This window comes from Trematomus bernacchii, unplaced genomic scaffold (assembly GCF_902827165.1).
Source record: "Trematomus bernacchii unplaced genomic scaffold, fTreBer1.1, whole genome shotgun sequence".
Taxonomy (NCBI): domain Eukaryota; kingdom Metazoa; phylum Chordata; class Actinopteri; order Perciformes; family Nototheniidae; genus Trematomus; species Trematomus bernacchii.
In genome coordinates, this window is record NW_022987429.1 from 2,469,744 (window position 1) to 2,758,101 (window position 288,358).

Below are 288,358 nucleotides of genomic sequence, written 5' to 3' on the forward strand. Positions count from 1 at the left end.
CACTACACTGGCTTCCAGTTCGGTTCAGAATTGATTTTAAAATCCTTTTATTTGTTTTTAAAGCACTAAATGGGCTGGCTCCGGCCTATATAGCTGAACTGCTCCAGCGCTACACCCCAGCCAGAGCTTTAAGGTCTGCTGACCAGCTGCTGCTGGTAGTGCCCAAGACCAGGCTAAAAACCCGAGGGCACCGAGCCTTCGCAGCAGCTGGCCCTAGGCTCTGGAACACTCTGCCCCTCCATGTGAGGTCGGCCCAGACCCTAGGGGCTTTTAAATCTAAACTAAAAACACACTTCTTCTCTCTGGCTTTCTAGTTAGAGCGGAGCACGACTCCTGACTTTTCCGTGTGTTTTATTTTTATTTTGTTTTTAAGATATATCTGTTGTAATTTATTGTCGTTTATTGTGATTTGTAGTAATGTGTTTTTATTACATGTACAGCACTTTGGCTCGACCAAAAATCACTTTTAAATGTGCTATATAAATAAAACCTGATTTGATTTGATTTGATTTGACTGGTGTCCTTGTATGTAATTTATTTTTATTTTTATTTTCTTGACATGTGGATAGTAAATATACATGCTTCTGCTTGTTGACTTATTTATTTGAATTGCATTGGTTATTCATTACATTACATGTTACTTGTTAGACACTTTTATCCAAAGCGACTTACATACTCATTACTGTGGGCAATCCCCACAGGAGCAATTTGGAGTGAAGTGTCTTGCCCAGGGACACAACGACATGCTGACTGCAGTGGGGTTTGAACCTGTGCTCCCCTGATCCGAACACCAACGCCCTACTCACTGCGCCACACGCCTCCATTCATCCTATTAGTTTGGTCAGTTACACAGGTAATTAACTTAGGTTAAAGTGACACTACCAGGGCTGTATAATATGAGAAAAATATGTATAATGCAGTAACATTGCATACAGATATTACTAAAGATACATAAACATACGATTAAAAAAAAAAGATATTAATGTATATTTAGTTCTACCTTTCTGCTGCTTTCAGTATACTGCTAAAACAGAACAAATGCTTGTTCAATTAAAAGGAAATTAAAAGAAAAACATTACTTCTTCTTTGTAGTAATGCAATGTTGCATTCATTTGGAGTCACTAGATCCTATAATATGAGCGGTATTAAAAACCTAAAGACTAATATAAAACTGCTGGATTTTAATAAACATATTAATATAAAAAAGGAAGAAGCACTAACATTAAATGAAAAGAGGTGTGCCCTTTTTGAACACCTGTGGTAATGTGGAGTAAAGTTTTTCGCAAAAAAGTGAATGCAGGACTTATACTTGTAACAAAGTATTTCTACAATGTTCGTTGTATAACTAATTTCCTTTTAACTAAAATATATTGTATCTTCGGATATCATATCATATTTTTTAACCACAGATTGTTAAAGGTAGGGTAGGTAAGTTTGAGAAACCGGCTCGAGATACACTTTTTGTTATATTCCATGGAATGCTCTTAACATCCCGATAGCAATGAATATCTTAAGTGCTTAAAAAATGTCATCTGTGGAAGCCGTAGTACTGTAAAAAGTACGACCAATCATTTGAGCCGGGCCGGCTAAAATAACTGGATGGCCTACCTGCCTTGTCAGCAGTGACGTGCGGTGAGGTTCATGGCTGGTGAGGCACTGACTCTTTCAGTCAGATTTACAAATATTATAGCCTATTTTGACCTTAATCGAAATATTCTGTTATTTTCAAAAGCTTTTTTAGTCTGATGCTATGATTAATTTTAAACAGACCGATCAACAAAAGGATACCCAAAATCTAAATATTGGATTGTTCTTTCTAAGTAAGATCCCATTTTAATTACAGTTGTGGTCTTACCTTGACTTGAAGATGAATATAAGTCCATGCTATCCTTCTGGACAACAATCTCTATTACTGTTTTGTAAAAGTCCTCCGTATCTAACTGTAGTTTCAAAAGTTTTGTTTGTTGTTTGCGGTAGAATAACAGTAGCAACAAGAACCTGTGGGCTCACGTGCGCCCCCTTCAGTGCGGCAGAGGTTATGGCTGCCTCCCCATGTAATTGTTTCATTGCCGTTGTATGATAAGACCAGCGAGCCTAAATATGATATATACGTGAAATAAGTTATTTAGAGACTATGGATGGCGAGGATAAATGTAATAAAGGGATCTACAAACATCACATTGGTGACCTACAGTGAGATGGTAACAGGCATGCGCTTAGGGCCCGCTTTCCAGCCAGTTTCTGTGGGGTGACACATTCTGAATTGAGGCAGAGCTCATCTGTGCCTCCCCTCAGAATGCGTCACCCCACAGTAAATGGCTTGAGCGCGCTCACAAAATAAGTGGCCCCGCTAAATTAGTGCCCGCGCTCCAGCAAGTTACTGTGGGCTTACGTGAGGCAGTGCTCGTGCTTGCCTCACTTCTCATCGCTCCCGTAGCGGAGCTCGGCAAATTTGCTGATTTTGACTATAAAATGCGATTGGAATCATACAGAAATCACATTTACACAAGATCAGTGGAGACATTTTATTATTATTATTATTTAGTTTTTCTTTAATTGTTTTTCCGTTACATTGGAGTATGACAGGTGAGGCTCTGCCTCCCCTGCCTCCACTGACTGCACGTCGCTGCTTGTCAGCCTTCCATCTGTGCACAAATTTATCTCGGTCCTGTGCGCGTTCGTGTGTGTTGGAGGAGGGGCTCTATAAGGAAGTGGCAGATTTTCTCCGGTTGTGTATTTTCAAATTCTAGCGATCTCGAGCCGGTTTCTCAAACTTACCTGCCCTACCTTTAACCATGGTTTCTACGTTTACGCTCTTTTCTAAACCCTGTGTGAAGTGGCCTGGGACGATTGAAAACAAGAGCTGATTTCTAAACGTGTTCATCACAGATCTACCATAACCTGGACAGAGAGTGTGTTGTACAGATCTACTATTGCGCAGTTACCATTCCGCGCAGCTTTTGACGCTCTCAAACGTCTGTGTTATGAGCTATGGTTATGAGACGTGTTTTGTAAGGCTCACATTTGGTTGCCAAACGGGCGTGTTACACAAACTGTACACTGACAGAGAGGACACTTCACCTCTACTGATTTAAAGAAAGAAAGGAAAGACTGCTGGTGTCTGGTCAGCGTACGCTAGCTGTCACATCATGTTTCCAGCTAGCAGATATTCAGCTAAAGGTACGTAATCTAATGGATAGTTAGCTAACACAGTGCGAGCCTGCTGTACTGTACTTGAGCAAAGTTAGAAACTTTTCACCGACACTCTTTCAATATGCTACAAATGATTGATATACATACTACTGCCTGTTTTATGAGGTGCTTTGTTCATTTATGCACACGTTTGTTTAGTTTTCCTCACATGCTAGCATTAACATTGAACAGCAACAGTCCAGCATTCTAATGTTAGCATCAAGCTAAAATATAGGTGAAAGTTGAATCAATATTTAGGTCACTTGAACAGTGTCCTTGTCCTTGGTTATGGACACCATTTACCCTTTTTCAGAAACTAAATGGTATTGTTAGTCATTTCTTACTGTTTTGAAAGTTATTGAAAGTGTTTTTCTGCATAAGGCAGATGTTTATGTGCAGCATTACACTTTGAAATTAGCTTAGCTTAAGTTACTCACTTAACTGCTAGCTAGCATTGTGCTCCTGTTGCAACCTTTATATATACAGTCTATGGTTGCAACCTTAGTGTGACAGCTGCTTGTCATTTTATCTACATTAGCTACCAGTATGATTATCCATATGTCTGTACGGGTTTTATGGCACCCTTACTACATTGTGCAACCTACCTAAAGCTTGCATTTATTTGTCATTTATCCAATATATTGCATTTGTGTTTTATCACTTAGGAACCAGATCAGGTTGAACTCAAACAGTTAGTCCACTAGATAGAATACAAACAACATGCACTACTAGTTTCAGCTGGTCTTGACTTCAAGCTCTTTTCTCTCTCTCTTGCAGCTCACAGGTGTATCAGGGCATTGAAGACTGTCCAACTAGAGCATGCTGCCCCTCAGCAGTACACAACCATAAACAGACGGACTTGCTCTTCAGTAACAACACCCCGCATCACCACACACTACACTATCCATTCTCGGGACAAGGATCCAAGATGGGAAGGTAAGCCACTGCACTATCCAATGAAAGAGGATTGATCTTCTTGTCGCTTAAGCTGTGTTGTGTCTGTCTTAAGCAACACAGTCTACCAATGACCATCTCTATGCAAACTGTAGGTACTTGTCAAGAGATATATTTGTGATTTGGTTTTAACTCAAGATATATGTAACGGGTGTTCATATAACTACAGGAGTATAAATGATGTGTGTTCACCTTTACTCTACATAAAATAAGATTACGGTGATATTCCTGCAATATACTGAATTAAGCCAGTTAGACATGGATGACATCAAGAAGTTCAACCTGCATTACACTTTGACAGTTTCCTATAACACTTGTAATTGTTGCCTATAGTAATATTTAGTGAAACATATTTGTGTGGATTTGCAGTGATTTGACTGATCCAACTATTTTCAATTTGCATGAGAAACACATTGCAAAAGACTCTGGAATCTTCTTATCATGTCAGTTGAAAGCAAGCATTATTACTAGATAAGAAACTGCACTGTTGGTAATCATTTCCTAAACTTTTAAGCAGTATTGTTTTAGCACTGAAGGCAGCAGAATGGCAGAACTACTCAACAGTACTCTTCAGTATCTGCTTATTTATTTAGGAGGCGTGTGGCGCAGTGAGTTGTGCGTTGGTGTTCGGATCAGGGGGTCACAGCAGGTTCAAACCCCACTGCAGTCAGCATGTCGTTGTGTCCCTGGGCAAGACACTTCACCCCAAATTGCTCCTGTGGGGATTGCCCACAGTATTGAGTATGTAAGTCGCTTTGGATAAAAGCGTCTAACAAGTGACATGTAATGTAATGTAATAACAAGTCATATTGTAATCACAATATTCGAAACGTTATCACGTATCCTGAGCAGTGGTTCTTATTCTTCTTGTGAAATGTCACGTATCACATTGTGACGCATCAATGTGAATTAGCTCAATAACCTCTTATCTTTGTTTTGAAAACCATTAAAGGTGACTCACCTGCAATTATACTTTTACTCTTTGTTTTGGTGAAAGGCTTTGCCAGTTGTTCAACACTGTGCTGCAGTTACCCGTTTAAAATATCTGAATCAAAATACACTGCCTCTCTTGATTCTTAATCAAGTCAGAGAGAAACCATTATTAATTTTATTTTATTTGTATTATCCTACATTTTACCTCCTTGTGTCTATTAACCTGATAACATGTTATATTTAGCTGCATGTACCTTTAAATGTTCTTAACAAATAATCTGAGGGGAGTTTCTTGTTGTTTGTTGTTAACTTGTCATGTGTCATTTTGTAAAGCACTTTGAGCTGCATGTGTTATATAAATAAAGCTTTATTATCATTATTCTTAATATTTCTTTCTTATGGTCCCAGGTATCGAAATGGAGAGGTTTGCAGACGAGGCCGATGTGGTGATAGTAGGCGGGGGCCCAGCCGGTCTTTCTGCAGCCATTCGTCTGAAGCAGCTAGCCAACGAGCAAGAGAAGGAGCTGCGAGTGTGCCTCGTGGAGAAAGCCTCTCAGCTCGGGGCACACACCCTCTCAGGAGCCTGTCTGGAGCCCTCCGCCCTCACCGAACTCATTCCTGATTGGAAGGAGCGAGGGGTGAGTGTCGAATAAAAAAAAAAACGTTCTATGTTTACATCATGTGCTTCAATTTGTTGTTCTTATTGTCGTATAATAATAATAATAATAATAATATTGGGAGGGATGAAACCCTCTTTAATGGTCACACATGCAGAGCACACAGCACACACAGTGACATTTGTTCTCTGCTTTTAACCCATCCTAGTACCAGGAAACTGGTCCTAGTACTAGGAGCAGTGGGCAGCTATTGTACAGCGTCCGGGGAGCAATAGGAGTGAGGGGGGAAGGGGGTTGTCCAGTGCCTTGCTCAAGGGCACCACGGCAGGGCAGGAGGTGAACTGGGACCTCTCCAAGTAGCAGTCCACACTCCATTTTTAGGTCTGGTCGGGGACTTGAACCGGCGACCCTACGGCTCCAGTCCAATCCCCTACTGACTGAGCCACTGCCGGACTGTCGTATATATAATGTCACTCTTTGTCTGCAATGCTATATGTAACATAGCTACACATACTGTACATGTAGCAATACAGGTTGTAAGACTATTATTTAAATGTCAATTGAATAAAATTCAGTAATGCATAATCCCAATTATACTATAATAAGTTAAATAAACAACTTAAATGTTATTTCAATACACCACGTTTTATATTCAATATCCCTATTTTCAATTCAATCGCTACTTGACGTTAATCACATTCACAAGTACATACGACGATTGGTGCTGAGGGGTATTTCAACATTATTGAACGTTTTAAGGAAGAAACGTTCTTCACTTCAATTATTATTTTAGTATATACCCCAAAATGTTCAATTTTGTTTTAAAAATGATTCATCAAATATATTCATTTACAAATAAAAAATAAAAACAGGAGATTGCTGATGATCATGATAATAAATAATTTTGTCAGGCATGGGAATGACAGATGAGTCATTTGCAATAATTACTGAGTTTTCCAGATGCTCTCCACTTTGTTTTACATTCATACCGCTTAGGCAGGGCTCAAACACTCGGAGGCTCTCAGCTGAGTCCGTAAAATGGATGAGACAAACCCTGTAGTCTTCTAAGGCCCCGGCCCCACGGGAACGCATACGGCAAAACGCATAGGATTAACGCAAACGCAATCGCCAAAAAGCTTCCGCCCACACGCAATATACACCGGATAGTGTCTTCCCACACGAGACAGCTCCGTTTAGATCCAACCGCTGGAAAAGCTGCAGTACATATGCCGAGCCTGTACGTGGCGCTGTAACTTCCTCCACAAAAGCAGCAACTTCCTCCACAAAAGCAGCGAAGAAGAATGGTTGTCATGGCTGCACTTCTGTTTATTATCCGCGGTGGGGGCCGAGGGAACCGGGCAGAGTTTTTCGCCGGTCAACGTGTGTTAAAGTTTAAATCTTCCGGACAAAATTATAAAAGTGCCGGTCAAAGGTCTTCATTGTTATTTATTGAGCTTTAAAACAAATGAATAACGACTCTATAAAATGATATATAATAATAAAATACACGGAGGCTGTCTCTTTTTCCTCTCTTCTGACAGCGTCAGTGTCTGTCTCATGCAGCAGCTGATCCTGTAATGAGAGACTCGACAGTAAAAATAAACATATTTATAACTAGTTTAGGTAGTTTGAGAGGTAATTAAAATAGCTAAGGGTGATGATCTGACTTGAAGTGTGTGTTTTGCTCCCGCTGCATCACAGCGGGAGGAGCTGCGTGTCTCCGTCCTGTCAGATTAGACTTCACTCGCGTTTATGTCCATATCGAGATAAAGATAAATAATCTGAATTCAGTGTGCAGTGTACTTTTGCGGGGGTGAGCAGCAGAGGTGGGGAGAGGCGGGGCTATTGCGTCGTCATTATCACAAAATGATGACCGTATAGGCTACCACACGGCCCCGTTGGACCCCCCAGAGCGCTCCGTTCCCAGATCTATCCACCTTTGGACCCGTTGTCGTTTGCAGGGTCCGTTTCTATCGTTCCGTTACGGCGTCGTGTAGCTTAAAGGGCTATACGCAAGAGAAATATGCGGATACAACCCGTTTTCGTTCCCGTGGGGCCTGGGCCTAACTCAACTACACATATGTAGATTTGTGTGAGTGCAACACTATAACAATGACAACATCTGACCATATGCACATAACCATAAACTCCTGCTATAACGTCCCACACACAAACTTACAAGGTGAAAACAATTCCAGGTTCTCTGTCAAGGCTGCTAATAAATCCAATGAAGTCAAAATCTCAACAACACATTGTGCTCTTACCTCAGGCACCGCTGAACACTCCAGTGACGGAAGATGTGTTCAGCCTTTTAACGGAGAAACACACAATCCCTATCCCCATTTTGCCAGGTAAAAAGCCTATTTTATTTTATTTGAATAAAACATCTTTCACTTTGTAAGTCTTGTCACTGAACTGACAAGGCGGTAACAGGTTCTGCCCCTCAGAGGTTGTGTGTGTTATTGATACAAGAAATCAGAACAACATTTGTAAATGTATCTATTATTTACCACCGGGAGAAAAGAGGCTCCCATCAGGTAGAAGATTTATTCATTAATTTCAGTGCAAGCAAAGTGGTTTGTGTAGTGAGCAGTGATTCAGTATTCCTGAATAAATACAAGACGATAATGCAACATTGGGCTGAATATAATCAAAGGGGGTTGCCGCATTTCAAACTTGTATGTTGACAGAAAGGTGGAAATATTTCTACTTTGAATTCTTCGGGGTTGTTGACTGAGATGTATGTAACACCCATGTAGGTCTTCCCATGGTGAATCACGGGAACTACATTGTGAGGCTGGGGAACTTTGTGCGCTGGCTGGGGGAGCAGGCGGAGGAGCTGGGAGTGGAGATCTACCCTGGATACGCTGCATCTGAGGTGAGACATTAGGAGTTTCTGTGATGTACTGTCAAGCAATTTGCATGTGATACAAATATCCATTTCTATTTTATTCAAGTTTATTTATATAGCACTTTTCAACACAAAGCAATTCAAAGTGCTTTACAAAAATGAAAGACATTAAGAGCATAAAACACATTTGAAACATTAAAAATCAAAGATAATAAAACATGAATAACACAGGTACATGAATAAAAGTTACGGTGCAGTGTAAGATGTGAATAGTTCAATTAAAAGCAGCGGCAAAAAGAAAGTCTTCAGCCTGGATTTAGAAGTAGTAAGAGTCGCAGCGGACCTGCAGGTTTCTGGTAGTTTGTTCCAGATATTTGACAACACCCCTAACTAAATTCTCTCATTCCTCCACCCCTAGTCTTCCCGTGAAATTATAGTTCTTTTGACAGTTTTCTAACCTTTTGATATTCCTTTCATCCTTCTCTTTCAATCATTTTGCATCCCCAGACAACTCATTTCCCCCTGTTTTACTGTTACCCGAACCCATCTTTGACCTTTAAAACCACTTTTCTACCTATTTTAAGACTTCCTTCATTCATACTGCCTTTCTCAAAATATACTGTTTGTTGACTATGGTAGTGTCAATTATTTGTCAATGAAACACTATCTCGCCACTGGACTTATTTTAACCGGAGTATTGTTGTCATCCACCTGGATCCATCTTCTAAATATGCATAAATAACTTATTGGCTGTGATCATATTCTAAAGATCTTTTGGATTATTGAAAAGTATACAGCTCCCTTTCATATGAGTGTTGAGAGCTGTATCCATAAACTCATTTTGTGCTCAAAGTGCACCAGATTGATGCTTTTAACTTCCCAAAAATCTTCCCGGGGACCCCCCTAGGGGAGGTGAGGTCCACCCCCAAATAAAGCAGGTTAAAATAATTAAATTGCATACATTTTCTTTTAGTAAACACTGAAAACGGGTCCCACAGACCAAACAGCACTCAAAGGTTAAAGGTAAGCATATAATAATGTTATGCTAATTGTTTTCTTATGCGCAATTACTTCATACTGTCTTTGTCTTTTTCGTCCTGCATTTATTGTGCCCCCCTCAGAAAATAACTGGCCCCAGCCTGGCCCCTCCAGTCAAATTGGTCTAGAACCACCACTGTTTATTTAAACCTTTATTTCTTTCTTTTAGTGAAATATTGACATAAAACTTTCTGACTCAGTTTTATATAAATATCTTACTGCCTTATATTCCATATTTGTTCTGTGGTAGACAAAAACAATTTTTTATTTTTATTTGCTGATTCTAGGTTTCCTTTATTACAGTGGACATGTATATTGTTGTTTCTCAAATGTATATAACCCAGTCATCAGTACCCCTTTTTGTGCTCGTTCACTCATGTTATTATTATATATATATATATAACATGATTACAAGTGTGTTAATCTTCCATCTGTATTCACTTTTTGTCAAGGTTTTGTTTCACGAGGATGGAAGTGTAAAAGGAATCGCCACCAATGATGTGGGCATCGCCAAGGACGGCTCGCCGAAGGTTAGTGCCGGTAAACTTTTTAAGATTCTAATCCCGTTTGTTGCCACTTAATTGTCAAATGAAAACTTCATTTAGAGAGGCCATTCTTTACAATTGGAAGACATCACGCTTGGATACATCCAGCACAAAAATAACAACAACACACGCACTTGTTTTGATCCATCAAGCATAAAGAATTTGCCTTTTATCCAGTATAGATTTAGCCGTGTGTATGTTGCTTCAAAGGAAATAAATTGTTCCTTTGAAAAAGTCAATTGTTCACTGTAGGGCATTACACAGCATCTAATTATAATCAGGTTGTAATTATTATGCTTACATCAATTTTAGTCCATAATTTCGTTCTTATTGATCTTTAGAAAAGTAGTTCCTTCTCCTTCGGTTCTAATAAGGTTTGCTTTTGTTCAGCTGATGTTTGTTTTATTCTGTCCTATTATACAAACTGTTATTTTGCTCTACATAAAAAGCGGTGAATAGGTTTTTACCGCACTAACCAATATATTTCTGCTACTGCTTTTCTCCAGGATGTATTTGAGAGAGGAATGGAGCTCCATGCTAAAGTCACGTTGTTTGGAGAGGGCTGTCACGGCCACTTGGCCAAACAGCTTTACAAGCAATTCAACCTGCGTGAGAACTGTGAACCCCAGACCTACGCTATCGGACTGAAAGAGGTAAAGAACATACATACCACATAAAGCTACTCTGTTTGTGGCCTGAATTTAGTTTCCCCTAGTCCAGTCTTACTAATCATTCCTAATTAGTAAAGTAGATCCTGACCAGATAAAAGTGGTCATTTTTGAGTAACTTCCTATATATTCATATATAAACAACATATTATTCAAACATAAGACTTTGTACATATTTTGATATAAGAATGTCTTATTCATATTATGAATCATTTAAGTAGGTATAGGTCACACCAGGCAGATAATTACAGAGTTGACATCCATCCTAATGTTCAGGTGGCTCCTCTGTTTTTACTGTGGACATGTTTTGAATCCTTTAAGTATGCAGACCTGAGGCCTGTACTACGAAGCCGGATTTTGGCTTAGCTGGCTGACTTCAGGGAAAACTCGGGCTTTCCGGTCCTATGACGCTGGTTCTCTTTTTAGCGGGCTAGATCTCCATGGTAACTTATGCTGAGCGGCAAACCTCCTCGGGAGGAGGTTAGGTTGCAGGCTAAGAGATCAACTCAGTGAAAGCACCGCCTGCTGACCAATCAGAGCTCCGTGTGCGGAGTTTAAAGCGATCAATTCATATTACAGGATACAGAAAAACTGCCGTTGCAGGAAAGACAGCCGGCAAAAATCAACTGACTGTGTGAACGTGAAAATTAATAGAATATCCCCTCCCATCTTCAGAGCAATCTGACTAATATAACATTAGCGTTAAGAAATCTTACTTAAATATCTGCCACAACATAAGTAACCGGATCAGAGTAACATTAAGTACAGTCCGCGGCACTGTGAGTGCAGACGTCGATGTGTCCCATTATCATTCATATCATTATCACATCATAATGTATCATATATTTCCTTATCTGAGTCAGCTGAGCCGTATCTGGCCGTGCAACACTCACAGTGTCACATACTGTATGCAGAAGTATTATTTTAAGCAACACATTAAATTGACGAAACACTCGAGTCAAATGTAATTAAAGTCAGATCCACTCGTGTCTTGGACGGGGCAGTGATTTCATAAACCTGTTAATGTACGCATTCAAACACTTTTTCTGTTACCAGCTGTATTCACCTTGCAGGTGCAGCTATGTGGCTTTTATCCTGGATAAAGTGTTTAAGTCATGGATGTTTAAAGTTTAACTTCTTCATATTTGACTAATATTAAAGTTCACTTTTCATTCAGGAAGTATGACGCTGCGCTGTCAGTATGCTTGTCCATGTTTGAGATTGGTCGAATGCTCCAAATACCACCCCTTTCATGTGAACGCGCACCTAACTAGATAGGACACGGCTGGCTTGAGCGATCCACTTGATAACCAGCGTCGTAGTACAGTTTAGCGAGAGCGCGTATGTTTTGGATTGAGACAACCGGCTAACTCAAACATATCCAGGTTAGGTTGAACCAGCTTCGTAGTACAGGCCTCTGGAGAGAGTTCAGCAGAACCGATAGTGGCAGAAAGCATGAACACTTCTCTGTGTACTGTTCGCATTGTCATTGTCAATTCTCCGGCTGAATACGTCAAATAAACCTTCAGTCTGTAAAATATCAGCAGCTTCCCCCTTCCCAGTCAATGCTTTCCATCCCTTGTTTTCCATCACAATAATAATATCTCTACACGGGAGATTCAATGATCTGTACATCTGGTGTAAAGTCATACTTTCTTGCACAAGAAAACATAAATGCAAGTACAGGGTGTCCGCGGGGCCTTAAAAAGTATTAAAAGTTGATAAATCAATTTAGCGAAAAAATTAAGGCTATTAAAAATGATTAAAGGGCATTTTCCAAGGTATTACATTTTGTAGCTTGTTTTCAATAAGTATATAAATTGTCCAAAGAGGTTGTATTCTACAGTTTGCCTGAATGTAATCATTGCGTAGGTGTGTAGTGTGATTCTGTGTAGTTTATTTATGGCATCCCGTTGGGTTTGACGTCATCTGAACAGGACATCGCACGCTCACTGCTTGATAGCGCGCGAAGGTCCGTTTACGCCGGTTATCGTTATGGGGAAATGCAAGTCTGCGTCCAAATGGTTGGAAGATAAGGAGGAAGGACAATCAATACTGTATATAGTAAATGTGAGGTAAAGTGTGTCGCCAATGTAACCGGTTAAAACTCGAAGTGGCGATGAGGTCTTAAAATGTAAGGAAAGGGTCTTAAAAAAGGTCTTAAAAGGTATTACATTTGACTTCAGGATTCCTGCATATACCCTGGAGTAGTAAAAAGGCACTTTCACTCTTTTACGGTAAAGACGAAGATAGTCTGTGTCAGTTGGAACGTTTAGACTTGATAGTGTTAGAAGAATCCTCTGCTTGTTGATGACGTTTGACCTCTCTGCTCCTGTAGGTGTGGACGATTGACGAGAAGAAGTGGAGGCCAGGCAGAGTGGAGCACTCTGTGGGTTGGCCCCTAAACAGAAACACATACGGAGGGTCCTTCCTGTATCACCTGGACGAAGGAGAGCCGCTGGTGGCGCTGGGCTTTGTGGTGAGAGGCTTTGGACATCCTGACAGTGATGTAAACATGTGTGACAGCTGGATGTCATGCAGGCAACAAAAAAAAAGCAACCCACGGTTCTGAATAAATAGTCGAGTCTATTATCACTGAATATTATGTATCCTACATAGGGGCAATACATAAATCCATGATTGCTTATTTGCAATTCACTGTGATGTCCAGATGCAAATATACCGTAGATTATCATATTTTCATATAGCTCTGTAGAAAAATAGCATGTTTGCTTAGTTTTAGTCTGCTCACAATACCCCTAAATAACAAAGTAGACATTTAGTTAATAAACAATTCTCAATTATGTAAATTCAGAAGCACCACCACTGACAGTTATTACAGCTTTAAATCTTCTTGCTTATGCGTCTGCACACATGGACATGGTGGCTGCCAACGCTTTTTGCAGATTCTCCTAACCTTTGAACTTGGCAACGATTTCATATTCATACCATTCTCCCAGTTCCTGCCACAATCTTCTTTTGTTATGCATCACAACGCATCACAACGTGACAGAGGTTGTTGACCTTGTTTTGCAATGTGATGTTCGTAGCTACAGTATATGAAGACAGTTTAAGTCCTCTCTGGATTTTTATATTAACTGATTTTTAATTTAAGCTGTAGAGACATTAAGGTGGATTAAAGCTTGATTTGTAGCGTCAATACCAAGAGTGTAAATCTTGTCTAGATTGATGGCAACACTAGAGTAAATAGAAAAACTAAATTATTAATATTTTAAAAGCCACAATAGGTAACCTGTTTTCAATTAATTCATTTAGACTAATTTCACACATTTTACGTTGTAGGCTGAAAACCCACTTTGTTTAGTTTCGAGTGCACCCTGGCCATAAAACGTATACAAAAAGGTCCATTGAGATGAATGCACTGACAATGGTCTTGATCATTTGAAGCGTATATACCTGCAAGTTCTGAGCTTGTATCTTCATAGTTGATTGCACTTATGTCAGTTGCTTTGGATAAAAGCCTCAGCTAAATGTAATGTATATTTGTTTCATACTCCAGGTTGGTCTGGACTACTCCAACCCTTACCTGAGCCCCTTCAGGGAGTTCCAGCGCTGGAAGCATCATCCCTCCGTGGCTCCCACGCTGGAGGGTGGCACCAGGATCGGATATGGAGCCAGGGCTCTGAACGAAGGAGGGATACAGGTAGGGCCCCGCTATACAAAATTATTAAAGGTCACCTATTATGCAAAATCCACTTGTTCATGTCTTTTATACATAAACATGTGTCCCCTCTGTGTAAAGAGATTCTGAAAGTTTCAGGAAAAAAATATTCGCTCACTTTTTGTCCTGATCCATTTATATAAAAGCCTGTCTGAAAATGAGCTGATCAGATTTTGGCCACTTTATGATGTCATAACGATTGTTTGGCTTGTGTAACCATTAGCCAATCACCAACCAAGGTATCTGAGACCTATAATATATTGATGAAAAACAGTATAATAGGGGACCTTTTAAGTAACAATGAGATATTATTGCTCGACTAAACTGTTTGTCATATGCTGAGTATTGGGAAAACATATACTGCAACTTATTCACTTTTTTCAACTTCAAAATGTGTAGCATTTCAACCTCTTTTTTATCCAATGAGATGATGTTCTTTTTGTTTTGACCAACTTCCTGCCAATGCTGATGACTTAAAATCTCGGCACCATCTAGTGGACTATAAAAGCTATTCTTACCGAAAAAGTACATTTAATTAATTAACTATTATTTATTAATATAATAGTCAGAACTTAGCCTCTCTGTGTATTGATACAATATTGCTTCAAGTAGCAAACTGCTCTCCTGCTGATGGCCCTCCTCCTCGCCCTAATGCTGACCGAGTATGAGAGCAAGTATCCTCATGCCGGAAAAAAGGATGTCAGACAAATGGATAGGAGCCGGAAATAGATCATAAAAAGCAAAGGGGCAATGTTAGTCTATTATACATCAGGGAACAACGAAGCCTTGATATGTTGTCAATATGTTGTTTTCATGAAAAAAACACTGAGATGAAGTGCTCCCCTGCGCCTGGCCAGTTTGCCAGAAACATTATATATGGACTTAGAATGCGACTAACACTGAATGGGATTTCAGACTAAACATAAAATAGCTGCCAAAATAAACACCGTCAGTTAAAAAAACTGTAACGGATGGAAGACTGTTCTGCATGACTCAATTAAACACTTCTATTTACGGATTGATTAAATGCATTACTACTTTCATATTTAATTAAAAACCATTAGCTGATTCTTCATTTACAATCGAATTTACTCTGCAAACAAATCGTCGTTGTTACAGCATGGTTACAACAGAAATTGGTTCATAAATGTAAACATCAAGGTCTTGTAAGTCATTATTCAATCTGTGTTGGAATCTGGTGTTTCATCAATCTGCCTCATTTTGTTTGACTCTATTTTAATAATGAAACATTTTTAGAAAAGGACAGATAACACACTCTGATCACTAAGATATGCATTATTACTGCGCTAGATTTAAGATTAGATTACACGTATGGTTATACAAAGAAATCAGAGCCAAGTAATATAGACAAAGAATACATTTAGAAGTGTCCTTATTAGAATGTTGGATATAGGAAAAACGTGGTGTTATTTTAGGACACATCTGTTTTTGAGTAGTTTCATTGTTCTTCTAATCATTTAAATGTGTAAAAAATGGTAATAGGAATATGATTTTTGTGAATAATATTAGAAGTAAGCACAGCAGCTGCTCAGTCACATTGAAGGTCAGCTGAGGTGCTGCTGCTGCTGGATTCCTTCCAGTGGAGTCCAACGGGGAGGAGACCCCGCAGCTGACCCCAAACAGGCTTTAGGGATTTACTGTCCCCCCTGTCCTGGGACTCCTCAGGGTCCTCCAGCAGGAGATACATGACGTGGAGAAGGAAGTCTGGATTACCTAAAACAACCTTACTTCCTCTGTGACCTTGAATCATATAAGACACAGAAAATAATATAAACTTTACGTACAACGAAATCCAAAAACAGCAACCATGAAGATTATTAGAGCTAACTTCATACAATTAACTTCACTGTGACCTTAGGCGCTTTCACACCGGAGTACTTTTCCCCGTACTTTTCCCGTTTATTTCCGATAGTTCCTGGGATTTTGCGTTCACACCAAAAAGAGAACTTAGTTCATGAGAACTTTTACCCCCTTTTTAGTGCCTGCTCGAGAGGTGGTATTTTCCTGGGGAGAAAAAAGTTCCAATTTCTGATTGGCTGGGCGAATTGTAAACCACGCCCCGTAAAACTCTGAAAAGTTTTGTGAAGCCGCCATTGTATTTGCTGGCATTAGCATTATTAGCATTAGCCCCGCGCACCAACGGAGAGAGAATAACTTATGGCAACACAAAAAAAAACATGGGAGCGGTGGAGATGAGGAGGTGTCGGCGTTCTGGCGATTTACTCTGAAGGCTTCAGTAGAAGCTGCTGGGAATCCCAGCAGCGACTACTGAAGCCAGTCCCCAACTCCGGGGACTTCCGCCCGGGGACTTCGGGCGGCAGTATACGCCGTGAAGTTGTTTGCGGCCTGCCAGTAAACCCAAAGCGGAAGAAGAAGTGACGTCAGTGGCTTCATTTGCGTAATCTTCCCTCAGGGACTTATTCCGGTGTGAACGCGATCTGCTATTTAGTTCCATGGGGGAACTAAGTGCTGGGAACTAAGTACGGCAAAGTACTTGGTGTGAAAGCGGCTCTTGAATCACATTAGACACTGAAATTAATATAAACTTTACATACAGCGAAATTCAAAAACAGCAACCATGAAGAAGCTCTGGTTTGGTCAGTGTTTGTTTGTTTGTTTGTTTGATGAGTGGGGATGAAGTATTCATTGGTACTCTCTCATGCAATGGAATTATACCCTCACTCATAAAAAAAAAATGAATTATACAACCAATTGGTTATAGAAAGGATTTAAAGATGAATCTTGAACAAACTGACTGAGAAAATAAGGTTTGTGAAATCTACTGCAGGTGATTTTCAATACATTTCTGAGTTGATGGAAACCGGCGTGCAAAACGTTCACAATTCAGATCACGTTCTGAAATCACTCTTCTGGAAAATGGAAGACTGGATTGAAAAACAATTCATCAATCTTTTGTCAGAAATTAATATAAGAAATGACCATCTGTTTTCTTAAGATATTGTTTTTAATTGAATATGTTTACATATATCAAGTGCCTTTTTTAGTTCACATGTGATACTTGCTTTGTGGCTGATGCATTCTAGTAAATGTACGGACATATTGTTGCTATGAAATACTTTCACATAGAGCATTCTTAGGATTTTGGAAAGTTAAATTGGATAATTAAAATGTCACAAAAGGTTATCGTAAAAAAAAGAATGTGCCTTGACATTTGGTGTTACAATCAATATATTAAAAACAAATGTGTTTACTTTAACTTTTCCAAGATTATTTCATAATTAACAGCATAAAAAGTGTCAAAAAGAAACAACAGACGTGAAACAAACAACTACTTGCATCAAATGATGGATAAGCATTGATAAGTAACAAGAACCATGGCGCATTTCCACAACACGGTCGGCCTCGGCCACGCTCGGTACTGCTTGGCCGCGTTGGGCCTAAACAGGGCCGGCTCACTTCATGCTGCGCTTCCATTACAGTTTAGGAACTGGGGTAGTTACTATAGTAACGCAGTGTAGGCGGAGCCGTGACGTCATCTTCAATGAGAACCCCAGAAAAACAACACAGCCGTTAGCTGTTAGCACTCAGAGCTCACAGCTCCTCATATCTGTTCAGAAACTAGACAAAAGTTAAACAAGTACAAACCACAGACTGTCTGTGTCATGGAGAATACAGTCACTGCTTTATTTATGTCTGTATAGGCCGTTGTTGTGAGTGTGGACGGTCGGAGCATATACTGCGTTAGCTTAGCCAATCTCCATTTAGAAAACACGCATTTTAAAAGGTTTTTCGCCTGCCGTCTGTCTGCAGACTTGACAAAGCATTAATTCATGGTTTTTACTAACCGGTATCAGTATGTTGTTACTTCGGCATCATTTTGAAACGTGTATTACAATTAAATCACGGTCAAATATGTCCATCTTGTTGTAGTTGTAGCCCCCTTGCCAGCGATGCTCTCTCTAGTTTAGCATACTCAGCCCGACTCAGCCCTGTTTGTTGGCCCCGATAGAACCACAATTTTGTCGGGCCAGAAAAGAGGTGAAAAAGTGGCCCCGGGCCGGGTCGGGCCGTAACTAGGCCTAGTGGAAGCGCAACCAAAAACGGGCACGGCACGACACAGCACGCTTAAACCGCGCTCCGCGCCATGGTGGAAATGCGCCATTTCATTCAGTGGTCAAAACGTCCTTCATCTTGTTTGTAAAATATTGCTTCTTTCAAAATAATCCACCTCAAGGTGACTGTGGCTCACACCAGGAGGAGCGTGCAAAAGGTTTCAAAAGGACATTCACCGAAGATGTAACGTTCGTGAGACTGAAGGTTACTACCGGTGGTTTTAGTACTTCAGAATTAAGGAGGCAGACCGTGGAATATGGCCTCTGTAAAGAAAAAAAATGTACCTGTGCAATAAAAATGAAAGTACTCCATTAAAACTAAGGATCAGGTCCCATCTCTCACAGGCTGGCACAACATTATGAGTTGGTTCCCCTGGAATATCTCTCAAATGTTTTACATGCCAAATCTGACCAGTTCTATCCAATCTGGCAGCCTTACTTACATTTCCTTGGACCTGAATAGTCGGCTGTTATTGTTAAAGGAACCTCATAAATCTCCTGTAATCATAAATGCATCATCAATCATACATGTGATACTCCTGTAACCACCTATGTATGTAAGGGAGGCGTGTGGCGCAGTGGGTTAGTGCGTTGGTGTTCGGATCAGGGGAGCACAGGTTCAAACCCCACTGCAGTCAGCATGTCGTTGTGTCCCTGGGCAAGACACTTCACCCAAAATTGCTCCTATGGGGATTGCCCACAGTATTGAGTACGTTGTTATTGTGTTGTAAAAATTGTAAAAACCAATAAATATATTGTTTAAAAAGTGAAAATTGACATGAACTCTCTCCTCTTCCTCTCTCCTCTTCCTCTCTCCAGTCCATCCCAAAGCTGACCTTCCCAGGAGGTTTGCTGATGGGCTGCAGCCCCGGCTTCATGAACGTCCCGAAGATCAAAGGCACCCACACGGCCATGAAGAGCGGCATGCTGGCTGCTGAGGCCATTTTCCCTAAAATCACAGCAGAGAACCCGGAGTCAGAGACGTTAGGTACAAAATGTAAACCCCATTAATAATCATGATGGTGGCAGCAGTACCTGTGTGCATCTCATTTCAGGTACCAAGGTTAAAGTGAGTTAAAACCCAGAAACGGGTCTATACAGGCTCTCTAAAGTTACATAACCGTACACATTGAAGCACCGCTGGGTCATATCAGGTCGGATCAGAATCAGAATCAGAAACGGGTTTATTGCCAGGTAGGTTCACACATACGAGGAATTTGACTTGATGTCATGGTGCATACCTCAAATATAAAACAACAAATCTTTAAGGACACCTTAATAAAATATAGTTAAATAGCAATAAAATAAAGCAGTAATTTACATGGAAATAGAATGCTATGAATGAATTATAGGATATGAAATATGAAACAAGAAATATGTGCAGTAAGCAGTATGAACATTGTGTGCATTAATGTAATGCATATAGAGACTACGTTGTGGCTGAGGTAAGTGTCAGTGGGGGGGCCGGGCCTTGTTTAAGAGGCCAATAGCGGAGGGGAAGAAACTGTTCAGGTGGCGAGAGGTTTTGGTCCTGATGGAGCGCAGCCTCCTGCCAGAGGGGAGGGGGGTGAACAGTTTGTGTCCAGGGTGGGAGGGGTCGGCCACTATCTTCCCTGCCCGCCTCAGGGTTCTGGAGGCGTGCAGGTCGTGGAGGGATGGCACGATTACAGCCGATCACCTTCTCTGCAGAGCGGATGACCCGCTGCAGCCTGCCCTTATCCTTGGCTGTGGCTGCGGCGTACCAGATGGTGATGGAGGAGTAGTAGGATGTCAGGTAGCACAGCATTTGTAAGCTATAAAAGGTCAGGCAATAACTTCTTTACTATGAGTTTTCCAAGCCACTTGAGAACTTAACAGAGGCTGCACATGGGACACACACTTGCAGCTACATCAATACAAAGAACTGTAATGGCTGTACAAATGTCAGTGGGAACAGCTTCAAGAATCATTATAAAAAGATCTATATGATCCGTCTTGGTGGAGCTGCGGTGACTTATTTGCTCAAAGGGATAGTTCGTATGAGGTTATCTGTAATCAGAGAAGGATTTACTGTAGATTGCAGTCGGCTCTCAAAAGGTGAATAGCAGTACAGGACACAAAGAAACTCACCACTCGAGGCACAAAGCACTCCTGTGTTCTGTAAAAGATCAAGCTGGTTGCTTTGAACAGAGCTTAGTCAGCAGATCGTGTTCCCTTTATTCCAAATATAGAGTTCACTTGAACTAATATTGATTTTTATGGGTGGCCTTTTAAAAACGATTTGTTTTACCCATGCTTATGTCAGCTTTTCCAAACTGGGAGCGCCATCTACTGCAGCTAAATCACTGACTATGGATCTCATTATACCCCACTTCAATTATCCTTTTTAATAGTTAACGTCATGTTTTCATAATGTTTTACATGATTTTGTTCATTCTCTCTAGCACATGACAAATAAGAATGGACTCAAATGCAAATGGTCGATAGTCAGGAAGAGAAAAACTGATGAATAATTATATCTTTAAGGTTCTATTTACCCGAATAACTTGGTGTCCAGATAGTATTGCTTTCATGCGCCGGAGTTTGAAGTTATCCGCCCCTAAAACGTCTGCTACCATTCCAGTTTTATTGAGTTTGATGCAATTTAATGTTTCTCAAAATGTAACGGCAGAGTGTTTTTACCACAAAAAGGTGTCGTATAAAAAGAAAAGTCCACTTATTTAAATGTGAAATATTTTTTATAGGGATTATTCCTTCTAATACAAAAGTGTTAAGCATGAAATCCCTGTTGAAATACAGTCATTCTTTTGTAAACCTTCACTTGTTAAGGCCATATTATTCAAGGCTTTGTGCTACAAATGTGCAGGAAAGGTTAGCATGACAACAGCAAGGACATTCGTTCAATGTGTGTGTAATTTATTTACTTGAATCCTCCCAAGGCCTCCATGTACCGGAGTACGCTGAGAACTTGAAGAAGTCGTGGGTGTGGAAAGAGCTGTACGCAGTCAGAAACATCCGGCCGTCCTTCCACAATTACTTTGGTCTGTACGGGGGCATGGTCTACACCGGGGTCTTCTACTGGATCTGCAGAGGAAAGGAGCCGTGGACGCTCAAACACGCTGGTGAGTAGCACAGTGTTTAATCATATTCCTACGGATGTGGCCTAACAGTTCACAAAGGAGGACTAATTGTAGAAAAAAAGAATAATCCTTACTTACCAAGAAAGCTCATGTATCAGACTAGGTTTATAGTCTCAGAAAGCTGTAGCAGATAATACAAAAGCTTAACTGTTACAAAGGTTTTCACATACAAGGAGTTTCATACATAGCAATACAAATATTAAGAGGACATTTACTTTCCTTTGTTTTCTCAGGACAAAGCCCATTTAGATTCAGGGGGAATCCTGGCCCAAACAGCAGCAACAAGTGCTACATACATAAATAAATGATTTTAAAACCGCAAATTACATTAAAAAAAAGGAACAAATGGTAATTACAAACATTTTCACTCAGTGGTCAAATAGTCCTTGTTTGATGGAGTTACTGTAATTATGAGACAAAGGCAGTAGTAAAGTAGAATAAACATGGAGGGTTTTTTAATCCTGAATTGTGTCTATTTGATACAACTTTATTGCAAAGAACCAGTTTCACCTGTTTCTAGGTGTGTGGATTATTGCTTTGGAACCGTGGACTGGATTAAGAAAACCTGGAACGGAGTTTTGTGGATTATATTATTTTTGTTGGACTATTTTTCATGAACTATATATATATTGCGTACACCCTTTCACTCACATGGGACTCACTGATCATTCAACTATAGAATATATTATTGTGTCTGCATTTAAAGAGATATGTTGTGTGTTTTTGTTCAGATGTATTCATTGACTTGGTAACAAATACAGAAATATTGAACTGGTTAAGAGGGGCATGTGCTGTATGTTTTCCCGTCGGTAACATGTACCCTTTGTAGAGTTTGACTCAACCCCAGCAACTTTGGTCAAACCGCTACAACACTTCATTATCAGGGTTCTTACGGTCATTAAAAACCTGGAAAAGTCATGGAAATTCAAAATGCAAATTCCAGGCCCTGGAAAAGTTATGGAAAACAATATTTTTCCCAAAGTCATGGAAATGTAACTAAAGTTGCATCAAATATAATTTATATTTTATCTAATCGCCGAAATAGTAATACTATAATGATAATAAATACTGTATCGTATAGTAATGAAACATAAAATGGCATTTAACTGACAAGGTATTTTGCTGGTGAGAGATTTTAGTTGCTTTAGCGTGTAGAAGCTAGTAAGCCTACTATTTGTTTTAGATAGGCACAACATGTTTCATATGCAGACCTTATTTTCCTGTTCCATGTTAAAATAAACCATTTTCAGTGGTACCGCTGAGAAAGAGTACTTTTTTTGGTCATGGAAAATTAGCTAAAGGTCATGGAGAAGTCATTGAAAATCATTGGTGAAAAGGTGTATGAACCCTGATTATAAGAACCAACAGCTCAGTGTAGTGACCTTACTTGAATGTAGAAAGAATATAACACATGCAGTGGAGCAGTGTAGATTTCTAATGCTGTTGTTTATCAGAGGAAATCCACATTTGGTAACAGCAGTGCTCCATCTCTCTCAGGCCTCGACGCCGACCAGTTGAAACCGGCTAAAGAGTGCACCCCCATCGAATACCCCAAGCCCGACGGGAAGATAAGCTTCGACCTGCTCTCCTCTGTGGCTCTGAGCGGCACCAACCACGAGGGGGACCAGCCCGCCCACCTCACCCTGAAGAACGACAGCGTCCCGGTGGAGAGGAACCTGGCCATCTACGACGGGCCGGAGCAGCGCTTCTGCCCCGCAGGTAACACAGACACCACAATATACATATATAAAGGGTACAGATAACAGTTCCAAATACTAAGATTGGAAGTAAGAAATAAAATGCTCTGTTTTGCAATGGTGCATAGAGTGATAATTATAATAAGTAATTAAAGAGTTTTCTATCATTTTCTTTACCGGTACAATTACTCCAGTTAATAATGATGATAGATAATACATATGGATGGATGGATGGATGGATGGATGGATGGATGGATGGATGGATAGATGGATGGATGGATGGATGGATGGATGGATGGATGGATGGATAGATAGATAGTGTTCAATTCCATCAAACAGATTAGATTAGTGAGGAACAGAAAACCTTTCAACACCTCACCTTTTCTTCTGAAACTAAGTGGAACATCTGCTGATTGTTAACAAAAAATTAAAAACATTTTAGCTTTACGTGTTTCCCGGGTTTATCCAAGATCTCCAGATGAGGACAAAGACACGTTTACACCTGGTTTTCTTTTCTGAACGCTGTGAAAACCTAATGATGTGCAGCATCAGAGAGATGCTTTGTGACAAAGAGCTGAGGGAGATAGAATAAAACAGGAAGCACTTAGTGCAGAAACTCTCAGGTTAATAAGGTTAATAACTTTTATAATAATGACAAGTGCAGCATTGTTGTTTTCTGGCAGCAGCAATTTGTGACAGCTGATCCCTGTTACATGAAATAAACGTTACATATTATACTCTCCCTTTAGAGTCTAAAGGATTTGATCACTGTGTTGCATCCCTGATTTAATTAACCTCCTTTAGAGTCACATGTCGTGCGTCACCCAGCATCAGGCTAATCAGGAGGTAATTAACCCGCAGCTTTTTACTAGTGTTTATAAAGCGCTTCGGTTTTAATGACTTTTATACAACTCTTTGATATACTCTTTCCATTAAATGTGTACAAATTAATGTCTCTTTAATATAATTAACTTCTCTAGTTTTATGCATAATTAGATAACTAGGCTGTATAAAAGAGAGCAGCGTTTACCAATTATGCAATCAATGTCCAAAGCAGTACATATTCCTGTAAACCTTTTTAATACCAAATGCATCGAGGCAATTGTTTAATCATTAAAGGGGTCTTTTTATGCTCATTTTCCGGTTCATATCTGTATGTTGGCGGGAACTTTGGGATGTTAGCCCTGCAGACCACTTACTGCACATGCACAACAACCTTTATAACACCCTACAGGAAAGGGAAACTCCCAAAAAGCACAATAGGGCTGCTTTAAAAATATGAAAATCACCTGTGTCCACATCGCACTGCTGCTGAGAGTTCTCACACTATATGGTTTATTGTTCCTTGGTAACATTTCTGACAGTCAATTCCAAGTATTTGTATAAGAAATACAATTATTAAATCTTACAGTAAGCATGGTTTAGGATACTCATGTTCAGTGAAATAAGTATGTACTTCTGATTCCTGGCATCATGAAAACAGAAATGTATTAATGAAGATGAAACGCTGCGTTGACCTTTAAAAGGGCAAAGGGCAAGTTGTCATTATTTAACTCCCTTAAAGGTCACCTATTATGCAAAATCCACTTTTTCATGTCTCTTCTACATCAACATGTGTCCCCTCTTCTTCATGTCTGTTCTACATCAACATGTGTCCCCTCTTCTTCCTGTCTCTTCTACATCAACATGTGTCCCCTCTTCTTCCTGTCTCTTCTACATCAACATGTGTCCCCTCTTCTTCCTGTCTGTTCTACATCAACATGTGTCCCCTCTGTGGAAAGAGACTGAAAGTTTCAGGAAAAAAAGATTCTCTCTCTTTTTGTCCTGATCCATTTATATAAAAACCTGTCTGAAAATGAGCTGATCAGATTTTGGCCACTTTATGATGTCATAACAATTTTGTGGCTTGTGTAACCATTAGCCAATCAGCAACCAAGGTAACCCCCCCCCCACCTTATCACCTGAATCTCCTCCTAGAGCACCATTGTGTTCTTTTTAACCAAATATCTCTCAGAGGGGCGTGGGGAGTGGCTCCTTATGTTCATCTAAAGTAACAGACATGGGGTGTTTCTCAATGTCGAGGAAAGCTGCTCCAGAGCCACTATTTCAAGGATACTACGTCATTGAGTGCCGCCGAAGGACTGTTCCAATTTCCAGGATACTTGGAGTTCTACAGAGGCCGGCGTACTTCGTTGCGGGAAATTTCGAGGCTGCACATGTGTACCCTCCGCGGTCTTAAAATCCCCACAATGCTTTGCGCTCGGACCAATTTCCAAAATCTTTATAAAAAAAAACTATAATATATTGATGAAAAACAGTATAATAGGCGACCTTTAAATCCTGACCATAACACATAAAGTGGAACACAAACTAACGTAAATATTTCACTCTTTCTCTGTATGTGTCGATCTAACTACATTACTTCCCCCCAGGTGTATACGAGTATGTTCCCCTGGAAACTGGAGATGGGATGAGGCTTCAGATTAACGCTCAGAACTGTGTCCACTGTAAGACGTGTGACATCAAGGACCCGAGCCAGAACATCAACTGGGTGGTGCCTGAGGGCGGAGGAGGGCCGGCCTACAACGGGATGTGAACATCTTGTGTTTTTTTTTTAAACCTTTTTGTCTAGAAAGATGACTGTAAAGTATCATCCAGGGCTGCAATACTTGCCAGCGATGGTGAATGTGCCTAATTATGGAACGGGAAGTAAATATATAGCTGGGTTTAAAAGGTATGAAAAATTAAATCTGCAAAAAGCAAGGATATTAGAAATATGAATGCCTTTTTTGTCATAGAAATCCTTAATTTATGCAGTTATATTACGTTTAAAATGTGGCATTGGTTGTGAAATCCATCCAAACAGGACCATTAAACTGAGCTTTGATCAAACGTTGCAGTTGCTTCATAACAGCTATAAAACAACAATATGGGCATTTCAAGTTGTTTTACAATAAAGTGGATCTTTAGCCGCTTTCACATCCCAGCACTTAGTTCCCCCATGGAACTAAAGAGCAGATCACGTTCACAACGGAATAAGTTCCCTGAGTGAAGATTACGCAAATGAAGCCGTTGACGTCACTTCTTCTTCTTCTGCTTTGGGTTTACTGGCAGGCCGCAAACAACTTCACGGCGTATACTGCCACCCGAAGTCCCGGCCGGAAGTCCCCGGAGTTGGGGAGCCTTCCGAGTAAATCGCCAGAACGCTGACATCTCCACCGCTCCCATGTTTTTTTTTGTGTTGCCATAAGTTATTCTCTCTCCGTTGGCGCGCGGGGCTAATGCTAATGCTAATGCCAGCAAATACAATGGCGGCTTCACAAAACCTTTCAGAGTTTTACGGGGCGTGGTTTGCAATTCGCCCAGCCAATCAGAAATTGGTACTTTTTTCTCCCCAGGATAGTACCACCTCTCTAGCAGGCACTGAAAATGGGGGGTAAAAGTTCTCGGAACTAAGTTCTCTTTTTGGTGTAAACGCAAAATTCCAGGCACTATCGGAACTAAATGGGAAAAGTACTCCGGTGTGATAGCGCGTATTGTGTTTTAAAACGAGGTACCCAACAAACTGTAACACATAATATATTTCCTCTGTAAATGAACAAGCAGCTCTCAAATTCAGGTTTATTCAGCATTTATTCCAGGAATATTTGGACAGCATTTGATCTGCTCAATATTGTACATAAAATCATTCGATGATATCACACTAACGAATAAAGAACTTGATTGTTGTCCTTTTTGTTTTATTCTCTGTAAAAAACATAAATAAAGACAGGTTGATGTAGGTTGTGTGGCTAAGGGCACTGTATCAAAAATCCTTAGCGTGAAACGAAACAACATATACAGTAAATGCTTTGCTGAACTACTTCAAACCCCTGGAACAAGGGCTGGTGATAAATGTTAACCCACTTTTTCAGAGCAGTGGAGTCAGCCATGCATCAGACTAACGCTCAAACTATTCATTACAGTGAGGACACGTGTCAGTATTAAGACAGGTCGAAGCTTACAACAGTTATTCCCTTAAAACAACACAGACGCTGAGATGTGGCAGCTTGAAAACATGAACAGACCTGCAAACTGAAAACACTTCACCTCCTGACAGACTGAGTGCAGCTCCCCACGCACACATGAATTCAAATATCGATAAACGTTGCTAAAGACAGAATTCATTGCATTAGGCGAGGTATTTACGCAAACATTTTGGCATAGATTTTCTTCTCCTTCTCCTTCTCCAGCTGGATTATCAGCTGAACTCTCTTCAACTCTTTGCTGATAGCTGCCAAAAGAAAACACTTTGGATTAGATCAACAAATCAATCAAAGTGACATCTATGTTTCATCTTTGGTGCTGGGAGGGATTTCAAACATTGCTTTTCACTTTTGCACATCATCAACGTTTAAATCCAGGGGAGAGGGGGGAGAGAGAGGTGAGGAGAGAGAGGGGAGAGAGAGGTGAGGAGGGAGAGAGAGAGAGGAGAGGTGCGAGTATTTATTTTTAAGGCACAAGAGAGTAAATCGTACTTATAGCTCGCTTTTACACATCTCCAAACAGCCAATAAACTGCTGCTTCAAATATCAGAAAGGAGCTGCAGATTTGCAAAGAGCTCAATACACTCAGCTTTGAGATATCAGGGGGTTGAAACACTTCCAAATTGTTCCCCTAACTCATATCTAACAGTATGATACAAGATGACTTTCTGGCGACAATGTCCTCCCATCAATCTCCTTCTTTCCACAACCTATCTCTAAAGAAAGCCATCAATTCGGCTGCTTAACTGTAGATATTGAACATAGCCATTAATGAAAAGGTATATATTCAGTTCCTTTAGAACTTGAAACACGGTTTGAGGAAGCTTGGTATAAATCACAATGACTCAGCCATTGTGATTTATGTGAAGTACTTGAATTTAACAACCGTCTGAATAGCATTTTATCGTGAGTCACTCTCAGATCAAAGTAGATACATAATAGTGATTTTCTTTTGAAAATGGGTACACAGGCTTTTGTTGGCTTGACAAATCCTCTCAGTCTAGGAAGTGAATATAGCCATACATACTCCTAAGTATGTTATTCTTGAGCAATTACCCTGAGATCTGAGATAATGATGTTTCGGTCGCATGCTACTTAATTCCCTCAATCAAATCAGGACAGGATGTTTTCTTGCGGTCCTAGGACTATTTTTCTTCATGAGCTTGCATACTAAATTTGAATAATACATGTGAATATGCATGAAATGTTAAAACGAATATGCAAAATGTGGGAGACGGCGGAACATTTTTTGCATCATTCTTGGAATTGATCAAGACTGAAGAGACAGACAAATGTTGAAGGATTCCCCACCTTTGTCTTCTGGAGCTACTGCGTGCGCTTTCTTCAGATCAATCTGAAAGGAGAAGAAAACAATTGGGTGAGTCAATGTGACCTCAGAATGCCCCTGTATAATTACTGTCTGCAAAACCAATGCATTCTGTTGGATCTTGTATAAACCAGGGCATGTAATAATGAAATAAGCATTGTTATCACCAAGTGCCTAACTACAATACATTACAGAACAGGGGAGACCGTTGCTAGTAATGCTGTATAAACCAGATAATTGATATTTTTAGACATACATCATTGTGTACATTTTCAACTGTCAGTGGGCAGGATATCTTCATTTTTAACAGCTATTTTAAATCAGGTGCGTGTGTGTGTTGTGTGTGTTACCATGGCTTGGCTGTTCTCCTTCAACCCCTGCCAGGCCTGGGCCCTCCGGAAAAGTGCCTTAGTGCTCGCCTGGTCCAGCCCGAGAGCCTGTGAGACACAACAGAAAAACATCAGAAATGATCCTCCTTGAATGTTCCATTACATTTTTGCCATTTAGGTTATTTTATATATTAAATCTTCATTATACTTCCCCCAAAACGTATTAGGCAGATGGGCTCCAGGCAACAATATGTTTAATTGCATTGAATCATATTTCTGCGAAGTTGATTTTATCATTCCATAAAAAAAATTAAGTCAACTTTAAAGATAATACTCGTAGAAGGACAGAAAGTACGCAGCCGAAAAAAATCTGCCACTTCCTTACAGAGCCCCTCCTCCAACACACACGAACGCGCACATGACCAGTGAGGGCACGAGATAAGTTTGTGCACAGATGGAAGGCTGACAGGCAGGTAGGCCATCCAGTTATTTTAGCCGGGCCGGCTCAGATGATTGGTCGTGCTTTTTACAGCGCCACGGCTTCCACAGATGACATTTTTTTATGGATTTTTTGTCAAAGCATTTAATATATTCATTGCTATCGGGATGTTAAGAGCATTCCATGGAATATAACAAGTGTTTCTGAAGTGAATTACCTACCCCACCTTTAAAGCCCTATATGGCAATATTACCGATAGTGAAAACTGAAGAAGTAGACCAGTAGTTTTTTTGTCATCTTACTGACAAACAAACACACCATAATCCCCATGTCCTTTATGGAGGTAGTGAAGAGATACAGACTCAGGGACAGTTTCATCCCACAGGCCTTAAGACTGTTAAACACCTGAACTTTTGAAAGAACACCCATAACATTCATCTGTTTGCAACTTATATATATCAATATTCCAATTACTTGTATATAGACTACTCTGCACTATTTCTATTATATTATATTTTATTTGTAGCCTGTGACCTAAGATTTGTCATAACTACACTGTAGCTATGTTCAAATGACAATAACATCCTTGAAACTTGATATTGCATACTTAAAACAAATGATTCACCATTTAAGGAAATTCTCCTCTTTGCTCTAAGGACACATTGCACCCCCCCCCAACTGTACCTCGTTGCAGCTGTCCTGAGCATCCTGCCACTGCTCCATCTTCAGATAGCAGGCGGCGGTGTTGAGGAAGCAGCTGAGGGCGGTGGGCTGCAGCTTCTTCTGCACCCCTGCCTCCAGCAGATCTCCACTCACCTCCATGTACCTGCACAGGGACAAACACACTCATTGTTAGGAAGACACCAGCAGCAGATGGGTGCGTATTCCCAAAGTCATTTCTGCTCACTATTCCTCCAGTTTGTTCTTCTTGTATCATGTGGAGAGTGTATTTAAATGGATCTTCCTACTAAGAGGCACACTTCCTTTAGCAGATTTAGCTCTGAAAACATAACCATTTCTGTTTAAAGGTAAGGCTGGGCATGTTCTATATTCTTCTTAATGGCAACAAATCCAATAAAAAATACCACACACACACACACACACACACACACACACACACACACACACACACACACACACACACACACACACACACACACACACACACACACACACACACACACACACACACACACACACACACACACACACACACACACACACACACACACACACACACACACACACACACACACACACACACACACACACACACACACACACACACACACACACACACACACACACACACACACACACACACACACACACACACACACACACACACACACACACACACACACACACACACACACACACACACACACACACACACACACACACACAATTACCTGAGAGCTTTGCTATACTTGTTGATTGCACCTTTCCAGTCTTGACTCTTGAAAAGGTTGTTTCCAATATTTTTAACGTCCTCAGCCAGTAACAGAACTTTGTCCACCTGAGAGCAAAGGGAAAGAAAACAGAATCCTAATGAGACAGGACATCAAAACAAAGCGTTGCGTCCACTTCACTTTGAGGTCAAATCAAAGAGAGATGTGGAACTAATCCATTAACCCTCATTTTGGGGACAAGCCGTTGAATGTATTTGTTAAGCCTGACACGTCGTGGATCTCAATATTCATTTTCCCATCTGATTTTGGATAAGGCACATTTCCCCAAAAGCCTGTGATCCTTTAACGGGGACCCTCAGAGCCATCCGATCCTATCTGGCAGTGTACCCGTGTCCTTGAAGATCAAAGACCCCACGATACTCACATCTTTAAAGTCAACGTCGGAGTCCTCTGGGAATTCAGGGTGGGTGTCTCCTGATCCGTCGCTTGACTCCGCGCCCCAGCTGTCCCCCTCCTTATGCTCGCCGCAGTCTCCAATCACGCACGGCTGCAAAGGGACACATCAGCAGAGGTTTTAGACGGAAAAGTGTCACGAATCCATGTCACGTGAGGGAACATCGTTTCAATATCAATGCGGGGATGTTACAATGGACATTTACAAAATGGAGAGGATAACATCATCTGTCAATCACAAACTGGAACTATATGTGTCACGATGGAGAAAGTGGACTGGTTTCGTAAACCCTCATCGGCCAGAAGTCCTGATCACTGCCTAATGTTCGTATTTTTTACTGTTTTTATTTGATCTTTGTGTAAAAAAGAAAAAGGCATTTCGGACAGACAAACTTAAGATGTACAATTACTATGTATTGAAAAAACACTGTAATTGTTTGCAGGGTATATGCAGGAATCCTGAAGTCAAATGTAAGACCTTTTAAGACCTTTTTTAAGACCCTTTCCATACATTTTAAGACCTCATCGCCACTTTGAGTTTTAACCGGTTACATTGGCGACACACTTTACCTCACATTGACTATATACAGTATTGATTGTCCTTCCTCCTTATCTTCCAACCATTTGGACGCAAACTTGCATTTCCCCATAACGATGTTGTTCAACAACCGGTGTAAACGGACCTTCGCGCGCTATCAAGCAGTGAGCGTGCGATGTCCTGTCAAATCCAACGGGATGCCATAAATAAACTCCACAGAATCACACTACACACCTACGCAATGATTACATTCAGGCAGACTGTAGAATACAACCTCTTTGGACAATTTATATACTTATTGGAAACAAGCTACAAAATGTAATACCTTGGAAAATGCCATTTAATACTTTTTAATAGCCTTAATTTGCGCTAAATTGATTTATCAACTTTTAATACTTTTTAAGACCCCGCGGACACCCTGGTTTGATGCCAAATGTCAATAAAAACGTTATGTGGGGGTTTTTCTCTAATGAGGGGCCAACCTTGACATTTATAAAGCGTTCTTTTTAATATCTCATTCTGTATTTGAACCAGGTGCACTGCAGATTTTCAATTTAAAGATTTCTTTCTTCACATGGAAGGAAAGAAATCGAACAAAAGCACACTTGGAAGGAACACCAAGTCCACCATGGTGTTTTCTAAAAGGTATGCATTGGCAGCTTTGTCAAATGTTATTATTTTGGAAATACTTTATATATTTTGAACTAAAACAATGTACCTTTTCAGGGGCGTCCTCCGTGGTGTCGAGGGACTCCAGCAGTTTGACTATTCCCATCCCTTTTAGCACCTGTCCGAAGACGACATGCTTCCCATCTAAGTGAGGAGTGGCCACGGTGGTGATGAAGAACTGAGAGCCGTTGGTGTCCGGCCCGGAGTTGGCCATGCTGAGCAGACCCGGTTTGTCATGCTGCAAAGACAAAGGGAAATGATTACAAAAGCAAAAGATAGGCACAACTAACTTTCAAACACAGACATTTAAAAAAAGATAGGAGTGTTTGATTATTTCTTTTTTTTTTTTTACAATAGATAAGGAATACTAAGAGAGATATGCAAAAAAGATCCCTGCATACTCCAACCTAGAGATATGTGTCCATTGTTCAATATCCAACATACTAAATAAAGTTCAAATGAGAGTGATGGGGAATAGTGTAGACCCCTCCAAGTATTACAGTGGTGAACCCAGATAATGGGGATTCTGGTGATAAGTCACTTACAATGTAGTGGAAGTTTTCATCCTCAAACTTCTCTCCGTAGATGCTCTCTCCCCCGGTGCCATTCTGGTTGGAGAAGTCACCTCCTTGGATCATGAATTTCTTGATGACTGCCAAAAGCAAATTTATAGCCAGATTAATTTTCAGTAGAATTTATAGTTCCCTAAAACTTCAAGTACCATGTTAGTTACTACCCATTTAAAATACTATACTGTCATAATATGCATGAATAAGTGCCTATTTTACAATATGCAGCAGCTTCCTGTCGGTTCAACTTTCCATTATTGTGACTTCCTTATAAAAATTGAGCCATGCATGCAGTTTTACTTGTTCTCGATTATCCAAATAATCAAAATAGCTCTCAATAGGCGCTTTCACACCGGAGTACTTTTCCCAGTATAGTTCCGATAGTTCTTGAAATTTTGCGTTCACACCCCAAAAATCCGGAACTAGAACTTAGTTCATGAGAACCTTTTCACCCCCTTTTCAGTCCCTGCTAGAGAGCAGGTACTTTCATGGGAGAAAAAGGTTCCCATTTCTGATTGGCTGGGCGAATGGCAGACCACGCCCCGTAAAACTCGGAAAAGTTTTGTGAAGCGTTATTGTATTTGCTGGCATTAGCATTATTAGCATTAGCCCAGCGCACCAACGGAGAGAGAATAACTTATGGCAACACAAAAGAAAACATGGGAGCGGTGGAGATGAGGAGGTGTCGGCGTTCTAGCGATTTACTCTGAAGGCTTCAGTAGAAGCTGCTGGGAGTCCCAGCAGCTTCTACTGAAGCCAGTCCCCAACTCCGGGGACTTCCGGCCAGGGACTTCGGGTGGCAGTATATGCCGTGAAGTTGTTTGCGGCCTGCCAGTAAACCCAAAGCAGAAGAAGAAGAAGTGACGTCAGCGGCTTCATTTGCCTAAGCTTCCCTCAGGGACTTATTCCGGTGTGAACACGATCTGCTCTTTAGTTCATCAGAACTAAAGAGTTCTGATGAACTAAGTGCGGCAAAGTACTTGGTGTGAAAGCGCTTAATGCATTGGATGTCCTTTAAAGCTACTTTCACATGTCTTTGTGTACTAAAGTTTCAAAGTGTCCTGTCCTCCAATCTGAAATGTCACATGATGTGCAGCTGGGAAGGCTATTTATTTTACTTCTGTGGAAGGGGCATCCTTTGAAGTGCAGAGGCTTCCCGGTTGATTTGCCGATGCCTTTCTCTCCAGTGCAGAGCGCCCGGAAGTTTTCAGCAGTTTTGGGGACGATATCAGCAAAAAGCTCCAGAACAAGTCGGCCAGCTGTGGACGGAAAGAAATACATCAGTGCGGTGTTACAATAAAATACAGATTTTAATTGACTAAACAACTTACAGTATAGTCTGCACTAAGTTATCAAAAACTTTAAACATATAACAATGTTTTTAGGAAGCATTAAAAAAAAGTTGCTTGAAGTAAAATGTATTTTCTTTGTGGTGTTCGATGTGTAAGCTGCAAAAATAATAATAATACATACACCACTATGCCAGTATTAAACTACCTACATGCAGAGTAGTAAAAAAAGTAGAACTAACATAGTGTAGGAATAAAGTCCTGCATTCAAAATGTTACTTAAGTACTTAACTTACTAAAAGTACAAATGTATTAGCATCAAAATATACTTAAGGAACTAAAAGTATTCATTATGCAGAATGGTCCATTTCAGATTCATATGTATTATATGTTTTCATTATAACCACAGGGGGTTAGAGCCTTTGTGATAGTGTAGCAGAGATCAGTGCTGGTGCGGCTGGTTATGTGTTTTAATTGTTATAAACACAAATTCTGTAACTGAAATACCAATCGTGTTTTTTTTATGGCGATTTATTGTGCTCTATAATTGTTATACTGAACTAAAAGTCTTTTTTTTTGCCACATTAAATGAGCCCCTCACATAGAGCTAGAACCGCTACTGCTCTTGCTAAAGTAAAAGGTATCTTCAATGGTGTTTTTAATGTGTTGGCTGCAACCAGTTTGATAATACACTTGAGCTAGAATGAAGCTACCTACATGCATGATAAAAAAAAAACATACTGATATGACTATAACGCTATCTTACAGTCGTATAACAGGAAAGCTAGTGCTGAGTAAAGCTACATTTACCAGTCATTCTAGACAACACAACCACACGTGGTTCATACACTATCTCGCTTTCTAAATACCAGTCATCTTATTCAAAGTTCATGCTAGCTCTTATTAAATATTACCGAGCTACTTATGTCGATTTTTAGAAAGTGGTTCATCTGTAAACTGTTACGTTGATTGTTCTTGCAGCTACTAGCATACATCCGTTTCTACAAGTCACCACAGCTAGTTGTGCTAAGCTAACAAATGCTAACGACAATTGTGAAACTACTCCTTAGAAAAAAGCTGTTAAATAATATAAAAATGAAAATGGGCTGACCTCTTTCTCCGCCAATGTCTACATCAAAGAAGACACGAGGGTTTTCGGAGTTTGCAGGCTTTTCAGATGGTACTGGGTGAGACATTTTAAAGACAGGGCGATTTCTGACACTTGTTTCGGCTAACTTGGCTAATTCCGGCCGGCGTACTGAAGCAACGGAGTCAATGACTTCCGGTGAGCGCATTTCAAATTAAAAGTATTCTGTTAAAAATGCATTGCAGGATTTTCAAGTATTGGTAGGAAACGACATACATTACTGCGTTTGTTTGGCTTACAAATTCAGATATACAAGAACAAAAATAGTAGAAAAAATGTTCCCAATATGCCATTTTGAGAGAGCCTATCCTCTGTACTCGCACGCATGTGGTTCAATGAAACTTCCGGTAATGCAAAATACAATTCATATTAAGTTTCACTTTAATTTACTTTTTACGTGGACTTGTACTGTTACTAGTAGTGTTAATAGTTGAAATTTAAAATTGATCATTAAACATGTCCTCAATTGCAGTAAGACTATGTCAATCCCAGATCAAATGCACGCTAAAGGGTAATTGAAAATGTATTCTCTCAGTGATTGTGATGTTATGTTAAATGTTTGTTGTTTGTTTTTCATGTATTGTGTCTTGACATTTGTCTATGTTGATGTTACACATGGAGCTGCTGTGATGCAAGTCAAATTTCAGACTTGATATTACCAATAAAGTATTTTCGTATCTTGTCGTAATATTTACTATATCATCAATATAAGGGGGCAGCATAAGAGACGGTGACACCAGCAGGATCAATAAACTGATCAGGAAACCTGGGTCAGTAATCGGCATCAAGCTGGACCCCTTTGAAGCTGTGGTGGAGAGGAGGACACTGAACAGGCTGTTGTCCATCATGGATAACCCCACCCATCCTCTCCACCTGCAGCTGGACAGTCAGCGGAGCTCCTTCTCCAACAGACTGCTGCAGCTCCCCTGTCACAAGGACCGATACAGGAAAACATTCCTGCCCACTGCAATAATACTGTACAATAAATCACCTCTGGCTGGAAGAGAACTCTCTGCTCCATAGTTTATCTACAAATAAAACCACGTTGTACATTTTACTCATATAATCTGTTCAATATGTAATACTCCATATTCCATAATGTCATATATTTTGAATATATATATATATATATTTGTATATATAATATCTGCATGTATATTTTCTATTTCAACATGTATATTTTCTATTTTATTTTATTTTTCTTTCTATTCTTGTATATTTTGTAGTTTTGTTTTATTGTAAAATGCCTTGTCTATTATGCTGCTGTAACAAATACAATTTCCCAATTTGGGATCAATAAAGTACTATCTATCTATCTATCTATCTATCTAATATATTGCAATGAAAAAATGCACAATTAAATAAATGGGCTATTCACACTATAAAGCAGGCACTACAAAGTTAATTGTGGCTAATCCAGTGATTTCAATACATGAAAAAAACAGAAGATGATGTTGCACACAATAATATTTTCTTAATGAACCTGATGATATTTGCTCCTACTTGTAAACACTGGATGAATGACTGGAGTCAAAAACTCTTATTTTAACCGAATGGATAGACTTATTAAACATGCAACAACAGGCAATATGTGAATATTACTTTGTTTATTGTTGTCCACAAGACATCATTTTTCGGACAAACCACATAATTAGACAAATAGTGAAAAACAGATGTAGGCATCCTGAACTAACTGCAGCCCCTATGGATCCACTTCTTGTTTATGATGATTTCGACTCAGCCTTCTGGGATACACCTCTTGTTAATGCATACAATGTTCCGTCTCAACAAAATGCAATCACAACTTGCCTTCAGGCAGTCTTCAGACTGAGCCCAGCCTATTGAAGATGGGATTGTCTGCAAATTGCAGCCTACCTCGAGATATGGATATCTGTCTCTGGCTCTTTATTTGAAAATTGGTGATTTTCTGATGTGGCTCAGAATTTGCTCGGTTATCTACACCAGACATAAGTGGATATGATTACTTTAGCTGTGGGGATGGATTACCTGGTGCTTCTCATACAGACAATAACAAGTATATCTGTGATGCTCTGAGAGGTGCCTCTGATAAACAATACTGTTATTGTTGGAGAGAATCATCTGTTTTAGGAAGCAGTGCCACATCTGATATGTGATACTGCTTCGAGCTCATTGGCAAAATATAGACAAACATTTGACCCTTGTTTTTGCCAGTTTACATAGTTAGATGTACTGGAATTACAATAAGTTTAACTGAACTCAACGTGAACTCACACAAGTATTAGAGTTGTGCAAGAAAAGTTTGAGTCAGTATTGGATTTAATATTGGTCTGCAAAATGAAACTGGTAAAAAGTCCTGATGTTACTGAGATTAAAAGTATTTTTAATCAAACTCGACGCATCTTATTAAGAGCCAGGTCCTCCTAGGTCGTAGAAGCCAGCTGCGGTTAGGTCTGAATCTCTTAATGAAACTGTGTGTTGACTCGCAGTGAGTCATCCATCATGTTCTTCCTGGGAGGAAACAAATAGACACGGTAATATAAATGAATGAGCCGAGATCCATCAATGACCAACATGTCTACTGGTGTCTTTGGCTGAAGGGGTAAATGGATGCCTAACAACCAGACCGTTGCTGGTTCGCCTCATGGCAGAGCGAAGTGTGGTGTGAGGTAAGATGCCATGTGTGTGACATGGTGATCGTGTGACTTGGGAGGGTGGTCAACATGAGTACAGAGTACCCTGCAACTCCTGAATTTTTGAGGCGGCTGTGGCTCAGTGGTTAGTGTGCTGGACTTCGAATCAGAGTCCCACTGCAGTCAGCATGTCGTTGTGTCCCTGGGCAAGACACTTCACCCCAATTTGCTCCTGTGGGGAATGGATTGTCCACAGTACTGAATGTATGTAAGTCGCTTTGGATAAAAGCGTCTAACAAATGACATGTAATGTAATGTGTACCTACAGGGTGTGTTATTTCTTTTATATCTGTTTAATGTTCTATCAGATATTAAAGAAGAAGGAAGTCCCTTTTCATAGAGTCATTTAGTTGTTCAAAATACACCCAAGAGTTATGAACAACCTATTGATTTGCAAGAGAGATACTGTGAGCTAATTTGTTTGTAATCACTTGTTAAGGTGATACATTCCTTTTAGTCTTAAATGTCCCATACATTCAGTTCTCAATCCTCATGCATATGACTAAAGGGCTAACTGTAAAAAGCTTTATCCTGACTGATAAAGGAAACTTTTCCGTCTAAATATTTTCTTTTAGAGAAGACATTTAGAAATTTCAAAAGTAAATGTAATCTCTTAAACCATATGTTGATAGCAGGCTGAGCTAGTTTTGTGTCTATTCTACTTTTTAGTGTCCTTCTGTGTCTCTTTAGTGTTTTGTAGTACTAGTTTAGATCACTTTATGTCTTTTTGGATTGTTTTTTGTGTCTTTGAGGTCATTCTGTGTCTCTTTATGGTCATGTTGTTTGTATCTGCTGACATTTTGTTTTTCGTAAACCATACGTTTGTTATTTATTCTTGACTGTAACGAGCTCAATGTTTTATTCAGAGAACAATAAGAAGTCTGAAATGTTTCGTTTGATAAATTATAATGCACTATGATGCCAATGTATATGAGGCGGCATAACAACAAGAGAGTCTCCCTAGTCGAGGAAAGACATTCATCTTGCCGTCTAAATAGTTTTTCGGTCGAAAGAAGATCGACATCATCCATTCTATAGAGGAACTGGCTGGGTTTGAGCGTATCACTTTCAGTTGCTCCTATCACTAGCAGCAGAAATATTGCTTTAACCTCCCACAATGCCAGCCCCGGGGAAATCATGCATCAGACCATCTCTTTAAGTTTTCGCCTCGAGTAGCTGTGTGTGGCTCTGCATACTTTCGGGGTATATTGCTAGGATGAAGCAGCCTTTTTGACACATGCTGTTGATAAAACATCCTCACACAACCATCTCCAAAACTTTGAAGCAGGCGGCTCCTTTTGCACAAGAGTTGCTATGGGATAAGTAGCTGTATAAGCTGGGGCTGGTTGCCTTCATCACTTTCTTCTCTTATCATCAGTGGGATCTCTTTTCATTTTAACAAGTTGCTGTGCCTGCATATCAGGTGGGACATTAAAAGTATATCTTCATTTTTGTTCTTCTCTTATCCATCAGACCATAGCTGAGCCTTGTTATTATTTCCAAACACATGATACCTTTGCAGTAACTCCATATATTACTTGTCTCAAAATCTAAGAGATAGTATTTGGTATTTCTTTTTTTCATGGTCTTATCTAGAGAGTACAAACATGTTTTACCCATTGAAGTCTAATGCCTGTTAAACGCAGCCTATGTTTACTTTAATTACTTTTTTAAGTTTCTTTAAGGTAATACGATGTGAGTAATGTATATACAAATGGTCATTTTGGAGGTGAAGTATCCCTTTATGCGGACACTAAAATAAGAATCCATAACCTGGCAGTATCTGGAGGTCCCATTACGCTCTTGTGCTCATTACAGATAGACAAACAAAATGACTGAATAATGAAACATTGATACACATACATAGGATGAGAAATTAATTTAACGACTGAGTAAGTTCTTAGTTTGTCAAAGGACTTCCAGACCTGCTTCAATGCACCTTTGCATAGATTATTCAAGTCTCTGGGATTCGATGGCAACAAAGCCTGGAGCTAAAGCAACATTAAGGACGCTAGTCACATCCAAATTAATATATAATTTTGTTAGAGGAGATGCATTCAACATTTGCAGTTTGTTACTTGTGCAATGAAAATAAAGTTGAATTGGATAATAGTGTTGTTTGAAAATGAGCGTAAGGTCCCTTTCAAAACAGAAATAATCATCCTGTTTTAATTGTGCTATGTTTGGGTTATTTAAGAAAATAATAGTTTTGAGTTGTTATGTATGTGTTTTGTTAGGTAGTTTTTGTGTTTGTGGTGTCCATGTCTCTCTGGCTGATTTCTCATGGTTTGCCTGAGGTGGTGTGTGTTCCTGCAAAAGTGGAAGTGTTGCATTATGGATGTGGAAGCAGATAACCCACAATGCAGTCACTCAACGCAGTGCAAACCTGAGATGTTCGCACTTATCCATTCGACACAGCACACACACATGTAATACGATTCTGAGAAATTCAACGTGTGCAATGTTACAAATGCTGTCTTACTGACTGCTCTGGAACCTGTGAGACACTCTGTCCTCCAACGCTGTCCGTAACTCAGTTTTCTGTCAGAAAGGAGGACAGTTTAGTTTGATTTATTCCTGTTTTCGTTATCATAACTCTTTAAGTTCTGTAAGTGGAGAGGCATATTCCCGGTTGAGAAAAGATAGAGTGATGAACAAAAATCATTAAATGTCATCCAGAAATGATGTATTGTTCTACTGTTTATCCAGGCATTAATTACAGTCCTGCATACAGCATCATATTTAACCATTCTCAAAGTCATGCTCACCTTGTGGCACACTAACTGAAGTATAATGCTTCTTCATGCTCATTTGCATAAGACACATATGGTGGATTTAGCCGTACCTTAATTTGCATGTTGCTGAGCAGCGTCCCACTGTTCAGCAGCTGGTTGTACTGCAGGCCCCAGCCCACCTCCCCCACATAGCCCTGCCTGGGCATGGGAGGGGGGGCATGTGTGGCACCTCGGCACAGGTACCTGAGGTCACCTGTGGCCTCTGCTGAGGAGGCGCCCACACCGATGTACCGGGGGAAATAATTTGATCTTGGCCGGTAGTCTCCAATTCCATCTGGGCCTTGTTAGAAACAGTGGACATGTGAGGAAAGAAGGTAAACAAATATCCAAATGAACCTGAGCCTTTAGTAGTTACGGTTCTACAGTCACATATGTGTAAGGAAGAAAGAAAAAAGAGTGCATCAATGTGTTTTCTTTAAAACATGCACTCTCTGGTTGACTTTTCAATTAGTGTAAGCAGACGTCTACACATGAACACTGACATCTACATAACTGTGAGCAGTATCCCACCAATTTTTCATATCCTGAAGTCTTCTTTTTGTTCCCTTTTTGTGTTTCTTTGTTCATTTCAATTTCTTATTCTCAGATTTTCTTTGCCATGAACATTGAGAGCTGCTAAAAATATAGAAAAGATATGAGAACAAAAGTAAAACATGATTTCTTGGACATTGACCATACGTTTTGGACCTTGAATTGTTTGAAAATAAGGGTCTTCAAACTTACTGTAAACTGGGTATGGCAGTCTAACAATATTCCCTCTAATATACTATTGTGGTCATAACATCAATGACAGCTTTTTTTGTATACACACTATCTACTTCCTCTAATGCACTGTAAAATACTGACCTAATAAAGGTGCATGCTCTCCATGTTTCTCCTACCTGTAAAGATCATCCTCTGTCCGGGCTGTGGCCCTCCTGCAGCTGCCTCACTGTTTTGCATCATTGTTTAGTTTAGTTACAGTCTGTACATACATCTATATAATGGGCCCTCTGTGGATAACTCGAGCCCAGCGGTCTGCTCTGTCCATGGGGTCATGGTCGGTTGTCATGCAACCAGTGGTTGTCATGGTGTCACTGGTTGTGTCCTAGTTACATCATAAAAACTGTATGCTTCTGCTATTGAAGCATGTCTATTTGAAAAAAGAAAAACACTTCCATACGCTTATTTGAAGCTAATGCACTTGCAGGATTCTTCCAGTTATTAATATGTGCAGATGGTTGAATGTACTAATTTCAAGTGGTTTTGGATCAAGCTTAATGAAATATATGTCACTTTTAATGTACATTTACTCCCTATTACTTAATGAAATAGATTGAGATAAAGGTAGACATACCACATACATCTTATCAGAGAGCTGGTGTAAAAATGGTTTCCTTTCTCTCTTTTATTTTTAGTATAGCGAACAATCCCATTATATTAACTGCATTATAAATAGCCTTGGTCTGTGGCTATTCATATTCTCAGACTGTGGGATTTCCCTCAGACAAAGCTTTGGAAAAGGCACTCCCCCATCCCCCCTTTAGTTTTCTTGTTTAGTTTCGCTTAATGCGTGGATGCTTATGGGATCATCATTATGTTAACTTCATCCCAGAGACACTCAACCATTGAGCTGAGAATGCCTTTTGCGGTTTGACATAACTCCAGACTAAAACAAATGCATTACAAAATGTCTGTCCTATAGGGCATTTATTTGTTTCTGGGGAAAGTGGGAAAAGCTGTATTTTGGTAATGGCTAATCCCCAATAAACGTGTCTTTTTGACTGTGTCTTTGTATCTTTTTAACCAAATCACACAGAGTTAGGGCTTTTTTATGAGATCTTCATTTGATAACTTGTTCCACTTCTATTAAGTGAAACTGTATAGACACTCTGTGGAGCTCCTTGGGAAGGCCACTCCCAACAATAAACATTTTGTTATATCATTGTGTGTCTTCATACCTGGACCTAAACACGTGTAAGTCAAAGGTATTATAGTGTATTAATTATGTATGTATCTATCTATTCATCTGTTTTCTTATTTCTTAGCCTCGGGATTAATACAAGTAGTATTCTTCTTGTGTTCTTCCTGAGCTGCTTTACATTTCCATCTTGGATAAAAAAAATACAATCTTACATTTAAAACCCTGTGGAAACACTGTAGCGTATGTGTCATTATCTTATGATGTCGTGGAGTTATTTAAAAAATAATTGTTGTGGATACAAATAGAGATAAAAAGCTGCCAGAATGGTTTATCCGTACAATTCAAGTGTGTTTGTCTGTGGCACACAATAATGAGTTTACATTCACTTAACTCTGCAAGGACATTTATAAGATATTCGGTTATCTTATCTTGATAAAATGCACAAGTAGGCCTATTACTAGTTTTTCTTTTAAAGCCATAATTATCGCATGCATAGTTGTAGTCATATCAATGTGTATTACCTCATTGGGTCACTAGGTGGTTGCAGAGCATCACTTATCCACACTCCACTCCCCCTTCCCATTCCTACTTTTGTTCCATTTTTCTTTTTTTGTGAAATGGACTCGCCCATGAGCCGCCCCTTGTGTCTACACCATACACCGCCGTCAAGTCAAACACAGAAAGCAACAGCTGGACAGGAAATGGAATGATTATGCCTTAAAAATAAGATATGAGTTCATTGAGAACACCGAGCAATATAATAAGCAAATATAATGAAAGTATTGCCTTGGAATCACTGAATCAAGAGCATTGAGCTAATTAAATATTGGAATGTACTAAAACAGATCATAATGTCACTGCTTGGTGCACAGAAGGGACAGCTGGTAGTCTACTGCATTTCATGCCGTATCGACGTCTACTGTAAAATGAGCATCTGTCCTTGATTTTGATTTGAGTTTTTGGAGGTAATCTGATAGGCTATTTAATGTAATAAAAAAAGCAATAGTTATGCATTCATTATGACATTTTGCATTATTCAAGGATTTAAAGATTCAAACATGTAAAGATTGTTAACGTCATACAGAGCTGCAGTGTAGTGGTGCAATGAAAAACCTGGATCACAGGTTACTCAAACAATGAAATATACATATATACAAGACATACGAAAAATACAAATACATTAAAAAAACAATAAAAAAACTGCAAGCTCGGGGAATTTATTGATGCATGCAGAGGAAATTATATTGCAGAGAAAATTCAATTTTGAGGAGCTAAAACAATAACCTGTATATTAATTTACCTCAGACCCCTCCCTAAATACAGCGTCCTTTTCATTGTCTCTTTGTATTGACAGTGACACCGTCAAACACGTTGGAGTTTTATTTTGAACATCTTTACAGGAAGTGTAACCGTAAACTGTGTCCGGCTTTACCCCGCTGTGTCAGTCACCATGGTGGCATACAACAGAGCACAGCGGCGGCGGACCTATCTCCACTTTTAGCTCCATTAAAAATGCTAAAATAATGGGATTTCTCTGTGAGTGCTCTCGGGTCTACCTCTAAAAATGGACTTAGGTGTATTACTGACAGGTTAGCAGTTTCGGTTAGCATACTTTTTTGTGTTTGCTGGTGCGTAATTTCTTTCCGTCGCTAGCAGAATGCTGAAGAGACAAGGAATGGCTTTCATGAACGCTGGCTTGGATAAAGGGACATTTTCTGCACTAAGAAAATAACTCAAAAGAGACAGTTTGAGCTGCGGCTTTGTGAGAAGTTTCCTCTCGGTGGGACGGGTGTTGGCAGCCGGTTTCGGGCACAGACAGACAGACACCCCGAGGAGACTGTCGGCTGTCTGGCTCCAGTCGTGGCCTGGCACTCCCAGCTTATCCGCTAGCATCGGGATCACAAGCGACAAGAATACAGCCAAGACAGCAAGGGGGGGCACTTCTTTTGTTTATATCCGTGGCTCTGGATATTCATAAACATTTATACAGGATAAGGAATTCAATATCCTGCAGACGGTGTCTTCCAAAACAATGGCGTCCTATGTGGATAACAGCTTTCGGCAGGCTGTGATGATGAATCCGGCTGAAAGGACGCAACAGGTCAGAAGAAATTATGTATTATACTAATGGAATGTGATGTAAAAGTGCTCGTATGCGGTGTGCTGTTACTTTACGGCATTGCAACACTGTATGTACATCCTGCAACAGTGTGTTTCTGTGTGCAACTGTTGCCATTCAGCTTGTTCAAGTGTTACGTATGGCTACATCCCGCTAAACCCTCTATCAGCAAAGATAATCAAGACTACTTAACATAACAGGAGCTGGAGCCTTGGTGGGAATCTAAGATAATCTTGCAGCATGTGTGTTTGTGCATCCTGCTTTTAGCATTTTAGACTTGTGCAGGTAGTAAAAAGCAGTCCAAACTTGCTGGTGCAAAAAATTGATTCATAAAAATTGTGAATAAGTAGCTTTTATGAGAGACACAGGCTAATCCAAACCTAGCTAATAGCCTTTACTAGCATACCAAAACAGACCCTACCCTTCATTATTTTTATCAAAATGTTTTGCACACATTTGAAAGTCGTCGGGGTTAAGACTATCTTTGGGGTAGTTTTAGTATAGTTTTGGCATTTACTGAACCACATAATTGGTCTACTTAAGTTCTGTGAAAATAATTAAATAGTGTTTTCTTATTTCTTGTTTTTCAGGAAAACAATCTGAAATCCTTTCTGTCCCACAGTGTTACAGCAAAGGGGACAGTGTAGATACAAAGGGCAACATGAAATTAGTTGACAACAATTTAAAGCTGAGCACTGCCAATGCATAATGTCCCGTCCCCATTATACATCAGGTTTTTGTGTGGAGTTGTTTATCTTCTGAACATTTAAATCCTGTGGTTTCACCGACACGCACCTCGTTTTGCATGACCTCCAATAAACAGCTACAGATACATGCACTAAATCCTGGTTAGTTGTGGAGATGGCATCATTTTATTTGAGCGCTGCTTTCACTGCATCTTCAGCATGGCTTTACACACAATAGACAGTCAATCGGCCACCACTTAAACCAGTGTGGGCTACAGTTAGTGGCACAGCCGCCTGACTGTCTATTTGACATTGAGGAAACGATTATGGTGTCATCGTCGGCTTGTTAACAGTACAAGCCCATGGTCTTTACAGCTTTGTGCAGGCTATAATTTGTACCGGTGGCAGATTCCATAATGGTTATGGAAACAGATACACTGATGAAGAATTTGGTTGGCATCAGTAACAGCAATGCTCATCTAAAAGCATTATAGTCTGTAAGGTCTGAACGTTTGTTATAATTTCTGATGAATCTGAAGTTTAAATTCTCACATGTGTCCATCAAATACAAAATTAAACAAAAATGCCCCTCAAAGCTTCTTTGAGCCAAAAGGAATGTCATACAAGTCAAATCTTCAACACAATCAATCAACCATTATATGATTTAGCAAATGTCGCCCGGGAGAAATTTGACTGAATTCTCATTTGTTATTTGCCAATTTATTTTGATTACTTTACAAGAAATTGCTTGTATTTTATTCAGTAGTGGAGGTTACATATGTGATTAGTTTCCCACCAAATTGGTGATTTTCTCAGTTGGAAATAGTTGCAGGTAGTTTTGATGATATGTTCCTTTAAATAATTAGAAATAGCCTATCAGTGTTCTTTATTGTTGAGATGAGAGTGAGGATGTGATTCAGAACTGACATGTGATAAAACCTGCACATCCTGCTAACTACCTGAGACAATTACATCCACATGGCTTTCACTGTCATCTACGCCTGAATGCTTTTAGTGAGACTTTCCAAACATGACAGAATTTCTAATCTAGAACATAGTCTGATTTATAGATACTGAGGCTTGGAGCACACATGGTATGAACCAAGGATGTGTCAATCAATATGCAAACATTTCTATCAGGAAGTCTTTGAAACTATGATTAATGAATGGAGAGGAGACTAGGACAGTTTGAACACTGACTAAATGAGTTTCAAAATCCTTCACGAAAAGTCTAGTACCCTAAAAAGACATGCACGACTGATTGCATCCAAATATTACAATATTCTTTTACCAAAAAACTCATTTGCCTTGACACTTTATGGTTGACTTTATGTGCTTTCTTAGTGGATATAGAGAAACAATCGCAATTCCAAAAGGACATGCCATCACTATACTGTAATGCAGCCTTTAAAACCTAGAAAAGACAACACTTCTGATATGCAAAATCTAAGACGATATCTTGTCTCATATTACAATATCCATGTAATATCAATATATTGCCCTATAAGTCTTTTTGCCCTGGTTTTGAAAAGCAGTACATTCCTGTATTCTGTGATTGTTCTGCAGTAAAACCAAGGAGACATGTTCATAATAACAACGTCTTTTCGACTTTAATCTTCATGGTGTTGAATATCTTGTGACTGTGTGGTTGTTTTTCAATAGCAGCACCTTCTCCGGTGTTCTTTTCAAGTGTCTAGCGACCGTGGTGCCTGACTCTGTTTATCCTAATGGTGTTGGCAGGGCCTCTCCGTCGGGATTAGCTAACGGTTAGCGGGATCTGTATTTATCTCTCCAGTCTGACCACAGTGGGATTGACCCTCTGCCTCGCCCTATTGTCACATGACAGGTTCAATAACTGCCCACTTGACAGCTAGTGTTCACACTGGTTTTGTCAGTTTCCTCTGCGTAGATTTGGACTGTAACAGGGAGTGCAGTGTGTTTTTCTCTCGGCGTACAAAGCAGGCAATCTGATATTCAGGAGCGCAGAGGGGGCTCTGTAATGCACCGCTGCACAGTTTTGCAGTTCCGATACGAAATATGATAACATGCATGGCAATTTCATCTCTAATTTATTTTTGATCTTGAAATGAAATCATGAATCTGGGGGTTATAACATCCCGTTGAATAAATCAGCATTTTTAAACATGTATTGTGGTTTGGGGTTTCAATTGAGTTAGTTCAGCAACATATTTGACCTTTAGACTTTACCTCCTTTTTCAGATCTGTAAAATGTATTAATCTATTATTCAACAAAAATTGTTTTAGTCATGACTAAAATGATTTTTAGTATTGCTGTAATATTACAGTATAGTTTTAAAGTGCTGTATACATTTCCCGCCTAAGGATAATATTCCCACAATGCAGCAGCACTATGTACAGTAACATTACAGTATTGCTGTAATATTACAGTATGGTTTTAAAGTGCTAATATTCCCACAATGCAGCATAATGTACAGTATCACACTGTATTACAAATTCAAAGTAAATTACTGTGGGTAATTACAGACATTTGTTACAGTGCAACTACAACATTCTTTAGACAAAGACATCTCTACCCAATGGTGCTGTTCAGATGATGGATTTCATCATTGTGGACTCAATCCACTGAGGGTTCTTGGGGGTTTTATCTGAAAGAGCTTCTCCCCACTGTCTCCCCTTAGGGAGGTCTTTTTATTCTCTGTTCAGAAAGACTGCAGGAGATCGGACACATGATCAGATTTGCAGGCGACACAGTGACAGAGAAACTGCCTCGGATATATACGAGTCTATATTTAGGAAGCGCACACTCATGTTTATCAGATCCTTTAACTCAATCAATCAAAGATATGGCAGTGGATTCTGTTAGACACCACAGCATTGCAAACATGCTACCTTGACATTTTATGCGTTTATTTCCTTTTCGTAGCAATTTGGACTGTCAGTCAGACAAAATAAGCTGTCATACGCCCTCTTTTTAAGTCTGAAAATTAATGTTTGGCTATTAAACGAATCCTACTTTAATTATAGTTCCTTCCCTAGAATGCTTGTTCGTTATCAACCATGATGTAAGGACTGTGTGTGTGAAAGTGGTATCTCTGACATGTTTGTTTGTCAGGTCACTAGGTGGGGGTCGGGCTAGTCGTCCAAACTCCGCTTTGAACTCTGTTTTTCACTTGGAATAGTGTGTGGTGCGTGCTTTGAGAAATGCTGGTTCATGTTGTTCATAATAATAATAATAATGTCATTTCTGTCGTCCATTGGGCTAAACTGAACTGATTTGAACCGTATTTGTAGATGCAGCATTTGTTTCTTTAACTGTGGGCCATGATTATGAAACATCTCGAATCACTTTCTGTAGTCTTATAGGAACACAAACCTGCACAGGTAAGTCCTTTGTCTTTTAGCGTGTGTGTTGATGTGCACTAAGAACAGTCCTCTCTCCTCTTGTTTGGCCAGGTGTTAAAGCTAAAGGTCACAAACAACAACAGTCCTCAGCTGAGGTGACCCTGCTTCACAGTCACATATCTGCAGGGGCAAGCTGCCTACTTTGTTTCCACATATTATTCACAGGAGATCAGCACAAGCCTGCGGTGACTGTACTGAACGAGAGTGAAAACAAATGCATCTGGGCCGGATATTCTTGACCTCAGTGACTGAAAAATAAATCTGAATTTCCAGGCCGTTAGCCCGTCATTACTCAAACTCAAATACAAACGGTGAGAAGTTAAATGGTCCAGCTAAAATAGCAAACATTCAAATAAACAAATACTCCTTTTCAACAACCGTGGCCTCATAGAACAACATTCAATAGAAACACATAAGAGCCAAGCATAACAGACCTAGTAAAAATGTATTTGTTTTAAAAATATTCTAAAGGAAAACAGTATTCACTTAACTTAAAGGTGGGGTAGGTAATTTTGGAGAAACCTGCTCGAGTGCGCTAGAATTTGAAAATACACAACCGGAAGAAATCTGCTACTTCCTTCCAGAGCCCCTCCTCCAACACACACGAACGCGCACATGACCAATGAGGGCACGAGATAAGTTTGTGCACAGGTGGAAGGCTGACAGGCAGGTAGGCCATCCAGTTATTTTAGCCGGGCCGGCTAAAATGATTGGTCGTGCTTTTTACAGTATTACGGCTTCCACAGATGACATTTTGTTATGGATTTTTTGTCAAAGCACTTAAGATATTCATTGCTATCGGGATGTTAAGAGCATTCCATGGAATATAACAAAAAGTGTATCTCGAGCCGGTTTCTCAAACTTACCTACCCTACCTTTAATAGGCAATTGGGCGATATTGCATTACATTTCAATATGAGAAAGTAGCTTTTTGCCACTTTTAATCACATTTTGTTTCAAATCTTGGCTGTAGATAAAAACAATATTAACTTGCACTGAAACTATAAATACTGACATAGGGCTGCTCGATTATGGCAAAAATCATAATCTCGATTATTTGGGTTATATATATATATATATATCACGATTATTAAAAAACGATTATCCATTTACTTTGAAAACATCCATTTATTGGAAACAAAAATGTGAGCAGTATGTTTTTAACAGTTGATTACCCTGAACTTGAAGTATAATTCAACTGAAAAACCAATAAAAAAAAAAAATAGTTTTGTTTAGATTACGTTGTTTTCATAATCGTTGCCAAAATCGTAATTGCGATTAAAATACGATGAATTGAGCAGCCCTATACTGACATGTTAATAGTTACTTCAGGTTGTAAAATGACTGATGTGCACAGAGCTGCTCTCTCAGCATCCTGTCCTGTATGAGCAGCAGGAAGAGGAAAAGCGTCAAGATGCTTTCCTAACTTAAGGCGGAAGAATGACCTGACAACAACAACACGTCTTCAACCCCACAACCTGTTTTCCTTTTCTGGATCTGGGTGTTGTTTTGTGACTGTCTTCCTATTTGTGTCTGGGCGTTAGAGGCATGGGAACCTATTTAAAAACAGTCCAGATTGCTGGCTCAAGAGGCAGGACAGATCTTTTTCTACTCGAGTCGTTATGCTGTAATTTTCCCAGGCAACTCTGGGTTTTGTTACTCTCCCAAAAACTCCCGTCCATTATGTAAATGTAGGCGCTGCCTTTGCCATTATGCTTGCGCTCTGCAGTACAAACCTTGGAGAAGTAAAGTGATGTCACATGTTATTCTAGTGTTTAAAGTGGAGGCTGAGTGCAGGCTGATGTGGTTACACTCAGCGCGGTCACAGTGACGTATTCCTCCCTGTTTAAATACAGGGGAAGATTTTCAGGAAGGGGAAAAAGGAAACAAATGCACCGACATTACCCACACACACACAGAAGACCAGCAAAGCTCCTGATTCGCTCGTTTAAATCACGCTTTTATTTCCACTCATGATATTGTAATGGCAATAAAGCACTGCCTACTGGTCAGTGGAGTCATAAAAGGTATTGAATATTGTATTAAAATGATCGATTCTCCACTGTTATGACTGTACAGGGAGCAACTGATGAAAAGGTTGAATCTGAAATAATATGAGAGGCCCCTTTACTGCAGGAAGATGGCATTTATAGTTGTTTTACAATTTAATTGAACGGATAAATGTCACATCGTGGTGAAAAACAAGCCGGGAGTCATTTGCATTCCAGAAACTAGAATACAGCAGGATGTTTGTGTGCCTGTGACTCCCTGAAATCTAATAATGAAAAGACCAATCCTGGTGTAGTTTGTGTTTTAAATGCACCACTGAGATTGGAGTAAGTTAAACAAACTGCGGCTTCACCCCACACAGCTTGATTTACCAGAAGCGGAGCACAAAACCAAGCTGAGGCGCTTCAATGTCGGCAGTATTTCTACCGCTGTGATATGTTGATACTGATGATGAATAAGGTAGGTTGATATTTAATCGTGAAATATAGATGTAGTTTAAAACGTCACTTTTTTTCACCATCAATCTCGGATGATTGAGAAGTAAATATTCTTTGTTTCCTTGTGTTTTCCACAATCAGATGTTGTTTGAGTAAATACAGGGTGTCCGCGGGGTCTTACAAAGTATTAAAAGTTGATAAATCAATTTAGCGAAAATGAAGGCTATTAAAAAGTATTAAACGGCATTTTCCAAGGTATTACATTTTGTAGCTTGTTTTCAATAAGTATATAAATTGTCCAAAGAGGTTGTATTCTACAGTTTGCCTGAATGTAATCATTGCGTAGGTGTGTAGTGTGATTCTGTGTAGTTTATTTATGGCATCCCGTTGGATTTGACGTCATCTGAACAGGACATCGCACGCTCACTGCTTGATAGCGCGCGAAGGTCGTTATGGGGAAATGCAAGTTTGCGTCCAAATGGTTGGAAGATAAGGAGGAAGGACAATCAATACTGTATATAGTAAATGTGAGGTAAAGTGTGTTGCCGGTTAAAACTCAAAGTGGCGATGAGGTCTTAAAATGTACGGAAAGGGTCTTAAAAAAGGTCTTAAAAGGTATTACATTTGACTTCAGGATTCCTACCCTGAAATAGGTTTACGGCCCGTCCACACGGCGGCGTGCGTTGAAGCTTCAACGCTTCTGCCCATTCACTTTGATTGGGGTGACGTCACGATTTGCCGAACTGCATTGTGGTTCCGTCGCTTCGCTTTGCTCGCTTCAAAAGTTGAGCAATGTTCAACTTTTGAAGCTTTGACGGAAGCGTCAGCCAATCAAATCCTATGCCAGTACAAGCTCTAGCCAATCAAACCGCGTGCTTGTGTGTCCGGGGAGATTCATGTGATTGGTCGAGTTTCAGACACGCCCACCGGCAAGCTTCAACGCACGCCGCCATGTGGACGCTGCGTTAGAGTTGTTTTAGTTGGGATATCATGCTCCTTTGATTGATTTGACTCCATATATGAATGGCACTAGAAATCTGCAGGGAAGATCGGTGGCTGCATTGCATGCTGGTCTATTGAGGCTACTGGAATAAGGAGAGCTTTGTCTACTCAATAGAGTTTCTCATTAAGTCCTGTTTTAGAAATGTAGGGCTGCACCTAATGATTACTCTCTTCAATGATTCATCTTTCCACACGGCTACCGTTTTGTCCAAGCAACATTTAGAGACCATTCTCTCTTTTAAAGAAATCACATAATAACCGAGGAACCGTCAGTGAACCTGCAAGTTGAGCTGAGAAGACAAGATAGTTGTGAAATGCGTTTCACTTTAACTGTGCCTGCGGTGGAAGTAACTTTAGATGAAGTATTCTGAGGTGTGTACAAAAATTCACTGCCAAACAATAAAAGCTTTTTTCGAACGTGTTTAAGGCGGATACTTCCTCAGGAGGAAGTATGTGATTTTGCCAAGTTTGCAAGAGTATACATGAAACCCTTCAGCAGAATCATACCAGTGTTCCCTTTCAAACAATAGAGGGTGAGGAGAGGAAGTAACACCATTTTTAAAAAAGTGTATCGAGAACCCCTATGCTTGCGTTTGAGCTGCTTTCTTCTTTCTGCTTTTATATTCTGATCTTCAACATGTAGGGCTCACTCCGGGTTATGTGATTCATGTTGTAGTTTCTTTCATTTATTGGGTTGAAGCTTCCATTCCTGTACGTTTGCAAGATTATAAATTGAGAAAGACTGCCCTTTTAGTTTTGATTGCATGTAAACTTTTAGCGCAGGTTAGATTGAAACCTCTGGTCCCTTTGGCGGTCTGCATGATGCATGACATGCCCCCAGATCTTTATATTTTCGGATGAAACAGGACATTGCCTGCAGGGTCACACTGTACATGTATTGCCACTGAATCCCACACATTATAAAGTCAAAGGCATGTTTGAGTTCCTTATGTTTCGCATTCCTTGAGATATTTTTAAAGCAAAGAAAAACAGCCCCGAATTCAAGGCTCCAGAAATTCCATTGGCCTTCACAGCAGAAGGCAGTAGACCTCATCCCACCGAGCGACCACAGTCTTTACATAACTTAGCCCGAGACCCACTTGGCTGCTTGCAGAGCTTAGAGAATAAACCATTCCTGACGTGCGATATTTACACGACTGCTATTGAGTTACGCTACATGCTGCGGCTGTCATTAAGAGCTTCATTCCTAAAGGAGATGTTGGAAATTCCAGCTTTTTGGAAGACACATTACAAGAAAAGATTGATAAAGGAAAAATGATGTTGCATACATTTTCTGTAATCTGTACTGGTAAATGATCAATGATTTAAACAACTAGCAGCCTCTTTGGGTGAATTTGTATTTCCCCCCAGTCCCACGCACTACATGCTCACTCTGGTGAATAATCTGCTGTATAATCCTCCCTCTTGGGGCACTGCTCAGACATGCAGTGGATCAGATGGAGAGCTGATTAATTTGTGTGATTAGCGATCTCTAAATCCCATGCAGTATACGGCTTCACCACGCAGCTAACACTTGTTTACAGTATTTGTAACAATGGCACAGAATGACTGCTGCTGTTGCTAAGGCTGCTTATACCCACAATTATAATGCTATTGTGTTTGGAGATTTTAACATGAGGATTAATAAGTGAGAGCAGGGCTACATGTGCTTACAGCCTTTTACAAAATGAATGTTTTCAGTCTTTCATACGTGGGAGGAAAGAGGGAGAAATGAATGCTTTCATGCGTAGATTGTAGTTGGTTAAACACGTTGTTGTGCAGACCTTTTCACTATGAGTTTCATCAGGCATTAGCACTGTATATCTGCATCCTAACCAGAGCCAGCTTCATTAGCATCGTGGCTCCATGAATCTGTCCAGTTGCAGCAAAGAGAGCCAGCTTCATTAAAGGAGAGGTGTCATGCTTTTCCGGTTATTACCCGTCCCCTTGTGTGTTATGAAGGTTTTTATGCATGTAAACGGTGTGCAGAGTCAAAACCCTCAAAGTACACCCTATAGCGAGTAAACTCTAACACAGAAAATACCCTCCCCAAAACGCCTCGTTGGAGATACGTCATTGTCCATTTCGTTCCGGGTACGGCATGATGTCATGCCGTACCCGGAACGAAATGGACCAATCCGTGGAGCCGTTACGTTACGTCCGCGGAGCCGTTACGTTAAGCCCCCGCTGATTGGTCCAAATTGACCAATCCACGGACTTCCTCACACACAGACAGCTCTGCTGATTTCTCCTCCCTGGCTGCAGGCTGATAACAGACAGTTGGGATCGCGGCGAAATTCTCTCTGCAGACCCATTCTCACAGCGTTTATCAACCTTTTTCTTACTCAATATCAAGCCACACTTATTGTTTTTACTTCGGCTGTGAGTTTGTGTGTGCTCAGGATGAGTTTGGCTGTGTTTCGCTATGTATCCTAAACAAGGAAACAACACCTCCACGGAGCTCAGCGCGATTCATAACGTCCCGACCAATCAGAGCACACTGTGCTCACAGGGAGGGTGGGGGCTGGAGCTATTGGAGCTACAACGAGCCGTTAAAGGCAGAGAGTGAAATTCAGTGAATACACGTAGTTTACAGAGATGCTGTATGAGAAACCAATGTGAGTTTGGAAAAATGCACAGTATAAATATATTTTAGTATACCTCAACAATGGAATTATGATCAGTGGAAATGGCCATGACACCTCTCCTTTAACACCATGCTCTGGGGGACTGCTCACCTAAAGGCCCTGACACACCAGGCAGTCACCAGAGAACTCGCCGACATCCGACACCGACAGATCCATCGACGAGTTCTCCTGCGTATTGGCCGTGTGTCGCACTGAAATACACCGCTTTACTACAGCCGAGCACGTACGAACTGCGCATGCGTGAGTGGCAATAACTCTCCTTACCAGCAGGCGGCGGTAGTGTGTATTCGTCATTCAAAATAGGCAACAACCGGAAGACAGAGAAGAAGAACAGACTGATATACAAACAAATAGCGGGTGCCGTTCCATTTTCACTCTCGTCCATCGAAAACATGTTTTAGAATATAAAAATACATGCATGATGAAATGAGCACATAAAGTGCAGACATACTATAAAATCACAGTTAATAGACCTGCATCTGATGATCGCAGTGTTCTGGCGGGTGTGTAGTTTATTGAGTCGGCAATGTAATAATGGCCACTTCTTGCTAAATTTACGATGAGATGAAAAACCGGACTTGACCAAACAAATCACGGAGCTCTCAGCAGAGGACAGCCGGGGACGCTCCCGCCGATATCAGAGATGTCCCTGCTATGTGTGGGAGGTAAGAGAGGACATTTAAATCGTTTGTTTACGTCCCTCACTTCCGTTTCGCTTCTCATTTGCTAGCTGAACAGCTGATCAGAGTGGTTTCTTGGCCCGATAGCTTGTGTCCGACACCCGGCCGATTCAACATGTTGAATCGGCCGGGTGTCGATCGTGAAAGGCCAAATAAGGCGTGTCACGGCCGAGGGTTCGGGACACACCAAATTGACTTTGGGCGACAAGGAACCCGTTTTCGCCCAACAACGCAAGACGGCCGATATCGGCCTGGTGTGTAGGGGCCTTAAGACTTTCAAATATTCATCAGCGAGGCACTGGTAGCTTCCACCACTGCACTGACAGTGATTTTGCTGCTCTCGTATCAGTTTCTATGTTCCTGCCAATGCTGCAAATCTATACCTGTCCCTTAGGATATTAATGCACCTGCAAATATTCAAAAAATGTGTAGTGTTCCTTAGGCAGGTGTATTGTTTTTCATTTTCCTTCCCCCACCTTTTTGCTATATTGATGTTTCACTCACACATTGGTTAATTGCCACACTTGTTAAGATTGAAGCCACAAAGGTGATATCCTCCCACCAGCCAATTGTGTGTCTGTATGCATAGTGAACCGCCCCTCTCAGTGTAAACACACTTCAGACTAGGGCTGGTGTGTAAAGGGAAAGTGAGGGATCATGGGAGATTAGACGTTTGGGTGATAACATTATCAGTCACATTATTCACAGGCATCTTTGACCTAATGGATCATTCAACTTTTTTGTTTTTGAGGACTCGGTGTCAAGCTGTGATGTTGAGTCATAACACTGTTTGCCGGATGGACCTTTGATCCTAATATGTCCCGTCATGCCTTGTGCAAACCGTGGTTTATTAACAGCTGTGGTGGTGGTAGGCAGGCGATAACGCGCATTGAGAGCTAACAGAGGTGATTCATTACAATGCAAGTATGAGCAGAAACATCTGTCTTTGTTAATGGATGCTTGTCTCAAAAGTGAAAACTGCTGCAGCAGCACATTGAGTTCTGCAGGTAGGAACATGCAGCATGTTGGACAGCCTAGGGAACAAACAGGGGAAAATAGCCCCTTATAACAATGTTTCCCCCATTTATAAATCGGTGATTAGGACTGCTGTTGTTCTACTTCCTGCACACAGTGGAGCAGATCGGTGTCTTGTTGAAACGTTATCTTTGTAATTGGTCCCTGGGGGTTTGTCTAACCTGCGGCTGGTCACGTTTCCCACTCTGCAGCCCTCTGTCCCTCCGTTGCCCATCAGGGAAAATGTTGGTTCATTACCCAAGGTCTGGACGTAATCTGATTCTCTTTGGAATGTTTGACAGTTTCTCCCCTGCTTCGTGCTTTTTGGAAGAAGGGGATAATTATCTTAGCTTGAACTGAAACAACGGTTACCATTCAGACCGCTTGGTGGGTGCCAGTCTGAGATTATCGGGATGCTCTATCCTTCTCTTAAACCAGATAGCGTGTGTGTGTGTGTGTGTGTGTGTGTGTTTCCAGATCTTTCAACCTCTAGGAAAGGTCTGTGGAAACACGTTTATTTCTGTGATGCAACCTTGCCCTTTAGCCCACTTGACATTTATTTCACTCTGGTGACATTGTGGTATGCGTTCTCTCACCATTCGAGCACCAATTCCTCTCTAAATACTGTGATGTCAGTTACAGCCCAGCATAATTTATTAAACGTCGTTAGTCCACCGGCGCCTCAGACCTTGACCGGGCTAATTGACACATCGCCTCGGTTGACCTCAAAGTGCCATCCTCTGCCAGGCGTTTTCCCATATGGCCCGATATTTCCTTCGCACTCAAACTGCTCCTGCTGAGAGCAAACCCTTTACATTAATCATTCAAGAAAAGGCTTACACAATCCCCCATGAGAGGCTAATGTGTGTGCAGTCTCCTTATAGCAGTATTTGCGATTGAGTCTTGTGTTTAGCTCCACATTTTCATAATAAAGTGGGACATTTCACTGCATTATTGATTCAAATGGACTATCATCATTGCATCATACATATTGCTAATGTGATTCTGTGTTAAAAGTGAGTAGTTGTTAAGCGTCGCTCATCACTGCCGATGCATCAGACACTGCTGTATATGTGGGACGTGAACATTTGAGATGATGAGACATGATACAACCCTAGGACAGAGAATAATGGCTGATGACGGAAAGATTTTCTCCCAAAAAATCTACATTTTCAAGTGTTTCTCATTCAGTGGAAATGAGTCCATATGGCGCGTTCACACCGGGGACTTCCGGCCGGGGACTTCGGGTGGCAGTATACGCCGTGAAGTGGTTTGCGGCCTGCCAGTAAACCCAAAGCAGCAGCAGAAGAAGAAGAAGTGACGTCAGCGGCTTCATTTGCCTAATCCACCCCCAGGAACTCATTGCGGTGTGAACGCGATCTGCTTTAGTTCATCAGAACTAAGAGAGTTCTCATGAACTATTGTGGGAAAAGAACTTGGTGTGAACGTCCCTATTGTAACTGACAAAAGTTCCTAAATTCACACGTTACAATAATTTGACAGTGGCTTTTTATTTTGTCGTAATTAAGTTTGGCTTTTGTTCTTGCTTACCATTCTAATAATAAAGATATGAGTCGTCAAATGTATAGCTCTTTTGTAAATGTCACATTTTTGACGCTTAGAGAATTACTCTTTGCTTAATATCCATATCCATGGAAAAATGTCAGTTTACTGCCATTAAAAGAAAAGAAAACGACCACTTACACATTGTAAAACAAACTTGTCAGAGTGATTTTAAAGGTTACATTGTTCATGGTTGTTTTGTCATTCTGTTGAGCAGGTCTCCCTTGAAAAAGAGATCAATGATCTCAATGGGATACACCTGGATAAATAAAGGTTTGAAATGAAATGAAATTAATTCAATCATTTTGTGGAAAAACACGAGTGAGTTAGCAGTATTGACCTATGACAGATTAACACAATTGTTTAAACACATTTGTCACCATGTGAATATTCATTGTGCCATGTTCTACGGTATATTTAACTTAGCACTGTCGGTAAGTGCTGTCAAAAGTCACAGGAGATATGTGACTCGCATTGGGACAGCGTTCATGTGATGCTTTTGTCGCTCTGCCCACCTGTTAGGCCTGACTGCCTGTGACTTTCTTATTATTGCGCTATATGAAGACTGTATTTGATTATAATTGGAGGGAAAGATGCAGGCCGTTCATGCATGCTTCCCTATAGGCCCGGCTGCAAGTGTGGTGCAGACCCAACACAATGACTGCCTGTTACTTCCAGCTTCTGCTTGTCAAAAACACTTAAAATCACACCAATTATTTTGTCGCTGCACTGGGAATGGCTTTTTTAGTTCAATTGTACCAACTGCAGTTGTACTCATGCCAAGTCTTTAAACAAAGACTTGTATTATAGCCCCAAAACACATTTACAATCGAACATCTAGATATATTTTATGGAGCAGTATAACACAAATATTCCTAATTGCATTAAAATAACCACATTTGAGAAGTTTAACATTTGTAACACTTGCTGTTAAATAGGAATGTAATGTAATAGCTTGCAAGTGCTCGGCAAAACAGCCCTTTTTTATATTTGTGATCATGCACTTTTGAGAGAATTTTTCTAAAAGAAAATGACAAGAAACAGGCAACAACACCATAAACCACAAACGGTAACTAGTAAATACAAATTGCATTACATGTACCATCAAACTTAACAAGATACAACTCAACAAAGTAAGATCATAATAAAAGTTGAAGGAAACGGTAAGGGCGAAACAACTGCGGCATGTATCCTTATGACTAGAAACAGCGATGCCAAGGAAAGGGAAAACCTTAACTTGTGACAAGCCCCTCCAAAGATAACAATCACAATGGTTCGCCATGTTTCTTTTGTAAAACATCCTCAGGATATAGGCTGAAATCCCCGTCTGTCTGGAGCTGAGGTCTATTTTAGTCTGAGTGGAGTGAAAGGCCTTGGGTGGGATCATAAGGCAACTCTGTAAACAGGAAACTTCCATTCAAGACGAGGCGAGCCGGGCGCACCGATGTGGTTCAGATGCACGAGAACACTGTCATGAATTACTAAGTCGTGCTACTCTCCGCAGTCCTTCAAGATCTCTCGACTGCACTTTACTCAGAACTGATATTAATGTGTACTTGAAGTCATTATACATGACTTTCCCGAAGGAGAATCTGTCCTTGTATGCTTAAGTAGCTCTGACTTCCCGCTATCTCTTAGTCGCTGTTCTGACCTTAACTGGCAGCTCAACAGATACATCATCAGCTCACATTATCCAAATGGGTTTTTGTCACTTGCCTTGGAAAACACAACAGTGTCATTGTCCCCTTTTTAGATGCAAGATTTACAGCTTGACATTCACAGCCAAAAAGGTGAGGAGTCACACCTAACACATGCAGGCGGTCGACCCCCCCCCCCCCCCCCATCCCCATCCCCATCTATTGTGATGGCAAATGATGAAAGAGCAAGGATGACAATGTTGTCTCGATACCAACAAAGACTGCTGGCTCGCTCCCAGCTCAGAGGGAACATGCTGTTCATGTGCCGATAGAGACCCTCTGGAACCTCTCCAAACATGAGACCACTGCCAAGGTTGCATTTAAAGTAGTTAAGGAATTTGCTTTGCCACTTTGCCAGATTGAAAACAGTAAGTCATCTCTAGTTAAGAAACATGTTTGAATTCGGTCGCCTGCACCTGTTTTGACGTGGCAAATGAAGTCACTTGCTTATACTAATTGCATGTGTAATGCAGTAGGATTGTAGTTTATAATGGACATATGGGTAATCTTTTTTTTAATTTTTCATTGTATGGTTAGAAGATGTCCACATCCTTTTCTTAAAAAGTAGGATGTGGAGGTGTTTTGGTACAAAAACCATCACATTTATGGGAACAAAAACCTCAAAAGCATCCGATTAGTACATGCTTACGTACAAGTTGAGAGGGACAAACCTGCAAAAAAATGTACAAAGGATACATTTCAGACAAGACAACATCTGTTAACATTATCTCAATGTCTTGCATTTTTCACTCTGGGACTGTTTTGCACTGAAACTTTCTGAAACACATCATAGTATGCTACCATAACAACAGATTGTACACACGATTTCTAACCATAAAACAAACTCCAATGTCCCTGTGGTGACCAGAGAGTGTGTGGCCTTGAGGCCCAAAGAGAAATCTGGCTCCTGTGAAAGCAGTCCTCGTATTGAAAGAGTTTCTCTGGTTGTTCCCTAGCAACCAGAGGCGCGTTGTAATGCTGCAATTACTTGGTGCAGAAACCCATAGGAGAAAGCAGCACAGATTTAAAAAGATTGATTATGGAATTCCATAAATATTTCAATGGGATTAATGGCTGAGGGAACAGACCAAATGGACGCAGTCACAGCTTAATATTGAACCCAGGCAGAGTTGGGAATCGGTGTTGTTTTCGCCCATTGTGGAGCTCTGGGGGGGGATTTCATTAGTAGCTCTCCTCAAGCCTTTAGCTTCTATTTGTGTCAAGTTAATTGGACAGAAGAAAGGGGGGAAGATAGCATTTTTGGATCATTTAGGCCACCAAGCAAGCCCCAGGAAGATTAAAGCACATCCCCACTTTCTCCACCCTTCCCTTTGCTCCTTGTTTTCCCTTTGAGCTCCCATGAATTGATCTTTATATGATGTTGCGCAACTTTGTGATGATTGCGCTGCACCTCTTTGAGGCCTTTGTTTGAGCGAGATGGAGCGGGTTTCATTTGGCCGGACAGTTGGCTTTGTTCCCGGAGGACAGACCTGCTACGATGAGGTTCAATGACGGAGCTGAGAGATCTCTTTGTGTCCAGTATCGGTTGAGTCCACCGTTGAATTTTCAGCAATTGTTGTGGCTGCCTGTTTACTGTATGGCTCAAATAAATACTGTGGTCTTACCAAAATATCATGATGATTAGTCTTCATTTTTTTTGTTTCTACTGTCCCCTTTAATCATTTTGAAGAGTCATTGCACCAGCCTTCAACACATTGTAGTAGAAGAGAAACATTTATTATTCCATAGATTACATACTTTGTTTTGCTCTGTGGATAGTACATCCTCAGTGTAGGGATAGGGTTATCAGATGATTACTGTTACTATGCCATGTGGAACTGCCGTGATGGGACACTTGCTGAATCATTTCAATGGCAACCAAACACTTCTGTGAGTGAATAAAACACAACACAGTACCGATGGTAGCTTGGCGATTTAGATACAGCTTGGTAAAAGTATGATGTCCTGTGTCACGCTAATGACGTTTCTCTCTGACCAATCGGTGATCTGCAATGTTTTTAACTCCACCTTCTGATACTGGATTATCTTACTATCTGCAAACCTTGAATGAGGTGGTACCAAAAAAAAGTACCACATATTATCCAGGACTTTTGTTAATGGGTAACCTCAAAAGAATGCAGTTAGGTTTTGGCTTACCATGCAGTGGAAATACAGCACTCCATCATGTGTGTTTTGTGTAACTGCTTTATTGCTACATTTCTAAACTCACACCCTAACACAGGAATAATTATTATGAATTGTGCAGACCAGTAGTAGATGCAGTATGTTTCTCTCTGTGTTTATAGCTGGGTACAGTGGCTGGCTCTGAATGAGGCTGTGGTCAGAGCTGCGGTTGTCATATCATTTGGTGTAAAATGGTGTCTTTTGTCTGTCCAGACGAATAAAGGATCTCACTGTTAAACTTATTAGATCCAATACCAAACTGTGTTAAAGCTGATAGGTACATGATGAATTGCACTTTGGCAACAAAGATGGAAAGGTGAAGAAAGAAACTAAAGATTTTTAAACCCCCGGGATTTGTTCAAGGCAGACATGAACAGTTGACTAATTTCATATTTAAAGTTGTACTTAAAGGTAGGGTAGGTAAGAATGGAGAAACCAGCTCGAGTGCGCTAGAATTTGAAAGTACGCAGCCGAAAGAAATCTGCCCCTTCCTTCAGACTTCCTTATAGAGCCCCTCCTCCAACACACACGAACGCGCACATGACCAATGAGGGCACGAGATAAGTTTGTGCACGAGATGAAAGGCTGACAGGCAGGTAGGCCATCCAGTTATTTTAGCCGGGCCGGCTCAGATGATTGGTCGTGCTTTTTACAGCGCCACGGCTTCCACAGATGACATTTTGTTATGTATTTATTGTCAGAGCATTTAATGTATTCATTGCTAAGAGCATTCCATGGAATATAACAAAAAGTGTTTCTGAAGTGAATTACCTACCCCACCTTTAAAGCAACTTAAATCAATATTTTTATTAAAGCTATGTATCAAATGACAAAGGGTTACTCATAGCGATGAACCTTCAGATAGTTATTACCCGCATCTAGATCCTCTAGGATTTACTGACCTTTATAGCGAGGTTCAGTATATTGTTTAACTCTCCGAATCCCAACGTGACTGTTTTGGTTCATTGTCTTCCTTGATAAACGTTGTTTTTGGGAACATCATGCGGTCAAAAAGGAGGCAGCTAAAAACCCAGTTTACACTATCTGCAGCAGAGCACCAAACAGTGACCAGGTGCATCAGAGCAACTTAATTATCCTCATCACACACACACACACACAGTTTAATCCCAGATCCTTTAATTTATTCTTGTAAAGCCGTTGATAGCTTTGACTTCTTGCCCTGTGTGACAGCACTCTGGTATTATGGGGTGTGACCCAGTCAGCAAATATTATTCAGTGTTAATTAGATCGCTGTGACATCCTCTATCAGTGTGGCCTGACTAGATAAAATGGCACCATACGGATGCAGGAAAGTAAACTCTTACAACTTGTTTTTACCCTCTAAGGACAGCAGCGAGTGCAGCATTGTGTCCTCACTGTGTTTACTGCATTAGTAATCAGTACATATACTCAAAGCAATAAACCACCCTTATTCCCCTTGTGCCGTTCTATACATCACACTGTTGTTATTAAGTGAATGAATAAAGTGTTCTGCGCACAATGCAGCTTTCCCTTAGTGCTGACCACTTCATTCTCCTCATAAATTATTTCCTCTCTTACCCCGTAACTTAGAGCAACTCTCCTCCTCAGGTACAAAAGTGACTCAGGTATTTGTGTTACTCTGCAGAAATAGAGAGGCCTTCTTCCTCCCATCATCACTGATAGGAAGGGGTCTGCGTCACATCAGAGATAAGGCAGGGGGCCCTAGTGCAGCAAGAGGATTGTGAAACGTTCTCACCTGAAAAAAAAAGCGTGTTTTTTTTTACTAGCTTGTGCTGATTTACTATCATCCTGCCATCAGTGTGCGATAGGAAGCAATATGTTTTTCTCAACACATTCTTATCATGTGAAAGATACAGTATATCTCGTCATGCCACGATGATACTCGCGCCGACTCTTTATTTATCACAGTTTTTATCTTGAGAAGAGGTAGCTGGATGTGTGGTTGCTCAACGTCTGAAGTGGCACTAAAGATACACATATGCATCCAAAGCAGCATCTGTGTTGCAGCTCTGATCAAAGCAGATGGGTTGAAGAGGTCACTTAACCCTTAGCTTACGTTTGGACATGCCTACTGCTAAGACAAATTGGCATGCAGACTTTTTGTTCAACAACATCCTCTTGAATTCCTGCACAATGCCTACAAAACACTTAGTAATATAAATCACTATCTGCTGCTACTTTGCATGCTTCAAGAGTGTGTTTTGGTTCTTGATGGTTTTATATTGGCAGGCAGCTCAAGTAGGTGCTGTTAAGCTCGTTCACATGCCTCCCTGAGTCCTGTTCCAGCCAGTAACTATGTCCTGAGCATGGTGGGAAATAAATGGCCGTTCCCAAGTGCCTTTAAATTCTGTCTGTGACTGCGACGTTGTTCCCCTCCAACAGCCACTTCAACAATCATTCAGAGGTGTAATTCTACTCAATAAATGATATCAAGCAGGTGTAGAAGTGAAAGCGGTGGCGGTCTGGTTGCATTAGGCGTCTTCCTGTAGACACAGACTCCCATCTTCTTCTGAAACCCTTCTGAGCAGGTGGCAGTGGATGTGTGATTGTTTGTGCAGCACTTAAATCAGCATCTGAGGAAGAAGGAGACAGAGCCATGTGCTCTGCTAGCTTAACTTGTTTGGCTAACACCAAGTGCCTAATGCTAATAAGCTAATTAGCTTTGTGTAGTATGTGCCAACTTCATTCATTAAGGTTTTAAAGTAGTCCTACTGGTGGCAAAACATTGCGGAGATTTGTGTTAATTTTCCAAAAGGATTTAGACACATACTTGATGCTTTTCTTCATCATATCAAGATATAAATAAATAGCAGTGAGCAGCATGAAAACCAGATTTGATGACACTTGAGGTCTTTGAAGGATTTCCTTCAGTTCACGTTTCTTTCCCAAGGAATTCATGTAGTGTTTTAGAAAAGAGACTGAGAAGCTCTTTACTATCATCACGTGCTGTGTCTTTGTAAAATCGGTCGCTCAGACCTCGACATGTGGCCGGGACGTTCACAGTTAGCGGCGTAGCGCTCGCTCTCGTCACCGTGTGACCTTGTTGTAGCCCACAAAGCCTCCACCTGCTCTCTCACACAAGCTAATGGATAAAAATACCCAGCAGATCCCACACTCTCTGTCAATAGAGATTCAAGCACAGCTGCTGGCCACCCTGTTAACACGGGGAATGTACAAACAAAGGCAAGGGAATGCACACACAGATATTAACACAAACAGAGACAGACATGCACACAGTGGCACTCGGTGGAACTTCATGCTGCCGCCCCCCTGAGGTGTGTGATGAATGTTGTGCACATTTGGGATAAACTGCTGTTGCTGCTGTTTTGTCTGCTTCAGGGGGGCGGTGGACGAGGATACGGACACACTGCGGCGTTAGTGCTGAACAGACAATATAATGCAATATATTGCCATTAGCAGATATTGCACCGTAGGCAACATGACCTTCTAACCTTCAACACAAGCTGTCTGACTCCCAGTGGTCTGTTTACCTCGCTACGCGGCTGCAGGCTGTTCACCTCCTCACACACTGCACTTCATTACACTCAAACACTCAATTTAGAGTGTTATTCCAGCCTTATGCTCTTTAATAGACAGCCCCACGTTGATAGGACTGACATTCCATTTCATGTAAAGTCCAGTGTGGCCTTTGTGGTTGTTTCTTTTTTAAATGAAAATGACATTTAGAAGTTCACCCAATGAACCTGGGAAGGACCTTGGGGACAGTGTGCTTTGATGTGCTGTCAGGTAAATAATGGCCCCATATGACAATTATATTCCTGATGGTTTCATTTCTCAATTAAGCTTTTGACCTATGAAATGTTAGAAAATAGCCACCATTGCAATTTTCTAAAGGTGACATCTTGATATGACTTGTTTCGTCTAACCGCCTGTCAAAACTAAATTACAATTTGTCATGAAGGAAATACAAAAGGATCAAATGATCCCAACTGAGAAGCTAGTAATAAAGAAGTTTTGGGGTTTTTGCTTGAAAGTTACAGACCCCTTAATAATTTATAAAAAAAGTATTGTATTTGTATTCCTTTTCTGTTGGTCGACAAATCAGTAATCAATAATTGAGTAATCATTTCAAGTGTAGTGTACCTTTTATTGACCACATGTACATATCATTTCTGGACCAAACTATTTTTGGTTTATCTGTTAGATTTCTTTTGTGCTGAATAATAAGTGTGTATATATAACAAATTATAAAAGGTTAACACAAGCAATAATTGTTTCCTATATGAAAGTAATGTCTGCTTTTTCTTATACGATTGTAAACTGAGTAACTTGTGCCTTAAAGGTGTCATTTTGAATTGTGTTTTTTTTAGAAAGAACAATTTGATTGTTAAAATAGTCATTAGTTGCAACCTTGCCTGTGTCCCTGCAGGCCCCCTGGATGCACGGTCCTTTATAGTTGACCCACATGGCTCCTCCACTTGGTATGCCATACCTTCCATAGGTTAGCTCAGCAGGGGGTGGGAGGCACGGCCGTTATGGCCTCTTTGAGCCTCGTGTGTGTGGGGGTGTGTGTGTGTGTGTGGACACTGAGACATTATCTAGGCAGTGTCATCTGAGGAATGCAAGCCTCACCCCGGCCTGACACACAAGACGGCCCCTCCGCTGTCACGGTAACAGGATCCAGGAATACCGACGCACGGCTGAACGAGGGGTCGGTGGCGTAGAAAGGCAAACCTGGAAAAGGTCAAAACTTCAAAAGGAAACGTTCTGGATCACGGCGTGGTGTGGGGCTGCTCTCAATTGTATGAATGACTGATTTAATAACCACATATGTTTTACCAATTACACACGGCTGAATTTGTTTCCATAGAAATATGTTATTAGCTTTAAAATGAAAAGTAGGCATTAGAATGTCCTTATAGAAAGACCACAGTTCAAACAGAAATGATCCTTGGATCTCTTTAATCATACTTATGTCCCCCTAATGAGCTTTTTTTTCCTGCATGCCACGCCTCATTGTTTGATTCCAACCTTGAAGCGGCCACAGTAGAGTTCAGAGGGTGAAGGTACGCAGCGAAAAGCTCCCCCCGCAGTGACAAGTGAGCAATTGTTGTAAAACTAGGTCGTCCTCGCTCCCAAGTCGCGGGGGATTAATTTGTGCGTTTCGTAGCTATTTTCTGAAACAGAACGACAACAAATCCCCCCCCGCGCAAAGTGCCGTGATTACAGCGGCCATTCCTTCTCTCAATGCCAGGGATCAAGGTCGTAAGCATCTTAGACAGTGAGGGTGTAATGAGCCGAAAGATGCAGCTTGTTCCCTGAATGCAGCCTCTTGAAAACTGCAGTAGTCAATGCTGCACTGCACTGCATTGTTTTCAATGACGAGTCAAGATTTTCTGGAGTTTTCTGCACTTTCCTGTTCCACTGAAATTGAGTTACACACCAGGACAAGTTTATTTTTTCTCCAATACAAGATACTGATGATAGAAAGTGTATCATGCTCAGAAGTTTGTTTTATTTGAACCATCAAACGTCACAGCACCGACAGAAGGAAGTATGACTATGTGCCACATTTCACAAATTGCCAGTGAGATGTTACTCGGTGGGAAAACTCATTCAGTTCTTTACAAGTCGCCCGGCTGTGCTGACAGAAGTACATATGCCTCACAGCAGGAGGCCCGATGGTTTCTCACTCTCTGTGTTCATCTCTCTGTCGGCTTTGTAAGACGAGAAATACAGTTGGCATGCAGAGTTTTGTTTTAAGTGGATCAGGAAATTGATAGTGAAAGAATTTTATCATTTTATCATTACATGTCACTTGTTAGACGCTTTTATCCAAAGCGACTTACATACTCAATACTGTGGACAATCCCCACAGGAGCAATTTGGGGTGAAGTGTCTTGCCCAGGGACACAACGACATGCTGACTGCAGTGGGGTTTGAACCTGTGCCCCCCTGATCCGAACACCTACGCACTATTCCACTGCGCCACACACCTTATCACAACTGTGTTTTTGTTTATACCACTGGGTATTCTAACAATTGACAAATAATGTTAAACTAGGACTGGGCGATATGGAGTATATTGAATATTTTTTACCACTTTGATAACGATATTGTAGGGTTGACTATTCTTTATAAATAATCATCAGTAACGTGGACATAAAGACTTAAGACAAATACAACTTGGGGAATTACATCACTTTACTCTTATGCATCCTTTTAAACCAGGAAAAGACAACAGTCGTGCTTTAAGATATTCAAATATCCAAAATCAAAGAGCTGTATTAATATTATCAAACACAATTTATAATGAGAATGAAACAATGTGTATTGTGTTTTTATAAAGCATTGTGCAATGTTAAATGATGCTCATTAAAGAAACTGTCCACACTGTAATCCGCCACCTATAGTAATTGATACATAAAAGACTTGAATGATACTGGATTTTTGAAGGTGAAAGTACAACAAGTTTCGCAGCTCGACCAGAGAGAAACAAACACTATTGTGATCATACAATGGAAGGATTTCCTTGACAGTAGTCGAATAAGCGAGGGCTTGCTTGCACAACTGCAGACGCCTGGAGATGTGAGTGTTGTCGACAAAGACACCATCATTGATTTATTCCACCGGGGGACTGTCTGAGAGCAGCAGCCATCGTGTGTCTGCTTTTATGGGGTTATAACACTTAATCGGTCATTCCTATACGGATATAAAAACATAACCTCAGTCCCTTGACACACATTAACAGATCCGCCTTCCTACTGTTTGAGATACTGCTCTATATAATGATGCTATCCACTGTTTCTGTTTACGACAGCACACGTTGACATGTGGAATTTATTGTTGAATCGAACTAGATATAGGGATGTGTTGAAATAATTGGTATCTGATCATCAATGGGATACAGAGGATGCTTAGGTCACCAGCAATGTCCTTCCTCCCCTCCCCACCTGAGACTCCTTTGTGTATTCTCCCACAGTGTGCCATTGTTTCCGAAAGGTTGCAGCCCCCTTTCTTTGATGTGTGTCTGCAGCGGCTGATAGATGCTAGCAGAGGTCTGCTATCTGCACTCAGCCAGAGACAGATGAATATATGGATTGACCATTTGTGGCTCAGTGAAAGGAAAAGCTTCTGAAATAGAGACACTGGGGTGTTGGGAGATAAGAAAAGCAGAGGCTCTTCTTTACCATAGTTTAGGATGACCCAGGGCTGTTGAATAAATATAAAACAATGCTGAAATAACAGTAGCCGTTACCTTTTTGATAATCTAGCAAACATTTGAAGTAATTGAAATGCATGATGTAAGCATTTGCAACCATTTTACATAGACTTATAAGCTGAATATATATACATTTGTGTTGCTGTTGGTCAGACTAAACAAGACATTTAAAGACGTCACCATTCATATATTTTATAGACAAAATATTTGATGAAAAAGGAAATAATGACAATTGCAGTCCCGTCTTAGTGGTACAAACAAGGCATTTAGGTGTCTGAATCACCGGTTTGCAGATAATGTCAGAAAAGATACATCAGATGTAATTCAGTTATTCTTTATTTGATTTAAATTTAGAGCTGCAGCAATCAGCTGATTAATCCATGCATTGCTTAACCCTTATGTTGCGTTCGGGTCTCCCGTGACCCGTTTCAAGTTAAAATGATATAATACTACGCTCTAGTTTTTTGAATCGGAACAAGGCTTCATGATATCCTCCACAACAGCTATATAAACACTACAAAACAGATTTGGACAATTTTAGCCAAGTCTGAAGGTCTCTTAAAAAAAAAAAGTGTATAATTTGGTGTTCGGGTCTGGGAAGACTCAGGGTCAAATTTGGCCCAATCAAGATTCTTCTTTGACTTTAGACACCCCTCCCCCACCCCCTTCATCCACTGTAACAATACTTTAAAACTTTTTGGGGGGAGATTGTATTCTAATATTAGTCTAATATAGTCAGATAACGTAATGATCCACTGTGTTCACTATAAGAAATATGAGTGAATTGAATCACATGTTTTACTTAAATATGTGATGTGTTTTGGGGCCATAAAATAAAAATAAAAACAGGATTGTACGGTTATGAATGCATAATAAGTTAGTTATGATGTAGTTAAAACAATATTGGATGATAGTCATTATTTGAGTGTTTTGGACTGAAATAAATCATGGGTCAAAATTGACCCGCGAACACCATGAACGGTAACAGCTTTCGAACACAACACAAGGGTTAACTCAAAGATATCTGGCAGCTGATTTTATTATATATGAATCAATGTATACGTTCTCAAACACTTCTATTTGCTGTTTCTCTTTGTCATATATGGGAATATATCAAGTATTTAAAGGTTAAGAACATAGGTCAGATAACAGCTAATTGAAAACATCGCATTGGCTTATTAAGAATTGTGATTGCAATGCTTTCCCATTTCATATATTAACCGCTTAACGGACTTATCAAGAAAATAATCGGCAAATGACTTGATTATGAAAACAATAAGTTAGTTGCAGCCCTATTTACCCCATGCTAATCCTAAGCATTAGCATCTACGGTACCATGCACAGTGTTGAACATATTGTAATTCTTAAAGAGACTCTGACACTTGTCAATGTTCATTCATTTATTTTTGTATTATTTCGGCTCACTTATCTTTTTCTCCATGTGAAACTGAATATGTTTACACCGAAACCAGAAGCTCTTCTGATTTCTCAGAAGTCTCATTAAACAACTTGCAGGAAAACTTTACAACTTCCTTGACCTTTCTTTACCCACTGAATGCTTTGCCACTCAACAGACTGGCAGTGGGCCCAACACGGCTCCCTCCGGGGGCCCTAACATAATGGTTGGAAAAGGGAGTACGTCTGTTGTGTTTTCGTGCCCCAAACAGAAGAAGACAGGGTCTGCTTTTTCATTTGTAAACTGGAGAGGAAATGCCTTCACTTGTTTGGCTGAATTGCACTGCTACCATCTGTGTCCCGAGTACACGTGTAAAGCGATGACATGTTGTGTTGCATCGAGGGAATAACCGGGGAAACTTACAAAGACGGTTGACAGTATGTAAGTGGTATGCAAGGAATGTCTTTCGCAGTTTTGCACAAACAGCTTTGAAGTGTCCACAAGGTTTTATCAAGAGCAGCATCTCGGTATGTTTTTCCATCAGAGGGGGCCACCTGTGTTCCTGGAAGGATTAGTTTGGAGAAAGATGGAGGACGGATTAGATGGTGTTACTGGTTTAGCCTGGGAGTTTGAGCTACCCCCCCCCCCCCCCCCCCCCCCCCCCCCCCCCTAAAGCAAGCAGTGTTTAAAAAAATGAACAAGCTTTGTCTTTATTCAGCACACACACACAATGAGCACAATTTCAGCCTTCATCAGCATGTCCTAGTTTCAGCTCCCCGCTTCACTTCCTGTTTGTGTTCTATGGGAAGCTGTTGGTACCGCTCTCAGCGAAAGATGTGAATGAACATGGAGCAGGCAGTGATGTTGAAAGCATTTACCCTCTGCTTTTGATCTCTCTACTAAGAGGGAAAAACATGACAATCAGCTGTGAGATGATGCGAGTTGATGTCCATATAAGGAATTGTTTTTTTAAGTGGCTTGAAATAAGAGTAGTTGTAAAGAATATTGCTTTTATTTGACTTTTTTATGGTAATTTAGTTTTTTGAAGGGGCAGGTAACATAAGATTTTCTTCTCCCTGCTCCTTTCCACCATACACTATAAAAAAACAAAAAACAAAACAGTATAAGTGTACATTTTTATTTAAAAATAACTGTCCTGTGTGGAATAAACAAAAAATAAAATTCCATTTAAAAGAAAAAAAAAAAAAAAAAGCTGAAAACTTCAGTTAAATTGTGACGATTTTGTTGTTATTTGAAAATCCGTTCCATGTCCTAAAACAGTCCTGTGTTCTCTCTCTGTGTACTTTGTGGTGATTGTGTTTGGCTCCGTCTTTAAAGAGGCCAGAAGGAGAAAAAGAAAGAAAATTAGACGGGAAAATGCTTGGCCCCGGGAGTGGAAAAGATGGGGTCCTTTGCATTCTTTCCATACAGTCAATCTGAAATATTTGAGACTGAAGCCACAATTGATGGTTTCGCATACTTTTCTCCCTGTGAGGCAGCTTTTGAGTGGCGCTGTTTTATTCACAGTGATGTCACCGTGGAAAGGGAAAAAAATAAACCTGCAACACTGCCATCTAGTGGTGACCTTCTGTCTGCATTTGTATTATGCCTGCTGCTAGGTAGGGTAGGTAAGAATGGAGAAACCAGCTCGAGTGCGCTAGAATTTTGAAAGTACGCAGCCGAAAATATCTGCCCCTTCCTTCAGACTTCCTTACAGAGCCCCTCCTCCAACACACACAAACGCGCATATGACCAATGAGGGCACGAGATAGGTTTGTGCACGAGATGGAAGGCTGACAGGCAGGTAGGCCATTCCATGGAATATAAAATACAAAAAGTGTTTCTGAAGTGAATTACCTACCCTGCCTTTAAGGAGGGAATTTCTTCAAAAAGCAATCACTTTGTATCACACTGTATACTTTACTTCATGTATGTGTGCTGTTTTCTTTACAGTTGCATAATAGGCTCTAGGTTAGATTTAGGGAGAGTGAGTTAATTTTATTATAGTGTTCTATGACTTCCTTAAGATACAAATACATTACCAGTTCGACAGAGTTTGTAGCAGCCAAAAAAGCTTGTAAATGAGGGTCTCCACTGTTAAATTAATTGTGAATATACTTGCTAATTGTATTCCTCACTAATTAATCAATATCATTTAAAATATATATGAAAATAGCAAAAGAAAAGCTCATCATAATGGACACAAAATCCCAATTGGATGCCTTTTAAATTGCTTGTTTTCACATTTGCTTTAAAATATGACTAAATATCAACATAGTCGCTAGTTGATTATCTGACTTTAAAGTGAGTGTAATCAAAATGCTTAATCTCTACCCCTGCATAAAGTTAAACATAAACCTGAAACACCAGCTTGATAATTGAGTAATTGCTCACTTTCCTATAGTTTGCATATACTTTTGGACCTTTTCTAAATTGATTTGTCATTTTAATTGCCACTTGCAGTTGGGCAGGAATGTGTCTCATGAGTTTTCATTGTGTTGAGCCATTTATCCAAAATGAACCCAGTAAACCCAGGCTGCAGTTCCTGGTCTCCCAGCAGGTGGCAGTATGAGTCTGAACATTTCCTCTGCTCCTGTTTCTGACCACAGACACTGAACATAAGGATCTGGTTAGTGAGAATATCGCTGTGATGTAATAGTCCAGGCGGCCCTGAGGACACGTTCTCTCTGTGTACGCTCCATACAGGCCAAACCCAAATAACTAGAAGAGTTTGTGCTGACGTCAAGGGACCATGAGTCAGTCGTGTAGCGTCATTAGGATGTTAAATAGTAGTAATGTCTCACATGTTGGTTGATTATTAGATTTACATGGTTATTTGAACCAGATTTGACTACACTTACCCTACATATCTAGTATTTTTCCACTATGTTGAAGAGTATTTTGGGGTTTCTTCTTTTGTTTAGGTTGCTGTTTTCATCTAAGGTCATGAGGCGGATTTTCATGCTTTCTTTGTAGGGTGTGATATGCTAAGATACACTTTAAAACATATTAAACTAACCAGGCTCAGTATGCTATTTGTGTTTTATCAGAAATGGTCTTATTGCATACGATATTGCATCAGAATCACGGATTATTTTGCGACTAAAACAAGATTTCATTGACATTCTTTAATTGTTCATTTCACACTTTTTTAAATCAGCCTAAACTAACAATAGTGAGGCTTTTACCACTAGTGTGATTTTAGCCATCTCTCCTCTAATATGACACCAAACCAGCAGACACGAAGCGTTATTCGGCTTTTGTGGTAAACAGTTGAATACAATTTTCAATTAGTTTGTGTTTGCTTCCATTAGAAACACAACCCAGACACAGGGTGGGCATTTTGTGTGGTTTCATGTGTGTGTCTGTGTGTGTCTGGCGGGGATTTTAACACAGAGTCTCTGTTACCCGTCCGCTGTGCTGTCGCCACATCTACCTCCAAAGGCATCCCAGTAGCCACACACACACACACACACACACACACACACACACACACACACACACACACACACACACACACACACACACACACACACACACACACACACACACACACACACACACACACACACACACACACACACACACACACACACACACAGAGACAGTCAGTGCCCCAGTGTGCACACACACAGTGAAGTAGCTGTACTGGCTGCCAGCTCTCAGAGAGGGCCACTTTGTTTCACCTCTGACTTGGATTCACGCCAAACAATCTGAGAGTCGCTCACTGGGTCATTTGATGGAGTAATTGAATGGGGGGGGGGGTTTAGTTGTGCAGTGTACTTCCTTTATTTTTTCTGTGAGGTGCTTTATCGCTTTTTAATCCAATGCTCCGTCGCACAAATCAATGTCACTGTCTCTGTGAACGGGTTTCTGTCCTATGAGTGGCCAGTGTGTCCACTCCACTGCACAATGAATAATAAGCGTTTTAAGAACAAGTACAACCATATAATCATTTCCTTTTGTGGGTTTTTGTTGGAGCTTTCTGCTCATTTGGATTCAGATAAATAGTTAAAAATATAGATTGATTGAGCAGTTAGACAATTGAAATACATGTAAGGGCAATGCTGATAACTGATGATATTTAAGTACTTTCTCAAGGAGATATGCCCATTTTTGTATTAGTCTCAAGTGTACAAATATTATAATTTGCTGTTTTTCTTTCATTCATGTCATCATAATATCTGTAATGTATAATACATGTTATCTTTAGTGGCAGCAGTGTCAAGGATTAATAAAAGTGAAGTCTTAATCTGATCTTTTGTCTACTTTATTTTCCTTCCAACCAGATGTAAACACAACATTGTAATATATGATCACCTTCTAACACGGAAATGGTGGCAGTACCAGTGGCCTATTTACAATCAGATATCTTGCTTTTCAGCAGGTACATTTTCCAATATGCTCATCAGTTATTTGCTAGCCCTGTCTTTGTTGCTGAGCTGGTATTGTTCAGACGTTTTATCGAAGCAGTTGCACACAAAGTCATTGTCGTTTCATACAATGCGGATATAAGTATTGATTGTAGCGGCTTTAAAGCTTTATCTCTAAGCCTCTGTGTCTAACAACAGCTCTCCTCTGTTCCTCAGGACCTGGAGATCGTCTACTCGTATCTCCACGGGATGGAGGCCTTGTCCAACCTGCGGGAGCACCAGCTGAGGTTAGTGTCTGCACACACATTACCGGAACCTAATAACCATAATTGAGAGCTTGATATTCCAATCACATTCATTTCAAATGCAAATTAAATCACTGACAACTCCTCAGTGTCTGCTCCATAACGGTTGTAGTCAGGGGTGCAGCATTAACAGGGAGCCGCCAGCCAAGAGCTGCTGAACGTCGTCTGCTTTTCTAATCCAGCAGCCACTCGTTGGCTGGAAGAATTATACTCTCTTAAAAGCAATTATGCTGCTAAGAAGACATACAATATTAAAAACCAGCTTTTACTGTGACTAGCGCACATAAAAGTATATTTTCCTGATCGCTAAAAACATATTTTAAGCATTATTAATGTTAAAGTCCACAATGTTTGTGCTTGTAAGGCCCATATATTTTCTGGATAACAAAGTGACAAGGTCTGTGGTTCATGTAGATGTGTATACATTTCCATGATATCATATGTTAAACCACAAACTCTTCTAAAAGAGACCTTTATTTTAGCTTTAGGTGCTGTTTACACGGGAACGAAACGGGTTGTATCCGCTACTTTTCTCTTTCGTATAGCCGCCTCTCCCCACCTCTGCTGCTCACTGCTGTAGCATGGTCAGTAGCTACTGCTACTGCTACTGACCATGCTACAGATGTTAGTGCAAAATATACAGCTCCTCTACCACAACCATCAGCAACAAGTGGACATGGAGAACTACATGAACTACATGTTGCTAAATCCACCACGGAGAATAAACAGAAGGGCAACCATGCAACCATGGCAACCATGCTCGGGGGTCTTCTTCGCTACTTTTGGTGTATTTTGTGGCGGAAGTACAGCGCCACTTACAGGCCCCGCATATGTACTACAGCGTCTCCAGCGGGTCGAGCGGGCTCGTGTGAAGGGACATGTTTATTGAGCCGTATCCTTGTGAACGAAAGACTTTTTTGATATCGAATTCGGTTTGTTTGCGTTTCGTTTGCGTTTCGTTTGCGTTTGCGTTCCCGTGTAAATGGGCTCTTAAACTAAATGAAATGAACACCAATTTAACACCAAAAGGAGCTGTTGAGGTGTGAAAGCACACAGCGATTGTCTTCTCTCTATGGCCACGTCCACACGGAGACGAAAACAAACCTTAGTCTCTTTCAAAAAAGTCTTCCGTCCACACCGAAACAGCTCAAGAAATGTGTCCGTCCACACGAAAACGCTGGAGACGCTGTAGTACATATGCCGGGCCTGTAAGTGGCGCTGTGCTTCCGCCACAAAATACACCAAAAGCAGCCAATAAGACCAATGACGATTATTATTATTATTATATTATATAATAACTATTCTGCAGCTATTGTGCGTATGACAATCAAGCCTTTGAAACTTGGATTTAGTTTCAGCTCTAGTTATTGCTCTCGCTTTTTTTTTTTTTTTCTGTTAGAACTTCATCTCAATCAGGACTTTCTTTCTGACAGTAAAAGGCAAATTGAGGTCCATATTGAGCTTCTATCTCTATCGAAACAGATTTTTTGGATTAAGACTAAAGGGACTTTTGTGTCTTTACATAAAAACCTCACATTTGACTCCAACTACCCTGATGTGAACACACCGTTCTGTCTCCAAACACACCGCTCTGCCCTCCAAACACACCGCTCTGCTCTCTGGTCACCACACCGGCCTTCTGGTCTTTTCTGTCTGGCGCAGACTTTCCAAACACTGCATGTCAGAAGTCTGTTCCCAGCATGCCTTGTGTGCATACATGTGGATTATACTGGCGACGGAACAATGTAGCGGTACATGACCCGCGAGCTGGAACATTCCTCTGTGTGACCCCTTGCAGGCCTCCCACCCTACAGTAACCCCTCACCCCCCCTCTGGGTCCTGAGGAATGTCCCCATGGTCCCACACACCAATCCTCTACTCCCGCCAACTCTGCTTGTCCTAACAAAAAAAACAATACAATTCCCAGCCAGCTATGATCCCACTAACTATGGGATTATGTTAGAGTTCTTTTTTCTTCCACATTTTGTCTGGGAGGAATGTCTTGTTTTTCCTCTGTAGTCCTTTTTTCTCAGCGACTTGTTTTTTAGAGCTGGGATTGTTGTTCTTTTTCTGTCGTCGTCGTGCACTGGTGGGGGCTGCAACATGACGGCCACCCCCCAGCTGTTTTTAAAGCCTTTCATGTTTTTAATCAGCTACTGTTTACTGTATGCCTGTCTGTAAAGTTGACTTGTTTCACTGGGGGCGTTTTGGGAAAGCCTGATGAGGATTACTTTTTTTGTAGGGAGGAAAAATGGCTTTGAACATCAGACATCTGTCATTAGAACAATAATTTACCCTAAAATAATAGTCATAAAACATAGTTAAATCCTTGTTTGCATAATGATATTACTTTTAAATTATGATTACTTTCGATCCATCCTGTTCCTAAGGAAAACAAAGCATTTCACAAATGAGAGCATAAGCACAAAGATAGTTTTTGCCTAATAAAGGAAGAGAAAGCTTATCACAAAGTATGTCTATCTGACCGGGATAAATGACACTTGTTTACTTGTTCTGGGAGCAGATGCATAAACAAGTCTTGTAAGCTAATTGTTCAAATCCAAAAACGCACCTTCAAAATCTGTCATGATTCAGTGGATGAGTAACTGGGTGTTTCTCAATCGCGAGTACGCTTGCTTGGTAGCACATGTCTGCCGAGCATCTTGCTTCAGAAGCGAGGCAAGAATACTTCCTGCCATTTGGAAAACAAAGAGTGGAACAGGCTAAGTGTGCAGGTGTGCGTCATATGAGAGGCCCCGCCTTACATTTTCCGTCACAGATTTGGGGAAATTGGTCCGTGCGCAAAGCATTGTGGGGATTTTAAGACCGCGGAGTCTACTCATGTGCAGCCTCGATATTTCTCCTAACGAAGTACGCCGGGCTCTGTAGATTTCCAAGTATGCTGGAGATTGGAACAGTACTTCGGCGGCACTCAATGACGTAGTATGCTTGAAATAGTGGCTCTGGAGCAGCTTTACTCGACATTGAGAAACACCCACTGTCTCTTCGCCTTTCATCACTGCTGCATCAAAAACAAACAATTAAAATGATTGATGTAATGTAATACAAATACAAATTATAGCCAACAACACCAATACAAACAAACACAATAAATCAAACAGGCAAAAATAAATGTATTGCAAAAAAATAAATGTAATAGATGACTCTCTGACCCAAACTGAAAGCATGTTTAAAAGATAATTCTCACAAATGCAAAGAAACGTTGCCTTTCCATGACAAACATCTAGAAAAATGTAATGCCATATTTGCATAAAATACTCCTTATTTGTTTGCTTCTGTAACATAGTGACATCACTATGTAAAACTCACGCTTCTATTGGGTAAAACTCCAACTTTAGTGTAGTGATAAACTAAGGGGCGGGACATCTCTAAGCGGTGGACCAATCACAACAGAGCCGGCCAGCTAACCAATCAGAGCAGACTGGGGTGCTGCAGCACAGGCAGTATGAGAAAATAGTTTTTTGAACATTAAAGCATGTGAACATGTCATAGTGGAGACATGCATACTAATACAAACCTTAAAATTAGCACAATATGTCCTCTTTAAAGTCAAGTGCAAGTATTTTTTGTCTGACCTGAATCCAACTCATGTGACTGCAATTCTCAACGATGGCATTTATTACTTGTTGAAGTCATGTATGGGTCTATTCATCTCAATTATAACATGTTTGTGACATTGCAAACTAACCAACCATATTTAATTTTCCCTCCTATTGTTTTCTGACCATCTTCTTCTCTGTCCCTGCAGGATAATGTGTGAGACGGTGCGCTATGAGAGACATGAGGCCAATGAAGTGCTATACTAGTAAGTACCACAAACCTGTAACTGTGTGTATCTGTGTTTAAAGAAAAATGGATGATATACGGTCAATCGCTTACATCTCTACCAGCGTATGACACACAGGAAAAACAGCAGGGTGCGGCCTATGAAACAATATTTCAAATCTGTGTGATCAAAGCACACTTTAGCCCGGGCCGTTACTCAGAGTTATTGATGAGCGGAGGCGTCCGGGTCCTCACAGCAGAGCGACCGGGGTGACTCTAATGAAAACAAATGTCCATAAAGCACAGAAGCAGTCATTCGATGCCTCTATCAAGGTGTGTATCATTTTCACAACCAACCACTCTACTTTAACGTAGTAGGCATTTCCAGTCTATTCTCAGCTTGATTCAATAAGTCAGTGTCTACTGATTGAATCTAGAAGAAAAATGGAAGCTATAAAATCTCCTAAAAGCATTTCCTCCGATGCTACCAGCTAGTCAGTAGGGGTTCAACGCTTCCTCCTTTGAGCTCGCTGCTGTGAAGGGTCCATGTTATCGGAAAGCTGTATTGACAGATTCCTGACAGCTTCGGAGTGTGTTAGGACGTTTTTTTTAAACTGTAGTAAGCACAGAGCACACACACGGTTTGACTTCTGTCACATGTTGACGTCTCCCGAACACCCATGGTGAGAATTAAGACGGTTAATTAACGCTATCAGCCTCTCAAGGGACCACAGAGGATGCATTGTCCCTTCTATGTCTCCTGACCGCCTGGTAGGTGTGTATGTAGGGTTCTATATGTATGTGTGTGTGTGTGTGTGTGTGTGTGTTGGTGGGTGATGGGGAAGAGTCAACACCTCATTAGAAGCTCATCGGTGGTGTGGGAGCTGATTAAACAAAAGGAATGCAGATTAAGCTATGGTCGCATAATATACTCCAGTTTCAACAAGATTCCCTCAGGCCCCTTAAGGCCCTGACACACCAGGCCGAAATCGGCCGTTTTCGTTAGTCGGACGACGAAGCGTGCCCTGTCGCCCAAACTCAATTTGGTGTGTCCCGCACCGTCGGCCGTGACATGCATTATTTGGCCTTTCTTGGCCGACGCACGGCCGATTCAACATGTTGAATCGGCCGTGCGTCGGCCACAGGCAGTCGGACAAAGAAATCACTCTGATTGGCTGTTCAGCTAGCGAATCAGTGCATGAGAAGCGAAACGGTTGCTTGAGAATGTCTTCCACAAGCAACACTCCAATGGCTGATAGCTCCAGTACCGCACGAAACATGTTTTCGATGGACGAGAGTGAAAATGGAACGCACACGCTATTTGTTGTTTGTTTAGATCACGCAGTCTGTTCTTCTTCTCTGTCTTCCGGTTGTTGCCTCTTTTGAATGACGAATACACACTACCGCCGCCTGCTGGTAAGGAGAGTTATTGCCACTCACGCATGTGCAGTTCGTACGTGCTCGGCTGAAGTCTTTGCGGTGTGTTCCAGTGTGACACATGGCCAAGACGCAGGAGAACACGGCGACGCAACAGTCGGCGAGTTCTCTGGTGACTGCTTGGTGTGTCAGGGCCTTTACACCAGTGACCACACGCACACACGCACAAATCCAAGCTTATAGCTAAGAAGCTCACTTTGCATTTTTAGTGGTATTGTTACTAAAGCACATTCTAGGATGCTCTTGTCTGATTCCTGTCAAAAATGTAAATATGAAAATGAAAACACTGAAGTGGCAGCACATCATTTTCACACGTAAGCAGTGTTTTTAGATTTAGACGGCTTACTGTGGACGTAGTCTAATACCTCAATCAGACCAACACATGGGCCAAAGCTGCGTCAGCTGACGCTCCTTCACCTTCACTGCTCTGCAGTCTGCTGCACTTTGGCATTAATGTGTTCCTAGACAAAGTGTTGCAACGGGGACATTAATTAGGGCTTTACTGAATGTTTTAAAGCCTCAGAGCGTCATTCATTACGTGCACACTCAAACTCTTAATCAACATTCGAATGCTGCGCTTTCTTTTTGCATCTCATTTCATTCTGTTGAAACCCGGTATCTCTGAACAGATGCAGATAAGGATTAAGCTACACTTATGTTATTATTTGTAGAATACCAAGTTGTTGGTAGGATAGTTTCCCACGTGATCGAAACATTTCCGAGAACTCCAGACGCCTTACTCGGCGTTACATAAAACAAAAAGCTTGCTCTACTGCTTGCCTTGCGCACTGACTTGTTGTAAGTTATATTCATTAAATAAGAAGATTTAACAAAACAACTACATTAAGTCATTCAATCTCATGAATCGCTTTATTCAAATAACGTGGGTTTCTATATTTATTTTAAGGATGATGTATGATGCCACATATTGAGCTCCAATCAAATATCTTTACAGAAGATTCAGGTGTAAAACGTTCATTTGGAACAACCCTAAAATGTATGCAATGATGAAAAAACATCATTTAATCTACTACTATCCAAAATGAGATAATGAGAGAAAGCAATAAAGCATTACAAAGCAAATTAATGAGTGTGTTTATGAGCAGAAGGAGAGCAGTGAATCTGAAACATTGATTTTATTTGGTAAGTAATTAAAATAATTGAATGGGTTTTTGTGTAATTGTCTGGTTTATCAGTGAAGGTTATTGATCTGGGGTCTCTGCTTACAGTGACAACGACACATCCACAAGTGACAACTGTCTCTGAACAAACATGCAATCGACCTGCTCCATATATGAACTTCTTATATACACAGAACAAGGAAATACACGTCCTGTACTTTACTAAATGTCCCTCGAGGCAAAAGCAGAACAGAGCAGGTTATTGTCTTTTTGGTTCATTTAATTCTTACAAGTGTCCTGACATAGTTTCTAGTTGTGTCTTTGTATGCGTACGAGTGATTGCGTGCATGCATGTGTGAACCAATAAAAAGTCTCCCTGATAAGAGCTGGGTGTTAAACAGCAGCACATCAGATTGACTTTCCTCTTGTGCAAGATCTTAATCAACCTTCCCCGGTGAAAACACAAGCTTTTAACAGCCTGTCTTCATTTCCCCCGTCTATTTACCACAACAGCAATAATCTGCAGGGGAACGAGGGCTTTAAAAGTCAATGGGGGAACTTAATTGTGGTAGTATTTCTATGAAGTTGTAAAAATGGTATGGCTCTTACATTGAGTCATATGTCAGATGGCTGTAAAGATAGCTAATGTCCTTTTAAACATAGGATAATATAACCATTTAGAGAGTTTTTCTTAAAGTGTAAATGGACATTTGTGTTCATAGGGAGTTTCCTTACAACTAAAGTGTCTGACATACTGTATGTGTTGCGGTAACATGTGATGATACACCTAATCTGGGAAGTAAAGGGAAGGGAAGACACCAAAAAAGTGAGGGAGGATATTAACATGGGTGGGAGTATGTCTGATTCACCGTTTTGCTAAATATTGCTTGTGATAAGGTACATTTACTGGACATTCAGTTGAAAAATCTTTTAATAGATGAAATAATCAGATAACACTGGGTGTTGTTGATTGCCTAAAATATTCAAAAACAAATGCGTCTTATCATTGCATGAAAAGTAATGACTGCACCTCCTTAGAAAACACAAATGAACCAAACTTAGACAATTATTTTATAAATGCTGCAACTAATTAGTTATTTTCCTGTATTTATTGATCTGCTGAATATTGTTTTGAATGACCGATTTATGTTTTGGTCTTTAAAACATTTGAAAATGAAAAGAAAATGGCCATCAAGATATCTTTTAAACATCAGGTAGTGACTCCAAATCACTTTTTTGTCCAATCAACAGTCTGGATTAATGTAGTTTACTATCAAATCAGTGACTGCAATGCATTAAATCCTTACATTTAAAAAAGGTGTTTGATATTCAAATAATTATTTCCACTGTAGATTTCATCGGAATCTTGAATAAGCTTGGAAAAGGATTTATCTTAACTGTAACGCAGCTTTAAAGACTTTGGCTGAGATTTGATATATCTGCCCGTACTTCATGTAAAATGAAACCACATTTCACAGTTTGGCAGCCATCCTTCTGGATATTCCTCACATGAATTAAGAAAAAAAACTGCACCCAGCAGAAAATCTCCCACATAACTAAATTCTGTCTTTATATAAATGTTTTTTCTGCTCCGACAAACACCCGTAATGTTGGATAAAAGCACTCGGATCGCTCCAAATGACCCAGTTAATGACCTGCGCACTCTCAGTTTCACTAGCTATCCCTGACAGTTGGCAGTCCTGCAGCAATGACAGGAGGATAAGGGTAATGGTTATACAACTACTAATTTCTCCTGCCTGTGGCTCTAGATTGCTAGAGTACTAACACACACACACACACGCACACGCACACACACACTCAGTCACACACACACACACACACACACACACACACACACACTCACACACACAGTCACACAGTCACACACACAGTCACACACACAGTCACACACACAGACACACACACAGACACACACACACAGACACACACACACACACACACACACACACAGTCACACACACAGTCACACACACAGCCACACACACAGTCACACACACAGTCACTCTCACACACAGTCACTCACACACACAGTCACACACACACACAGTCACACACACACAGTCTCACACACACACACACAGTCTCACACACACACACACACACACACACACACAGTCTCACACACACACACACACACACACACACACACAGTCTCACACACACACACACACACACACACACACACACACACACACACACACACACACACACACAGTCTCACACACACACACTCAGTCACAGTCTCACACACACACACTCAGTCACAGTCTCACACACACACACTCAGTCACACTCAATATCTCATGAAAACATCCCATGCTGTGTGAGCATCCACAGATTAAAGAGCTAATGCCCTGAGATGGAGGCTGACCTGGCACATTCACCATCGGCTGGTGAAGAGGGTTAGTACCTTCTGGTCGCCCTTTAATCTCTTCCATGTCAGCTCTTTCATAGCAACTCTTGACCTTCGACCCCCGCTGCTCTGTGTGGTCCAACTGGAAACCCCATGATTATGGATTTGCAATGCGATGGCGTTTTTTTCCCAGTTTTTCTCTGGAGCTTGTACAATTAGCTTCTGTGGGAGCCTTTTTCTTCTTCTAACAACGAGCATCTGAGTCACATTGTGTAAGTATTTAATTCAACTAGAGCTGAAAGAACTGTGAATTTGTCAATTAACCCTAAATGAATCGGCATATTCTTTCTCGTATGATAGTAGACTGAATATGTTGAGATTTGAAACCATTGGTCTGACAAAACGCATACATTTGAAGATTTTTGACTTCAAGAATGCGTATTGCAGGTCAATCCACTATGAAAGTAATTGTTAGTTGCAGTCGTACATTTGACACAGTCGGGTTTCTGTATGTTTTCTTATTATGTCTTGCTAATTATGAATTTAAAGCCAAGCCTGCATGTCTTAAAATTGAAGCTGTGTCATTGTGTAGTAGTATATTTCAGTGTTAAAGTTTTACGTTCAAGTAAATGTGAGCCGACTTATCAAACAATGTTCAATGTCTGTTGTTATAGGAACAAAAACTGAGAGATATTTCCCTTTTCCTTTGTTACTTTACTGTGTTGTCATGAAAACTGCATTAAACCTCCTACACCCGTCACCCTGTGTTAACGTCATGTTACCCTTACAGTCAGAGAAAGTCAGTGATTGTTAAAAGAGGAAGATGTCAAACAAGCTGTTGCCAGGCGAAACAAAAATACACACTTACTGTATCTAATGACCATCAGAGCAACAATGAGGTGTGGCAACCCACCTGGTTTAAATATATCAGTTGTTCTCTGACGTTACATTTCAGTATACCCTTGTTTCCTTTTGTATTTAGTTGGATATAGCAACATTAGCCTAACCCTAGCAACATTAGCAATGGGGGTTGCTGTATCCCATGACAGTGTGAAGTGTCTGGCCTTCAGGAAGTTGGAAATAGAAACGGAAAAGTCATCATATCCTAATGACATGTCAGCTAATATAATAATATGACATGCCGTATGAACAGTCCTGACATGTATACATCAGTTATTTAACCAGCATCTCGAATTACAGCTAATTAAAATAGTTAAACTGACAGAAAAGTCACGTTGTATTGTATCTGAAGATGCCTATTATTCCAGATTCTGTCGTTATTGTCACGTCTAGTAAATTAAAGAAGTGTTTGGGTATGATGCTGATCTAGTTTGATGCTGTGCTTTAGTGTACAAAGTGTCACAATTAAAACATTTTGTTATTTTTTTTATTTAAAAAATGCACAACTGCACTTTCCCACCAAGCAGTATCCACATTGTCCTCTCCCACCCGCCTCTTGAGCTTTTTTTAAGCAGATTCTTCTCTCTCTAACAAAACAAATGTGTTTAAGGACAATTGGACGGTTGCAAAACTGGTATAATTGCTTTATTTCATAATGTCACACAACACCATTGTGGCTTTGAGAGTCTCTCGAGAGTTTCACGGTGGACACATCGCAACAATAACAAATTAAAACGGTTTTATTTTTAGCTTCTTGTTTAAATTGGGCCACTGAATGCGGTTGTCAGAGACTCCTCTTTTGGTTTCCCAATGTTAATGTCTCTCCAAACCCTGTGCAGAAATATGAGAAAGAGTTTATGTAGTGTTACAGGTCAAAAGTCTGTCTGACAAATCTCTTCATGGCAAATTGTGACACAGTTTCACATATTGAGAAAAAGGCATTTCATTCTGAACATAATTCTTGGTTCTAGGGAAAATGTTATTCTCATTTCTTAAATGTTTAGATTCTAAAACCCTTCCTGTGTCGTTTTACCCCCTCCCACTGCCTCCATACTCTCTATAGCCCTACACCCCGCTGCTGAAGGCTTCCCGAGGGGTTTTGGTGGATGATGTTTAGCGTTTGACGATCGCTTTCTGTACTCGTGACCCAGTTCAGTCAAGCTGTCGCGGCGCATAACATTCTCCCATCTCCTTCTTTTCTGGTGTTGTATCTCCTCTTCCTCTTATTTGAGGTGTTCCCCTCGCTCCGTGCATCTGCGTGCCAGTAATTAATAATTGAGCATTTCATTCCTGTCATCTCTGAACGCTAGCAGAACCATGAAATGATGGAGCGGTTCTGCAGGGAGGCGGATGGAGATCAGCCCAGAGAGAAGGAGGGATGGATGCTGTTGGAGGATTTTGTGTCAGTCGGGTGTGCTGTCTGCAGCCTCATTAGTTCTTCAAGAAAAGTGCGGAGAGTAGGAGGAAGAGAAGCAAGGAGGGGGGGAGACTTTGTTCTCAGTGATTAGGAAAAGAAACTCAGTCAGCACGGCGGTGCCGGGTGTGAATATATGTGTCTGTGTTAGCACATGTGTAAAATAAGCTTGCCCAACCTTAACCTTTCTGTAAGCAAAAACCAGTTCGCTGACGTCTGACTCCTGATTGATTTTTTTCCCGCTTGGTTTCAATTAAAAAGTCTCACTCGGACCAAGTGGAAATGTTCTGTGATAATCACACAAGCTGCTGCCTTATTAACACCAAAGCACCTTTTAAGTACAGCGTCTGATTTCAGCTTGATGAGCGGACGTTTTTTTTCTTCCTCTTTGACGAGGGAAATACACCTTTTCTATGCCAACTATACAGAGGAAAGCTTCACAAAGAGAAACATCCAGTTGAATCGATGCTTGGCTTTCATAGTTAATATAATTGCGGGTTTTCACACCATCAGGTGAATCTGAACTGATGCAGCACACTGTCTGTTCCTCTACCATTTTAGAAGTAGTTCAATATTACGGGAATACACTTTCTCGCCTTGAGTTATGAGAAGTTGGATAGCTCTTTACTATATATACTGTAAATGTATTTAGCAGACAGTTAGCCTAGCTTAATTAAGCATAAAGACTCAAACAGTTTGAAGTGACTTGCTTGTTCTGCCTGAAGATACTAGCCCTTTAAACAGTCATCATTTAGCCAAAGTTGTTACGAATCATCAGAGCAAAATGAGAGCAGTTTTCATTACTGACGGAACAGTTTTTGTCCACCACAGCCGAAACTCATGTTAAATTCCCAGCACTGGAGAAGGATGGTGTTACGGGTCATGAGAATACTTCCCTCTCTCAGTTTCTTCTTCCTCTTTACTGTAAGAGGGGGGCATGGTTGATGTTCGACAACCAAGATAGGTTGAATCCACAATTAATCTGATTTGAAGTTAAAACACATACTCCTTCTTTGTTCAACTCCGGCAAATAATAAGAAAAACAAATATTATTTATTATTTTGTCTCTGTTTGAATCAAGCCCCCAGGAAGTGCGCTGGACTGAGGAAAATATTCGTTGTGGCCAAATGGCGGTACTACACTTCCGTATCAGTCGCTGGGCCCGGAAATACTTGTTCCCATTGACTAACATTGGGAAAGAGACGATAATTGTTTTTAAACTAAATAAACTACCCAGTATGAACACTTGTATAGCCCTTATTAAAAACATTCGGTCCTCAAGTTGTAAAATGTGCTAATAACGTTATTCTGAGAGTTATTTTCCTCGGCATTATGAACGCGGATCTAACCCACGGGACCGCGTCGCCCGGCACGTTCATGTGACGTGTTCAGTACTACACGAGTTTTACCTTTGCCCATGGATGCACAATAAGAACGGATTATATGAATATATGAATACTTTCGTGACGTTTCGCTCTCTCAAAAGTTGGGCCATTTTGTCTTCATGCGCCAATGAGCAACTCTCATAGGAATGAACGAGGCCCCGCCTCCCACGCTGTATCCAGTTCTTATTATACATCCATGGTTTGAAATTGAAACATACAATATTCATCTATTGAACAAAACCCAGAAAACGTTCTATCAGTCGGTGTTTAAATAATTTCTCTCAATGTCCTGCCTTGGAGAAATGATCCTTTTACTATTAACTTGGAGCAACCTAGAAAAAGTACGACAGATGTGACCAGATAATATAAAGCTTATTGTAAACCAGCTTTGTAACTGAGCGTTAAATCCTTTCAAGAGATGTTCATGCCCTTTACATAATTTAGATTTTTAGTATTTATGTTGTTTGAATTCTTATTTTTTCAGTAAATATTTAATACCATTAGTAATTTATTTGTATTATTTTGACTTTGTATTTATTAAAATGTTATGGAGGTGGCTGTATATATTTTGTTGGGAAAAAATAACAATATATTTATTTGTCTAAAAAAATAAGAAGAAATCACACATTTTTTACCGATATGCAGAACATGTGGGTAAACTGTAGAGCGCGTTGGTGTAACAACAGCAGTTCACTCTGTGACATTTGACCTGACCTGCTCACAGAGTGCATATGTTGTGTTTGAAAGAAAGCATTAACCTCTTTATCCGTGTACAGAGCAATTTGTTTGCTTTCCCGCAGGTTAACATACATGACCTCTCTGTAATCCTGCATGTTCAGAGCAGAGAAGACTCTCTGAATCTCAGCCATGTCAGATTAACTCTTTTGAATCCCTCTGGTACACATGCAAGTCCTGAGATAAGCTACACGAGCAAGTAATGAAACGGCACATTTAAATAAACAAAAAATTATTAAAATACCAGCGTGCTTTATTAACGCTGACAGTGTTGTTTATCCCCTCAGGAGAGTATTTGATGTTTCCTAATAAGGCTTCTGGCTCACTATAATGCCCATGAAACCTGAAAAAGTGTCTGTGATTTAAAGTGGACCTATCATGCTATATTTGAATAATATAGTGTAGGACCATACCTATATAAGGCATATTTATACTTTTTTTTTTTTCAAAATACCAAACAGATCATGCATTTTAGCCATGCCTCATTTTGCTCAATTTGACATTTTTTAGATCTGTTTTAGCAAGGGTTGATTCTGTGAGCAACAGCACCATCTACAGGCCTGGCATATGTACTACAGCGTCTCCAGCGCTTTCGAACGTCAATGGCCGTGGCTGTCTCCTCCTGATTGGTGGAGTTGGCCCAATAGCCGTAGCGCCACCGTCCTGACGTCAGGACAGTATTCAAATCTGGATCAGTTTTTATCAGATCCGTTGCAGCCCCTTTTTTAGAGATTTGGGTATGGAGGAAAATAGAGAGGGTTGTGTTTTCTGACACTTGGTGAGTTCCCTGGAACACCGGGGACACATATTCATGTATAAAAGACGTACAAACGTGCATTTTGCATGATAGGTCCCCTTTAAGTGTGGTGGAAGTGTGTACGTGTGATTGTTTACTCGTCATGTTGTAAGAAGTTGACAGCCGGCAGTATCATGCGGAGGTCAGTCGGAGTTTACGGAGTCTGCCAGGCCCAATTTCCTCGTCTGTGTTTGAGCGGGGTGTGGGAGGATGACTGATGATTCCTCGGTTCATTTGTAGTTCTCCCTCTCTATCTGTGACTCTCTTTCTCATGTGTTCTGCTTTATACTTTGTTTTTAAGAAGTGATCTGTATTTGGCACAGTGAGCAAATCTCTCATTACTGATGCATTTCATCGCAGCACTTGCGCGTCCGCATGTAGGGCAAGACAATAACAAAGAAAACATCTCAACATTAAAGAGATTTGGGTTGCAATAACTGAGGATTGCATTATTGTTACATCCTCAGATTTTCTGCATTTAAAGATACTGTTTTTGGAACAGATGCTCATCAACATTTCACAAAACACAAGTGGATGCGTGTTGTATTCTGTTTTGCGTGACAAAAACCAAAACATATTCAGTTTACAATCATAAAGAACCAAGAATTCTAGTAGAAATTCACATTTGATAAGCCTTAACCAGTGTCCTCTTGTCATGTTTGCTTAAAATAATATTTAAATTAATAATCTGTTATCAAAATAGGGTTTAGGAATTGACTGAACAAGGGTTAGGGTTATTCAATAAATAAACTAAGTGTTGTTCGGTGTGTATCATGGCCTGCACATACACTGTTTGTGTTTCCAATATACCATAACATAAGTGTAAGAAAACCAGAAATGAAGACGATGTAACGGTATGAAGATTGTGTTACATTACTAAGATTTATTTCGAAATGTAATTTAGGCTTGTATCTTGCCAACTTTAAACATTCCTCACTCAACTCCGATTAAGTGCATTTTCTCCATCTCTGTTGCAATCTGTGATTATTTGTTCTCATTGTGTTTCTCTTTGTGTCTCCAGCCCTGACGACGTCGGGAGCTGCTGGTACATCCTGCTGTCCGGCTCCGTCTTCATCAAGGAGTCCATGTTCCTGCCCAGAAGCAGGTAGGAGCATCGGCCATTTTGTCTCAGGGTTGTTTGTGTTGATCTTGGCACAATCATGAGAGAAACATCTGTTTTTAAAGCCAATTTAGAGCAGTCTCATGAGGAGATAAAGAGCTAATCTTAGACTGCCAAGAGAGAGCTAATTTAAATGTTTACTATCTCAAATAAGTTGTATTTCCCCTCTTATCACCATGCTCTTATCCAGAAGAGTAAACAGGAGTGTTTCCTTTTCAAATTGGCTTTTAAAACATTGTTTGCAGAGTTCAAGTAACAAATGGCACTCCTGCTTGTTGTTGAAATTCTCAGAAGTGTAAAGCCCCGGCCACACGAGGACGATAACGGTCGTATCTGCTACAGTTCACTATCATATAGACGGTTCGGCCACACGAGGCCGACATGGAAATGCAGAAAACGATAACGGGTCCCAAGGTGGGTAGATCTGAGAACAAACCGCTCTGGGGGGGCAAACGGCTCCGTGTCTACGCCTATACGATAATTTCCTGATAACGTTGAAGCAATAGCCCCGCCTCGCCCCGCCCCGCCTCGCCCCGCCCCGCCCCGCCTCGCCCCGCCCCGCCTCGCCCCGTCTCGCCCCGCCTCGCCCCGCCTCGCCCCGCCTCGTCCCGCCTCGTCCCGCCTCGCCTCGCCCCGCCTCTCCTGCTCAGAGATCAGCTGCTGGGCTGTCAGAAGAGGGGGAGGAAAAGAGAGGCTCCGTTTTTTATTCTTATATTATTATATAGAGTCGTTATCAATTTGTTTTAAAGCTCAATAAATAACAAAGAAGACCTCTGACCGGCACTTTTCTAATGTTGTCCGGAAGATTTAAACTTTAACGGACATGTTGACCGGCGAAAACAAATCTAACTGAAACTCTGCCGCACGGTCCCCTCGTTCCTTGGAAGAGGCGGAGAGGTGGGTGTTTTTCATCTGCTGGTGGACTAACCGGAGAGAATTACAGCAGGAGCAAACGCTTGCCTCGGGGAGGGAGAAAAAGAGCCAGAGCGTCCACCGCGGAGAATAAACAGAAGGGCAACCATGGCAACCATGCGCGGGAAGACTTCTTTGCTGCTTTTGTGGTAGGAGTACAGCGCCACTTACAGGCCTGGCATATGTACTACAGCATCTCCAGCGCTTTTGAGCGGTCTCGTGTGAACGGACACGTTTCTGTTGCCTGTTGCGTGTGGACGGAAGACTTTTTTGATAACGATTGCGGTCCGTTTGCGTTATCGTCCTCGTGTGGCCGGGGCTTTAATCTGATAACTCCTTTTTTATCAGAAGAAGAGAAAGTGAACGCTGCTGCCAACTATATTGATGATTGTGCAACTTTTATTTTGGAAAAGTAACATTTATATATATATATATATATATTTCATGCAGCCAATATTTTCACCGGATTTCATTTTGCACAACTGATATCCCACTCCCATAAGTCTAGTTGCTTATCTCAGGTAAGAAAAGACATCGGGCTAATGTCTTACATTTTTTGAAAGGCACCAGAAATGGTTTCAGCTTTCACAAGAGCATAAATACTCTCTTTGCCTGCCAAAGGAAAACTCCTGAACAAGAGGACATAAAGGAAGAAGCATAAAACACACACTTAAGTAACAAAGAGTTACAGCCACTTATAAACCAAATACCTGCAATTGTAGAAAACAAAGCAGTCTCTCTTGCATGTGTGAAAGCATACAGTCACAAATCTCTCAGCAGTCCATGTCTGCATTACAAGCTCCTCTGCTGACCTGCTGCACACATCCACACACATCTCTCCTATTGAGCAGATGTATTCATGAAAATAAATAAGTAAAAATAACATTACATTAACTGCAAACTTGTTAAAAGAGAGCTTAGATACCGTATAAAGTAAACAGCAAAGCAAATGCTCAGCTCCCCAGGAAAGTCATTAGCGAAAAGAGGAAATGAACCGAGGAGAAGCAAAACGTCCTGTTAGCAAACTTCTGTATGAAATATTTCCAATTAAGCTTAGACATGTTACATCAGAACACATTTACTACTATAAAAATACATTTTACCAACACTTTGGAAAGCGTTAAGAAATTATAACACCAGAAGTTTTTACCTGAATCTTTCAATTAAAAGTCTTTGATTGGAAAACAATTTTTATGTCACCCTATAGAGCATTTATAAGCAGTATATAAAGATCTAATAATTAGCTTATAACACCGTTTAACGTAGTTGTAAGTAGATATAAAAGTGTAGGCTGGTTAAATAACTGATTATCCATTATACAGGAAATGTATAGTCAAATATCAAATATATTTTCATGTGACAAGCTATAATAAAAGGGAAAATATATTCTTATTGTGTCTATCGTCACTCTAAACATCATGATTTACTTATATTTACATCCCCTTTAAAAAAGAAAAAAAGGTGGGTTTGCCAAGAAAACACATGATTGATTGAAACACGGTCCTCTCCCATCATGCATAATAATGACCCATGACACCTTTTAGAGGACTTAGGATGCATGTTGTCCTCTCGATCTCTCAGCAGTGATCAGCACCTCCAGAGCCAATACCCAAATGTTAAAAAGCTGTGATTTCACAAGCGGATCTGTTACATGAACCATCACTGTGGGCGTCTTGAATACAATGATCTCTTCATCCATTAGTCTTGCATAACACACACCTACGGGCCACTCGGGCCGGCACTTTAGCTCTCGGAGCAGATCTGTGCGGGGGGTGGGGGTGGGGGTGGGGTCGGCCGCGGTCATTCTCCGGATTCACACGAACGTGGGCGGCATTCAAAATGAAAAGCCTTGATCGGAAATGTGCCACAAAGCGGCTCCTCTCTTAAATATAACCTTTTCAGTTCTGCCAAGGTGAGAATGTGTGTGGGAAGCCGGGGATTTGCAGGTATTGGCAGATTAAAGCTAATGCCTGGCTGCAGTCACAGGGGACGAGAGGGCTCTGAAAATGTTTACTAAGCATATGTTGCAAGGCAGCCTGTCCACCCTGCTGCATGAGACCATACTGTATGCTTTATAATTAGCTCACTTTTTCTAGAGTGATGCAGACTGCACTGCACAAGACTGTCCTGTTTATGTCCACTGCATGGATTTAAACACATGATGCACGAAATGTACATTGAGCATGATATTAACAAAATCCTCAATATAAAGCAGGATAACTTTGCATAGCAAAACAAGATGCAAACTGATTGAAGACATGTATATCAGTTGAAGCCGTGCTGGAGAAAGTATTCAGATATTTTATTTAAGTAAAAGTACTAATAATATACTGTCAATTACAAGTGGAAATCCTGCATTGATTATACAGTAACTAAAGCTGTATAATAAATGTAGTGAAGTTTAAAGTACATTATTTCCCTTAGAACATTTGTGGAGTAAAATTACACAGGTACCATATGTGCTTGGATAAGTAAGTAAATGTACTTAGTTACTTCCCACCAGAAGTTAGAAGTCTATTTAACCTTTATTTGAATGTATTCACTCAGGCTGTACTGTATGTACATTTTGTGACTGCCTCGTGAACTTTTGAATTTGCCATGACCTCTTGTGATGATGTGCATATCGACCTTCCTCTCTCAGAAGCAGAGGTGGAAGTAACATGGTGTTGTTTTAGCAGGATGCAGGATGTTTGGTGGGGCGTACAATGTTGACATCCCGTATCCAACATTTATCAAAAACATTCCTTTAATCATGACTGTGCTCTTTTCGTAACCTTGTAATGAACGGTGATTCCTGACGATGCGATTGACGATTCAACACTCCTGATTCTTACATGATTTTTTGTTCTCCAATCTGTACAAAATACATCCTAACCAAATAGTTGTAATGGCCTAAACCTAACCATCGTGGAGTATGTCAACACCGCACAGCTTGCGCATTTAAAGACTCATTAAAACTCACAGTCTTGCAGGGTACTATAATCAAACAAATGACCCGATAGGTCCACATTGCTATAAATCTACCCTAAATCAAAGATAGAGCCATCAAGAGGGCAAAAGTCTTAGCTCTGCCAGCCCCAGAGAAAAAAACACAACATCTACTGCATAACCATGGTGATGAAAATACATTTTTTTAAAGGGGACCTATCATGCAAAATGCACTTGTTGATGTCTTTTATACATAAAGATGTGTCCCCGGTGTGTCGGGAAACTCACGCAGCGTCAGAAAATAAAACCCTCTCTCTTTTCCCAAATCTCTAAAAACGGGGCTACAACGGAGCTGATCCAGATTTGCGTCCGATATGACGTAATATCGGAAATGTAGGCTGGCTTTACACCCACGGCCCTATCGGAAACGTTGCTATCAGAAACAATGCCCGACTGTTTTGGACGTAATGTGGTCGGTGTTTACATTAGCATCGCTAACACTCAGAGCTAACCTGTACTGGAGAGCATGTGTGTGAAGAAGCAGGAAATAAAAAGGAACTCACCTTGTGGTATAACCGGCAAGAGAGAAAGCCTTTGAGCTCCATACTGTTTCAGAGATAATCGATTGATAATCCATGATATGGCGTTTCATCACGGCAGTATTTAGTTTAGACAGTAGCTGCCGGGTCCCGCATAAGCTCAGCCCCCTCCTTTTTTCTTTATCATTTTTTTTTTTTTAAAGCTTTATACCCCAAATCAGCACTTTTGAAACAGGAAGTGAAATAGAGGGATATGAGGCATGGCTAGAATGGGTGATCTGTTTGGTATTTGGAGCAAAACACTTCATAGACATGTTTTTTATATATTTTTATATATCTGAGACCTATGCTAGTGCCTAAAAATAGACATTCAAAAGGACACATTCTGATTACATTTTTCAAGGTCTTCTGCATTGTAATACTCACTCGGCATTAAAATCACTCAATAATGAAGTGGTTGTATGACTGTTTTCCAAAGAACAGTGCTCAACACTTTTTTTTGAAAGTCAGTCAGTCCACTGAGAGAAATGAGATGCTGGCAGCCTGTCTGAAACCAGCACAATGCATTCAATTGAACTGGAAGCCATGTGAAGTCACAACAGGAGGCATATCCGTCACACTTCTGCTCCAACAGGTGTGCCATTGTTTTCACAGAAGTGACATGTTTGAATATTGAATGGTTTATTACACGTTGAGACTTTTCCAACATTCGCATCCTTCACTATTGTATAATCTCAAAACTACCAGACGTCTCTTTCAGTTTATTTTTCAACAGTTTCTTCCTTCATACTTGGAATTGTTTTCTGCCAATCTTTTATAATGGCCATAGAGACAAAGATAGCAAGGACAAAATGGCTGGAGGCGGAAATTGGTTGTGACACGAGGAACTGAATGGAGTCCAGCGGGACTTCCTGAAGCTTTTAAAGATGTGCTGGAATTGGGTTTCAGACAGGCCCTACCCAGAAATGGCTGCTCATATCTGCTCTGGCAACACGGTTGAAAACCTGATACGCCTCCATCGTTCACTCAGTGCTTCTCTCTCGCTCTGCTTGCTTCCCCTCGGAGGTCGCTGTAGTGAGATGTGATCCAGGGGAAGAGGAGTGACTCAGTGAAGGAGCTGTGTGCTTTATTTAACCCAGAGGCCAGCGTGAAATCAAATGCAACCCACATAAATACATCTTAGCAAAGTGTGTGACACAGATTTAAAGCATGTATAAACACGTGCTGTGTAAAACAAGTGATTAAAGGAAATCTGTCAAATCACACCAGGTTCAGGCTACATGATAATGAATCATTATTGAGTATTGTTGGACTTGAGCCAATCGCTGCCCGCCATATTTTGTTGCTCACACCAGTAAAGCATCCAGAAGCACATTTACTGTTCCACCCTGCAGCATCGACAACAAATGTGTATGTATGTGATAACAGTTTTATGAACGAAGCTTGAATCATTCATAGTCATTTTTTATTGAAGTTAGCTTTTGTCTTTTGCATACTATTTGTGCACAGGGTGACGCAAGAAGCCGTATGATTGATTTGGTCTGCTTTCTGTGCGATGAAGTTAAATAAGGCATCATGACTCTTTAACTTGACCATGTTTTACAGTTGAAAGAACACACTGTGCTCCTGTTGGCATATGTCACCGAAAATGAGGCTGTCTAACTAGGTAAGATGAGGCAAAAAGAAATCTGACACTTAAGTCAAGATATATGTTGTTGCATAAACTCCCACTCGAGAGAACTTTGGGATTTTAGCCTTTGCAGACCATTTACATGCACACAAACCTATAAAACACACTACAGGGAAGTTAAAACCCCAACATGTATAATAGGGCCTCTTTAAGTTGATTTAAAATAAGTGTGGTTTTCTGCATTTAAAAGAGTCAGTCATTTGTTATTATAAAAAAACAAATCTATATATCTATGATGAGATGTGTTGATGCTGCAACTCTAGTTCTCTGCAACTTTTTAATCAATTGGACCAAACCATATTTTGTTAAAGCATGTGAGTAGTAGCGACTCGGCAACATAAATGTGAATGGATCATTATTAACTACACTGTAATGAACATGTTGAAATATTTTCAACATCCCACAGAGTGGAACTCGTTACTTCCACAATGATACACTTTATTAACCTCAGTCAGTTTTTAACTTCCCCTCCTCCCTGCTGCTGCCTACATTCATTATCACTATCAGCTGGCTGCTGTCAGGACTGAACCTCCGGTCATTCTCCGAACAGCTTCCTGATAACCCGCCTTATATTGGCTACCCAGAACCACAACTCTTAACTGAATCAGCTCAGATCGGCAGCCGGGGTTCAAGTTAGCCGAGGAATGTCGCCCTCATCGTTTTTGTTTGTGTGAACTGCTGGGAGAAAGGTCAGTAAAGCATCAAATCATGTGTTGACAGCCTGCAGCAGCCCAGAGAGACTCATCTGTGACTGAAGATGACAAAGTCATCCAGCTATAATTTATTCTGTAATCACGCAAACACAGATCTCACTCTTCTCTTTTCAGTATTTCTCATACACTGTGTGCTCTGTGGAAGCTGACAGACGATAACAGACTTGATTTTCACTCCTTAAATGGATAAAATAACATTACTTTAACTTATTTCAGGTTATTTTTGACTCCTCACATGGATAAAAACAGAACTTCCTATAACTGCAAATGTTGTTTTTTTTTTTTGCTTCTCAGACAAAAAACTGAAGAGGTTATGAAATATGTCTATAATCACGTTTCAAAACTGATTGTGTGACGCAGGCCATGATAATTGTTTTCCTCTTTTGAGGTTTAAAAATAGCTTGTTGTTGCCAACAGTGACTCACATGGGTGCTGGTACCAGAGTAATAAGGCCATTGACACATTTCACTGGCCTTAAAACAATCAATGGTACTGACATCAAATTATAAGCAACTAGGCTCCTTTAAAGAGAGGTCAGAGGTCAGTTTTGTTATGAGCTTTTCTCATGTACAACTAATAATGTCTTCTGTTTTGTTTGAAAGCATTTCAAGTATTTGACAGAGCTGTTCAATGAAGCGATCAAGTTGCATTGTGGGAATTGTAGGATCCAGGATTGTTGGAGCTAATTAATGAATAGAAGTCAGAACTCTGTTGTGCCCTTTTTGCTTCCCACCGCTTTTATAGAAAGTTTGGCCCTGAACATAAGTGAAACACAATTATGTTCAATCAACAACTCTTCAATTAGCGTTTGGGAAGAGTTTCCCTAGTAATGTTTATTTAAGTTAAGAAATGTAAAGCCTAATCCCTCTTCCTGGATTCCGCCTACTCATTACATCCTGTGAGCTGTGTTTTGAGCTTCCACAAACAAACTATGGACTCACTTTGAAAGGAGAGGACATATGCTTTCAACCCCTCCAAAACACACACACACACACACACACACACACACATACACATACACACACACACACACACATACACATACACATACACATACACATACACATACACATACACATACACATACACACACACACACACACACCTCAGTAGCAGAAAGTGAGTCGTACGCTGGAATGCGTGCTGTAGTCCACGCACTGCATTGCACAGAGAGAGCAAGAGGGGAGAGAGAAAGGGGGCAGAGCCTTTGGGCAGAAGCTGATCCACACACACACACTTTCTGAGCCACACACTCCCGTTCTCAGTCAGCAACACTCGGGTGTGCGCAGGACGATATGCCTCAGTCGCAGCAAAGTGTCAGGACCATGCTCACTGTGGACTAACAGCGGGGGGATATTTTGGAAGAAAGGATCTTATCTTATCTGTTGGCGGTGTCACTCCGGGAGCAGTTTGGAGACTCGGGGGTGAGTGTCCAGACTTTACTCCTCCTGTATCTGGCTCTTTAAAAGCTGTGACGAGAAACTCCTGTGTTTTTGGCTGTAATTAAAAAAATCTGTCTCGTCTCAGAGACGGGAGCTGGTTGCAGTAAAAGCTTCACGTCGGGAATGCGAAACACGACTTTTATGTTATTTTGGATCTTGTCGGTGTGCAACGTGTGCCGCCAACAAAAGGGGTGTGTGCTCTTTGAAAACAAAACAAAGATAGAGCTCCTGCTGTGGGGAGAATGTGCGAGAAATGCTTTATAGAGGCAGGTGTAGCTGAGTGATTGATACGTGTTGGAAAAGTTTTGAGCCTAGTCACTCTCTCTCTTTAAAACTCTGCTTCAGTGCCCTTCTCTCTTTGCCGGTAAGATGCCAGTGAAGTCGTATTTTGGGAAGCTCAAGTCAGGAGTCATTCGCACATTCTTGGCATCAGTGTCAGCTTCTATTTCAGAAGTGTTCGGGCAAAGGTTCAGGGTGTGAGTGTGTGATATAAGCAGCCACGCCGTTACTCCGAGGAATTCTGTTTATGTTTCTGAGGTGGGTGGGTGGTCAGCTGCAGCTCAGAGGGGATGTTGGTAAACCCTTCAATCGTGGACGCTGTTTTCATCGAGACATCCTCTCTCTTCTGCCATGACCTCCGCTTCCCTCCCTCTCTGAGCCGCGTCTAAACTCTTGCATAACCACAGAGTTTAATCTTTGTCCTTCTTAAGGATCTGGTGGGTTAAAAAAGCCGGTGTGCCCTCTCACCACTTACTCAGTAAAACGGATTAACAGAGTACGGAGCCGCCTTCCCGCCACCCTCCTCCTCCTCCAGCTCAGACCAGGGGTGCAGATTAGGGTTTTTTACGCACTGGTCCAGAGTGGATCTGAGGCTTTGGCGGGGGGCTGCGGGGCTCGCAGAGTGAAAGGCTGGTGATGCATGTGGAATGACATTCCAGACGCCCCAGCCTTGTTGTGTAACGGGAGGGGAATGCAAGGCCGCTGAGGCAGGGGAGACGTCAGTCAGTCCACTGAGACAGAGCTTCAGGGTGTCATTTTAAAATGAGATGCTGGCAGCCTGTCTGAAACCAGCTCATGCACATTGTCTGATACTGATACAGCACATCTACAAAGGATAGTGATAGGGCTGAGCGTTATGGAGAAAAATCGAATATCCCAATGTATTTACACAACTACCTTGACGTAATTGACCTTATCATTACTGTTTTATTATTTGCCTTTACCAACTCAGCCATTATGTCCACATTACTCACTATCTCATTGTTTAATACGCTACAATATTGATAACACATTACTGCATTGTAGCCTTTAAAACACGAAAAGTGAGCACTTTACTATACTATCTGGCTACTAACTTGTTAAATAACGTATATGAAATGATCTATGCAAATAGGAATGGGATAGGACAATATAAGATTTAATTGTGATTAACTTGTGTAAGTTAATAAGTTTATTTTTCACTAAAAAGGGATTATCACTAACAACAATGATCGTGGCATGCTACCATTTAAAGTGGACCTATCATGCTATATTTGAATAATATAGTGTAGGACCATACCTATATAAGGCATATTTATACTTTTTTTTTTCAAAATACCAAACAGATCATGCATTTTAGCCATGCCTCATTTTGCTCAATTTGACATTTTTTAGCTCTGTTTTTGCAAGGGCAGATTCAGTGAGAACAACACCATCTACAGGCCTGGCATATGTACTACAGCGTCTCCAGCGCTTTCGAACGGCAATGGCCGTGGCTGTCTCCTCCTGATTGGTGGAGTTGGCCCAATAGCCGTAGCGCCACCGTCCTGACGTCAGGACAGTGTTCAAATCTGGATCAGTTTTTATCAGATCCGTTGCAGCCCCTTTTTTAGAGATTTGGGTATGGAGGAAAATAGAGAGGGTTGTGTTTTCTGACACTTGGTGAGTTCCCTGGAACACCGGGGACACATATTCATGTATAAAAGACGTACAAAAGTGCATTTTGCATGATAGGTCCCCTTTAAGGAGATTTAAGCATATTTGGATTATTGGGATGATGTTGTGAACCAACCAATACTTTAGGCCAGGACACTAGTGATATAACATTTTCATATTATACTGTGCCTGCAAAGGAAGTTTAATTGATAGAAAGTAGTGTTAATTGCAACACCAATGCAGGCTCTCAAAGAAGACATTCCTGCCAATATATTTTTCTAATGCCGACAGAAAAAATATGATCATGTTGCCTTGTTGTATTTGAGTAACAGGTGCTAAACCACCCCATTGCATTATGGTCAAAACCACCCTTTAAAGGGAGAGTTTCATCACCATTATGGTATGGGAAAGTTGTCTGTGTTTCATATCATAAAGTCACAATTTGAATATGTTTCCCAGTCATGATTATCACTTGGATGTTGTAAATGTTATTTAAAAGTCAGACACTGATCATTAAGGAAACTCCAATTGAACTTTAAAGTGGATTTTCGCTGCGGTACAAAAAGTAATTTGGAATATCATATAACATACTTCTTAAAATGCAAACGTAGTCATTAAAAATGTGTGGCTTGTTTCTTCTTTGATGAGGGATTTTAGGGTTTTCCTCTCAAGATATGCTACAATGTTATGTATTTATGTACCTTATGGTGTCTGTTATATTTGTGATAGCTTCTGCAGGGTAAATGTGACAACAAAGTTAAGTATCGTGAAGATTTTTCATATATAAAACAACGCAGCACATAAAACAGCATTTTTGTGTAGAGAGTATGATAGCAATAATGTTTGCTCAGTGCTGTTCTCTGTTATAAATGAGTTACATACCTGTTCAGCCATCTGGCACATTTCCTATCTTTGGCTTATCTGGTTTTGTAAGTATGTCAGCCAGCACACACTCTAGTTCTCAGGGGAAAAACGCACAAACTTCATATCAAACTTGTGAACCAGAATTCCTAAGCGTTGAATTATAAATAGCGAGAAAATTGTGCACACACACTTTGGCATCATAAGTAGAGCTAATGAAAATTCAATATTTGCTTTAGGTAAAAAAAAAATCCCCATCCAACCAAGCATTTAGTAGAATAATCAAATGTTTATTTTCATATGAAATGTCTGTTATCAATTCACCCACACAGCAGATCTACTTGATATTTGTTCAGCACTAATCATAGAGCAGTGGAGTCTTTAATCTCCAAACAAGACACGTTTGTGTTAGAAAAGCCTCCCGCCCCCTCACTCTCCACTTCCATAATCCCTTCTTTAATATCTCACGTTGCCACTGGCATTCACCTCCTTCAAAATGGAGGGTCGGATTACTAATGTCAGGAATGTAATGGAGGGACATGATTGAACATGTCACTTTGGTGTTTGCATTTAGTGGCCTAACGTGTTTGGTGACGCGTAATGGGGTGCCATCACTACTCGCTTCTCCAAAGCAGAGCGAGCCAAGGGAGGCTCAACGGGATCCAAAGCTGGTACCGACTCCAAAGGGTCTGTGAAAGCGGATCAAACGCTCTCCATTCTGTGAAGCCGCTGCCCAGCTGACAAATCATCTTCGCAGTTGCAAAAGAATTACAACGTTTGTCTTCTTATGAGAGAAAATACTGAGTAAGCTCTGCAAGCTGAAGCTCTGTTTTGGCCCTGTGGTAGAATTCAGGCTTGTGTGTATGTCGGGGATACGAGCAGAGTTAAAAAGCATTAAACTGAAGCTCAGGCAAAGCAAACAGCAACCATCAGCATTAACCTCATAACTGCCCGTATGCACTGAGCTCTCTTTGTCCTGTCACTAGAGTATAGTCTTTGATAGAGTTTATGCTTCTCAGCAGCAATTATCGCGTGGACTCTTCTGACAAACTGTTGTTTAACAGGCATCAGAAAGTTGACAAATTAGTCAAGTAAAAATGCAGCCCTGGCAGAGAAACAACAGAAAGGCTGACAAAAGAGGAAACAACCCAACAAAGGCTTCACTGTGAAGGGAGGCAAAAAGAGAACAGCAGAGCAAGCTAAACACCACTTCTTAGAAAATAAAAGGGTCCGCAATAATAATTTTAGCTCTTTGTCAAAGTGGCAGGTGGAGTATCGGCATTTCTTTGCAGTTGGCTGGTGTTAATATACCAGTCCGAGACACGCAGAACCCCCAACATGTAGCCACAAGCCCGGCCTCCACAGTATTTAGACCACGCTGCGCTTGAGGTCTGAACATGTCTGTGTGATTGATGAGAGCTGCCACCTTCACAACCTCCATGCAGGTTGCACTACACTTAAGGTCCTTACACACCAAGCCGATTTTCGGCGTCGATAGATGTCGATAGATGTCTGGCCGTCGATGAGCGTCCTGTCGCCCTACTCAGATTGGTGTGTCCCGCCCCGTCGTGTCTTTTCGGCCGGGCTAAAGGCCGTCGGCCAAAGAAATCACTCTGATTGGCTGTTCAGCTAGCGAATCAGTGCATGAGAAGCGAAACGGAAGTGAGGGACCCAAACAAACTATTAAGAAGGCAAATCTGAGATTTCATTAAACTCCAGCTCTCGACACAGGTTCGGGAAAGCCCCATGAGCTTCTCGCTGTAGAGTGAAAATGGAACGCACATGCTATTTGTTTGTTTATATCACGCAGTCTGTTCTTCTTCTCTCGGTGTATCACGCAGTCTGTCTTCCGGTTGTTGCCTCTTTTGAATGACGAGTACACACTACCGCCGCCTGCTGGTAAGGAGAGTTATTGCCACTCACGCATGCGCAGTTCGTACGTGCTTCTTGGCCGTCGGCTGAAGTCTTTGCGGCGTGTTCCAGTGCGACTCTTGGCCAAGGAGTCGTGTTCTTTGGTGTCAGTTTGGTGTGTAGGCCCCTTAATACTCACTGCCCACTCCACTGTTAGCACGAAGAACTTTTTACAAGCACTTTTTAGCCACACAGTGAGGTCTGCTTCTAAAGGCCTAGTTCATGAATACAAACAAAAAGCAAGCAAGTTCCTGCAATAGATTATTCTAAAAATGAGGATTACAATTTTGTATTATTATCAAATGCTTATTTACTCAATTATTTGTCTTTTTAAAAGTCAAATATTAGCAAAAACACCCGTGACAACTTGTCAGAGCACAACATGACATCCACAAATTGCATTAAATAGTTGCACGCCAAATTAGATAATGTAACAAAATAAGAAAAGGTTAATTAAACAAAGACATTAAATAATTATTAAATAAAACTCAATATAAATTCATTATAACGTAGATAAAAAAACATTTTCAAGGCTTCAACCAACAACAATTGTTTAATAATTAATCAATTTGTTATTTTCAATTACTTGATAAGCTATTTGATGAAAATGAAAATGTTGTATAATGTTCCCAGAGGCTATTGTTGCATCCCTTGTTCCATTGCGTGTGTTAAAATGCTTACAGCTGTAAAACACTATACATTAATTAATATTTTTAAGCCTCCAGGCCACTTGACTCAATGTTCATTTGAAAGATAAATGTCTCACTTGCTGCTGGTGACTCTAAATAAAGAAGAAAAAAAACTCAGCACGCAAACTCGACAGCTGTCTGTTCCTATTTGAGTCACTTGAGTTTATCTTTTAAAATGATCAGCAAACCACTGAATTGTGGGTCATATTCTGAACCAAAGATGGTAAATATAACAAACAAGGAAGTCCTTGTGTGTGTGCATGGAGAAGGCTGCTGGACAAAGGCTGCGTTCTTCACCAAACCCACACGTTGGATCTCCTCTTGCTCAGAGTTTCCATGGCTGCCGCCCTTCTTTGAGACATTTTGGTATCCGCTGCTTTTAATACTCCCCGGCTTCCCTCTCCTTCATTAGAAGAGATTTGTACTGTAAAAACTGTGACGTCATGAGAGTGGACTTTTCCAGAGGCGGGTGTTTCCCTTCACGTGGGAGTGGTCTCGCTGAAAGGAGGAACTGTCCATTCAATGTGGCTCTGTTCAACGTTTTATCCCGAAATCCCTGCTACACATTTGAAATGTCATGCAGAGACTCACCTATAGACAGGATATGTCTGTGCCTCTTTAGATTCAAGCTCTGAAGAAACATACATTGACTGAGTGTAAGTCATATTGAACTGCTCCGCTCTTAACTGACGTCTTAATTCATGTTTTTCTAATCATCTTTTTCATTTATTTTTTCCCTTCAGTTTTGGGAAGCGATCAGCAGGCAGCCTGCGACGTGGATGTGAGTGCATCGTCCTGGAACCCTCAGAGATGATTGTGGTGAGTCCCATTATTCACACTTTTAGCACCTAAGTGTCAAAAACGCTTAATAGAACAGTCATTTTTATTTGTATCCAGGCTTTTCACACCCAAATGATAATTACCTATCATTTTATAAACCACATCCAAACGCCTCTTTCGTATTTTTGAAAGCAAAGTGTTCCTTGCTGCCTTTACAATGTCATATGGAACTTTATATTTAAAGAAGTACATTGCATTTACCTGTCATCTAAAACCCTTATTCTGGCTTTAATGTAACCCAGCAGTTGTCTCTGATGTTATCACACTGAATAATTATTGATTTTGAATTCCTTCTTGTGTTAAGAATGAGCTGTACCCATGTGCATCATGGTAGACCCTGTGATGTTCTGTACAAAGTGCCTCCTATTGACATTTCATCGCAGCCTTAAAGCACAGCTGAATCTAACTGCCTTTAATGGAGACCAGCTCCAGCGCTGACCCAGTTTTATGGCGAATCAAATGTTGGCTCACATTGGAAGTTATCTAGAACAAATCATTCCCGTCTCAATCATCTGTTCAGCAGAACAGTCCGAGGCCGGCACATCACGACAGATGCAGCTCTGATGTGGAGTTGGTGCTAAAGGGCAGCAGCACGCTACAGACAAAATCATCTTTGTGCAAATTCAAAACAGCTGTTGTGCTGCGAGAAAATGAATCTAAAGTATACTAACTGTTTATAAGATGACACACTAAGTCAGATGGTGAAACAATTACAAATGCAGGCTAAAAACGGACAGGAGAGCAGCTTTAGAGAGTTTAATCTGAAGGATCAGAGTTTTATTTCAAGAAGTTTCCCTTTTTCCATCAGGAAACCTTCTTCAGTTATTTTAACTTACTTTTAGTGCAGAATACTACTGGTATTTTTCCCTGTGATAGGATCATGTCACTTGGTAGGAAGGATTTTCAAATCCCAGGGACACCCATCCCATCAATCAATTCATTGCATACTGTCTCCGTCTTTCAACACTGTCGTAAATAAGGCACTGGTTGCCTCAAAAAATCTGTAAAAAAAAAGTCAGCAAATCGAGAAAATGCCCATCCCAATTTGCTAAAGCCTGTTTAGTCCAAACAACAATACTTGTTAGACGCTTTTATCCAAAGCGACTTTCATACTCAATACTGTGGACAATCCCCACAGGAGCAATTTGGGGTGAAGTGTCTTGCCCAGGGACACAACGACATGCTGACTGCAGTGGGGTTTGAAGCTGTGACCCCCTGATCCGAACACCAACACACTAAACCACTGCGCCACAGCCGACTCCAAACAACAGTAAAAACACCTAGAAATATTTAGTTTGAAATCACATAGGACAGCTAAAAGCAGCCAATCTTCAGAACAAATAAGCTACATTCAGATATATGATTATTGATAAAGTATGAACTGCTTGCTAACCTTTATACTATTTAAAATCATCCTCTTCCACACTTACAAACTGAATGGTTGAGAATGATCCTCAACAAATACACAGTATAAGCAGAATAAATATCATCTATTTGTGAACGCTTGCAATTATCATAACTTAAACAAATCCGATCCATCTTGAAAGAGGAACACAGAGGGATAACATAATGCCTATTTTGTTGCATACAAGGTGTGTTGAGGGGGCAGTGATCAAAGCTGTGCAAATGTTTTGACTACTTAAGCCAGAAAAACAACGCAAAATCTGGTACATCCAGCTAATTCGTGACACCATTTTCATTGCTAACGGACCCTTTTGCCAACGCTAAAGTGCTAATATGGATTCAGTTATTGCATGTTAAACTACCACCTGCATCACACACACATGCATCTTACTCTCCACAATTTATAGAACACACAAATACTCCGCCTTGCTATCTTTTTTCAAGACATAACGCTTGCTTGATAGTATATAATAACGACACCGCTGCAGCCACATCGCTTCCTGTAAATTGCTGTGTGTCTGTAGATGGGGGGGGGGGCTTGTGTTAACCTAGCCTGTATCAGACACTGTCAAACCCCCTCGGTAATAACACCCTCTGCTCCGCTCGCTGCAGACACTCTCTGGCCTTACCCCTTTTTCTATAATAGGTGCCAACCCGCCCTGTAATTACTGAGGAGGGTTTCTGCTGGGAAATAGACGCACAGAGCGGAAGATGCTGTTACAAACACCATCAAAGAGACGTCAAAAGAAAAATAAGCCAGTCACGTGTCCGTACTGTACACACACACACACACACACACACACACACACACACACACACACACACACACACACACACATACACATACACATACACACACACACACACGTGTCGTGAATGCACCCATTTCTGCCCACATTTGCAATTAGACACACAATCACACTTATGCGCTCACTCGCACTCGGCTCCCCTGCCGTTGTCATGGCAGCAGTTGGTACGGCAGCGGGAGATTTCGGTGGTGTAATCCCAAAGGCTGAGCGCTGTGAAATGTGAAGCCACAGTGAAAGCAGCGATTGAGAGCCAGAGGAGGAATGAGTCCCAAGAAGAAGGAAAAAAACTTAAATATGTCGTTCCAGCGTGACCCTAAATCCGCCCGGCAACAAAGTGGTCCCATTTATCCCGAAAATACTTTAGAAAACTGTTGAATATAACTTCACTGCCTGTTATGTTGAGGTATCCTAAGCTAGTTTCCACTTAGAACATGTTATTTTTGCCCCTTTTGATTCAATACAAATACAAACATGGTTTTTATCTTGTCATTTCATTGTGGATACTTTTAGCAGAGGCATGGGGAAAGTTGTCTTTTACTCCATCTCTGTTTATCACAGTCTTGTCAATCACTTAGATCCCCATCTCTCTTCCTCCCTCCGTCGGTCTTTTTGTGTTGTGAGCACCCTTTGACGTAGGTGTGCATCGAGCAGCCCACACACACTTCTATTTTTACGCAATGAGAGGAGCGGGAGGCAGGGAAGAGGAGGAGGAGGAGGAGGAAGAAGAGGTGGTGGGAGGAATCAGAGATGGAGTATAGGAGGGGTGGGGTTTCTCTAGGCTTTTGAGTGTGTGTTTTGAACGAGGAAGAGCGTGAATGAAAATGAAGACTCTCCCTTCCTCACTATCTTCTCCAGGTGGACTATATGGATGAAAATGAGGAGTACTTTCAGCGACAAGCCTCGCACAGACAGTCCCGTCGGCGCTTCCGGAAGATCAACCAGAAAGGGGAGCGGCAGACGATCATCGACACCGTGGATCCGTATCCCACCGGGAAGCCGCCCATAGCCCGGGGGTATCACACGGTGAGTTGCGCTTGTGTTCCCCCCCTCGCTGCAGAGGACCGCAGTGTGTTGCTCTAGTTCCTGTGTCAATCTCCGCTTCTGAGCCCGCTGTGCTTCAGATGGTAGCAGAATGTGTGTGTTCCCTGTTACAACAACTCTGTGTGTTCTCTGCTGGCCCCGAGCTGACCCGTGGTTGTTGTGTTTTGGTGTCTTGTGTCCCGGGGAAAAAGGGCCCCCCCTTGTCCCCCTCTGGGTGATGTCGAGCCTGTTTTCCTAGTCTTTGCTCTGAGCTGTTTCCCCTGTGGCGTTTAATTGTTGTTTTACCCATCCTATGCACAACTGAAGCTGCTACACCAATGCTGGTAGCTTCCGCTGGCTTCAGTGTGTCCATCTACGCTCCTGTGTTAAATGTGTGAAGTTATTCTGTGCTATAGCTGCTGTATGTGTGTGTCTTTGATCATGTTTGTTTGTGCTTCTGATGGTTGTCAGATTATTTTTAAAGATTTGTTTGAGCTTTGATGTTCAGCGTTTGCACCACAACACATACATGATGATATTACGTCGAGATCTTTCAGCAAATTCCAGCTGCAAATAGTTATAGTTCCTTGTATTTACAGGTAAACTGTGTCCTGGAGAATCTTTTTCTGAAATGAGTGTTGCCATTTGATGATCATTTAACTAAGAGAAGAGGAAGTACTGTAGTCAAATAGTTGTGATTTGTCATGGAGAGGCTTCCCACCTCGAGATTAGGAAAAAATACAGTACTTGGTGTTGGGGAATCATTTCGCCCTGCATGTCCTCCGTTGCCCTCTGACGCAGCTGACCAACCTTGATCAGCCGTTATCTCCCTTAAGGAGGGGCTGCCCTAGCATTTTGTTGATGTTGCCAGTTTGTGACCGGGCAACTGTCGGTCAGAGATAGTTATTGTTGTGGGACACCTGGAACACATCCTTCTCGGGGTGTATATGACCTCGAGCCATAAGCGACAACAAATGTGATTCAGTGTCCTCAGCTGTTTAGTCTAATCTATTGAAGAATGTTGATTATTACACTCTGAACTAGTTAAAACGTCGAGCTACAGGAGGGGTCTTCAGAATTGATTGTGGCATCTCAACCGTGTGGTCAACTCGTGGCCCGTGACATGTCTTGTGAATTCTCCGGCCGAAGCTCCAAATAAACCAGTCAGTGTTTGCCATCAAAGCTCCAGCTGTCCTCGTGTCTCTCTGAGTCCCGACTCCTATTGCTTCAGAAGTTTCCCCCACACTTGGTGATTTCATTGTTGTCTTTTTTCATAAAAACAACGTAGAAAGTAAAAATGGAGGAGGAAGAACAGAGATATGAGACAGAAACAACAATGTGGGAGTCTTGATAGTGCCTACTTTTACAAGTCTTACAGCTGTTCTATTCTTATAAGCCCTCATTTACATAACAGTAGAGCTTGTGTTCATATCAGACATCTGTGCCAGATGCCTGAAGCAGTTCTTATAATGCAACAAATCTTCTAATTAAATGCAGTTTCAGTATTTTAAAGGCTGGACAGATGACCAAACTCTTTATTTCTGAGGATAGTCGAAAACTGGAATATGGTTTGTAGTAGTTTTGACTAACTGTGAAAGGATTTGACTCCAGCAGAGGAGGAGTTACCAGGCTCTCCTCTTTCCTTTCTTTCCCTGGGAATAGGAAGCAAAACATGTTCACACTAATGATGCATATACCCAGCATGCAGTAGTTACACACAGTATTTCCTGCATTCTCCTCATTCCTGACGTTCCCGCGGGGGTTTCTGTCACTGTACCACTGTGAAACACTCGCGCTTAAAAAGGGAAAATGCGGCAAGAGTCATCCTCCCCTCAGCCCCACCCTGATTCCTAAATTTAGCCTCGCTGTGTTTTCGTTTCAAAGGACTGCACTGAACTTTCGCATGGCCCGACGTCTCCTCTCCTCGCTGTAGTACCGCTCCTGTGGGAAGGATGGAGCGGATGCCATGGCAACCAGCAATCCCAAATGGGCTGTGCTCGAGTGCACTTAGAAGTACAGTAAAGGGAAGGGAGCTAACTTAACAAGAGTGCAGCGCGCCGCTTCCTCTGCTGCTGACAGAGAAGCTGAATCTGGGCGGATGCTATAAGCTGACATAGCACGCTAATCGCCTGCATTCAGAATGCCAGGCACCGCTCAGTTTTTTCCTCCATCCTACCCCGAGGCGTATTTATGAGGTGAGAAATGCACCGAGGAGAAACTTGGGGATTGAAGGAAGGAGATCTCTCCGGCAGGCAAGGTTTTTATTCAGCTTAGTCACTCCTGTGAAGGGGAATGTGAGACGAGCTACGAAAAACACGCCACTGATCATGAGGTTTCAAAGCTCTTTAAATGTGAGAGAGACGGTGTAACTTAGGGCTGAGATGATTATTTGTATTAATAATCACTTTGATTTAGATTATTTGGTCTTCAAACTAGTGACATATGTCCATCCCAACTTTCCAGAGTCCAATAAATTGTGATTCATTTCTCTGTTAAAAATGTTAAGATATATAATGTGGGAAGAATATAAAAGTTATAATAATGGCAGATCCTCACATTTAAAAGTCTGGAACCAGTGATTGATAACTGACTTTTAATCACTTATCAAATTGTTATTTAAAGGGGACCTATCATGCAAAATGCACTTTTTGATGTCTTTTATACATAAATATGTGTCCCTGGTGTGTCAGAAAATAAAACCCTTTCTCTTTTCCTCCGTACCCAAATCTCTAAAAACTGGGGCTACAACGGAGTTGATCCAGATTTGCGTCGGTTATGACGTAATATCGGAAATGTGGACGCACGGCAATATCAGAAAGTTGCTATCAGAAACAATGCCCGACTGTTTTGGAGGTAATATGGTCGGTGCATGTTTACATTAGCATCGCTAACACTCAGAGCTAACCTGTACTGCACAGAGCATGTGTGTGAAGAAGCTGGAAATAAAAAGAAACTCACCTTGTGGTATAACCGGCAAGAGAGAAAGCCTTTGAGCTCCATACTGTTTCAGAAATAATCCTTGATAATCCATGATATGGCGTTTTCATCACCGCAGTATTTAGTTTAGACAGTAGCTGCCGAGTCCCGCATGAGCTCAGCCCCCTCCTTTTTCTTTTCCATCAATTTTTTTTTTTAGCTTTATACCCCAAATCAGCACTTTTGAAACAGGAAGTGAAATAGAGGGATATGAGGCATGGCTAGAATGGGTGATCTGTTTGGTATTTGGAGCAAAACACTTCCTAGACATGTTTTTTATATATTTGTATATATCTGAGACCTATGCTATTGCCTAAAAAATAGCATGATAGGTGACCTTTAATTTCTGCTGGTTAATATAATGCGGCAGACTCGTTATTAAGTCATTTTTTATCTCAAATGGTGGATTTGACTTTGTTACAGACAAGATGATGCTGGAAGAACATGATACTTTTCTGGTAGAAAGAGAATAAACAGTGATGGATGACGGTCTTTTATTCCAGTAAAACTATTCACACCCGGGCTCAAAACACTCTACTATACCAGTACAACTGTATTACAAAATACTACTATCCAGGAAAATATCTCCAAATGAAATGTACTAATGATGCTTCTGTAAGAGTTATATATTTTTATGTTTAATTATAACTGAAGCATTTATATATAGACAGCATTTTATTGTTAGTAGCTGTTAAAGTGGTTATAATTATACTTTTGGGTAGTGTATTCGGTAACAATGCTGCATATTTGATAAAGAGAGGTACTTGAGGGGATATGCTTTCACCACTTAACTATGCTGCATTTGAAGACTTTAATTACTAACATTCAGCGTTTTAATGACGTGATTAGAGCTTTACTGCAGTTATTCCTACCACTAAGTCAAAAGCCATTAAAGAGACATGCTAAATGGTTAGCTGTTTGACGATTATGTTGTTTCAGATGTGATTATTGTTATTGTAAAGAGTAAAACATTTTATTTAACGACTTAGTGCTGCTTCGTGAGTCGATGAGACATGACATACCAATGCCAAGCACTCATCCTCAGTAATGCATCAAACCCTGAAATAGCTTATGCTCTGAGTGGCCTTCATTGTTCGTGAGAGATTGTTCTTTAACGCCAAGGTCGTGGGTTTGATCCCCGTAGAGCGCGGAGTGTGTGTAAACAGCTGTGTGTCCTTGAGCAACACACACAGCATGCTCAGTCATTGTGAGTGGCTCTGGAGTACCAGCTTAACACCCTAAAATATAAATGTAATTGTAACCCAGCAAGGGAACTCCCACTGGGAGTACACACACACACACACACACACACACACACACACACACACACACACACATGCACATACACATACACATACACATACACATACACATACACATACACATACACATACACATACACATACACACACACACACACACACACACACACACACACACACACACTCCCTATTATCTGTATGAAGTGAGGATTATTGGGCTCTCCGGGTTCAAACATAATGCAAGTTATTTCTGGAACGTGTACATAATGAGTCTGGCCTTGAGTACTCCTCATGCAAATGAATGGCTTCATTTGGATCTGTTTTATAATTACTAACACTTGAAAGAGAATATAATGTATGTTAGATAAGGAGACAATCAGTCAGTCGACCAGTCTTGATTAATGTAGCAGCGTTTCATAACAGTTAGTTTAAGTAGCCTCACCATTAAAGGACATGCATAGTGATTTAGATGATATTAGCTGAGAGGTTAGGGAGGGCAATTTAATTCTATTTTTTTTTTTTTTTTTTAAGTATACCCCTAGGTCATCTGTTCATTTTGATGAATGAGAGCATGTCAGAGAAAATGTTCCTTTAATTTCCTTTTGTATTTATTCTATATTCATCTGTATGACAGTGTGCTCATGACAGCCACTTTCTAACAAAGCATGATGTCATTTTCACTATTAATATTGACTAAAATATCCATCCTGTCTATATAATGTATGGGTGACATAGAAGTGGTTGAGGGATAGTCCAATACAAATGTGGATGTAAGAGTTAGCATAACCATAAAATGCCTTAAAAACAACTCCTAAAGTATTTTTATAACATATATATATATTGATGTCACTTTGGCACAGGGAGATTATGCCCCATTTTAATCCTGCACTCAAAATTGTTAATTGTCTTTGAGTTGTTTTTGGCATTTGAGATAACATCAGTCAATGAGCACAACACCCACCCTCTGTCAATCAGTGTTGTCAATGTGATTTAAGTGTATGCACAACTCAGGTCAGAAGTTGTACCCAAGCTTCTGTCTGTCTTGTGCCTCATTACAATAAAGCAGGGCTCTTGTGTTGGAGCGTGCATTAGTGTTCTTCCCAAAGAGCGGAACAGACTGACCGTTGCAATATTTCTGGGGTATAGGATGACAGTTCTTGGCTTCACTTCTTACGCACTTGTCAGATTTATTGTCAGAGTCAAAGACCGCAGCTACCATTAAACATTGAAAGCTTTTGATTTAAGGTATAATGTAAGATATTTTTTACCTTCTATATCACATTAACATAATCCCATCTACATATATACCTTCTCTTGCTCTTCTTCTTGTAAAGAAATGAAAATATATTGTCACATGTTACTAGAGGGATGTCTCATCTAAAAGCCTGAAAAAGGAACAGAGCTGTCAGTTTGAGCTTACATTTGTATTGTGTCACCATTAGAAGCAAAGATGTACATTATTTAAAGGATTACGACATGTACAAATATATTTCCGTAGTAGTGTGCTGTATGAATCAGGGCGGTGAAAGAGGACCGTGCTTATAACACATGTCTCTCCTGTGTGCTCAGAGCAGCGCCGTTACATTTGGGCGCCTTGTTTAGGATGGACACCAGTTATTTCTGGCATCACACACACACACACACACACACACACACACACACACACACACACACACACACACACACACACACACACACACACACACATGATGTTTTTTATATGCCCCTCATAATCTCTATTTCTCAATTCTCTCCATTTTGCACTTGTACCTCAAACACACTATCTGTTAATCTAATATCAACAGCCATTTGTGCCGTCAACCTTGCCACACACACACACACACACACACACACACACACACACACACACACACACACACACACACACACACACACACACACATTGATTTACTCCCTGTCCTCTCACTTAATGTCTTTGTCCTGTCACTCAGTTTGAAATGAAATGTTGACGTGGCGGCCTCATGTTTACTGAACGCTACACTCCTGATTTTATCCATCACAAATTATGATAATATCCAAAATCTCCTCTACCCTTTGTCCTCCATTTCCCCTCTCCTCTGCTTGCTTTAAGACTCCTCCTCAGATCCAAACTCTGAGTAATATTCCCCCTTCTGGGTTTACTCGGCGTCCAGTAGGGCATTCAAGGCTCCAAACAGCTGTTCTATAATTACACAAGCAGCAGGAGTCAGACGATCAATAGTCCTTTTACTCCTTCCCTCCACCCTGGCGGCCCGGTGGTTAGCGAGGCCGGCCTGTAATCAGAAGGTCGCAGGTTTAATCCCCGCTAACGCCAACGTGTCCATCAGTGACCCTGGCTCTGCTGGAGTGCCCTTGACACTGGCATTGCTCACTCATCTCCTGAATACTCCTTAATTGCCTTAAGTTATATATGAAAGGGGACTTACTGCAGACAAGAATCACTTTCTCTTACGAGGAATTATGTTGGAAACTCATAGGGAGGTAAGATCACCAGTCTCCACAGGGTTGTACTGTGTATGTATAGCAAAGCTTCTATTCATATGAACGTAAGACCCATTGTATCTAAGCTTACCTGATCTGAGGGCTTACAAATGAACTGTATTTGTATCAAATTTGCAATTAACAAAGTGTACATCAAAAGAACAGTTAAAACAACATGAGAAGCACTTGCTAGGCGACAAGATGTATACCACTCCTATGATATAAAGCTAGCTATTGAATAATATGCTCAATATGTTGGGAAAAACACTTAGATGTGTTACTGACAGTTAAATGAGAAGATCGATATACCATATTTAATTGGAGCCATTAACAAACTAGTTAATCTTAGTGTAAAGACATGACAAACAGACTGTCCAAGGGTATGAAAGAAACCACTCTAAAGCTCACGAATTAACATAATAATAATAATAATAATCCTTATATTTATTATAGCGCTTTATCAATGACTCATGTTTTTCTTTTTCAATTCCTAGGAAAATGAATGTAAAAGGAATAATTTATTTTACAAGCCTGAGCTGTTTCCATTCTTTGTGCTACGCTAAGCTAACCGGCTTCTGGCTGCAGTTTATTATCGTATTGCTTCTCATCTACTTTTATTTCCCAAAATATCTATTCAATAATACGTTGTATAGAGGTAGCCCGTCCTGCCTGTGAAGCGTAACGTTATTATTATCAGTTTAAACTGCTGCCGTCTTGCTTTATGTGAGTTTGAATTCAAGTATTTTCTTCAATCTCTGCTTTGATAACCTGGTGAATCATTGGCCATTATTTCCTTTCATGTAGATAGGACAGGATAAGTTTATGATTATTTCTGTAAGAGGAATACATTGAACGCTCAGAGCGTCTCCACCATGCTACTAGATAGATAGAAGATATAATAGGAGGGATGAAACCCCTCTTTAAAGGTCACACAGCACACACAGTGAAATGTGTTCTCTGCATTTAACCCATCCTAGTACCAGGAGTCTAGTACTAGGAGCAGGGGGCAGCTATTGTACAGCGCCCGGGGAGCAATGGGAGTGAGGGGGGAAGGGGGATGTCCGGTGCCTTGCTCAAGGGCACCACGGCAGGGCAGGAGGTGAACTGGGACCTCTCCAAGTCGCAGTCCACACTCCATATTTAGGTCTGTTCGGGGACTTGAACCGGCGACCCTACGGCTCACAGTCCAAGCCCCTACTGACTGTGCCACTGCCGGACTGCTATGTGTTTGAGGTGCCAAAGGTTTTAAAGTTAATTTAAAATAGATAACATGGTGTTTAAAACCACAACACATAGCACCTTTATAATTGGAGTCTTATTGTCTCTTTAGAGGTTAAAGATGTCCCGCAGTGGTAATGAGGAGGTTCAGGAGTGCTCAGTAATCTGCACGCATACCGAAAGAAAGGATGTGTGTGTGAGCCAGAATAATAATGTGTGTGTTTGTGTGTTCCCTACCTGTCCTTGGCTATAAGAGCACTGAGAAAGTTGAAATTCCACCTTGAAAATGCATTAATCTGCTGAGACCCTGAACAATGAAAAATAGTTTGCAAAAGGGAGCAGATAGTCTTTTGTATGTCAGTACAAATACACTTTAAACATTGAAACAAGTTGAATCTGCCGTAGGGTATGTATTTTTCTATTCTCACAGGGCATAAAGCAAGTTTTAGGAATCTTTATACGATAAACATTTCAGGATGCAGTCACATCACACTCTGTCTAACATTGACTTTTCTCTCGGTTTGCTGCAGAGCGCTCTATTGTAACACCTCCTGTGATGCTCTCACCTGCTTTTTCTCACATCCTCGACTGGCAAGTGGCACCTTTTGATAACTTTCATCTTCTCTGCTTCTTTTCATGGCTTTCTCCTTTAACCTGGCTCCCAGGGATGCCATAAACCTCAGGCACTGTATCTATTAACAATGGCTGTGTCTGTGAGTGTGTGTTCTCTAGCTGTCTGTGTGTGTGCTCCTGCTGCTGGGTTTTATCTACCTCCTCTCCTCCATTTGTTGTATCTGTAGCCTCCCTTAATGAATACCTTCCATGTGTTGGCGTGTGTGCTGATAAAGAGGGAAGCACTCACACTGCATTACCACAACACCATCATGAACTGAATTCTGTTGAACACTGAGAAAATTGCTCTTTTTTTTTTGCTTCCACACACATTATCCTGCTTTTGATTTAAAGATTGAGCATGCTCGGTGGAAAATGGACTTCATCACGTCCCCGGGTGACGACAGAGAAATGATAAACATCGCTCTGCTGCAGGTTATGGGCCCGTAAAGTGAGATAATGGCGACAAATTAGCTGATTGAGGCGGTGCATCATATCTCAAACACTGTGCCTCCCGGCTGATGTGCTTCATAATGGTATTGACTGTCTTTCGGCTTCATGGATTATTTGTATTATTATTATTATTCCTGCTGTGTGGGTGTGGTTCTGTTGGGTCTTGCCTTACTGATGGTGCCGTTAAAGTGCTTAATTATAATGAAATGCAATAAGTACTATTTAAAGACTTATTGTATCACTGTTTTCCCTCTTGGAGTATGTATATCATAGGGCTGTGCAATTAATCGTATTTTAATCGCAATTACGATTTTGGCCTGCCGCAATTACGAAAACAACATAATCGAAAAAAACAATTATTTTGCTTTGCTAGGTTGTGACAGTGCACTGCAACATATTTGATCTAATTAATTTTGGTCTCATTTATTTCTATTTATCATATTTATATATGTTTAGTAGCTTGGGGAAGTGCGCTCCAAAATATTTGTTGATCTTGTTTATTGGTATTTATTATTATTATTATTTATTTAAATGTATCATTTATTTTATTTATTTTTGTATTGGTTTTTCAGTTGGATTATACGTTCAGGGTAATCAACAGTTACAAATATACTGTTCAAATTATTATTTGTATTTGTTTTAAAGTTCAATAAATGGATTTTTTCAAAGTCAATGAATAATCGTATTTAATAATCCTGATATCAATTATTGACCCAAATAATCGTGATTATGATTTTTGCCATAATCGCACAGCCCTAGTATATCATATCTCAGTATTTCACCACAGCCGTGTCCCAAGCAGAAATGCAAGACGCCGAGAGAGAGGTTGGAAAAAAGATCAGAGCTCAAGGTGTTGAGCAGTCAGACCTGGGGAGAAAAAGGAGAGCGGAGAGAACAAACCTGCCAATCTCGCCGGCAGAAAAAGCCAAGCTCCTATTTTTAGATCCGTCCTTTGTGACAACCTGCTCCGCTTCAGCTGTGCACGGATACAAAAGCTGCAGTTTTCAAAAGACATTGTGTAGCGACCGCAGAAGAAAACGGTTCATTGTACACCTCCTGCATTTCAACAACTTAGTGTGTGTGAATAGGACCTTAGTGTGTGTGAATAGGAACCTTAGTGTGTGTGAATAGGACCTTAGTGTGTGTGAATAGGAACCTTAGTGTGTGTGAATAGGACCTTAGTGTGTGTGAATAGGACCTTAGTGTGTGTGAATAGGACCTTTTCAGGGCTGGAACTAATGATTATTTCATTTTTTCTGTAATGTGAAAGAATAATCAATCAATCACTCAAATGGTCCATGAAATGCCAAAAAGTAGAAAGACCACGTTGACGCATTGAAATTGCTTGTTTTCTTTGACAAACAGTCCAAAACACAACTACAGACGAATCAATCAATAAAATGACTAACTATTTTGGCTTTTAGATGATTAAAATTGGTGAACAATATCAAAAAAGATCAACAAAATGCATTTGTATTTCCAGTTTCCGTGTGTTTTTCTTTGTGTGTTGAATGGAGCACCCAAGTGTTTCTTTCCCTGCACAGATAATACAAGCTAAATGTGTCTTTGTAGTTATTCATAGCCAAATATCAGACATTGACGGAAATAGAACAGATATTTTTGGGAGTGCTCGCACTAGATAACGCAGCTGAAAAGCGTGCCTTGTGCAAAATGAAGGAAAAACAAGCGACTCATTTACAAACCGGCTGTGGTTCATTTCTCAACCGCTCTTACAGAACACGCTTACTGACATTTGATTTGCTTTTCATGTCAGTTTTGACATTCAAAGACCTTTTTCAAAGCTGAGTATTTTCAAAAAGGGCTTGACAGATGACATTTATTTGGATGGTAATGAGCCTGCATGGGGAGGATAACAAAGTACGCTGTTTGTTGTTTGTGTCATGATCAAAATCTCTGTGAGCGGAGCCGTTTGATCTGTTCAGTGTTGAGCAGCTGTTAGACCATAGTGGATGATGGAGGAGATACTTGTATTATTACCAAGTCTCTTTCTGCTGGTAAAGTAAAGGGTTCAAATATGTTTGTATGAGTCTAAAAATAAGATTTGTAGAACTGTCTTGCTTCATGTTGGCTGATGGATGCATCTTAATGTTGAGAAAGACAAGAACATGAGAGGCTGTAATCAGAGTGCTTTGGTGTTTCCAGTCCAGGTTGAAACAGTAGTCTTGCACACAGATTATATATGATTTCTCTAAACACATATTGGTCATGATGTACCATGCTCTGACGTCAAGTGTTGAGCTGTAAAAGAGGAAATCAATGAACACATCAGATTCTACATGAGCTGTTATTGCTCACCCAGATATCCATTTGTACCTGAAAGCACCTTCCATCAAGTTAATCTTCAAAAGCAGTTTCAAACCTGAAGAAAGACTCTATTGTCTAAAAAGAAAATAGATATTTTGCAATAAGGAGTTGTTATTTAAGTCTGATATTACATGTTGCCTTCGTGGTTGTGTATTTAACCCTGTATGATATAATAACTACGCTCTAGTTTTTATTATCGGAACAAGGCTTCATGATATCCTCCACAGCAGCTATATAAACACTACTAAACTGATTTTGACCATTTTTGCCAAGTCTGAAGGTCTCTAAAAAGAAAAGTGTATAATTTGGTGTTCGGGTCTGGGGCCTGGTCTCCCCTCCCTCTGGCCCCCCTCCCCCCACGGGAACTCCACCTTTCTCAAAGAATATGTACACTAACACTTGAACCTGAACACACACATGCACGTGTGCACTACGTGGTGTAATGTGTTTTGGGGCCATAACATTAAATTACAACAGGATTGTACAGTTATGAATGCATAATAAGTTAGTTATGATGTAGTGAAAACAATATTGGATGATAGTCATTTTTTTGAGTGTTTTGGACTGAGATAAATCATGGGTCCAAATTGACCCGCGAGCACCATGAACGGTAACAGCTTTTGAACACAACACAAGGGTTAAGAGACTTTGACACATTACATTCTGGCTCAATGAGGCTTTTGTTTGTGGGAAAAGGCCTCTCGTGTGATTGGATTTCATCCTGTATGGTGTTTGAAAGGCGATGCAAATCTTACAATAGTGTCATTTTGTCTCCATTTGACCACATCTTCAGGAATAGAAACAACATTTAGTTCGACTTAGGCCAGTTGTGCTTTTAGAGGACTTTAGCATGGGTATGTTCTTCACTTTGTCCCATCTAAATATGTTAGCTAATGAATGGATTCCTGTGAAATGGATATATACCTGCAAAACAGTAGCATTGTCGATGTGAGAAGCAAGCTGGTGTAACCGTTCAGCTCACATTTCCTTTCTGATATGTAAAGCAGATACATGGGAACATTGTGCAAGAAACATGAATGAGAAACTCTCTTCCAGTCGCTGACTACTCCTCCACAGCCCCACTATCATTGCTAAATACTTCCAGTTCATAAGTTAGTCTATAACTCTATCCGGAAGCATCTAGTTACTCATCTACATCTCACTCACTTGCCAACAATCTTACTTTGCCACTTATTCTCCAAGATCTCCTCTTTTCATTCTGATGTATGCACCTTGCAGCAGGTGCAGGGGCATGCAGATGTTTCGCCCCCCCTGAACCTACAAGTGTAATCTTTTAAACGTGCCTGGCTGCCTGTGTTTCTGCCAAATGATTTCCAGAGCAGCGTGCAGGTGACACTAAATGAAATAATCCCCGGGGCTGTCGCAGCTACGAAAATGTAGTCTTTTTATTAGATCATCTTCCTCGTAATATCAATGCTATTTAGAGCCGTCGTAATGGGACCGACTTCAAGGATTAATGCAGCGAGCTGGCGGGCAGGAGGGCTGTGTTTCCTCTTCCTGCTGTTGGCTCACACACACATTCAGGGAGCAGAGATGGACACGGATCAATACATCAGAGCATGTCGAGTTTGATCCTATAATAGCCAGGCTGCGTGTTCTGTTGAAGTATTCCCGAGCTAAATACTGAAAAACGACATGCTCACTCATTGCAAGTCAAGGAAGGTCTAGGTGGGTTTTTTTGTCTGGTGATGATTGAGTTAGAATTTTTAATTTGGTTAGTTTGTTTAGATTCTGGCTGGTTGTTTCTACACGCTGTCAGATGATTGTTTTTGTTTCCCTAATGTCTCTTGGGTGAAAAACTATTCTCCTATGCATCACAATCAAATTCCATTAAGAAGCAGGCTTTTTTACTCATTGTCATCGTCCCATGAGAAGACCACAACGGAAAAATGTATGGATCCTACCATCAAGAATTATCTGTGTGTTCGTGACCTACTGTATACATCTCGTTCATCTTTGGTCCATAAAATGCATACTTTAGTCACTCCGTTACACTTGGTGACATATCTCTTTGCATGAACTTACTGTACTTCATGTTTCCCATATATAATACTGTGCATACTCACAGTGCCCCGAATATTCATAATATACAGCTTAAAGGGGACCTATCATGCAAAATGCACTTTTGTACGTCTTTTATACATGAATATGTGTCCCCGGTGTTCCAGGGAACTCACCAAGTGTCAGAAAACACAACACTCTCTATTTTCCTCCATACCCAAATCTCTAAAAAAGAGGCTGCAACGGATCTGATAAAAACTGATCCAGATTTGAACACTGTCCTGACGTCAGGACGGTGGCGCTACGGCTATTGGGCCAACTCCACCAATCAGGAGGAGACAACCACGGCCATTGCCTTTCGAAAGCGCTGGAGACGCTGTAGTACATATGCCAGGCCTCTAGATGGTGCTGTTGCTCACATAATCAACATTTGCAAAAACAGAGCTAACATTTTTCAAATTGAGCGAAATGAGGCATGGCTAAAATGCATGATCTGTTTGGTATTTTGAAAAAAAAAAGGTATAAATATGCCTTATATAGGTATGGTCCTACACTATATTATTCAAATATAGCATGATAGGTCCACTTTAAAGATGTCTCTAACAAATATAACATGTGTTTTTCTTTGGGCAACATTTGCTCAAACCTACAGTGCCGTTGTTTTTTTAAAATTTCTCTGCATAATTCTGACAATATGTTAAAGACTTACAGAAATAGACTTGCCACCAGTTCTTAAAGTGTAAAGAAAATCACCTTTATCCACACCACACCCAGAGCTACATGTAACACATACTTTTAATCACTTTTAACAGTGATATCAGCCCTGTCAGAACGCTGTGTTCTTGCTGCGAAAACTCTCACAAAACATCATTCTGATCAATGTGAGTTTAAAGAGAAAACCAAAGCATTTCTCCGCTCTGTGTATACCTCATCTGCCAATCCACCATTAAACCCAACTCTAGTATCTTGCTTTGGAGCTGTGTATGAGGCATATTAATGACCGACATTTGGGTGAGGAACTGAAATACTGGGTGAGGAAATGGGCCTCAGACATGCGGTTCAGATGTGACCGAGTTTGTCGGCTTCTTTGTTTGGCTTCTGCTTTTCGGGAGAATTTGTCTGACGTATTTTAGAGGGTTTTTATTCATGCTTTTTTTCCCATGCTAAAATACTGTTTTTATCTCAGCTGTGATATGACTTCGCTCTGCTGGTTGTGTGCTGCTCTGTTCTTATTTAATCAAAATGCTTGAAATGTGAACTGATTTCCTTGCACTGTATTTTCCTCAGAATATAAATTGCAAAGAGTTGAATTAAGGAAATAAAGGAGGCGGATGGCAGATGTTTCCATGTAATGAGTTTCTCTGTTATCACCCTTGAAACATTTATTGTGTGTGTGTGTGTGTGTGTGTGTGTGTGTGTGTGTGTGTGTGTCATGTGTGGGTGCACGGGTGGTTCATCCTGCAGCGTAATGAGGTTTTTATGGCTCTAATGTTACGCGCCAGCAAGCAAACCACCATGACATGGCCAACCCTACACATGCATGGAACAATTGAAGCCACGCAGGGTTCACAGACTGTTTACAAATGGAAGAGGACCACCAACCCCCCCCCCCCCCCCCCCCCCCCCCCCCCTCTCTCCAACTCATGCATTTAGCACACAGCTATTGAGCACCAGTGCATTATTTGTTATTCTCAAGCGGTGTTTTTCACGTCACTGTCGCACTCCTGTACGATCGATGCTCCCCTGCCTCGCTCCCTTTACATTTAGCTTGTGATTAGTCAGTAAAAAAAAAGATGAATTGGCTTGTTAGTTCCTAGAAAGCTTTAAGAGTGGGGGGGGTTGGGCAGGAAGGTCTGATATTCCCCAGACGCGACCCCATTGCCGCTGATGTAATGATGGCCCTCTCCCCCCCCCCCTCAAGCGTTTGTTTGAGATGTTAATGAACAGGCTGCACAGAGAAGCACCTGAGCTTTTTTTGTTGTTGTGATACATTACATCATGGCTGGCGGCGGGAGAGGTGATGTCATACTGGGTCTCCAGCTCCCCCCCCCCCCTCATCTCCTCCCACTCAGCTCCCCAGTACTTTGACTGGAGCGGCTCCAAAAAACCAGTAAGCAATGCGCTGCTTTCTAGGCTTTGTCTGAGGGAGAGCAGCCAAGCTCTTTATATTCAGAACAACAAAAAGATCCAGCCTTAGTCGTCTGCATTCATCAAAATGTGTCGAATGCTTTATTGGTTTGATTGGATTATTGTTTTTTGTGCAATAATCACATTTAGTTGTATTTTGTGGGAGTTTGAATGCTGTTTTTTGTACATTTCTTTGCAAAATTACAGCCAGATTTTGGTGAGATTCTGCATCATGATGCTCGCACATGAATATACATCACGTAGAGCTACCCATTATTAGCATTATTATCACTATTGTTTGTCTTTTAAGATATATTTGATGAATATACAATCAAAAAAAGTATATAAAATATGAAATAGATTAAAAAAAGCTAATTTCAGTCACTTTTGGGATTTTTTTAAACATAGAAAATTGTCATCGTAGTAGTAGGAATAGATGCTTTAATACTAAAACAATTGTTTATATTTCTTAAACTGCAAAGTATTTATTTATACTTTCGCACTAGACGGAATTGACCTGATTTTTCAAAACATAAAAATGACAAGAAAATAACAGCAATTTAAAAAGACAGCAGAAAATGGTTGTCAACATTTTTTGAAAAATGACATGACAACAAAATGACAGCAAATGTTTTAGGGTGTGACAATGTGTCAATGACAATGTGTCAATGATGACAGCTCTAGTTGGTATTCATTAATTCATTCGTGTGTCTTGGTTGTGAAGTGAAATGCTGATTATTGAGCGATGTGAATATGAACTGCAGCCGCTCTGTGTATTGTCTCTTAAACCCTCCATTGTGCCCTGTGACGTCCTCATATCTGTGTATCAGGGGACTTCATACCGGCCCTGCTGTGCATCCCACATCCAGAGTCTCAAGAGGCATGGCCTGCCACCTGAGCACACACACACACACACACACACACACACACACACACACACACACACACACACACACACACACACACACACACACACACACTCTATATATTTTATTTGTCCTTCTTGCTCTCACCAAGCAGAGATGCATGTTGTTTATTGGTTGGTGACGCTGCTGCTCTTTGCACTACAGCTGAGTGAAGGTGAAGTGGAAGTCCATTGCTACTTCTACTGTCCCTGCTCTTGTACACACTACACGCACACGCACACACACACACTCGCCTACCCTCCATTTTGCCATGTCTCGCTGCTTCCGTCGCCACAGCAACTGAAAGCCCTGGAGGGTGTGTAGGGGGCTGGGGTGGTGCGAGGGGGGGGGGAGGCTTGTGCTGCTCACAGTTGCCATGGCTACACCAGCTGAGTGACAGTGACATCATTGCTGCCAGTTTGGGCTGCAACTACAACGACTATGTTCCTCATTGAATAATGTCTGGTTTATCGGTTATTCGTTCATCATAACTTCGCAAGGATGAGTGTGACATGTTCAAATATCTTGTTTTTACCCAATAACCCAAAAATATCACCTTTGCAATGGAGTATTAAAAGGAAAGTAGTAAATCCTCTGTTTTAGAAGGCTGGAATCAGAGAATATGTTGCATTGGAAATGACTGAAACGATTGAATGATTATCATAATAGTTACAGATTATCCCTCTTTTACTCCTTTCGTCTTTGCCCTCTTTTGTGTACATATTAGACTATTCTCTCAACACATTATACTCTCTTTTCCTCCTCTTTCTGTCTCCCTCTGTAACTCCCTCTCCTCTTTTCTCTCTCCCCTCTAGTGTTTACATATGTTACTCCTCTTATGACATGATGCTATACTCCCTTCTTCCTGCATCTGTCTCTTACTCACTCTCTCAAGAGGAAGTGCTTCTGTCTCCGTCTCTGTCTCCCCGCCCAGGAAATAGCTTTCCTTCACTGCGTTACTATGCCAACCGGCTGCAGCCTCGGTCTTGTGCCGAAGTGAGCGTGATAATGGCATTATACCCGCACTGATGTGCTCCTCCATCCTCCTATCATCCATCCATCTCCATCTACCTGAATCTCTTCCTCCCACCTCTCTCTTCACTTACATTTTTTTCTCATCCGCCCTTCTTTTCATCTCTCTGTCTGCACTCGGGGCACAGCCACAGTGTTTCTGCTCTTACAGCATCACTGTCTGGCAGGGAGGAGGTCCTTAGTCCCCCCTCCTCCCCCCCTGACACACATACACACACCCGCCCCCCCTTACAAACAAACCGCTGGCTCTAACGTTACCAGGTGGAGGCGTCTCGGTCTTCACATAATCTAATGGTGCATAAAGGCGTTTGTGTGTGCGCGTTTTTCCCCGTGTTTTTACTTTCGGGAGAGGGAGGGGAGAAAGGCGGAGAGAGCAAACGTGAGTGAAAGTGTTGTCAGCCATTTTTCTCATCTATTTTTTTTATTTTGGCTTTATTATCGGCGCTGCTCTCCGGCTGGAGATGTGATTGATTCAAGAGCGCGGAGAGAAAAACCTGCCGTTGCTTGGATAAAAAAAGGATATTTTTTTCTGCTCTGAGATATTTCTGTGGGAAGCAGCGGGGAGGCTGTGTGGCTGCTGTTGCTTTGGAGAGTGTAATCAGGCCAGGGAACAGCGGATACTCCCAAAACTGTCAAGCCGAGGGAGGGGAGAGGGCAGGCGGCTTGGAGGAAGATGGGGCTCCGCTCTGAAGCATAGAGCCGCTTCGGGGATGCTAGATTTTAGCCACATTTTTTCAGTATGAAACCATTAGCGGCATCAGACAGCAATGGAGTCCCGAGCCAGCAAGATAAAACCCCGGTAAGTAGCCTATCGACGGCTTCGCTGCATCTTTTTTATTTTATTTTACCCCCCCCCCCCTTCATTTATGACCCTCTAGATATGATTACCGGCACTATAGTGGACGGGCATCGGATTTCTATCGAGCCTCCACAAGATGAATGAACGCCGGGCAGGCCAAGGACAGAGGCTGGTTAATACCGAGTCAAAGATGTGTGTCAGTGTGTTGAACTAGAAACGGCCGCCATGTGCTTGCTGTCATTCACGCACGCAGACACACGCACACACACTATCGATCAAATAGGCGTAGTTCATTCTCGTAAAAACTAGTTTTTTTAGAAATGAAAACAAATACGACAACAAGGTTAATATGTGGCTAATAATCACACTTATCATCTTATTGACGCGTGCATATTCATCATGGATAATGCTTTCTCCCTTGGCACACACACATCCAGCGGTACACATGTTTGTGTGTTTTAACGACCAACGTCTGCGCCCTCGTTATGTTTTACGACGCACTCAGATGACAATATTTGATTGTAGGTCCTAAGATGAGCCTGTTAAATTAATCACACCATGGTGTCGAATATATATGCATTGGAGAGAAATCTGTATAAGTAATATATCAGGGGGCTTTAATAGGAGGTGATGTCATGTGTGCAGCGATGAAGCTTCCCCTAAATTCAGTTACCCCACCTAGTAACCCCCTAGTAGCTCTTTTTACAGCCCTGAAAGCACATTTCATGATGCACAAATATGTGGCTTTAAAACAGAAAGTCGACAGACAGTTGATATTTTTGAGGCATATTTAGTGTTTTTAGCCTCACCAGCTGAAGTAGTCTGGTTTATTGAGGCTGCAGATGGTGGCGCTCTCCGTGGTGCTGGAGGCAGGTCCTGCAGACAGAGGCCTGAGCTGATCTGAACTTGAATGGTGAACGGATTGATCTGCTGTCAGCGCTGCTGGCATCACTCACACGTCGAGACCACACACACACACACACACACACACACACACACACACACACACACAGAGGCAGGGCTGTAAATCATCCTGATGGACGGTTGAACAGGAAAGATGCTGCATGAAGAATCATCTTAATATTCCTAGGATAGTCATATGTGCCATGTTTTACGACATATCTTACCCTCTTTGTGTGTGCAGCTTTTCTCAGGGAGGCCTTCAACCTGGTCTTCTAAGAATCTCTTTCTTAGAGGTTTCTTTTATTACAACACCGTAAAATATGCACATTTAACCATCTGATATTAACATTGTGCTTCAAGATGTTGTGTGTATACATTCTATGGTGATTTGTATTTGCAATATGTACCCAAAGCCAATTATCAGGTGTGGATAGTAATGTTTCCCCTTACAACTCTTGAGGTTGTAGGAAGGAGCCCACATACAGTATGATTGTAATAATCTAGTCTTCAGTATGTGCTGTTTCATTTGGTAATACTTTCTTTAAGTTGGTCATTGAGCATTGATTTGACTGCTTTTCTAGAGAACTAGCACAAGCAATCAGCCAATGAGTAGCCACTACATACTAAAGAATATCCTAAAATATGTATCATATGGTAAAAACCTTTGACAAGGAATAGCAAAACAGCACGTTTCATGAAGTAGCTTGTATGCTAATTCAACACTTGTTATATACACATTCAAATCATTTCCACAGCTTCAATATGCGGAAAGCCCAACAAACAGGCACCTCAGAATTAGACGAAGAAAGCACATGAGCCAGCAAGTAAAAAAAAGTACATTTGATCAAACCTTGATAACATTAGTGCAATATCAAGATTACCTCATTGTATAATGGTCTTTCAGCATGTGTACGTTAGCTGCTGTATTCAAGGTATAACTTAGTCACGCTGTCTATTATTTTAAAGGGAAAGATCTCCCTTTCCATCTCTATCCGTTCTGCCTGGCTCTTCATTGGTTTTTAATGTTTTTAGCATACTAATAGAGGCTTAAACAAATGTTTATTTAGCCCAGCGGGAAACCCACCATGGGTAGAGTCAATATCAGCCAGCGGATCTTATTACAGTAATAGCATCACCATAGTGGGCTCATGACCATTGGCTGCCACATAGTGTAATTCCCCATTTGCTTATCTTTCCCCTGGAGACCTTCCATTTCCATTCTGCATTTTATCTTTACTGCAACAAGGCACACATTTACGTTCCTCTTCATAGTACACTTGATTTATTAGGTTTTTATGAACATATATTGCTTTATCTTGCGTTGATTGCTTGGCCTATGATGCATATCTTTGAACATTTAATTGAAATAGTGTACGTAAAAAGACATCAGTGCTAATGTTTTAGCTGTGCTGGGCTTGGATAACAAATCAAATAGAAATGGTGACAAGGGGCAACTAACTAAGACCCTTCTCTCTGCCAATAATGTAACATACTCATACATTCGTTAGAACCATGCTAAAAACATGGTTTGATATAAACACAAATTAAACAAACATACTTTCTGGAGATTTGTTGCACACTCACCAACCTTCGTTAGGCAGGAGAAGCTTAATTAAAGTACATCTGGTACAACAATTATTATAACATAGCAAGATAGTATTTGGTGGACTGCATACCCCATCGTAGGTAATCATCATCTCGTGCCTGACTGCTGGTTTCTGTGGCCCTGACTGGTGGAGCTGTCACTGGAGGGGAAAGCCCAGAGAGCATATCAGACCCATTTCATCGGACACCCCCGCCAAAAGGGGTTTTAATCTCTTGATCCGCTGGGCTCAGGAAAGAGAGAAGCTGCCACCATGGACATAGGAGATTCTGGGATGTTTCTGCTATCTTTCAGCCTTCCAACAATTGGCAGATCTCCATTTCTTAACAAGTTGATAAGAGTTGAACCCACAAGTAGCAGCAGAGCGTCAGGCGCTTTTATCTGCTTGATTCTGGAAAGAAAAATCATTGTGGTATTCTGTTTTGCTCAATCATTCAAACCTTGTAAACCAACAATTGAATCGTTACTCCCTTCAGTGCAAAGGTGTTTTTTTTTTTACACCATCCATGGTTGCTTGTCGGAGCTTGTCCAACCCCAATATTGGACATGTAGTGCAGCAGCACAGATCCCCCCCCCCCAGCATATGAAGGCAGTAAATAGATTGAGAGCCACCAAGGGCTTCCACCCAGCAATCTAGGTCATTAGGTCTACAGTGTAATTTAAGGGAGCGCCACATCTGCTCACATGTAGGCAGAGGCTTGAGTGTTGTGGCTCGAGCATTAGAGCGCTGCCTAATCCTCCGGTGACAGCTGATTGTACGTATTTCGGCTCGCGGTTCTGCAGAGCTCGCTTCATTCGGTCGCCAGAGAGCACTGATTTCGGAGCATAGCTGTGCAGAAAGGCTGACAAGGTAGGAGCATGGTCACATGTTAATGCTATGGTTGATTGCGAGCGTATCACTCCATAGATTTAAACAAAACGCGTGCTTGTACAGGCTCTCCAGTTTGATCGGGGGTTAATGACGCACTGAACACGCGTGTCGTTGTGCTGCAGATTGGAAAATAGTCATGACTGTGTGTCATTTATTATTGTACTGGCATCCTCCTTTGCCCAGTCTCTTGCATGCCATTGGCGGTGGAGGTCGTTGGCCCACATGCTTATAGACTGAATGGACCCTGGCTTATTGGCCGACAGACAGATGACCTAAATGAGTGGAGAGAAAGGATTAGGTGTTTATTATCCTCTCCCTTTATCCTGCTTCCCCTGCCCTCCCTTTATCTCTCCCTCTTAAAGGGGGTGGGGTTTGTCGTTCATTTGTTTGGAGGAGGTGGACCAACCTTTCTGGCTGGTTGTGGAAACCAGTGGGAATATTATTATTGACATTTAGACCAGTCAATATGGCTTCACCATCAACATGACCAGTCCTGTACTCTCAATAATGAGAATATTTCATTAATTCAACCCACAGTGCACTTATAATCATTGAAAGTGCACCCAAATTGTTTAAAATGTGTTAATAAATTAGCTATTTTATTGACGTTGAGGTTTGTTTTTTCATTGGGGTAGTAGTAGGGTAGTCTTTCCTTTTTGTTTTAAGTATATTCTTCTTTATCCACAAGGGATAACGCTGCTATTCAATACTTGTGTTATTGTCAACAAACCCAATAATGCTTTAGTAGTCCCTCTACCAATAAAGTTGAAGCCTCAAAGCCACAGCGGGCTTACTGATGTCCAGTAATAAATATAAATTGTGAGTCGTAGCTCAAACAGACCGTGGATAAACCGCACCATAATCTCTTTTGCTCCCGAAAGTCATCAGAAGGAAATGTGATGAGGCTTTATCACCGCAGTTACACACAGACAAAGAGATTGGTCACCCTCACACAATAACGCCCGGCCGGTAATAATAACAGGGAAGTCAGCTGGAGGCGTTCAGACGAGGAGGGGATAGGAAACAGCAGCCTGAGGGGGGGGGGGTGAGTGACTGACTGGCCCTCTGGTCGACCATTTTGGTTAGTGCAGCCAGGCAGATAATTAAAAGTGATCGCAATCTTTGACACAGTGAAGTCGCATCACACCTCAGAGCTGCAGGAGCTGCCTCTCACTCTCTGTCAGTGACACTTTGTGAGTAGATAAGTCTTATTTCATCTTCTTCAGAAAGCTCTCCAAATATCTCGTCACACCTTCTTCCAAATCAATTCAGTGCCACTCCACCTCTTCAATTTTCATGAATATTGAGATTTTAAGTCAAAACTACTTTCTCTGTGATATCTCTCCCAGCAAAAACACTTTCCCCCCCCTTTTCCAAAACTCTTTTAATTAAACCGACGAGCACTTCAGAAGCTGTGACGTTCTCTCGCTCAAGAGCAGATCATGCCTCAAACCCATTTACTTGCAAATGAACTTCCCGAGATGTGTTTTTCTCTCCAATCTGTGCCATTTGTCATCCAAGTGAGACTTCATAGTGTCGCCGCTGTTGAGTCTGTTTTCCCAAAAAAAACAGAATATCTGAGGCAGTGTTGTTATTTACAGCCCAAAGTGCATTTGGAGGCAGATGACACTGACACCCAGATGACTTTTCTTCAGAGAAAAGATTACCTTGTGCAGCTCCGTTGGGACATTTTAAAAGCCTGGCTACTGACTGCACAATCTTTCCAGTGTCAAATCAGGATTTATTGGAGAAGAGTTCAGTATTTTCGAATGACATTTATAGTCTGGCTTTTATCTACTATCAGAGCTGGGTTAAGTTTTTGCTATCTAGATAGAAGAAGCATTTCAAATCTATAAGTCAAAATCCTTTTATACAATCCACATCTGAAATCAAACAGCCTGTACATATACTGTTGAACTCACTCTCTGATACCATATGATGAATGGAGCAACCCAGTTAAATCAGCCACATTTGACTTTTAGGGTGTAAATAATGTAATATTGATGATCCGCCGCAGCCAGAAGTCGGGTATAAAGTGGCTCTGGGCCGTATCCCTGCTGAGTATCAAATATATATTTGTAAATAAAACATTTACCCATAAAATATTCACATATATAGGCTCTATGAACCAGTTGACACAGTTTGATTCAATTCATAATTCACCCTGTGGCTTTCCAGTCAGATATCATGGGCTTCATTTGAAAACACTATATGTTCTGCACATAAAACCACATATTTAATTCATTTAAATGACACGTTAACCATAATATTTACAGATACCACATTTCTTATATTTAATATGAGACTTCACTTTAGACAGCTTATTACTGAGATTAAGTAATAATAATAATAATAATATCATTATAGGTGTGATTTAACCCTCCTATTGTCTTCGTTTCCCCCCCCCCCCCTTACTTTGGTGTTCGCGGTCAAATTTGACCGGTCCTGTTTTAACTGCTATTACATTAACACAAAAACCATTAATCATCACCAAATTTCTTTTAACACCCTTTCAAACTGTACATATTGTATCAGACTACTGGTATACATGAACAACTGCAGTACATATACAAATATTAGACAATGAACATGTATTGTGCCAGGTGTGATCCATGTGGGGGGATGGGCACATACGAGCGGGAAATGTGTCAAAGTAGTAAATCGGTCAGATTTGACCCGAAGACAACAGGAGGGTTAATTTAATCATTTAAATGAAGGTGGAAAAAAGTACCTTTAACCTCTTAAAAATGTTGCTTTTACTAACTACATATAACTGTTATATTGTGGGGATTTTGTTCTCAGTTAAGTCATAACCACTTTGTCGATAATGTGTCAGGAAATAGTTAAAAATGTCCTCATAGGCCTTGTTTTAAACAGTCATAACACCAAATTATAATTATATAAAACAGGGAAAAAGTGGAAAATACTCTTGTAAAAAAAAAAATAGTTGACCTTTATTACTCTACATGTAAATACAGTACTTCTAATCATCGTAAACCACCAGCAGGGGGTTTCTTTCTGATTTATTTTACATTTTAGGGTCATCTCCATAGAGAAAGTGGGTTGGCTCATGTACACTGTGGCTAATTACAGCACAGCTTTCTGTTACTTTATACACTATGAATAACTCAGAGGGGCTTCCCCCATTACTGCCTCGTGCTTATTTAGGTTATGAGAGTTTCTTTAATGAGGGTATTCCATCCTTGATGTAGGCAGCGCTTCTTGTTGGTTTATATCTTCATATTAAGAAGTTCCAGTGATTACACAAGTATTAGGAGCTGCAATATGTCATTTGAATTGTTATTATCTCACTTAGACAATAAGACTTAAGTTAACCCTTAGATGCACGAGTGACTGGACCCTACACTCTTCCATAAGTGGGTCAAAAAGGACCCGTATTAGAATGTGTTTTTATGCCATTTTTGTCATTTTGGTTAAGTAAAATCACTTGTATGATATTTAGTATTATATTTTGGTTCACACTAGAAATATTTTATAATAAATGTTTCACTATTTATAATTTTAGACATTTCTTTTACATTTTGAAAAAAAACGAAATTCCATAGAAAATGCATGCGGGTCATTTTTGACCCACTTATGGAAGCTTGGGGTAGTAATACAAAAACTACAATTTCTTAAAATTTAAATTAAAAATGTGAATGGCATGATATCCAAAACATGTTTTTTGAGGAATAGCTGGAATATGAAATGATAAAAAAATGTAATTACAAAGATACTCTAAGAAAACCACCTCAATGGGTCCAAAAAGACCCACTTATGCATCTAAGGGTTAAGGAGACATGCTAGATGACATCTAATGCCTTTGCATTTTTTATTCGCTCCTATTTTGTGTTAAACTTAATAAAAGCTAAGTCGGATGATTTAATTAACATCTTCTTTTCGTTGCTTTGATAATAAATGATATGTAGAGTTGAGCTCTTGCGATGGGACTAATTATTATTCTTTTGTTCCGTTAACATTGCATTATCACAGCTGTGGAGTAAAGACAGTCTTCTCTAATATGAGTGTATTTTCTAATTAGAATGAAAGGGACAATATTAGTAGGAGTCTGTGTACAAACCCAAGGCAAAAAATACAATATAATCTTAAAAAAACACTGTTGAGTTCATCAAAATGACTCTGTGTCCACTTTAAGATGAGTAATAAACGAAGGGAAATATAATAACTTCCATGTAGTACCTATATATCTTCAGACAAAATGAAGGTCGCCGAGTGTGTCTCTACTTGGCTAGCGTCCAGCGCGAGTGTTAGCGCGAGTGCCCAGCGGTGGCTGCAGAGCTGGTTGATACTGACCATCTGTGTGTATGTTGTGTGTGTGTGTGTGTGTGTGTGTACGTGCAGCTCCCCGCAGACTTCAGCAGACTTCACCTGGTCGACGGCTTGCACCCACAGGTGACCCGCGTGTCCTCCAGCCACTCAGGATGTAGTATCACCAGCGACTCTGGAAGCAGCAGCCTGTCAGACATTTATCAGGTAAGGACGCCCCCCCATTGGGGCTGGATCCCCAGGTTGGACCCCCCCCCATGGATAAATAGTGCAGTAGGTGTGTTAGTTTAATAATGGATTGATTTGGGGTTACATTTTGACAATGGGATGTGTTTTATTAGCTTCCTTTCTAGATTAAACTACTGTAAGCCACGTTACCAAGGACATCAAATGAAAACACTGATGTTTCTAACCTTATCTTTGTGGATAAATTAAGTAAGAAGGTTGAACTAAAGCCCAGCTCATATTATTCCAAGATGGTGAGACTCCCCTTCCTGAAATGACAAATATACCTCTGGGAACACAGGTTAGTCTCATTAAGTAGGACACAAACATTCTGGAAAGAAAGTAAACGTTTGGCAGACTCTCTGAGACACTAATAGGACGTTGTCACTTCTCAACGGGTGGTCCCGCCTCCATCCGGCCTCCAGCTCTGCTCTCAGCACCTCAAAGCAGAAAGACAGCCCTCCCAGAGAGATGTGACACACCATCTTGTGTTCTAAGGAGCTTTTAATAAATAGAGCTTAAGTGAATAAATAAGAAGATGTACACATATTTGAGCAACCTTACCCTTTCCTCAGGTGGTTAATAAAACCAAATGAACATACGACACATCTCGTGACTGCGAACGATCGTAACCCCAAACCCTGCGAATAATCCTCTTAACACACAGTGCGCACCCTATTGGCTCGTCACGCCGTCACCTGCTGTGCTCAGGGGCAGCAGGCAGAGTCGTGTGTGTGTGTGTGTGTGTGTGTGTGTGTGTGTGTGTGTGTGTGTGTGTGTGTGTGTGTGTGTGTGTGTGTGTGTGTGTGTGTGTGTGTGTGTGTGTGTGTGTGTGTGTGTGTGTGTGTGTGTGTGTGTGTGTGTGTGTGTGTGTGTGTGTGTGTGTGTGTGTGTGTGTGTGTGTGTGTGTGTGTGTGTGTGTGTGTGTGTGTGTGTGTGTGTGTGTGTGTGTGTGTGTGTGTGTCCGCTCTTACAGCCATCTGCTCATTGTGTCTCTTGATTTCACTTTCTCTGAAACACACCGTCTGGTTTCCTTCCTAGTCTCTCAATCCCCCTTCGCTGGACCCCCACTCTAACAGCCTTTAATCTACCTGTCGCAGCACCTTCTCTCTCTCTCTCTCACCGTGCTATTTATACCCCGACACCTTGCTCGAACACCTTGCCTTAACTTGTGTGTCAATCTCAATGTCATTATCGCTCTTTCTCTTGTCACATGTGATCAACCTCCTCAGCGCGGCTCACTGGTGGCTTACTGTGTGCTTTGGCTACACCTGTCGTGCCTATTAAAGGATCGGTATGCAAGTGTCTTTGAATGCTTTGAGTGATTTCAGAGGTGTTTCAAAAGGACGCATTACGTTTGCTGGCGTGAGAATCCCACATTTGAGGATTTGCGGTATAACTTGGTCTTTTTTTCATTTTAGTAAACTGGATTTCTTTTTGGCTGGTAATTAAATCAAACAATCATTTAAAAGATATTCATTTAAAAAAGCAGTTTATTTTTGCTTATGACCGTGTCACTTTTTTTTGGTATTACTGTGTCTGTGGGCTATGATACATAATGTTTCCATTTCCCTCTCCTTGTAATCATCTCCTGCCCTCTCTGATTGATCTCGCTTGCAGTTACTGCAGCACTACTTCTGAAATGAGGATGAAGACGTTCAATTAAGTTTGTTTTATCTCGTTGTTCTTTTACTTTTATCAGTCAGGATTCAGGGCTTCTTCTCACAATCCCCCTCCCTAACTTTTAGACTACTAATAATCAGCACACAAAATCAAAATGCCTAAACATTAAGAATGTAGAAAAGGATTTGCGTTCCTCTTACTGTCCTGGGGTCCCCACAGGACTCCCCTAACTTTTTGCTTTAGGCAACTTTACACATTAGCTTCAGTTAGCTTAGCATCCTGCAACTATGTGTGTGTCCTAGTAGAAGAAGAGCAATGTGTGTGGTCTTCACTGGAGGTGTTTTCTGAACAAACAGAGCCCTTGAGACCACAGGGAGTTGATGGCACAAATAATGACGCGGTTATGTTTTAATTTTCGAGTTAGTGTGCATATAGGTGATTTATTAATGAGGAGCATTAAATAGTTTAACCACCAGGTGCTCTAATCTCCACAATTGAATCATCCGGTGAAAAGTCCCACATCACTCTCTCACGTCACTGACAACATGGCGCTCTGTTTTGCATCTGAATAAATCATGAAATTGGTCCTTCAGAAGAACTTTGTAAGCATTGATCCAAGAATAGCCCTGATGAAATATTAACAACACCTGACTTGCACACTGTCTTGTAATGCTTACTGCACATTCATGGATTGTTGATGCATATATGACACGAGAACGAGCCTGTGCACAGATACAAAACCTGTATTTAAATGCAGCCCGCGTGTTATAGATGATACTGTTTAGAAGGAAAATAACAAAACCTCATTTCAGTTTCCTATTAAACTGGCTGCAGATACCAAGTGTGGTGAACCTGTCTAGAGTGTCCTCTGTCCATCTGTGGAAAATGGGACATGAATATGTAACTCTCTGTAGTTTTGGGACAAAGGGTGCTCAGGGAATACTATTCAAATTTATGTAAGAGGTCCCTCCATGTTCACCTCTTTTGAAGTCAGTGTTTATCCCAGCCATTGTAACACTATTCCACTTCATCCACTTATTATGTTTTTGAGATAAGATGCGATGCTTGTATTGTATACTTACTTATTCTGTGACCATTGGCTCCACCCCATCGTGTGCACCGGTGACGCCCAAATGGCCACTCAGACACTGGCGTGAATCATTGATGAGCCTTTTGCACATGGCGTTTTGAGGGGAAATCATGTAGGGGTTTCTGTGAAGGACCTTGGACTCTGCGCTCTGAAACATTAAAAGCAGGCTGACAGACTGGGAGGTGAAGATGCGTCTGGCTCTGGGATTTTGCGGACAGTTTGCAAAGGCAACATTTTCTTCTCTTTCTGTTAAGAAGCTTGACGTTGGGCGTTATATTCAGGTGAGAAGGTTGTTGTGTTGCCCTGTGGCGGTGCAGCAGGGCTGATGCTTTGTTGTACTTTCTTCAACCGCTTTGGTTAATGCCGCGTTGCAGGAACCAGGCGATACGGCCCTTCTGTCATTTAAAGAAATCTTTCCTTTGATGATTGCAAAGGGACTCAGTTAGTATCACTCCTGCAAAAGTCATTTCATTTCTTTTTCGCTCCTGATCTCGGTTAATTGTCCTCATCTCCAAAGAACAGGATGTGGCTTCGAAGGCAGGCTGTGGAGTTTGCGGAGGGGAGCGAGAGGAGAGGAAAGTTGGGAGATAATGAGCTTGTTACTATGCATAGCACACTTGTTGGTGTGCAGTGTTGACGCCTGTCTTTCTCTCTTACTCTCTTGTAGTACTGAACACGTCGAATCCATTTCAATAACTGGGTCAAATCTGCGCACCAGATTTACAGAGGGTCTTTTTTTATTCATGCTATTTCTTGGAAGTGCTCTGTGTTACAGCAGATGTTTGTACTGTATAATGATTTCAGCAATGTGTGTGTGTGAGTGTGTTTGCATATGAGATCTCAGTTTCTTTGTCGTTCTAAAACTGAGTTGTTGTTTTTGGCTGTTTACTAATGTGTTTTCTCTGAAATGAACACGAGTTGGCTCACTGGCTCAGTCGGCAACTCCCATTATTATATTCACGTCTCAGGCGTCTATCTGACAATCTGAAGCATTGTTTGTCTGAGCATTGTTTGTACGTGCTTCAGTGACTCACCCCAAGCCGTGGCTGTAGATTGACGTCTGATCTTTGCTGATATGTGTATTGACTGTAGTTTTCCCAACTGCTGATGTTGAATGGAAAAAAAAAAAAAATCCCTCACCTTGTTGAACTTTGGTCTCAGATGTCTGACAACTTTCTTATGCGTTTGCTGTTTTCTAGGCCACAGAAAACGAACAAGGCGACATGGACCTCAGCGGCTTGCCAGAGACCGCTGTGGACTCCGAGGAAGACGACGATGAGGAGGACATCGAGCGAGCGTCGGACCCCCTCATGAGCAGGGACATCGTGCGGGACTGTCTGGAGAAAGACCCCATGGACAGAACTGACGATGACATAGGTGAGCACCTGAAAGAACAGTGTTCATACGAGGCTTTCCAGGTGCACTATAGTTAGTTTGCCATGCAGTGTTTCCTTTAAAAATACCCAATCTATTTTTTGTGCATGCCTGAAAATGTGTTTTTTGAAAGATATCTGCGTTCAGTGTTGTTCCCAGCTGGGACAGTTCTCCCTGTCCCAATTTGAGATGAATTCAGCGCAGTGTAAAAGCCACACCCTTCTCCTTTTTTTCTTTGAATCGGTCACCATGAATCTCCATTTCTCTGAAGCCTGTTTCGCTCTCATTTGCGATGTACGCTTTCAAATAATTCTGAAAGCCTCATCAAGCCTGCAGTATCATATCCCTTAAAGCTATGACTCAACTCCAATGATAATGATAGGCATGTTTAAAAAAAAAAAAAAAAAAAAAGCAGAAACAAGCTCACACTGTCAGGGCTTAGCTACAGATGTGGACTGGGGGAGGATGATGCTCAGAGTGCCAACCGTTCTCCCCCTCCCTCCCTCCTACTCATCCCCCCGCGGTACACCCCTCCCTTCGCCGCCAGGCTTTTCTAGGTCACTCCGGCACATCCTCTCGCCTCACCTCTCCCAGCACATTAAAGTTTCAAAGCATCCGCAGCTTCACACACGAGGCTGTTGCCATGCCAAGCACAGGTCAGCCAGAACGCCAGACGGCTGCTGTGGGGCGAGGATTTGGTTAGTAGAAGAAGAGAAAGGGGTATTTTCCTACTTTAGACCCCAATGTAGGGTGCTGCAGAATGTCTCACACCCTACATTATATATATATATATAGCTTTTTCCTCGGCGACACACCCAGTGAAATACCGACTATTAAAGCTCTTCACCGAAATACCCAACATTTTTTCTTACTTTCTAACCGTGCACATACAGTACAGAAGTTTTGTTTTGATGTGCCGTGCCTGCTTTGAAATATGTGCCACCGCTCCAGTACAAAGGACAGGATAAATAATTTAGTATATGCAGCTTGAAACAATGGATACAACGTTTGAGAAGAAAGAAATGAACAGCAACTTGTCTTTTGGGATGCGCTCTTTGTTCCACAAATCTCACTGTGACAGTTTTCATTAAAATAACTTTCTACTGAGAGAACATGTCACTGTGAAAACTGCTCACTGTGAAATCCACGGATTATCCTGAGTAACGAGTGTGTGAATAATTGATTCATCGAGTCAGCAAAAACGACAGACATTGCATGTGAAGCTTTCTTTGTCCTAATCAATAGTGAACCAAATCAATCTTTATGTTTGCACGTCAAATAAAACAAGATATTGGTGGTTTTTTAAAAGTGATTTCTGATTGAATAAGTGATGAAGAAGACAAAAGCAGTGACTGAGATAATCAGAATCAGAAATCCTTCATATGTCCTGCAGCAGGGATATTTAATAGCATATCAGCTACAAATATACAGTTTAGATAAAAGGAAAAAGTATATTAAAGTTGAGACCTATATATAATTAATGAGTAACTGTATTTGCAACCTTAAGTATCTTTATTTCAATGCTGCAAACTATGCAAAGAAAATGACACGCAACTATCTGCATGGTTACTTCCTGGAGAATGATCAAATACTTTTTTGATATAAATATAATACATAATTGAAATCACCGTGAATGAAAATGAAGGAATGTAAAGTACTGTTTTGTTATGAGCTAATGAAAAAAATATGCAGTAATAAAACTGTCAATGTCTTTTTGACAGCGAGTCACCTTTGTCTCAAGGCCGCTACACACCCACCTGAGACCAAAGAACGCGTACCGAAGGCGTCCCGACTTTTCCCGACTTTTACGTCAGCTACGTCGCCTGCGTCGGCTACGCCGCCCGCCTACGAACACACCGCAAATACTTCGGTCGACGAGTGGCAATAACTGTCCTTACCAGCAGGCAGCGGTAGTGTGAACAGCCAATCAGAGTGATTGCTTGTCCCGACTTTCTCTGACCTCCCGGGAGGCGTCGGGAGGTGTGAAAAGGTGCCGTAAAGAGACGACGGTGCGGGGCACACAAACCTGAGTAGGGCGCCGCGAATGCCCGACTGCCTCTGACTCCCAAAATCGGGCTGGTGTGTCCGGGCCTTCACACAAGCCTTTTCCAACTCCAAACTAACTGAGAAGTTTTTTTTTGGTGAGCTGTTCCTTTAAACTTGATCAAATCAGTGAATTGCAGTGGAAGTGTCTGCAGTGTACTTAATAAACGCACACAGAGGTCATTGAGTGAGGAGTCAGCGATTATTCCTGGCTCGCCTTGAAAGTGTATATCAATGGGATTGATATTTGGTTTTATGTGCTCCAGATAATGATTCCTCTGTTGGCTTTCACTGTGGTGATTATCCGTGTTGATGCTCGTGCCTTCTTGGCTCAAACTGAAGGCTGCCTGTGCTTTTTCTCTCCTCTGTGTATTAAGTCTCTTATTATTTCTCACCCTCCTTCACTTCCTCTGTGTCTCTCCTCTGTGCAGAGCAATTACTGGAGTTCATGCATCAGCTGCCAGCGTTCGCCAACATGACGATGTCAGTGAGGAGGGAGCTGTGCGCCGTCATGGTGTTCGCTGTGGTGGAGCGCGCCGGCACCATCGTTCTCAATGATGGAGAGGAGGTGTGTGTTGGTGCATGCACACATAAGGCCTGTCTTGTGATTTGACTTAAATTATATTTATATATGTGTTCGTGTCTCTCGGGGAACTGAACCCTAGTCTCACCCCTTCACACCAGCGAATCGTTCATCTTCCATTTAATCTGCTCTATTAAATGTGAGTGCTTGACAACCCGCACTGTAGTGCCAGGCCTGATGTGGAGTCCCTCAGGCGACTAAAGCAGGCATCACTTATTCTCTCTCGGTCTGGTCAAGACACGACAGGAATTTCATTCAAGACGATTTGGCTTTTTTTCTTCTTTCTATGATGCACTCAACAATAGAGAGCAGACCTTTCCTTTAAAGCTACTTCAGTAAATGTCCGGTCACAGAGATTTCAGGGTTCAGCGAGCATATTGTTGCTGTCGGGGGGGAAAGAGGGGAATCTGTGAAATGTCCGCGATTCAGGAATTCATCAAAACATCCTTACTTTATATTATACTCAAAAGGATAAGAAATTAGATATTTATCCACTTCAATCAAGCACGTGTTACCTGTAACCAGAGGTGGACAAAGTACTCAAATATGTTACTGAAGTCAAAATAGTAAAACCCTATTTTAGAAATACTCTGCCATAAGTAAAATGCCTGCATTCAAAATGTTACTAACGTGAAAGTACAAAAGTATAAGCTTCAAAATATACATTAAGTACCATTATTAAAAATGTCCTTTTCCCGAATATATATATATCAAATCACTTGAATATAAAGGTAGAGCTGTCTCTAACAACTTTGAAAAGTAATGTGTAAATTATGTTGCCAATTATATAATAAAAACTAGTGAAAAGTACAATATTAGTGATGTTTCGGTCGCGAACGAGCCGGCTCTTTTAAGTGAACGACGGGAGCCGGCTCGCGCCCCGCGAATGAGCCGTTTTGTTAAGTAATACAAGACAGAATGATATGATGATCTCCGCGCTACGGGTGCTCCGTGCATGCAGGCAGCGACATGTCATATCCAAGGATTAGAGACTGTTGGATGCTGCTGTTTTGAGCATCGCAATATATTTATTTTCATTATGTTATTTATTTATGATTATTTTTAGGCTCAGCAAAGATTTGTTGTCAGTTTGTGTAGGTGTTGCTATCTGCTTTTTTTTTGCATGGTTCTACAATCAGAGAGTTACAAGAGTCTGTACATGCAATGAAAACAATTGACCACAGCAAATCATTTATATTAAAAATGTAATTTTTACTTTTGAATACTTCAGTACAAAGGATGTATTGAATAATTTAAGTGATATATGTGTACACATATAAATCATTAGTCAAAACAGGGCTACATTTGATTGACTTATAAAAGGTATATTTCGCAGATAAACCTAGTAACCCCGCCCCCTTAAAAAGAAAACCGGCTCTTTTGAACGGCTCTCGCAAAGGAACGGAGCCATAAGATCCGGCTCCCTTCAAAGAGCCATAATTCCCATCACTATACAATATGTGCCTCTAAATTGTAGTTGAGTAGAAGTATAACCAAGCAGAACCGAGAAGTGATTCATGTAAAGTACAAGTACCTCAAAATTGTACTTAAAGGTAAGGTAGGGTAGGTAATTTCGGAGAAACCGGCTCGAGATCGCTAGAATTTGAAAATACACAACCGGAGAAAATCTGCCACTTCCTTATAGAGCCCCTCCTCCAACACACACGAACACGCACATGACCAATGAGGGCACGAGATAAGTTTGTGCACAGATGGAAGGCTGACAGGCAGGTAGGCCATCCAGTTATTTTAGCCGGGCCGGCTAAAATGATAATTTTACAGTACTACGGCTTCCACAGATGACATTTTTTTATGGATTTTTTGTCAAAGCACTTAAGATATTCATTGCTATCGGGATGTTAAGAGCATTCCATGGAATATAACAAAAAGTGTATCTCGAGCCGGTTTCTCAAACTTACCTACCCCACCTTTAAGTAAAATATAGAGTATATGTAAATAGTTATAGTTCACTCTCTCTCGTAACCGTGCTTCGAGTATCATCTTCATATTCTAGTCGTGTTTTGCAGGACCGCTCTAAACAATCCCTGTTTTTCTGTATCACTCTAAGGGAAGTAAAAGCCATCTGTCCCGTGCTAGTTACTGCATCTGGTTCTTTGTGATAAATAACTTTGACTCATAAAGTGACACCAGCTGTTGGGAATAAAACTGAACTGATCTGTCCCTTTTCCAACGTTTAGTTTCTTCCTTTTAGTTCTTTGTTCTAATATAATGTTGTGTTTGGGCTCCAGCTGGACTCGTGGTCGGTGATCCTGAACGGCTCGGTGGAGGTGACGTACCCCGAGGGCCGCACAGAGATCCTGTGTATGGGGAACAGCTTCGGGGTGTCACCCACCATGGAGAAGGAGTACATGAAGGGTGTGATGAAGACCAAGGTGGACGACTGCCAGGTAGGAGCGTAATGATCCTGCACGGTATCACACGGTTAGAAAGTCCATTTCATCTGCATCTCAGTGGGCAAACTCTTATATCTAATGATATGAAATCCCACTGTGATCCAGTGTATGCAGACAATGTTTGCACTCATGATATTGTAAGTAGCTTTGGGTGAGGGCTTCCCCTTAAATGTGAGCAACAACCATTTTGAAATAGAATATCTAAAGAGCAAGATAGCGTTATTGGCATCATGTGTTCAATGGGAAAACAGTGCTGAATAGTGAAAGTACACACACTGATTTGTCCGTTTAATCGTCAGGAGATGAACTCAGTGGTTGGGATTAGAAAGTGTTTCATCCCAATCAGCAAAAGCCATTGTTTTCAAAATTCATCAATTGTTTAGTTGCTATGCAGAAAACATTTTTAACCAGCTTTCATATGTCGTATTCATTTGCCATTAATGAGGATGTTGTAACAGTAATATACATGTTTAAAATACATCAACTTCAATACAGTTTGTGTCAAATGTTTCACCCTGTCTCTAACTCTGTGTTTTATCGTGTCTGCTCCAGTTTGTGTGCATAGCCCAGCAGGACTACTGCTGCATCCTCAACCAGGTGGAGAAGAACATGCAGAAGGTGGAGGAGGAAGGGGAGATCGTCATGGTGAAGGAGCACCGCGAGCTGGACCGAACCGGCACCAGGAAAGGACACATCGTCATCAAGGTAACACATCAAGGCTCAGCAAATTCACATTTTCACAAACACCTCAAACTAAAACGGAATTGTCACTCGACAGCCAACCAAATAATGACAGCTAGATATTCTAACAGATACCACCTCCCAATTGTGCTTGATAGGTTGTTTTAATGAAATAAAACCATTATTTTTTAACCTCAGGGCACATCGGAGCGTCTCACCATGCACCTGGTGGAGGAACACTCGGTAGTGGACCCCACCTACATCGAGGACTTCCTGTTGACCTACAGGACCTTTCTCTCCAGCCCCATGGTCGTGGGCAGGAAGCTCCTGGAGTGGTTCCACGACCCCAGCCTCAGGGACAAGGTACGGGAGATAATCTTCATGAACTGATGACATAACTCAAATATGAATGATTGACAAATATTTGATAGAAAATGGAGTCTATTTCCTGCAAAAACACACATTGAGTAATTGATAGCTTGCATGAAAATAAAGGTACTCCGGCACACATTAGCAAAGATTTTCCATGAACCAGATGTTAACTATACAATATATGAACTATCAATCCACCAGTAAACAGTGTATTGACCCGTGCTGATCATGTGATCCCTCCAGGTTACACGGGTAGTCTTGCTGTGGGTAAACAATCACTTCAATGACTTTGAGGGTGACCTTGCCATGACTCAATTTCTGGAAGAGTTTGAAAACAATCTGGAGAAAGAAGTAAGTATAAAAAACCTACACATGAATTACTCAATAAATGTACTTCAAATATGCCAATATATTGCACTTTCCTTACATCTGTGTCCTCTGTGTCTTCCAGAAAATGTGTGGGCACCTCAGACTGTTAAACATAGCGTGTGCTGCTAAAGCCAAGCCGCGGCTGGTGACGCTGACCAAGCCGTCCAGGGACTCTCCGCTGGCCTTCACCCTCCTCGGAGGTCAGGAGAAAGGTTTCCGCGTCTTCATCGATGCCGTGGAGCCCGGGAGCAAAGCAGCAGAAGTTGGCCTTAAGCGTGGAGATCAGGTAGGATATTTTGTTTACATAGAAACCTTCCTTCTGCTGTGAGAAAGTGTCTGAAGTGTACTCAAATATCTGACTCTAGGGAGGAAAAGTGCACATAGCCTTTAAGTTATACACTTTTTGGCTTCAGGCTCCAATTGAGAGCAACATTCACTCATGTCACACAGACCAGCACTTGAATAGAGCATTCTTCTGGTGTTGGAAATTCATTTTTTGTTGTGAAATTGGTTTTACATTTTAGCTATAACTACCATTAAAAGTTTTTTTTTTTTTAAAGTTGCCAGTAGCTGCAGGCTTTGGCTTTCTTCTCGCGACTTGACTGCTGGAACATTTTCACACTTTGCAGTCCTCGGGGCTTTAAGCAAAGTCCCTTAATCCTTGAAACCATCTTAAGAGTGTCTGGATGCGAGCTAAGCCCTCTTGACTCCAAACATCCTCTGCAGCTGTTTCCCCAAAAGGAAGCGGAGAAGTTGGCATCTTTTTAGAAGCATTCACTCTCTCACACCTTCCACTTTTTTTACCAGCTTCTCTTACAATCATCATACATTCAGAACCTGTCACTGCAGAGCTGTGGTATTAGTCACATTTGTTTTTCGTCATCGTGCCATAAGCAGAAGTCTCTTAAGTAGTGAGAGTGTCGCTAATCGCCGCTGATCCCAGACGTTTGGTCTAATAAGTCACTGCTTACCGGCGTCACAGCGGCGGAGGATGGTCTCTGCGTATGTTACGGTCAAAGGTGACTTCCACTTCCACTAAAAAGGAAGCGGCAGAGGCTGGTTAGCATATTGTGTTAAAATGCAAATATCCGGCCTATTAAGAGGGCAAGCTGTGAAGACAGTCTGAAGGAGACATGGCTCAGATTAATGTCTTAAAACATGTGTTGGACTAAATGTCATGATGTATAACATGTCAGAGGTTTTCTTCTTTGTGCGCTGAATAAAATATGTGGTTCAGAGATCATCACCTGGAACATTAACATTAGTGCAAGGCTTAACCCTTTCTGCCCTGATCCAATGTGGCATGCAGTTATTCACGATGAGGTAGCCTTAGTTTACGATTTGGTATCGTTTTAATTCCAGAGTAAAAAGTTGTATTCTGCCAATTGTTTGCTAAATTCCTTCTTCTTCCTCCTGCAGATCTTGGAGGTGAACGGGCAAAACTTCGAGAACGTGCAGCTCAACAAAGCCAACGAGATTCTGAAGAACAACACACACTTGTCCATAACTGTGAAAACAAACCTTTTAGGTAAAGTTGCATCGCATTCATAAGATACAGCTTGTTAGAATGATGTCGAAATGTGAAGGGTGGCACGATATTCAAACCTGTTTCTCCTTTAAAATGCTAATTTATTTTGAATATTCATGTGTGATTGATGGCCCGTCTCTCCTGCACTTGGGCATGAGTTTTGCTAAAAATATATTTTATTTGACTAGTGAAAAGGAAACATACACATTTAGTTTCTGATTTGACAACACTTGCATCTGCGGACTTCTCGTGAATTCAGTTGCGATAACCGGTACATCAATGTGACCAGTAAGGTTTGCAAGTAGATATTGCTCAGTTGTATAATGTCACAAACAAAAAGCATTCGGAACTAGTGTATTAAATGTCCGGCAGTGGCTCAGTCAGTAGGGGCTTGGACTGGGAGCTGTAGGGTCGCCGGTTCAAGTCCCCGACCAGACCTAAAATATGGAGTGTGGACTGCTACTTGGAGAGGTCCCAGTTCACCTCCTGCCCTGCCGTGGTGCCCTTGAGCAAGGCACCGGACACCCCCCTTCCCCCCCCCACTCCCATTGGTCCCCGGGCGCTGTACAATAGCTGCCCACTGCTCCTAGTACTAGTACCAGACTCCTGGTACTAGGATGGGTTAAAAGCAGAGAACACATGTCACTGTGTGTGCTGTGTGCTCTGCATGTGTGACCATTACAGAGGGTTTCATCCCTCCCAATTCTATTCTATTCTATTCTATTAAATCAAAGAGAGCCATTTCAACCAAGAGAAAAGATCCTAATAATTGCAGAAGAGACGTACGTGCTTTGAAAGCTAAAATAAAGAGACTGGGATAATTGTGTCCATACTTATAAATCAGAATCAGAATACCTTTATTAGTCCCACAGAGGGGAAATGTACATTGTTACAGCAGAAGAGAGACAAATACAGCTTAATGTTACCTAAGTAGCATGCATACAAAAATAAATATTAAAGATCAAAATAAATTATAATAAATAAAGTTACACAATTTACAAAAAACACATCTTGTAACAGTTCTAAGGATTTTAGCATCCAGGTATATATTGCACAGTTATTAACGACATATATATATATATTGCACATATTGCACATAGTTGGTGGTTAACAACAAGGAGTGTTATAGTCTGTGTTTACAGTGTTTGTTCCGTTACTAATTCTGAATACGTTCTATTACTAATTATTTGTCTCCTCTTCCCTTTCTGTCCAGTTTTTAAAGATCTGCTTACCAGGCCAGAACACGACCATGATCTGGACGGTGAGGAGGAACACGAGAGAAAGAACGGAGCGCCCCCACCTCCCAAAGATCGGAGACATCAAGAAGGCGAGCCGCTACTCCATCCCCGACCTGGCGGTGGACGTGGAGCAGGTGATGGGCCTGGAGAAGGTCAGCAAGAAGGCCAAGTCCAACTCTGTGGGAGGACGCAACAAAGCTGAAGAAGATCTTCGACAAACACTCACCAGCATCCTGCCGCCTAAACCATACAAGTAATTACACTTGGCTCACAGATCTGTGATTGTTCTCTATCCAAAGAGCTGAAGGCATGAGAGAGAAAGATGTGATGTTCCTGTGTTTCGGTTGAGGTTTTGATTAACACAATGGCGTGCAGACGAAGCAGTGATCCATACACACCCATCTGATTGACACTAATTGGGCTGTTTGTCTCCACTTTCCTAAATTGTTAAAGCTCAGGAAAAGTTGTCCTTTTCTCCCGACATTGCACCACGCTGCTCTGATTGATTTCTGCCAAGCGAATGTACAATCATCAATCACCTGCTGAGCTGAATCAGACAGATCTCGATGCTTCTGATCTCGCGTTCAGTGTAGTTTTCAAAGAAATATTTAAACAATCATTTCCCTGATGAAACGTGTGGCTTATGCTATGAGTTAGCGCCATAGCTCCTTTTCCCTGAAGCTTAATAGACCTTATTTTATGTTTTATAAAAATGTCAAGGCAATCTTTTTTCTCGTGAAGCGAGGCGCCCTCACTCTTAAATGCTGCAGGAAGGAAAACCTTGAATAAAAGTGCATATTTTTGACTTTTTTATTAGACATAATTGAAGTGCTGACACCAGTTCAGCCCACAGCTGACAGTGACAGAAGAATGGATGAATAATAATGTGATATAACTGAGAAAGAATGGATAACATATTAGTAAAAACTAAGTTGTTCAAGTTAAGTTTTGCCAATACTGAGTTGTTATAACTATTCTTGGGGAAAGTGGGATTCTCATTCAGTTTTCTTTAATGATCTAGCACCAGGTTTAGCCCTAACCCTAACCCTATTTATATTTATCGACCAAAATATGACCATAAACTATGAAAACTCACCCAACAAGGTGTCAAATCTGACTTTTTTTTTTACCTGCAGAATGTACTAGAGTCATATGGGTCCACAGCAACCAACACAAATATCGCCCCCTGCCTTTTGTTGACGGTACTGATACCTCCCCTCTTGTTTCCATAGTGACGTTTGCGTGGGCCAATCGCAGGACGACAGCATCGTGGGGATGAAGCAGTCCAAACAGATCGCACTGCAGCTCTGCCCGTCAGCGGAAACCTCTCGTCGTCAAACCCCGACCTGCTGCAGTCTCACCACCGCATCCTCGACTTCAACAACCAGCCTGGTGAGGATTAACTCCTGCTCTGTGGATATAAAGTGGAGTGTGTGGCCAAAAAACACTTTGTATTCAAACATTAGACTTCATCATGAGAAAATAAGATCTTAAAACGATTATTATGTCCTTCATTAAACGTTTTTCTTACGGCTTATTTGAATTAGCAGCAGGGGAAACATACTCAAACATTTAATGGGTTTTTAACTTACATAAAAAATATATATATATTGTTCCTTTTCCTGGGGACAGTGGGTTTCTCATTAAGCCGTTATTTTAATGTTCAGGTTCATCCCACACATTGATATTTCTGTTCATTGACCTAGATATGTACCCTTAGTACAAATCATCCAGCATTAGGTGTAAAAGGAGAAGATCTTAACATAATGATTATGTTCTGCTGTTCTGGCTCATTTCAGTTAGGAGCATTGGAAACTTTCCCTTACATTTAATGGGCTTTACATGAATAGAATATACATATAGTACCTATATTTGTATCCCCTTTACCTCCTGCTCATCACATGTTCTTTGTGTTCCTCCAGTCCCAGTCGTACCGAGTGAGTATTTCTCTCCCTGTGATCCTGCTTCTTTGTCAACTCCTTTATGTCAAACTCTCATACATACATTTCACACGGCACATATTGATGGTTTTCCCTTTAAATACTTTGGAGATTTTGGGTCCTATGATTGGTGGGGTTGTGCTTCTGATCAAACTAATGAATTACGGATAATAAGGTTTGCGGGTGACATCCAAAGATGGATGCTGGTGATGGATGCTTGCTCAAAGAGAATTCTTGGAAGATGGAATGACTGTTTATTCATCTTGGGGAAACAAAGAAGAAATTACTTAAGAAGCTCATACCTCTCAGTCAAAACAACGCTAATAAGTGAGCATCTGTCCTCATGATGTATTCTTGTCACCCTCAGATATGTCAGATCAGGTGTTGCGAGTCTTCAAGGCGGACCAGCAGTCCCGGTACATCATGATCGGGAAGGACACCACGGCGAAGGAGGTGGTGGCTCAGGCCATCAGGGAGTTCGCTCTGACAGCAGCTCCTGAAGCGTACTCGCTGTGTGAAGTGTCCGTCACTCCGGAGGGCGTCATCAAACAGAGGAGGCTACCTGACCAGCTCTCCAAACTGGCCGACAGGATTCAACTGAGCGGCAGGTAAATACATCTAAAACCGGATCAAATGTGAAATTCTATATCTGTCCCACAGCAGGAACATTCACAGCAAACAGGAAGAATAAATTACGATATCAAACAAAGTGGCAAGCACACATTAATAGAATCAAAATCAAAAGAGTCCACACAGGTAGAATACATGTGCTAAGGTCTATATTATAGTCAGGAATATTGTTTTCTTTCTTCCTTATTCTGATACCTTATAAAAATGTAGATTATTTTAACAAAATTGTGTTGCTTTTCTGTCCAGGACTCCTTCTCAACATATTATTTTAACTCCTAGACTATTCTGGTTAGCTGAAGTTCAAATGAAGTTGGAAAAAAGCTGCAATTCACCATTATTTTCTTAATCAACTAACCTCAATTGATAACTTATTCAATAAAGTGCCAGTAACAGCAATCACATTGTTCAGGGACACAAAGTAGAGGGCTCTAAATTGCTTGATTTGTTCGGCAAACACTTAAATACAACATTTTGTAGTTAAGCATGACATAAAATAGAGAAAATAAGTACATTCTTACGTTAGAATAGCTAAACTAGCAAGGATTTGGCCATTAAAGGTGGGGTAGGTAATTTCGGAGAAACCAGCTCGAGTGCGCTGGAATTTGAAAATACACAGCCGGAAGAAATCTGCTACTTCCTTACAGAGCCCCTCCTCCAACACACACAAACGTGCACATGACCAATGAGGGCACGAGATAAGTTTGTGCACAGATGGAAGGCTGACAGGCAGGTAGGCCATCCAGTTATTTTAGCCGGGCCGGCTCAGATGATTGGTCGTGCTTTTTACAGTACTACGGCTTCCACAGGTGAAATCTTTTTATGGATTTTTTGTCAAAGCACTTAAGATATTCATTGCTATCGGGATGTTAAGAGCATTCCATGGAATATAACAAAAAGTGTATCTCGAGCCGGTTTCTCAAACTTACCTACCCCACCTTTAAGTGATTCATCTGTTGTAGAATTAGTTATTTTTCAGTTAAATTATGCGAACGTTGATATTTTACGGCTGTTGACAGTATTTTCTGATTATGGAGTGATAAAAAGAGATATCCAAAATCCCTTCTGTAAAAACTTTAGATTCTAATATGACTACAAAATGAAACAAGAATGTTGAACCTGACTGAAATGTATTAAATGTATTAAAATATGCGCATATTTAATGAGATTATGGCTCATTTGCAAATGTAAACATGCTATTTCAGAAAACTTGTAATACAAAAAACAATTGTCTTAATGTAAGTAATTAACTGGAGAAATGTCTTGCTGATATCTTTAAGTAAAAAAAAAGTACCCTATTCACCTGTAGTGTCTCGCCTTAAAGAAAGGAAATATAAACCACACCTTTCCCCTCTCTCCAGATACTACCTGAAGAGCAACATGGAGACGGAGACGTTGTGTTCGGACGACGACGCTCAGGATCTCCTGCGGGAGGGCCAGATCTCTCTGCTGCAGCTCAGCACGGTGGAGGTGTCCACGCAGCTCTCCATGAGGGCCTTCGAGCTGTTCTGCGCCATCGAGCCCACCGAGTACATCGACGACCTCTACAAGCTGCGCTCCAAGACGGGCTCGTTCAGCCTGAAGCGCTTCGAGGAGGCCATCAACCACGAGACCTTCTGGGTGGCCACGGAGGTGACGCGCGAACCCAACCAGCTGAAGAGGATGAAGAACGTGAAGCACTTCATCAAGATCGCCCTGCACTGCCGCGAGTGCAAGAACTTCAACTCCATGTTCGCCATCATCAGGTGAGACACGCATATATCTATACAGAGATGGCAAAAGTACACACATCCTTTACTCAAGTAGAAGTACAGATACTTGTATTTAAAAATACTCTGGTAAAAGTAGAAGTACTGACTAAACTTCTTTACTCAAGTAAAAGTAAAGAAGTATGGGCTTTGAAATGTACTTTAGTAAAAAGTACCCATAACTACCAGCTGTTTTAAAGAGTACCTGACCTCCCTTTATATTAATAGAACAATAATGTCATTGTTAGCTAATGAATGTTTCCATGCTGAACAACGGCAACATGACAACGTTTTCATTGGTCCCTCTTCTTTAGAGAAGACCAGGAAATGATGGATACACGGATCGTGTTCAAATCAATAGGCACGCAATGACTCTAAATAATAATGATCACGCCACCAAACACACATTCAAACTAAAGGAACCAGCCTGTTTGGAAAATGTAAGAAGTAGAAAGTACAGGTATTTGTGGAGTATAAAATAAGTAGTGAAGTAAAGTACTGATACCAGAAAAATGTACTTAAGTACAGTAACAAAGTATTTGTACTCCACTACTTCCCACCTCTGGATCTATATATGTGGAGGGAACTGTGCCATTGTGATTTATTTTGGTTATATCAGTGGACTGATACAGGATTGTTATCAACACATTCATTTGAGATTTGATTTTAACCTATTTTGTATTCTTATTTAGTTCTGAGGAGTTATGTGTAACTTATTTATTTGATGAATTCCAAGAAATATATGTTTTTGAACTTGTAAACTAATACATATCAAGGCAAGGCAGCTTTATGTATATAGCCAGTTCAACCACAAGTCAATCACAACATTGTATTACGTCAACATACGAAAAGCATTAGGGAATACAATGACATTTACAGTAAATACATTTTAAAACATTAATTAAAAAGTCAGCAAAACATAATTAAAAGTAAGCTTAAATGTAATAAGACGGGTATGTAATACAATACAATAAAAGTAACAGTGCTATTTAAGATATATTAATATTATTTGATTTTTTTTTTTAAATGCAGTGGCAATCAGAAAAGTATTTTGCCTTGCTATTAAAAAAAGTTAGAGTAGCAACAGACCTGCTGTTTTCTGGTAGTTTGTTCAAGATATATGCAGCTTAAAACCTGAATGATGTTTAGTTTTACGTCTGGGGACAGAGCTTAAATTGGCACTATTTGTTCCCACTCTCATGCTTATTATGTCCCCCCCCCACAGTGGTCTTAACCTGGCTCCAGTCTCCAGGCTGAGGGGAACGTGGGAGAAGCTGCCCAGTAAGTACGAGAAGCTGTTCAGCGACCTGCAGGACCTCTTCGACCCCTCCAGGAACATGGCCAAGTACAGGAACGTGCTGAACAATCAGAACCTGCAGCCGCCAATCATCCCCCTGTTCCCCGTCATCAAGAAGGACCTCACCTTCCTGCACGAAGGTATGGTCACATGATCTCATCTGTCCATATAAAAACATCACACTTACATATGTGTAATTGGTAAAGCTTGCAGTAAGAACCAGGGACTGACAATCAATTTAAAACGTTCTCATTACCATAACATAAGTTATAAATGTCAGTCTTGACATCTTTTTAAGTGTCTTAGGCTGCAGCCACACAAGGACAATAACGGAAACACACCGAAATCGTTATCAAAAAAGTATTCCGTCCACACGCAATAGGCACCAGAAACGTGTCCGTCCACACGAGACAGCTCGAACCGCTGGAGACGCTGTAGTACATATGCCGGGCCTGTAAGTGGCGCTGTACTTCGGCCACAAAATACACCAAAAGCAGCAAAGAAGACTTCTCGCGCATGTCTTCTTCGATTTATTTACCCTAATCATTTTTAAACATGTCAGATGATGGTCCTTACTTTATTTGAACAAACTGCATAGATGTGTATTTGCAGGGCAGTGTTATGTGTTTATTCCGTATTAGTTTGATCAACTGTGTCAAATGTCAGTAATTGACTTTCTTTCTCCCCTCGTTTCTCAGGCAACGACTCCAAAGTGGACGGCCTGGTGAACTTTGAGAAGCTGAGGATGATCGCCAAAGAAATTCGCCATGTGGGTCGCATGGCCTCCGTCAACATGGACCCAGCCCTCATGTTCCGCACAAGGTAAAATAAATCCTTACAATCGAAGCCAGATGTCATATTGAAAAGGATCCATCACCCTCTCTGTAGGTCCTGTCAGCACTCCACTGACTTAGCCGGTTCACGTAGTCAGTCAAACTTTCTGCATCACGCTTCTCTCTCAAGCAGCTGTTCCCTCTGGCAACTGTTTCCTCTGGCAACTGTTCCCCTATACACATTGTTGACGTATAATGTGCACAGTGCTTCAGTGAAAGTGTGTCTTTGTCTAATGATGTGACTTCTTAGTGGTGTAACCATTTGATTTCCTCTCTACTGACTTTCACGTGGGTCAAATTTCTCTTTTTGGTGATCTTGGTGGTCTTTCCTGTCCTAAGCTTTGTCTCTTTCTCTCTCGATTCATCCACCCTTTGCCCCTCCATGCTTCTCTGTTCATGGCACCCACCCTCTAGGAAGAAGAAATGGAGGAGTTTAGGGTAAGTTTGGTGACCCTATGACCTTTTGCCCTCCCTGCACCACGGTTTCTTTTTTCTGCCAATTTGCTTGCTTCTTTTCTTCTTTTCTCAAACCTTATTAACTGGTTAGAGTTGAATCCTCTATCTAACACTGCCTGGCCCTAACCAAAGGGCATTGAAGGAAACAAAGGTCACATTATGCTAGCATTTGGTCACACTGGACTATTTTACTTTAACCCTCCTGTTGTCTTCGGGTCAAATCTGACCGATTTACTACTTTCATCAATCATTACTTTTTTGTTTTAGAGTCGATTGCATTAAGGCTTTATGATATCCTTCACAGTAGACATTTGAACATATACAATTGCTGATCACCACTTTCATTGAATTTTGGATGATTTAGTCAACTTTGTAACACCCATGGTGTTCCCCGGTCAAAAATGACCGCCATAAAGAAAAGGAATTAGTAACCATCCAGATCAGATAAAACACACACACAAACACACACACACACACACACACACACACACACACACACACACATAATCTTATGTGCCCAATCCCCCCATGTGAATCACACCTGGCTCACGCAATACATGTTCAGTGTCTGTTCTTTGTATATGTACTGCAGTTGTTCATGTATACCAGTAGTCTGATACAATATTTACAGTTTGAAAGGGTGTTAAATGACATTTGGTGATGATTAATGGTTTTTGTGTTAATGTAATAGCAGTTAAAACAGGACCGGTCAAATTTGACCGCGAACACCAAAGTAAGGGGGGGGGGGGAACGAAGACAATAGGAGGGTTAAACATACTGTAAATTAGACACAAATGATTGGGAAAACACACAAAAATGTATATATTTTCTGTTGGATTCCAGTCGTATGTTAGCAAATGTGACCTTTCTTGACATGTTTATCTAACAAAATGCATGCAGCTTCATTTTCAAAGTTGTACTTGTTTTTGAGGTTTCATCTGTATGTTAAAGCTCCAAACTGCCACATATTCTGGATATAAAACATTTTTATCATCATGCTTTACATTCCTGTGGTCGAATGGGACATCGCTGTGAATTTACGGAGACATATAACGGGAAACAGATGGGAAGCACATTGCGCTCACTAAAGGAACACGTTTTCTGGTAATTATGAATTCTGTGTCTCGTAATTATGACTCAGGGTCTTGTAATTAGGAGAAAGGCATCTTGGAATTACAAGATCTGTATCTTGTAATTGTGAGAGTTTTTCTTGTAATTATGAGACCTTAATCTCGGGGAATGTGAGGTGCTATAGTAGGGTTACAATTACAAGATCAGAAAGCAGTACTTGTGTGCATTTTTGGAACTGAGCATCTATATATATCTTAGAGAAATGATATGTTTTGATAGTCAGTGTCTCTCAGAAGCATTTTAAGAATATCCATAAAAGAAACAATAAAGAAAATAGATATGTGTCCACTGATGAGAACAAATCTAACTATTGTTTTGTTGTCTTTCTTAATGAGACCATGTGCAAGTAAAGCTTTTACTACCACTACTACTACTACGAGCTGACTCAGGCCACAGAAATGTAAACTATGAGCGTGCTACACTAGCAGAACTCCCCCTCTCTACTCCCCCGTTGTTTGACTACAGCCTCCCTCCCTCACCCCCCCGCCCCCCTCTGCTGTCTGGAATGACTGGAATGTTTTGCAGTGGAGAGAAATACCTAAAACTGCTCTGTGCATGTCCAAGTTTAAACACCAGCCCTGTAATAAAACCTGTACATTATACTTCACTACATGCTCATTCACAGACTATTCTAATAAGTCTCCTTTTATTCTTTTCTATGTGTTTTATGTTCATGTTTCCGTGTGGGTGCACATGCATAGGTCTCTAAGCCAGGGTAGTGCCAATGCGGCGGTGCTGGACGTCACGCAGACCGGCGGGCACAAGAAGAGGGTGAGACGCAGCTCCTTCCTGAACGCCAAAAAGCTTTACGAGGACGCGCAGATGGCCAGGAAGGTCAAACAGTACCTGTCCAACCTCAGCCTGGAGACCAACGAGGAGAGTCTGCAGACGCTCTCCATGCAGTGCGAGCCCTCCATCAGCACACGTGAGTTTGTGACACGAACTAACAGACACATGCAAGAAAGATTTAATGTGACTGGTCGTCCTCCACTCGGAAGGTCGCTGGTTTCATCCCCAGCCTGTGCAGTCAACATCTCGATCATATCTGATACTTAACCCTAAATTGCTCCCAATAGTGTGTGAGTGTGTGTGGATGTAAGTCTCCCATGAGCAGGTGTATATCAGCCTCTGCCTCTGTATGAATGAGTGAATTCTGACTTGTATGCAAAAGCACTTTGAGGTGTTGCAAAGAGTGGAAAAGCGCTATATAAATGCAGCCCATTTACCATCTACCATGATTATAATGTATAAGATAAACTCGTACTGTCTCGTCTCCCAGCAGAGCCATTATTTCTGGATTATAATTAGAGTTAAATGTTGATTACTTGATTTTGTTGAGGTGCATATTTCTCTGGAGACGTTTGTGTGTTCCCAGGATTCAAAGCAGACACAGACAGGGTGGAGTAACAGGACACTCAGTCCGCCTTTAAGACTCATTGGCAGTGAATTAAAATGACTGAATCGCTACGCCAGTTCCCCGTTGTTAATGCCAACTTCACTGGCTGCTAATGCATACACAGAAAGAACAGCTTTGACTATCAAACACCAGCCGTTTTCTTAAACTTCACAGAAAATTCCTGCCTTCTCGTATGTCCTTTTACCTGCACATTTTATATTGAGACCTACATTCTAATTCTAACTGTGTAATGGGGATTTGCTCGGTCTTTTTTCCGCTACCCAGTGCCCAAGAACGCCGGTGGGAAACGACCAGATACTTCCCCGGTGGTGTCCCGAGCGGCCAGCCAACAGAGGGGCCAGCTGGCCAAGGGGGGCCAGGCCCTGCAGGTCCCCGCCGTGGCCCTCTACCCATCCCGGAAGAAAGTGCCAGTCAAGGATCTGCCGCCTTTTGGTAAGTGGATGTCAATCTTTAAGAAGCCCGGAGTACAAAAATGCATTTTGAATGTGTACCTACTGTATACCTAAATCTTTCAAGCAACTACATTTTTTTTAAATATTAGAACTAGCACTTTTTTTGATGCCATTGAGAGGTATTTGTATCGAGAAATGTGTATGAGTGTATTTGTAAGTGTAATGCATAGGAAGATTGTCCTTTAATATCATTACATTTATAAAAATCTGTGAGATATGTCCACAGCAGGGGCGGATCTACGGGGGGGGGCAGCTGTAGAGACTTGCCCCCCCCCAGCTGCCCCCCCTAACTTTTGTGTCCCTAAAACTGTACTTGTAGAAACAAACCTTCACTATGTCCACAAGCTTCTCAAGAAACGAAACAAGCAGTTCATTCATTAAAAGTGAATCATTTTAAATATCATCTTCGGCCCGTTAAAAACGCAGCTACGGCCCTGCATTAAACTGCGGAGCGGCGTTCACACAGACCGCGGCTCACACACAGCTGCAGAGAGACCGAGCTGTCCCAGCACCTGAAGGCGGATCAGCTTCCCCTGGGAGCATTTCCCCTTCCACTGGTTTTGTTTTTCATAAGGACGAGAGCTTGAAACAAAATATTAATAAAACGCTGCTGTTTGAATCGATAGCGTTTAACAGACGATCGCTGTTTGGGGCGTTACGTTACAAAATACTACGCAGACAGCGCTAGCTGGGAGATCGATCACTTTATTTGCTAAACTATGCGGTACTATTAAATCCACGTATATTACACATCACAGCCATGAGGCCAGATACATGAAACCAGGATACATCCTTTACCGTCAAACTGGGTCTAAACGCAGCTGCCTGTGTGCGCTTGATAAATACTTTCTGATTTTACATTTATTATAGGCTATGCTACTTATTAGCTACATGGCCCTAACGGGTAAAGTTAGACAAGCATTTGTACCAGTGCTTTTCACAAGTAGACTCTTGCAGGCCAGAGTAGCTGGAGTGATTCAACAAGAACACAAAGACATATCTGAGAAGTGATCAGGACGAACAGAAAGAGGAAAAGGAAAAGAGAGATGAAAAGACCAGGAGGGTCAGAGCAGGAGGAAGAGGAGGAGATGAAGAGACCAGGAGGGTCAGAGCAGGAGGAAGAGGAGGAGATGAAGAGACCAGGAGGGTCAGAGCAGGAGGAAGAGGAGGAGATGAAGACATTAGTGAAGAAGAAGAAATGTATGTGAGTAATAAAGAGTAAGTGTCAGAAAGAGGGACAGAGGCAGGGGTCAGGAGGCAGATGAGACTCCAGCTGGACCACATGGTATGTTCTTATTCTCCTCACATCTTCCATCACAGCAGCACAATCTAGCAGCTCTTAGTATTGACACATATTGAAATGTGTTGCTGCACAGGTCACCTTTAGCTCTCTGAAGAGATGGGTGATGTCATGTGTGTACTTAATTATAAGTACTTTTACTGTACTTACAGTAAACAGAGTTCTAGGGTATCATGAGTATTGAGCTGTTTTATACTATATTTTAGTTTGTCTGAACACCTTGTTTCTCTTGTGCATTGAGAACACTTGTGTTAGGGCATGATTTAACAATAAATAGGTTATACAGTATAAAATACCACGTACGGTCCGCCCTCCCATGCCACCCTGGCATGACCTCTTGCCCCCCCATGTAACATTTTCTAGAACCGCCACTGGTCCACAGAGTTCTATATTCTCTTATATAATAGTGTTTGGCAGTGTTGTATTGTGGTGTAAGCCTTTATAAATCTCCTGTTCCCTTGTCCTTTTATGTGCCACCATTGCCCAGTTTCCTCTCCCTCATCCTGTTATTTGCAGACAATAGCAGAACCAGCTTCTTTATGACAGTGCTGCCACCTAGAGGCCGTCTGACCAAAAACAGCTAATACAAAAAAGAAAAAGTCCCAGACAATGCAGTGGAGCGGCTCGCTGCGGGGAATGGCAGAGCTCCTCATGCTAATTCTGCTCATCTTCTTGTAAATGTCCACAGGCACCAGCTCCCCTCAGTCTCTGAAGAAGATCCTGTCTCTGTCGGAGGAGGGGAACGAAAGGCACCGGAGGCAGCCAGAGGACACCGTGTCCAACGCCTCCTCCCAGCTCTCCTCCCCTCCCACCTCCCCACAAAGCTCGCCCAAGAAGGGTAAGCCAATAATCCTTCCCCCCTCCCTCCTACACCATCTTCATGATCCTTCTTTCTGTCACCATGGGCCACACATGCCACCTGGTGGTTGTCAGTATGCACTGCAACATGTTTCAGATAGTGTGTTGGGCAGTAGGACTCAGTCTGAAATATTTCATCCCACTTTAAACCACTGCAGCAGTACAAACTAGTCAGGATGTTTGATTGAATGTAGGTAACACTATTATAAGCCTTAATACCTGTGTTTTAAGTTGTAAGGCTAATGGTTCTAGGTTTAAGGCAACAGCCACATTGTTGGCAATAACTGGTTATACTACTTTTAACTGGTTATACTACTTTAAACAGCATTTGTTACAACTCCTTTGACATTTCACCATGTTTACTAGAAATGTGTCTTTGTTAGCTCATGATACTGGACAGATAGGGAAAGTTGAACAAAGCAGTTAACAATAAGAGTATCATGTAAACTAGAATGACAGTAGGAGAGCGCAGAACTCTGTGAAGATTATTTCCACAAAGTAAAACAAATATGTCCTGTATGCAGCTTGCTTGACCCTGTGATTTGAATCCACTCTGAAATGAATTATTTCTTGACTGTCTTGAAATCGGCACAGTAGTGTTTCTGTAATCCAGCTGACTAAGAAATGAAAAAGCTATATACAGTATACTTTAAAGTGCCAAATGCAGACAGTTATGAAGTCAAATAACCTAAACATATTGATGTTTGAATACCATAAATAGAAAAACATGAAAGGTACATAGTGCTCTGCTGCAAAAAGAGTGGTAAGCATTCATCATTTCTTGATGAAACCAACTCTCGAAGAACTGGATGCTTTGAGAACTTTCTGATCTGTAACTGGTTCCTACATTATCTTAGAAACTGTTTCCTCATGTGAGTGTACGTGTCCCCTCTACAGTCCGAGTTTGATTTGCATGTGGTTTTCTAGTGACTCATGTTGGAGCCACATCATTACAATTAAGACTTCCTAAAAATCATAATTAAGACGTTCTTTTTTTTGGTCAGACTCGGTAATTCAGACAGGAGTGGGGAGGTGATTGAGGTGATTTATGCTGATGGAGGCGAAGGAATACAACACATTCCACAGTGACAGTTGTCTATAACTTGAAAATGTGTCTTTACATGTGTCAGCGATCATAACCAGTGATTTCCTTATATTTTTCCAGACATTATTATGTAATTCCCATTCCCTTCACGCTTATTATCTAAACTTTTCCACACTCTTCAGCACTTTTCCCTAAAGAGCTGCTTGGCTTATTTGGAAAAAATGAACTCTACAATTACCCTGCAGTCTGTGTGACGGCTTGTTTCAAAACACTGACTGAGACAAGATATGTGAATTAAAGATGATTTATGATGACGGATGAAAAACAGTTGATCCACCATAAGTTAGTTTAATGTTGGGAGCTTTGTGTTGGAATGAGACCCAGTCAGCATGCATGAGAGGGCTTTATCGTGCTTTTATTTAGAACAAAATGGAAGTATTTCATGCTACTTTTTGCAACAAAGGTAAATCAAACGGACTAAAGTACATATGTTAAAGGTCCCCTATTATACTGTTTTTCATCAATATATTATCGGTCTCAGATATATACAGAACATGTCTCTGAAGTGTTTGGCTCCAAACACCAAACAGATCATTGCAGCATTACCCATAATCCCCTCTGTTTCAGCCCTGTTTCAAAAGTGCTGATTCTCTGTCTGTTACTTTAGATGAAAATAAGGAGCCCCTCCCCACGCCCCTCTGAGAGATATTTGGTTAAAAAGAACACTATGGTGCTCTAGGAGGAGATTCAGGTGATAAGGTGGGGGGGGTTACCTTGGTTGGTGATTGGCTAATGGTTAAACAAGCCAAAAAATCGTTATGACATCATAAAGTGGCCAAAATCTGATCAGCTCATTTTCAGACAGGTTTTTATATAAATGGATCAGGACAAAAAGAGAGAGAATATTTGTTCCTGAAACTTTCAGAGTCTCTTTCCACAGAGGGGACACATGTTGATGTAGAAGAGACATGAAAAAGTGGATTTTGCATAATAGGTGACCTTTAAGTTGAACGTTTTTAACAATTCCTTTCCTCTTCCTTCTCCTCTCCTGCAGGCTACAACGCCTACTCGGACTCCGGTCACAGTGAGATCTCCTCTCGCTCCAGCCTCGTCAGTAACTCCTCCTTCGACATGGCGCAGGACGAGAGGAGGCTCCGTCACTCTGGAGTCGGGGAATCCAACATCGTGGGACAGCGGCTGGAACGAAGGGCGACAACCGACCCCGACCAGTACAGCCTCGGGTACGAACATTAGGAGTTTTCATTTGAGGTTTAGTTCAAAATAACAGCGGAGTTTCAGATATTTGTTTATAAAAGCTAAAACAAATGCACAAATAGAAAGTAGATGAGGAAAATGTTTTGGTAGGACTAGAATAGGTTTTCGTTAAAGACATTATATTTGGTTTTTCACAGTAACAATTACTCTTAGTTTAAATAAACAGTTTGTAAAACCCGGCCCCTTAGTAACTGTTGCTGGGATTGTCAGTGTAACATTTTATTTATATAGCATTTTACCGCTTGATTTCCGCCTAGACAGACAAAAACATCTGTCTCTTTTCAGTCAGTTGAGTTTTATTTTGTATGAAACACAGTTAAGCAAGTACCCTGTATGGCAGCTTCTGCTTCTGTGTGATTGGGTGAATGCTGACTTATATGTAAAGGTGGTTTGAGGTGTTAGTAAAACTGAAAACACGCTAAATATATGCACTCCATTAACCATTTTATTGATCTGCCCTACAAGTTAAGTAATTATCTTTATTTGTATCCCCTCTCAGGTCATATTCATCGATGCAGGACTGTCGGGGCATTTACTCCGGCTGCCCCACGGTGCTCTCCTCCCCCAGCTCAGAGGAGCTGACCCAGGATCAGGGCGATCGAGTCTCCCTGGACGCTGCAGACAGCGGGCGTGGCTCCTGGACGTCCTGCTCCTCGGGTTCCCACGACAACATCCAGACCATGCAGCAGGGCCGCAGCTGGGAGACTCTGGCCTTCGGTGGGGGCGGAGGAGGGGGGCTGCCTCCTGGAGGTCCGGAGGCCCTGTTAGGGGGGCACGCTGCTCTGTGGGCCGCCCAGGCCAGGGGCAGCTGGGCTTCCGCTAGCTCCTCCTCCTCCTCAGCTGCGTACTGGGGGGAGGACTCTGAGGGAGACACCGGCACCATCAAGAGGAGGGGGGGGAAGGACGTGAACGCCGACGCAGAGACGAGCAGCATCACCTCCACCGGCTCAGAGGAGGCCAAGCACCTGGGCCGGCCCTCCCCGTCACCCATCACCACCGGGGGGAAGGGACTGCTGAGTGAGTGACCAACCTAACAGTCCTGCTTCTTTGAATAAGTCAAGTTTTTAATTGAAGGAAAACATTTTAAGTACACAGTATTTTTATCACAGAAGAAAGGGAAAGTCTAGCAGCAAAAACTGTAGGGAGAATACTGTGTAAAGACAACATGAAGGCACAATGTATCCCATAAAACCACAACGAGACATTTCTAAACTCATTTTTTTTAACAAACAAGAAACAATGTTTTAAATTGTGCAAACATTTTTGCAGGATGATTTATTTGTTATATTCAACAGGCATTTGAAAAAGCCATGAATTCCTCCATGAGGCAATATGTTGAAATCATTCAATCAAGACATAGTGGATTTGAATGCAAAAGAGCTAGAACAAATTGTCCCTCTGGTTTCCTGGGGTTTTTAATATGCCGACCATGCCCATGTACCACAGACCTTTGTTCCATTTAATCCCTCCTCATTTCCTGTCATTATCTATCACGATTTACCCAACCAGTCGAGGCAGGGAGGAATATTAAGTTGTTAGGGTTACAGAGAGTTTCTAAAGTACAGTTTAGCCTTCCTCTAAAATAAAAAACCGTTGTTATTATCTATCAAGCTATATATATATATATATATATATATATATATATATATATATACTGCCCCTTAAAGACAGTTTTTAAGTTCCATCATTGTTGCTTTTGTGTCCCTCCAGCACGGAAAGAGAGTCGTTACCGCGAGCCCCCCCCGACCCCCCCCGGCTACACGGCCCTCACCATCTCCGACCTGGCTGACGGGCAGCACCCCCCCCCAGCTGTCCCCGCGTCCACGGCTCCGCACACAGGCCGCCGGCCCCCGGACTACTCCACGGCTCTGCAGCGCTCGCGCATGGTCACCCAGTCGCCCGACTCCCACCAGGCCCAGCAGGGGGCCAAGCAGCGGGCGGGGGGCCTCCACCGCACACGCTCACCGGCCGAGGAGCAAGAGGCTCAGGAGGAAGAGGAGGGTGAGTCCTTGTCTTCCAAACTAGTCGCTCTGAGGAAGCCAAAGCCACAGCGCACACGCGAGACTCCCAGGCTCTGAGAGTGTGTGTGCGGGGGTTAACAGGCAGGGCCCCTCTCCCCAAGGCAGGTAAAAACTCATTTATCAGGTTGCCCCCCCCCCCCCCCTCTCTCCACTCCGATGAACCTGCATGTGATCAGGGACACACACCTGGACTGAGACTCACCATTCCTTCACACACACACTTCCCACAGTAGGATCGGTCCCTCTCCAAATCACAATTCCCTGTTAAAATTAAAAACGTAAATGTATTATTTATGACCTGGGAATTGTTCCTCTGGAGTGGGACCCTCACCTTTAACCCACAATGTGTCATCATGCATGAGTCATACGGTGGGCCTGGTTCTCTCCACCACACATCCTGCTCTCTCTCCGTCACACACACTGTGCCGAGTAGCCTCCATCAGCAGGCACAGTGCTGATCCTCACCATGCAAACTGCCTGAAACATGCACCCCCATCCTCCTCCACCCACCCGCACGCACCCCCCCCCCCCCCCCCCCACTGCAGAGACTCTGGATGATCCTGCATCATGTAGAAGCACTCTTTATACACACAGGTGTCTCGTGTTTTACCAAGGATATCACACTCTGATCAAATCAGAATCATCAGAAACAGAATTGTTATTTATCCCATGGGAAATGTTGTTTAGTGACAATAACGTTTAAAAAAAGATAGATAAAAAATGTGTATATTAACACAAGAAGTTAAAGTAGGAAGTATAAAAAGAAAATAAGACATATTTGTATATGATTGATTTAAGAATCACCAAATAAAACCCTTCAACAAAAAACAACATTAATCTACACTAATAAAACAAGGCTATTTTTTATTTTTGGTCCTTTGACTGACAAATGTTTCATAGTTTAGCTGTCCACAGTCCCTTTAGAATACATTAAATAAGTAGTAAACATATTGTATAAATCAAAAGGCGCTTGCAGAGAAATAAAGACATGTTTCTACCGACTAGGTGGTTCATTTCAGTGCATGGAAATCAAATCGTAACAGACTTCAAATTGATAACACATGCATTTTGTAAAACTTTATAAGGCAATCTGTATACACTACCCTTCTGTTAATATACAAGAAAATACATAAAAGACCACATGGGTTAATATAGCTGAGAAAATATGTGGCCAACAAAACATCTGTCATCATCTGTTAATGAGCCGCGTATCTTAAAAGACAGAAGAAAAATGTCTATAAGTGAAGTCAAAATGATAATGGAAATGTTGCCTCTAAAGAAAAGACGTCCCAGGGAACCTCAAAAGAAAACCAGAGTGATATATTTGATGCTATTTGATGAGTCAATAATATTAAAAATATGTCACTGTAAGTTGATTTTCACATACTGACATAAACCCTAAAGCAGCGGTTCCCAACCTTTTTCAACTCAGGGCCCACTTAAGAATCAAACGTTTTTTTCGCGGCCCACATTCAACCATAAACAATACGGAGGCTAAATAAAGTTCTGATTGGTCAATTCAGAACATGTGACAAGTTGTTAATCCAATAGTTGTTACAGTCAAGGACTGTAATGACCGTTGCTAAGGAGGATCAAGAAAGAGAAAGGAAAAGAGGTTCAAATATGAAAAAATCTTAATAATGAAATGTTTCCACACAAATCATAATGTTTTGCAAATTATTTGGCGGCCCACTTGCAATGCCTTCGCGGACCACTAGGGGGCCGCGGCCCACAGGTTGGGAACCGCTCCATTTCATTCTAACTCAACACTGCTGTAGTTCCTCTTTAGATTTCACCTTTCACTAAAGTGCACACCTCTCACTACTTTTGTAACTTTAAAAGAGAGTTCATACTCTGCACGTCCACATTAGAAGTAACCTTTCCTGTCTCTCTCCACAGAGGATGAACAGGTGTCAGCGGTCTGAGGGACAGCGGACGTCCTTCTGCAGTAAACTGAAGTCCCCCTGGTTTTGGGGTGGGGGGGCAGGATTTAAGAGACTGACAGACCAATGGACTATTCATCATCAGTTACGTACGTGCCTGCCTCCTCCACTCGGCTCTCCCTCCTGATTGGTGGATTCCTCTGCTCGTCTCCCTCCCCTGCCTTAAAGCATCATCGGGGGTTGACTGACCCTGCATGCAAAAAATACTGTGAAGAAGAGAAGGAGAGAAAAGGACGAGGACAAAACGCCTGGCACTTTGGATAAAAAGACTACAGAAATAAAACTGGTGCTGGGAGGAGGGGTCGACCTGCCCCCCCCCCCACACACACACACACACACAAACACACACACACAGATGTTGCTGTGGGAGAGAGACAAACACAACACAACAGCATCATGACGTGTCGAACTTAATCTGCACTTTGTCATTTTCTACTTTCGGAGAAACAGAACAAATAAAAACAAAGCAGACTTGAGGAAACACCTTCCCGTTAGATTTCATTTCCTTTTTTTGTGTTATTTTCTCGGACTGATTGCACTCTTGGCGGCCGAAAAAATTTGAAACTGAGTTGGCCCAGGACTGAAACAACCCATCTTACGAGTGTTTTGAACTCTGCATCAAGTATTATCACATGTGAAAGCTTATCAAGTGTTGGTTTGTAAATCAAAGCTGGGAGGAGAGCCTGGTAAAGAAGAGCCAACATGCACAGTGTACTGACAAACACACACACACACACATACACACATTTTTAAAAACAGCACTTTCAGCACAATCCTAGATGTTACCAGACATTTGGCCCGAGTGAATCATATCTGCGGAGCTCCTTTTGGTCGTATCAAAGTCTTTTCCCTCATCCTGTTGCTTGCTCCAGAGTATAATGTTTTCTGTGGGTGATATCAAAAAGCACAGAGGACATTGAACCCCCCCACGGAAAGATGAGCGGACATGTTGGACTCCATCAGAGGAGAGAATGATGATTTAACCCTGGAGGTTTTGCCCAAATGAAATGGAGCCTGGAAGAAAGTGAATCAAAACTGTGAGCCGTTAGCGAGCGCTCACTGACTTTAAGAAAAGTTGCCTCTCCTTCCTTTATTTTGGCATTAAGGGATCACACATCAGCATATTTCAGAAGCTGCCAACGTGTACAATTGTGAGTGTACCTCTTAACTATCTACCTTGTTACAGATGATCTTGTACAGAGTCTTATAACACACCCTTTGAGAAAAGAATATCCACAAATTTGGCTTTTTTTCTTCTTCTCCCTGAACATAATGCCACATTTTGTGAATGTCCAAAGCGCCTTACGATGCCATGATTGCATACATTTCTTTGCATGGTCGTTCCCATCATCACCTTGTTTCAGGAGCAGTCTTGAATCAAGCAATAGTGGAGTGAAATGCCTTATTCAAGATACAACCCAATTCAAGAGACTTTTTGTGAAGACTCAGTACAAGATGAAGCCAAGCATTTTGTTTCCGTGTTGTTCTCCGCGTGGCTTCAGACTGTGGACACCTCTCCCTCTGCGGTCCCTTCAGAAACTCATCCTCAGAATCTCCTCTCCGTTACATCGGCTCAGTGGACGCTGTATGTAAATCACATTTCCTGCATCCAGTTTTCCACTTTTGGAAGTGACTGATTTTTTTTAATTTTTTTGACTCCGGTGAGGAAGTTGACATATGAAGAAAACTTTTTTCAAGGCTGCCAATCAGAACGATCGTGAATCCAGTTGTGAAAAGTACCGTTGTGTTTTCTTCCACACTGAGTCGCGCTGATCACATTGATCAGTCTCGGAAACTACAGACTGAGAAAAAGATGAATGAGTGTTTCCCACTGTGGTCTGTGACTATACACTAATGATTTCCTGGGTTTCCCTTTTTTGTTATCGTAATTCTTTTTGTAATGGCTGCAGATAGATTGTTAATAATTTGTTTGTAATACAGTGGTGACATGCATCATTCACTTTCATCGAACTCTGAAGATAATGTGCATATTAGCGGGGCCGAGGCCTATTTCTAAAAACTAAAAGTTGCACAAAAATGTACAAGCGTAAAGATAAGTGTAGTAGGTAGAACTGCTACTCCGTTTGGTGTGTGATGTCAGTGAGAAATGTACATTTAGCTGGTGATGACCTTCTTTTCTTCATTCTTTCTTGTACTACTTTGACCTGTATGTCTTTTAAAAAGACAATTGGTGGAGTACGTATCAGTTGTTTTTGTATTTTTAATACAATAATTGTAAATATTGGTTATATTTTTGTTCAAATGTACTATGTTTATGCCTCAACATCCAGTTTATATGAAGCTGGGAATCAATAAATACTGCATAAAGAATCAACACATAGGTTTAAATGCACTTATTCATTTCTTCTGCATTTCGATGTCTTTCTTTTTCCAATTCCTTTCTTTCCTTCAGAGGATTTCTCCCCGGATACCGTCTAGTGTTTGCACAAGTCATGGAAGCAACTTGAAAAGTGTAACTCTCATACTTTTCTATCTGACCGCAGTGTGTCAGAATTAATAAAAAAGAGATATTGAAGTCTTCTCTCGCTTTTATTTACTTGTTTTGTGTTGTCTTAATATCCAGAGCTGTGAGAACAGTGCAAGTCCCAACTCTCATTTTCTACTATTCTTTATTTATTTCGTTTCTTACAAGGTTCAAGGTTCTTTATTTTGTCATACGAACATAGCTACAGAGTAGTTATGCCGATGAATATCTTAGGTCACAGGCTTCTCCAACAGTGCAACACAATAACACAGATACACAGAAAACTATAGTGCAAGTAAATAGTAATACAAAAGAAAAATAGTTTAAAAAAAAGTGAAATAGTGAAATAATAGTCTATATGCAAGTTATTGGAATGATATATTAGATAAATAGATAAATAATTACTAAGTAGCAGATGAATGTTATGGATGTTGTTTCAACAGTTCAGGTGTTTACATTACATGTTTAATTTAATAACTAGAATGACAAGTGCAGACCTCCTTCAAGACCAATGGTGCATTCAGGTGCTTTTTTGATTTGTGTTCTTAGGTCTTATTGTGGATACGACATACATGTGTATCTGTGAAGAAGATGTTTTTTTTTGTATTGCTCTTGTTGTTAAAACAACATGCTTATATAGGTAAGCTATTAATCCGATTTGAAGAACGTTATGATTCTTTATCGTCGGGAAATTTTTTTTTCCAATGAATCTGACACCCCAGATAGCAAGCGGATGTGGCCCACTTCAGGCAATGATGCGGCACTGCTGGCCTTCTTTTGGCCCGGACCAAATGGATGTGTGCCTAAAGTGGCCCACTTGTAAAATAGCAAATATGGCCCACATATCCCAAAGCAAATGTGGGCCTTTTTTGGCAAAGATGCGGTGCTCCTGCAATGTGTAATCTGGATGTCACCCTAAAGTGGCCCATGTGGGAAATGGTGAATGTGGCCCAAATATCACAAAACAACTGTGGGCCACCTTTGGCAAAGATGTGGCAGAATGGACAAAGGCTAATCTGGGTGTAAACCAAAAGTGGCCCATATATGATGAAGCAAATGTGGCCCAGTTATCTTAAAACATATCTAGGCCAGTTTAGGCAAAGATGCGGCACAGTAATCCGGATGTAAACCTAAAGTGGCCCACATTTGACATGAAAAATATGGCCCAAATATTAAAAAACAGACGTGGGCCACTTGTGGTAAGGATCCAGCACAATTGGTACCGGCAAATCTTGATATGAGCCTGAAGTGGCCCACAACTGATGCAGCAAATGTGGCCCGGTTATCTTAAAACATATCTGGGCCACTTTTGGTAAATATACGGCACACTTTTGGCGAGGATGCAACACTTTTGGCACAGGTTAATCTAGATGTGAGCCTGAAAAGGCCTACATGTGACATATAGTATAAATTGTGGATTGGACTGCCGTGTGATCCGAGATCGGGTTAGGGTAGGGGTCAGCAACCTTTACTATCTTAAGAGCCAATCTGCCCTCATTTCCATCAAATAAATGTTGTCTGGAGCCGCAAAACATATTTATACTACACTATACTTCATTCTATATGTACAAAAACTAAAGTTTGTTGCATTTATAAAATTATAGAACGACTATAAAGAGAACTCTTGACATGTGTGTATTTACCCGTTAAAACAAATCAAATCAACAAACTCTTATGAAAAGAAAGTTTGCAATAAATTATACACATTATACAGAACTTTCTGCATATTTGTGAAATATTAATAATAATTAATTTAATATTAATTAATAATCACTTACAAAAGTATCAAACTTATTTTACTGAGACTTTTCTTATTCTTAGTAAGTAAAGAGAAACATTAATCCAGGGTTAGCTCACTGAGCCGCTCTGGAGACAGATGTGACGTGTATTTCACTCATCGTAGGCCGGATACTCAAACTCTTTTTTACTTTCAGTGTCACAGTATCACCTAGATGTTTGGATTCAAACCCAAACCACTGTGGCTAACATGGTACGTGCTATATGTGTAAGCAAACACACAGAGATAATGTAATGTGAATCTCGCAATCTATGACCATTATTGTTTTGGGGGGGGCTTTAATGTGCTTCTAAATGGCAATCTTGTTTTTATTAATATACAGTTGCTCTTGCATATGCTATAGTCAGTTGACTTACTATGTTTTATATTGTGTAAGTGAAGTGTCTGAGTGATTAGGTTCAGACTTGTGAAGTTCACTGTTTTATGGTCTTGATCTTTGAATGTATATTTGGTTGAGATAATTTGGAGTTGCTGTATGTGCAAAACTTGATTGCAAATGTCTTCTTGGGACAATAAACTGTGCCATATAATATGGTATCAACGAGCCAAACTGGGTGCTAACAGGCCATGTGTGATCTAACTTCTAGATTGCTCCACAAGTGTGGGTTGGAAGTGCGGGAAGCAGGGGATTCAAATGCAGTCAGACAGGCAGACTGAAGCAGTGCAATGATTTATTGTAAATTAGTTTACGGCAGATGCAAGTAGGCAAACAGGCAGGCAGGTGAACGGGTAACGGGTAGATAGACAATATGCAGGGAGGTAAGCAGGTTCTGGTCCAGGATCGGGTGACAGAAGTTCAAAAGCAAAAACTCAAGACAGCTATATAGCAGCTGGAATGAAAAGACAAAGAAAAAAGGATCTTGACCGGTACATGTAGTGAGTGGCTGATGAGAGAAGTGAGAAAAGGTGAGCAGGGGAATGATGAAGTCTGGTGAAAAAGTCTGAGGGCATCAGATCGCTCGAGGATGGCAGGTCTAGGGAGAAAGTTCATGGCCTGGGAGGTGAGCAGGGGCTTGAGACAGGGACAGATCGTAAAGCAGAGGGCAGAGGATGAGAGAGTGTGGCTGGAGGAAGGGACTTGGAGGCAAACTGTGACAATTTTTTGATCCTGAGGGTGACATTCTAACACCAATAAATACAAAATAAAACAATGTTTTAATTTGTCTTACATTTGGGTTAAATATTGTCATTTAAATAACTATTATCATTTTTATTAATAATGAATAACAATACATTTCTTAAAGAAAACAGTTATTAATATGTTTTTCTGACATTAACTTTTTCATCCCATATTTAAACTATGCTGCATTCGTGGGAACTAGGAAGTCCCAATTTTGAGTTGGAAAAAGCCGATGAATAGCCTTCAAGTTCTTTGTTAGAAATACAGATTTATTTTCTTTTTTTGTTCAAATCAAATCAAATATTTTCAATACTACTATGGGTCTTAAGCCCTATTGTATTTGTAGTTGTATCTTCTTGCTGTCTTGTGGTTATGTATCCGTGGGAATTAGTATAACTTCAAATTGGAGTTCCCATTTCCGGGGTCTTTTGAACGCAGCATATCTGACTTGAAGCAAGCGCGAAAAAAAAGCGCCATAGAGACCGAAGTCAGTTGGAAGGATTGTCGGTGGAAAATAGAGATGGCAAATCCGGATCCTTTTATGGACTCAGGGTCTTCTGAGTCAGTCATTGAAGAGATCCGGATCATACGAGTCATTTTAGTCATATGAGTCAGCATCACCAAGACCGTAGAAATCCTATCGGTGAAACCGAAAAGTTGATGCATTTCACGAGCATATTATTATTCCATATATTTTGAATATATATATATATTTGTATATATATATATATATATATATATAATATCTGCATGTATATTTTCTATTTCGACATGTATATTTTATATTTTATTTTCTTTTTCTTTCTATTCTTGTATATTTTGTAGTTTTGTTTTATTGTAAAATGCCTTTTATGCTGCTGTAACAACAACAATTTCCCAATTTGGGATCAATAAAGTACTATCTATCTATCTATCTATTAAACTGACGTTATATTAACCTCCGCTACACAGTGTATTTTGCTTTAATAAAAAATGTTGATCACAAAAAAAAGGGTTATTTTGCGATTTGGCAAATCTGAGTCTGCTGTTGACTCGTGCATGAGGACGAGTCTGCTGGATCTCTGGATCTGCTGCTATATACGGCTCCGAGTCCGCACGAGTCTGCTCTGCTGTGTGATTGATTGATTGAAAAGTTTATTAACAGCTTGTATATTGGGTACAGTACAGTACAGCTCAAAACATACAATTGTTAAGGGGATGCAGACCAGAGAAAGACTTTCGTCTTGTTTACATCAGGGTCCCCCATTTCCAATTCATCATATCATTTAAGACATATAAGACATATATGACATACAGATGGCTTATTTACAATTTACATACAGGTGGTTTTTTACATACAGATGGATTATTTACAATTTTCATTTTAGATTTCGTTCTAATACATCCTAACCGGACATTTAAGACATACCAAGTCTACAGATATACAGTTAGTAACAGAGTCTAAAATGCGAGTATATACATAGATGGGGGGGGGAAGCTGTCCATTGTACGACAGGTTGAGATTTGTACCATTACCGGGGCCAGTTTTGCAATGCTTTCCCCCGAAGGTGCTCTTTAAGAGAGGTTTTGAAGGTAAGTATAGTTTTACTTTCCTTTACAGTTGTGGGAAGAGCGTTCCACCTTGATGTGGCATAATTGCGAAACGTGTATTCCCCTTTTTTTGTGCCAAATCTGGGTTTTACATGATTTGTGGAGCTCCCTCTGGTGTTATGATCATGGTATTCCTTGACCTTTGGGAAGAATTTTGACATGTACATGGGTACCATAGAGGTGTAGTGGATCTTGTAGACCAGGCCCATTGCAAGTAGCTGTACTCTGTCGTCTACTCTAAGCCATCCTAGGTTGTCAAAGTGGGCAGAGGTGAGGTGGGTTCTAGATGAAAGGTCAAGCAGTAGTCTGACCAGTTTATTTTGCGATGTTTGAAGTTTTGTTTTTAGCGCCTTGGAGGTGCTATGGTACCATGACGTGCAAGCATAGTCATAGTACCCTTGAATGAGTGCTCCTGCCAGAGTTTTCAGGGTGTTTTTGTTTACCAGAGAGGAGATCCGGTATAGGAATCTAGTTCTTTGATTGACTTTTTTTATTACATTGGATGCCATTTTGTCACAGGAGAGGTTTGCCTCAAGAATAGATCCTAGGTATGTAATTTCCTTCTTACTTGTGACAATAATGTCACCCACTGCAACTGAGAAGTCGTCGGATTTGCTGAGATTATGTTTCGAACCGAAGAGAATGGACTCTGTTTTACCCAGGTGTAATGATAATTTATTATCGGCGAGCCAGGTGCAGATTCTGCCGAGCTCGGAGCTGAGGGTTTTTTCAACCTGCAATCTGCTCCTGTCAGAGACCAGCAGGGCTGAGTCGTCCGCGAACAGGAACAAGTTGCAGTCACATGCTGATGACATGTCATTTGCATAAATTAGGAACAGTAACGGACCTAATATGCTTCCTTGTGGAACACCACAGCTCACTGGGAGGGGGGGGGACAGAGTACCGTTTACCTCCACCATCTGTTCTCTCCCCTCCAGGTAGGATTGCATCCAGCTCACCGATAGTTTATCAAAACCAATTGCTTTTAGCTTGTCAATCAGAATGGGGTGATTGACAGTGTCGAAAGCCTTTTGTAGGTCCAGCATCACCATGCCGCAGTATTTACCCTCGTCCACCTCTTGTTTGATGTGGTCGGTCAAATAAAGAAGGCATGTGTCAGTGGAGTGGGATGTTCTAAAGCCAGATTGAAATTCATAGATTAGTTTCTTTTCTGCGAGGTACTTTTCGACCTGTTCATATACTATTTTTTCCATGACTTTCGAGATGGAGGTAAGTATAGAAACAGGGCGGTAGTTGCCTGGGTCCAATTTGCTGCCCTTTTTGTGCAGGGGGGTTACTCTTGCAATTTTGAAGTCTTTGGGTACTTTTCCCTGTTTTATGGAGAGGTTAATTATGTGAGCTATGACTGGTGAGATGGCGGTTGCTGTGTCTCTGAGGAATTTGGAGGGGATATTGTCGTGGCCAGTGGCCTTGTTAGGTTTGAGGGCGCTCAGTTTAATGAGTACCTCTGCTGTTGTTACCCTTGCTAGACTGAAATCATCTTTGCGTACCCCTAGGTTTTTGTAGTAGGTCATGATGTGATCTACTCCAAAAAGCCCTGAGTGGGAGGGTAATTTATTTACAAGAGTTGTGGCTATGTTTGTGAAAAAAATGTTCAAGTACTTGGCCACATCCAGTTTGTCTGTGATGAGCCTGTTATCTGTCTTTATGTTTACGTTTGAAAATCTCGTTTTGAGTTTTTTACTGCAGCCAAGCTGGTTATTGAGTAATTTCCAAAGTTCACGGGGTTTATTTTTGTTTTCCTCAGTTTTGTCATTGATGAAATTCTTTTTGGCAGTTTTGATCATGGAGCTTACGTCATTTCTTAGTCTGTTTCTTTCAATTTTTAGTTCAGTCACGTGGGCCTGGAGTTCACTGCTCGTGCTTTTGGAAAGCATTGACTGACTTTTATGAAACTCAGAGCATTTTTTGTCTCTGGTTTTCATGGCGGTCAGTATGCCGGAGTGCATCCACGGCTCAGCGCGATTTTTTACCCTGGTTGTTCTTAGGGGGGCCAAATCATTGAGTATTGCAGAGAATTTGTTTTTGAAACCAAGCCATGTTTCTTCAACTTGTGTACCACTGAGCTCATCTGACCAGTCCAGGCTCTCCAGTTCTAGGTTAAAGGCCTCGCTAGAGTAGTTTTTGAGGTCTCTAGATATGACTGTTTTGTGACAGCCGGCCTTTTGTTTTAGCTTTTTGCGGGTACACAGTGTTGCACAGTGAGTCAGGATTTGCAAATCTGAGTCTGCTGTTGACTCGTGCATGACGACGAGTCTGCTGGATCTCTGGATCTGCTGCTATATGGTTACGGCTCCGAGTCCGCACGAGTCTGCTCTGCTGTGTGTTGCAGCGAGTCAGGATTTGCGAATCTGCGAATCTGCTGTTGACTCGTGCATAATATAGCGCGGGAGCCGGGTGCTGGAGGAGGGGCTATGCTCGTGCACATGACGAGTATGGATTGCTGGATCTGCTATGCTATTACGGTTAGGAGCCGTCGGCTCCTCTGAGTCCCCACGAGTCTGCAGGAAGTTTCACTGATCCGCGTCCCCTCCCCTGAGCCAAACGATAACTTCTGGCAGGCAGCTATCCTGTATACTTGCTAAAGGGTAGGCAGATGGACTGGGGCAGCGCCATATAGATAGAAGAGTTACGACAGCGGAAGTCCAAAATGCTTGATCGTCACGTGGTTCAGGGAGAGTCAATAGTTCCCCGGAAGTTCGTGGCGGGACATATGAATGCATGATTACCGGAAATAGAACTACGATTTTTGGTAATAAGTAGTGAATACAGCTCTTGATTTGCAATATTTATACAACATACCGATATGTGTATGTATTTACATCAATATCTTTTAAAAAATAAATAGAATCTGCTAATATTTATGGATAATATTAGGAATAGTGTGAACAGCTAGTTTACTTGTTAACATATACATGTTAGGCTGTTGCCTTGGTTAAAGAGCCTGTTGCTGTTGTGTATTGCTTTGAATTATTTAAAACAAATATTATCTTCTTAAACAGGTATGGTAGTCAGGAGCATCACTTCCTAATGTTTATTGATATATTTAGAGGGAGGGGATGGCAAGGAATGCTTCAAAATTTCGATTAGATTAATATCTACCATTTTTTTTAATTCATGGTGGTTTAAGTAATCTAAATGACTAATGTCATCTTTATGACTTAACACTGGAATCGTTTTTTTATCCCCCAGCAATATCTGACTTGAAGCAAATAAGCGCGAAAAAAAGGCGCCCTCAAGAGGAAGTCAGTTGGAAGGATTGTCGGTGGAAAACTGCAAAAGTCGAGTCGCGGTAAGTTTTAAATGAAATGATAAATATGACTTTATGCTGGCAATCGGTATCACTAAGCTATATTCTCATTCTCAGTGGAGCTAACTCCAGTTAAGCTATATTCTCAGTTGGAGCTTGTCACGATCTGTCTGTGTTGTGTTTTGTCTTGTCTTTTTCTGTCTCTGGTTCCTGTTTTGTTTTGAAATGTTTTCCTCCTTGTGTCTTCTCTGTTCCTTCTTCCTGTGTTTGCCTTCCTGTCTTAGTTTCCCTGGTGTGTCTGATTGTTTGATTGTGTTCACCTGTTGCCCTTGTGTTTCTGCCTCCCTTACCCCAGCTGTGTCTCGTCTTGTGATTACCCCTCCCTGTATTTAGTCTTGTCTCTTCCTGTGTTCCCCTGTCGGTTCATTGTTGGTTTTTCCTGTCTTCCTCCATGTCAGTCTTGTTTGTTTCTCCTGTCTCCCACCATGTTGGTCACGGTCAGTTTTCTATAGAACCTATGTGTTTCATGCCATGCTATTGTTAAGCTTTAAGAATAAAGCTCGTTTTTGTTTCAAGACCGTTTACCTTTTCTGATAGTCTGCATTTGGGTCCTACCCTTCCACGCATCCTTACAGAGCTAACTCCAGTTAAGATAATATTCTCAGTTGGAGCTAACTCCAGTTAAGATAATATTCTCAGTTGTTATGCCGTGATATTTGCTACAAACTGAAAATCCAACAGGTAGCCTACTGAAGTAAAGAGAGTCCCTTAACACGACAATAATTGTTTATCCCCCAGAAATATGTGTAATTCTGTGAATGTAAAACCCACACACCTCAAACTTTAATTATTCCTGTGTTATTTTCCAAAGATAATGTACACTTTTTAATATTGTAGTTAATCTCCTGTTAGCAGTTTGTTTAAATGTATCAGTCATATTGTTTTTTGTTTTGTAGAAGCGCACCATTTATTGATTTGTTGTAAAAACGAATCGGAACTGAACTTGATCACAATAATAGATACAATTCATACCAATTTTGGGAGGGAGTAAGGCATCACATGTTTTTATGTGTAGGAAGTTGTTAAATTATAGCAAAAACCCTGTTACACATTTTGTTTTTGTCTTGTAATTTGTTTGTATCATGATGTTTTTGAACTTAACAGTAATATTCACACTATGTTACAGAAATTTGAAAGTGGGCAGAAAATAGTGGTTGAGTGGCAAGTGCACTATCACCATTAAGGTAAGCTGCTTCCATGTGATACATTTTGCTAAACTATATGAAGTATCAATGTTAAATGTTGTTTCTTCTTTCTTTTTCAGAGTAACTGGCTGTTGACAACCTATACAGGTTGGCTAATTCTCTAATAATTATATAGTCTTACATGCAGTATATTGTATGTTTTTTAAATGACATTTAACACTAGAACCGCCAACGGGTAAATTTGTGAAAAAACTTTGGGTTTGTGTCATGCATTACTGATTGAGATCACTCAGATCCGCCATTCAGTATCCCCATTGGATCTCCAACGTTTACTATCATACGTCACGTTCACAGTGAAAAGTCTGCCAACTCGCGCCGAGTAAATTGCACAGACAGCAGCTAGTAAGATTGATTTCAGCAGCCGCTTGTCTGGAAATGCCGAAGACTAGAAACGGTTTTGAAAACTTTTGTCACGTAGTGATCGTCTTCTCAATAAAACATCTTTGCTGATGTCTTCTGGCCAATCAGAATCAAGATAATGGCGTGGTGTTGTTGGAGGAAGTCCCGACGGAGAATACTTTTGCTGTAGAACTACTCTTTATACATCCATGGATACAACATTCAACGTAATGAAATAAGACCCCATGGTTTGATGATTGATAGGTGTGTGCCTTTGTGCAGGTGTGTTGCAGGTCTTACGATGGGGTGGAGCTGAAGAGGCTAATCAGCGCGATCACGGACACCTCCGGAGCCGAGGTGCTATTATGCCCAGCTGCCCGGAGTCACACGGCGGGCCTGTCTCTCTCCAAAGCGGCTCGGCGATCCTCTCGACCACCTATCTCTGCATTTACCACAATAAATGTGCCGTGGTTTTGTAAACTCATGTATGTCTCCTTGTCTTTCCGTTGTGGCCTACGAGCCGGTCATAACAAAGAATAAGTTATTTTTACCTGTAATAAACTACTACTGTTTGATGAGAAATCAAATCATGGTTTGCTATATATGAATGATATGTTATAGGAGCAAATAATTCAGGGAAGAAAGGATAGGCCTACTAAGTATTTCCATTAAACTTTATTTTTAGAAATGTACAAAATGAACATAAATATACATATATACACGGTATATCATCCATTCCTCCCCGCATCTTGCCTGGGCGCAGCCAGTGCTTTTTAGGACGAGGCCTCAGTGTGGTAGTCCGGTCCCCGTCATGTATTGTCCGCCAGGATCTGGCTGGACGAAATCAAATGCAAATCACAAAATATTAGAGAAACTTAGTTGTTTTAGATTCGTTAGTAGTAGTGGTAGGAGTGTGGATCTATCTAATGAACAGCTTGCCAGCTAATATGCTAACCTAGCTTTCTTGTTTACTTTGGTAGCTAACACGATATGAACGCTGGCTCGGAGGAACGGCAACTATAATGTAGTGTAATAAAACTAAGAACAAAAGCTAGTGGTTCATATTAGGCTAGCAATAACGTGTTTATAATTGCAATCTTATATGGGTATTCTGCTACGTTCGGTCATACATTGTAACTTGCATGAATACATTGTTTTGCGCTAGCACAGGGGTCGGCAACAGGCGGACCGCGGTCCGGATCCGGACCCAGACGCCGACCTATACGGACCCGGACCTATAATCAATACATTAATAGGGGATTTCAATTTTGACGGGGCGATTCTATTTTAACCGCTGCCGACAGGGGGCGAAAGAGACGAGTGAGCGATACAGGGAGAGAAACACAGAAGAAGAGACGAGAGCGCGGCAGAGAGAAGCGGAGAGGAAAGTGAGTAAAGAGAATAGTTAGCGATACAGGGAGAGAAGCAGAGAGGAGAGTGAACAGGCGTGTTAGCGGCAGACAGGGAGAGACAAATAATGACACATGGCGCTCTCCAAGAAGAGGAAAGTGGACAGTGAGAACAGAGCTTTTAACCCTGAGTGGACGGACTCATTCATGTTCATCCTGCCCACTGGGAGCACAGAACCAGTGTGTCTCATTTGTTCATTGACCGTGGCGCTTAAGCAGAATACAAAAATCAAGTAACTGTACTCAGCTCGCGTTATATTTGAAAAACGAGTAATCTGATTACAGTTACTTTCGTAAACCTGAAGTGAATACATTTTGGAATACTTATGGGAATTATTGGTGGAAAAGTTTCCTCATAAAATGTAATAGTCATTACCAGCAGAACTGTGTGCACACTGCACAGCGCTGCAGCGTGTCTGTGAGGCCCCGCCCCCGCACGCAGATCAGAGAGAGAGATCTCTTTTAAAATATATTGAAAGTTAGAAACGGAGATGGTTCGATAAAATGTGCAAGATAGCATTTCTTTATTGTCGAAATGATGACATTTCATAACGGGATCAAATCAAAGTGAATGGCCTGCTGCTGCTGAATGCATGGGGCAAGTGACTGGAAACAGTTTTAAAAGTTATTACGTCGTTTCAGATAATAAATAATAATGATAATTCATTCTATTTAGGGGCGCCTTTCAAAGCACCCAAGGACACCTGACAATTCATAACATATTCTAAGGAAAGGTTTAAGAGAGTACAAATAATGCAGTCCGGGTGATGTTTTTTATTTGGGTAGCAGATGAGAGGGAGCTGTCCAGAATGACACCAAGATGTTGTGTTTGAGTTGTGCTCTTGATAAGCCATTAAAACAGTAAAATAAGTGTCTCCTGTTCACCAAAACATACCCATCTGTTATGGAAAAATAAAGTATTCCAAAAGTATTCTAAAAGTAATCTGAATACGTTACTTTTTTAAGACACGTAACTGTAACTGTATTCGGATTACTTTCAGAATATCAGTATTCAGTAACCGATTACATTTACAAAGTAACCCTCCCAACCCTGATTAAAAGTGCCAAAACGCCACTATGAGACAAAACACAAAGTGTTTGACCAAACATTCCCTCTCAAGTCAGAACTGAGGTCACAAAAAATAAGCAGTCTCAGAGCCCAATATGATCAGTCCACCAGGATCAAAATTAAAACTAAATATCGTTCCAGCGCAGGCTAACCGAGGCTAACCAATGAGCACCTGCATGTGTGTATGAGAATGGCCCTGACACCATTTCAGCCCAGATTTAAACTCCGGGCAGGACAAGCTCAAGCTCAATTCTCGCACTGAATTAAAGAAAAGTGAGTGAGGGACTGCAATATAAGAGGGAAAGAAAGAGAAACTTTAAAACTGTTCAATTGTTATGATGTGTAAAGACTGATATTGTTCTATAATAGTCTGAAACTGTTAAGTCATGATGTGAAACGGTTAACAAAGCTATTTTATTTATTTCTCTATTTTATTTTTAAATGCAGCCCGAGAGGAACATTACACATATCCACAGTATTTACTGTATATCTGTATAGTTCAATGTTCATTGACAATAAATATTGTTGTTTTTGAATTGTACTTTCTTTATTTGATTGGCAGTCGGTTGTTGATGACATGCAGACGTTGATAAAGCTACAGGCTACTTCAATATATATCACACTAATTCATAAAGCAACTTAGACATTTTGATGTTCCGGACCTTTGCATGGGGAGATTTTCTCTAACTGGACCTCGTTGAATTTTAGTTGAATACCCCTGCGCTAGCATCAGTGGCGGCCAGTGGTCTTTTTTTTTGGTGGGGCTCTTGATGTACCGTAAGTGACCTACCCGGGGGGTCCGGGGGGTTTCCCCCCGGAAATTTTTTTCGAGAAATGACCCCTTAAATGATGACTTCTGGTGATGTTAGAGGGGGGGGGAAAGGAGAAATCGAGGCTTAAAAATATGAGAAGACTGATCAATACCTCCATAATCTTCAGTGTGGAAAATATTATTTATCAACCTGAACATCTACTACTTTACCAGGAATTTGTGTTCTCAGAACTGGTCTGTTTTTTTCTTTCTTAAAACTGTTCATGTTTTATGAACCAACACCTTCACCAAGTAGCTTTACAGTGAACTGCATGTGAGATATAAAATTAATAGCATCTTTTCAGTAGCATTAATTATAAATATTTAAGTGGTTCAATACAAGTCACTACAGCATTTCAAACTGAACTGTGAATAAATGCAATTTAAAAAAAATAACCACAGCACAAAATGTCATAAATTGTGTTTTTTCTTTGTTTCTCTGAGGATTATTTACAAACAGGCTTATTTACATATAGCAATAACTCAGAAATGAAAAAGCTACATCGTCTAACACGAACAACCAGTTAGCATAATGATAATATATGTGTTATGTACAATGTAACTGGCAAGGCTAGAGCAAGAAAGAACATAAAGTTTGCAAAAGGTTTAAATAACTTCAAGTATCTGTCTTCAGATTACGTGGAGGTTTTAGTCCGATGGGAAGCAGATTTTAAGCGACACCGAAGATAAACCAAAAATGTGGTGGAGCTGCAAACCGTGTAGTGTTGCTGGGACAGAACAGGAGCTATAACTGTTGGAAAATACATCACAGACAATGCAACAAACGTGGAGACAGAACAATCACTTCTGTGATAAATGCCCACTTATTAATAAACTTCTAACAACCATGGGAAACCTCCTCTCTACATATAAAGTGATATCCAAGCATGGGAAACAAAAGACAGCATTTACCTGTTTGCATCCAGCTAGCCAAGCCTTTCTTGTGTACCAGCTACTTGTGAAGCCTCGTGTATAAATGTTGTCTTTTTCACGAGATTGCTGCGATATATTCAAATCGGGTTGGTCCGGTGCAAGGTCTTTAAGCAACAATTTATCTGCCAAACTTCTCCTTTCGAAAGGATTGGAGATTAGCTCTTGAACAGAATTAGGCGCGGACCGAGGTCCGGAGACTCCACCTGCACACGAAGCCATCCTCATCAACTACTGCGTCAACCGGATACGAGTCACTGTCCAAACTACTCACAGACTGCACTGGGCGCTGACATTGGCGCCCGGTGACCGTCATCTTTGACGACGCTGATTGGCTGAAATTATATTTTCGCGGCATAGTTTACACGTTACAGATAGCAACAGTCAGCTGCTGGTGGCTGCTGCTGCACTGGTTGAAGGCTCCTCTCTTAGCGCCCAGACGAGAGAAGGTGCATGGGCAAGGCCAGGCAGGAAACATGTGACTTATCAGTAACTTTAGACATCGTAACACAATTTTAAACGAGATTTTATTGTAGATTATACATTTTACTGATACCAATTATATAATATTTACCTTGTTCATTAAAAATAAAAATAAAAACATATATATTTTTTTAAACATATATATTTTTTTTTATTTTAATTTTAATTTTTTTTTTTTTTTTTTTTTTCAATATGGGAAGAGGTGGGGCGGCGCCCCTAGCGCCCCTATGGACCGGCCGCCACTGGCTAGCATGTATAGCTAGCCTCGTTAGCTATACATGCAGTATGTACATGTACTGTCACAATGTACGGTAAATCACCCGGTGTGTGTGACTGCAGACATTCTCCTGCCATGACAAACATGTAAGGCCATCTGCTGACATTGTAGTTGATATATTTAAACGCTAGCAACGTAGCATAACATAAATGTTTTTCCGAGCAAACCCATGTCTAGCTCCGTTGGTTAGATCGGTAGCAAACACGCTACGCCAGCTATAATGTAATTACGTTTCGCGACTGACCGCACGGCAAATCACCCGGAGTATACTGTCAATAGGTATTTTGTGTGTGAATGCAGACATTCTCCTGCTATGAGATACATGTATGCAAGGCCATCTGCTGATATTAGAGTTGATATATGGAAACGCTAGCAACTTAGTTAGCACAGTTAGCACTGTGTCAATGGCTTAGCAGTCCCACACAGTTTACACATTTAAACAGTCTTGTTTGATAAATACACAAATAACAATGCAAACTTACAGGTTGTGTACCCGAATCTTCCCCTGCTCCAAACGGTCCAAACAAACTAGGAATAGCATCGTCCTTCAGTTTCAAATGCTGTGCATATCCGGCCTCAAACTGGGCAATGTTTTGGAAGCTTTCGTCTGTGAAATGCCGGTTCTTCGAACCTCTGAAGGAACAGTGTTAAAAAGACATTTCAACCACTGACTTCGTCGTGGTTCTTCCGTCGGTAGGACAAACAGCTCAGATTTCTCCTCACATTTCAGGAAACAGGTCCTTGGCAGTGGCATGACTGGATCGATTGTGAACTGAACCAGAGCTTCCAACAGTAAATGTTAGGCTGGCAGAGGGTGCGGCCAGCGCCGCTGGGTGTGGCCATAGCTTTTCGGGATTGGTCCATTTCGTTCCGGGTACCGCATGACATCATGCGGTACCCGGAAGAATCAAATGGGCAGTGACGTATCTCCAACGAGGCAGGTATTTTCTGTGTTAGAGTTTTACTCGCTACAGGGTGTACTTTGAGGGTTTTGACTCTGCACACCGTTTACATGCATAAAAACCTTCATAACACACAAGGGGACGGGTAATAACCGGAAAAGCATGACATGGGAGCTTTAAACACTTGAACCGCCAGGGGTCGCTGTATACCTAAAACCGCCAACGGGTAAAATGTACCCGCTATTAGAATGCATTGATTTTCAAGGTACAATGTTCTTTTATTTATCATACTAGAACACAGGGTTAAGAGTGAGTTTGATCGCACAGTGATGAAACTTATACCAACAGAATCTGTGGACTCTCAGCTTTCATATGATATCTAGTTTGTGCAGATTGCATGAAGTATAAAAGATCGCTAACGTTAGTTATGTGCAAAGTGTCTCTCTATCTCTCTATCTATCTATCTATCTATCTATCTATCTATCTATCTATCTATCTATCTATCTATCTATGTAGTTATCTATCTATCTATATATATATCTCTATATCTCTATCTCTCTATCTATAAGGAACCGCAGTAAACAACAGGCGTTGCTATAGCAACACGTCATGTTTATGTTTACGCGCGAGATCAATAGGGTGAAAATCACTGCATTTTCTTTAAGGTAAATATTATTATTACTTTATTATAGTTTGATAGGAGCAGAAGTACCTGTTTCTCGCGCACTTCAGCTCCGTGTGGGGTTGAACAATATGCACTGATAATTTCCCCAAGTATTCTCAATAGTAATAATATGAAGACATAACCTAAGTGATATCACAACTGACAACAGCAGCTTCTGAGTCTGGGTGTATACGGTTCCCCGGTGCGTTACAACAAGAAACACATTTTTCTTCCAGTTAAAAAAAAAAAAAAAAAAACATGATGGTGAAGGTGTCTGCTGCAAGGCACTGTCATCACGTGATGCGAGACATGTACGTAGAATGCCATGACATCACGTGATGCAAGGCATGTACGTAGAATGCCATGACATCACGTTATGCAAGGCATGTAGAATGCCATGACATCACGCCATACAAGGCATACATAGAATGGCATGACATCATTAGATGATCAAAGGCACGTAAAGGTAAATAGGCCAGCAAAGGTACACAATTTCCTTCTTATTAGAAAGACTACCGCGACCCTTGTAGCCACATCAGGATCCAACATAGATTATTTTTCGTGTTGGTGGACGAACAGACCATAACCAGAATTACCTTTAACTGCATTGGTTTTAGAATTGTTGTTGTTGTTATTGGAAGGGGTTTGAGCACTATCAGAGACATAATGGAAAGAAATGAGCTGTCTCAAGATACCCAGGATGCCCTTTGCGTTAGAGAAAAAGAGGACCCAAATTGCATGTATATGCCTGAGGAGCCTCCGGGGCCCTCACAAAGGGTTCCTGGTAAAGTGTGTGAACGACTCGTGGCTCTTCGTGTGGAGGAAAAAGCAAGCGTAGCGAAATATTTTGCAGAAAGGGTTCATAAGCAGGAGGAAGTCCTGGTAGACACAATTACATTCCTGCACTCTCATAAAGTGATAAAGAGAGGAGGACATCCCAGTACGAGTCAGGAAACGTCCAATCAAAAGCTCAGCATATTCGACATTCAACCGTGCAATATTACTACAATGTTGAAAACTGAAAAAAATATGGCCGAGATCAGGGATGAGAATGAGAGGGTACATGAGCTGATGGAATCAGTTATAACGTCACTTAAGTTGAAGTTAAGTGAAGTGAGGGAGGAAAGTTCTAGGCATTTAACAAAACTGGAAGATGAGAGATTGGCTTTGAGTGAGACGAATGCCAACATTACTGCTGAACTTGACTCTGTGAGAGCACACAAACAGGCAGGGATAGAACAGTTGAGACAAGCACGGAACGATTTTCAGGATATGGTAGTATTTCGGAATGAGCAAGATAAGAGCCATGCAGATGAGCTGGTTAGACTTCAGTCTCTGACTGTGAAAGAAAACAAGGAAAATGAAATCCTGAAAACAGTTGTGGAAGATCTTCAGAAGCAACTGGAAGAGTCAAGGATGCACATCTTGATTCAGGAGGACCTAGCAACAAAGAAAGAAGGGGACGTTGCTGAAAAGATACACGAGATGGTGGAGTCAGTGACTGCCTCTCATCAGTTGGAGTTAAGAGAAAGTAGTGAGACAAATATTCAAAACACAAGAAAGCTGGAAGATGAGAGATTGGCTTTGAGTGAGACGAATGCCAACATTACTGCTGAACTTGACTCTGTGAGAGCACACAAACAGGCAGGGATAGAACAGTTGAGACAAGCACAGAACGATTTTCAGGATATGGTAGTATTTCAGAATGAGCAAGATAAGAGCCATGCAGATGAGCTGGTTAGACTTCAGTCTCTGACTGTGAAAGAAAACGAGGAAAATGAAATCCTGAAAAAAGTTGTGGAAGATCTTCAGGAGCAACTGGAAGAGTCAAGGATGCACATCTTGATTCAGGAGGACCTAGCAAGAGAAAGTAGTGAGACAAATATTCAAAACACAAGAAAGCTGGAAGATGAGAGATTGGCTTTGAGTGAGACGAATGCCAACATTACTGCTGAACTTGACTCTGTGAGAGCACACAAACAGGCAGGGATAGAACAGTTGAGACAAGCACGGAACGATTTTCAGGATATGGTAGTATTTCGGAATGAGCAAGATAAGAGCCATGCAGATGAGCTGGTTAGACTTCAGTCTCTGACTGTGAAAGAAAACGAGGAAAAGGAAATCCTGAAAAAAGTTGTGGAAGATCTTCAGAAGCAACTGGAAGAGTCAAGGATGCACATCTTGATTCAGGAGGACCTAGCAACAAAGAAAGAAGGGGATATTGCTGAAAAGATACACGAGATGGTGGAGTCAGTGACTGCCTCTCATCAGTTGGAGTTAAGAGAAAGTAGTGAGACAAATATTCAAAACACAAGAAAGCTGGAAGATGAGAGATTGGCTTTGAGTGAGACGAATGCCAACATTACTGCTGAACTTGACTCTGTGAGAGCAGACAAACAGGCAGGGATAGAACAGTTGAGACAAGCACAGAACGATTTTCAGGATATGGTAGTATTTCGGAATGAGCAAGATAAGAGCCATGCAGATGAGCTGGTTAGACTTCAGTCTCTGACTGTGAAAGAAAACGAGGAAAATGAAATCCTGAAAAAAGTTGTGGAAGATCTTCAGGAGCAACGGGAAGAGTCAAGGATGCACATCTTTATTCAGGAGGACCTAGCAAGAGAAAGTAGTGAGACAAATATTCAAAACACAAGAAAGCTGGAAGATGAGAGATTGGCTTTGAGTGAGACGAATGCCAACATTACTGCTGAACTTGACTCTGTGAGAGCACACAAACAGGCAGGGATAGAACAGTTGAGACAAGCACAGAACGATTTTCAGGATATGGTAGTATTTCGGAATGAGCAAGATAAGAGCCATGCAGATGAGCTGGTTAGACTTCAGTCTCTGACTGTGAAAGAAAACGAGGAAAATGAAATCCTGAAAAAAGTTGTGGAAGATCTTCAGGAGCAACTGGAAGAGTCAAGGATGCACATCTTGATTCAGGAGGACCTAGCAAGAGAAAGTAGTGAGACAAATATTCAAAACACAAGAAAGCTGGAAGATGAGAGATTGGCTTTGAGTGAGACGAATGCCAACATTACTGCTGAACTTGACTCTGTGAGAGCACACAAACAGGCAGGGATAGAACAGTTGAGACAAGCACAGAACGATTTTCAGGATATGGTAGTATTTCGGAATGAGCAAGATAAGAGCCATGCAGATGAGCTGGTTAGACTTCAGTCTCTGACTGTGAAAGAAAACGAGGAAAAGGAAATCCTGAAAACAGTTGTGGAAGTTCTTCAGAAGCAACTGGAAGAGTCAAGGATGCACATCTTGATTCAGGAGGACCTAGCAACAAAGAAAGAAGGGGACGTTGCTGAAAAGATACACGAGATGGTGGAGTCAGTGACTGCCTCTCATCAGTTGGAGTTAAGAGAAAGTAGTGAGACAAATATTCAAAACACAAGAAAGCTGGAAGATGAGAGATTGGCTTTGAGTGAGACGAATGCCAACATTACTGCTGAACTTGACTCTGTGAGAGCACACAAACAGGCAGGGATAGAACAGTTGAGACAAGCACAGAACGATTTTCAGGATATGGTAGTATTTCGGAATGAGCGAGATAAGAGCCATGCAGATGAGCTGGTTAGACTTCAGTCTCTGACTGTGAAAGAAAACGAGGAAAATGAAATCCTGAAAAAAGTTGTGGAAGATCTTCAGGAGCAACTGGAAGAGTCAAGGATGCAAATCTTGATTCAGGAGGACCTAACAACAAAGAAAGAAGGGGATATCCCAGAGTCGTCACTTGATGAGGATGAGACCAGAAGTGTGTGGCGTTATGGTTCTAGAGGTGCACTAAGATTTGCTCTGTGTGTCAGCGCTTTAGTGACTGTCACCGGTGGTATCATTGCCGCATCAGTGGATGCCTTCAACCCAGACTGTAACGGCAGCGAGCCAAGCTATTTATGCAGCCTGCTAACGTCATTCTGCGACATCACCCACGAACCCTTCTAAACAGCTTCAGCTCAATTATTTGTTTATAAATATAAATGATCAATATAATGTGAGATTTATTGATCATTTATATTTATAAATGAAGAGGCGGCTTGATGCTCCCAGTCCCAAGCCAGTACGGGTTTACGCCGGGTGCTCCCGTTTTTTTCCCGCAGACACACACATCATAAAAAAAATGACCAGAGTGATGAAGCTCTGCTAAGAGAACTCCTTAAGACCAGAGCGATGAGAGCCTCCCAGAGTCCTCGCTTGCTGAGGCTCGGGGGCCAGAAGTTTGTGGCATTGTTGTGCTTAGGGTCTACTAAAGGTAGCTCTGCAAGTTGGCATCAGCGTTTTGGATGTGACTGTTTTCGCTGTAATCATGGCCGATTATTTGTTTATAAATATATATGATCAATATAATGTGATACTTATGTTTATAAATGAAGAGGCGGCGTGATGTTCCCAAGCCAGTATGGGTTTACCCCGGGTACTCCGTTTTTTTCCCGCAGACACACATTAACTAAAAAAAAAAGACCACAGCAATGAGAGCTCTGCTAAGACAACTCCTAAGGACCAGAGCAACCAGAGCCATAATATTAGCAAAGTGTGTATCAAATGTTGTGAATATCACAGAAACTATCTGTGAGAATCTTTGAATCAGAATCAAAATCAAGTTTATTGCCAAACAATTTAGCATTAAAAAAGAATAGAGACAAGTATTTACACCACATTTAAATGTAACAAGACAATGAACCTTAACAGCTGAAAAACGAAAACACTTGGGACAATGATAATATGAGAATACATCGCAAACTACAGTGTATAATACTTTAAAGTGGAGGGCTGTGCAAAATATAGTCAGAGAGCATGGCTCACTGTATTAAGAAAACATGATGTGCATTAATGTAGTGCATAATGATTGTGGGATTGTGGGTTTGTGTGAAGCGGAAGGACTCACCAGCAGTGACTAGGGAGTCACACTGAGTGATAGTTTGATAGAATTGTTATTTGTTAAATTAAGATTAATTGAAGTTTCAAGATTGCCTATAATACGTTAAAAAAATTATAAAGATCTAAGCTCTGGCCTCATCACTCCAACATTGAGGACTGATGATTCAACACCTATCCCATCAGTGGCGGCTCCAGAGTATTTTTGTTGGGTCATTTCAAACCATTGGTCCCATTGAGATCATAGATCTCTTTTTCAAGGGAGACCTGCATTTCAAGGGAGACCTGCAAGTAATCTATGTTAGGGCTAACCCATACAGTGGTGGGGCTCAAGTCAGTAGGTTCAAGGTTCAAGAGCCGCGTTCACACCGGAGTACTTTCACCGTACTTTTCGCGTTTTAGTTCCGTGAGTCGCGTTCACACCAAAAATCGTACTTAATCTCGGGTACTTTTACCCCCATTTTTAGAGCCAACTCAGAGAGCGTACTTTTCTGTGGGTGAAAAGTTCTCCAAAAGTGCCCCAGTGCTGATTGGCTGGGCGAATTGCAAACCACGCCCGTACAACTCTGAAAATGTTGTGTAGAGCCGCCATTGTTTTTCCTCGCTACAAAAACACAACGCTCCGTGCGTTGTGTTTGTTTTTGAAAGCAGTTATGGCAAGCATCAAGAAATGATGAGGAGGTGTCGGCGCTTCTGGAGATCTACGCAGAGGACGCGACCCAGGGAATGCACTGAAGCCAGTTCAGTAGCTTTCACTCAACCTGGGAATGTGCACAGCCCCACGGCACACCGGCTAAAAATAAAGAAACTCGGGCAGGACTACAAACGGCGGATTCAGTGGCCAACGATGACGACGAAGGTAAAATCAACTACATGCACTGGGGTTTTAATCTGCACAATAATGGTCTCAGATGTACTTTTATTTGCTCAGTAGATCAAGCTAGCCATGCTAGCCATAATAGGCTAACACCGGCCCCGAGCACACAGTACACACACACTGTAACTTTGTCTTGAAAGAACGTTGCGCATCGAACTGATGTTCACAATCATGTTTATTTCATAATATTCATCATATTTTATGTTTAACTTGCCTCAACAACATTAAACAAAGTTCAAGCATACATGAAGCACTCTTCAAAAAGGAACAATCCTCCGTGTTTGAACCTCTTAAATCGCTGCATAGCCGATTTATTTGGACTGGATTATCCCAGAGGGTCTAAACATTCTTTATAACACAGTTTCAGATTTGTGAAACCTTAATTCTATTTGTGAAAATACAAAAAACACATTCCTAGTATGTTGTAAAACTACATGGCGACTAAACTTGTATATTGTATATTGCTTATTTTCCCCTCTTAGGAAAGCGGACACGGGATGCGAATTTCTTTGACACCGCCCAGGCGTTGGAGGACCGGCGTGCCGTGGTGAATGAGTCGCTGCGTGGAGATCAGATGGTGCTGTTCACCAAGGCCCAGGAAACGGAGGACAAGATGCTCACCTCGATGGAGCGCCAGGCAGAAGTGTTCAAGCAGCAGATGGAGCGCCAGCAGCACCAGGATGAAGTGTGGGCGCTGCGCCATGAGGAAGCGTCGGCGCAGCGGCAGGATGAGCGACAAACTGCATTTAATAACAGTTTATTTGGTATAGTTTTTGTAAATACTGACACACGACACACAACGTTGCACTAAGGTGTGCATGCCGCTGAGAATATCCCTACACCTGGGACAGTTTATTTTATATTGTTATTACTGTTATGACTTTATTTTATATATAATGTTTACTGACATGTACAACTGACACTTTATTTACATTTAAAATTGTTCTATTTAATGTTATGTCTTGAGAGTGCAATAAAGAAAACCGACATGGCGATTAAGCTTATTTCTCCTGACACTTTATCTTTTGTGACCTGTGTAGCATCCTATACATCACATGTAAGTGATTATTCTGATACCATCATGTTTCATCGGTTATAAACTGGCAAAGCTTTATTTGTCATTTATTTATCATCAATGTTGCAACCTTGTGGGGGAATGGCAGGGGCACATACACAAATATGACAATTTATATCATTTTAAATATTATTTGACCTAAACTTTTAATTCCCCCCCATTTCACACAACACAACATGGAGTCCACTATGGGCCAAAACTAACATGTATGTTTGCATAGTGTTTATGGCAGACGGATGCAGTGGGTCTCAGGAAGATATATAATAAAGGTGGGTTTGCTGCTGAGACTCCCTACAGCTGGGAGTTTATTTTATATTGTTATTACTGTTATTATATAGTACAACTGACACTTTATTTTATATTGACAATGTTTACTGACATGTACAACTGACACTTTAGTTACATTTAAAATATTTCTATTTAATGTTATGTCTTGAGAGTGCAATAAAGAAAACCGACATGGCGATTAAACAGATCCTGTATCAGTTTTTCTTCTTCTCTTGTTTTGTAGCGGGTTGCAAACAACTTTAAGGTGCTTACCGCCACCTACTGTACTTGTAATCTTCCCTCAGGGAAAAGTACTCCGGTGTGAACGCGATCTGTACTAAGTACCCTGGGGTTAAAAGCGCCAGGGCTCTTAGTGCCGGAACTAAGTACAGGAAAGTACTTGGTGTGAACGCGGCTATTGTTCTTTATTTTGTCATACGAACATAGCTACAGTGTAGTTATGCCGATTAAATTCTTAGGTCACAGGCTTCTCCAACAGTGCAACACAATAACACAGATAAACAGAAAAATATAGTGCAAGTAAATAGTAATATAGTAAGCCAAACCTAACCCTAACCCTAACCCTAACCCTACAACAGAAAAATAGTTTAAACTAGAAAATGCATTTCCTGCAGAAAATGCGTGCGAATGCTGTAAACTGTGAACATTTGTGGCTGAATTTAGCTGAAAATGCAGAAAAAGCTGAATATGTTATTAGCTGAATGGTAGCTGCTTTTAGCTCCAAAAATGCAGAAAAAGCTTAATATTTAAAAGAAAAGGTTTAAAAAAAGGTATAAACAACAACATGTATAGCCTTGATGTCCTGAAATAGCTGAATAATGTAATAGTTGAATGGTTTCTGCAGCTGAAAATAGGCTGAAGGAGTTAAATATCAGATGTAAGTAGTAGTGAATGAATTTGTATTAAGATGAGAAAAGAAAGTAAAAAGGCTTGGGAAAGCAGCAGAATATTTGAACTGCAAACTTTTGAACTAACTTGATGGTGAATTATCTGTCGCCATGGCAACGGCATTTGATGACACCCCATAATACGCTTAGATGTGTTGATGGCTGCATCGTTACCAAACCTGTGAAGTTTTGGGCCATTTCGAGCATTTTCACTGAAGTTATGAGAAAACCGTGTTTCATGGTGAGCATTGTGTTGCCATGGCAACGGCATTTGAAGAAATCTCAAAACTGTCCCGTAGATGTCTTCACGGCTGGACTGTTAGCACACGTGAAGTTTGAGCACTTTTTGAACATTTTCATAGCAGTTATACATTACATTAGGAGGTTACATTACTCTCTCTCTTCTCTCTCTTCTCTTGATCACCCTCTCAATCTTCTATCGCCCTCTCTCTTTTCTCTCTCTCTTCTCTCTCTCTTCTCTTGATCGCCCTCTCTCTCTTCTCTCTCTCTTCTCTTGCTCGCCCTCTCGCTTTTTTTTAATTTTCCAACCTAGGAGAGGTTTTCCTACGTTTTTCATGAAAACATATGTCTGAGGAGTGTAGGGTTTGGGAATTATGGCAAGTTTTAAAAAATAATTTGGGGAGAATTTGAAGCACTGCTGCACTCTGTTTTGAGATCAAAGCACTCTAGACTTCACGAGCTGCTCCTTCCACACTAATGTTAAAATCTGAAAAAGGCCTCTCTACCAAGCTCCAAACTAAGTTAAATATCTCAAAAAGTGTAAAAGATATCAAAAATAAAAATCTATTTTGAATAGCTGAAGGTCTTGTGATCATTTGAAAGTTGGAATGAAGTGTTAGCTAACCCTAACCCCTTAGGTTAACCCTAACCCTAACCCTAACCCTAACCCTAAAATACACAGCCGGAAAAAATCTGCCACTTCCTTACAGAGCCCCTCCTCCAACACGCGCACATGACCAATGAGGGCACGAGATAGGTTTGTGCACGAGATGGAAGGCTGACAGGCAGGTAGGCCATCCAGTTACTTTAGCCGGGCTCGCTAATTGGTCGTGCTTTTTACAGCGCTACGGCTTCCACAGATGACATTTTTTAATGTATTATTGTCAAAGCATTTAATATATTCATTACTATCGAAATGTTAAGAGCATTCCATGGAATATAACAAAAAGGGTTTCTGAAATAAATTACATACTCCACCTTTAATGCAATTTTTGTGTTTTGTTACTTTGTTCTGAAAGCTGAACCTGCTGCTCCTCACAGAGAGAAGAGGGAAGAGGCTGTGTGAATTACTTTACATTGTGGATATAAGGGTGGATAGCCCCCATTGTTCTGTGAGTCAAAATGAAAGACAGCCCACACACCTATCAATCATCAAACCATGGGGTCTTATTTCATTACGTTGAATGTTGTATCCATGGATGTATAAAGAGTAGTTCTACAGCAAAAGTATTCTCCGTCGGGACTTCCTCCAACAACACCACGCCGTTATCTTGATTCTGATTGGCCAGAAGACATCAGCAAAGATGTTTTATTGAGAAGACGATCACTACGTGACAAAAGTTTTCAAAACCGTTTCTAGTCTTCGGCATTTCCAGACAAGCGGCTGCTGAAATCAATCTTACTAGCTGCTGTCTGTGCAATTTACTCGGCGCGAGTTGGCAGACTTTTCACTGTGAACGTGACGTATGATAGTAAACGTTGGAGATCCAATGGGGATACTGAATGGCGGATCTGAGTGATCTCAATCAGTAATGCATGACACAAACCCAAAGTACCCAGGGTACTTATTATATGTTATAGTTTGGATTCCTAAAGCTTTTAGTCTACTATCCCATCATTCAATGGTGGTTTTCACTATGATTCAATTAAATCTTTATTTCAGACTCAAGGTCCATATCACATACAAAATGACAAAATACACAAAAATAAATAAGATTAAAAAGCTAAACAAAAAAACAGATGAAAAACATAAAATCAGTCCATTTACAGCTAGCCACACCGTCTGTAGAGGCTGTTGCGCCAATGTCTCCAAATCATGGAAGAGAACCGAGTAGAACTCTTCACAGGGTTAATTAAAATCGAGATAACATGATTGTCTGACTCTTCTAGGCGACACATGAATTTGCACATTACATTTCTTAAAAGGGCTTGACAGGTACAGTAGGTACCCCCAAGTTAACAAACAGCTGGCTGGCACTGTGCCATCTCGGTACCCTCACCAGCAACCGTAAAGCATCATTGTATGCAACTTTTAGTTTTTGCATGCTGCTAGCCTTGTAGTTACTCCACAGGTGAGCCGTGTACAATGGTGTACAGAAAGCTTTAAAAAGTGATACCTTGACATCTACAGAGCACTTGTGAAATTTCCGCATTAATATGTTTGCCTGGGCATACAGTTTGCAGCGTTGTCTATGGATGTCTTTGTCATCTGTGAGATCATCAGAGATATAATGACCAAGGTACTTAATCTCACTGCACACAAGAAGAATGTTGCTACTGAGAATAAAATGAGGAAATACAGCCTTTGTATCCTCTTTACTTCGCACAATCATGATGCTACTCTTCTTGGCGTTATACTTAATATTAAAATCAATGCCATACTGGTAACGAATCCTCAGAAGCTGTTGTAAGCCTGCACTGTACGGGGAAATGATGATCTGCGTACATAAGGTGGTTGACAACAGTATCACCGATGACACAGCCAATATAAGTCATGTTTTTTTTTTGGACGGACACTATAATTTATGTTCAATCGGAATTTAATTTAAAATTTAAAAAATCTATATTGATTCTGACTTTTCTACATCCAACTCACAGGTTTGTCATTGCTTTGAGAAAAACATTTTTTAACGTCTTAAAACGGCCTCCACTATTCATAACAACATCTCTTTAGACCCACTTGCTTTTAAATATTTAACCCTTTGTCACTTTTTTAAAGGTCACACAAAAAACGTCGTGATGAGGTCATGATCTCGTGTTTCCACTGACAGCGCGGGACACTCGATCCCTGCAGGAAGAGGAAGTCCTGACAGCTTTCCCTTGTGACGCTGCAGAGGAGAAAATAAAGAGCTCCACCTGAGCCGCACTTCACCTGCGAGGAGAGAGCAGAAACACACCTGTCGGTAAGAACACTTACGGTTTCTAATTCCTCTGGACTCATGCTTTGTTTTAGAGAGTAACATACTAACGGTGGTGGAAGAAGTACAAAACGTTTTAATATAATTTAAACAGATTATAGGCAGCAAAATGTTCCCTGTCGATGGTTTACTATTATATAGGTTGTTTTGGATTCATATTACTGCTGCATTGTTGTGTGGGTTGCTTTTAACTGCTGTATAGGTGTTGTATTTCATTCCTATATATATACTGTCGCTTCATTATCATATATGATCACTTATCCAGAAGTCTTTTAACGTGTTTTAGCACCTACCATATTTACAATGTTGTTTTTAAACTATTCTGTATCTCTTTTATGCATCTGTTATTCCATTATGTTTATTTATTGTGTTCCTTTCTGTAGTCTTCTTATTAAGTGTTAATGATGATGTACCTTACCTTATAATAATAATAATAATAATAATAATAATAATAAGAGGACATGTCTTCCGAGTCACTTCCTTCAGAAGCGAGGCAAGAATCCTTCCTAGCCTCGGAAAACGAAGAATGGTGGAACAGGCTAACAGGTGTGCAGGTGTGCATCATATGCGAGGCCCCGCCTTAAATGGAGCACGATTTCCGCCAAAGATTTGGAAATTGGTCCGTGCGCAAAGCATTGTGGGAATTTTAAGACCGCGGAGGATACACATGTGCAGCTTCAAAATGTCTCGCTACGAAGGACGCCGGGCTCGGTAGAATTCCAAGGAGCCTGGACATTAGAACAGTCCTTCGGCAGGACTCGATGACGTAGCATCCTTGAAATAGTGGCTCTGGAGTATCCTTTCTTGACATTGAGAAACACCCCGTGTGTCGAGTATTCCCGGAAGTTTTTTGTGAAGCTTGTATCGAGGCTTGTATCGTTTTGGGCCAGTGACGTCACCGATGACAAACGAAGCCTCGCTGCCCCTCAATACCACGTGACTGCTTCAGAAAGTGCTTTAGATCGGTTGAACCACAACGCTCATAATACCCATGGATGTATAAGAACGATATTACCCCTCCTGTACCCGGGCCCGGTGACACGATGGAATTAAGAGCTCAGACCCTCACTTATATAGAGGTCGGAGCATGTCATAAGTATAAATAAATAAACGCATAAATACATGCAGGAATAAAAACATGAATAAATAAATAAATGAATAAATAGGATCCAGTGTTTTCAGGTAGATTCAGTGTGTGGGCTGTGGCTCAGCTGGAAAGCAGTTGACTCACGACCGCAGGGTCCCTGGTTCAACGACTGGTCCACTTTTTTGTTGTTTATAAAAGCTACAGCTAAATTAGATAATGTAGTTAATAAATGTATTCTTTGATATGGTTTAGCCTTTCTCAAGCTACAACATGGTTAAGTTTACGAATATTATTAAGGAATACAAATCCCTCTTTGCAATGTTTACCAGCCTCCTTAGGCTTTTCAATCACAATCATTAAACTGGAATAAAAACAATATTGTTAACATGAAAATATGATTTTATGTTCGTTGTTTAGAGTTATTCTAAGGCTTTACTCAACTCGGTATGAGATAGAGCACACTGTTGAGATGTCAAATCTGCCTGTTTTACACACTTTGACCAACAGGGGGGTTTGTGTTCAAATGAAGCCCATTATGAAGCCTCATGAGATTAACCCTTTAGCGAACCAATTGGCTGGAAAACTTCAAAGCTTCATAAGGCTTCATCTCGCCATCACTAGTGATGAGGTCTTTGGATTAGCTTTGGATGGGGAGGAGGCGGGCGGCAGCATGATAACCTGAAATCACACCTGAAATCACAGCTGACTGCAGGAGAGCGGAGACACATTTTAAAGTGTGGCTGCAGCACGGTGATTGGCTGGTGGAGATTGAGGTGAAATGTAATAGGTTAAAGAGAACGCCCGTGATGAGCTGATTATATGCAGCTGCGGAGTGAATGTAGCCTATATATATAGCCTACCCAGTCTTCCTGAAAGAACTTGCGCTGAGCTTCATGAATGCTGCACAATTGCCCTATCTTGCAATGTTAACAAAAGGGAAAAAGAATCGGTATATCTGACGCGTGATTCAGATTAACCTCGAAATTGAACAGGTGTTCCTTGATCCCTGTCGCACACTTTCACCAAGTTTCATAAAAATCAGGCCAGAAGTGTTTCTGTGATCCTGCAGACAAACAAATAAACCGAGCGGAAAACATAACCTCGGTAATTAATATTAAATATTATAAATATCTCCAACTCACTCTGAACTACAATAATATAATAATAATAATAACATAATAATAATGATAAAGATTAGCTTAGGGAGTGTTTTGGAGGTGCAAGCTGACACCGTTATTCCTCCTGCATAAAATATTTCATTTGTGCTTAATTTTTACCATAATTGCGGGGATTTATTCATTCTTTTAAAGAAATAAAAGATATATTAAAGGTGGGGTAGGTAATTTTGGAGAAACCAGCTCGAGATCGCTAGAATTTGAAAATACACAGCCGGAAAAAATCATCTGCCACTTCCTTACAGAGCCCCTCCTCCAACACACACGAACGCGCATATGACCAATGAGGGCACGAGATAAGTTTGTGCACAGATGGAAGGCTGACAGGCAGGTAGGCCATTCAGTTATTTTAGCCGGGCCGGCTAAAATGATTGGTCGTGCTTTTTACAGTACTACGGCTTCCACAGATGACATTTATTTATGGATTTTTTGTCAAAGCACTTAAGATATTCATTGCTATCGGGATGTTAAGAGCATTCCATGGAATATAACAAAAAGTGTATCTCGAGCCGGTTTCTCAAACTTACCTACCCCACCTTTAATCAACCCTGGCAACTGAAGTGGCCAGACTTGGATGATGAAAAGATAAGGAGCTTTATGCCTTTGTCAGAAAATGATTGCACTTTTATCATTTCAATCTGAATACCGCATATATAATGAATACAAAAAGTTTGGCAAAGAGCAGCATTGAATGAAAATGTTGAAAATATTTGTCTGCTTTCACACCACAAGAGTGCGCTGTTTCTCTACGAAAAATAACCAACATCAGAACTAAAGCACAGTATATCTCACATTATGCTAAATTGTGAAAAGAATGTCATTATAAGGAATACAGATTGTGTTTATTTGTCTGTACTTAGTTTTAACATACTAGGAAATATTGATTGTATTCTTTTCATTTAGGTTAAAATGTGTTTGTTTATTTCTTACCCCATCACAAATCAAGCTTCTTATTTAGAACACTTAATATTATCATTATTTTGCACCATGCCTGTTTTCTGTGTATCAGTTTCTGTTTGCAGATGGAGAAATGTACGAGCCTCTCGACATGCTGACTGTAGCTTTGTGATGATGGCAGACACCATATCTCCCACTCCTCATGAATTATGCAGGCTATACAGTCGGTGCCTCTATCTCAGAGCAGAGGGCCACAATTTGTCACTCTCCAAAAAAATGACACACACACTGACCATGAAAAATTGGGAGCTGCCCTAACACACAAACACAGTCGGGTGAATAATGGTTAATCTGTTTCACTGTTTCTTGCCACATTCCTGCCCTCTATACCGTCTCACACACTTGGAAAGAAACAAGAAATATTTGGTTTGAAATTGAATTTTTGTAATTGAAGATGCAGGATTTGTTTGCCAATATTCAGTATTCTTATTAAATGTGTCCATGTCAAAAAGGCCAGAAGAGCTACTGTACAGGGATGCTGTTGTTGCCCCTAGCATATTATTCATTTAATTTGTTGATATCTTTAACCCTTGTGTTGTGTTCAAAAGCTGTTACCGTTCATGGTGTTCGCGGGTCTATTTGGACCCATGATTTATCTCAGTCCAAAACACAAAAAAAAAATGACTATCATCCAATATTGTTTGAACTACATCATAACTAACTTATATTGCATTCATAACCGCACAATCCTGTTGTAATTTAAAGGGGACCTATCATGCAAAATGCACTTTTGTACGTCTTTTATACATGAATATGTGTCCCCGGTGTTCCAGGGAACTCACCAAGTGTCAGAAAACACAACCCTCTCTATTTTCCTCCATACCCACATCTCTAAAAAAGGGGCTGCAACGGATCTGATACAGACTGATCCAGATTTGAACACTTCTATGTCGTCACAGAAGTGGCGCTACGGCTATTGGGCCAACTCTCCACCTATCAGGGGAATGTGGGGTTGGGCCACGGCCGGCCATTGCCGCTCGAAAGCGCTGGAGACGCTGTAGTACATATGCCAGGCCTGTAAGTGGCGCTGTAGTCTGCCACAAAAGCAGCGAAGAAGACTTCCCGCCCATAGTTACCATGGTTACCCTTCTGTTTATTCTCCGCTGTGGCTTTTTTTCTCCCTCCCCAAGACAAGCGTTTGCTCCCGCTGCTTTAATTCAATGCAATCCCTCCCCGTCGAGGCAAGCACTGTAATTCTCTCCGGTTAGTCCACCAGCAGATGACAAACACCCACCTCTCCGCCTCTTCCAAGGAACGAGGGGACCGTGCGGCAGAGTTTCAGTTTCTTTCGCCGGTCAAGATGTCCGTTAAAGTTTAAATCTTCCGGCCAAAATTAGAAAAGTGCCGGTCAAAGGTCTTCTTTGTTATTTATTGAGCTTTAAAACAAATGAATAACGACTCTATATAATAAAGCACGGAGGACGGAGATCTCTTTTTCTCCCCCTCTTCTGACAGCCCAGCAGCTGATCAGAGCACGGCTCACCTCTCCTGCAGGGGGGCGTGGTCAGCTGAATCAGACCCGTAGACAGCAAACAGCACATTGAGCGAAATGAGGCATGGCTAAAATGCATGATCTGTTTGGTATTTTGAAAACAGAAACGTATAAATATACCTTATATAGGTATGGCCCTACAAGATATAATTTAAATATAGCATGATAGGTCCACTTTAATGTTATGACCCAAAACACATTACACCACATATTGCACACGTGCATGTGTGTGTTCAGGTTCAAGTGTTAGTGTACATATTCTTTGTGAAAGGTCGAGTTCCCGTGGGGGGAGGGGGGCAGAGAGAGGGGAGACCAGGTGCATGTTGCGAAAAAGTATTGTTACAGTGGATGAAGGGGGTGGAGGAGGGGCTTCTAAAGTCAAAGATGAATCTTGATTGGGCCAAATTTGACCCCGAGTCACCCAAAACAATTCTGCTGGGTCTTTCCAGACTCGAACACCAAATTATACGTGGCAAAACATTGTCAAAATCAGTTTTGTAGTATTTATATATCTGTTGTGGAGGATATCATGAAGCCTTGTTCCGATACAAAAAACTAGAGCGTAGTTATTATATAATTTGAACTTGAAACGGGTCACGGGGGGAGACCCCAACACAACATAAGGGTTGGGGAAAAGGCAGCAGCATGTAGCGTGTGGGACTTTATAATTTGTAAAAACTGTTGGATTTGGTGAGTTTTTTTTTACCAATGCTCACATTTTTGTGTCGTTATCTTTTGTGTTAGGGAAAGTAAATGAACATATTAATGAACTTTATTGTATCCTTTTCTAGAGAGGGTAATGTTATGTGATCTCTGGACATTAAAAAGAAAAGTTAAAATTGAAATCAGTGTTAGTCATACACCAAGGGACCAATTACTTTCAAGTTTCCTCCCATTAGTCAGAAACGTGGGACTTGATTATAATGAGGCTGCACAGCGTTGATTTCTCATTATTCAACGAGGCGTCAACACTGTAAGAAAAGTGACTTTAAATAGCTTTAAATAATATATTCTAATGTCCCCTCAAAACAAATGGATGTGCAGGCCTTGGAGCTGACAAATCATGTTTTCATTGAGATAAAATATCTGAAGAAAAAATATCCTGGCTGCAGTCGCCTGCATTAGAAAGATAAGTGTGACTGACAGGTGGATGGATGTGGAACCAAAAGAACAACAAAATCGCCCGAAGCACAGGCGCCGCCGCTGCATGAAATCAGAGGAAACACTGCTGTAATCTGTGTCCGACAGTAAAGCCACCCCCTGATTACACTGTTTACCACTCTCTTGGCTGCGTTTAGTGTGCTGCGCCCTCAGAAACACCAGAGGGCACTCTTCACTAAAAATGCAGCCAGATGGAGCTGTCCACTCTCACCCTGGGCGATGGGTCTTATCGAGGGGCAGCAGGCGGCCAGTGTGGGCCTCTGAAGATAGCCAGCTGGTTGTGTGTGTGAAGCCCGGCCGCTGAGTTTGTCGACCGTGCTCAATGGAGGCAGCCGGGGGTCATATTATGGGCCTGTCAGGATTCCCTTTCATGGTGAATTGGATGAAGGCAGCAGCTCTGAGGGGAGTGGAGATGTCACAGCGTGCACCGGCCTGTGTCTGGATTCAACAGGCCAGCACAGGCCCGGCAAGACAAGTCAGTTAAAAGCTGTCAGAGGCAAAGAATCAAAAGAGAGAAAGATTAATAAAGGCTCTGCGCTCCTCTGCAAAGATGCTTGCATGCACAGTTTGCAGTGGTCAAATCAAGGGAAGGTTAGGAGGCGGTAGGCTATATGGTTTGCCGATATGACAATACATATCGTCAAAACGACCAAAACAAGTCTATCATAATGTAACTGGGACTCTTCTCTATTTTCCCTTTTACTGTGCACTCTTTTTTAAAACAAAGTTATTTGCTAGTCATTTGTTTATGTAATGTTCTTTATGTTGAATGTTGTACGTAGCGCTTACAATGATTTGACTAATTGAAAGCTAATGTACCTGCAAGATTCTTCCTTTTTCTTAGTTTGTTATTCATATTCATGGTTGTATGTCACTTTGGATGAAAGCATCAGCTAAGTGAAATGTAATGTAATATATGTAATGTATTTTATTGTGTTTGTATTACTGCTACTTTGCCAGGTCTCTGTTGTAGAAGAGATTTGATATCTTAAAGGTGGGGTAGGTAAGTTTGAGAAACCGGCTCGAGATACACTTTTTGTTATATTCCATGGAATGCTCTTAACATCCCGATAGCAATGGATATCTTAAGTGCTTTGACAAAAAATCCATAAAAAAATGTCATCTGTGGAAGCCGTAGTACTGTAAAAAGCACGACCAATCATTTTAGCCGGCCCGGCTAAAATAACTGGATGGCCTACCTGCCTGTCAGCCTTCCATGTGTGCACAAACTTATCTCGTGCCCTCATTGGTCATGTGCGCGTTCGTGTGTGTTGGAGGAGGGGCTCTGTAAGGAAGTGGCAGATCTTTTCCGGTTGTGTATTTTCAAATTCTAGCGCACTCGAGCTGGTTTCTCCAAAATTACCTACCCCACCTTTAAAGGGACTTCCTAGTAAAAAATAGCACTGAATTATGTATTAAGTTTCATACATCAAATTAGCTGGAAACATGCTTCATCATGATATATGTTGTTATCACGACATGAAATGATCTATAACGGGATGGAAGTGTCTGTCTATTTTGCTCAGTGTCAGGATGTGGAGAGCAGTTTAAATTAGATTTTGTTATGATTGAAAAACTGATGCTGTTTTACTCCCAAACACCTTTTACAACGCCTGAAATGTAATCCATCATGAAGTCTATTGTAACTGCAGGTGCCTTACCAGGATTATTATATTTTATGATTCTCTGAGACAATTTATATCCAATTGGAAACGTTCTCTATTGCTCCACAGCTATGTTTTAAAATATGTCTGATGTCAATGAAAGTTAAAACCAAGAATCATTTTCCTCAATTGGATAAAAGCCCATATTCTCACACAAAAGAGATTCATTCCTCTCTCGATGCTTTTAGCTTTTCAAACTATAATTTACAATAACACATTTCCAAATGCCAACATGTCGAGCTACAACACATGTCTTATGACACTTTAAAAAAAATCAATACAACAAATCAGCACAACAACTACAGTATTTTTTAGATAAGCTTTTCAAAAGTCTTCCGCTCCGGCTCTTGACTCCCAGCTGTGGTAGATTAGCAGATAGTGAGCTTTGCCTCTGACATGGCACCTGCAAATGTGAGGAGATAAGAATAAACTGGGAACAAAACCAGCCACGCAGCTATCCGTCTCAGGACTCTTAGCCTTTCCACGACTTCCCATCTCTCTTTTTCTGCTTCTATAATGTATGTTAATGTCAGTGTTTATACTTGTGTTGTCTATCCGTATCCATCTATCCATCTTTCAGCAGAGGCCCTCCTACTGCTTTCTGTGTCTCTCACAATCTTGTCCCATAAATAAATCCGTGCCTTCCTGCTCCCCGTTGCCTTTGAGAAGTGACTTTCTCGAACCTGTCGTCTCATGCTGTAATGACTCTCTTGTCATTCCTGGTGCTCGCAGAAGAAATCACAGAGCGGGAAAATATCCTCTCCGCATCCGCTTGAGAGCCGACGAAAAGGTCTGGGATTAAAGATCAGAGCCAAGCCTTCAACGTTAACATATTATACATCAGTGGTTTTCCCTTTTTATTCTCTCATGGGCCCTCAAATCGTATAAACATTAGTTAATTGACCGCGCGTTTCATTGGCTTCAGAGACCTTACATGGAAATTATTGTTATTTTATCCCGGATATCATTGAGACCATAAATCTTTAGTTTTCAATAACCAAGGTGGGAGTAAAACATATGGTCAGTCACTCTTATTACTAAAAATGGGCACATTTCTATATTGAATTGTGGAAATGTCCCATTTCCTAGTGTACCATCTGGAAATACCTCAAGGACCCCTGGTTGAGAACAACGTCTTTATACCAGAATCTAAGCAGTTAGGAGAAGAATACAAATCATACACTTCACTTTATTGCTAATAGTTAGTTTGTTAGATTGATATGACTTTAATATCTGTTTGGTTAATTAGAAGCAAGAGTTATGTAGCTTGTGTTAGCATAGAGGGTAGAAACAGGATATCAGCTAGCACAGCCCTGTCAAGAAACAGTCCTATAAAATAACCACTATACAGCGACAACTCAAAGCTTTTAGACAGCTATTAGCCTGTTAGCTAAACCTAGTGCAACGACTGATCTCAGGAAAACAGCTAGTGAGCTTAACAAAGAAATCATTGTCATTTTTATGCCTAATCTTTTGATAGCTAGCAGCCGGTTAGCTTAACTAACACAATGTTTGTAAATAGGAGAAACAAGCTAGCTGTCTCTGTTTATAACAACATGTCTTGTCAGCACCTTAACATGATTTAGTTTGTTAGTTTAATCCTTACAAAAAACAAACTTTAAAAACAAGTTATGTTTTTTCTGGGTCTTACGTAGCCTATTTCTAGCCAGGTTATGCCAGGCTAACTGGCTGCTAGCAATAGCTTCTTATAAAGACACAATCTTGTCATCTTACCTTCTGTAAAAGCCAATATGAAACTATTGCTCTGGTGGCAGTATTTTGAGATTGTCAAAAAGCTGAATGTTGCCTTATTTAACAGGTATAGCTACAGGAGATTAAGTGGAGTAACTGTCATATCACATAACAATTTGCAGTTATAAACAACTATGTTCAGTTACATTCCCTAAAATATGTGTACAAAAGCTTTACATTCAGTCAAAAATATAATTCTGGAGACATACATGTAATATAAAATGTGTAGGAAGCATGAAAGTGAATAAGAGAGTCGTTCCCTTGTGTGTTTTATGATGTGTTGCTGCTCCTTTTCATCGACCCTGAATGATCCCATTTGATCGCTATCCAAGATGAAAATATAGCTCAGAGCCATGCTTTGAATGGGAACTACCACCCATGGATTCAATTACAAAAACGGACGTACAATATGCTAGTTGGCATGCGGAGGGAAGCCCTTCATTTCAATTGGCTGAGTGTGTCAGCATGGAATTAAGGGTGCCAACATACTGAGTGGAGATATAACAAAAATACAAAATAAAATAAACCTTTAAGGCCATAATTGTACCACTGGGTACAGTCCACCAAGTTATGATAAGGTTCTATATGTTTCAGCATTTATTTGAATATATGAATATTGTAATGGTACCAAGGGATCATTGTATAAAATGTCAGATGTAAAACTGTTAATGTCATAATATTATTTTTCTCCATGGGATTAATTAAAGTTACATTAATATTCTGCTAGAATGTTTCTGCAGTGTAAGCATGGTTTAATTTATTATGATAAACTTCACTCAATCCACACTGACATTTAGACCAGCCACATATTTTACAGTAAGAATATGGAAAGCATGATTTGCCAGATTTTCTTTTGAAATTGGATGTGATATTTGTATTTTTATGTGATAAATTAACCAAGAGTTTCACCTTGGTCTGATGTCAGACAGGACCAATTTTGATCATTATAGTCTACGTTTCAAGACCTGTTTTATATCAGATAGGTAATTATGGTGCTCTCATCGTCTGAGGGGCCATTAGGGAGGAAGTAATCCTGTCAACCAATCTGAGAGGAGAGTCATAAATATAGTATTATTATGAAGTTAATGAGTCCTGAACTGCTTTATTCAGTAGAGGTGTGTATTGAGCACTAGAAACTAAACTACTTAGGATTTTCAGTAAAAACCTGGTTCAAACATTTTCTCAGAAATTACTGACATACAATTTTGGATGTAGTTGTATCCTGCTATTTTGCGAGTTGGGCTCACTTATCTACATTAATATTACTATAGCCTATAGCAGGGGTGTCAAACTCAAGGCCCGGGGGCCAAATCTGGCCCGCGACTTCATTTCATGTGGCCCGCAAGAGCTTGCAAAGAATATAATGTTTATTATACGGTTACATACAGGGCTGGACTGGGACAGCAAATCGGCCCTGGCATTTAGACCCAGACCGGCCCAAATCCATAAAACAAACGAATAGTAGCGGTTCCTGACAAGAAGAATAACTCAGTGTAATTAAAAAAAACGCTATTATTATCCTTTTTACGTACCAGGGGCAAACAAAACTAATACATACCACAAGTATGTGTAACTATCAATCATTAGAAATTAGACCTTCAAACCCTCACAAAGCGAACAGTGACCGAGCACTAATAGGGAGGTCTGGTGGGGTATGCCCCCCACAGAAGAATTTTTTTTTAAATAACCCCTTAAATGATAACTTCTAGTGAATTTAGGGGGGGGGGGGACCCTATAGTGCCCTGCCTCCCCTTTCTATGACAACACAATAGAGATAGGACCAGATGAGTCTACAGGATGAGTCGACGGCATCTTTTTTATATACATTGACGCTTTCATTTAATTTTTCCATCCTTTTTTTAATCGCTGTAATTGTATTGCCTTTTTCATCTGTACACACGACACCTATTGCACGTCTGTCCGTCCTGGGAGAGGGATCCCTTTTCTGTTGCTCTCACAGAGGTTTCTTCCTACTTTCCACTGTTAATTGTGGGGTCTGTTTTGGGGAGTTTTTCCTTGAGCGCTGCAAGAGTCTAAGGACAGAGGATGTCGTACCTGTACACACTGTGAAGCCCTCTGAGACAAATTGTAATTTGTGATATTGGGCTATATAAATAAAATGTGATTGATTGACGCACGCAAGGGGCTATAGTGCAAGTCTTAGGCGGCTGGTTTCTCAGAACCTCACAGAGCACACAGAACTGAAGGAACACAGGCTTAACCAAAAATACTATCCATTGTCTTTATTTTTTTTCCTGAGAATAGGTTTGAAAGAGACAGATTTAAATTTACAAAGAGAGTTGAAGCAACATTTGACAGAAATCCCACATAAATTACAAAAGTACACAACTAGCAAGATATATATACTGTATATATATACTGTACACACAAAGTAACTTATATACTAGACTGAAATAACTCAAATGAATGCTTGTTGTGGAGAGGGGCACTATGTCCAGCGTCCATTCCTCGGTGTGTGTGTGTGTGTGTGTGTGTGTGTGTGTGTGTGTGTGTGTGTGTGTGTTTGCATGTGTGAGTGTAGTTGGGGGGCTTTGAGAGAGTCAAAAAGGATGCAGGTGACCTCTTTGGTCCCTGATAGAGGTCCATACAAATAGGCATTGACATAACAATACCACACAGTTAATGGTCAAAGCTACATGTGTGCCTCAATTTTTTTTATCTATTTCTATATTATTCATTCTATATATTGTCAATCAAAACTACCACAAAAAGCTGACTATAAACATTTTTTTCAAGTCCCAAAAGACACTGTTGCCCTTATAACCACATAAGTAAATAAACTAAACAAAACAAGCTGCCATCTGACAGTAATTGTTCATGAATGGTGGTTAACAAAATAATGACATTCTTTCAATGAGACAACGTATCAGAGTCCCATTAAGCTATATTTTAACTTGCCAGGGAAAACCTAAAAAAGCCAGCTTACTAGCTTGTAGGCTAACGAATGTTTCTCTTATAATATTTGTCTTATTAGTGCTTCATCAAGGGGATATTAATGGGTTCCAGAACTACAGAGTATCATAACCTTAATAATAATCTTTTCCTAATTTTCTTAGCTTCTGCTTACCGCGAGTTCTCCTCCCTCTCCTCACTCGCGCTGCACTCTCTCCCTCTCATCATCTTCCTCACCACCAATATCGGCCACGGGTGCTGAAGATGGACCTGCACCTGTACTCAACATGTCGCTTATTTTGACACAAGCGGCAGCATCAGCACGAAGGGCCTGCTTTTTTCTTGCCTCGAGTTTGGCTTCAACGGCCGGCTCACCTCCTGGGGGCGTGATTAATGATGCACACCGAGCGGCCCAAAGGGGGAGGTGATTAAAGATTTGATTGGGCCGGCCCAGTGTCAATTACTAAAAACATTTAAACAGAGGGCCAATCTACCCGTTTTATGGGCGGTGACTTCAGAAAAAAAAAAAATGACGTGTCGGCCCAAAAGGCACGTCGGCCCACCGGGAAAATGCCCGGTATGCCAGATGGCCAGTCCAGCCCTGGTTACATAACACTTTACAGAAGCAGGTTGCCCATAAACTACATGTCCCACAATGCATCTCGTTTTGTGACATGCGCACTGAAGAGACTTGCAATTATTTGCCCTGGACTTCTGCTTTCAGACGTAGTTAATTACTAAGTTATTATCCTATCCGACAATAATCCAATTCAGAGGCAATAATGTAATATAATACATTATATATATTATATATTTATATATGTATATTTATATAGTTACAACCGGCCCTTTGAGTGCAACCATAATGTTAATGTGGCCCGTGATGAAATTGAGTTTGACACCCCTGGCCTATAGCCTACTATTATGTATTCATGTTCAAGAAAATACTGACACACTTAGCTCACAGGTCATTGATCAAGTCCTTTTCCGTGTCTTTATTTATGTGTTGTTTTCGTGTTTTCCAAATCAGATTAGTGAGCTTCAGGTGCTAGAAGGCAGGATTTGTTACATTTGCCTAAACCAGGCTTGCTGTTTTGCCGTGTTCCAGTCTTCATGCTAAGCTAAGATAAAGCTTCATATTCACTGTGTAAACATGATATTGGTATTAATATTCTCATGTGCATCGGCAAGAATGCAAGTAGGCAAAGCATTTTTTTTTTAAATGTTGAACTCTTCCTTTAAAGGTGGGGTAGGTAATTTTGGAGAAACCAGCTCGAGTGAGTTAAAATTTGAAAATACGCAACCGGAAAAAATCTGCCACTTCCTTACAGAGCCCCTCCTCCAACACACACGAACGCGCACATGACCAATGAGGGCACAAGATAAGTTAGTGCACAGATGGAAGGCTGACAGGCAGGTAGGCCATCCAGTTATTTTAGCTGGGCCGGCTAAAATGATTGGTCGTGCTTTTTACAGTACTACAGCTTCCACAGATGACATTTTTTAATGGATTTTTTGTCAAAACACTTAAAGGTGGGGTAGGTAAGTTTGAGAAACCGGCTCGAGATACACTTTTTGTTATATTCCATGGAATGCTCTTAACATCCCGATAGCAATGAATATCTTAAGTGCTTTGACAAAAAATCCATAAATAAATGTCATCTGTGGAAGCCGTAGTACTGTAAAAAGCACAACCAATCATTGTAGCCGGCCCGGCTAAAATAACTGGATGGCCTACCTGCCTGTCAGCCTTCCATCTGTGCACAAACTTATCTCGTGCCCTCATTGGTCATGTGCGCGTTCGTGTGTGTTGGAGGAGGGGCTCTATAAGGAAGTGGCAGATTTTCTCCGGTTGTGTATTTTCAAATTCTAGCGATCTCGAGCCGGTTTCTCAAACTTACCTACCCCACCTTTAAGATATTCATTGCTATCGGGATGTTAAGAGCATTCCATGGAATATAACAAAAAGTGTATCTCGAGCCGGTTTCTCAAACTTACCTACCCCACCTTTAAGTCCCCATACAAAGAAGAAACACCGTAACCAGTATAGTTTATGGAAGAACATTTAAAAGAAAGATAGCGTGACAATTATTAACAACGATTAAGCATATTAGCATCACATTAGCCTAAGACAGCTAACCTGGTTTGCAGAAACCAAGCTCAATGAAATACTGTTAGTAAAGTAAAGAAAGTAGTACACATGTAGTAGCCTGCAGATTGGTAAAGTGTTGTACATTAGTATGAGGAATGTTAAAATGCTATTACATACACAGCCAGTTATTTACTTCATCTTGTTAGAATCCATTACAACTTCCAAAATTGGTTGTTACAATAATGAATGGTTCTCCCTCCCTTGCAATCTATTACAGTCAGATGTACAGGTTAGTCAACAGCCCTATAGCTTGACACCTGTTTTATGATCCTTGTTTGCATGCACATTTCAAAACCAAGTCATTAATAATCACTATTGGTCAAGTTCTCTCCTGGGTGGCAGCATTCTTACAGTAATAAGATGCCATCAAATATGAAACCCAGCGTTCCTCCCCAGGCTGAGGTAGTGTATTATCCAGCTGCTGTGACACTCATCAAAACAATGAGCTGACATTCACCTCCCTTCTGAACCACTAATTGGCTATTATGCCTAACAGGGTTTGAAGGGCCACAGACACTTCCCCCTCAGCTCATGTCCGACCCCTGATAGGTCGGCTCACCTCAACACTGTCTTGCTGTCATGGCAAGTGGCATAAAGGAGGAAAGGGAGAGGGTCACTTATACTGGTCAATAGTTGGTACACAAGTCATTTGGGTAACAGTGGGGAAAACTGTCAAAGCTCTGGTTTGTGTGTCTCTGTGTAAATACTGTATGATTGATCCATTATTCGCTTGATAATTTAACAACAGCATGTATTATAACAATTGTATTTTTTAAATTGTATGTCATGCAAAGACTGCAAGTATTTCCTGGCTGCAAGTGTGAGGATATTTATTGTCTAATATATTGTAAATTAAATATATTTTATCTTTGCAATAGAAAACATCACATATTTGATTTACTACAGAGGCTTGTTACTTTGTTGTAAAAATAACTTGACATTCCAAGTAAATTATGGCAGGGATTAAAGACACAATTAAATGATGTGTGGTTGCTGTAAATCACTTTTATATTACTCACAAACAGTTTTCCACACAGCGCTTCATAGCAAAGGGCTACAGCTATTGGAACATTGATCAAACACAGAATAGGTAGACAATGGAGGTACAGTGCGTTAACTTTATATGGTCTAATTCACTAAAAACCCAGATCTAAAATGTAGGACCTGCTGTGCACGAGCACATACATTATTTCAGGATGAACAAACGGTAAATTCACAGGTCAGAACATCAGAGAGCTCTTTCATGTCCGTCAGTGCACAGAAAGAGAGTTAGGTCCACATAAAGGGATGTTACTGAGGCCTGGCTTTTAAGCACATATTAATCTGAGGCTCTTTCGGCACAACACAAAGCTGGAATTAGTTCTGCGTCTATTTCTGTTTCTCTCCTTGGATACCAAAAACCATTGCAGCCAGGTTTAATTACAGGCTTATTATCTTAGTTGGGCCTTTGTCGGGAAAGTATGGGCTGGGGACAAATAGATGTAAAAGCTAATGAGTAAAATTATGAATGACTTCTCAGAAAATATATTTAACCAAAACGACTGTTAATTGAAATAAGTATGACCCACTTTAAATATATTCCCACCTATAACTTTCCTGTTTAAAAAATGTTTTAAAGATGATAACCCATTAGAAATGTCTAAATTAAAGTGTAGTTATACTTGTGTTTAATGACCGTGTATGCTTTGAATCATGTACTGGACAAAATACACAGCGGTTTAACTTTGTGTCAAAGACTGGAAAAGGGCAATTGCAAGTTAAGCTTGATTTCTGCTCAGATGATTTAAGCTCCTAATGTAATTTAAAATAATTTGCATAATCAATATTTAACATGTAATCATGCAAGAGTGAGGTGGAGCTGAAACCGCCTCTGAACTAAATTCTCATTATGCACCAATTTTATACTTCAAAAGCTTCTCGTACAGATGGTCAATAATTCATCATTAACAACAAGCGGTGAAAGAGCATATCTGAATTTCATGCACTTATCAAACTCACGGTGTATTATGTACATACATTTAAAAAAAGTGCCGACTCATTGCACAATAGACGGAGTAAAAGTTTGCTTTTTAAAGGTCAGAGGGCTGCAGGTTGTTTGTTATGCACAGTGGGTTGAGAGCAATTTACCTGTGGAACAGAAGGCATAGTATACTGAATATCTTGCAAGGCCCCGTAGTATTTAAAGCAGTCAATATAACCTGTGCATATATGTTCTTCCACCATAATCAGATTTTGTCTCTGCAAAACCCTGTTTCGCTTGACTGATTTATGGACATGTTGACTGATAATAACTGTAAAAACAACATTTCGAAATGTCTTTATATAATTCGCTTGACATTTCAAATCCTCTGTTTGCCGGGTGCACCAGTAGGCAGCCTCTGTTGTTTACAGTGGTGTGCTTGGGAGGCAGCTCCACAGCGGGGGAGGCAGGAAGGATAAACAAACTGGTGTAAAAAAGCTCTGGACAGCCTGGAGGCAGCAGCGGAGGGAAGCATGAGGACTCGACTGAACTCCATCTTAAGCTACATCTCCCACCCCCTCTGTGGTGGGCTGAGAGCCTCTGCTTCAGCATCATAAGGGTGCTGTAACTGTCTTGTGTAATAACTAGCAAACTCAATAAAACTGTTCGAGGAGCACAAGAGCAAGGATCATCAATTGATCCATTAATAATGACAGTTCTATTAACTGACCATATATTTTCTGTTTTTTTAAATGAACTTGTTTACTGTTCTTAGAAGTTAGATGAGATTATTGATACAACTCTGATATTTCTACATTAAATATCAAGCTACTCGTACTAAATTCCGAGCTTAGCTTGGCCCGAAAACTGCAAGTAGGTGAAAAACATGTCGATGTATACGTAGAAAAACAAGTTAAAAAGTGATGACTTCACTCCTGTTTGTGCTTTTGAACTCTGCTGCATGGCCAAAATAAGCACTTGAAGATGGTACTTTAATATATTATCCAGCAGCAGGTACCACCCTTCAAGGTATTTTCATTATTTTACATTTGTCAAGCAATAAATCATAAATCCAATCTCACGCATTCTGCTTTTCTTTTCTGCCTACAAGCGTTACTGTACAGTCCGAGGCAGTGAACGGCATCCTCAGAACCGTTGGATTTAACCAGAGGTTTAAGAAGCAGGCGTAATAAAATATGTTAAAAGTATAACTGTGTAGAAATACCCCCCTGCAAGCAAGCAAAGTAAAACTTTATTAGCAACAACATGTCAGCAACTGGATAAAAGTCAGTCTGCATAGTGGCTCGTTTCAGAATCATGTTTATTACATTATATTATTATAATATACTAAAACGTCAATGTATAAGCATTTCATGTTGCATCTGATGAAGGCGGAGCCAATTAAAACTAGGCCAACTTTAGATACAGAATTTTACCAAATCTCCCAATTTTTTATTTAAAGTGGACCTATCATGCTATATTTAAATGATATATTGTAGGGCCATACCTATATAAGGTATATTTATACGTTTCTGTTTTCAAAATACCAAACAGATCATGATTTTAAGCCATGCCTCATTTCGCTCTATTTGCTGTTGTCCAGCACTGTTTTTGCAGGGGGCTGATTCTGTGAGCTGCAGCTGACCACGCCCCCCTGCAGGAGAGGGGAGCGCACTCTGAACAGCTGCTGGGCTGTCAGAAGAGGGGGAGAAAAATAGATCTCCGTCTTCCGTGTTTTATTATAGCCTATTATTATATAGAGTCGTTATTCATTTGTTTTAAAGCTCAATAAATAACAAAGAAGACCTTTGACCGGCACTTTTCTAATTTTGTCTGGAAGATTTAAACTTTAACCTCTTAAGCCCTGAGCCTGTTTTTCAGGTCTCAGGCTCGAAAATGACATTCCCAGAACAAATGACCATATCTTCCCTTCTAAAAGGGTTAAATTAATAATCTTTATTCTCAAAGTAATGATAAACCTGTGAGTTGGATGTAGAAAAGTCAGAATCAATATAGATGTTTTTTATTTTAAAGAAAATTCAGATTTTACATAGTAAAAAACTGTAAATTATAGTGTCCGTCCAAAAATATTTTTTTACTTATAGTGAAAACTACCCTTGGATGATGGGTTAGTAGACTAAAAGCTTTAGGAATCCAAAGTACAACATATAATAAGCACCCTGTATCAAGATTGATGCAAAACAAGTGAAATTTGACCTTTTTAGAGAGATTTAGCCAAAAACACCCACTTCTGGGGTCATTTGGGTGGATTTGACCTATCTCTGGCCACCCTTGGTCGATTTTGATGAATGAAAGCTCTTTATAACCGCTAGAGCCAATGGAATCGAGGGAAAGTTATATACACACCAAAATATTAACAGATAAGGAGTGAGAGTGACGCGTTACCAAAACCGGAAGCTGCATACACTCTGGTGGCTACCATTAGCAGCTAACTTTTCCGCTCCGATTTTTACATAAAAAATGGAATTATGGATTATAAATAATTTTTTAAAAGGCACAGGTACATTATCAACCTATGGATCAACAGTTGTAGACATTTTTTTTTTCGTTTTAATGCCATTGAACACGTCTTTTGACCTAATTGACAGCTACGGTGAGACGATCTGCCGTAAAAGCTCCGTAAAGGTACATGTTGTGATGTCTGTGTTTGCTTCCCCTGTCGCAAGTTTGGATCGCTCAGTGATGACACTATACCTAAATAATCAGTGGAGTCTCAGCTTTAATAGGCTATATTGTATGTGCAGCTACGATAAGTAATAAGAGTATCTTTATCTTGAATTGTGTGCCGCAGTGCGTTAGAATTTTTTCGCTCAGGGGTCATTTAGACGCTTCTTATGAGACTTGTGTTTTGTTTTGGTAAAAATGGTTCATATCTTCAGTTAGCTGAGATTCTTCCCGTTAATCTGGTGCTACACATTAATAGTTTCATAAATGTTAAGAAGCCCTGAGACATTATCTCGAAAACAAAAAGGTGGGAGGGGTCCAATGGGGGGACCGCCGTGCTTAAGAGGTTAACGGACATCTTGACCGGCGAAAGAAACTGAAACTGAAACTCTGCCGCACGGTCCCCTCGTTCCTTGGAAGAGGCGGAGAGGTGGGTGTTTGTCATCTGCTGGTGGACTAACCGGAGATAATTACAGTGCTTGCCTCGACGGGGAGGGATTGCATTGAATTAAAGCAGCAGGAGCAAACGCTTGCCTCGGGGAGGGAGAAAAAAAGCCATAGCGGAGAATAAACAGAAGGGTAACCATGGTAACCATGCGCGGGAAGTCTTCTTCGCTGCTTTTGTGGCAGACTACAGCGCCACTTACAGGCCTGGCATATGTACTACAGCGTCTCCAGCGCTTTCGAGCGGCAATGGCCGGCCGTGGCCCAACCCCACATTCCCCTGATAGGTGGAGAGTTGGCCCAATAGCCGTAGCGTCACTTTCCTGACGTCAGTAAAGTGTTCAAATCTGGATCAGTTTTTATCAGATCCGTTGCAGCCCCTTTTTTAGAGATTTGGGTATGGAGGAAAATAGAGAGGGTTGTGTTTTCTGACACTTGGTGAGTTCCCTGGAACACCGGGGACACATATTCATGTATAAAAGACGTACAAAAGTGCATTTTGCATGATAGGTCCCCTTTAAGTAAATTGCATAATGTTATCAAATAACATGTTTAATATTGAGTTGTTATTATATTTTAATTGTATTGGCCTCTCTTCCCTCCTTTCCTGTCTCTCTTCTGCTATCGAACAAACATTTCCTTAAAGAAATCCTATTAACCTAATAATGAGAAACTTTCCAAAAATAATGACTTAGAATTGAAAAACAGTGAAAGCTAGATTCAAACCATAATATATAGAAAATGTTTCTCATATGCATTACTATAGGATCTTTTCCCCCATCAAATTGTCAAAAAAATTGGCTTATATTACTGTAATCACGCTGCGTACTTTTCATTCCCCAGCCTGACCATTAACCTTTGGCCTGGCTGGCTGCACGCTCGTCATTAGCATAATTAGCTTCACCTGCAGCCTATTAGCTTCTGACCAACCGCCTGCTCACCTCCACTGTATCAAGCCTCCAAAGCCTCCCGTTGAGGAAGTTAACTTAGCTACTTTGTATCACTTCAAATGCGGTCATTTAAATTGGCAAAAGTTCTTACAAAGAAAAAGAAGTCATTTTCAACCTGCATTTGTCCGTAATGGAACGATACACGGATAATTATGCATATGTGACTGCTGAAGTTACACCCTGGAAGTTCGGAGTTTCCTGTCCTGCTGTCTGCACACGGCTCTCCTCCCCTGGGAACCACAGACCACCGCTTCACTTCAACAAGCTAAGTAATTGCTGCTTTTGCTAATTATATTTTGTCAGATGATGTCCTGGCTGTATTATGTTGGGTTTGTGTGCTGTTTCAGATCTTCCTTTTCAATATATTGGCGTTTTCCAGCTGTTATTTGTTTGTATGCTGCTGCTTCTGTTGGTTCACATTCATATTAATTATGAAAACGCCTTCTTTCTAGGGCCTAAGCTCATTGGTGGTCGTTTGGCAGGTGCAATACGATGTTTTCATGCTGTTTGTTTACATAGTGGGAATGAACATCCACATTGGAATGACTTCACATATCCCAGCCATTCATGAGGTCATCACCATTGTTTTGAAGGATTAGTTGCAAGCTTGGCTCTCTGGTAGAGGTTAATATTGTGCAGTATTGGCTTCTATATGATGTAAACACGATTATTGTCTTGCACACAGCAAATGATTTCCATTTAATAGTGGCATCCTCGCAATCCACATGCATAGCATAGGAAATCATGTTTATAATATCACCACCCAGCTTAATATTACAGAGAACTTGAAGCGATACACATTGCTTTACTATTCTGCATCATAATTAGATTTAAAATATTGAGGTGCTATTAGTTTTGCTGCTGCTGCGACATTAAACCAAACTGATCTAGATATGTTGTGGCCATCTGCTTATTATGCTACATAATGTGTGTTAGTCATAACGAATATTTGTGATGTTTTTTTTATCTTCTGCATAGTTTATGTGTCTTCACTGCAGCAAATTAGGTTGATTGATGGGGCCATCAGATTCACTAGATATACTCCTTGCAACATGCAGATGGTTCATTGGAGAAAAGTGAAACAGACAGTGGCTGCGTTTCACTTCTCTTATTTTTCATTTCCTCGCTCCTCGGTCTCGGTCTCACCGGAAGTTGATTTGTCTGCGCCATCTTGAGTAGCGTCCCAATGGCCTTATTTTTGCCCGAGGAGCGAGGAGCGAGGAGCGATAATGGAGGAGCTATAATCGAGGAACCACCAGACCATCCTTCGATGAAATCCTCAGACACTCGCCCCGCCCCCTTACTGTGTATCGCTCACTGATTGGACGATGCAGCGCATGTCAGACGATCAGCTGTGCAGCGTCATCACAAACGGACGTCGCTTCACGTGACGCTCCGGAGGAAAGGACGTCCCATTGCTCTTAAAACTCATTTCCCTGCTTCTCGTGGTTTCCTTGCGTCTCTCCATGCTTCCCTGGTGGGAGGGACTAGTCGCAGGGAAACGACGCAAGTGAGGGACGCAAGGAATCCATTTAACCGAAGTGAAACGCAGCCAGTGACGTGCGGTGAGGTTCATGGCTGGTGAGGCACTGACTCACTGAGTCAGATTTACAAATATTATATGTTGACCTTAATCGAAATATTCGGTTATTTTCAAAAGCTTTTTTTAGTCTGATGCTTCGATTCATTTTAAACAGACCGTTCAACAAAAGGATACCCAAAATCTAAATATTGGATTGTTCTTTCTTAGTAAGATCCCATTTTCATTACAAATGTGGTCTTACCTTGACTTGAAGATGAAGTCCATGCTATCCTTCTGGACAACAATCTCTATTACTTTTTTGTAAAAGTCCTCCTTATCTTCCTGTAGTTTCAAAAGTCTAGTTTGTTGTTTGCGTCTACCGTCTCTGCGTAGAATAACAGTAGCAACAAGAACCTGTGGGCTCACGTGCGCCCCCTTCAGTGCGGCAGAGGTTATGGCTGCCCCTGGTGATTTTTTCATTGCCGGTGTATGATGAGACCAGCGGGCCTAAATATCATATACGTGAAATAAGTTATTTAGAGACTATGGATGGCGAGGATAAATGTAATAAAGGGATCTACAAACATTACATTGGTGACCTACAGTGAGATGGTAACAGGCATGCGCTTAGGGCCCGCTTTCCAGCCAGTTTCTGGGGTGACGCATTCTGAGGTGAGACAGAGCTCATCTGTGCCTCACCTTACCCCACAGTAACTGGCTTGGGCGCGCTCACAAAATAAGTGCCCGCGCTAAATTAGTGCCCGTGGTCCAGCAAGTTACTGTGGGCTTACGAGAGGCAGAGCACGTCCCTGCCTCACTTCTCATCGCTCCCGTAGCGGAGCTCGGCAAATTTGCTGATTTTGACTATAAAAAGTGATTGGAATCATACATAAATCACACTTACAACACAGATCAGTGGAGACATTTTATTATTATTACATCGGAGTATGACAGGTACTCTCTGCCTCCTCTGCCTCCCCTGACTGCACGTAGCTGGAAACAGAGCAGTGGTTTTGTCAGAGGCGTGGGAAGGTATTTTGAGTGGGGGTGCTGAGGTGCTGTCCGATGTACTAATTACGCACGGGGGGGGGGTGACGTTGACATACACCGAGCAAAACCACACACACACACAGTGCATAACAATGGACTCCAGTGCACGCTACTACGGACACTATGGAGCCGGTGGCATAGCCACCATAGGGCCAGGGGGCCCAGGCCCGCCCAGTTTACTAATTGGCCCGCCCTGAGAAAGCTTCGGTGTACTTCTTATTTATTTATTTATTTTGTATTATTATTATACATTTTTGTAGAAAGAAGTGAAATTCCAGTGAACAAATATCGAGTTGAATTAATGTTGTATGTGTTTTATCCTCTCAACGGAACTAATTTCTGGTAAAAACTGGTTGAGGTGGTATGAAGATTTTCCCTGGGTGGAATACAGCGCAAGTAGGCACGCGCTTTTCTGTAAAATGTGCAGACATTTCCCCAGCCCAGGAGCTGAAGGTGCATTCACAAGGGATGGATATGTAGACTTGAAGCACCTGCGTAACTCGTTGGAGAGACATAAAAAAAGCGAGGACCACTGCAACTCCATGTGCAGGTTTGAATGCTACAACATTACATGTTACTTGTCAAGGCCCTGACACACCAAGCAGTCACCAGAGAACTCGCCGACGCCGACTGTTGCGTCACCGTGTTCTCCTGCGTCTTGGCCATGTGTCGCACTGGAACACACCGCAAAGACTTCAGCCGAGCACGTACGAACTGCGCATGCGTGAGTGGCAATAACTCTCCTTACCAGCAGGCGGCGGTAGTGTGTATTCGTCATTCAAAAGAGGCAACAACCGGAAGACAGAGAAGAAGAACAGACTGCGTGATCTAAACAAACAACAAATAGCGTGTGCGTTCCATTTTCACTCTCGTCCATCGAAAACATGTTTCGTGCGGTACTGGAGCTATCAGCCATTGGAGTGTTGCTTGTGGAAGACATTCTCAAGCAACCGTTTCGCTTCTCATGCACTGATTCGCTAGCTGAACAGCCAATCAGAGTGATTTCTTTGTCCGATTGCCTGTGGCCGTACACATGCCGCAGTTTTTGCGTGGCTGTGTCTTTAGTTGAAAGCCCAGTGGCGATCTGTTCATCTGTCATACTGATCATACACTCAATAACTTTGTTGTTATTAGCATCTGGTTAGCTAGCTATGCTAACGAATATAAGAAGCTTTTTCTACAACCAGTGAGCTAAAGGCACATCTTTATATGATCATTATAATTATACAAAAATAAGAGAATAAAATAAACTGGTATAAAATACTATATGACAGTAAAAAAAAGTTGTCATTAATAAACAACAATAGAGTTTGAAAGGGGAGTGATTTGTAAAATATCCATAAAGAAAAAGAAAATGTGCTTACAGTTCTGTTTCATATGGGTGTTGAGAGATGTATCCATAGATCTCTGAATGTTGCTCTCAAAGTGCACCAGATTGATGCTTTTAATTCAACATTTAAAAAAAACCCGGACCCCCCTAGAGGAGGTTAGGTCCCCCCCCCTACTTAAATCATTTCCACATGGATAGGAAACTAAATACATTTGCACACATCTTGTGTCCATATCTTTCTGTGTTGGGGGTCATGCCACACCGTGCACGTGCATGCATGCGCGAGTCATGTTAAGATATCTGGATTAAGAGGTTGCTTTTTCTTTGCACAGCATGAAAGAAAGGCGAAATGAATGGGCTGTGATTTTAGTATTTTTAAGCAGAGGTCAATCATTTGTACGGCCCTCGGAGGATGTTGAAAAAATTGAAATGGCCCTTGAGAAAAAGGTTCCCCACCCCTGATTTAAGCCTACAATTGCAGGACAAAACAAGACCTTCAAAGACGTCCTCTTGGGCTTTGAGAAACACTGATTGACCATTTTTCACATTTTCTGACATTTGAATGATTCGAGAAAACAATTGATAACTGAAGCCCTAGAATAATCTATGTGATTGTTCATATTTTATACATTTCTTTCATTGTAAAACAAGCTTCTAAAAACAAATAGTAAGGGTTATACTTTTTTGGCTTGCTTTGTGCAACTTTTTTGTAATGTTACTGCATCCTCTATTGTGCTGTTGATGGACCTTCTTGAGTCAGATAACGGTAGAAGAAAAAGGTTTTAATGATGTAAGGGTTAATGAAAACGCAAACGTGTTTATAGTGCATTTTAATCTAGTCATTAATAAAGCGCATAACCACATCCCAACAGGACCAATTGCTGTAGCATTTATTGTTAAGAAGACATTGATGAGAAGTGATATAGTGGTCTCGCATAATATATTGTATTGTAGGTGTAGTTGTCTCACCACTGACTCTGGTTTACTGCTTTAGTGCCTTCTATAGGAATGAAAAGATTATAGGCTGAGTATATATTTAATGCCCATCCGCCCTGTACTTCTTCATTCTACGCTTTCTTGCCGTTTCCTTTCATGTTTTATGCTTCAGCGGCCCATGAGGAATCAGTGAAGTCGTATCTAATGAACAGACCATTAAAATGTGGTCTTGACAGATTGAGTCAGGGAGAAGTGTAGCAGGTATTCACACAATAACAGAGATCTCTAGATGGAAGGTATTATTTGTATTTTTAGCATCACTGAGGTTGCATGGTTAGAGGGATAATCATGGATACTAGGAAGGTTTCCAAATGTCCCAGTGTTTTTTTCACTCGTCTCCTTGCATACTTAAGTCATGTTTAGCTGCAGGTACTCGTGTTGCAATCAGGGGTTTTTACACTGAGCTGCCATGTGACCCCTCATGCAGCAGGGGGAAGTGGAAGGCTGGTGACAGCGTCCATAACACCCCAATCAGCTCCTTCATATTAGTATTCCTGTATCCTGCCCTGTGTTATTTTCACCAGCTGCCCACCACATATCTGAGTCGACGTGTGCATTTAAATGTTGTCCACTCGAGTTATCTTGAGCCATTAGCATCGAGGGGGCTGCTTTCACACAACATTAAGCCAAATTCAGAAAACATCACATTTGCAGCGATCATCAGAATTAGTTATGTCTGATTCTCTGATGTGAGGTTGTGAAATATTAAAGAGGAGATTAACTTGGCCTGTAATCATAATAACACTAATACAGAATCACTCAAGCTTGAACTCTACATTAAGTAGAATGACAGGAAGAGAGCAAGGAAGGAAAGATGAAATGCAATTTTACACCACATGCCCCTAGCAAAAATTAATTAAGTACCTTCATACCTACTGTTCCCATTTACCTTTTCATCAAAAATGCTTGAGGTTGTTTAAGTCTGACAAAATGGATCAGAACAGGGAATCATTATCATATTTTGTGTTTAAAGGGTAAAAAACTGTCAGCTCTTGTTATGCCCATGAAAAGAGTTGATGGCATAATGATTGTTTTTGGTTCAGGTTCTGACCTTTTCAATTTGTCAGTGTTTGATTCACAGCTTTGTCAATCAAATATGTCAAATTAATCGGCAAGCAGCAGCGATTTTTCAGACCTGCTGGAACTAATTTAGGGATTTTATATATTCAGTTACAGCAAAGAGGAAAACTCCTGCATAATCTTTTGGACTATACAGGCAAATAAAGTGAAGATTTTGTCATTTGTTGAGAACATACGAAAAAATACAGGCTTTGAAGCACTCTGCAATGTTGTTCTGTAATCACAAGCAGGTGCAACTCAAGTGACTCTCTTTCATAAGTCCTCCTACTGAGCACTCTCAAAATTAGATAAAAAAAAAAAAAAACATTAGGAAGTTAAAATGGCATTATGTGAGCTGTTGCAGAACCGAACACCCTGCAGCTCTTATTATAATGAGGAAAACATTATTAAACATGGCTGCAACTGTTTATGGAGATGGACTGTTTTTCAGTCCCAAACTTAATATGAATACATGACACATTCAGTAATCACACAGAATGATTAGATAACCTCTGGACACAATTATGTTGATGCAACTGCTTATTAGACGAGTAGAAAAATGAACATAATATTGCAGTTTCTTTTTTCTTTTTGTACAAACAAACCAACAAGGCTGCAGACCATAAATATGTAGTCTCAACGGTGAATCAGCCGCAGCTCATTAGCAGTGACTTTTCTTACTGTGCTGTCAAAAAAGCCCTAAAAGTGACTGTTTCTCTGATTTCCAGTGCATGTATGGGTTGAGGAAGAAAAGATACTGTAGTGCGATAAACATTTTAAACCATCTGATTAAACATAAAATGCATCAAGGCCGAGATAATTGCAAAGTTGACATTTAGAGCTGCATAACATTACGTATTTACTGTACACAAACTGCGGGAGAAACACATGGTAATCCTCCTTGAAATGTTCTCATATCCCTCTTTAACGCATCAATAAATCTATCGAACGAGGAGTGTGTTTCTACACCAGCTTCACTCATTAACAGTCCATAGGAACCAGCTGTTTAAACAGGCTGCATTGACAGAAGAGATGTGACTCAAATTCCTTATCAAATAATGCATTGGAGAAAAGAAAACAAAGTGATGACTGTAATGAGACATGGCTGAAGCCCTTCAGTCTGCTGTGAAATATTTTCTGTTTAATGGATGATTGTTTAAGCTCTAACCGGAGAAAAGCAACGTTGTGCACGTGTCAAATCCATTGCACAGTTTCCAGAAGGCCTCGGCTGGGTTTCAATCTGATCACTTTTAAATTGAAAGACATTTCACATCTGTTGTTTTTTTTCACTCGAGGTCCTTTTGTGAACACTAAACAAAGGACTTTTGTAACTCCTAATAGTAGGGGGGCTTTGGAAGACCATAGGTCCTTGAATGTGTCCTGATATTTAATTGCAGGGCTCAGTGTGAATTTTCACGTGTGCCCCTTATCAAAGTCTAAATTACCAGTACCACCGTCTGCCACTTCTATAACCCCCCGCCTCAACAGCATTAGCCAGTCATTCAACCCGCCGCTGTAATGTGGCTCTAAAAATGCTCACATTAAAAACCTGAGTACCAGCTCTATTCACAGGGAATCATTATCATAGTTTGTGTTTAAAGTGTAAAAAACTGTCAGCTCTTGTTATACCAATGAAAATAGTTGATGGCATAATGATTGTTTTTGGTTCAGGTTCTGACCTTTTCAATTTGTCAGCGTTTGATTCATGAAGTACTGTGCCCTCTCTACTGGATACTTTTCCCTAAGTAGCTTGATATTTGGATGAATTGCCCTCAGCTATCTGTCATGAGTTGCAAAGGAGTTACAGCGAGTCTGTCGCCTGGTCGTCATATTGGAGGTCGCAGTGGCTGTCAAAATGAAAACATTTATACAGCAAACCTGTCTCAAGGGAAATGAATGTGGCTGATTTGTGTTATTTCCACTGTTCCACTGGAGATAAATCTGTTTTCCAAGCTTATCGTCACTGCCCCATTACAAAGTAGACACTGATGGCTAGCTTGCCAAAAGTAATCCCCTGAAATACTTGGACCACTATGATCAATTTTGGGTATCTACAAAAGTTGCCTAATACCGGTATCTATCAGTATGAGGCGTGTGGTGCAGTGGGTTGAGCGTTGGTGTTCGGATCAGGGGGTCACAGGTTCAAACCCCACAGCATGTCGTTGGGTGTTTCTCAATCGTGAGTAAAGCTGCTTCAGAGCCACTATTTCAAGCATACTATGTCATCGAGTGCCGCCGAAGTACTGTTCCAATCTCCAGCATACTTGGAAATCTACCGAGCCCGGCGTACTTCGTAGCGAGAAATTTCGAGGCTGCACATGTGTAGACTCCGCGGTCTTACAATCCCCACAATGCTTTGCGCACGGACACATTTCCCCAAATCTGTGGCGGAAAATGTAAGGCGGGGCCTCTCATATGACGCACACCTGCACACTTGCTAGCCTGTTCCACTTTTTGTTTTCCGAATGCCAGGAAGTATTCTTGCCTCGCTTCTGAAGCAAGATGCTCGGCAGACATGTGCTACCAAGCAAGCGTACTCGCGATTGAGAAACACCCGTTGTGTCCCTGGGCAAGACACTTCACCCCAAATTGCTCCTGTGGGGATTGCCCACAGTATTGAGTATGTAAGTCACTTTGGATAAAAGCGTCTAACAAGTGACGCGTAATGTAATCTAACCTTCTTCAGGTTCTTAAATCTGCCAACAAATAATTAAACACATCTTCGTCTACAATGTGCTGTAATTAGATTAAACCTTTGCAATCATAATAACCTCTCGAAACTCGCAGGGAAATGCCACAACAAGCTGAAAAACACAAATTGACACCTGTTTCTTTTTAAAGTTGTCTTGGCTGAAGTGGTGCCAAACAACTTACTTTTAACACATTTAGCAGACGCAGAGCAACGGTATTATACATTACATTTGGAGTCTAGCTTCTGGTATCACAATGAGTGTAACTCGACTATACACTCTCCTTTTCCGCTGCCAACTTCTGAGTAAACACCTGAATGCTCCTGTGTGTTCACCAGCTAGTCGCTCACTGACTCTGATCTTTTGTTCTGCGCTGTGTAAGCCTTCAGTGAGTTTATCTGTGCTTTTTTACTGAACAGCTGCCTGCAGAAAATGATGCAAAAATATTTTGTAAAGCTTACAGGAACCCGCTATACTGGGTGATTGTCAGATTTTTAAATTACAGATAAACATTTGAGCAATTGTTCATTAAAAACATTGATTTGTGCAGCACTTAATATGGAATACCTCAGTTTAATGTTAAAATGCCATCCATAAAGTACATTGTAACTACAAATGTTAATTTGGCGGTGAAATACTGCTCGTTTGGCATTTTTGAAACTCACAGTGAAGGGGCAGACTGGAATGAAAATGGAGGAGAGAAGGGGTTATCCTAGACTTGAATCATGCTGGCAAAGTTGTGGTAATGTGGCAGGCGCAGTTACCACGTGGCTATCAAAGGGCTCTATGAAATAAATGAATACCCATCTCTACAGTGTATACAACTCTCTTTCTGACCACATTTTTAAAACCTAGTCACAACCCATATGCTGCTAAAAGCTATGGGCTCCAACAACTCAATAGAATTTTTAGTGATACATTATTGTCATGAAGAAATAAAGCGCTGCCAGCATCTGCTAAGAGTAATTTATTGCCATTCTCCCAAAAGGGTAATGTATTTGAACCTTTTGGGCGTCTGCAGTAATAGCAGGAGATTGTGTGGCCTGTTTGTTAAAGACAGTAGCATGTAGAAGCAGGCATGTAACGCTGCCACCACTCTTTGGAGAGATGATTTGGTATCTTTCCAGCACAATGCTTATTGTGGCATACTGTACCCAAACAGAGCCTCACGATGTAGGAAACACAATAGAAAATACTGTCTGCGTGGGTGCAGGCATGTGGAAAACAGCATATTAAATGCTTTCTACTTTAGCTGTGACCGTTATGAGGAAGGTACATTATTATGAAACGGTGTGTATAAATGCCCATTAGTTCTTATTAAGTGTTTTATTTTCCCTTACCCCCAGTCTGACCAGCTGAGAGCTCCCCATGGTTATAGCTTTCAATATTCCTGCAGCTTTCTGAAGGACAACACTCAAGCACCATTACAAAAATATCCAGAAAATTCTCTTGATGGGTTCCTTTCTTTCTTCGTTTGAGCTGTGAGCAGAAAATCCCTACAGTAGAAAGCATCACAACATCTCAAAGTAAAGAGCTTCTAATGTAATTATTTTTCAATGTTTTATTCTTATGCACATATATTACTTTCTTTTTTGTTATTCAATGCAATTAATTTAAAGATATCTTATATCTGACGGTTAATAAAAACAAATGTATTGGGTTGAGAAATGGAATTAGATATTAGTTTTATTTTCAGAAATGTCGCTATAATGTATTCACTATGGTAGCTGTTGTATTTTTAATATATTTATTAGCTAGATTTTCTAGAAACGGGCACCTTTTTTTTATTAATAAAGAATGTCTCAATTGATTTTCCTGACAATTCTCTATACCATGATATATATGGAAGTGTGGTATAATATAACATTTACCACAATGGAGGACTTATTCACATCGCCCACTCATACTTTCCACAAAAGCGACATCTATATAATCAGTTAGTGCAAATGACAAAGGAAGAGAGAACCTGGATAATTCACTGGATTGAAATTGAAGTGCTGCAGGAGACCCAGAAACTATAAATGCACGAGCAGCAGGCCTCAGATGCTACTGAGACTGTAATAATCAAAATTGAGCCTTGAGTGTTTTTAATTTGTAGAAGAAGCCTGATGTTGGTATATGTCAGGGCACGCGGCACCATAACCAGTGGCACACTAGGAATAAGTGGAATAAGTGTGCAAATTATTACAATTTTATTTTCACTTCACAAATTGCAGTAGGCTACCCATAAGGAGCTGTACAAATGCCACAGTTTTTGCGTGCCTGTGTCTTTAGTTGAAAGCCCAGTGACGATCTGCTCATCTCTCATCGAAAATAATATGCTACACAGGGGCGGACTGGCCATCTGTGTGTTCTGGAGAATCACAGAACGGACGGTCGTCATTATTATTATGCCGTTTAAACCAATTATTTAAATTTGTTTAAACCGCATCATGTAAGTTGCGCTGACAGGTGAAAGAGGTCCAGACACTGCTTTCCCGCAGCGAGGCCCTCCTGTTGACAGTTTACGAGCGTCGAGCTCTTCACCCCCCCATTGACCCTGATCACAATTTTTCTTTCAAATGGCACTTCATATCAAAAAGGTTGCCGACCCCTGGTATACGTCATCTATGATAAAATGTTACCACGTTTACAAAAAGCTTTCTTTGTAGTCAAGTTAAGGGCCAACATCTTCCCTACTTAACACCCTTTACACTCTTGCCCTGATTTGGCCTCACAAAACTGCGTGTTGCGTTTAGGTCAAATTGAAGGCTGGTGGACCATTGTCTGCTTTGCAGTCCTGTTTTGACTTGGCTGATCTAAAAATGGGAATAGTTCGATGAAAACGAGGAGGCTCGGTGCAGACAGCTAGCGGTAAGTGACCTGAAACGAACACGTCACTAACAACCTTAAGCCTCTAATATCATTTTAAATAGGGTGAGGTATATAAATAAAAAATGGTAATTATTAGCATGCGGGACAATGGAGGTTTTTTAAAACAGCCTCTGCTGGCCATCTGATGAACTGCAATTTTGGGCACTAGCGCATGGCTACATTGCTCAGCCCTGGAGGGTTGCTGCTTGTTACCAATACAAAGTCAAATGTCAAATGCAGTTTGCCATAACATTCTAGGATGTCAAAGTGCATCAATCTCCTTTTACAGTATACAGACAGCATGCTTTTTGGCTGTTCTGACCCACAATCCTTGGCAGAGCATATATGGGCAAGAGCCTAAAGGTTTTATGACAAAATGGTTTATAACAAAATGGCAAGTCCCAAAAGTATTGCATTCTACATGCAACAAAACATACACCAACAAGTTAAAACATTAAATGAACTATTGGGAACGCAGCTTTTGTGTTTGACCCATAGACCATTAAAGGTCACCTATCATGCTATTTTTAGGCAATAGCATAGGTCTCAGATATATACAAATATATAAAAAACATGTCTATGAAGTGTTTTGCTCAAAATACCAAACAGATCACCCATTCTAGCCATGCCTCATATCCCTCTATTTCACTTCCTGTTTCAAAAGTGCTGATTTTGGGTATAACACTTTAAAAAAAATATATAAAAAAGAGGGGCGGAGCTTATGCCTGCTCATGCGGGAGATTCTACCGGCAGATACTGCCGTGATGAAACGCCATATCATGGATTATCAAGGATTATTTCTGAAACAGTATGGAGCTCAAAGGCTTTCTCTATTTCCGGTTATACCACAAGGTGAGTTCCTTTTTTATTACCTGCTTCTTCACACACATGCTCTCCAGTACAGGTTAGCTCTGAGTGTTAGCGATGCTAATGTGAACACCGACCATATTACGTTCAAAACTGTTTGGCATTGTTTCTGATAGCAATGTTTCTGATAGTGCTGTGGGTCTGCATTGCCGATATGACGTCATATCGGATGCAAATCTGGATCAGCTCCGTTGTAGCCCCGTTTTTAGAGATGTGGAAACGGAGGAAAAGAGAGAGGGTTTTATTTTCTGACGCTGCGTGAGTTCCCTGACTAGGATTGGGAACTGAAACTCGGTTCCAGATGAGAACCGATAAAAAAAAGGGGCGGACTGGCCATCTGTGTGTTCTGGAGAATCACAGAACGGCCGGTCGTCAGCGGGCCGTTGGCGGCCGGCTCGGTTCGCTGGCGGCCGGCACCGCCCTTAATTTTTTAAAACGGCATCATGTAAGTTGCGCTGACAGGCGACAGAGGTCCACAGTGTCCCTGCAGCGAGGCTCCCCCCGCCCTCCCGTAGACAGTTCACGAGCTCAGTCACTTCATAACACCAAAGATGGATCGCGGTAAACGCTCTAAAGTGTGGCTCCACTACACTAAAAAAGAAAAAGACAAGGCACAGTGTAATGCCTGTTAATAGCTTGCCACAGGCACAGCTCAGTTAAAATAAAGCAAAGCTATTGTGTAATACATTTGTATTGCATGTATTTTTTTTATTTGTAAAAATGTCAGTTAAAGCTTAAAAGAATAAAGATATTTTTGTTATCTAAACGTTTGACCTCTTTCTTTTATAATTTTGGAATCGAAACGGGGATTCGATAAGAACCGGAATCGATAAGCAGACTCGGAATCTATACATTTCAGACGATACCCATCCCTATCCCTGACACACCGGGGACACATATTTATGTATAAAAGACATCAATAAGTGCATTTTGCATGATAGGTCCCCTTTTAATAAGGGTCCCTTTTTAACCGAGAGCCATTACTAGTAACAGATCAAAATAACCGCTTCAAACTCTAACTGTGGAATACAACTTTACAGCTACACCCATTTAGAGGCAAAGCCATTCGTTGCCTCTCACCATATTGATTAAAATGAAATTGATCCAGGCTCTTTCTTGCATTTCATAAGCAACTATCTAAAATCAACACAAAGACATCTCCAGAAAGCTGAGATGTGGATTTTGAGTGAGGGTTATGTGTATCAGGTGCCAATTTAATGGAATCTTAAGCTGGGCATATATTTGAAGTGCTGACAGGAAACTGAAGTTTGATATCAGATACTTGTCTGATATGGCTGCTAAATGAGCAATGTCGCGCGGCTTTCCTTAAAATTAAACGTCCTTGGAATTACAGTTGTATATGGGCTTATTAAGTTTTATCTTCTTGTGTTAGTGTACTGTATTTAATATTCATTTGAAAAGGAACACTGACTAAACTACATCACATTTTCCAAAGGGCCAATAAGTGATCTACAATTGTAATCAACTTCTATTGCTCAGCAGGAATCACGTCATTGACAACATGTCTCCACGTATCGCCTGTGTTTGCATTATTGTGACCTGTAACTGACACGCATTGTAAAGCACCCGTTTAATATTCCAGTGAGCAGAAAGCTTTTGTTTTGAAAAGACATCGCACCTTGTGAAGTGAGAGTTATTAGTATTGATCAGAAACCCCTTCAGGTATAGTAGAATCAGATTGTGTTCTGGAGCAGTAAATATCAAACTTATCGCACCTTGAAAACATTTGAATGGAATCTGTGACTTTATTAATTTAAGTATTTTTGGTGGAACCCAACAGTATTTACTGTTCTGTGTTTATGAATGCAATTATGTTTTTCATAGCTTAGGTCTTAAAACAATGTATATAAGTTAACTATTGTAAGTGATATTCATTGCAATTGCTGTTACTGCTTTTTTTGTTATTTTTACTTGCATCATACTTTTTCTTATGCTGCAACTTATACAAGTAGTACTGGTTTAATCTTTTAAATTGTTCATTTTTAAATTGAACAGTCCAATAATCAACTATATGTAATGTTTAAACACTGCAGCAATCAAAAATAAACTAGCTAAAATAAGGTTAATTTGATTTGCAATATATCATCATTTATGTATTTCTTTGTAGTACAGTTACAGTACAGAAATGTTTAAGAAATTACCTCCACCAAATTAAGAACATGGAGTGCAAGATTGAATAATTCTATATAATAACAAAATTGTAAGAAAACTTGTTTACAATTGTATGAAAGGTTAAATCAGTAGTGTTAGCTAGTGAATGGTTGTATAACTGAACCAAACCAAAGTAAAGTTGTGCTGCTGCAAGTCAGCAATGGCTTGAGAGAGAGGAGGAATGTGGACGGCTGGTCCTAAATTTATTCTGGATGGACTGTCCAGAACAATCTCTGCCTAACAGGACCTGAAGGGAGAAAGAAAACAGAGGCAGCAGCCCAGAGCGAGACAAAGCTACAGCAGGCAGAGCCAGAGGGCCGCACAGTGTGTTTCCAGTGCTGCTCCTACTCATTGATCTGGGGTTTTTCTACCAGAGAGTAAAGACGAATGTATTGGTCAACCGTAAGATGTATCTTTGATTCGTATTTTAAAGTTCTTAATAATCCTTCAGTATTGGTCTAAAAAATCCAACATAAAGGTCATTTGGGCTGCAGCAACCAATTGTCCCACTTGGTTGAACCATTTAAAGGTCCCCTATTATACTGTTTTTCATCAATATATTATCGGTCTCAGATATATACAAAACATGTCTCTGAAGTGTTTGGCTCCAAACAGATCATTGCAGCATCCCATAATCCCCTCAGTTTCAGCCCTGTTTCAAAAGTGCTGATTCTGATGAATAAGGAGCCACTCCCCACGCCCCTCTGAGAGATATTTGGTTAAAAAGAACACAATGGTGCTCTAGGAGGAGATTCAGGTGATTAGGGGTTACCTTGGTTGGTGATTGGCTAATGGTTAAACAAGCCAAAACATCGTTATGACATCATAAAGTGGCCAAAATCTGTCATTTTCAGACAGGTTTTTATATAAATGGATCAGGACAAAAAGTGAGCTGATCTTTTTTCCTGAAACTTTCAGAATCTCTTCACACAGAGGGGACACATGGTTATGTAGGTCCCTTTAAGATATCTCAAGAAAAACTTGTGAAAAACGTGTTCACATGTGGTCTAAATGTCGGCATCTTCCATGGACTATTGCTAGTGAATGTCTCAAAGTAATGTCCAAAGTAAAAATGGGCATTTGTGCATCATGCAAAATGGCGGCCAAAAGCTTGGTGATTTGTTTTCCAAAGTGGAAAGTTGGGGTCCACGCGATGAGGATTGTGGGTAATTAGCCACTGGGGCAGTAGCTGAAAGTAACGGTTCCCCTCAAAGCTGTCGTCTGTTGCATGCTGATAACATTGACATGTCCTCCTCTCGTGCCACATTCTGCAGCCTGCCAAACAATGGGAGGGGAACAGAAGGGAATAGAAAGTCACAGGAAAGAAAGGATGGCGAGGAAGACGGTGATGGATGAAGAGAAGGGCTGACCTTCGCTCATTAGTGAAACGACCTTCTGTAATCGATGAGCGGTGCAATCGAATGCCCAGAGACCCAGCTGATCACTCTCGGGTTTCTGATTGATATAACTTGATGAGGACTTGGCGGGTCTTTATAGGACATTTTCTGTCTATATCTTTCTCCACCATCTTCCCAATTGAGACATTTGTTTTGGTGATATTTATGTGTGACTGCAATGACTCAGTAAACTTACCATCAAAGTTTTCTCTATTATTTCCATTTGTAATCAGAGGCAATGGATTACTTTGGAAGTTTGTGTATGCGACACACTTAATATGTTATGACAAGAGACAACTTTTAGTTAATTCCTTCTCCACACCACTGAGATGCCTTATCCCTTATAACATTTGTCTTTTTGACATTCATAATTTGACTTTTAAGGAATAATACTGCTATTAGGTGTCATGTGATTAGGCATTTGATGTGTTTGTTAGCACGTAGACTTAATTATCTCGTAGTTAAATGGTTCATGAAAATCTCATCATTATTATAGTACAGTAATTCATATCATCTGAACTGGACTCTGTGAGGAAATAACCGGAAGGCGGTTCTGTCTGACCTTGGCACACTGTACTGCAGTAGTGAAAATAAACTTGGTGGGATTGAGAGAGGCTGATTGTCTTGTTTGACCTGGTTTGACACTGCCGGTAAAGTCTTTTAAAAACAGCCAGTGAACTGGAAGGAACACATTGAAATCAACAGCATAGACACAAAAGAGAGTGAAATCGACTTTCTATTGAGAAAGCCAAGGAACAAGTTGCAGTGATCCAAACAAAATCAAAATAAATCAAATCACACTTTTTATGTTTCCCTACTTCAGGAAGCAGGCCTGCTCCATTGTCTCAACTTTTAAGGTCAGGTTGATATGACGGCTCTGTGTTTGTGTCATTTATCAATCCGTTTCCAGTTTTTTTCTGGATGTATTATAAAGTGTTGCTTTTAAATCCTTGAAATTCCCCACTCACAAAGCGTAAATGTCAACAACTCCAATCACACACAACTCACCAGAAGTTATGGCTAACTTTAGTTTGAACTATTTTGATAAGGTATTCTGAGTTGGTCCCTCGTCAAGGCAGTCAGCATGCAGTTTGTGTGGTATGAGGCAAAGCATATTAATACTTTTCAGCCTCCAAACAACATGTCAGTCTGACACAAGGACTCGAGTCCATGGCATGATGCAGATTTTCAAGGTTTGAGACCGTCTTGTTTTTATGATAAAGTCATGGGCAGCGATGTCTCAGTCTACTTTTTCTTTTAAATCTGTTGATATTATTGAAGCTGGAATCCCTATATAGTATTTTGTTTCATTTAATTACTCATTAGGTGTACATCCTGTTATGTTATACCGGTTAACTTAAAGTGGACCTATCATGCTATATTTGAATAATATATTGTAGGGCCATACCTATATAAGGTATATTTATACGTTTTCTTTTTCAAAATACCAAACAGATCATGCATTTTAGCCATGCCTCATTTTGCTCTATTTTGCTCTCCTCCACCCTGTCTTTGCATGCGCTGCAGCTGACCACGCCCCCCTGCAAAGGAGGGGGCCGAGTTACGAGCGTCGTGTTACCATGCTGTTACCATGCCACGGCAACCTCTCATTCCCCTGATAGGTCAGCTCCTCCGTCCTGACGTCAGAGAAATGTTCAAATCTGGATCAGTTTTTATCAGATCCGTTGCAGCCCCTTTTTTAGAGATTTGGGTATGGAGGAAAATAGAGAGGGTTGTGTTTTCTGACACTTGGTGAGTTCCCTGGAACACCGGGGACACATATTCATGTATAAAAGACGTACATAAGTGCATTTTGCATTATAGGTCCCCTTTAAGACTTATAGTATCTGAGTCCCGAATGGGTGCTGGATCAGAACGGGTCAAAATTATGTTTGTCGTATTCTTAATAATATAGTAGCAACAGGTCTTTTGAAAAGGACAGCTCTGAACAAGTGGTGTGTCAAAAGGTGTCGGTATGTTTTAGCTAAAGTGTTTGTCGGATGGAGTTTCATATTCCGACACACACACACACACACACACTCACACTCACACACACACACACACTCACACTCACACTCACACTCACACTCACACACACTTTAGACGGCTATTGGCCTGGTGTGTTAAGGACCTGGTAGTAACGTTTTTTCATTCTGTGCACAAACAAAAAAAACAGTGAACCACTTGGAATGTATTCCAGGAAAAGTTTCTCAAACTGTGCCATTGTCCACATATTTAAATGATTATCACGTCCTGCATATATTATTGATCAATACAGAAGAAAGGTGGTATTTTTTGAGGGACAGAATGTTTGAATCTTGAACTGCAGGAGAAAATTATATATTGCTCTTCTTTTTTGATTGCGGTTGCTTATTGATTGGTAGAATCCTGCTGCTGCCAGTGTTGGCAGGGTTCCTTGTCTATTTGGACCAATTCAGCTTTAATGCAATTTAAATCAGACCTATTCAGATTACATCTAGCTGTCCTTTGTGTATTTTGTGTTCGGGAAGGTTAACGACAGCTCTGTTTTGGTTCTGGACAAAATGTCTTGGGTGCTCATGTTTAGCACCATTTATACTCAAGCTTTTCACATGTCTTCAAAAAATGTTTTGCAAAGGGAATAATGGAATAAGTAAGGCTGCAATTATTCGTGCTTTCACCCCGTGACACCAATATTACAATTCCTTTTCACACTCCAAATAACTCTAATTCAACTTCAAACGAAAAATGTGTATTTGGACAACCTAGTTTTGTAGGACACATAATTTCTAAAAGTTAAACATTTTAAAAGAACACCCCAATGATTTCTTTAATATTGTTCAATGTGTCTTGGTCTTGGTAGGCTTCCTTTTTAAAAAGCCTTTTGAGACAATCCTGTGATGAAGAGCTGAATGAATAAGTTTCCTTGAATATGACATTTATGAAGGGTGACGCTTTTGGCCTTTGGTTCAAAGTGACTGCTGCCAAGCTCCTCTGTGCTAACACAAATGTGGGCTCTGCTTGTGAAGTGAAAATAGGGAATATTTTCATAGTGAGATGATATTATATTCAGCTGGCGGGGGGACCAGGAGTCAGATGCTGAGTGATCGTATGTGGCTGTAATAAAGTAGGAATTATACTGTTGAATTGCCTTGGAGGGTGCCTCAAGGTATAGCTTCTTATGGTGCTGATGCAGTGCAGAAATAGCAGAGAGGGCCACTGACCAAAGCTCTTTTATATCCAAAACACTTCCTATAGTCGCATCCACAGCTGTGATCAGTGTAATGAGTCACTGATCAATCCAGTCAGGCTTTCAAGCATATTCTCTGTGATTTGTATTTCCAACAATACTTTAATTAAGTCCAAAAAGTCAGACTCAATTGAGGTATGACAACTCCTGTGACCTGTTTGATTATGAGCTTGTACTTTGTTTGACTTTAGACTTCAATGTTTCTCGTTGGAGATGTGTTTTAAACGAGAGACTTGCATCTTTTGAACTCACCTTGTTAAGACACAAATATTTTAACAATCAAATGAAAGGCAGGCAGTGCATACACTCTAATGTTAATTGACATTGTAGGAATCCACATAATCAACTTCTCTCATTCGTTCTCAAGCCTATGTTATTGTCATTGTATTATGTTGTTTATTCTGTGTACATGACATCTATTGCGCATCTGTCCAGCCTATGACAGTTTCATTTTAATTTGGTATGCACAACTTAATGTATAACAATTATTTAGAAAACATGTCATAAACACACCATACCCGAAAAGTGCGAAACAGTGCCCCTTTTATTTTGTTCTCTCTGAGATCTCTTCAATATGTTCTTCAATTATCATTTGATTTTGAGGAGTTATTCCTTACACTGCAAGGTTCTGAGGACAGATGTTGTTGTAAGCTACATTCTAACGTAAAATAGAGTCAGAGAGGGGCTGGAAACAAAAAGAAAATCAAAGCAAAACAGTTAAAAGGAGTCCCATACAAAGAGTAAAATAAATGCAACGTTGGATAATGTTAGGGCAAAAGACGAGTAGTAGTGGAGCCTGGTGGCCACACATGTTGCCGGGGCAGCTGGGAGTTTTTGGATCAGGACAGTTGTGACCGGAGCGGAGCAGCATGGGAAGCCAGCTGTTATTCACCAGCTGTCTCCTCCCACTAAAGACCCACAGACTACAAAGCACTGCATGTCCCTCTTTGCCTTCTTGTGCCCTTACAAATGTAAGCTAATAATCCAATTACACCACTCATTGGTGTTGCAGTGTCGATTTTGCGTGAAAACAAAACTGTTTTTGATAAATATGAAATAGTACTGTGAGATTTAAATTCAAGCAGTTAAGAGACACTACAAGAAAGGGGCTTATTATTTAGATTTTGTAGATACTGGTTTAAACACATCCCTTAACCAGAAGAAAACCTTTTTACTTTTGTCACGTGTGTTATATTGAACAAGACATTCAACATGCACGACAGAGCGTAGTCCTCATTTTCAAAAAAGAATACAACAGATGGTATCCAACAAAAAAAGGAAACTTATATGTATACTGTTAACAAAACCCCTTTCTCCCTGCCTTCCCTTCTACTCAATAAGCATGACCATAAGGGAGATGGGAAATGATAAAAACAAAGGTGAAAAGTAATAATGGACAGTTGGCTATGCGAGGAGTGTCCAATATTTGTTGTTTCATGTCAGACAGGGCTTATGAAATTGTGACTCTTTAAAGAGAACCTTATTTTTTCGAGGTGTACGAAATCAGACCTTTAATTCAGCCACAGCTTAAAAGTTAGAACTTTCTCCTTCTTCAAGGTCAAACTTTTTTTTTTTTATGCAGATATAATGTCCAAGGTTCCCAGTATAATTAAGATAGGATAAGGTTCAATGTGGATATAAGCATGTTTCAAAAGATTTTCTTCAAATATGTCTCTATCCTGGTGAAGAGAGTAAAGATATGGGGGAGATTTGCGAAAGCTATGTTGCATTAATCAAATTCAGATGAAACACCCTTAACTTTAAGATTAAATCCTTCCAGAAGAGTCCCACCTGTCTGAGAAGAAGTCCCTGTGTGGACAGACTAAACAAAGGCAGGAATATATTCATTAAACCAAGAAGCTACCATCTGGTCGCTCCAATTCTATCTTTCAAACACCCACACCTTGCCTAGCTTACTGCTATTACCTCCATACATTTCTTAAAACCAGCACATTTTTTTATCTTCTCCTCTACATACCAATTTCGGGAAGAACATTGGTGTTTTTACCCACTACAGAAATGTATTGGCCACATGGTTTTTGGAAACATTTGGCAGGTGTTTCTCTCCCACTGTCGGTTGGTTAAAATCTCACTAATTTCTCCTCTCACAAATATCTTTCTTTAAACAAATGCAAACATTGACACGGTTAACTTATGTAAGAGATCAATTCAGAGCTAAGTTTATCTTGCCGCTCTAGAAGGAACAACAAGAGCAAAAGTTGGAAGACAGGAAACAAATACTGAGTTCAGGCTCAGACCTTTACAGCTTTAAGGGTGGAAAACATTTGCATGCACAGAGATGTATTTACATATGGTTGAGTCAGGCTGAAGCAGAACAATTTGCATACAATAGTGGGAAGACCTTTCTGTCTCCTTATCTTGGAAATGGTCTTGCTGCCATGTTAACTTTTTTTATTACCTCCAAGGTTACATTTATGATTCTAATAAAAGTAATGAAAATAAATTATACCAGCTCGCATAATGATAGTGCTACACTCATGAAACCCTTATTTTGCCCACTCAAATTACATCCAATAAAGCTGCAGCTGAATTCACATTATTGCATTTTATAACCCCCAGAACAGAATATACACAAACATATATAATGCAGCAATACTACTGCAACAATAATATCTGTTTGTTTCGTCTAAAAGGTTTCTTATTGTAAAGATATTACACTGAAGGTTTTGAAATCATGAAAGTGTTACAAAGACATTTATCATTTTACAACTTTTTTACAACTGCAGATGTGTTATCCCAATTAAAAAATCTCTTGCACAAAGTGTTTTAAAGCAAAGAAGTAGGGCTCTAGTGGTGCATTCAGGTGCAACTTGGAAAGTCTGAGAAACTCAAACTGTTGCTGTAAAATGTCTCTCTTCTTCCATCAGCTTCTAGTAGTGAATCTTTTTCTGTTTTTCACATTTTGGTCCCAATTGACTGGTGATTTGTAAAATAAGCTAGTGTAACAAAATATTTAAAAAATATATTTACATTTGAACATATTACCGTAGTGTGGTACATTCACTTACTACCATGAATCTTACAAATGTCTTTTAAAGTTGCAAATAAATCATTTCAATACCTTACCGCAAAATGTCAAATTCAATATTGTTTTGGTGCATGGTGACACCCAAACTCTTTACTCAGTCGTTGTATTTTTTGCTTTCTCCTTGAGTGCTGCCTATTTCCTTTTACTCAGAACCACTTAGGCTCAGCCAATAGATAATATCCAGCAGCAGTAGTGACTCCACGCTGAGTCAAAGGCACTTTTTGGAGGTTTTAAACTCTTGTGACTGGCAAACCATGGCAGAAGTAAAGTAATCTTAATTTGGCCTGAGGCTCAGCTAATGCAGTCGCTGAGTGAAGCAGCTGTGATGACAGACTGTTTTTCTCCCGCCATGACTGAGCCATTCAACAATCCTTCATTCATGATAATCCATCCGCTAATTAATTTCACTGTGCAGGCCTCATTGCAGGTCAGTGTCCATGCTTTTATTTTTTCCAATCACAACGGCCAATACCGTCTTCAATTTCAGCACCGTGGCAATTCCCCTGTGTGTGGCATCGCCTTATTAATAAAACGTCTACCTGCAGACATTGTCACAGCAGGAGCTCTGTGGTTTTCTGCTTTCTTCTCTGTTCATTTGCTTCAGTTAGGAGAAATTGGCTGTTAGCTATTATTGTGAAGAGCTTATCATTGTGGAAAGTGTCTCACAATTTGTGTTTTAATGTGATGGCAACTGTGAGATGCCAAAAAATAGCCGCTAGGTCAGCTGAAGCTTCCAACAATTATCTATAATCTGATCTAGAAGATGATACATAACACCACTTGCACAACTACAATACAATTACCTCTTATGAGCAATATACCATTTAATTATCCATACCAATCCAGCTATCTAATTTAGTGTGAATGTACTATTTTCACATTCTGAAGTTTGGTAAAAGTGGATGAAAAGGTTCATTGCTTTTTTATTTGGAGGCAAAGATTTGTCAGTTTTTACTTTTTGGTGACTGAGATAATCTTCAGAATGTGATAGTGTTGTGACACAAAAACAATACATACATGTAAAATGACGTGATTAGCTTTAACACTAGAACCGCCAACGGGTACATTTTACCCGCAGCTGTTTCTTGATTGTATGTAACTTTTTTTCAATAAAATATTCAAGTCTCCCAGTCCATGACTTTTCCTGAAAGTCTGTTATGTAGCACCCTCTGTTGTTATAAATTGTCAATATGAAGTCAGATTGAACAAATTGACAAAAATATTGCCATTTATACCCATCAGCGGGTAATATTTACCTTATAGAAAATGCAGTGATTTTCGCACTATTGATCTTGCACGTAAACATAAGTATGACGTTATAGCAACGCCTGTTGTTTACTGCGGTTCCTTATAGATAGAGAGATAGATAGATATATAGATAGTTATAGATAGATCGATAGATAGTTATAGTTAGTTAGATAGATAGAGATAGAGTGACACTTTGCACATAACTCACGTTAGCGATATTTCATACTTCATGCTATCTGCACAAACTATAAAGATATAATATGAAAGCTGAGAGTCCACAGATTATATTGGTATAAGTTTCATCACTGTGCGATCAAAACTCACTGTTAACCCTGTGTTCTAGTATGATAAATAAAAGAACATTGTAGCTTGAAAATCACTGCATTCTAATAGCGGGTACATTTTACCCGTTGGCGGTTTTAGGTATACAGCGACCCCTGGCGGTTCTAGTGTTAATGAAGAAGATTACGAATTTAGTTCCTATTTGAGTTATTTACCTGGATTTCTGTCATTAATCAGAGACATGTATCATGCTTAAATCTTTCAAAGATTAAATGTTGAAACATCTCCTTTCAGAGAGACTGTAACCATTTTTTAGAACGTAATGCACTTGATGCGTTCCTCCTCAGATTTGGCCTTTCCCTGTGTGGCATCTTGGAATCGGACTTGCAGACATTCAAAATGTTTTCTTCTTTGTCCTTTTCAGCTGCTTTTCTTGTCTTTTTGTTCTACAGCATTGCCTTCAAATATTATGTTCTTTTAATTACATTTGTTCTAGTATTCTGCACACAGATTACATTGGCAGCTTGCCATTCGGGCTTTAACTGGATAAAGAATGTATAAAATATACAGTGAACACACACAATGAAAAAAACGTGTGTACATGGATCCGCAATAGGAATAAGACATCCTTGCAATGAATGCTGCTCAACCATTGTGAAATGAATGTTTTGAATTTTCAAGGGAGTTGTTTAACCAACTCATAAGGTTATTTGTTTTTTTTGCAATTGTACTGGATTGTGTTATTCTGTGCCACATTACTCATAGTTATAATGTCAGAGCTAACTTTGTTTGATATAGAAACACACTTAAAGGGGACCTATCAAGCAAAATGCACTTTGTGATGTCTTTTATACATACATATGTGTCCCCGGTGTGTCGGGGAACTCACGCAGCGTCAGACAATAAAACCCTCTCCCTTTTCCTCCGTACCCAAATCTTTTAAAAACGGTTGTACAACGAGCGGATACAGATTTGCTGCCGATCTGACGTCACATCGGCAGCGGACCCACATAAAGTTGCTATCAGAAACAATGCCTGACGTGTTTTGGATGTAATCTCGTCTTTGTTTACATTAGCAAGCCTCGCTAACACTCAGAGCTAACCTGTACTGGAGAGCACATGTGTTTAAAAAGCAGGAAATACAAAAAGAACTCACCTTGTGATAAACCCGCAAGAGAAAAAGCATTTGAGCTTCATACTGTTTCAGAAATAATCCTTGACTTGGTTTAAACAGGATGGCGTTTTATCACAGCAGAATTTAACTTTGTCTCCGGTAGAATTCTGATCAGGCATTAGCTCCACCTTCTCTTCTTTTCTTTTTTTCAAGCTAAGGACCCAAGATCCGCGTTTCTCTAACAGGGCTTCAAAAGAGGGGTTTGAGCAGTATGTAGGGATGGCTACAATGGGTGAACTGTTTGGTATTTTGAAAAAAAAACTTCACAGACATGTTTTGTATAGGTATGGCCCTACATTATATGTTTCAAATATAGCATGATAGGTCCACTTTAAATAACTAGAAAATGCATTTCCTGCTGAAAAAGTGTGTGAATGCTGCCTATAAGCTGCACACATTTGTTGCTGAACTTGGCTGAAAATGCAGAAAAAGTTGAATATTTTGGACTAGACTCTATATATAGAGGTAGGAACATGCCGCTCAGATATTCAGAGCAGAGCTCACTGAGACACTCTGTCTGACTGCCAGATGTGCAGTGAATGTGTCAAAGTTACTTTTGCGCAATATTATATAATTAATCGTCAAGCTAGCTAACTAGAATATATTGTCACTAACTCCAAACGTTAGCTTTAGCCAGCCTTCTTTTATTTTCATGGGCATGTTAGAGACTGTCACATGTTTGTTGTTATCATCTCTTACATAGTCATCCTTACTGATATACAAGGCATTATATTTTAAGTTCAACATATAAATAATAAATTAACTTGCCTACCCGTTACGTTAGCATCACTGACTGGTACATGCAAAAAGTAATAAGTAGGCTTGTTAAGCATGGATGAGCAGTCTTCCTTTTATGCGTTATTGAAATTAAGCAAAGCGTCACTCATCCTTGTCAATTTCTTGACTACTAAGGAAACGGAGGCATTAGTTTAAACACCCCAACTCCAAAACATTGAGTAACAGAAGAATGGAATACCATCTCTGTAGTCTGACTTTGACAGGTAGGCTGTGGCGTAGTGGACTAGTGTGTTGGTGTTCAGATCAGGGGAGCACAGGTTCAAACCCCACTGCAGTCAGCATGTCGTTGTGTCCCTGGGCAAGACACTTCACCCCAAATTGCTCCTGTGGGGATTGTCCACAGTATTGAGTATGTAAGTCGCTTTGGATAAAAGCGTCTAACAACTAACATGTAATGTAATGACATCAGTTATTAATGCAAGTCAGTTAGTGGTGTCCAATCTGACCTAGCCTTCTGCAGGACTAGGAGTCTATTTTACACATTTCCACAATTCCTATTTGGTTTTATTTAGTTTTCATAAATGTACCTCAGACTTTCTGAAGCTGTGTCATTACTGAGTTGTTCTGCTAGAGAATTCAAGTTGAAAAATAATGAATTATCTTTCACCTACCCAAGCACAAAGTTAGATGCACATGCTGTCTTTCAAACTCGGCACATTTAAATGATTTCTTGGCAATCTGGCAGACAGTTTTGATTCTTCCTTACGAATTCAACTCACTTGTGTGTGGAATGAAGCAATGTGTGAGAGTGGGTGAGGAGAGTATGAGGAGAGCGAGTCCATACTGCATTTTAGTCCGAAATGTAATGGGCTGCTTGATTGTTTTTATTTTGCTGATTTTAATGATTATATTGGTGCTTAATGTTTTATGACTCAACAAATAAGTCTTCGCATTTTATCTGTTTAATGCTTTTACTACACACATTTTTTATTTGACATCATGAAACTCCTGATAAACGCTTCAGGTAACAGTTTATCGAGTTGTGTGACTTGCTGACGGGCCCCATGTTTAGTGATGGCGGTCAAAACAGATACTTCTGCTTGGATTTGTCAAGAAGAAAATTAGCAATGTGGTGGATGTTATTCTGAATTTGTCTTCCATGATAACATATATAGTTATATTGTTCTAATTAGGAGATGTATTATCATTTTGAGACCGTTTGGAAAGCCATTTGTCATTCCACTGCAATTTTGAGACAGTAAAAAGACGAATTCTCTAATGTGAGACGACACTTGGGTTGCCATATGCGAACAATGCTAAAATGCCGATGGTAATTCATTGGGAATCATCCCAAAGGGAACAGGAATGAAAAAGTATTGTGGAAATCGATCCATTAGTTGATGAGACATTTCATCCAAAGCCATAATTGTCAACCTAATTTTGGTGCAATAGGAAAAGTCACAAAGTTATATGACCCACTCTTTGGGCTCCACGTACATCTGTTCAAATCTGTATGAAATCTCATCAGAATTCATCTGTTAGTTGTTGAGATATTTCAGTCTGAAAAAACGGTAGATTGCCCGACCAATAGATATTTATTTTTCAAGAGCTTTGGTATCATGGTTGAAAAAATACTCTTAACCTCCTCGATTTGAGTCAGGCAACTCTGTCTCCTACAAATGGTGTTTGTATTCCACTCATTTGGTTTCCCAATTACATTCCAATTAGAAATGTAATCAGTGCCTGGATTATGTTCTCTTACAACGTGTCCCATCCCTCTCTAATGGCGAGTCTCCAATTAACACGAGTATGATAATCTATGCAAAATCACACAAAATAATTAAATTAGTACATCATAAAAAAGCCTGTTTCCATGTGTTGTATATTACATAAGGAAACACCTTTCACTTGCATAAAACATTCTGTCTAACCGGGTTATTCCATACAAAATGTGATTACAAAACTGACAGAAACAGTAGTCTCATGGCATTGCAATATGATTATTTTTTTTAAAAGACCAAAACACAAAAGTTTTGAATTATTGCCAGCCGTACTTAGCAGTTTGTAATTATGGCTCACACTTTTTTTTACATAGTTCATACTGTGAAAACACTTCCAATTAAGAACAGGTGGTAGACTGTGGGCGGACTTTCTGAGCCACTTTTTCCTCCTGACATGTTCTTCTGTACTGACGACACACTCGAGTGGAAATGAAGAAAGCTGAAGGGTCAGAGCGGAAAAGAAGTATCATATCAAAACTGTTTAAGCCAATAGCTCCAATCAACCCCCATCAGTCATTCACTAACACACACTGTTTTCTCACTGAAATTAACTAAAGCGAGAGCACAGCTTTCTTAAAAACACCATGCATCATTCATGCGGCAGTTCGTTTCAGAATAATTTCTCTTTCACTTCACAGAATGAAAGCCTTGCTGTCTCGTTTTTAGGCAACACAGTAACCGAACACTGCGAGATTCATCACAATAGACATTAGTAGTTTAAAGCTATTTTTCAGCTGCATGCTCTGAGAGTTCTACAACTAGACCGCAGCCAGGATTGGAGACTAAATAATTAAAAGCATGCTCAAATGATTCAGAGGAAAAGTCAGAGTATTGGGGTCAAGCAGCACTACAACCAGTGTAAACCAAGCTGTGTTCACATGGGCAGTTCTGATACAAAATAGAGGGTTTTACTGCTAAAAAAGAAACACATTTGTATACATAGCATTTTAAGAGGCCCTATTATGCTTTTTGGGTGTTTCCCCTTCCTGCATTTTGTTTATATAGGTATGTGTGCATGTATATGGTCTGCAAAGGCTAAAATCCCTAAGTCCCGACTGGCCTCTGGTTTCAGACAGAGGGTGAAAAGAGGTGGCACAAGCAGTATGATAAAAATAAAGAGCTTTTTGAACATTAAAGCATGTAAACATGTCACAGTACAGGCATAACATACACATATGAACCTGAAAGTATAAGCATAGGGCCCCTTTTTTAAATATAATTGTTCAAAATGCTGAAATAAAAAGATTCCACGCCTTAGGGAAATCAGGAACTTTCTGTCCTCATCAATAACACGACAGATATGTCCGTCCTCTAAACTGTGTGACAAACCTTGAGTTGACTGTAATCTTTGGAAGAAAGAAATGGCAGTGTCAAAACTTTCTTTGTCACTTTCTTGGTTGCTTGCAGCAATGCACAATGAATGATTAGTCAGCTAAAACACGACACTGATATTATCACTGCAGTCAGCCTGAAAGGAAAATGTCACTCTCTGCTACTCAGGCGAGATATCATCAATGTGTGATGTATTGTGTTGATGTTCAGTACCTTCCAGGAGTTAATTTATGGTGATATTCTGTCACTTTTCTTTTGTATTCACTTTACCTCCACCTGCATTGGTATTTCTTTTTCATTAAGGCATTCATTTTATGTGCCAGAAGGTTGTACAGCAGAGTGCATATCTGAAGCTGCTTCATTCATCTGAAGGTCAGAGCAGCAGCTACTTTGTCAGAGAATACAAGTCTGATACACAATGCGTTGTACATGCATTGCAAACTTTTGGTGGAAATGCACAAGTTTTACGTTAAATTGTCACTTAATGATTTTGTAGAGCTGGGCAATACATTTGTCGCACTACAAGTATGTTTGCTCTGATTCTTAAGTTTAGTGTTGATGCTTGAGATATCGCAACGTTTTTAAAGCAATTAAAATCCACTTGAGCTTCGCTGGGAAAGTCTTGACATGTCATTTGGCTAATTAGCAGCAAAAGTAAGAAAGCACCACCAGCAAAGTGGGCCTAAAAACAGTATGACTGTTTAACAAAACCGGTCCTCACTTCTGCTTTTGAGAATTTTTTTTTTTAGCTTTCGCTTTGAGCAGTAGGAGCGAATAGTCAACTGTTTCCAATATATTCCAGAGAAAGAAGACACTCTGCAAATCACACCAAACAATCTAGATGGATGTATGTAGTTTTCACAAATAACATAATCAACACTTTCCCCAGCAGACATTTTGATGCAGGAATCTCACTGGTGAAATGTATAACATTACTGGCGACTGCACGCAATTTATGTGACCAGTTCCATGGCCATAATTAATGTGATTATTTACACATGTTTCAACAGGCTGCTGTGAAAAGGGTCCATTATAAATATGGCATCATGATTTTTGTCCCTGCAATTTACCATACCAAACTGGTCTTCTATCAACTGATTACTGTGGGCAGAAAAAAAAACGACCGTGTTCTCGAAATAAATTGCGGGACAACTGCATCGTATACAAAAGGACAACAAGGACATTTCTGACACTTCTATATTTGTTTTATTCATGTCTTAGTGCAGCATGCAGGCTGTCCAAGAGCACAACAGTCACAATAGTTCATTAGAAAAGGGACTCACATAATTGATAGGAGGCTTCATATGACGTTTTCCACTGTAAGAGAACAACATGTTATTCCGAGTTGTGCTCAATGGCATGATGTGAAAATGTGAAACCACAGCAGATGATTTTGTCTCTCCAGAAATAAAGTGTGTGGAAAAAAACCCACACCCACACAATACCTGTGCTATATGTGCAGCTACTAGCTGTAATTATAGTGATAAAAATAGTAGAAATAGGTTTCATTCCCTGAATAATTGAACAGTATGAAAGCAGCGTTTCTGGCTTTCTTCACCCAGAATGTTATTATGCATTCATCTGAGGCCAATATTAAAGCCACTGCTGCCCTGCGTGACAGACTGAAAAACAACAGACATTGAGATTTCATGAATTCGAGAGGCTGCCAGCTGCTCAGCCCTCCTCCTTAAGTAATAAGATTCTGGACCCACTGCCCCGCTGTCTAAACAGCCAAGGGCTAGACCGTATGTGGGCAAAGTGTGTGAGTGTGTGTGTGTGTGTGTGATGAAGGGTTTGGGGTGGATGTCATCAAAAAGAGATAGTCCAGCTGCAGTTGTGGTGATTTTTGCTGTCGCCTCTAGTCAGTAGAAGCTGTAACTCATTCCAGTGTCTAGCTGAAGCAATCACTGCCCGGGGACGTTCTGAGGCTCCTGGGGCAGACTTAACATGGACCTAATCCACCCAGGACACACCCGCTGTACACTGCTTCAGTGAGGGTGGAGTGCAGAAGCTAAAAAAGGTTATAAGTGTCCAAAAGGGATTTGCATGCAAATGAGACTACCACTGCTGTCGTGTGGTCTGTTAAAGATTACGATTTGACTTTCTTTCTCCAACTTTATGTTTGGTGCTTTTTCTCTCCCGAAATACACCAGGATTCTTATTCTTTAACATATCCTCTGTTGTATTCCTTGTCCAGTATGACTTATAGTGTTGCTCTTAGACACAGCTGTGCCCACACCTGACTCCTTACTCCAGCCTTATACAGAAAATAGACTTCAGCAAATACTGTGTATTAAAAGGAAAAATAGCAGATAATCATAATCTTTGTACAAAAAGAGTTTTCTGCTACATTTGTGCTTACGTTGTTGTTGTAGTTGCTATGCTTCTATTGCTCAGTTGAAGTCTTCCTAAGTCTATTCTGTTTGTAGTGAGTGAGACCCAAATGAATTCAATCTAATTGCGCTGGGCTTGGTTAGGTTGTAAATGCTGCATGTCTCAGATCGGTGTGTCAATATGTTGTGCACCTGAGTGAATCAGAGTGGTATTTTAATGTTATTGACTGTCAAGAGAAGGGAATAATGGCATGTGTTGCTAGTTGTTTCAACCGCAAATGCTTTTTAATTGGGTCACCAATCATGCTGTGGAGTCTTTTTATTATTGTGTATGATTCATGGATGTCAGTTAAAAACAAAGCCGTTCGCTAACTTAATGGCCTGGTTGGCACACGTGGGCCGGAGTTGTTTCGATGTAACTAGCAAACTAAAGTTGTATTGTTATGTGGCAACTTTATTAGGAGATAACCTAACCAAATGATCAATTAAAGATTTTAGCTGTTTTCCGTTTTGTTTGCTTCATACAACCCTTTTTTTTTTTTTTAAACGTTTGATTTAGCATAGAAGTATTCTTGACAACCTGCTTTAAAGTTTGTGAAAAAAGATATTTGACATTTAAGCATCGAATATCGTGAGCAATTATATTTTCCTAAATTTAGAAGGATATTTTTCATGATATTCACAATTCTGTGGAGCTGTACATCTTGCAGGCTTGGCTGCTGTTAGGCGTCCTGGATCACGATAAATCTGGAGAGCGTTGGTGTGGTTCACATTAATTACTAAACATCCTCCACTTCTTGTTTGTAAAGGCCATTTATATAACCTATCATTTATCCAACAGCAGCACTCTTCAACTCCAACTCATAAGAACACAAATAAAAATGGATTCTGTAATTAAGTGAATCTTTAATCTTTGAAGTTGTGTTATGACAAAGGTAGCCCTGAAGATTAATGATGCCATTTGCTTGTTTCAAAGTTGACAAATGAGCCAGTCTAAACACAGATGCATGCATGTTGTGTTTTTAGCACATACATTGATCCCTTTCACAAAAAATAACCCCATCTACGTGTTTTACGAAGTCGTGTCGCGGTTCTGGCTCAGTTATCTGTTTGTGATAATCTGTTGGGTCCGGGCCATGCACCGCTGCTGCCAGGTCCCCAGATGTGCCCGTAATAAGGCATGTCAACGTGATGGCAGCCAATCAGAGGCCACACACACTGGGACACAGTGTCTCTCTCATGAATGTATTCATATCCAAACAGGGCTTGGCTTTGACAGCAATGGTCATCATCAAACATGCAGATATCACAAATGTGGTTGTTGTACTATTGAAACTCTCCTGCCAAATCTGTGTTCCGGGTTGGCGGACACTTTATTGTTTATTAGTGGAAATATTTTGTTCCTGGTTGTGAAAGCTGTTAAAAGAAACCCTGGAACATTAATGCCCCGACTAGTGGGCTTGGATACAAATATCCTCCCACATAAAAAGGCTACAGATGCCTCTATTCAAATGCCTGATTGTTTTATTGCTTCTGATTCACTCAATCGTAGTGTAAAATGCTTTTGCTTTCCAAATTGTTAATTGTAGGTTGACATTTAACAAAGATGACAGCACTCACGGCTGCACTTTTGTTTTCATTTTACATTTGTGTTGTGTATAAAAGCTAAACAACTGACTGACATAATGAACTATAATTGATATAGAGTTTGCATAAATGAATGCTATCCACTTCTTGTTCAAATACTATTTGCAGTATAATACAGCATTTTTCACATGAACACGCCACAGTCAGAATAATGTATCATAATGCTTGATAAAGGGTGCATGATGAATGGAAAAGCATGCAAGTGGCATATTCAGTCACTATCCTGATTTATAAAACACTTTGAAGCTGTGTTGGCTGTATAACAGCTTGTGCTTGCAATATACCACTTTGGTTGTGGTGTTAATTATTGAGAAGACTCAGCAATAGTTGACAGGATGTTTTAGTAAGAATATCAGAGGATTTGAGTCCTTAGTCTGGCTTTGCAATTTCAAAATCCTCTGAGACCTTTAAATGCTATAGTAAGCACCAAAATAAGAAGAAACCATTTTTTATTAATAACTTTAAAGATAGTCATTTAATAAGGGGACACATCATTTATGTGCAAGTACAAATAACAATAAAAAGTGTATATTGGTTGTTTTTACCTTCAGTTTTAAATATGATACCATGATATAAAAAACTGCTAATGTAGGAAACTGGGGAAAAACATAATCACTGGCTAGCTACATTTGGTTGTCAACAAGGCAAAATAACTACTTGCCAAAAGAGTGGTGCAGTGAGGATGTATTTGTGTAGGCCGACATGGAAATTAGCATCTCAAAAAGCAATGTGATATTCCCAATAGATTTTGGTACATTGCAGAACATAGGCATTGTGGCCAAAACACATCTATGATACCAATCACATTTTGTTCAGCAGGACAATGTTCACATATTAACACCACTTTGTGATTTTAGAGGGTATATCCAATTGGCAGAAATAACAAGCTAACCTAATGCTATAAAAGCATCACAGTGACATGGCTCATCACCGCTGAGCTAAAGGCGACCGGTGCCAGGTGTTGAGTTCATTTAGTCACTTATTAGCAACCACTGTTTTAATGATGCACAGACCTTATTTCAGACAGCTAACCACAAACAAGTTCCAAAAACCATTGACTTCCAGACGAGGGAACCGTAAAAAGTTATAATATAAAATAATCATTCAAACAATCCCTCAAAACTCACCTTTTCACTCTTGCCTTCAACTTCTAATCCACTAACCCCTCGCCCTTATTCCACCTAGCTTAGCACTTTTAACTTTTGTTGTTATTTTGTTTCTTCTTTACTTGCTTGTAAAGCGCTTTGAGCACCAGAAAAAGCACTATATAAATGTAATGTATTATTAGTAGGGATGGGTATCGTCAGGGGCGGACTGGGACAACAATTCAGCCCTGGAAACTGACCCAGTCCGGCCACATGAAATGTCAAATGTTAGAAATCCGCTGTTTATTATTTAAAGTTTTACGTCCGATTCGCTCTTTTTTTCCTCTCTCTACACAGCTCCAGTTTGGGCATTGGCCTGTCATCAGATTTAATTTTTAGTTGCTGCTGTAGCGGAAGTTTAGTACAATTATTTTTGATGAAACCCTCCATAATTGCACTTGCTTCAGTTGCTTGCTACTTTATAAAGGCGGTGATGACAGTTACAGTACGAACTGAAGTTGAGGCAAGGGAAGCCAGCCGCCTCTGGATTGGCCTTAGCATGGCCCTGACCAATTACAGGTTGGCAGGGGCATGACGTGAGCCTCATCTGATTGGTCAATCCCTCAATTTTTTCAAGGTAAGCCAATTTCGGCTAGCCTCGGGAGAGGTGGGCCGGCAGCAACACACAGCACAGAATAATTACCGAAACTAAACGAAGTGTTTTTATTCATGTATTAAAATTATAACTACAATCCAAAAAAACAGGGGAAGCCTGGCTTCCCTTGGCCTCCAGGAGAAAACACCACTGAGTTCAAGGGATAATTCTCACCCACCTCTTGCCCTGCAGTTGTATGTGCCAGTTGAGCTGGTTCTTCCACCAGCTCAACTCTGTCCCTCATCATGAACGCAGGAGGCTGGCTGTATATCTGAACTTGCGCCCTCATCATTCTCTTCATCATCTTGCACTTGTTCTAAGCTGCTGCTGATGGTGCTTGTAGCAGCGCTGCTGCCAAAAAGGTCTGTCAATTTGCGACATTTATATGCGAGTGACTTCACCTTTTTTTCTCTTGCCTTCTCGGCCCCACCTTTTTCTTTTCGTTTTCTTCGATTTTTATCCATGTTTTTTCATTCTCCCTGTCTGCCGCGGCGTCTAATCCCTTCTCTTCGTGTGGCCGGTCTTTTTTCTTCTTCGTGTGTGATTATTTGACAGATAAGAACCACACAACTGCATTAGCGGCCGCTGTCGCCCTCTGTCGGCCGTTAGCGCAAATTAAATGATGACGTTAAACAATTTTCTTTTAAAGGGCCGGCCGGCCGGCTGGTTCTGTGGTTCTCCAGATTCTACAGATGGCCAGTCCGCCCCTGGGTATTGTTAGGATTTGATCGATACCGATACCGATACTGCTTATCTATACCGGTATTTTTCGATACCGATACCGATACTGCTTATCTATACCGGTATTTTTCGATACTCTTATCGATACTTTTCAATAATTTGGTGCTCAAAATTATAGACATGATTACAAGCAACCCTGTCTCCTAGAAATTACGTTCCCACAAAACTAAACTGCATTCTCAAATACGTTTCGCAAGAAACGTATTTCCTTCCACGTTACGTTTGTTATGAACATATCTTAAATACGTTTATTTTCTACATATCTTCTAGAAACCTATTTTCTCTCACATGACGTTTGTTATGAACGTATCTTAAATACGTTTGCTTTCTACCTATATTTGCCATTTCTTTTCTAGCTTATAATATTGATAATAGTCATTTATTAATATCATTTTAGAGCAAACTTATTTTCGCGCTGGCTGGCGGCTGACTTTTCAGTTGACCAAATCCGTTATTATGCTGGTTAATGGTTAATAATCACAATATTGTTTGTAGTCGTTTCATACAGCATTCTCAATTACGTTTAACAAGAAACGTCTTTTGTCCCACGTTACGTTTGTTCTGAACATATCTTAAATAAGTTTGCTTTCTACCTATCTTTGACATTTCTTTTCTAGCTTATAATAATGATAATAGTCATTTATTAATATCATTTTAGAGCACACATTTGAAATCGACGATCAGGCTTGATATCCTATGGTTAAATTAAAATCAGTAGGCGAGGCTGTAATTTCGCCAGCTGCGAGGCAGAGTTTTAACATGCCAAAAAGCTGCTGTGTCGTTTATTGCACCTCAAACACCTCAAACTTCCTCTAAGGACAGCAGAAGAGCTCTGTGGCTTCAGGCTTGATCGCCGTTCAAATGACAGCGTTGGTTTCCCCAAAAGTGGGTGGGGCTGTGACGTAGATTTCACTCTCATCTATTATTCAAAACCATTCTATTTAATCCAAACGTAAATTACATGCCAGTGTTTTATCTTTTTATTAAGCGATTTGTTTATGTTGTTTAACTCATAGATATATATAAACATATGCTTTTATATATATCTATGGTTTAACTGGGAATGTTTTCACATTGAACCGGAAGTACGCCACTTCACTTTGTCTTCTTCGTCCCTTTTACGTTCCAGACAATGCATGGCTCAGCGTAACAGACTGAACAGCGACCCCAGGTGTGTCTACATTGGAATTACATCTTCATTACTGAAGGAAAAAACTTTACCTTGTGTTTGTTAACTGGGTTTTTAATGCAGTTGGCTTTTCTTAATGGTTACAATATTGCTATGAGTTACAGTATATATCTGAAGCAAATTATGTTTCTGAAGATGTGTAGTCAATTCCACCCTTCAATGTAGCATAAATGTGAACTCTCATTACAGGAACAATACCGGAAACAGACGTAGGAAAGATCCTCAGCTCGCTGATTGGATGTTTTAGCCGCAATGCACGTTGGGATATGGTGTTTATGCGATGTGAAATCCGAAAACATTAAAAAAAATAATAATAATACTTTATTCCGAGTGTTCTTGCTTTTCTCTTTGAAAGTCATCACATAACGGCATTGTAATACACGGTTCGGCTGCATTAAATATTACACATCTGCCATAGTTCTTTATTTATAGAGCCCTGATGACAAGACTTCTGGACAAACAGGAAGAACTGCCGCCGAAACTGAATACGTGATGTGGATCATAAATATATCAACAATTAAACAACATCTTACATTTCTTTTCACAAAATACGTCTCCTTGCAGTATCAATACTAATACGGCTGACTTTTATATTTGATCCAATTGGTAGATAGGTTATATTTACACCATAACGGTGCACAGCTGATAGAAAAGGACTTGTAGTTTTTAAAGATATTACTGATTTTCTTTGAATATAAGAATGTAAATACTGAGTTGAGAGAATAGTCAGGGGATTTGGGTGATGGGAGACACATCTATGGAATCACAATTTCAATAGCTTACCATTAAATGACGGATATACCTTTCTGTCTGTGATGTTTTACAAATCAGATATTAATGTGTAGAAGTAAAACATGAGAAATAATATAGCAATATCCTGTACAATTATGTGAAAACATGAATAAAACTACACATCTTCAGATGTTATACATACATAAGTGTCCTACACTAGTAATACAAAGTTATTATTAGTATACTGTGTGTACCTTGTGTGCACCGCCTAGTGGTTAAAGCACGTTATTTAATTATTTTTGTTGAATAATGTTATTTTTGTTGAATAATGTTATTTGATGAATAAAATATTAAGAGTACATACTTTCATAGGGGGAAAGTAGAAGGTCAATGATAGAAATATAGAATATAAAAAATCAAGAAGATACTGTAAGTGATCTCTACAATAAAACAGTTTAGTGCCTGATGTACAAAGATATTAATATGAGGATGTGCAAAACAGACAAACTAATTAACCTTTATTAACACATTAAACAATACTTTAGGTTTTCTTTCAAATAAGAAAAAAGCTTTGGGGGTATCTATCTACAGATAAATATTAAGCCTGACAAAGTACTTAACGTCTAATATATTACTTTCCTGCAATGTTAACTGTGTTGAAGCACTTATTTTAACTGATATTATATATATATTAATTATACTCTTATGTATGTAGATAGTATAAGACATGTGCAGAATTTGAGTTTAATGGTGGAGGAATACACACATATTGATAGATGTCTTGTAATGCACTGTTGAGGAACCTGTGACCCAAGTTTTTCATTAATTGCATAACTTCAACATAGTGGTGTATATGATATGTCAATAAACCTTAGAAAATCTTGAAAGGGATGTGCAAAATAGCTATTATATACAGTTTTTAATTAACTATTAGTAGAGAATAACGAGTAATGAATATACTTTATAGAGATCTGCAGATAAATGTTTAGTCTTCTCAAGCACCAACTAATATCTCTCCTGATTGTTGGCACTTGACAATCACCTTTCCCTGAATTTTACTCAGGTGTAACTAAAGTCTGCTTTAAGGGTTGTTTATATTTCACATCATTAATCAGAATCTGCAAAGTAACTAAAATAAATGTAGTGGAGTAAAAATACCAGGTTAACCTCTGAATTGTAGTGGAGTAGAATTCCAAAGTAACAATGAGCTGGCATGTAGGTATATATTAATGCTTCCCATTATGGACACAAGCGATTTTCACCCATTTATTAATTACATGTTTTACATTTGTACACACCAATTTGTTTCCTATCCCCTAAACCTCCAGGGCTGTACACAGTTTAATACTGTCAACTTCTAATTTTGGGAAAAACGAAAACGTCTTTTAAAACTACAATTCCCAGTAGAGACGCCATAGAACATGTTGCGAAACACAATAGCCAGCATTTGTAGTTCTGGGGGGGCGTTCGAGTCCAGTTTTGGAAAGTCTGCCGTGGTTTCGTTCCATTTCAAAGAGCTGTTTGGCGCTCGGCGTAACCTTGGCGCACTGCCACTCCAACATCCAATCCCAGAGCTTGAAGATTAATCACGGGGACAACAGGACTGTAGTCCCAAACGATAGCTGGGGATTATGGGTAGTGTAGTGTCTTCGGCCATCCTAAACTCTGATTCTTTTTTCGGATTTCATATCGCATTAACACCATATCCCGACGTGCATTGCGGCTAAAACATCCAATCAGCGAGCTGATGATCTTTCCTACGTCACTTTACAGCCCTGCCCACTTTTGGGGAAACCAGCTGTCATTTGAACGGCGATCAGCCTGAAGCCACAGAGCTCTTCTGTTGTATACTGTCCTTTCTTCTTAGAGGAAGTACAGAAACACGTAACTCTGGATTTGTTTTAATGTTTGAGGTGCAATAAACGACACAGCAGCTTTTTGGCATGTTAAAACTATTATTTTCTGCCTCGCAGCTGGCGAAATTACAGCCTCGCCTACTGATTTTAATTTAACCATAGGATATCAAGCCCGATCGTCGATTTCAAATGTGTGCTCTAAAATGATATTTATAAATGACTATTATCATTATTATAAGCTAGAAAAGAAATGTCAAAGATAGGTAGAAAGCAAACGTATTTAAGATATGTTCAGAACAAACGTAACGTGGGACAAAATACGTTTCTTGTTAAACGTAATTGAGAATGCTGTATGAAACGACTACAAACAATATTGTGATTATTAACCATTAACCAGCATAATAACGGATTTGGTCAACTGAACAGTGAGCCGCCAGCCAGCGCGAAAATACGTTTGCTCTAAAATGATATTAATAAATTACTATTATCATTATTATAAGCTAGAAAAGAAATGGCAAATATAGGTAGAAAGCAAACGTATTTGAGATACGTTCATAACAAACGTCATGTGAGAGAAAATAGGTTTCTAGAAGATATGTAGAAAATAAACGTATTTAAGATATGTTCATAACAAACGTAACGTGGAAGGAAATACGTTTCTTGCGAAACGTATTTGAGAATGCAGTTTAGTTTTGTGGGAACGTAATTTCTAGGAGACAGGGTTGTTACAAGATGTGAAGATTAAACAACAGTCATTTTATTGTAATTTATTTGTATTTATTATTTAATGTGACTTTTTCAATGTCATACCAAGCAGGTGGGAGTGTGTGACAGTGTGTCTCTGCAAGGGGGGCGGTAATTAGGGGCAGTTCATAAATCCATGTAAACATGACCATTATTCAGTTAAAACGAGACGCTGCGTGCGCACCTCCTAAACCGGAAGCTCCGGTCGGCTAACCATTATAATCCGTTTATTGCGTTTATTATTTATAATTGTAATGATGGATTATCAGTAATAATTTTAAAGTTACACAGAGACATTGGATTAACCGTTTTTATGCCCTTGAACAGAACTTTTGATCACAAAACAGCAAAGGTAAGACATAATTGTCATCATGGCTACGTAAAGTGAAGTTGTTTTCTTGCTCTTTCCTGGCTGCTAGTTCAGTGAGTTTTGATCGCACAGTGATGAGACTTATACCAATGGAATCTGTGAATCTGTTTTGCCAGTTATGTGCTAAAGTAGCCGTTAGCCCCGTTAGCCCCGTTAGCCCGTTTTGCTAAGTGTTGATTTAGACTCTTGGTGTTAGACTTCTGTTCCGTGTAGGTTAAAATGGTTAATATCGTCTGTTAGCTGAGTTTCTTCCCGTTAAGTGGGTATGCATCATTAATAGGTTGTTAAATGTTAAGAAGCCTTGAGACGCTGTTTCTAGCAAGATGTTGCGTCTGCCCCTATGGTCTGCCCCCGGGAGTCTCACAATAATAAGAGCGCTGTTAGGAGAGATGACGAGTGGCATTCACAGTGGCCAATCAGAGTGGTACTCAAACGGGATGAGGGTTCCCAACCAACCAGAATTGTTTAAACTAAGGAAGTAGCGTAATTCATATAGCCTACCGATAGCAGCATCGTTTGTCCATTGGCTTAACGGTATACCAATACCGTCCAATCAGGTACCGGTACTGACTTAGTACCGGTTCTCGTTACCCATCCCTAATTATTAGTATTATTATTATTATTATTATTATTATTATTATTATTATTATTATTATTATTATTATTATTATTATTATTATTATTATTATTATTATTATTATTATTATTATTATAATGCTATGTCAGTTGCAGGTTTTAGGACTCATTAATGAATCACTCTACAAGCTAACCCAAACCAAGAATGTAATATTGTAAATGACATGATTGACCTTATCAGGAAATGGAGAACTTGAATTACTCTCTTAGTGCAAATAAACAGAAATTGCAGAAATACTGGTCATCAGCTGGGCTCTAAAGGTCACTATCTTTATTTTTCACAAACTGCTGTTTGAAAAACAACCCTCAAGTGTTTTATTAGCAAAATCAGCACATGTTGGTTTGTTCCTTTGGGCATAAAGCAGAATATTAATGCTGGTCTTAACAGCTTGTTAAAACTCTATGTTGTGTCATTCATTTGCACAGGTTGTCAATGTGTTGGAGGATGTGCTCTGTAATAAGGCATATGAGGCTACACAGCTGTGTTATCTGCAGTTATGCCTGAATAAATTCGTTATTGTTCGGCATTTAAGTGGTTTCCAAACCATTTTATATTTTCTCACAGTTTAGACCAGAGGCTCCAAACACTCAAGCAGCAGCACTTGGAACATAAGACTGGAAGTTAGTGGCTTTTTTAAGAACAATTTAGTATTTTGTTGTCTGTTGTGAATGGTCTTTTGGTTGGCAGGTGGAGTATAATGGATGATGTGCCCGTTAAAAAGTTGGATCCTGTTTGTTGTTTTTGTGTTTAATTTGGAACGTTTCTGAATCGCTAACAGTTATGTTCCAGTGATTAGGGTGTACCGTACACAACCATCCTCTCTTTCAGAAGAGATGCCGGCATTGTCTTTCACCTCATGAAAACTTCAGCGGTTCGACTAAAATTGAAATGCAAGTCCCTGTCAAATCTTTTCAATCCTTAGAAGTTAAATGACAAACTCTAGAAAGTGAACACAGACTATAATAGCACTAAAACTCAACATGTGCAGCCAGGTGGTGATTTTAAAAGCTCTGTACAAACCCTTAATCAGCAGCTGAGAAATTACCCCACATTTAGTTTTGTTTGGTGGGAAAAGTCACAGTTGGGCAGTCTACATTTCATTTAGAATCATTAAACCATTGTACATACAGCTCACCATTATTTTGTAGCTGGTGCCCTATTATGAATGCTCAGCTTAAGATCCTGAGACCCAATTTTTGTTTGGTGTGCATGTTTTCCTTCTCCTAGCTATTTAGGATTAATAGGACAACATGGGTACATCAACAAAGAATCATCTTTGAACAAGGGAGGCGTGTGGTGCAGTGTGTTGTGCGTTGGTGTTCGGATCAGGGGGTCACAGGTTCAAACCCCACTGCAGTCAGCATGTCGTTGTGTCCCTGGGCAAGACACTTCACCCCAAATTGCTCCTGTGGGGATTGTCCACAGTATTGAGTATGTAAGTCACTTTGGATAAAAGCGTCTAACAAGTGACATGTAATGTAATGTAACAGAAGGTATATTTTAAAAAACATATCTTATTATATTGAGACATTGTGTGTTTTAATCCAGTGTAATTGTGTTTTTTTTAACATTGCTGTACAAAGACATTCGATATACAGTAAAATCCCAATTTCCTCAAACAAGTACTTCTAAGCAATATCCATTCTTGATGTTATCAATCATGCATCCTACAATTGAAGTGAATGAATTGATTTAATCCAAAAGGACCAGTTTATTTCCTCTATACCAATTGGGTCTTTTAAACATATTAATATGCAGCACTGAAACTAGTTGAAATAATGTTTTCCCGTTGTTCTGTGGGGATTACATTAGTAGTCTTAGTGAGTGTGACGCACAGGGATATTTTAATGCCGTTGAACAACTGGGGTTGAATGATTAATTGTTATATTCATTAATAATTTGTGGGAACATGCAATCAGTCTTTAACACATCCCAGCAATACCTCAATGCATTCAGTCAATATAAAGCCAAATGCAGAAGAGATTTAGCCTTCAGCTCTACTGCCTTCTACAATAACACACTTTAACAAAATACATATTAGTAATGTAATTTAAATCTTAAAGTTTAGCTGCAGAATTTACTGTGCAGTTTCATTCTTATTGCCCCTCCATAACTGTGACGAGATGAGCGCTCACTAATTGGCTGTTTCTGCTCCCATAGATAAATGCCACAGATCAGGAGCCACCGCTGGCTGCGTTGAAAATAATGAGCTAATAAAGATAAGGATCATGGGAAAATTGCAGATAGGGGACCACTGTCATTCCCTGCGAGTGTGGATGCACATTATGTCCTCTATTGTGAAGTAATTATAGACGATCAGTTCTTTCTAAGCCAGATGTCTAAAAAAAAATAAGGCTTTGGCCACATTTAAGAACCTTGAGGTTTATAACGATGTGTGAAGGCCGTGGCTGCTGAGACTCTGAAAACTCATTATTGAACCTCCTTTATGCTTCAGTTCATATCAAGGCCTCTTACAGTGTGATGCACATTCTTCTTCTAGCTGCTGTCTTCTCTTAGTTATATTTGTAAAATTAAACTTATTTTTCTGAGAAATACTTCAACACGCACTTTAAAGGTCCCATGTCATGGCCATTTCTGCGGATCATATTTCCATTGTTGAGGTCTACTAGAATAGATTTAAATTGTGCAATTTTCAAAAATCACATTGGTTTCTCATACAGCATCTCTGTATAGTATGTGTATTCACTCTCTGTCCTAAACGGCTTGTTGGCGCTCCTGTCCCCCCCCCTCCCTGTGAGCCCAGTGTGCTCTGATTGGTCGGGACGTTGCGTGGCTCGCTGCTGCGAGGAGCGGACAGGTTTCCGGGTCTGCGATACAGCGAGAACAAGCTAAACTCATCCTGAGCACACACAAACACTCACAGCCGAAGTAAAAACAATAAGTGTGGCTTGATATTAAGTAAGAAAAAGGTTTATAACGCTGTGAGAATGGGTCTGCGGAGAGCATTTCTCCGCGATCCCAACTCGTCTATTATCAGCGTTCAGGGAGCTCTATGCAAGTCAATGGGGACTCCCTGTTAGTTAGCCAAGGGATCCTGGTGTGTGAGGTGCTCCGCGGATTGGTCCATTTGGGCCAATCCGGTCATTTGTTGTTGATTTGAGTGTTCACACGTCACAGAACCCAGGAAGCAAACAATGGAAAATGAGAAATCTCCAACGAGGCGTTCTGGGGCAGCATAGACAGGTCTTTTCTGTGTTAGAGTTTTACTCCCTACAGGGTGTACTTTGAGGGTTTGTGACTCTGCAGACCGTTTACATGCATAAAAACCTTCATAACACACAAGGGGACGGGTAATAACTGGAAAAGCATGACATGGGCCCTTTAATATAATACAATATCATGTTTTGTTGTAGGTTAGATGTATTTTCTCATACATTACATGTGTTGGACATCCTTTTGTTTTACAGGGACAGCCTCTGTGTCGGATTTTATCAATGTTTCCAGCCCCTCTATGCTGCTTTTTCGTCTCTATGTTGCAGGGAATTGCTTTTAATTGAAGATATAATGACAGTTTTGTAACCAAAAACGACATATTCCTAGTTTCAGGTGTTGCATGTGGTTCTAACTACACTACACATGAAAATGGGGCTTACATCATAAGCATTCCTGCAACAAAGGGCCAAAGCAGTTCAACATATACATAACAAAACCGTATATCAAACCTTGAGTTAACGCAGTATCCTCAAAATTGGTCTCAATGCTGCTGACCATGAACAATTTAAGTTCAAGTTTATGTTGGGATTTTGGGGATCTAGAAAAGAGCAGATATTTCAAATGACAAAAGTTCAACTAAAGCAGGAAATGAATGTCCAGAGTTTTCACTTCATGCTCCCTTTTAGTATGCTCAGTGCAATCCTGGTCTTCTCTGTCCTGTCAGCATTCACCCTGTGATCAGACCGAGTAATATCAGACCGTCTGGATGAAAAGTGAGCTGATAGACCCAGCAGCATAACATGCTTTCAGCGAGAGCTCAATTTGCAGACAACTCCAATTGAGAGCAGATGAATAGCTAACAGTGGCCTCCCTGCAAGTGAAGAGAGACCCGTGAATCAAATAATCTTTCTGTGAAGTAGAGCGGTGCAGGAGAGGAATTTGGGGAGATGTGTCGTGTAAATATTCCAGGTCTCCACAGAGCTCATCAGCAGCAGTACCTGACCCGTGTAATCCCAGTGTGCCGCCTTTCAGCCTCAGTCAGGATGGGATGCACTTGTTTGAAGTTTTCAGGACTGACCCGATTTAGCAAAATGTTGTACAGGAATCAGTGGGAATGAACAGCATGTTAGAGAAGAGATAAACACAACAACACAAATATAGATGGAGCAGATCGAGGATTTTTAAGACTTTTGAAAATGGGGCAAATCTCAAACACTGTTCTCATTGAAAAAACTTCACAATTTCAGATTGTATTAATTGAATTTATTATGAGTTAGAGGGCATCAGATAACTATTATGAGTGCTAATCGGTATATTAATTGATCAATTGATACATGTTTGAAACTGCCCATGTTATGCCCATTTACAGTATAATGTTAAAGAGTTAAACACGTTTAATTATCTTTTTTTAAAAGCTTGAATCAGCATGTTTTGTATTTTACTTAAAGTGGACCTATCATGCTATATTTGAATAATATATTGTAGGGCCATGCAAAGGAGGGGGCCGAGTTACGAGCGTCGTGTTACCATGCTGTTACCATGCCACGGCAACCTCTCATTCCCCTGATAGGTCAGCTCCTCCGTCCTGACGTCAGAGGAATGTTCAAATCTGGATCAGTCTGTATCAGATCCGTTGCAGCCCCGTTTTTAGAGATTTAGGTATGGAGGAAAATAGAGAGGGTTGTGTTTTCTGACACTTGGTGAGTTCCCTGGAACACCGGGGACACATATTCATGTATACAAGACGTACAAAAGTGCATTTTGCATGATAGGTCCCCTTTAATACATGATCCAAACCATTATTCTATGATTCAAAGCCGCCCATGCACATATTGATTACCTCACTCATTATGGACAATGAGACTTTTTCTTTCAGGATTGGCTCTTTTATTCCCATTTCTTTTGAGGTTAAACAATGACTGAGATAAAAGTGCTGACTTATTGGGTGGCCAGGGTAGATAAGAAGAACCTCAAACTCTGCAAAAACTAAAAGTCAGCACTTTAACCTCGTTCTTTGTTTCATTTTAAATCCAATGTACAGAGCCAAAGCATTAGAGAATATGTCACTGTCCAAATACTTACAGTGGACTGCACTGTGGATAGGATTGTATCGTTATCACCCAGATATTCATCACTGTAATGAGGCTCCTGTAGAAGCTGAAAATGGTCCTATTTTAACAAACACATTTTCGCTCAGTGCTCTTCCCAGATAGTTGAAGCTATACATTTGTAATATTTAAAGGTTTAGTATTAGTGGGAACCTATGTAAGCTTGTCAATACAGACCTTGTTTTACACCATGTTGTGTTCATGCCTGGAAACTTAAAACCAGGATGAAAGTTAGTATGTTATACGTGCCAGTTTTTTAAATCAAAATGTAGTTAAATGATTTGTTGAATAATGAATGTTTCAAAACAGAAAATCTGTGTAATTGATTCATAATTGAAAGCCCAACTTTTTCAGGTTTGATTTGATGCTATGTTTGTCATATAATAGTAAACTTTCACATACTTTGGATTGGGTAACACTCAAAAATATTCATCTCATAGTTTCATGTATACTGTATAAGGAAAACGGCACAGCAAGCTCACACTTGAGAAGCTTAAACCAGCAATTGAAACATTAAAAACAATACTTTGACTATCAAGAAGGTTGCTTAATAACTTTATTTCAACTGAATATTCAACACATGTTTTAACTATTGTTATCTATTTACCTAATATATCATATTCCAATAACTTGCATAGACTCTTATTGCACTATTTCACTTTTTTAAACTATTTTTCTTCTTGTATTTACTATTTAATTGCACTATTTTTCTGTTTATCTGTGTTTTGTGTTGCACTGTTGGAGAAGCCTGTGACCTAAGATTTACATCGGCATAACTACACTGTAGCTATGTTCGTATGACTAAATAAAGAACCTTGAACCTTGAACTCTTCTTGCAGGCGTTCAGATCTGGGTTAACTAAATATTGAAAAGGGTTTTTCCAATCATAAAAAAAACATTTCCTAACTTGCCTATATTAGTGTTGTATGCTAAAAACGTGGCTTACAAACTTTTGACAGACAGAACCTCTGCAAAGTACATCTTAATACAAGTTGATTTTCATTCTGTGCTGCATCAAAATATACCGCCATCCATAATAGACAATCATCTCCAGGGAAAGTCTTTAAGCCACGCAGAATGAGTTTGTCAGTGCATCCTCTTAGTCATGTCTAGAGTCTGTGGAGTCCTTTGTTAAAGTCACACATTGACTTTCCTAGCCATTTCAACAGGTCACATGTCACCATTCAAAGGTCCAGGTTCTACTGTCATAATTGGGTTTGTTAAACGGTTAATTAGAAACTCCCATCCACTGTGAACTGTTAACCAAAAAGTTAAGCTTTCTGCCCCGCAAAGACGATTAAGAACCAAAGCCACAATGTGTCTTCTGTTACAATGGTGTCCTTTTTATTGTCCTTTCTTTTTTAAACCTTGGAACATTTCAAAGCAGATGGGTAACACCCAAGGATTGGTGTGCTGCTATTCATTCTTGTTCCCTTTTTTAGCACTTCTTTCCACTCTGGTTGTTCCTACATTGGGGGTAATTACCATCCAGCACTCTCCTGAAGGCTCAGGCTGTAAAATTCAATCAGCAAGCAAGCAAGATTGAACTCCCAAACTCCCATATGTTGAAGCAGTAAAGCCCTGTGCATTGATTCAGCGGTAACTTCCAGTTTCTCTTTTGGCTGTGTTCAAACAGTTTTTATATCTGATTCCAATATTGGAAATAGATGGACTTTGTTAAAGAAGGACTGTGGGGAGTTTGAGAGGCTTTCCAAACAGCATATGACAGAGTTTATACGTTGTAAGAACTGCATTATGCAAAAAATACTTAATTGACATTTTTAGACACTTACTTGTGCTGAAAAACCCCAATAATACCAATCATGTGTTGTCCACTTAAAATAGCCTGACATCAGGGACATGCTTTGAATTTGTGGAACACTTGCCGACACAAACATTAGGCCAATTTGAAGACCACACAAATAACCCTCCAAATAGAGAGTGTGACTTCCAGAGCCCCTTAGCTATTCTGTTGTCCCTTCACACTGTGTTTTGTGGCGTGAATTAAAACCCCAGCTCTGCATTTGCTAATGTCACATCGCTTTTCAGCCGCTCTCCTGCCTCTCTTCGCCCTCGACACAAAAGGCTATAAAACACTTGCAGAGTGTGCTGTGCCCTCTAAAAGGTCTTTTATCAATCAGTGTTAACTACCTGCCATGGGCCTATTACTCAAGGCCATATGTGACACAGCAAACGTATTCGAAATAAACAGTTGGTATGCTGAGAAGCCAGCGAAGAAAGCCTCTACTTAAGCTACCACTGAACCTTCAGCTGCAGTTAAGATTGATGAGCTGTAACAATGAAAGTGTTTCAGTCTCTTTTCTTCCCTTCTCTAAGTTCTCTCCTCTGATTATTCCTCTATAAATATATCTTATAGACTTTTGCAAGTCCAATACCTTCCTTTTTTTCTCTGGAAAAGCTTTGACGATTATAGTACCTCATACAATAAGATGCCATCAAAATGAATTAACACCTTACCATTCTTTGGGAGGGATCGTTGATGTGAGGCTCAGGGATCCTTAGAAGTACTTTGATAGTTTTATTTCAGTTTTAAAACTCACTATGCACCTCTTTGGGCCACTTTGGGTGGAGAAGACCTCCAATATATATATATATATATAATTACTCAGCTTTTGTGACAAGCAAACTTGCAAATCCTGCAGAAATGAGACGACATAATCATTCATTTTGAGGCATTTTACAGTCCAGCTGATTAAAGTATACCAAATATTCACATTATTTCCTAGCTATAGTTGATCTGTTTGCATTCATCTTTAAGTAGGTAATGTACATTATGATTACCAAAGATGTTTTGCTGAAAAAGAGCTGTCTGCTGCTGAAAAAGGAGTTGACAAAAATGATGATACATACATTATATCTTATACAAATTGATAACCAACATTGCAAGTTAAACAATAGATAAACGAGGTAATAAGTGATAATGAAATATATACTTTTTCTGTGGGTTTGTTATGAGTCCAAATTATACATTACACTCATTTTAAGGTTGGACATTCATTTTGATTTATGTTTCCCCACTTAATGTTTCTAAGGGACATTATTGTTCATGCTACTGTTAGAAAACTACCAACAACAGAGGACACACTGCATTTATCTCACAGCTCAACAAAGATCACATACTGTATTTTCTGTCTGTTGATTTTCACATAAACAAGACGGATTAACTTTTTCATACATTGTGAGTAATATTGCTAGCAAGAAACAACCTCAAGAATCCCATTAACCATTAATCCTAATGTACATTATCTGACAACACCTGGCTTCATTTCAGGCAGATATAGTTCTAACTCTTTCTCATTTGGCTTCTTAATCAAAATGTCTCTTATGCCAGGTTGAGTTTTCACAGCTTACATGACCTCAGTGTTTTTGCGCTACTTGGAGATAGCTTCTGTAGCTGTTTTTTTAAGTAGGTTCCCTGCTGGGACATTCTGGGAAGCATTAATGCAGTGTTTATGTCTAGGTATTTTATTGTGAAATGGAAATCAGGACCCCGAGGCAGACAGAATTGCGTGCCACTTATAGGTCACCAATCTAAATGTCAGGGGTGTCACTATTCTACAGCTATTACATTGTGGAGTTAACAAAAACAATTTAATCTATTGCCAGACTTTAAAAGTAAATTAAAAAAGTTAGTATAAAACATTATTATTGGAGCTTCAGGTGTTACTGCTTTACTTGTTAACATACAATTTTAGTCAAAAACAAAGATTTGTGTACAATTTCTGGTCTCAAATTTAAATGAAACATGATATATTCACCCTTTCTCAATTCGATTTTTTCCCCACAGAGTTGTTTCATACCTCCAGTCAAATGCCTTTCTCCCTACGGACATTTTGACTTGTCAAACCCAGGTGTACTGATAGCATAAATAGTGGCTGCTTCCCATTAACTGTAGTGCCTGTGCCACGGCCTCGGCGTTTCATGCTTGCTGACTGGCATGTTTCCTAAATGGAGCAGAGCCATCATTAATGTTATTACCTGACACCTGTGCTATCCCTGCTCTCACAAGTCAAAATATCTGATGTGAAAAAGGTCTGGTTGGCTGTGAAACACAACCAAATTTGACAGTGTTGCATAATTATATATATTTGATCCAAGAGCTGACATTTAACACCTGTTTCTTAAAAAAAATAAACACACTCAGTACATTTCATATTTAAAGATCCCCTATTATACTGTTTTGCATTACTTTATTATAGGTCTCAGATATATACAAAACATGTTTCTGAAGTGTTTGGCTCGAAGTACCAAACAGATCATTGCAGCGTCCCATAATCCCCTCTGTTTCAGCCCTGTTTCAAAAGTCCTGATTCTGTGTCTGTTACTTTAGATGAAAATAAGGAGCCCCTCCCCACGCCCCTCTGAGAGACATTTGGTTAAAAAGAACACAATGGTGCTCTAGGAGGAGATTCAGTGATAAGGGGGGGCGGGGGGGTTACCTTGGTTGGTGATTGGCTAATGGTTACACAAGCCAAAAACAATGTATGACATCATAAAGTGGCCAAAATCTGATCAGCTCATTTTCAGACAGGTTTTTATAGAAATGGATCAGGACAAAAAGTGAGCGAAAACTTTTTTCCTGAAACTTTCAGAATCTCTTTACACAGAGGGGACACATGTTTATGTATAAAAGACATGACAAAGTGGATTTTGCATAATAGGTCCCCTGTAATGGCCGTTTGTTGTCTTTTCAGAATCATATTTAGTACTTGAAATGACCACATGGGATCAGACTGGCAAGCTGTACTTCTAAACTGTGATAATGTTAAGCACCATAATTACTCTCCTTATATGCACTGACTCCTGCTTTGAACTGTGTCCCACTCCAACAAACATTCACTTAACCCAGTGGAGAGTTTCAGTTCAGCAGACATTAACAGCTCTGCAGAGCACAAACCATCCATTTTAATTGAGTCGTTTTTCTTCGTCAAAATATGCATACAAGGACAGGCGTTCCCAGAGTGCACTGCTCTGCCGTCAGACCCCAGCATCAGTTGAGCTGGAAGTTGAACTAGATGCAGCGTTGTGCAGGATGAATGTAGGACGTTTGGGGGCAGCAGATTAGTGGATTTGCTTAGCCGGAGTTTCAACTGTTATCTCATGTAGAAGCTTTAGCACGTCTTCAAAAGCTTTTTTTAAGATTGTGTGCTCTTGGCAGGAGAAAGAACAATCATGTCTTTCCTAAAATTCCCTTAAAAAAAACCTTCCTTTTACTCTAAAGGCGCTTTGGAAAGAATGTCTGATGATGCAAGTGGAGACCATAGCAATGAAATTATCTTTTACATTTCTTATTCAAACAGCATCCGAAAACCTGAGAACATATCATGATGACATCTCTTGGATCTTTAATTAACCGATGTGATCAGGACAGGGCTATGAATCTTGATTCAGAATACCTAGAAACACCAACAGATGCACAGGCTCACCTACATATTAAATCTCCATTTCATGTTTTCATATCCTACGAAATCCTCAGTTTAACGGAATGAATGCCATACACACCTGTAATGCCACATGAGAGTTGTGTCAAAATAACAAGGTTACTGTACATAAATAAGCAATTATATTTTGCATTTACTGACAGTGTTTCCCTCCCCTATCCCTTTTTAATGAAGAAAAGTCCCTGAAGTCGTACGTACAAGGTAAAATGTGTGTATCACCTCTGCTAATAGCTGTCAAAATATGGGTCTTCATGCATAAAATATGTATTTAGAGAGTGACAGACCTAATTAAGATAACAAATATTTATGACAGGTAAACATAAGAATAAAAGGTTCAGCTTCTTCTGATTGCCGTTATTCATTTTTTACAACAACATACTCAACGCTTTAAATAAACCTAACAAAGTAGTAAATTATATGATCTGTTTCAATGTTATGGTAGCCAAGGTATGGTTCATTTGTCCAATAATCCGCTATCACAATCCAAAGCCTTGTTTCATTAGTATGCACATAAATAGCAGGAAATGAACTGTGGCCATTTATTAAAGCAATACTTAGATTTTCGTTAATGCTTCATAAGAGCGAACAACCATAATAATAAAACAGCGTGAACTGCTAAGGGTTGTTGTTCAATATCATCGACTCAAAGGTTACTTGGTGACATTTCCTGCTTTAAAAAATCCCATTTAAACACTTCTCACTACACTTTCCAACACTCGCTGTAGTGCTTCAAGACGGACGTACAAGGACACAAATACATTAAATGTGAATGTTTTGATAAGGTATTTACTCGTTAGATTTGAATGATTGGTCTTTATCAATCTTTTGTGAGACAGAATGATATGTTATGTGTGTTTTTGTTGGCACATATCTTCAGGTAACAGTGGAGTTTGAAGTACAGAAAGCGCTGAATTGACCTGAACATGAAATGGCTGTTTTTTGGAAAAATACTTTTTGACAATACAACACTGTTCTGTTCAGAAGAGAATGTATAGTCCTCATCTTGAGGCAATTTCTCTTGAAACATGACCCATACACTCCACAATTTGAAACATGTTGTCTGTAATTGAGCAATTTACAGACCTCATTGTTGAGTTTGTCACATTCTCTATTACCGTACATTGTTGCATCTTGCTCCATGTCCACTGACTTTTAACGACCAAACAAAAATGAGTACTGTAGATGTGCAGTCATACGAATGTTTTTGTTATGTTGGCAGTGCACTTGTCATTCTTTATGATCAGTGCATCATCAGGACCCATATTAGAAAAGAAAAAATGTTGGTCTAATAAGTTACATTCCCGCACAATAATGTATAAAAAATACGTATATCAGTTTTTCCCACACATTGGGCATGAGTTTGACGTGTCACAGAGGTGTTTAAACATCCGCCCTAGTATGTTTGAGACTAATTTCAGCTTTTTAATTGACTTTTCTTCACTTTATAGCCATATTGTAACATACTCCAGCTTTTGGTCTTTTTAAAAATATATATATTTTAACTAAACTAAGGATTTTTGTGATTGGATGTGGATATGAAGTTATTAAGAGAAACAAGCTGAGCAAACATTGAGTGTGTAACTTGTTGCCCCTTATGTGTCCACCAAGGAAACACATCAGATGTGCAAATGCCGTATTCAGTGATTTGTAACAGATTTAATTAACAGGTCCCATTTATTTTGGAGAAGTGAAAACCTGCTGATAATTTGACTCCTTTTAAAACCCTCCTGACTGATGAACGATAAAGAAATCCTGACACAGAGAAGCTGACTAATGAAGGCAATGATACATTTAATGCTTTTAATATGTATATGTATGTTCTCTTGGGTCATAAACTCCTCAATTAATGATTATGCATTATCAGTATAGCGTTAGACTGCAAATCAACCCTGTGTTATGAATAATGACAGGAAGAGCTGGCACTCATTTCACACACTGTTTATTGGACTTAATGACCTGCTAACGGTTACAGAGCATACAAGCATCAAGCTGTCTGATTGATCGGGGAACATGCTTACATTTACGAGTTGACACACACTTATTTTTAATGATTTACAGAGATATGTATACATGGCTAACACAGATGGATTATAATGTGCCTCCTGAACAACTCACAATAACATATGGATTTATTGGCGTTGCTTACATCGAACAAAGTGCACCAAACTTCTCTTAAAACGGGCCGAGACCCTCTATTTCAAGCAGTTATGGTCAAGTTTTTTGGTTCGCACCAGTGTGTGATTGTCATTTTTCACACCGCTTTTTATAGACATTAAAAAAATGACTAGACTTACATCATTAAGTCTAAAAACAACCCATTATGGCCTCTTTGTTTAAACAGGTGATACACCAGTACTCTCACAATTCTGTAATGAGTATGCAATTGCAACCTTGTCTCTTTGAGATGTATTTTCTGTAAGATAATACCTATATTTTGGCCAACATACCAGATAATATCAAACTTGTTCCACTAAACCAAAAAGCCAATAATTTACACCCATAAATAATCAAGCCTAATGACAGGTCATGTCATTCTTCTTGTCAGCCGAGACTCTTGAATGAGCTTTGACACTGTCTGTGGTGCAAGTTAAGAGTAATTACACCGCCCTATCTGTCTCACATCTTAATCTGTTATGGTGCATTATGGGAATATGTGTCGCTTCTCTCATACATAATTGTTTCTTGGAGGGCCTCGGAGGGGGCAAACAATCTGAAGGCTTTTGAAACCGTAAACAAGCATTCATCCTCCATTGTTTGTGAGAAATATGTTTTCAATTTCAGCTTTTCACCTTCAGTAAACCTAATGAAAATACCTGACATCTCCACCTTTTGTTACATTGCAGTGTGCTACGGATAATGCAGTTACAAGGGAATGATTTCAATTTCTGGTGCACATTTAGTACCTAATGTATGCAAATTAAATACATTTTTTGCTCTTTAAAATTCATATCCAATCACATGGTATCAAATGTAAAATATTCACACACACGCACAGTATGCACACTGCATCTGTTCCCGCAGCTATAATAAAGGGCTATAACTCAAATTGATATCATATACTGTCAGTGTAGTCAAATGCAATTAGCAACCCGTACTGTAGCATCATTTTTGCACACATCGCTTGGTTTGAGATTCAAGCTGATTGCTGCATAATTCGCCTCGCCCCAGATCCAAATTAGCCGATGTGCATTAGCAGGTAATTGTGGGTTCAGCAGCATGTTGCCTTCACTGGCTGAAGACCTCGTAAAAATCTGGAAGCAGTAAAGCCAGGAACGAGATATTAGTCCCCTGCTAGCCACAACAGGGTACAAATGGTCCTCCACAAAAAAAGCTCATTGTGGCCTATAGTCTTCCTTCGAGGTGAAGATTTCCCGGGGTAAACTTCCAACCCTATTGTGTCTTTTAGATGTATGTCTCGCTCAAGGAAAGGTTGTGAAACCTCATATCTGTTGTGGGAAGTCGACAAATAAAATGTAACTCTCCACAAGGCCAATACTGTTTATGGAAACTGATCCAATGATGGTATTTCACCACAAAAAATAATGATGTTTTTAAGGAGAAAGCCACTGGATAAGCATAGCCGGGGATCCTCTGCAGAAGCTGTAGGAATATTTATTACCATTCCGCATGTTTGCAGATTACAGTATGCTAATCCTGTACAATGTGCCAAGGGGATGTAAGATAGGATTCCTTGGGCAGGGAGCCTTGTAAATATAAAGTTAACGGAGCATGGAAGGTGAAAAACGGGACAAGTGTTTGTGTTTTTAATGGTTTAAAGAAAACTGATGCCCTTTTAAAATGTGCAATTGGATGCTCCGCTTAAATAAAGTTGAAACAAATGGCAGCAGTCTTTGACTTCACCACTGGTCCCAGAGGAGTTGTTGATTGTTATTTTACACCTCAGAGGACAATAGTAACTCATTTTAAATAAAAAGGTAGGAGGATGACAAAATATCACATCTGAGCAGCAAGGGAAATAACAGGTTATTTAATAACTGAAGTATACTTTCTTTTTTGCTGCAGCCATAATAGTAAGATTTATTTTTCCTTTATTAACTTTTTAAAAAAAGAACAAGCTGTCTTCAGGCCAGTTAGGGACCAAAATGCACCTTTCTGGACTATCACTGAATAAAACTCATGATATTCAATTTGTAAAGTGGCATGTTAAGGAATTGCTTGGCTGCATATCATTCACTTTTATGCTATCTGCCATTAAGTGATACACTGTATCTCAGTTGCAAATCTGAAAAGAAGGGTACTTAGTTCATGGCTAATGTATCAAACATTAAGGACGTTTATTGTTGATAACAGTTCACATTGAAATACTAATAAAAGCAGGGATAGGATTCGTTTTTTTAAACCAAATGGATGCTCAAGACAAACTGTATTGCATTGATATAGATTACAACATAAATTGTACACTTACTGTTTGTCAAACAATTAGCTTATAATGATTAGGTGTGTATTCATTCAGGGCATTTTAATGTGTATCTTATGCAGCTGCTCCCCACTCAGATCAATCACAACGATTAATACAATTAAAGCCTATAAGCCGAAAAAACGATATCAGGAAATGGTACACTTTCACAATACATTTAAAAGCAAAATATGGTTGTTCAGAAGCACATAAACAAGGTCTAGTCCTGCCTCACAAGCCATTTTCTGTTTTGGAAATCATTAAAAAGGGAAGCAGTCATGCACGTCTTATATTGTCTCAGGTCAGTCATCACCTCACCATAATCATTTCAAAAACCTCTGGTTTCACCCCTCAACCATCTATAACTGTAAACTAATGTAATCTTCCTGCTATTCATTAATATATGAGGGCAGGAAACTATGCAAGGAAATGGGCATTTGACAGATTTAATGAGAATGGCCGCGAACAATGAGCCGATGGGGTCTATGGCAGGGCATTTCACACTTACTCAATTTAATGAAGGATTAAATTCTACTGACAGACAAAGGTATTAGTGAGAGTTTTTCACGCCCACCTCCCTTCACACAACGATTAAATCCTGCAAATGAAGTTGGGAGAAAGAAATAAAGATGAAGAAAAGGAAAAATGCTTCCTCACAAAGTCAGGTTGGCCATTTTCACTGCGAGGCAAAATATGGACATTACATTGATGTAATTATGAAAGTCATAAAGAACAGTTAGTCTTTGTGCTGGGGGAGGGGCAGGAGGTGAGGGTGTCTTAATAGCGTTTCAGTATAAAAAAATCCTCACAGATTATCCTTTTCATTAATTTTTAATTAGTTGTCAGACATCTGTTGTAGCTCATCATGAGAGGGAAACAAATGAATTCAACAAATGTGATTGATTAAAAATGCAGCCATGTATTAGGTGAATTAAATATCCTTAGCTGATCTTCACTTCTTATATTTCTTAATAACTGAACAAATTATACTGATTAAAATGTCAGCAGGCTTTCTTTCCTCTCTGCACCTATGTTGACTGTACGGTATGTAGACCCCATCATTTAGGGGAACTTTCACATTCAGACACTTTTATAAGGACTTTTTATTTGAGTCCATTTTAATGAGTTTCTTTACCTGGAAGCCTGAAAAAGCTGGTCTCCATTAAATACGATAAATTCATGTACTGTGGTGAACGCACATTAAATAATTTGAGGTTATCGGAGCTGTTCCACTGCCTGCTGCAGTTGTAAATTACACTGATAAGAGCAGTGAGTCTAAAACAGTCCGCTTTAAGGACTTTAAAGCAAAGCAATGAGCTGAACGACGCTGAAATGCTCCATTTGAATTAGTTTTATATAAAAGTATTGACTATAGCAGCCATAACTGAGTGGCATTTTCATTCATCGAAATTATTTTTGAATGTTATGACCTTGCTTTTGAATATCATCATTAATTATTTCTTCACATTAGAATGTACAACATGTGCGTTTGACGGCAGTATTTTTCTGAATCGAGTGTCTAATAGGAGGTTGAATGCTGTACAGGTTGTGTTTCTTTTGTGTAAATAATATATAAATAAATCGACTATACTTGATTTCAAATTATAAAAAGATTAGCAGTTTACATTCAGTGTGAAGAAAACACAGTAGTAAGCAAGAAAGAGTTTTTCATTCACATGTGAATAGTATAAGAGAGTTCAGTGCCAGCTAACATGCCAAATATTATAGGACGGGCAAGTTAAAAAAAGCACATAGATTAACACTGTTCTTTTTTTGTTTTAAGTTAGCCATGTTTGTACCCTTAAAGAACAAACAGTTGTCCACAAATGTTTAAAAAGGGATCTGCTCGTCTACATAAATTCTTAAGCTAAACAAAGTCAAAGTCGGCGGTATTGCTCTCTCCATCAAAACACAATGGCAACGTCAGCACAGAGACATTTTTCCTCTTGTCATATGAATGCCACATAAAGTCAACTTACATTTATATGATATTGTCAACCTATTAGTTACAGATCTGTTAAACTGAGTTTCTCCACAAAGAATCCTGAAAAAGCACCATTCTTAATAAATAAAAAAAGGCTAAACGGAGAGATGCTAATAGGCTTCTTGGTAATGAGTCATTTAGCATTAAAAAAAATGGCTAATCGAGTAAAGAAATCTTGCGCAGCTAAGACAATAATGACCAATTAGTTAATTAAAGGACTAACAAGCAGACGGAGGTTGTGCTTCATGATTTGAAAGTCGCAGGACAGATTGGCCGACCGTACTTACTCAAGGACTTCTGCTGACAAACATAAGGAGTCCGTTCAGGTGCAGGTGTTTTGGGAGGTAGGGGGGTAGAGATGGATTTCCACAGTAATTAGAGATGACATTCTCCAAAGACTGCAGTCAGCATCAAAGACCTTCACCGCAGAAGAGCTGCCAGTTTCCTGGGAGAATGTTAGGAAAGACCCCCTGAAGACTGCAGGCACCTTTTTTCACTTCTTAAGTGAAGTAGACAGCTGACAACTTGCTGACATCGCACATTATCACACTGTAACTGTCACTGGAGGGGACATGAAAGTGTCTGATTGACAGATTCATGGATGGCAAGAAACCAGTGGGTGGAAGAATGAGGGGAAACATCAAAAAGTTGTACCTTGTTTCAGTTGTAGGCTACCTATACTTTTCCATGTAGAGGATAACAGAGGGTGGCGGCCGCTTACAGAAGAAGTCAATAACTTCAAACCCCATGCCACTTTAAGCTGTGCCTGCCATAAGAATTGACATCAAAATCACAGGAATCAGGAACGTTTTTACATCATAATTTTCATATTGGTTAAATGTTAAAACACAACACTCATCATTGTATATGGATGGCCACTATATCCTTAACATATTGATATTGTGATATGAATAGATTTGTAATAATGTAATATCGAAAAATGTTGTTGTTCTTTTTCTAGATTTAAACGCTGCATTACTGTAAAGTGATATCATTTTCCGAATATATCAGACTCGTCCAGTTTTTCTGCTAAGGCAATATATCCACATTACTGATGTTTACTTATCTTATAAGGTAAATAGTTAGACCATATCAACTACCCGTAGAGCTATATTTAATTCCTTTAAGATTTTAGTTATCATTATTTCCATTCAGCCATTTCTGTCATTGCTTCAGCTTGCATAGTCCAAAAACCATACACATATAAGGAGAATGTCTTAGTGAGGTTCAGCATGGCATCGGCAATTACCTTTTTCTCTCCTCACTGAGCCGTATCAAAGGTTTGTGCTCGGTGAGGAGAAAAGGCATGAAAATGTGTTTGAATGTCTTGTCCATATTAATACCAGATAAGACGCGCAGCGGAGGGATCGTGCCCTGAAGGATGGACCACGAACACATGGCACACCTGTCCTTGGCTCAATGGATTAGTCAGAGGACTTTGGTTTATTTCTGTGCCAAGATAGTGTTGAATGCTGCACCTGTGGGTCACCTTTAGTGTTTGTTAAATCCACACCTAATATTAAAGACATCAAGGACCCAACTAAATGTCAAATGATGTGCAAGTAATCATTCATCGTGCCTGCCATGCCGTGCCTGTTCTGTAGCAAACTGTCATTTTCAATATCAATACCAAATACCTGCATTTGTTTCTATTAACCAGTTCCTTGATTGGTCTAATAAATGTAATTAAACTGGGAAAATGTCAATACAAATAACAGAAAGGTCCCAAATTGCTTGTTAATCTATTAATACATTGTTAGTTTTGTGGGAACAACCCAAAGTAAATACGTTTATTATAACAACCTTATTTGGTTCAGTTTAGAAATATATATATATATATTTTTTTTAACATATCCTTTTTTAATCGACTAATCAATTGATCACCTCAGTCTAGTTTTTTGAATGATCACGGAAATATTATTTTTCACATTAATGATTAATAGAATGTTTACAAAATACAAGTTATAATGTTACCTTAATAGTAATACAGTCAGCCTTTTAAGGTATGTATAATACAAGATACTCAATACTGACTTGAAGCTGAACTTGTACACTGTTATGTTCAATGATTGCTTCTTTTACCGAAAGTAAAGGGAAGTCGCTCACACTGAAAGCATGTTCAGCATGCTGCTTTTTTCAATCACATTTCAGTATAAGGCTTGCAATATTCTACATTCCTGTTGTTGTCAGAAGAATCTGATGAAAAGGTAAAAATCAACAATGTAGTTCTTCTCTCAGTATATGGCTCTCATCCCAAAGTCATCTGATGTGGGTTGTCTGACCACGCTCTAACTTTCTTAGTGCTTGTTTACCATGACTATACTGCACTGTCTCTTTTAAGGAGTCTCTGTGCTGCTGGTTAACGTTGAGAAATTAGGGATAATTTATCTGCTGCTTCCAATTACAGTAACACTTAACAAACGGCGGTATTTTGGTCTAATATGCATTATATATTGGTATTATAAATTTGGTATTATAAATATAGGTTTGGATATTACATCAGTACGGAACATAACTCAGGAGGGTGCTTTTTAATTAAAGTTCAGGTCTGCAGGCTGTTATTTACATTATCAATGACCTGCCGGAGGCATCTTGTGTGTGTGTGTGTGTGTGTGTGTGTGTGTGTGTGTGTGTGTGTGTGTGTGTGTGTGTGTGTGTGTGTGTGTGTGTGTGTGTGTGTGTGTGTGTGTGTGTGTGTGTGGCTGGCTGGCTGGCTGGCTGGCTGGCTGGCTGGCTGGCTGGCTGGCTGGCTGGCTGGCTGGCTGGCTGGCTGGCTGGCTGGCTGGCTGGCTGGCTGGCTGGCTGGCTGGCTGGCTGGCTGGCTGGCTGGCTGGCTGGCTGGCTGGCTGGCTGGCTGGCTGGCTGGCTGGCTGGCTGGCTGGCTGGCTGGCTGGCTGGCTGGCTGGCTGGCTGGCTGGCTGGCTGGCTGGCTGGCTGGCTGGCTGGCTGCTGGCTGGCTGGCTGGCTGGCTGGCTGGCTGGCCTGGCTGGCTGGCTGGCTGGCTGGCTGGCTGGCTGGCTGGCTGGCTGGCTGGCTGGCTGGCTGGCTGGCTGGCTGGCTGGCTGGCTGGCTGGCTGGCTGGCTGCTGGCTGGCTGGCTGGCTGGCTGGCTGGCTGGCTGGCTGGCTGGCTGGCTGGCTGGCTGGCTGGCTGGCTGGCTGGCTGGCTGGCTGGCTGGCTGGCTGGCTGGCTGGCTGGCTGGCTGGCTGGCTGGCTGGCTGGCTGGCTGGCTGGGTGTGTGTGGCTGCAGAAACACTCACCATCTGTCTCTTTCGATTATGTTATGTTTGTAATTTTAACTTTGGTGATTAATGTAACTCATCCTCATCTGTTCCTTTGAAACAAAAGCAAACAGCTAGATTTTCTTGCAACTAAACGTGTTGCAGGTGGGCTCCGAACAGTATATTGCCCTCTAATTCCCTTTTGGGAATATTCTTGATTAAAAAGGTTAGTTTAGGTGAATATACGAGCATTCATAATAATTGTGTGGGTCTTACACTTGGTTGCCTCACTAATCTCATTTTAACGATATTTTCAATGCAAATCATTAAATAATGAAATTAGTGTATTGTGTGCCAGTAAATGATTAATGTCTTATCTCCGAACGATGCACATCTTGGAACAACTGCTTTAGAATTACACGCTCCATTAAATCATTGGAGGAAAAGTAGAAAAAAAAAACCCTCTTGCAGAAAGTACTCTGTGTATCAGAGTATTCCCAGTGCAGCTCAGAAAATATCCAACGTGGCACTGAGCGGTCTGAATAATCATGATTCAATAGTATTAAGAGACTGCTGCATCCCCCAATTAAAGTGGACCTATCATGCTATATTTGAATAATATAGTGTAGGACCATACCTATATAAGGCATATTTATACTTTTTTTTTTTCAAAATACCAAACAGATCATGCATTTTAGCCATGCCTCATTTCGCTCAATTTGAAATTTTTTAGCTCTGTTTTTGCAAGGGCAGATTCTGTGAGAACAGCACCATCTACAGGCCTGGCATATGTACTACAGCGTCTCCAGCGCTTTCGAACGGCAATGGCCGTGGCTGTCTCCTCCTGATTGGTGGAGTTGGCCCAATAGCCGTAGCGCCACCGTCCTGACGTCAGTACAGTGTTCAAATCTGGATCAGTCTTATCAGATCCGTTGCAGCCCCTTTTTTAGAGATTTGGGTATGGAGGAAAATAGAGAGGGTTGTGTTTTCTGACACTTGGTGAGTTCCCTGGAACACCGGGGACACATATGCATGTATAAAAGACGTACAAAAGTGCATTTTGCATGATAGGTCCCCTTTAAATGATACAAAGGCAATACATACATTTAATTCCCTGAATCCTTTCTATCAATTCTCTGAAATCATTAGATGTATTCTTCTTTGCTGTCCGATGGGAAAACACAACTCTGTTTCAGGAGTTATTGAGTCTCCTACTCTGCTGAGTTGATTGACTCATCAATATCTAATCTCATCGACACACAAAGCTCCCGTGCAAGTCTCAATAATTTCAAAATCACAAACTCCATTTGTGACACAGCAGAGCAACGTGGATATAAATCGTACTTTCCGTGTGTCCCCCTCTTCCATTTTATTTTTGATGGGTTTTTCTCTGACTCGAGGCTCATATTGAGGTTGTTCTTCTGGGCACAAAGCTGCCACACATGTCGCTCCCTAGCAGGCCTTTCATAAGCTCATCTCGAAAAAACCCTCAGACAATCAGGACCCTCAAATGCCTCTCCGGACTTCTAGAGAAGAACAGAAAAGGCTTTCATTTTGCCCACGCTTCAGTCCTCCATTTTCATTTTCCACATACTCCCTTTCACATTTTCTTGTTCCTTACATCACTCCATAAGAGCTTCTCGCTCTGCTGCTCTGCTCCTTCTCTCTGCTGTGGCTGCATTAAGTGGAGGCTGTGACTCAGCCGTGGAGTTTTGGAGTGGATCTGAGGCTTTCTGAGAATTACTGCCATAAGTAACTGCATCGGTAATGTGTGGGCAGCAGGGCGGGGACACAATGGCTGAAATCCACTTCAAGATACTAGAACATGTTCTCCTCATAAATCAAGACGATGTTCATAGCTTGTTCGGGTACATGTGAAAAGCATAGCATACACCTGTTTATACACTTCCCCACTTACTTTTTAGATATGTCAAACTACTTGCATGATATAATGTTGTTAAGGAACCTAAATCATGAAATGAAATTTGAAGCAGACATGGTTTTTGCTCGTGCTTGGTGACGTTTTGTGTCCCAAAACCAAACTACTATTGCATGCCTTTTAAGAAAGTCTAAAATCTGTAGAGTTGTAATATTAAAGATGTGAAAGAAAAGGGAAGTCAAAAACATCGCCTCAACACTACAAGTACTACACCTCTTCTCTCCTTTGATCTTAAGCCCTAACACCCCTATGCTCTCAAACATTAATGCTGACTTGCTCTGCCTTATTATGAGACGTGTTGCATTGTTGGAGGAGCCTGGGACTTAATACCTTTTTTTTACCCTCTGTCTGAAACCAAGTCAATAGAAGTACAAGTATTACATGTCACTATATATTCAGGAAGTAAACAAAAGAGTCCAATGGAGGCGTTTTAAAACCCATATAACCCACTAGAGAAAAGGAAAAACCCCAAAGAGCATTATAGCGCCACTTTAAGTAAGGCTTTAAGCAAATCTAAATTTCCTAGGGTTGTAATATTAAAAATGTGAAAGAAAAAGGGAAGTGAAAAACAGTGCAACACTACTGCTCTCCTTTGATCGTAAGCCCTTATGCTCTCAAACATTAATGCTGACTTGCTCTGCCTTGTAATGAGACGTGTTGCATTGTTGGAGGAGCCTGGGACTTGAATGCAGTTTTTAAAGTTTGTGAAGCTCATGTTGTTTGAGATCGAGCCTCTGAATGTTTCCTCTTCCTGTGTTACACTTTGCAGTGATTGTTACTCAGACATCTGGCAGAGAGTGTGAGGGAACATGCCTTATGTGTCACAATGAATACGGATGTACTTACAACACTGTGTTCAATAAAACAGTTTGATTTTAGGCATTAATATTGATTAATTTAAAAATATTTTAACCTTAGTTTAACCTTTCACACCAAGTACTTTGCCGTACTTAGTTCCCAGCACTTAGTTCCCCCATGGAACTAAATAGCAGATTGCGTTCACACCGGAATAAGTCCCTGAGGGAAGATTACGCAAATGAAGCCGCTGACGTCACTTCTTCTTCTTCTGCTTTGGGTTTACTGGCAGGCCGCAAACAACTTCACAGCGTATACTGCCACCCGAAGTCCCCGGCCGGAAGTCCCCGGAGTTGGGGACTGGCTTCAGTAGAAGCTGCTGGGACTCCCAGCAGCTTCTGCTGAAGCCTTCTGAGTAAATCGCCAGAACGCCAACACCTCCTCATCACTCCACCCGCTCCCATGTTTTCTTTTGTGTTGCCATAAGTTAGTCTCTCTCCGTTGGTGCGCTAGGCTAATGCTAATAATGCTAATGCCAGCAAATACAATGGCGGCTTCACAAAACCTTTCAGAGTTTTACGGGGCGTGGTTTGCAATTCGCCCAGCCAATAAGAAATTGGAACTTTTTTCTCCCCAGGAAAGTTATCTGAACTAAGTTCTCTTTTTGGTGTGAACGCAAAATCCCAGGAACTATCGGAGCTAAAAGGGAAAAGTACTCCGGTGTGAAAGTGCCTCTTTTAATTAAAACAAATTTTTTTTTATTGTCTTTTTTTTACAACATTTTTAATGCATGAGGATACTCTTCATTAACAGTTTATCAAATCAGGCTGTCATAACAAAAACAGAATCTTAAGTCTGTATACAAAATCATCTTCGTCGTCAAGCCTCAAAGAGAGACCCTGACAGGGCCACACATTATTTAAAAAGAACAATCTAAAGGGATAAAAACACAGTTTTAAAATATATCCAACCACACATAAGTTAAAATGTTATTATAACAAACTTGCTCTGGACTTGTTGACAATACCCTAGTATCCAAACCTTTTATGCAAACAGGATTATTTTTCAATAAGAACCAAAACAATGCAAGAAACACTCAACTTAAATTAACTTTGTAGCCAAACTTAAAGAATAAATGTGTTTTTTCTTTGTTTTCATGTAATACAAAACCTTAAGTAAAACCTAAGAAGGAATTCATAGAAAATGTAGTTTGTCATGTAAACACATTGTAGGTCTTTGTGTCCCATTTGGATCAACATGTTCATAAGGCCTCCAAGTAAATAAAACTGAACTCAACTTTAATGCCGTGGGCTTTATTTAATCCTCGCAGTGCGTCGTCCATCTGTTTGGCTATCTTGTGAGACACGCCGAGCGATGTAGGCAGGGGACTCAAAACTCATCTTTGAATCATTTTTCCTGGATCTCGCGCCAAGAGAGGACTAATCATTTTAATTTCCCTGCCGCCTCAGAAGGATTCAGTACTTTAGAACGTGGCTATTACAAAGGAATATAGCCTGTGACGAGAGATGGCTTTGAACTGCTTTTTGAAAAACAGACCATAATCAACTTTACTGTGCCGAAAGACTTAGTCATTGCTCAAAACACTGCATTTGAACAAGGTCGCATTTCTGTTTACATGAAGTTAAGTTTCTGTTTTCACGATACGAACGATGCATTAGAGCAGAGGTGTCAAACTCAAATACAAAGTGGGCCAACATTAAAAAATGGGTACTAGTCGAGGGCCGGACTGGTTCAATGTTTATTGCAAAACTTATTGAAATGAACTTATTGCAGATATTAAACCTGGAACTAACAAAGCTTAAATTATTGCCTATAATAGCAACATTAAACATTAAATAATCAGTTGCATTCATTTCTTATGGCTCTATCTGCAGCTTTTCCAGAGTCATTTCTTATGATTACATTTTTCCACAGGCCAACAACAGCTTCAAAAACATTTCCCTCAAAGAAAAAAACATGCCCTGTTGTCGCAAGAAAAAACATGCAGAAGGAAACATCCATTGAAACTCAGTGTGCTGCTCTGTGATGCTAGTTCAGATACTTGGCATCTCATCTTGGGTGCAAGTTCATCAATGTTTGGGCTCAGGCTCTGAGCTGAGGAAACCCTCAGGATTGAGTGAAGGTGTGCGTGCAATATACCGGCCGGCCAGATCTAATAGTAATTAGAAATTATCCTGCGGGCCGAAATTAAATCCACCAAAGGCCTGATTTGGCCCCCGGGCCTTGAGTTTGACACATGTGCATTAGAGTGATGTTTACTGCACACCTTTGGGGTTACAATCCAATCAGCTGGTGCTTCCTGCCACAGTTATGGAGAGAGTGGCTGCTATTCCTTTGTTAAATATAAAAATGATGAGATGTGGCTCAGTTTGTCAGAAGTAATCCTCCTTGTGTTTATTTTTCACTGGCTGTTCATCAACACAAAGGTGAGGTTTGTCATCATGCAAAATAAACATCACCAATTTGGAAAAAGAGTGTGTTATTTTCAGCGAAATGAACATTTTGATTAGTGCTCTGCGGGATCCCAACTCAATCTTTCTCAGTTTTATCAGTACTAATGATATCAAAAAGTATTATTATTATTTATTATTTCAAAAAAACACAGACTCCTCGGACACCAGGGAGAAGGAAACAATCTTCTTTCTTTATTCCACCAGGCATTGATGTTCGATATCGAGTCAAGTTTTTGACTTGTTTAGCAGAAATTATGAAGTTGATATACTCTTTTCTTTGTCCACTAAACCTAAGCCTAACTAGATTCAAGATTCAGAAGCTTTTACTGTCATAGGCACAAGAGCTAGTTTCTACAATACAAGATCTTAGGACCCAGGCTCCAACAATACAGCACACAATATACTTGAATAAATAAACCTAGTTGAAATATTTAAGATAGTTCAAAATAATAATGACAAAATGGAGCAAGTAGAATGTTGAAAAAGTAAACTGTATTCTTGTAAAAGTGAGTAAGACAGAATAAAAACCGAATGTAAAATTAAACACAACAGTGGAATAAGAAACTGTTTTGTTACAATAAATATTCAGACAGGGAAATGTGTTATGCGTTTTAAAGACAACTACAGCTGCACTTGTGGGGTAAAACTGTGGGCTGGTCAGCTGATAAGTAGAAGAACTCTTTATGTTAAAACGTATCTGTCTCATCAAAAAGTTAACATGATCAGTGGCATATATTAACTTGGCACTTTACTCAGAAGTATCTTCACACTTTTCGTATTTCCCCTCTGTCCTATAAGCAGGTTAGTAACCTTGAGCATTACGGCATCATTAGGACCAAACTGCACTCTCATCTCGTCAAAATGTAAAAATCTCATTTACATGGCACATCTCTGGGACAGGAACTCCACGCTGCAAAATTGCATCGCAGGACTAATTGGATTTCCCTGGGCCTTCACACATATTACCACATCTTTATGTGTTGTATGCAGACAGCAATATTACAGCGCTGGAACGGGATCTGTAACAATGAGTTATCTATCCACACTTCAATCAGTTTACTGGTAATGGAGTAGCTAGTGGATGAGTCATTTATTGGTGTGTTTCTCGCCATGCTAATGGTGTTTTGCCTCATTAAGCCACAAGCAGATATTTAGTCTTGAAGGGTGAGCTGTACAGGTCTCATTGTAGCTCCAGGTAATCATTTGCCCTTTCTTCCCGTCGATTTGACATATCAGCTTTTGTTACATATGCTTATGGAGCTCATTTGTATTATAGTTCATGTTTATTTTATGTGCACATCAGCAATAACTTACCACAAGCCCATTTAAGCCTTGTATCATTATCACTGCGGCAGCATTCATATATCAGCATTACTCCAAAACACAAAAAGTAAGGGGTGGAGGAGGAGTTGATGGTGTAAAACTTCATTACCCCGACAGTCGTCTGTAAACAATTCCTTTAACCAAGTTCTCTGTGAGGAGTGCTGGCCATTAAATCATGGAGCAGCTCTGCAGCAGGGCATTACTTTTAATGACTACACTGATGAACGACCGTGATGGGGCAGGTTGATGAGGGCAGGGAGGGATCTGACTGTGAAGTACTCTCATAGAGTGGGGAAAAGTTATGTTGAACCACCAACAGTGTACTTTTTACCTCGTTTTTGGTTGGTGTCATCAAACGCATTGAAGACCACACGTCATCCTGCAGAAAGGAGTGTTGGAAAAAATACTTGTTTATTAAAAAAAACGTCATCTATTTGTTGATATTTTAATTATTATTCTCATCAAACAAAACTGTACCCAACAATGGAATTACTCTAAGTACTAGTACCTAAAAAGTGTATAGGCTCAGTCTTTAAGTATATGTAAATGTACGTATAGTTACTTTCTCCCACCAAATAAAGTGGTGTACAATAGCTTTAGGCTCTGCAGTGTGTATGTACATGCACACTGGACTAATGAAATGAATACTTTTAAAACCACAACCCCCAGTGTGTGACCATCAGCAATTATCTTATAATATTACAGTTTGTTTTGTTGCCTGGGAGATTTTCCATTTGATATCCGATCAAATGGCTTCTAACTCTCTGCGTCCCCTGAGCCTCCTTTGTCGCTCTGTTCCCACAGCCACTGCTGTTATTGCTGTTCTCAATTTTTATCACCACTGCAGTTTTCCCTGGGTTACCATTTACACTTTATATACACACCCCATTGTTAAAAGAACAACATTAAACACCCAGGCTCGGTATGTATATACAGATCCCCCTACTTCATAGCGATACAGTAAATTCAATCAGCTTGTGTTACTGACCTCTGACTGGCACCGCTGTGGATCAATTACGAGAAACGACACTACAGAAACTAACAGGGTGGGTAATATTAAGATTAAAATGGCCCTATTGTGCTTTTTTGAGGTTTTCCTTTCCTGTGTAGTGTATTTTATAGTTTTTTGTTTGCCAGTCTGCAAAGGCTAAAATCCCAAAGCTCCCACCCCCCCACTGAAATGCCTCCATTGGACGCCTTTGTTTACTTGCACAACATAGTGACATCACACGGCTAGCTAACCAATCAGAGCAGACTGGGCTCTGGTTTCAGACAGAGGGTGAAAAGAGGTGCTGCAGCACAGGCAGTATGAGAAGAAATAAAGAGCTTTTTGAACATTAAAGCATGGAGACATGTCACAGTAGAGACACAACATACTGATATGAACCTGGAAATGAGCAGAATAGGGCCTATTGTTCAATTCAGAGTATAATTATTTTGTGCCTTTTCCCCAAGCAGAAAACCACAAGATCAATTATTGTAATTATTTATTAACAATGAATGTTAGTTATCGACTGAGCCAAGCATCAAATAAACAAGAAATACATTATGAGGATGAAAGCAATCAATAAACATTTTTCACTTCTAAACGTAATCAAGTATAAGTTGATTGCTTGTTTCTTAAAGGACTAAAAAGCAATTCAGTATTGCTGACATCAATGTGAATAGCACTGCGGACGGATGATATAATTTATTTTATTTTTGTCACTGACAGCTGTATAGTCTTTCTCTCCTCTACTAATACATCTATGTTTCTTCAAGTAGCTAAGGGAAGGAGAGGACTAGTAGTGAAGTATCTTTAATAAATACATTATGGAGCATAAGGTCAAAAGGTTAACCCTCTTATAAAGGGTTGCAATTGTTCGCCAAAATGCCTATGTTGTATTATGCCTATGTTAACAAAGTGCTTTGTTTACATCCATATATTCAAGCTTGCAGTCTTCTGTCCTCCTGCCTTTGTCACTGCTTTGCTACTTATCTTGCTGCATTTCTTCTACTTTTTGAAAAAGCGTTAAAGCTACTGTAAGATGTGCATTTTGTTGCCAGGGTTCAAAATCCTCAGGCATTTGCTCGATACAAACCAAATGGGGATCCACTAGTTAAAAAACTAAAAAGTTATAAAATGTTCAAACTCAATATACACACAATGTTTTGTTATTGTTTACTTGGTGGGTGCTTTTTGCTAGTTTTGGACTTTTAAAAAAAGTGTCCCTTGAAGAATTGTCTATAAACTCCTGGGGGCACAGACTTCCTGAGGCCTCATTTATAATCCTGTGGGCAGATGAAGGTTACGTGATTGCATAACCATCTATACTCGGAGCTGCACAGAGTTTTTATTTTCCGAACTAACAGCGATATTGAAATGTTGTGTTGTGTGCACATGGTTAATGAGATGTTCACGCTGCATGTTGTTATGCATTTTAATCAACCCTGTGGAGCAAATGCATGTCAAATCAAACTGCAATGCTAAAATGAAAATCTTGCTGACAGGCTACAACTGTATTCTGGAGTAAGGAGCGGCAGCATGTCAAAGTACTGACATTTTGGACAGCCAAACCATTAAGCACATGTTCAGGTGATGGTCTGATATCAGAGGGAACACTCACAAGAACATTGCCTTGCTGTTGGAAATGAAATGTGTCTCAGTATTTCATAGAGAGTTTGAGGAATACACCTTTTTAATAGTGTTGAAATGATTAGTTAATGAGTCAGTCAGTCAATGCAAGTAAACAAAATGTCAACTGAGAAGAGATGTCGTCCCCCCCCCCCCTTAGCCTATTATGTAAAATGTCTTGAAATGCTAGCCAATAGAAGCACAAGTGTGAAATATCACTATGTTCAGGAAGTTAAAAAAAGGAGTTACATGGAGGCGTTTCAGGGAGGGAGAAAAACTCCCTCTGGAGGGATTTTAGCCTTCGCACTCGCAGACCATTAACTTCCACAAAAACCTATATAATACACCACAGGAAAGCATAATAGTGTCACTTTTATTAAAACTCAAGCAATGTTTTTTAGTATCTAACTAATGCATGAACAGTGACTTTTTAAATGTGTATTCCTAACATTTATTCAGTCTGTATCAAATGTCAAACAAACTACTTAATTGACGTCAATGTAGGACATACAACTGCTTTTAACTCCGATGCTGAAAGACCTGGTGAATATAGAAATAACTGCCAAAGGAAATTTATAATTATTATTTCATACAAAGAAATATGTCAAAGAATAGACACAGAGCGAAAGAGTAACAGACAGCCAATGTATGAGCCTGTCTGACACATGTGTCGCTGTTCTATGATTTAATTGGCTTGTCAGAAAAGGGTCCACGACATTCAGCAGGACCAAAAGGCAAAGTCCAGCGACCTTGTATTACCATGGCATTAAAACCTTATTGTCTCCCAGAGACACAGTGCACAGTGGGTGACCCTTTATTGATTTATCCTCTGAAGGCACATGTCCCAGCTTTGGTAAGTACTTATTTTAGAATCTGCAGTAACGTGCCTATTTGTAAGGTTATTTAGGGAAAAAGGCACAAATTACTCTTGGGATAATTATTTATTTTGGTATCGAAAGCCATCTACTTAGTCAAATACAGAGGGGAGAGGTGACAGGCTTATGCGATTTTATGTTAAGCTATTCTGGGAAACTCAATTAGGGTGAGATAGGTTCTTTTTAAATAGCTTAATACACATTAGACCTTAGCCAGAGCATGGTCGATAGTCAGGGTGCTCGGTGCATGCAAAACGTAACAAACGAGAGAGCAGTAAAGACATTTTAAGAGGACAAATGGCTGTCAATGGATGTGTTTGCCGCTGATGGGATTTAACCCGTGACTTTCCAACTACGGCACAGTATCTTAAAGCTCCCATGTCATGCTTTTCCGGTTATTACCCGTCCCCTTGTGTGTTATGAAGGTTTTTATGCATGTAAACGGTGTGCAGAGTCAAAACCCTCAAAGTACACCCTGTAGCGAGTAAAACTCTAACACAGAAAATACCTCCCCAAAACGCCTCGTTGGAGATACGTCACTGCCCATTTGAGTCTTCCATTTAGTTCCGGGTACCGCCTGATGTCATGCGGTACCCGGAACGAAATGGACCAATCCCGAAGAGCTATGGCCACACCAGCAGCGGCGTGTTCCTCCTCCAGAGGTTCGAAGAACCAGCATTTCACAGACGAAAGCTTCCAAAACATTGCCCAGTTTGAGGCCGGATATGCACAGCTTGTTTGGACCGTTTGGAGCAGGGGAAGATCTGGGTATACAACCTGTAAGTTTGCATTGTTATTTGTGTATTTATCAAACAAGACTGTTTAAATGTGTAAACTGTGTTGGACTGCTAAGCCATTGACACAGTGCTAACTGTGCTAACTAAGTTGCTAGAGTTTCCATATATCAACTCTAATATCAGCAGATGGCCTTGCATACATGTATCTCATAGCAGGAGAATGTCTGCATTCACACACAAAATACCTATTGACAGTATACTGCGGGTGATTTGCCGGTCAGTCGCGAAACGTAATTACATTATAGCTGGCGTAGCGATCTAACACACGGAGCTTGAGCTAGTTTTGGTCAGAAAAACATTT

General features: G+C 40.4%; 4 protein-coding genes and 1 long non-coding RNA gene across 5 annotated transcripts; 3 read left to right on the plus strand and 2 right to left on the minus strand.

The window, feature by feature from the left end:
- Positions 1 to 2,844: 2,844 nt before the first annotated feature.
- Positions 2,845 to 26,447, plus strand: etfdh (electron transfer flavoprotein dehydrogenase). The gene is made up of 13 exons (XM_034141520.1): positions 2,845 to 3,180; positions 3,970 to 4,128; positions 5,488 to 5,717; positions 7,966 to 8,047; positions 8,456 to 8,574; positions 10,038 to 10,115; positions 10,637 to 10,783; positions 13,137 to 13,277; positions 14,319 to 14,462; positions 19,394 to 19,562; positions 21,493 to 21,675; positions 23,191 to 23,412; positions 25,823 to 26,447. The coding sequence occupies exons 1-13, from the start codon at positions 3,150 to 3,152 to the stop codon at positions 25,984 to 25,986; spliced, it is 1,869 nt and encodes a 622-aa protein (XP_033997411.1). The 5' UTR covers positions 2,845 to 3,149; the 3' UTR covers positions 25,987 to 26,447.
- Positions 26,448 to 26,999: 552 nt separating this feature from the next.
- ppid (peptidylprolyl isomerase D) lies at positions 27,000 to 35,702 on the minus strand. The gene is made up of 10 exons (XM_034141457.1): positions 35,552 to 35,702; positions 34,270 to 34,410; positions 33,128 to 33,234; positions 32,632 to 32,820; positions 31,347 to 31,469; positions 30,923 to 31,029; positions 30,195 to 30,336; positions 29,093 to 29,179; positions 28,727 to 28,769; positions 27,000 to 27,663 (listed from the first exon to the last, which is right to left on the minus strand). Exons 1-10 carry the CDS (start codon positions 35,634 to 35,636, stop codon positions 27,575 to 27,577), a joined length of 1,113 nt encoding a protein of 370 aa, XP_033997348.1. The 5' UTR covers positions 35,637 to 35,702; the 3' UTR covers positions 27,000 to 27,574.
- Positions 35,703 to 40,737: 5,035 nt separating this feature from the next.
- Positions 40,738 to 41,999, minus strand: LOC117491099 (uncharacterized protein C4orf45 homolog). Its single transcript, XM_034140953.1, has 3 exons — positions 41,936 to 41,999; positions 41,105 to 41,334; positions 40,738 to 40,800 (listed from the first exon to the last, which is right to left on the minus strand). Exons 1-3 carry the CDS (start codon positions 41,997 to 41,999, stop codon positions 40,738 to 40,740), a joined length of 357 nt encoding a protein of 118 aa, XP_033996844.1.
- Positions 42,000 to 44,416: 2,417 nt separating this feature from the next.
- rapgef2 (Rap guanine nucleotide exchange factor (GEF) 2) lies at positions 44,417 to 168,693 on the plus strand. The gene is given in 31 exon segments (XM_034140891.1): positions 44,417 to 45,058; positions 75,553 to 75,623; positions 79,411 to 79,467; positions 90,611 to 90,694; positions 105,052 to 105,127; positions 108,217 to 108,384; positions 134,333 to 134,464; positions 138,395 to 138,572; positions 141,044 to 141,180; positions 143,445 to 143,603; positions 144,162 to 144,314; positions 144,489 to 144,653; positions 144,906 to 145,013; positions 145,114 to 145,317; positions 146,451 to 146,559; positions 147,773 to 147,794; positions 147,826 to 148,050; positions 149,030 to 149,093; positions 149,096 to 149,189; positions 150,105 to 150,345; positions 151,726 to 152,109; positions 153,338 to 153,549; positions 154,108 to 154,231; positions 154,657 to 154,680; positions 156,531 to 156,754; positions 157,511 to 157,678; positions 159,687 to 159,836; positions 161,956 to 162,142; positions 162,676 to 163,193; positions 163,887 to 164,177; positions 166,097 to 168,693. Coding segments are annotated over 31 exon segments (4,824 nt in total). The 5' UTR covers positions 44,417 to 44,989; the 3' UTR covers positions 166,123 to 168,693.
- A 7,658-nt stretch (positions 168,694 to 176,351) lies between these two features.
- On the plus strand, positions 176,352 to 178,330 carry LOC117490977. The gene is made up of 4 exons (XR_004556718.1): positions 176,352 to 176,446; positions 177,591 to 177,648; positions 177,729 to 177,756; positions 178,291 to 178,330. It is a non-coding gene; the product is annotated as an uncharacterized LOC117490977 (long non-coding RNA).
- The last annotated feature ends 110,028 nt before the right edge of the window (positions 178,331 to 288,358 follow it).

Bases quoted from the DNA above. Each gene is read 5' to 3' on its own strand.
- etfdh (XM_034141520.1), top strand. From the start codon at position 3,150: ATGTTTCCAGCTAGCAGATATTCAGCTAAAG. The intron at 21,676-23,190 runs GTGAGTAGCACA...CATCTCTCTCAG, and splicing joins GTGGACGCTCAAACACGCTG to GCCTCGACGCCGACCAGTTG. The intron at 23,413-25,822 runs GTAACACAGACA...ACTTCCCCCCAG, and splicing joins GCAGCGCTTCTGCCCCGCAG to GTGTATACGAGTATGTTCCC.
- ppid (XM_034141457.1), bottom strand. From the start codon at position 35,636: ATGTCTCACCCAGTACCATCTGAAAAGCCTGCAAACTCCGAAAACCCT. The intron at 33,235-34,269 runs GTAAAATAAATA...TGCTTTTGGCAG, and splicing joins AGGATGCCCCTTCCACAGAA to TCATCAAGAAATTCATGATC. The intron at 31,030-31,346 runs GTGAGTATCGTG...CTTTGCTCTCAG, and splicing joins CCGACGTTGACTTTAAAGAT to GTGGACAAAGTTCTGTTACT.
- LOC117491099 (XM_034140953.1), bottom strand. From the start codon at position 41,999: ATGATGCAAAACAGTGAGGCAGCTGCAGGAGGGCCACAGCCCGGACAG. The intron at 41,335-41,935 runs GTAGGAGAAACA...GTTTCTAACAAG, and splicing joins ACAGAGGATGATCTTTACAG to GCCCAGATGGAATTGGAGAC. The intron at 40,801-41,104 runs GTACGGCTAAAT...CCTTTCTGACAG, and splicing joins TCAGCAACATGCAAATTAAG to AAAACTGAGTTACGGACAGC.